Source organism: Platalea leucorodia (genome assembly GCF_965183815.1).
Source record: "Platalea leucorodia genome assembly, chromosome: 6".
Taxonomy (NCBI): Eukaryota; Metazoa; Chordata; class Aves; order Pelecaniformes; family Threskiornithidae; genus Platalea; species Platalea leucorodia.
Genome location: NC_138828.1, coordinates 39,601,270 through 39,881,368, shown reverse-complemented (window position 1 = coordinate 39,881,368; position 280,099 = coordinate 39,601,270). Strand labels below are relative to the sequence as shown.

The window sequence follows — 280,099 nt, the reverse complement described above, 5'->3', positions numbered from 1 at the left end:
TCAAAAATGCCATGTATCAACTGCATTAAATATTATTAAATGTGACCAACCAGTCATCTAGCAAGGCAGAGAACTGCCAGCCCTCTCTGACCTTGCACAGATAAAATAGCAATCATTTCCATGCCAGTTAAAAGAAAGGGTTGCAGATTTAATTTTATGTACAGAATTTAAACACAAATGACTATTTTGCATGAAGTATACTCGCTGCAGAGCCCGCACCGAAAGGACCTTGCAAAGATGACTAAACACAACCCGCAATGCTGTGCTTTATTACATCGTGTACAGTTCAATATTTTAGCTTCTCACAGGCTACAGCACCGAGCCCAAAGGCCAGGAGCCGGGTTTGTGTTCGGCCAGAGGCGGCCCCGCCAGCCCCCGGTCCCAGCCCCACGACACCCCGGGCATTTTCCATGTTTCCCACCCCACAGGTACTTCCCAGGCGGTTTCCTCGCGGATGCCTCAGCACCAGCCGCTTTTTCCATTTGCATGTTACTTATTTATTTTTAATTCTCCTCAAGGAGCAGTGCCTGCCTCCCTCTCCCTCCCCACCACCTCCGGGAGGCACCGGGATGCTTCAGCCCACCCCGGAGACCCGCAGCCCCCCCCACCCCCGGCCGGCGGAGCCGCCCCCGCCGCCCCCTACCCCTCGCCTCCCCGGCCCGGCCCGAGGCCTCCCGCCGGCCCCGGCCCCGGCCCCGGGGAGAGAGCGGCCTCCCCGCTGCCGAGCGCTGCCCGGCCCCGCCGCCACCGGCGCTGGCCGAGGTGCTGAGGGGGCCCGGGAGGCTCCCGCCCGGCGGGGACGGGGCCCTCGGCCCGGACCCTCGCTCCTCCGCGGCCCGCTCCCCGCGCACCCAAGCAGCCCCGCCACCGCCACGGCCCTCACCGCCGCCGCCCAGCGCTCACCGCCAGACGCTCCGCCGCGGCCTCCCCCCGCCCCCTCCCCGGCGATTAGGGCCGGTGGCGACGGGGGAAGCGGCGGCGGGCCATGCCGCGGCCCGCTCGGAGCGACAGCGCGGCTCCTGCGGCGGCGGAGTCAGCCCCTACCTCCGACGGTGCCCTCCGCGGCCAGTGAGCATGTGCGGTAGCCGCGGCGCGGCCCGCCGCCCTCCCAGTGAGCATGTCCCGGCCGCCCGCCCGCACATGGGCACTGGGCGAGCGGCCTTGTCGCCGCCGGCGGGAGGGCCGAGGGGGGGAGCGGGGGGGGCCGGCCGGCCCCCCCCGCTCCCCCCCTCGGCCCTCCCGCCGGCGGCGACGGGAGGTGAGGACGAGCAGGCGGGAGGCGGGGGAGGCGCCCTCCGGTCTCTGGCGGGAGGAGGATGCGTTGGATGGTGTTGCCGAAAGATGGCTAACAGTTGGCGGGAAAGGGGGAATATTAGCCGAGGGGGGCTGGGCAGGGTAGGAGGAAGACGGGGTTCAGCGCTGCGTGTATATGCATATACGTATTTAGTCAGTGGTTATCGTCGCTTCCTTCGAAATGGCGGGCTTTGCCTGTGGAAAAGCAAGCAGGTTCGCTTTGGGGGTAGAGGCGTATCCTTGTTACGAAGGACGTTGGTTTTCCAATCGCTATAGACTATAACAGCATTATGAACAGAGACCTGATGGGATGGAAATTTCGTACATCAAATTCTTTCCGGGGCTCTGTGTACCCCACACTCACAGAAATACAGGTGCCTGCCAAACTTCTTGCTTACATCAGCTGTTTGGCCTAAATTTTGGAAATGGACAGACATCAGTACACAGCCGAGTAGTCTTAGGTTAGCAAATGCCCGCCCTGCCATTATAGTTCAAAGGCATCATCTCCCATATGTCTCACATTCTTTTTAGCAACCAAGTCACTGAAAATCATGACCGTTCCCAAGTCTTCTTTATCTTCCAGCCTTATTTTTTTTCGCTCCTAGTATACACTGCCAGAGCTGCAGTCTGCAGTAGGACAAAAGAGCAGCATCACCTGAAGAATGCTATTTATTCTTCAGAATGGATCCAATGATCAATGGACACTTTCTGCAACGTCCTGTAATCCTCACCATGCTTCTTTGTGAAGCTCTGTTGGGGTTTGGACTATAATATAATGGCAGATAAAACGTGAAGAAATCTACTTCTCTTTAGCAAACGAGAAGTGAGTGGGCACATGACGTGGTGCACATGCCAGGGCAGGTAGCACGCAGCGTGCAGATTCTGCAATACCCAAATGTCGGGTACCCTCAGCTCCACCTTCTGAGCAACGTTCCCATCCTAACTGAATTATAGACACACTCTGAAAATAATTCCATGCCCTTCAGAATTTGCTGCCATATGGTATACATATACTGCCATATACATATATACATACCTGTGTGTGTACGCATGCATGCATGCGGATGCAAAAATCTACTGCCATGGGTCAGTTTAAGGCCACAGGTCTCTCAAGACACAGTTTCCAGCTCAAACACAGGAACTTGCAAAATTCAACAAAGTGAAGTTTTTTCCCGAAACAGAAAGCAAAGTCCAGAGGCTTCCCTTAACACTGTCTACATGTGGAAGAAAAAGGTACGTGTATTTTTTTAAAACCCTTCTGAACTTTACCTCAGGAATAGAAACCAAGATGCTGTAGTTGTTCTAGAAGGACTGGCATAAACGTATTTGAGACCAGGTACCCACTGATTGCCATTTCCATTTTTCTACATTTTTGTTGTGTTACTGGAGATAGGGGCATGAAAAATAAGACAGCAATAGGCTTACGACATGAGAACAGATGTGTCCCCTGTTTGCGTTAGGAAAGCCTTAACACAGTGGAGCAGAACAAGCATCTACAACGTGCCGTAGTAGCGGCAGCAGAGGAACGAATGACTGTCAGCGCCAGCAGCCTGAGCTCCTGCAGCCACGGCAGGCTCCGCTTTCTGCGCGCTGCTTCCTGCGGCCACCGCGCCCGGCGGCCTGTTACCTCCTCTTGTACGCAAAGCACCTAATTGCCTCCTTTGGGCCGTCGGCAAATCCACTGGTATTTGCAAGTGCTTCCTAATGCAGCTACGGTTGTAAACACCTAAGGAGAGATGAATATTTGTGGTCACTCAACAGGACAATGCATAAAATAGAAATAAATACCATCCACCCCTCAGGTTCACATTAAATAAGAGCACGCAGTGAGATATATGTAACAAAGACAAGAAAAGGGAGCTGCTTCGGTAAGGTACCTCTGTAGTATCTTTAGGTGTCTTACACCTCGCAAATAATATCAAATATTACAAGAAATAGTTCAATAATCTGTGATGGTTTTTAATCCACTTAAATGGAACGTGTCAGGTGTCAGCTCTCAAGCAAGCGCCGGCAGTGAAGGGTCTGTGGCAAAAGGCTTCTTCTGCCCCTCTCACCATACAAAAGCTGGCCAAGGTCACAGGCAGCTGCTCTCCTACCTGGCAGCGCCTCCTTGGCAGGCCAGCAGGGACAGGACGATCACCCTGCTCCCACCACTCCCTCTCTCGGCACTTGCCAGAAGAAGCCAGAGCTGTCACGCGTGCAGGACTTTGAAGGACAACCCACATGCCATCCAGATGTCCTACTGCAGTGCTGGCCTACCTAGCAATGCCCAAATGGGAAGGACTGCAGGAAAAAAGCCTCCTATAAAAGCCTGGTACCAGCAAGCTGGCTGATCATGAGTAATGAGCCAGGTCCTGCTGGTTGGTTTTGGTGGTGTTTGTTTTGTTTTTCAGAGATCCTCTTACTACTAAATGACTGTATAAGGGCAGACCTACCTCTGTCTCGGCATTCATTGTATTTCAGAGTGCGGGAGTGGACTTAGCTATCTTCCCGCTGCTTGCAACTGCTGCTGTGTCCACTGTCGGGAATATCTAACCATGTTCACGTCTCTGATTCAGGAATAATTCCCAGGAATTCCTGATCTTAGACGTTATCCTGGTCGTTATCCTAGAAAATAGTTGTGTAAACTGTAGGCAAAATATAACAAGGCCTTTCCTAATGATCAGCCCAGGGACATTAGTCCTTTCTTTAGTTTGCAGTAGTGGAACATGGAGATCTGCAGACCCAGCAGTCCAGCTCTGCTGTTCAATCACACAAAAGATGATAGGTCATAGCTGTATAAGATAGAATTTCTTTGGTTTTATTGCTCCTTTTAGTCTGCTTTCTTAAGGTAATGAGTTTTGTGTAATAACACTCTATGTGTGCATGTTTCAAACAGCTTGTTGCAAACTTTTGATTTTTTTCCAACTGATTGATACCACATTTAAAAAAAAAAAAAAATCAGAGAGAGAGCTCAGAGATATTAAGTCCTGCATGTTTTGTAAAGAGAGCTGGCTGGGAAGACAGGTTGAGCTAATGTTTCTGCAGAAGGAAAAAAGTGAGAAAGAAACTGGACTGGCATGAGTGATCACCAGACATCAGAAAATCCACCTGTGAGAAAGCTATTATAAATTCTTTAGACACAAACATATTTAATTCATAAAGTATCTGCTTTACTAGAGGAGGAATTATGACTGAAAAACAAAACTTCTAATGTCAAATAGCTGACAAAATTTTATTAAAGCCTTTACCGAGCTTTTTTCAGGAAAGTGAATATGTATTTTAAATTTTATAATAAAAGGAGAACCCATGCTGTAGCTTTTGGATTAATTCAGTTAAAAAGCCAGGCAACCACAGACCCACATCGATTGGAAATCAGCTTTCATTAATTTTAATGCTCACCAAACTAGTTTTTCTTATAAATTGAGTTGAATTAATTTGCACAATTAGAAAACATAATTTTAAAAAGGATTGCATGTTCTGCAACCTTTGTAATTACAGATGGTTTTGATTTCAATCACCTGTCACATCTTGATGGCTTTGGTGATAATCCAGAAGATGTAGATTTTAACAGGGCTCCTAAGAAAGACCAGTTTCTAAAGGATGCTGAAAGCAATTTGTTCTTCTTTCCTTTTCTACTACTGTAAAGAGGTGTGTATCCTCAGGTCATTGTATCAGGTAGGAAATAGGAACAAAATAGGTTTTTGGTATAAAAGCTTTCTCCCATCTGGTACCAGTGACCAGAACTGTGGAAGGTACCTGATTTCCTTCCTTCTGAAAAGGCTTGTGATGTTCACTCCATTTTGAAATACAGATAATTAAAGTAGCAAGACCAGCAGCAAACAAAATAACAAACAGATGAAGCATCAGATGAAGAAAATTATAGTCTGTCCTCCTTAACGTTCCAGATCCCTCATCTCTCTCTCGTTTACAGATACTGAGTGTGACAGATGATCCTTACAGGGTCAAATTCAGACTATTCAGACTATTATGCTTTGGTGGAGGCTTTAATATGAAGACTTTTGAGAGAGCTGCATGCACAATGAAGTGTCTCATTTATTAAAATTAAATGAGAAAGATTAGAAATATGTGCACCTTCAAACATGGTATTGCTGGTATGTATAATAAGCCTGGGCTATATTAGGCGTTATGTATTTGATAGATAAATAGCTTGCCAAACCAGCAATGGCATATATTGATCATAATAGACATAAACATATTAATAATGCCTGTACTTCACGGGAAGCAGCCACATGTCTTTTCGCTGTCGTATATATACAGAAAATTGGGATCGTACAAGATGCCCAAAACATATGTTCCTTGCAGGCTTATGCATTTTATTACTTGCATTTCTTATGTAGCTATGCCTTTGCTGACAGAGCCCCACATGCTGTCGAGCTGTGTGCGTGACACCAAGATTTTTTGCTCCCCTGCTCTCTTATTGCTAAAATGAAAGTACTGGAGCAATGACCCCAAGACTGAGAAAAAACCCAACAGAACAGAGTACATGTCCTGTAATCCCTGAGAAGATTGATCAATATGGAAAGCAGAGGTATCCATATGAGAATACAGATATCCATAGGTTATATGGAAAGACCAAAGAGGGCGGTGTATGTGAACACTGGTTCATTCTACTGTTCTCTAATGTCATTGCCAAAGACATTAAAGTTTAATGCCAGGTCACTGAAGCCAATAAGATTTACATTGCTGGTATCAGTGGGTGAAAAACTCTTGTAGGGGTTTCAACTCCAAAACAGTCTTCAAAGTGACTAAATTCGTAGTTCCCGTTGTTATGCAAATAAACCTAGGACCTAGTATTAATAATATTGCTATGTGAAGTTCTGCTTGTTCCTAAAAGACAGCTTAATCAGCTGGAGAAATGTATTAGCTGTCAAAAAAAAGTGTTCTCTCATTGAAATACCTCTCCTTGTGTTGGAGTATTTTTCTAGTGACATTCAAGTAACTTTAAACTCTTGCTGCACCACGTAACACCCACAGTCGGCATAGTACCTTAGAAAAAAGTTTTGCACACGATCATATACAACAATATAACAATAGTATTAAAAGACCCACTAAACCTCTCTTTAAAATTACAAGCTTTCTACCTATAAGATAATCTTTTGCAAAGTTCAGAAAGATTGTCACACCAGTTTTGGGGAAAAAAATAATAATTGAAGCAAAAGATGCCTATTTGTATGCATCCACATTTAACCTGTATGCTCACATTTAACCCCTGTGTTTCAGTAAAACTGTAGGACTGTGTAATTAACTGGCTGAACACATTTAGTGCCAGCATCATTTCTTTTGTGGAATTCTTTAAGAATTGAGATACAAGTCAGTGGTGAAAAGGATTAGCCTGTCATCTTCAAAGTTCTTAGAGGCAGTGTTTGTTCATGCATAAACGGTAGATGTAAATGACTTGTGAAGAGTTAATGCATGATTAGTAATTGTTATCAATGTGCTACAGGCATGAACTGCATGCCTCATGAATAACTAACTGTACTGCAGCTATATCTATACAAATCAATAAAGGCTATAGCTGTACATTGAAAAGAATCAGGAAGACAGTTATTATTGAAATGTCATTCAACAACACGTTCTAAACTTTCTGCAACATAAACACTTTCGAAAGGCACTTATTGCATGCAAAGTGCTACGCAGGATTAAGTACCTGTCTTTATTTCCTCTACTTACATAATGAAAAGAAGAGACAGATGCCTTGTTCTGCAAGTCAAGGCAATTCCAGCTAATAAGAGTTTTAAGTATGTTTTGGGATTCCTCCTGGCTGACTGCATTGGAAAGATACCTAGATGTTCCTGAGGACAGACGTAAGGACAGCCTGCAATGTCACATTCAAATTTCCTTTTTGCCCACCATAGTGCATGCGTTCTGCCTAAATCACACTGCTGATGTGCTTTACTGTAGTAGCTGCTCTTTACTTAAATTCTTCTTGATTTGCGCTCAGTCTGAACAGCTGTCAGCTACCTGCTAGACATATGGTGCCAAAGGCCCGCAGGGCAAATTTCTTACAACCCACAAGATGCTCAGTTGCAGTCTTTGGAACACTTCTAGCACACTGTCATGGTGTTATAAGGAATTGTGCCTATCCCGGGCTCCAACCCCAAAGTGGACATGAGCCCCAAAATTCATTGTGTGCCTGCTACCTAAAGAAAACCATTCCTTTCTGTCTTTCAGACAGCTATTTCAGCAGAGTCTTGGTATAAGGGCTTAGTCTGGATCTTAGTCTAAAAAATTTATATTCTCTACATTGGTGTTATAATAAGTCATAACTTTAGGATTTGTTTCGTCATGCAGATTTAGCAATTCAGAAAAGGTACACCATCACAATAAATACAGTTTCCAGGAGAATGCCTGGGTTTTCACACTTAACACCAGTGTGAAGGATCCAGGCAGGTTAAAGGATCTGCCTTAGCAGATCCCAAAAGGCAGTATTCAATTTACTCTGAAATTAAAGTTCTGCTACTTTTCTTTCAGAAAACCCGAAGAACTGGTGATGCCTGACTGCTGATTCTTTGGGTAAGGAGTGAAATGAAGACTGTAAAATGTAGAAGAACCATTATCTATGCAACAGTGGAAGTCCTGGAGAATGAAAGCACTCGGCAAGGACAGGTGCCTGAGACACAAACGCAGATATGTCACACACTATTTAAGGAGATATTTTTCAAGAATAAGGAATGTTGGAGAAAATTAGGGGTTGGAGCAATCACTGTTATATGAACCCTTTTGACTGAACATACTTCTGAGAGGTTTGAATATATTTAAGCATGCAAGAAAGGCCATGTCCTCCCAGTTTGAAAAACACCCTTCAGAGTAATCATAATTATATACTTGGTGCCTAGTTATTACACTACATGGTTTCTCAGAAATTGTAATAGCAATTAATAATTTCCAAAATAGAAACTTCCAAAAATGTGTTACCCAGAAATCCCTGTAGAAATCCCATTCATCCTACAATGACAGCTTGTTATGGAAACAAGTATTTTACACAGTATGCCCAAAACATACAGTGTAAATTATGTGCCTTACATAAACATTAAAAATAAGTCTAGCACTGAAAGTTCAAGAAGCTGTGGTGAAAGCTCTTGTGCTGCTAATTCTTTTTTTTATGTCTAACTGTAAACAGATATGCCAGAGGTTTTGGCATTTGTGGTCATTTGGTGTTAAAGAACGTACTGACTTTTTACTGCATCCTCAGCATAATTTTCTCTCCTCTAAGACATTACCCTTCCTGTCTTGAACCAGGAGAGACTCATGCATGCTAGTGGATCTGACATCAGTGCTGGTAGAGAGAATTATTTTTATGCTGGAAACAACCTGGTTGTTGAAAAAAATACATTCTCCTTTTCAGGTTATATCTGATTATTGTTATATTTTTGCCTTTACATAGCTTAACTATGATATCAATTTAGGCCAGTCAGCAGAGCCATTGCCTTTAGTAGAACTATTCATGTCCTTAAGTGTGATTTGAAATGCTTTGTTTGATTAAAGATCTGTCTTTTATGTTAGTGCTTATCTTGAACATAGTAGTTAAAATCATAGATCCCACAGTCACTGTGAATGTTCAACGCAACGGAAATATTCCATTTTGAACATCTAAAGGACCAGGGCTGGGGTTTGCCTGCCCAGACAGATACATTGTGTCAAAGTACTATTCTGTTATTCTGTAAGCAATATAATTGCAGTACTGTTTACATGAAGACCATGCAGTCATTAAATGTTTGATGAAGATTGTCAAAGGACTACATAAAAGCAGCCGTGCTACTTCAGAGCGCAGGACCCCATAGCACAACAGTCTGTCTGCAGCAGTGGCCACAGGCAGATGTCTAGGGAAGAGTATGAACAGGATCAGCAGATGTTATACTTTACCCGAATACCTTTCCAAACTCCAGCCATTTTCAACTCAGGGGTTTTCTTAATACTGTTGTGAAAGTACATAGACCTCAGTATATTAGAACAAGGCACATATCCAGGGCACTGCTGCCCTGCCCCTCCAAGACTAGAAAAAGAAGAATATGGGGCAGCCTGAGTGCACAGAGGAACTGTCAGACTGCAGAGAAATAATCTGAGACTGGCTGTCACAGCTGTCAAGTCTAGCATGATGGCTCAGCTCCGAGGACCAAATTCCTGCTGCTGTAGGGCAGAGGAATTGGGTAAATAAGAGCCAGAAACCCCAGGCTCTTTATATTGTTGTTTTCCTTTGCCTAGAAGTATATGTGCATAGGTATTTGCCCCAGTGCACAGGAACACGGTTTTTCCTTGGTTTCCCCATTTTGCTCATTTCATAAATTCAAAATGTCACTCAGGCTTGCAAGTAGAAGCGATTTTCCAATGTTTATCTGAATCCTTCCCTGCTTAATGCCTGGTCTGCCCAATAACAGTCTGTGAAGAAAGGTCTTAGGATAGCATGCCAGTGTCTGGATCCAAACATATAGGCTTCCAGTGAAGAAGATCTGTCTGAAGACAGACCAGCCAGTGACTATTTCTCATTTCCAGTCCGATGTCTAGGAGAACGTGACTGCAAAGATGCCTTGAGCATCTGTGAGAGACCAACCTCCAGAAGTTGTTTTCTGTCCCGTCAGAGTCCCTCGCTGCTGGGAGTGCAGCTGACCAGTGACGGGCCACAGAGGCTGCTGAGACTATGCTCACAAAGGACCCAGCCAATCTCTGTGTGGCTGGCATGTGAACCAGAAGCTGAGACCAAGTCATGGTATCATATACTGACATAAGGAACTGAGTAAAGATGTCAGCACGCTGTACAGTGACACTAGGGACAGCCATCAGATTCTTCGTATAGGTCTGCTGGCAGCAATGATGGCAGAAGTCTATCTATCTCTAATGGGCTTTATAGCATTTATAAGTCACATCAACTTTCCCTAACAACCTGGGATGCCTCTTTTCTGTTGGCTCATCTGATCTAGCTCCTTACAGTCTGTGACAATCTGTAGGCTCTAAATTACTGACATCACCTACTGGCCGCTTAATGGGCTAGATGCTGAGGGTAATTTTTCCTGCTGGAAAAGTCGTAGCATAAATCAAATGCATCGGAGACAACTGGTCTCAATCTCACAAGGAATACATAGCGTCAGTGCTGCAGTTATACTCCTCAATTTACGTATCAGCCATGAAACTCAGGAAGACAGATCATGGGGGACATTTTGCTGCCGTTCAGCCTCCCCTCATATGTTTTGCCATGGTTCTTCTCTGCAGCGGCATGCCACAGTATGGTGTGAGGCAAACACACCAGCTTGCTGTCCAGAGCTGTTTCCAGCCTTAGCAGCTGCTTCTACACCTCCACATCTCAGGCATACCTTGTTCCTCCCCACTGCCAGCCAGACCTTGGCTGTCTGACCCCAGATTGCCTGGACCTCGTCTACTGCACAAACTGTTCTTAATTTAGTCTCGGCTTTAGTCACTATGATCTCGCTATATTCCTCACTCAATTCCTATTATGGAGTTTCCCAATCCAGCCTCTCAGCACCCGCTCTAATCTAATCTTAACGACTACTGTCAGCCAGTCCAATCCCACTCTCCAATTCTCACACGAGGGCCTGGACAATAACACAGAGCATGTGGGAGGCATCAGGGCTCTCTCACCCATTGCCAGCATGGGGGACTCGGTTCCAAACTGCCTGGGTGGGCTCACCAGTGAAGCCTTGGTTGGAATTAAGGACCTCTAGATAAAACAGTTTTAGACAACTGCCATAAAGGAGATGAGTAACACCACTTCGGTTAGATGTTTAGGCTGGCAGTCACAAGCTAGAGACCTTCCCAGTTGAAGTGTACTGGGCATCAGCAATGCTGCCTAAGGGAGAGGGAACAAATCGTGGCATCATCTTGAGCTAAGAACTGATGATAAGGAGGTTAAATTAGCACTAATCAGGTTCAAACTAGACCATATTTTCTTGTTTGCTTATGCTGAGATAGATAACAAAGTCCAGCCTTACTAAAGTCAAATTATTTCACACCTACTTTATTCACTTGTAGAGTAGGCTAGCTGCTCTGTCAAAGAATGGTTGACTTGGTGTGTTTTGACAAGCCCATATTGTATGCTTCTTAGCACCTCATCTTTTAGGTGTATACAATTTGATGAAACAAATATGTTATGCCCTTTCCCTTTCTAGAATTTCACATTCCTCCTTTCCTCTCTTTTCATGGTAGTTTAATAAAATTGAACCGGCATCAGGTTCACAGTTCCAGCATTGTATTTAGGCCTCTTCTCTCCTTTCCTGCCTCTAAATTTGTGGTTAACTTCCACAAATACTGATAACTAGGGGATTCTCTGAATTTTCAGATCAGTAGCTAGACTGGTCACTCCAAAAATGTGACATCCTTTTTTTTACGGTCTTCTTAAATCTACTTCAGGTACTGAGCCTTTTGCATAAAATGGATTTAAGACCACTGTAACAATGCTTAACTCTGCTGCTTATTCTATTAAAGACATTAAAATTAACTGAAGATTTCCCTTTAATAAGTACCTTGGAGCTTTACAGAGATACAGATCACAGCAAAACACAGAAATCTTGAGATGCTCATTGTGATTTACTAAGAATGAAAAAGCCACATATAACTGATATTTCTCTATGTGACATGTTACCATTACCTCTGAAATGCTCCAGTGAACTTTCCTAACAAACCAAACAGAAAAAGAGACCTGTTGACTAGTTCAAAAGCATGGACAGTCCTTGCTCAGTCACAGTTAATGAAAGAATTCCCTTTTAGTTCATGTGAACCAGGATTTTGAGCTCTAGTTACAGAATATCATTGGCACTGTAGATTAAAGGATTTTTTTATTGTTGTTTTTCTTGTCTTTCAAGAAAACTTTGTTGCCAGTCAGCTGTTTACAACTCAAGTTCAGAGCAGCAGTTTTGTTATTAAAGTAGTGGAAAATAAACAAATGCAAACAAAAACGCGTAAAGAAGTGTAGCCAAAACCTTTTATTAGATTAACCAGAAAACAGGCCACATAAAAGATCTTTATTTTTAAAATGTATTTTTTCCGTAAAACTAGCCACTGATATTTACTGATGATTCACTCCAAATATGAGCTGCATTTGACCTTTGATTGACAAAACACCCAAACCTGGCCCACACCTTGGCCTGCTCTGACCACACGGCAATCACGTGGAAGGAAATCCAGCCATCCAAAGCAGCTCCAGCTCTCTCCGCCCAGGCGTCTCCCACCCAGACCTGCTGGGAGACAGTGCTGCTGGTCCCTGCTTCCTTCCTCTGTCCCAGGGGAAAGCCACACAAAGCTAAGCTGTTTGACTTTGCCTTGGGACAGAGTTGCAATGCTCACATATCCCAGCAGTGAATTCAGCTCAGAAGTGAGTTCAGGTTTTGTCATCTCCTGAATGAACTTGAACCCTGGCTGGGATCTAATTTAGACAGTAAAGAAAAAAGAGGGAAAAAAAACCGCAACAAAAAAGAAATTCCAGGGGAAAAAAACATTTAAAAAAAAAAAAAAAGACCAAAAGGAGAAAAAAGGAAAAGAAAGGGAAAAAAAGGAAAGAAAAGGAAAAGAAAAAAACAGTCTTCTCAGAAAGGGTGCTGGAATATAAATGGAGCCCCTATACTTGCTCTTTTTCCCCTTGACTTGACAGCTGTGGCTATCTACGTTAATGAGGAGAGAGGCTCAGGCCCCTGTCAAGCCTCTTTGTGTTTTTTTTTCCTGAGATGAGCTAGCAGTGAAGTTAATATTAGCATTTTCTCTACTAAAATCTCCCCAGCACTTCCATGAGAATCACCTTCACTGCTTCAGTAAGCACAAATTCTTCAAAAGCTATTAAACTCAGTGTGTCATAAGAACATTGTGTTGCTGGAGAAAGAAGTTAAAATCTTACCTTTCCCATAATATATCTGCCCATAGACTCTTGCTCTTTTTAAGGAACTGAGGCATTTCCTTAAATCTGGCCAGGTATGGGCATGGCCTAAGCTGAGATTTGGGCTTCACTGTTAGGCTGATGCCAATTGGAGACATTCTTTAGACATGTTGTTCCTCTCTGGTGGCTGAAGTTCCAATCCTATTTTAAGGGGCACTAGGGTTGCATTGACATTACTAAGTGGTGCAGAGCAAAACAGAAGGAACTAGAATTTGATGTCTTGAAATTCTGTACGGTCCTAGGACTGTATATGCACATGGTGTCTTTACCAAAAATTATATTTGTGCAAATATCTGGCTGTAGGCATGCGTGACACATGCATGAAGAGGTCACATTGCAAGTGAGGTGAGTCAGGGGCACTCCAATGAGTAACCTCAACCGTGGTTCCACCAGGAGGGAAACCGTTTCACAGCAAGGCAGTCACACACCAGGGCACATCCTGCAAGACTCCAACTGTAAGTGCAAGGCAAATTCAACCCCTCTGGTACACTAAATCAGAAATGTGCAGCCATTCTTCCCCCAGAGCAAAACAGTATTTTGAGTTAACTTCACATTAGCCATTTAGTGTCAGTAAAAGAAAATAATAGTTCTTCATCTGTTTCTCCCTAGCCTGTGGGATAGGAGTAATCTATTAGAAGTCTACCACAGCTAATGGTTTTCTCTTTAAAGTTAGTGCAGCCACGGTGACCGATATGTTGGGAATATAATCCCAGTCTTCGCAAACAGTTTTCTTTTCCTTTTGATGGATAACCAAGAGACACATTATAATCCTCCAGCAGTGTTGCTCAGTAAGAAAAACATGACTGTGCACAGGCACTAGCTTCATTTTGAATTAATTTTTAACAAATTAAAGTTGTGAAAATATGTTCTTTTGGTCTACAAATGATTACGTCCTTTCCAGTTTACACAGAAACTGTCACGACCCTGACACCAAACTCATTTTTCTTAATGGGCTCAATCCACTGTCAGGGAAATCAATGAAGTGCATTTTTCATCAGTCTTAATGGGATCTGGACAAGGGCCTGTGTTTCTAAATAAAGCCAAATACTGGGCTGGTTCTGTATTCAGTTATACCCATGTAAATTGGAAATCAGCCAGTTGGCAACTTCTTTTTTCTTTCCTTCTCTTTTGTGTTTTGCAGCAGAAAAAAATCCCACTTTATTAGGGTGGAAAGGGTAGAAGAGCAAGATTACAAGGATGAACTGCAATTCTCTTTTCAAGTGATGTTATACTTGATCAGTATGCCTCAACTCAAAGGGAGCTTTATAAATTATCCTGAGTTCAGCATCTTGAATAATTTGCAGCAGCCTTAGGGTTGATATGACTTAAATTCAGCTGCCCACATACTAAAAGAGACCTTTCTGTTGCTGACTATTGGCTAAGTATAACAACACTCAAACTATACCTCTTACATGGCACCTATGTATGAGGCAGAGCGAATGTGAAGTAAAGCTATCACATCTGTTCCATTCGCCCCTTACCCTTGGGGATTTCCTTTCATTTATTTGCTTTGGCAAAGTAAAGAGATTTTTGCACAGTCTCTGGCATCTCCATGTACCTAAAGATATTATAACGCAATCCCTGAATTTGACATACAGGTGGATTATGACAACGGTTTACACAGCAGACAGCTTTAAAAGCAAGAATGACAATCTGTTTAGTTTTCAAATAAAGGCAGTTTTCTACACAATTCCCTATATATAAAAATGACAGAAAAACCCCTGTGGTTGAGAACATGGTGAGCATTGCCAATGACCTCACTCCAGCTACCTCAAAAAAAGGGAAAAGATAGCCCAGTGCCTGGTAAAATTTCCTTTCTCCTCTATTCTCTGCCAAAATTACCTCTCATCTTTAGCAAATGTTTAGTTCTCATGGTTTGCATCTAGAAAGCTTGACAATAAGTTTCCTCACTTTATAAATTTTATGAGATTGAATCATTAGCAGCAGACTGATAAACTGTACTTTCATTCCCTCTCCTTCCTTCTCCGAGTTCCTCTTTGAAAAATGATGATTGTCATAAAAAACCTGATATCTCACAGGAAAATAATAGCACTTATGTACTCTGTATTGGTAAGTCTCTCCCATATATGAAGATACAGAGATGAGTTTTGACTCTCTTTTGCATATCGTTCAGCTTGTACAATGAGGAATGGTAAATAGTTTAAAGAAATGGCCACTTACAGGAAAGAGGATATGATAGAAATCACATGTAAAATGGAAACTGGTGCGGGAGATGAGCAGCCACAGAAAAGCAGGCCTCTGAGGCAGGCAGGCACTGATTAATCCTGCAATCCTTTCAGTCAGCAGAGAGGCACAAACAAATACTCTCTGCCATCCTTAAGAACGTATCTCTACTGACAGATTTTCCCTGTATTGTTCTGCATTTATCTGTTAAAGTGTTCTGAAAACACAATGTGATAAGGGCCTGTTTTCAAACAGGGATAAATGAAGTAAAATCAAAATAAACCCCTAACTCTCCCCTCACTGCTCTGTTCCCTGCTCCTGAGCTAACAGGCAACTCCTGTTGGTTTCCATGGGAGTTGTAAGCACTGGTAGAGCAACCAGAAAGAGTATACACAGAGGAAATGACCTTTTCTTCACAACCTTTCACAGCCTCACCAGTCCTTTTGTGTGGACAACAAGAATGGATTTTGTTAAGGAAAGCCATGCCTGCTCACAACGCCGTTTAGCTAACTCCACCGACGACGCCTGGCACTGCCCCGTGGCCGGCGCTCAGCCCTGTCCTCTGGACGGGTTCAGTTCAGACCTTCCAGGCTCCAGCAGATCCAGTTATGACATTTCAGAGACAAACATAGCCACAGTTTAATAATTTTGAAAATGGGGCTCTGCAAGGGGCTCTGCTGTAATGCTTACTAGTGACTTATAGGGGTCAGAGCATGTTTGACAAGGTGCCTGGAAATTTTTTTTTAGGTGTATTTCGAAGGATTTTAACAATTAAATAAGTGACAGAACCATCAGTATGAAATACCAGTTGTGGGATTTTTTTTTTTTCCTGCGTATTAATCACTAGTTAGATAAACCCTAAGGAATAAAGAATACAGGCCTTTCCCAGGAAGAGAATGAGAAAAAATGTTGACAGAAGCACAGTTTACAAATACTTTTCAGAACACTTACCTACAGGACTGCAGGCTGAGAAAGACATTTTCAGGCAGTTGTCATGATGGTGATATGTCATTGACCTACAAAATGCAGTTTACCAGTTCAAGTTACCAAATTTTCTGACTTCTGTCTTGAATGGAATTCAAGAGAAACTAGACCCCAATTAGAGATAAGTCCTACTCAGGCAAAAAGCATTATTGCTTGCGCTGTCATCCTGGCTGATGGATTTTCTCACTTGCAGGAGTTGTATTTCATCAGTTAGTTCAATTCTTCCAGTGATAATTCACTTTTTAATGGTGTTATATCCTCTTTCGAGTCACTAGCTGTTTCTCCTTCATTTCTAACATTTCTTTTGCTTAAAATTAAAAACATTTTGCTTGCTGCTAGGACTGAATTTGGCTGCACATATTGAATAGACAGTACATATTAAATAGACAGTCCATATTATACCAGTATATGTCCCACCTCTTTCTTATTTGGGGCATTACACTTATCCTTTCCTCCTATTCAGACCAATCAACCCTCCTTACCTCTTCTTGTTTTCCACAGAAAAAAAGAAAGTGATGAATGATGCAGGGCCCCACCAGTGACAGAACTTTTCCATATGGAAATACTATCTCATTCCAGTGCTTTCTAAGCTACGAGGTAACATTTTCAAAGCCATGCAGAGCATTTAGCCCCACATTTTCCATGTTTTATAAGCTAAAAGAGTTTTTGAAAGATCACAGTGATGGACATATCCCTTATGAAGTCTAATTTTTCATTTAACATGACTTGATTTTCTTTATTCAAAAGCTTACAAATTCTGAAGAACAGCTTCTACTGATATGGGAATTTAAAGTATATTTTTGTCTGTATCTCCCTGATTATCTTTATCACATCCACAAATAATAAAATAATTATTCAGTGCTTAAATTTTATTAGAATTAGTTCTTTTTAAACAAAATAAAAAATCAAGGTCGCTTTTACCACACATGCATTTTAGAGATCCTCATTGGCATAAATCTTTGAATTTAAATTATTTGAAACCGGTAGATAAAAGTATAATCTCAGATTTCTGTTATATTGGAAGCTGGCTGACTTTGTAACCTTGATAAATAGCGGTGTGTACCGAGCGGTCCATCCTAGTATTCATTATTGGTCTTGGACTCGGTGCCAAGCACAATCTTTAATCCCAACTGAAGTGTTGTGAGGGACTGCAGGGAAATTTTGCCTGGAGTTCATTATGAGCAATTCCCAAAGGAACATCATGAAAGGAAAAGGATGTGAGAAAAATGAAAAGTGTTTGCCAGATTCCCATCACTACTGACTAAAATTGCATATATTCCTGATATCCATGCACACAAGTACTCTGCACTTCGCTACTTTTAGTATTGAACACCTGCGTCACCTGTGCTTACACAAGTAATTATTATTTACATGCCGGTCTCAAAAGAAGAAAGGATTTTAAAAATGAAAATAAAGCTCTCAGCCAGGTTTTGCCCCTATACAAGAAACACTGGCCACATGAAGCCTTATGAAAGGTTACCATAAAAGCTAAAAACAAACATGGATTACTTGAAAATGCAATTGCTCAATACACCCAGAACTGGCAGCAGCAGCTTCCTCTTTAGGCTATTGACTTCATAACCTTACCCAACCCTTCAGAAATTTCCTGGTCAACAAGTCTTTTCGGAAGCTTTGTGAAAAAAAAAAAAAAGAAAAATCCATTGCTTTTAATCAGTTTCCTTAAGACTGAATCACTTCACAAGAACTCAGACTAAACAATTGTAAAAGTTACTAAAAATAAACTGGTTTATCCCTGTAGAGCAATAAAGGCAAACAAGCAGACAGGAAAGCTCATTGGAAACAACCTCTTTAGACTACCAACTTGAAGGAAGATTCAGATATCTACTGAATATCTGGTTTTTTGTATTGGAAGAAAAGGTGTTGCAAAGCTTTTTCTTTTTTTCTTTTTTTTTCTTTTTTATTTTAAGTAAAGGTTTCAGAGACACTCACTGGTATAAAGTAGGTGAAAGATTTCAGGCTGAGAGGGTTAATTCTTCATGAAAGTTTGGGTCATGATTATTCCTTTTCTAATTGAATACTATATTTACAGTTGTGAATATTTAAATTTGTGAGAGTGATTCTCAATGTAAAAGTATAAAGTACATTTTTAAAAAGTGTATTCAAATCAGAGAGGGAAGATATTTTGTGAAAATACATTAACTCTGCATTTACTGCTGTTAGCATACTCCTGACCTTGGTGATGACCTTGGAGGGATTACTTCCATGAACAAGTTCAGACACACATGTAAATATTAGCACTACTGTAATAAAGAGAGCTCCATCTCACTCCTAGTTATAGTTAGTGATTAATATTTCAGGGAGAGACAGAAATTAACAAATAAGTATCCAGAGGATTGTTAAGGATTAGATGAAAAAGTTGGGCTCCCATCTAAGTAAGGATGCTGTTATATTTTTGTTTACATAGAAACTGGGACAGCTGGCCTGGCTGCAATCTATTTTAGAGCTTTAAGACACATAATACAAATCATATCCATAATTTCAGACCTAGGTCTTATGAGAGTAGCCTTATGAGGGTACAATGAACCAGTCTATATGGAACAAGACACAGGAGTTACCTTCTATTTAAAATGTTTAAATTACTTTTATAAATTTTCCCATTCTTTAATGAAAACTGGCAGCTCACATTTAAATAACTCACAGGTTCTTCTTTCCAGGTTTCAAAACAGTAAACTCAAACAACTGAAATTTGACTTTAAAAAAAATGTTTATCACATAAAATTTGCCATTAGAAATGCTTGTAACCCAAAATGTCTATGACAGCATTATTTTCTTTCAGCAGAGGCTTACAGACCTTCAGTCATGGAAGAGGCGTCCACCGTGATGCATAGGCACGCGATAAAAGATGCACCATCCTACGGTACTTGAAGTCTAATGAAGACTAAGTTTGTTTTTTGGTCTTTTCCTATTTTAGTAGGCTTTTGGAGGGATCACAGAAGAGCCAATAACTCACTAGTGTGCTTCATGAAGAGCTGAGAGAGCAGATGATGCAGAACTTCCTTCTCCTCCAGAGAAGTTATCCGTGTGGATGCTGACGTAAAACAGCATCAAGCCAGGCCTTGGCTCCGTGCTCAAAGTCAGATACGAGCACATGAAGAAACATTCACTTTCAACCAAGTGCTCCCAATTGCTTTTCCTTTTTTCGTTTCTTTTTCGATTCTGTACTGAAATTTACTACGTCTTATTTTGCTTGAGAGGAAAGTTAGGATCTTTCTAAGGAAAGACAATAGTAATTACAATAAACATAAGACAAGGCCCTACCAGCAACTTTCAAACAGAACTAAAGTTAATTTTGTGCATTTCCATTAAAAGTGCATGTATTATTCTGACTCACAAAGGTTTGAACAAATACAAACTATTAACTATGCTTAGAAGACTTTAAAGTGTGTCACTTAAGAGACTCAAGTCCTGTACTCACTTTTTCTAGGATTTTCATTTTAACAAATATTTGACATTGTGATTTGAGAACACAAAGCAATTTCTTCCTGGTATTTTACAACAGACATAGCTAATCTCTCTTTCTGACTTCTCATTCTTCTCCCGACAGCAGGGCCGGCTGCAGAGCCATCAACCCCGAGAGTGCTGATTGAGCTACAAGAGTTGCTGCTCCTTAAAACGCACTTTTAAAAAGTTTTGTTTTTCTTTAAACCTTAAGGTCCTTTTCTTGCTGCTTCTGCTTTGATAGCCTGTTGCGAACTTCCTGTCTACCTGCCACAGGCATTTGATTATAGCTTTTCCACCCATCCAAAGTATAATTAAATTCCTGCCCTGAAAGCTGGGGGTTGTGAGATGAAGGAAGAAAACAAGCTATTGTTTTCCTGCCTGGAAGCGGCTGCAGCCAAGAACAACACAGATTCCTCTGGTGCCACGTCTGTCACCGGCAGTCACGCTCCTTCCTAGGCCACGCTAACCGCCTCACGCTTTTGTTTAGAAGAGGGGGCTCCTCAGTAAATAAGTGGACAGCTGAAGTCAGAGGGGCAGCACCGGCTGCAGGAGGTCCGGGAGGGCTCTCCTGGCAGACCGGACTGGACACGAACAAACGGGATCAACCAGATGCTAACAACCACAATTTTTCTAAAATTATTTTAGCAACCCAGGGGAACCTTGGCAGTCCTAAGGCATTTAATCAGTTAACTTTTCTATATACAAATAAGTAATTTAATTTTAAGTGTCATTTCATTCAAGGTTCAGTTTCAGGTTGCTATCACACAGGCCTCTTCTTCAGGGAGATTTGTTCAAGGATGATTTCTGAATACACAAGAAGCAAAAGAGGACAAAAAAGTTCACTCGATCCCCAAAAGTACAGTCCTGTATTGAACAGAAAACCAAGAATGGGGGGAGGACCAGGACTTTCTTTTAACAGTGATGGATTGAATGGCAAGTCTTGTTCTATAACTAGGTAAAACACTCCCCACAAAATTCTTAATTAGCCAGGAAATCCATGTTCTGTAGTCTTACAATTCTCCACTGCAGACTCAAGAATCTTTGAGGATTTGAATGACAAAAACTGGCAGAGTACAATAAAACACTGCAACTAGAATAAAATATCTTCAAATACGGAAGGGCAACTCCTGGTATGGAAGCTGAAGAGTCATAATCCTTCTCTCGCTTATATAAAACAAACCTGTTCCTGCTGAGAGAATTTCAGCTTATAGGCCCAGTGTTAGAAATGCAAGACTTCGTACTGATACACATCCTTCTCCTTTTTCTTCCAGTTCAAGGACATCGCAAAGACTGAAAGATGTCTTGGAAAGAAAAATGAGTTCAGTTTCCTCAGCCAGGAATTCCTACAACATACCTTATTATCTGCTGAGTCAAGAGCATCCTCGTTTTTCCTTTATTTGCCTCTTGGAATGGAACCTCCTTTGAGGCAACTAGAAACAGAGCACTGACGCTGAGATCTGACACCAAACCCCTTAGGGTCAGCAGGCAGTTTGTCTCCGTACATGGCACCTGGCTGCAACTGTCCCCAGAAGCATTCATTCTCCATAGGTTAAATTATCCTATAATGCAAAGTGACTTTTTACCAGGCAAAGTTAGAAAGCAAGAAACAGATTACAAATACAACTAGATTAAATCAGCATGAAAGGCATCATGGAGATCGTTTATAAATTTATGCTCAAATTAGGTAAACTATCCGAAGATTGTCATGTCCCAGCAAAGTTTCTCTTTCTCGGTACAACTGGTTTTCAGGAACAATTCAGGCATGTCTCAAACAGGAGCAAATACATTTTCTAGTTATTTGAACATCTTGATCCAAGAAGGGGAAAAAAAATCTGCCTGCCACATCTGTTTCTGTTAGTGATTTGTTTTTAAGTTTTGATACCATTAACATGTAATATATAACCTCATTCTTCCACCAAGGGGTCAGCGCATAATTGCAATTATATTTTACAGCTTCCCTAGATATACAGTGCCAGTCAATATTGCTTCATAATCAGTTCTTCTGGCGAAATTAACAGAGATTCAGACAGGATTTAAGTACGCTGTAATCAGGTCCATAGCTGTGGGTGGAAAGGAAGGAAGTCTGAAGATATTTTTAACATATCATGCTAACTTCAAGTTGTTGTGAGTGAAATACTCTCACTGTAGTTACATTTGACTTGGAGCAGAGCAGATTAAAAGCAATTTCCCTGGATATTGGTCAGTGCAATTAATACCCTCAAATGGATGATCATGTAGTATTAATTTCCAGAACATTTTTTTCTAGGCAGTTCTAAGGAGATTCAAAGTTTACATTTAATTTGAAGAAGTGGTCTTATTTGAAGTTCACTTGATTTAGTCAAAGGTCATGCAAAACGATGTGAGCTAGAAACCTGTGGGAACAGCCTTTCATTACCCGTCCAGCATTTATGCCACGTTTCTCTGCTACAATTACAGTACAAATTATATTCTTAATCTAAGGATGGAATTGAAACCAGGGACAAAGAATATGTTAAAAAAAAAAATAGACTTGTAACCCAAATTATGCCCATCCATGATCTCAAAGGGTATTTACAGTCATAAAAAATTGGCACCATCTAGTATAAAGATGTATCCCCAGGTGTAATCAGAATTAAAACATATATTTACTTTTCTGTTTGCATGTTAATCTGATTAATATAACAGACCAATTTGAGAGAGTAAATTAGATTTTCCTCTGACATCTATTCCATCCACAGAATGAGTTTAACAGTATAATCACGCTTACCAACACTTTAAACTTGGAGATGTTTCTGTTTCATGCTCTAATGATGATGTCTGAGCCAAAAATACCGCTCCACTTCAGTCCTTGTAGGATTTGGTGAAAGGATGAATGGGGAAATTCCCATATTAGCAAACAGTTTGAATGTGAAGCCACTGACATAGCACTTCACTGTCATTTTTTGGAATCCATTCAGGTGTCCAGTTCTACTGAATCCCCAAAATATTAGAGCCATTCCCCTTGAGGGTATTGCCCTGTAGTGGACATACTGGAAACTTCCTGAGCTAGCAATATGAACTCAGTCTGAAACGATACTTTGTTCTCAGGATATGAAGGAATCTATAGACATTCAACAGTGCATTATAACGAATCAGTCATATTTCCTATATGCATCAGTCTAGTTTACAGGAAAAAAAAGGGAGCAGTTTGTTTTGTATGCATAGAAAAGAAAGTTTATGCATGCATTTAAAATTTCCCAGCTGTTTTCAATTCCAAAATGTCAAAGAAAGACGCATCTAAACCAAGATTTTTTATTTTTTTATTTTTTTTGTAATGGAGCTGGTGGCATCTTTTCTGTCCAAAATGAATTAAATGAATTCCTAGTTCTTAGGAAATTCTTAGGAAACCTCTGATGGAAAAAGGAGACAGATTTCTGCTACTTTGAGACAGCAGCAGGTTTGCTAAAAAATAACGTACCAGAATGTCAGACTGAGTATGCTTTTGGAAAGGACATTTCTAGCTTAGAAAGAGGTCATGTTAAAAACAAGTAAAAAAATTTACACATTTTTAAAAACCATTCATACTTATTTTGCTCCCAATCTTGCTCCTCAATCTTTTTTTTGTTTGATTGGTTTTTTTTTAAATTCTGAATAGGCATGTACATAATTGATGCAGATCAAGATGCAATTAATGCTAATACATTTCTTGTTACATCTCTAAAGAATGAGTATCAGACTCCTTTTAAATGCAAGAGGGCCCTTTTCCCTAAGGAAGCAAAAAGCAGGGCCAGTTCATATTAGTTATGATTCCATTCTGGCAAGAAGTTAGACCATTTGACTCTGAACGTCTCTTTCTAGCTCAAGTAATAAAGACAGGTCTGGAAATCCAATTACTGTCTCTTGTCTGAAATCTTTTAAAGAACTTAGAAAAGGTCTCAATGAGACAGAGAGACCCAGAAAACATATTTAAAAGATTTTATTTTTGAAGTTTATGCTTGTATCCTTACTGTTTAGAGTTCAGAGTTTAAGTGATGTGATTACCAACATAAATGCACTATATGTTATGACTGTTAAGTCAATTACTGATTTATTTATTTTTTCTTGCTACAACACCAGAGAAACAATGTATCGGTTTTCTGCATTCTGTTTGCAGCTCTGATACTTACTTGCATCTCAGTCCAAAAGGCAATGAAAACATAGTTATGTTTACCAAGCGGAAAAAAAAAAAAAAAAAAAAGCTGTTAAGAACAGGGAGAGATAAGCATTATTTCACAAAAGTAGTTTTGGCCATACATATATCTCTTTTGCTTTTATTCTCTCTGAAATGAGAGTGAAGGTATGTGGCAAGAACAGGTGTAGAAATGCAAGTTTTTTAAATGGATGGAAGGCCAGTTTCAAATCACAGCAGGGAAAAACATCGATTGAGGTGCTTGTTCAGTCAAAACAGATACGCACATTTTAAACACAGAGTATTTGCAGGAGCCATTTCATACACAACCTAGAGAAAAGGTCACTAGACAAATAAATTCAAAGAAATATGCTATGCACAGAAAATGTAGGAAGAGCAAATGAAGGAAAATTCACCACATAAGTAGACCCCTCTGACTGATGTTTGTTAAGCTTTCGTAAAACATTCAGTGCCAGGGAAAATCATTTATGATGTAGATTAGATAGAATGACTCTACAATTTAGATTTTGTGATGAGGAGATGAAATAAGAAGCAAATGCAGGTATGCAAGTTAGTTCACACAAGCTGCCCACAGCCATGGCTCTAGTGATTAGACAATTTACCTGTGTAGGTAACTAGCTGACCACACACGATCCACTGTTCAGCGCTGCCATTGTCTGTGTTTTGTCGATTAAGGTCTTATCACTCAGGTATTTTCTTATTAGTTTTCTGCTTAGCCACTGAACTTCAAACCAGAGACTTCCTAAATGATGGACATTTGCTTTTTAAAATGAAATGGGAACAGTGTCAGTGCTTCTTCTCCCAAACTGCACAAGTCATCACACCTTCATCTCAAATCAGTGACTGCAGGTAGAGCCAGTTTAAAGTATTCTGTCATCAAGGTCAAACTTTATCAGGAGAGCACCAGTTTTAGCAAGATTTACAAAGAAGGAAATCTCAAAAGAGAACGTGCATTTTTGTCATGGGACGCTCCAAGTCCAGGCCACTCTGCTGGGAAGGAGGGCATACGAGTTCAGGTGTCAGGTCTGTTGAGCTGCAGCAGAGGACCTCTATCCATGTCTCTGAGATCACAAGGAAGTGTCCAGATCCTTAGGTTACAGATTCCTGCAAAATCTGGTGTTTCAAAAAACAGTCTCCAGAACACCCAGGCTTAGGACAGGACACTTGCAGATTTCTGAAACAAGAACAAAGACAAATAAAACCAGACACACCAAGAAGGACAAGTCCAGCGGGTCACCTCCTGCTCATTTGTATACGTAGGGTTACTGACACGGATGCTTGAGTAATAATCATAGACAGACATTAACCAGGCAAAGGAGCCTGTACTGTGTCAGAAAGAGATAATTGTTAGTATTTGCACAAAACAGCTCAGTTCTAGAGAAGTTTGGCTTTTAAGCAAAAGCAACTCTGTCAGAAGACTCCAGAGGACCTATAAACATAACAAGGTTATTTGCAGCAGTCCCTAGTGCCAGCATTCCCACAACCGGCCTTCCTCACTAGAGAGGTTCATTGCAGGATACATTTTATACAAAGTAGATCATCTCACTATTCTGAATCTTGAGGATTCTCAAAGGGTTGAGAAGGTATTAGAAAAATACCAGAAAATGCTTGCAAAGTTGTTTAACATAAAAATTAGAAATAATAATAAAAATAACTCTGATTTCTTTTTAAATCGCATTACACCATAGACAGGATCTTGAGACCTTACTTATCTTTTTGGCCCATATGAAGGGAAATGAACCAAAAGGAAAATCCTCTATAAACGTGTCCAAGAGTTGTCCACTTTTATGGCCCCAAGAAGCTTAGTGCTGAATCCTGCCATAAGGCCACTTAACCCATTCTCCCTGTTTTGAATGGTGTTCAGGCTGGCATACACGTAACATGGTAATATCCTCAAACGGGTTACCTCACAACATTGTCAAACAACCTAGTTTATTTTAATTTCTATTATTTATAAACATTAATTTTAAATTACATATTCTGTCATATTATGAGATGTTTTTTGCATTATCTTAACAACAAAAAAAATACACTTTTGGTTTAGAGAAATAAGAAACATTGAAAACACCAAGAGAGGGGTGTCCAGGAAAGAAGGAACGGAGACTGATCTTATATAAGGGTGACTGAATCTGAAGGTTGTTGTTATTAGACTGAACATCTTAAAAAAGAACAAAGGTGTGAGAAAATGGCAGCAGGACTAATGTTATGTGACTAGAGAACTAGAGAATAAGAGAGCCAGGACTGCTGAGAAGTAGGTGGTCAACCAGTAATCTGGTATCTGGCCATGAGGCAGTGCCATTTCCAGGCAGACCTTGGTCAAAAGGCACCATGTAGATGCTAATGTGAGGCCCTAACTCTCATCATTAATCTGTCAGCTCCAGGTCTCTGTGTAGCATTTTTATTCATTGGCATTCGGCAGGGAGAAGTCATCTTTACTAACAAGTACAGCAAAAGAGGTTTCTTTCTAACTGCAAATTACTTTTGGGATCTGCTTTTGACTCATCATGTGAGTAAGACCGGGAAGTTCCAGTATTTTGTAACTTTAATTTCATTCCAGTGACCTGCAACCAGAAATTCCAGGAAAGTTCCCCATTGGAAACTGTGTTTGTGGTGTTTGAGAACACCGTGCATGGCAAGCCAGCTGGACTTCCTCAATTTTTTCTTCCCTGACTGAGCCCAGGTGTGGGTTTGGGCTTTCAGATTAGTTGCTCACAGGCAGAGGTGACAGAGTCTCTTTCTCCTCATGTGTCCAACTACTCCTCATTTCCACAACAAGCAAAGAGGCTGAAACTTAATGCAGCGCTGCTTCTGACCAGCTGCACATTACAACTGAAGGTGAACCCAAGCTGGCACCGGTTTGCAATGTAACCTGCCTGCATTGGTGAGACACGGCTTTCCGATTCCCTCTTTGAAGCTAAGATATTAACAGCTGTGGTCAGGTTTTATGGCTCTCCAGCACTTGAACGCAGCCTGGCCAGATCTGCTTCAGACCTCTGGGCCACGGAAACCCAACCCCTCCTGTGAAAACATCAGGGATACATATTGCTACTGCCAAGCTGCCTGCCTGGCAGGACCTGTAGGAACTCAATTAACTCTACCTACTTGATTAAAGTTCAGTAAAGTGTATATAGTTTCATCAAGAATAAGTTAGGAAAATTGCCTAGTTTTGGTGAGAAAATATCTATCCATCTTGAATGAAAGTTAAGTACCTAAATCACATTTGCACCTCTCTTCAACATACTGGATAAAAGAAAATTTGGTCTCTCAGAAGCATTCCCTCAGCTTCTTTCATTTCTCCCTGAAACACCTTTTCAGTAGCATAAGCAGGGAGTTGGTATTTAGGCAGATGAGTTCATTATTGGCTTGTTTTTTTAAGAATGACTGTATCATGCGGTAGTTACGACACTACTTTTCCAGACTTTCGTCTAACCCAGTTTTGCTTCTTAAATTGTGAGCACTTTAGGACCAAAAATTTTTCTTCTTCTTTATTTGTAGTTATATGTGTTTTTTAACATAATAATAATCTCGTATATACTGCTGTGTTTGTATTTTTCCCAAACAAGAAGCATCCAAATATACTCTCCTGAACAGCAGTATAGCACTCCTGGAATATTAATTATGTGTAGCTCATTTCAAGATTCCAAGATACGGTTGTAACCATCCTGATTAAATCCATCCCACAAGTAGAATGTAATCTGGTGAGTGGCAAGAGGTTAAAGAGATAATTATTTATCCTACACTGTCTTAAACTAACTTTGGAGATGTGCTTCAACCAGGTTTTTAATTAATATTTCCCTTAAGTGATCTCTGTTTCCTTAATGACTTTGGCTATGTGTTAGGAAAATTTTCTGATGGTGAAGCTGGGGGGGAATTATGAAGAAAGGAGAGAATAGCTTATTATACATGAAGAATGATTGTGAGGCTTAGAAAAATAATAGTGAAACGGAAAATAGTATGAAACTTAAACACAGAGACAAAGATATTAATAAGAATTTCTGCTATGAGCCTATTAGGATTAGGCCTATTAGGATTTGGAACACAGAAGAGATCTGAATACATTAGTGGCATTGAGGACTAGCAGTTTATAAGGTTTCCAACTAGATTTAGTATTTCAAGCAGTGATGGAGAAGTATTAAAGCAAGTGAAAATCTCATCTGGAACACTGTGGGCAATGTTCCAGAAAAATAATCCTAAAATACAGCCTTCAGGTAAGGGAGGTCTCGATGACGCAGGAAGTCTCTTCTAGGTACGCATTTCTATGCCTCTTGGCAAACTTCACTGTATAATTTCACTATTTAATCTTCACTAAAACCCTGTCCAGAAAAGCAGGGAAAAATGCATTTGGCCTTCTGACTTCAGCTAGGGAGCAGGGAACACTGATATTAAAATAACTCCTTATTTTCCTTATGCATTATTTTCCCCATCTGAGAAAAAACAGTTATTTTCCCAGTTTTGTAAACATAATTAAGCTCATTAAATACTCATCAGTCTGAATGATGAATTAAGCATACTTTGCACTGCCTCTGTCTGATATGACTCATGATTCTGTCTGACATTATGGCTGAAGAAAACAAAACCATCGAGCTTTAATCTACCACCTAAACTTACTGTTGTCTCCTTTTATGAGCCCTTGAAGCGCTTCAGATGCCCAGAGCACTGCTTCTGTCCAGAACCACTCTAGACTGGGCAGATTGCCGGGCTCCCAGGAGAACAGTCAGGAGACTAAGTGCTTCCCCAGCAGAACTGGAAGAGGCCCTGTCCATAGGATGGTTTCAGGGAATTCCCAATCTACACCTACAATATGAGTCCTTTCCAATATGAAACTACAGAAACTGTCGTTTCAATGAAATGACAGCACCTCTCATCAGGAGTTAGAGAATCAGGAGAACTTGCAATTGAAGTCTTGTACTCAATTCTTTCCATGTCTTCAGAAGCTGCAAATCACATTTTGCAAAGGGGTATTTGGTGACCTGTTAATTTGGGATTTATGAAAAGAAATATCCAAAGCCTGTTGAATACGTGTCACTGTGCAATGGATACAAGATTACATGAGAGAAAAAAAACAGGAATATGATTCTACTATCTACTTATCAGGGCACTGAAGAGAGAAAACAGAGTTGGGAAATCCTAGTTTGATGTTCGTAGTTTCCACTAAACTCTAGCAAGAAATACGCAAGTAAGCGTTTAGTATTCCCTTGTCCACACTGTACGATGTTAGCTGGACTGAGGGAGCCAATGCTTCCTTCCTCTCACCCGGTGAAACTGGGATTTGCTACTAAGCACTAATATCACTTTAATAGGTTGTGTAGAGAACATCTCATGCTCATAGCCTCTCAGAGGAGGAGATGTGATTAGGCCACCATCAGCTTGAGAAGATAATTAAACCCAGATTTTCTGTTTACTAAGTACTCAAACCACTAAGCTGGCAGTGGAGTGGACTCCCTATGGGGCAGGCAGAGCAGGCACATCCTTTATGCTTGTCCTGTGGGTGATTCACGTGGTAGGAGGACACCTCCTGATGTACCAGGGAGGGATCTAATACCTGGAGACAAAGAGCCTGAAAGTTGAATGATGCAGTGCCTGTTTCCTTCAGCTCTCAGCTATGAAGTATGATGGGATAATCTCCTGAATGAATGGCCAATTCATGAATCATATGACTTTTTTTTCCATTTTCCAGACATCCTCTTGGAAATTTTCCAGTCATTGGAGCGTCTTTTTATCCCCAAATACCACACAAGATTAAGGTGATTGAGAAATCCTCTCTGCAAACTGTGAGCTTATTTTTAGAAAAACCTTCAGATGTCAGCTTTAATAAGACCATGATGCCTGATCTCCATGGTCACATTGTGATGTAACTTAAAATGACCTACTAAGCAGACAAAGTATTATTTTTAGGACAGGATTCATAACGGAATTGAGTATTGCAGCACCTTATTTAAATGTTCCGTCATCTGGTGGTCTTTACGGCCCTGAGTTAAGTGCAAAGGCTCCCCTGCATGATACATAAGAAGAACGGCTACATAAAATTTGGATTCTCGACAGTGCATGTTCTGAGAAATAAATTGCCATAGATAGCTAGGAGGTAAATCCAGAGAGTCACATAAGATTTCCTCTCTGCCTGTATATAGCATGTCAGATAGGTGTGTTTACAGCTGAAAATATTTTCATAAAAAGGAAGTCTTCTTAGGGCCTATAATCTCTTTGTTTAACTGCACATACATTTAAATGATAGATGGAAGAGCAGCTGCTTCTACTTTCTGCTCAGTAACTCAGTGGTTACTGCCACCATACACTGCACAGAGACCCCGGTTCGCCACATTTCTCAGCCTTACTGAGTTTTGATCTATGCCTCCTACTACAGAGCTTTAAATACTAGGCCAGGCTTTTTTGGCAAAGGAGTATTTTCTCTCAGGAAGGTGCTCTTGAGAGGTGGGTTCAAATCCATATTCTGGACTAAAGGCCATTCTAGGCATTATGAGAAAGGGGGGACCAGGACACCATTTTTTTTCATTGTCCACTCACTCTTTGAGTCCAAACCAGCAAAATTCAGAGCAGCACAGTCGGTCATATAGCCAAAGGCAGGTCTGAAGGATTTCACTGAGGGTGTAGGATAACAGAGGTGGTTCACCATAATAAACCCTCTATTTGCCGGTGAGGCAGCTGCCCCTTTGGGCACTCTTTTGATGAGCAGACATTTAGTAGGAAGCCTCACTCTCCTGATTTGCAGAGAATCAATGAATTTTAATATTATCCTAATTTGGAGGGCCACTGTGATTCCAATTAATCAAACTTTGCCAGCTGGTTGGATAAAAGCCCTCCTCACTGCACGTTCATATTATATTCTGTTTGTAAATGTGCATTGGGACACATCCAGTCCTCCTTTCACAGCTGTAAATAAAATGATTCTAGCTTTTCGGTAGTGTTAGTGAAAACAAGATTCCTCACTCTTTCAAGGGTCAGATTTTAAATGGGATCATGTAGTACTGCTCCTCTGAGTTCTGTACACATCTGCTGAATCATGAAGCTGAGCACTTATTCCAAGATACTGTTCCTGCCTTCAGCCCCTAAGGCTCCAAACAGCTCTACCTTCCATTCCTTGTTGATTTTACATGCCAGTCTTTTAATCAGCATGCTGTGTTGTACCACATCATACACCCAAATTTCTGTGAGGCATTTTACATCCACACTATTACTTTTAGCAACAAAGTGTGTAATCTCATTAAAAAAAAAAAAAAGGTCCAATTAGCTTGTCAAACTCTATCTGCCATAAACAGTGCTGAATGATTTCAATTAATGGATAGAAATATAATCACCTTTAGTTCTCTATTAACTTATCAAAGTCAAGCTAACACATCTCTTCTGATTTGTATCATTCTAGTCCCCTTTTTTAAGTAACTGAGGATTTACTGATAAGAACTTCAAATTTAATTTGCCACAGGACATGATGTGGCAATGACTATGTTATATCCTACTCCCATTAAGGTGGGGCTATAATCACTCGCTTTTCCCAGTTTTGCAAAACTCCTCTATTAGTCCAAGCTTTACCAAAAATTAACACAAATATTGAAATTCCCTTGAGACAAGTTTCTTGGGTTGGGTGCAAGGCAGTGAGACCTGCTTCCTTAGATGGCTATTTTTAGTAGCTGCTGCTTACCAGCCTCCTCAGTTACTTTTGGAATAGAAAATATATAATCTCCATAGGAGATGCTGTATTAATACAGACTTTTCCATAACTGCAGAAGCATTTATTTTTCACCTGATGTGAATATCAGGAGAATTTAGTAGGCTGGAATTTCACATTTTGCAGCATAATTTAGATGACAGTAAACTAAACTTACATTGAATGGACAAAACGTATGATTCTAAAATTCTGTTAACAGAGCACCATGTAGGAAAGCCTAAACTAGAGCCAAACAAGTCAGCTACACAGACTAACAGGTACAGCCCTAACACCACAACACTCTTCCCCGGTGAACTATCTCAGCGGATGAACGGTTTCCATCTCAAGAAAAGTGCTGGGTTGACCCAATTCTATTGTTCCCAGAATTTTAGATAATATCTTAGGATAATGCTTCAAAATCCCAGTTGATGAAATCTGTTCCAAACAAGCTGTTACCTCCCCACACAGGGCTACCATGTAGCGTGTGGGACTGCAGACTGCTCCACAATGGCGTTATCGTTGTAATCTTCAAACTGAGGATCCAGAGGAACCTGTTGCGAGGAGACACATGATTAGGCTGGATTTAAGTTGAGCTGGACCAGATGAAAAAACTTAAGCTGTCTGAGAGGACTGATACCTCCTGAAGGCAGAATGCAGCACTGCAAAGATATACAAGCTGACATCCTAAAAGTAGCACGGCCATGCTAGCACAACTTTGCATACAAATTGGCTGGCCCTTGGTTAATCCCCATATTGATTTCTCTGGAGTGAAATTTTCCGTTCTGCTTTCATTTTTGCAGCTGTTTCAGCAGTTCTTAGAGAATATATGTCAGATGTCACTTGGTGCTTCTTATACTTCATTCACTTCACTTTCTGTCCCTGATATACCAGGGATGAGTGATGAGTGACTACAGAAAAGGGAATGTGTTGCTGGAAGTTTTTTTTGTTTTTTTCTTTTTTCCTTCTGGATGTTGCAACCTGCTGTACATTAAAATGAACAAGTTCACATCTGCAAAGTGAGGTGTGAATGTTTATTTTATGCACTGAGTACTTGACAGATTCTCAAGCTTATTAATTTCCAAAATATTATGTAGTTTATTATATCGCTTATTTTCTTTGTATGGTGTCATTACAAGTTAGAACCTGATTTAATAACCTTGAAAACCAAAATGATATTATTTAGCAGCTGTAAACATTGTTCTATGAGCAGATTTACCTAAAATAACTCATAATGCTGCCCTAAGCTGTTAATGCACTTTGTCCTGCAAAAAAAATTCACTCAGTATTAGATAAAAAACTACAAATCAAAGCTAAAAACCTTGGAAAAAGAAATGGAAGTTTTGTAAAAAGCATTTAGAATTTTCCACTGTTTCAATATGAAGCAGCTACTCTTAATACCATAATATTCACATATGAATTAACTGATACAACAAATCTGACTTCAGTCTGATAACTGCATTAGCAGTTTTGAATTAGTCTGTGCAGTGAATAACATTTTTCTCATCTATTCAGTTAGCATTATTCTCTCTAAGTTACTTAAAGCCATACATCAGTTTCAAATAAAATTGCAGATGTTACGTACACTTAAAATAACTGGGTACTTGTAGTACAAGGATGTTTGACTGCCCATGATTTGCAGGAAGAAAGAGCACGAGGACTGAATGATCTTCTTGCAGCAGCTAGAGTAGTCCTAATTTGTTTGAATTGCCCTCACAAACAGCTCCCCCATAAATATGAGGATCTAATAGTGCTGGAAGAATAAATATGATCCATGCTGACAGAACTGGTAGAAGAGTTTGCGAATGACCTTAAAATAATAATTAGTCTCTACTGCAAAGGCAGCACTGATTTCTCTTTTCATCAGCAGAATTCTACTGAACTATAGCATTTACACTGGGATAAAATGGATAGATAGTCTACTGGCTGTCCTCTGCTGTCTTTACCAAAGTAAAATTCCTACTGCTTTCATAAGATATAAGACACTGATGGGAAATCTATTACTATAATCACTTTTTAAAACTTACCACACACAAAACTTCTCTTCTTGAAATATACGAAACATAACAGGTAAGTTTATATGACAAAATATTTTTTGTAGGTAGCAATAAGTACACAAACATGCAGTCAATAAGAAAATGGATGAAAAAGAACAGAAATGTGTGAGTCCTGAACACTCAGGAGGAAGATATAAACTGGACAACAAAAAAGGCAACAACTCAGCTTCTGTAGCTTTCCTCAGCTCTCAGAATGATCATTCTGCTTTAGTGTGACTTAGTTGGTCATGACCAGGTGTGGCACTGAAAATACAGCTTTCATTATTTCCTTCATCAAAAAAGATCAAAATCCATTCATCAGGCTATAAAAAGGACAGTTGAACTGAATGCACAGAACCTACTGTTGAACTTTCTCATTAATTTCCAATTACATGAAGGACTGAGCACTCTCTCTTAGATTTGTTTTTGATTTTTTAATGAATATAATGGAATTAACATTACTCAGTTCAGTGGTTCACAGGATTGAGCAGAAATGTGCTGAGCTATAGAAGATCAAGTCGTATTTGCTTTATATAAGCACGAACAGGCTTACTCATTCTATGTGTGTGATAGGACTCCTCGTGCAGAAGAGTTTTTAGGCTCTCATCCAACAGTGTAGTGGGCAGGATTACGAATCTGATCCTACAAATCCATTTAGATTAGCACCCTTTGTGTAGATTAAGAACTACCATCTCCAGACTGGTTTACACTTTCAAAATATGTTCTTGTAATAACATTCATATTTTGCATTGATTAAGGGCTTCTTCAGGTCCACCCCTATTCACACAATTCATTCTCGGCATTGCTGATGTACTTTCTGAATGGGAGCCTAATCCTGTGAGGTACTGAGTTCCACCCAAAAGGATGCTGACAACTTCAGCACCTTCAGCTCCTGGTTAAATTGCAGCCTATTGACAGTAACCAGCATGCTGAGGCAGCACTAGGGAATGACTATCAGTGTTTATGTCGCCAAATCCAGTCTAAATACTTAACTAGACATAGATTATTTTCTAAGGAGAAAGTAGTATTTTTTATAAATTTGAACTGTAATGGAGCGGTATTCTTTTCAAAATGAATTGTGACAGGGCACAACATATAACGCTATCAGAAACATAATATGAAATAAGTACTTCAAAAACCTGCTGTCAACCTGAACACATTTTATGGGACGATCTGTGATCCAGATGGTAGTGAAGTTGAAGTTCTTATTTTTTCACGGTGCTGTGGGAATGAGATACTGTGATTCGATGCCAGTGTTTGATCAATAAAGAAAAATGTTGGCAATACTTTGGAATATTGTGCATTCTTAACTGGATGACGTGAACTCCAGTGATTAATAGTGGGATAGCTTTGAAGAATTACTGGAAAAAGCTTTAAAATTATTTTCCTTTGTAGTATATTTCCATTCAGTGGATTGGCAAGGAAATAACAATGAGAATTTACTGGTATGAATAATGTATCATTCGTACATTCTTTATACTCTTGTCCAACTGGCAGTCCTTGATTCCCTTAAGTTTTAAGTTTTCTGCAGCACTACCTGGATTTCCAGACATAAAAACTAATGTATGATTTGAAATATTAATACTAAAGTAGGCTTTTGTCTATGTTCTTCTGCAGTGTAGCTAGTGAATATCTAAGTAAAAATTTAACTGCTCTTTAGTATCTCAGATTATTTTAATATATTTGTAATCTGTAGAAATTCTACCTATATTTATGTAGGAAGTGGTAGAACAAATTTGGTAGAATTAAGCTCCTAAGCCTTTGGCAATAGCATTTTTTCTCATGAAAAAAATTCCTGTAGAATCTATACCTGCTTTTAAAACATATTAATGAATGACGGGATTAAATGAAATCTGTATAAGAATTCTAAAAACATTAGAACTGTTGCCATCTACTAAGCTGACCTGATATTTTAAAAGTTTTCCTATTTCTGAGTTTGGAAAAATGCATGGGATGAAAGCCTCCATGTTCCATCTTGAACCTTATTTCTGCCAAAATAATTCAGATAGTTCTGTGAATGAAGCAACTGATGAGAAACGCAGTGTTTATGATTTTCTATGTCCCCCATGTTAAAGCTTTTTTTCAAGTTTCTACTGGGTCTAGGTTTTAGAAAGTGATATTAACTATTTTGTCAAACACGTGCCTGCTGCTTTTTTTTTTTTTAAACATAAATTACTCAAATTTAAGAAACTTGGAAAATTACAGTTTGCACGTGGATCAGTAAAGTCTTAAATTTTACAGACCAGTTCCTTGGAAGCTCTTCATCTCTTCTCTGGGAAAGCTCCAGATGGCCTGAATAAAACTTTGGTGTCCTCCTGTAGATGATGCCAAGCCTAGATTGGGCTGAATCTTTAGCATATGTTCTCTCCAGTTGACTTCATGCAATGTGGAACAAGGAAGCTTCCTCATTCAGAGGAAGAGAGATTTTGTCAATAAGGAGATGTACACACTGTAGATTAAAATAAGAGAGATCTGGGGAAAATGTCATAATTGATGGGGCAGACAAGATAGTGAGTATGTTTACGTTAGGGTTTTAGTTTGGATAAGAAAGACACCTTTTGAAGCACATCTCTTACCATTGATTATCATCTCATATTTGTCTTGCAGAGTATGAACTTTCTTATAGAAGTCTACTGAAAGATCTCCTCCAACACATCTGTAGTTTGGATGCTGGGTCTGTAACATCACGTGATTCACTCCTCTAGCCTATGTCGAACAAATCAGTGCAATGAAAGCCTGAGTAAAGTTGTGGAAAAGTCTAATTCTGTGAGACGATAATGGGAAAAAAGGCTTGCCACGGTAAGCAAATCTGGATTGGAGATTGACAGAAAATAAGACAGGACAAAGTACAAAGAGGAGACAACTCTGAGTGCTAGGGAGTATTGGATGACCAGTAATGAAGGCAAGCAGGTGGATTAGGAAAGCTACTACTTAAATCAAGTGTGGAGAGATAAGATTAGTAGGCCAAGAATTTAATTAAATAATTAGTGCGTTAGAAGTGGTAACTAATTAATTGAGAAGGGTGAAAGGGAAGAGGTGAAAGAGAGGAAGACTAGGGAAGAGACAGGACAAGGACAAATGAGACGAAATGTAATGTGGTGAGTTGGGGTTAGGGAGGACAGATACTCCATACCTAGTAGAAGCACATTTGCTCCAGTGCCTCATCATTCCTGGGTGGATGTGTCTGCTCTTTGGTTCCTGATCACTCCTCTACTCCTGTTAGATTTCTGACATTCCTCTAACTTCGGACTTGCTTGCAATATCCTCTTAGATGGATTTCATTAACCAATGAAACTGTAATCTCAGTTTAGCCTGAAGACATTCCTCTTTGGAGGCTGGCACTGTCAATATGATTCCTGTTCTCTTTTGCTGAATTTGAACTTAAACGTAAGGCTGATAGCTATGTAATTGTCTCAGCATTACTCCTGCTCTGTGTGGACTGGAGTACCGGAAGACTAAAACTGAAGTGCCATGGATATATAAAAAAATCTAGTTCAATTAAACATACACATGAGCCAAAGTTCTTAGCATCAATAATATCCTTTAGTAAATTTAATGATACCTATGACATCAAAGTAAATCAAGAAATATTATTTTTCTACTCCAAACTCAATAAATGTAAATATTCCACTTGAATAGCTAATGTGACTGATCTTCATATCTCTATTTGATAGACAGTATGTATTCAGACTGTTAACTGCTAGGTGCATTGTAAATACTGGTAGCAAAATCATGCTGCTGTCCCATAAATACCTTCAGCTGAGCTTCATTTCTCTGAAGAGCATTTTCAAAGCCACTAGAATATTCATATTAAAAATAGCTTAGAAACATTTCAGTATGAAAATGAAAAAAAAAAAAAAATCTTGTAATGCTATAAGTGGTTTTTACCAGTGTATGAAATAATCTGTTTATATCTATATGCGTTTTGAATAATACAGTTTACCCTTCATTTTACTGAATCTGGATACAACTATCCAACTTGACAACTATGGGATACATACTGGGTTTTGGAATAGCAGTAGTTAGTAATGCTTGGAAATATTAACCAAAATTTGTATTTTGATTGCAAACCTGTATCTTGCACTGCTCAGTGAAAGGGAGACAGGCAGGAAGACCAAATTCAATAGTTATTCAGAATTCAATAGTTATTTAGAGCTGACACAGAGGTGCCTTATGCCATCTTGAGTTGTGATCATGACAGGATTTCATACATGCTGATAGAACCGAAGACATTACTGATCAATAATTGCTGGCATGTGATAAAAAAGGAGCCAGAAAGCTTGTCTGGCTTCTGACATAAGCAAAGTCATCATACACATAGTCATAAATAAGCAAACATTCACGTGTACCTGAGCAAGCCTGTTATCTGGGCACAGTCCTTCATGCACTTACTCAAGTATGTTCTCAAGAGCATATGGCATTGGAATACTGAGGGGCATCTGAACTGGGGTTGAAGTCCTGGAGATCATAGGAGTGTTCTACTCTGAAAGCATACAAGTGAAGAAAGTGAATATCTTGAGAGAGTACCCTTGCACCCGGAACACTCCTACATGCCCCATGGGAAAATGCCAACTTCAAGACTGGTTACTGCTGCCCTTTCAGGCCCCGGCCTAGTCCACACTTAAGTTCAGCAAACGTGTTACAAGGCCTAAGTGACTTAAATACATTCCAAATTTTTGCATGTTGACTTTGGAAGCCCATCAAGACCCAAATGAGCTACCAGGTGCCAGAAGTGGGTAGCATTCTTCTAAATAGTTTGGGAGACCTCTAGTGGGCCTCCTTCCTTGTCTCCAGTTGTAGCTCCCACAGCCTACCTAAAGCAAAGTTGCATTTGCATGTAGCTTGGACTACGAACGTGAATGTAGTTGATAAAATAATTGGAATTATTAAATGTGACTTCTCTAAACCAATGCTTATAACTGGAAATCACACAAAAATACAATAAGGACTTTGGTTCTCAAATGTTTGAGTCAATTTGAAAAATGATCTCTGCAGCTATGCGATGCTGAGCAGAACAACATTGATATGCTTAGAAGTCTGTGTTCAAATGCTTATCTTTAGGTGTATTTATAAGTCCCAAGTCTCATTTTAGGATTTACAAAATAGAAATGGTACTTCATTTAGAGTTGTGATTCATGTGACCAAAGCACTTTCCGAGCTCCTTCTTGTCTGGCTGTGTCTGAGCAGCCCGTGCTGTATAAGCATCAACATAATTGAAGCCTCTTTGGACTTCATTCTTTTTCTTCATTGTATCTTTGAATGTTAACACAGAAATGGGACCAAAAATCTTCAACTTGTTTACAAATTCGGTAGGAATGGACAATAAGGCTGAAACACTACAATTTAGTGCTACCTCAGTTACAGGAGTACTTTCTAATGCAGGAATGATTTTCTGTGCAATTACATATGCAGCCTCTTCACCTACATTAGTAAGATTACAAGAGTCATGTTTGTTTGTACAAATGTCTCTTTTTCTATTGCTCGGTGATCATGAGAGCAGAATATCATATTGTTGTTTTTCTAAAAGACAATTAGTGGTTTTACTGCAATTTCTGTTTTCATATATATCACTCATCCATAAAAGATTTTGTACAAACATAACATTTAATAACCATTTAAGACTTCTTTGCACAATTAAAAATAACTCCATGATGTGAACATAAGCATTTAAACCTGAACCCTGTTACACCAGCAACTAATTCATATGTAACTACAATGAAATCAAGAGCACCTTGCACAAAAGCAGACACTTGCCTATGTGTCTGGATGAGCAGATATTTATTAGTTTTAAATTTCATGCTAAGCTTTGCAAAATACTCTTTTCTTTAGCATGATCGCACAAGGATTTTACAGGTATATTCAGAAAATATGGGAATATACAGGTACATATGTATTAATTCCTTTTTCCCCCCCATTCATAACAGGACGCGAAACAAGCTGTGGGGAAACAAGGCAATCAATCTTCTTTTCCTAACAACGGGTCCCAATCTTGCAAAGTTACATAAATGCCTAGCTCCAACTCTTGTGAGACATGAATTTGATAGAAGTAATTGCTTTTGTGGAGCTACAAGGCTCCAGAAACATTTCCCTTTGGTTGTACATCATGCCTAAAAATGGGTTTATATCTCAGCCTTTTCCTATTTTCCCCCCAAATATTTTGCTCCTCACCCTATTCCTTCTCAGGAGAGAAATGCTTATCTTGTAGCATACCTTGGGGTGGGAGTCTTTCTGAAGACAGCATATAGGAAAAGGAAAGGGTATGCTTCCTTGCAGGACTTGCTTGGGACACCTAGAGCCCCCTGAAGCCAGTCGAGATTCCTTGGTATCAGTTCAAAACATAAAGGGCAGCCTGTGAACACCTGTGCGCCTTGCCAATTCCAGCCCACTTCCACAGGTAACTGTGGGGAATCTTCGTTGTTGTAAAGCGGTGAAGGGACAAGGGCTGGAGCGTGTGTAAACTGTCCACCTCTGTTGGTGCTGTGATGATGTGATTTTGGCAGGGAATTCTTTTTGTTGATGTAAGGGGAGTTTGTGAAGATTGTGCGACGGATCTATATTTTAATGGTAACTCTTTAAGTTAATAATAATCACAGAGAAAGCCTTTTCATTTCAAGGGTATTTATAGTTCAGGAGTACAAAGGCTATACACCATCACAGTAAGTCTCTGCAGTCCTAACGGGCCAAATTTCCATTGTCTTCTCTGGTGGCTAGGTCTCAATAACAATAAATTCCTGTGGGATGATCCAGATAATTCAAATTTTATTCAAGTACAAGAAAAATTGCTTCAAAAAGTTCTAAATGAGGGTGATGAAAAAAACAGAGTCATAAAACAATCTGAAAATGTGTCGAATCAGCATGGCTATTCTACAGAGCAAAGTCTGCGTCTCAAACTGTTTGAAGATGGCAATTAACGGAGAAATGTCTGTTGCAATATTTAAATTAAAAATACTTGATACACAAGTTTTATAGACTATATTACAAAGCCTTTGGGAAAAAAAAAAGTCTTTGATACACCATCAAAAAGACTACATAGTGCAAACTAAGTAGTTGTGAGATGAGGTATGGCATGGTGACCGATACAAAAGACAAAGACTGAAGTACAATTCTCAGCATGGAGAAAAGTTAGGAATACAAAATCTGTGTAGTTTAAAATATTTATTATGGAGGTAGAAAAGAATGTGAACATCGTGGTAGCAAAAGGCAAAAGGCAAAAAAAAAAGGTAGCAAAAAGTCTTAACGATATCCAGAGAAATCTGTACTGGGCACTGGAGTCACCAGAAATCTTAGATGCATCGGCATTGTTGTCCCAAGTGAGAGTCAGTATTGGCAAGGCAAGGTGCGCTGGCAGGAATGATCTGAAGTACACATACATTAGTTTGTTGTAATCATGTAACCATTCAGAATATTTTTTTAACGTCAATACTTCTGTGGATCACTGCATGAGTAGATCCAATAAAAAGATAAAGCCATGCATAAGAAATACTATATACAATAAAATGTTCTGTCTTCACTATATATGTTAAGATTAGGCCTTCACTTGGAATGTCGTGTTCTGGTTGTCCCGCCCCAAATAAAACATAACAAAAATAGATGGGACTCTGAAAAGCTCAGAGGTATAGAGATATTCAGATGAAAAATGTAGTAAAAATGCCTACCTGGGAAAGGATATGATAGGGCTATAACAGAGAAAATGAACAGGGTAGAGAAGTTAAATCATTTATATTTACCTATTTTCATAATTCAAACATATACATATACCTGATGAAACTGGAGAGCAATAACATTAAAAATAAATATAGGTAGCTGGTGATAAATGCTTAGCATGAATTTCAGAGAAGACTGGACATTTATAAGGATAGTGATTACCATACACAATATTTTGGATAGGATTAACAACAAAAGCATTTTTGAAAAGAAGTAGAGCCTTCATGATCGAAAACGTACGCTGATCTTTAATTACAGGGGGTTTGGAATGAAAGCTTCCTCCCCAGGCAGTGTTATTCCGTATTCATCCACTATGCGGGTTCTTGCATTTTCCTTTGAAAAGTCAGAGCCAGGATGCCAGATGAAACACTGGTCTGACGCAGCCTACGTTTTCAAAGCTATGGGAGACGTCGGATGCTTTGCTTTTCATGTACACAGTGTGAGACATTAGGTCCAAGTTTTTCAGTGGGAACTTGTCATCAGTTCCCCAAAATAAGAAGAATCCCACAAAATCCTCAGGCAATGAAGGTTAAGTTACAGTGCAATACTTCATTTATTTCATTAAAAAACCCCCACTGCTTGTAATCATCAAGGTAGAAGACCTGCAAAGCAGTACATGTTATTTTTATTTCCATTTTAAGATAACAATAGTGAAAACCGAAAAAATAATAATGGTAACAATAGTAAAAGTAACCACATAGTCTGCTTTGTGCAGTACATTTCTTTCTTCACACTCTGTAAGGGAAGGGTTGCTATTTACGGTATGCTCCAAGTCTGCCTTTCAGAAGACAGCCCAGCTTGGCTGGACAGCTTTCAGTTGCTACTAGAAATATGTCACTTATTAGGAACAGAGGGGATGTTTATCACTGTCTCAAGGGTTACTTTGGCTGAGGCGAAGAAACAGCTCAGTTATATAATGGAAAGAGCTGGGTCAAAGGATAAGAAATTTATATAGCGTGTGCTCAAGACTCCAGTCATGCAGACTCAGTTTCTCTCTTGTGTGTCTGGCACAGGCAGCGAGTGAGAGCACGGCTATGCAGGTCTTCCCATCCGTCCCCAAAGCCACCTCAGAGCTATGGGGGCTGAAGTCACCACTAAAAAAAAAACCTCTCCCAAAACTTCTCAGTCGAGAGGAAAAGATGTGTCCTTCCTATTGCTTCTGTTGCCCTCCCGGTATCTAGTTAGTGTTCAGTCTTGTTACCCAGACCCACCACGTAGTCACGGTTCAAACCCTCTTCCAAGCAAACCAGAAATGTCAGCTCTAGCGGAGAAGCTTCAACACAGCATCATCTTAGTGGGTGCTGAATATCATCAGTCCTTTTAGCCCTCACCAGCGTTAATGAGGGGATACTCCTAGCCATAAATTCAGTTCTGATTTCTGGAGAAACAGCAAAAAGAAACCCAACCCTGCCTGCTTTACGGATACCACCTCACCAAGTACCGCACAGCATTTCGGCAAGAGAGATAGTCGTAAAAAGTTGAACCTGTGTTTCCATCTGTTTATGTAAATGCTAGAGGTCTAATTTCAAGGTAGCCAAACCAGCAAGTTCTGTCAAAAGAAGAATAATCTGCATCCAGAGTCCTGATAAAACCGCCTCTCCTCGCTTTAGTTCCCAGTATCAAGGACACGCTTCAGATGAAACGTTGAACCAAGCATCAAATTTTCAAGCACCAAACCCAATTTACCATAATAACAACCCAGTAAACAAATACTGGTAAGTCAGCACAACGATTCACCCTAATTACCAAACCCAGAAATTGGCCCCCGGACCACGGTGACCTCGGTCCCTCACCGGGGGGGGGGGAGAGCTCCCTTCGTGAGGCAGCCGGGGGCTGAGGCGGCGGGACGGGGGCTGCCTCTGCCCCCCGCGGGGAGGTTCCCTCCCCGCGGGGGGCAGAGGCAGCCCCCGTCCCAGCACCTGTTGCGCCGCCATTTGGCCGTGAGTGAGGGGACAGCGGCGGAGGCCTCCCCGCTCGCCTCCTTCTTCCCAACCGACAACTTCCCGGGGCGTCAACGGCCGCGCCAGGTGCCGCCCTCGCCGTGAGGGGACGGCGGGCGAGGCGGGAACCGAGCGACGCGGCCCGAGTTGGCAGCGCGGCCGCTGAGTTGAGGGAGAGGAAGGTATTTCTGTGGGAGCGCGGCCGGCCTCCTGCCCGCCCCGCCGGCCCGCCCCCGGTCGCCGGCTGACAGGTGCGCGCTCCTCCGCGGCAGCAGCGGCCCCGCTCGCCCCCGCCTCTCCTTCTCTGCCTGCCCCGCGCCCTCACCAGCCCCGGCTCCTCCGGCCCCCGCCCGGCACGGCCCCGGATTGTTTAGTCCTTGGGAAGCTGGTCTGGGTCCAGATTTTGCTTTGATCCTTTTTTTTTTTTTTTTTTTTAAAGAGAGGTGGGGAAAAAAAAAAGCCAAAGAAAAACAAAACCTGGAGACACAGAAAAGGGCTCTAGGAAAAAGTTTTGGATGGGATTATGTGGAAACTACCCTGCAATTCTCTGCTGCCAGAGCAGGCTCAGTGCTGCCTTCTCCCCAGCGGCGCAGCCCGCGCCGGGCGCTGCTGAGAGACGCCCGGGCCTCGGTGCCGCGCCGCCAGTGCCTGCTGTGCCGGAGCCCCTCGCCCCGCCGGCCCAATGCTCCTCCTCGGGCTGCTCCTGCTGACATCTGCCCTGGCCGGCCGGAGGCAGGGGGCCGCCGCCGAGTCCGACCTCAGCAGCAAGTTCGCCTTCTCCGGCGCCAAGGAGCAGAACGGTAAGGAGCAGAGCTCCGCCGCCGCCGCCGCGCAGCCCGGGGCAGAGGCAGGGGCAGGGCGGGGGCGGGCGGGCGCCCGGCCGGCGCGGAGCGGCGCGGCGCGGAGCTCTCTCGCCTGCGGGGCTGCCCGGCGCCGCGGAGGCAGCGCGGCCCCGACCGGGGTGGCGGCCGCGGGTGGGGGGGGGAGAGCTCCGCGGCCGGGCCGGGATGACTGGGGCTCGGCAGCTGGGTGTCTGCCCGCCGCCTTCGGGGCAGCGCTGCGGGTAAAAGGGCAGCGGTGAGGCGGCCGGGAAGGAGCCCAGCGCCGGCTCGGAGGCTCCCTCCTCCGCGGTCGGAGGTGCAAAATGCCTTCCTCCCCCCGCCCAAAAACCAACGACCCGCGCACCTTTGTACCCTAAACGCTTAGCTCTCGGGGGGTAGGGGGGTGTGTGGGTTTTTGTGTCTGTGTGTGAATGAGTGGTGTTTTGTACAGGCTGGAAACGAGCTAATCCTGCATAGGAAATGAGAATTACTTTCAACTTTCAAGTGTACCTGAAATGTTTAGAAAACTCTCAAATGCAAGTTCCCTTGGGCTGGGGCTGCGCAGAGCTGGAGAAAGGCTCCTTTCATACAGCAAGGGCAGCTTCGGGGTGTGTAATTTGCTTAGCCTCTGAACTCCATATGATTTACATTATTCAGATTTTTAAGCGCCTTTCCTCTTGATCTGCCATTATGAAGTCATTTTAAAGAATATTTTACAAACTGAAACGTTATATACTGCATGAAACCACACTTAGTGTAGAATATCTAAAATTAAGGCTGTTAGCATACATTCATGGAACCCCTGGTGCTTAATGTATGGAGGGGGTGTGAAAAATTTAGTACTTTGCATGTCAGCTAGAATGAGCTTTCTCCCTGGGCACAAACCAACACAAAAGGCCAAGCTGGGAGCTCTCAAAACTCTCTGAACTATAATGAAATAAAGCAGAAATGCAGATTCGAGGCTAATTCAATTCTCTCAACTTTGAACTTGGGACTCCCCAGATAGAAGTATTCTACGTCATATCTTTTAATAGAAAGCAAAGTTTTGGAGACCTCCACAAGTGCTCTGTGAATGGCTAGAATATGCAGTGTACTGGTGAATTTAGCAGGGGGAGATTAATACTGCTGTGGCCTGCTAATGTGATGATATATGGCACCTGCAGACTGCCGGAGCTACTGATCAAAGAGCAGCATGGGGATCAATCTCTAATCAGAGCAACTGTGAAGGGCCAGAGGAAAGTGATCAAAAGACTCAGAGACCTGGCTATTCTGACAGGAAACCAATCAGACTTTGTGCACAGTACAGGAAATTATCTGCTCTGTGTGAGAAAAGAAATCACTCACTTTCTAGCCCTTCCCAGCTTACCTGGTGTTTAGAGGCTTTAGGACACCAGTTTGTGACAAAATGGACTTGGCACTAATATACTAAAGTCTCGTGCTGTTATGCTGCCTTCTGTTAAATTTGCATGGTGTGCATATGAAGCATATCGACACACAAAGAATTACCATTGTTTTGCTTTAACTTTGTCAGGACTGGAAAGAAACCTGCTACGCTGTCAGTCTGCCCTAAGAGCTTTGTTACAGGATAACACAGCTGGGCCCTGAAGGGCCACCGGGGTCCAACAATGCGAGTGCAACGATAAAGTGTAAAAGGTAGATCATACAGCATAGAAGCAAAACTGATGTAAATAGGTATAAGTACACATGACAACACAAACTAGATTCTGTTCACATGTATCAGAAATGCAGCTGCCTTAGGTCAGGCTTCAACTGGTTTGCAATGCAATTCGGCATGCTCTAAGATACAGTCACTATGTCTTAGAACAAATGCAAAGCCAGGATAATTTTTTTTTTTTTTTAAAGTGCCCTGAAACTGTATTCTGTGGTAGTTTGTACTTAAAACAATCGAAGTTCTTCTTGTAGCCTACTTGATGTTTGCTTTCTAGTTGTTCAATTGCAAAACTTACTTTAAAAATTAGCACAAGTTTAGGTACAGCTAAGTGCCAACCCCTGACTTTTCTTAACTGATTTTAATTATTTGGGGGATCGGTAACACTGGTCAAACCAGTTCTTACTTGATTTAATTAGAGTGATTTTTACACACTGCTGCAATCTAAAGATTGTATAGCTTTTAGCTAGAGGCAGGTTAAAACTCCCTGGAGTATGAGAATGAGATATTGCTGTTCTCATGCCAAATAATCTTTGGTCAGGAGAGAGGGAGATTTTTCACTCATGCAGTCTACAAATAAAAATTCTGTCCTCTACTTGTAAAACTGCTAAATGGCCAAGAAGTTCTGCAGTAGAATGGATTACAGTGTTACTCAGCAGCACACGTGGGTGCTGTAGCTATTGCTTCAAGGCAATACTGAAAATGACTATGACCAGTTATTAAATCAGTGGGACTACTTGTGTTACAAAGGGTAAGCATGTGCTTAAGGATTTATTTATTCATAATTGGTTTTTATTTATTTATTTACTAGCTAAATTATTATTAACTTCAAAATTACAATTTGACTCGATTTATTTACTCAATGCAGACATAAGGAGTTCTCTTGTTTCTGCTGCATAGTGAGTGTCATTTTAGGTGGTGATTTCCTAGTGTAAGTATTTCTTTGTCATTGTAAATTAGCTATTCTTAGAACACAGTATTTTGCTGCTACCTCCTAGGAATTCAGTGTGATAGTTGTTGTGGGGCCAGTGTAGCTCCATTTGAAACCACTTAAAACTGCCTCCTTGTTTTTATTGGCTCTCTGTTATAGTCAGGTTTTCTTTAAGAACAGGTTTTATTTGTAAACTCTGCCTGATGGTAAGGGGTTTTATGTGATTTCCTTGAAAAAATTAATATTTATCTTTAATGTTTTTATTTGTAATTCAACTGAGTAAATATTCATCTGGAGGATCAAAGAAGTTTATGCAACAATTTTCTGGAAACTGAAGTAGCAGTAAATGGTGCATGTAGTGATGGCTCCCATTTATCTGGATGGATTTCATTTCCATGATTCTTTGTCCTGTTGAAAAACAGATTATGCTTTGAAGGGTTTTTTGTACTCGGTGGCTTTATCAGTTCTCTTATGGCTGTCTTATGTATTTATTACCATTTTTCCATATTGAAGTAAAGAGTCAAGAAAAATTGATCACTCAGTTTCTTTTGAGGAACAAAACTCAATCTCTTGCATATTGAATTGGATTACTTGGATGGTTTACTTATTTCTTCTTTCTATTATAGTTTTTGCTACTTTTCCATCTACTTTTGAATGCTGTTTTCATGTAGTCTCTTCATCCTGTTTCTGTAGTTTCAACAATGTCTGAGGGGAGCTATTGATGGATTGAATAATGTGAATGACTTAATTCTAATGACTTAACTCTGGTCGTCTGAGTGCACCTGTTTATGTGATATTATTAGTTTAATCTAGATCCGATTACAACGCAAGATGGCAGGAGAATCTAAGTTCTGTTTTCTTGGCTGTCTTAGGACAAGAAGTGATAAATGTTTAAGTTTGCTAAGTTATCAGCTGTTATGATTTCTGTGAGAAATACGAGGATGTCTTTGTAGAAAATAGTGTAGAAACTACTATCGGGTGCCATAAGCAATGAAGTGTATAGCTTATGTGGCACGTACATTTAAAATGTAGTAATGAATGACTTCAGAAGACCAAGAAACTGAGGTCAGTTAGCAACTCTCCAGGACCAACTAGTTAGAAATATTAATTTTCCTGAAGTCAGTTTCAAGTGTGAATTAACAGCAGTAAATGGAGTCACTGAAGTAAATCTTATAGAACCAAAGCACTTATTTGATTTCTGTCAATCCTGTAGCACAGGTAATGTACCGGTGATGCTCTGTCTTTTGATAGGTCTTAATTTCTTTTAAGTGTGGTTTGTTTTTTTGTCTTTTTTTTCCCCTTCCCTTGCATGAATAGAAACTGCTAATAATAAGTTTCACTAATTGATCACTTCATAATGTATTTCTTAAATCTTCTGAAAGGGACGAGATTTATGTTGCTTCAAAACAAAACAAAACAAACCAAACAACAAACAGGAGCTCTTGAGCTGGAGTTTGAGACTTGTGTTATCTCAGGCCATCCTTGGGAAAAGTTGGTGGATGCAGCTGGAACTGAGCAAGTAGCTGAAGTGCCAGAGGGAGCTTCTCTTGTCACCTCAGCATGTGCATGGCCTCACGTGCCTCCTCACAGCCACCTAGAGAATTCCCTGGTTCGTGTATCTCCGAAGGGAGCTTCCAGCTTATTCGGGGATGGGGACAGCATCACAACATACAGTTACTGATTAAGTTCATCTAACTCGGGCTGAACACCTGAAAGAAGGTGTAGGTGTCCAAGTGATGCAGCACATTGAATCCTTGCAGAGGGCAATGTCAGTGCTTTTGCTTGAGTGCAGTCATTTGACTGCAAAATTATCTCTTATAAAGCAACATACTTCAAAGCAGTGGGAACTGGTGCCACCTCTGCTGACTCTTGTTGAATTGATGAGTGCCAGTACAGTGTGTTGACTACTGGTGGGGAGCAGAAATTTTCTTCATTTTGAGAAGATAAGGAAGTATAAAATATGAGCACTTGTCATCTAAAGGGAAACTTGATAGTGATGCAATTTTTCTTAAGTTTAATCTATTTCTGTTTAGTCCGAGACTTGTTTTGAAATGTTTTAAAGCCCTTTTCCTGGAGAGTGAACAATTGCACCACATCCTCTTTTGACTTTAAGCAAAGGATTGTGGCAAATTAGAGAAGTTCTTCAACACCGCAATAAATTGCAGTAGAAGAAAGTTTTAAAAACTGGTTTTTGCCTTTGTAGTTGACTTCTGCCGTATTGTCTGCTATTCAGCAGCGTGCTGCTTGGGACTTCTTAGTCCTGCTGCTTCTCTCTGTTTCTTCTGTTAGGTAAAAGTAAGGGTTTTAAAAGCACAGACCATTTTGCTATTTGTCCCAAATATGTAGGCATTCCAGCCTTCCTGTATCTTTGTTAAACATCTTGAATGGAATTTGAGGGAGAAACACGTAAAATCTTATTTTTGCAGTAACTAGTTCATATTAGGTTTGCAGACCAGACTTTAAAGGTTTATGTCATGTTGTTTGGGCGTTTTTAGTTTGTTTTTCAGTTAAAGTTTTATAACGGAGAAGAAACACAGAGCATACCTTAAGACACTGACAGCTATACTACCAAAGAGCTTATGTTGAACTTTGTCTTCACATAATGTCTTTTATAACTTTATCCAAACCTTTTGAATCTAATTATTACACAGTCAGCGTGTAATAGCAAAGTACTGGTTTGCATCCTACAGCAGTGGTTGTGCATTATAGCAGAGTGGTTTTGGAGGTTTTTGTTGCTGTTGGGTAGTTGCTGCTTTTGGGTTTTGCTGTGTCTGGCAGTTCCTGATTACTAGAAAGAGGACGTGCTGTGCAAGCCCACTTTCCTTAGCTGGAAGTGAGCCTCTTCAGTTGCTTTAGAGATAGCTCTTGGCTTTACCAGGGAGCCATGCCTTTGCTTTTTAGTCACAAAGTGTGTGCCATGGTAAATACACTTCCCGGTATGTAAGCGTCTTAGGAATTGGCCTGTACATAAGTAGTCATTTAGCAGAAACCTGTGGGACTTAGAAAAAGTTACACAACAGAAAATGAATAGTTAACATGTAGACATGCAGTTATTTTAGTAGCACTTAGGTATCTATACGAGTGCTTAGTTGTTTCAGAGTTTCTGAGAAACTAATTGTACGTTAGAACTTACTCAGCCCTGTCGTTCCCTTTTGGGGAAAACTTTTGCAGCTTTTGTTTGAATGTGAAATGCTTTCATTCAAGTAGGTGAGTGAAAATTCATAATGTGCACAGTAAAAAAAAGCTTCACAGTAGTGTTAAAGCTTCACAGTAGTGAAGCTAAAACATAAATTTTCTAGAGGCTTTGTTAAATTGTAGGATGTTATTTTAAGGTGGCGATGCCAGGAGGATTTATTCATAGCTCCATCCGTAGATATCCTAGCCTTAGGGTTCATCTGTCTTCTGATCTTCTCTTCTTGACATCCTTCTGCTGAGATTTTTATAAACGTATCCCCAGTGTTACATTGGGTTATTTGGGCTTAATTGCATGATCCTACAGCATACTAAGCAGTTTTCTGTTATGTGAAGATACCCCATCTTACAAAGCATGTGTACAATAGGACCTCTACACGTTTTCATGACCTAATCAGTTTCCACAGAAGTTGATCGGCTGCACGAGACAAGGCAGGACTCTAGACCCTCATGGAGAAAGTCTTATACACAGAGAGTATAAGAACTATTTAAAAAAAATGTAAATTAAAGGAGAGAGCCCAGCTAATTCCTTGGCTTCCTGCAGGCCCTCTGCATTAGGGTTAGCAAGAGTTCAATTAGTTCTATTCCAGATACTCCATTTTCGTTAAGCATGCCCACAATTTTGGACTTTGACATTCACCTTTCATAGGCTTGACCATACATTTGCACTGGGCTTGTAGGCTGCTTGGCTTCTTGTTGCTGTGGATTCCTATGAAGCCCTGCGAGTGCATGCCACCTCTCAACTTGTGTCAATGTGCTTTTACCTTCACCGACTAGGCCGTCAGGTGAGCTGGCTGCAACTCATCTTAAAAGAACTCATCAGCTGTTTCGTTAAGTCTCTTTGAGCTGCTGGATGATTATTTCCCTGTGTGGCTGTTCTCATTCAAACTGGGCTAATTTGAGACTATGCAGGTTAACTCTGCAATGAAGATGTTCACAGTGCTAGTTGCTGATTTTTTTTTTTTTTTTTCATATGCAGGTGTTTGGGGCTGGGGAAGGAGACTATGGATTAACCTCCCATGTACTGCAGTCCCACACAATACAGGCAGCAACAACATTTGCACATGAAATAAGAAAATGTTCAAAGGTTATTTACCATGCAATGGCATCCTTTTATAGTAGTGAGAATGGGAGAGTTGCAGGGGAGTAACCAGTAACACCTTTTTTCAGTGGCAACATGCCTTTTTGTGAATTAATCCTCATAAATTATTCATTAATCTTGCTCTTTATGGTCAATTCATTCAAGGTATCATTACAAACACAGATGTTTTAAGAAGATTCTTCTCTGTTCATCTACTCCCTGAAAGCCCAAAACACTGAAATTTCTCCTTGAGTTTGTTAAAATGGATTATTAACTGTATTAAAATCTTATGCAGGCATGGCTCAGTTTGATCACTGTTGTACTGATTTCTTTACATGAAGTGCAAGGTATGCACTGGTTCTGAATAAAGCCAGGTGAAGGACCAGGCGGCAACAGGGAGGCAGATGCTTTCCTCTGGTCACACACCTTGCCAGCACTGTGGCTGGAAGTAGAAATCTTTGTTTTGAATTTTTTAGTACTCTGTTTTCTAGATGAACGGTGGCGTTAGTTGGGTAGCTATCCTTTTACGTTCCCTATGATACTACAGTTCTACTAAAGGAAAGCGAGGGAGGTCTTTTGAGCTTTCAGCAAATGTCTGGCATAGCCGGTGATAACTTTGAGTGCTGGATTTAAACTCTGTTATCGCCCTTATGCGGCTTTTCTTGAAATGTTAAGTCTGTCTGTCTCAGGAAAAGCAAAGAATGTCTTGGGAAAAGGAAACAATGCTGCTTGTGTTTCCTGTACATTTAATTTCTTTTTGCGTTGCTTCTGCTGTAATATTCTTCTTATGAATTGGCAAAAAATTATGTAAGAAGGTGGGGGGGCAGGAGGTTAGATGCTGCAGTTAATTAGGGAATTGGTCCTGTAATCTGATAAATGGGCTTCAAACTAGGTTCAGGCAGTAAAAGGTAAAGGACTGGTGCCCTTTTTGTAGTTTTGATGTTCTACATCTTTAAAATATTACTCAGTCTGGCACATATCAGCAAAGTTGTAATTTTCTGTGAAGGAAAAGTCCAGGTGTAAAATACGAAGGAGTGTCATATTTGAAGAGTAGCTTACACTGGAAAAATGGTTTTGGAGATGCCTTTAGCACACCTTCCATGTCAATCCATAGCTGTTAATCTCTCTAGGCCACTTTTAAGCATCGTTTGTTTAAAAGCACGTGAAGTGGGAAAATGACTTTGCTGGAAGAGGTACCAATTTGTGAAATAATGTATAATACTGCTTGTTTTAATTGTTATCTTTAGCTCTAGTCTTTTCCACAAAATTCAGTTGTCCACTCTTTTATTAAACTGTTATTTGGGGAGCTTTGTTGGATGAGCCATTGCATGATAGCAACTAGAACATCTAAGAAGTTTGATTTTCTTTTTTTATTATCCCCCCCCCCCCCAGTGTAGTTCACTGTGTAACTGTCTGCCTGCCTTCACCCTTGTTCAAACCAATCAGAGGCACAAGTCCTAGGAGCTCCAGGTTCCTCCTCTGATTGACAGGAAACCAGCACTCATTTTATACAATAGTTAAACATTAAAAAAGACATATGGCACAGGAAATTCTTTTGCTGTGTGTGAAGGTATGGCATGTCCAAACTGAAAGTGTTGTTCTGACTTTTTCAGCGGTAGTGGTGAGTTATATGAGGCCACTTCCATCTGCAGAGAGTCTGTTTCACTTGCTTGTGGTTCTGGGGCTCATTCAAATGCTCTAAAACAAAATAAAAGGAATGGATGTAATAACTTCTTTATGGAAAAGTCATAAAAAGCTACAGGGCCGTGTAAACAAATTGGGTCATTTACAAGATGTTTAAGTGGTGGATATTCAGTCCAAATTCAAAGGTGTGGATTATGTTTTACAGTCATCTTGACTGAATTTTGCCCTCAACAAGACTTTCTTTTTCTGCCAGGAATGCCTTTGACGCTACAGATGACAAATTCTCAGAAATGGTGTTTCAAACATTTCAGTGCATTCAGAGTAATGCTGAGAAACAGGAGAACAATTCAGTAGTATAATTTGATCTTTCTCTAGGTGAATGAGGGGCCATTCTTGATCCGTGTGGTTACACTGTAAAGCCGTAGTGGAACTTTGTAGTGTTCCCGGGGAAAATAAACTAAAAGAGTTTCCCTTCTGGATTCAAACATGCCTGAACTAATTACAAAGCAACCGTTTTGGCTCTCTGCTTTGTTCATATAAATAGGTTTGCACAGAACAGCAGCAACTGTGATCCAAGTTAAACTGTGCTAGTCACAGAAACTTCTGTCAGACCAAACTGAAGCATTGAACATTATATCTATGGTGCGTTGACTCAAGAGACCCTTGTGACTCGTTTCATCATTTGTCAGAGAGTACTGAAAAAGTGGAATGGAAAAGAGGATAGCTAATACTTTTGCATGTTAAAATACATTCTGAAGGGTTATTTATAGGCTTCAATGTAAATGTAAGCTTACGTATGGACAATTTGCTCAAGTTTGGGGAAGGGGCACTGGTGTTAGCTACTATGGGGTGCTTTCCCTCTCATGAGATGTGGTTGCTCAGCTCTGCTATTACCAATGCAACTTCAACTACCTTTCATAACTTTTCATGCACTAACACCTGCAGATCATTTCAGAATGAAAATAACGTTACCGAGTGCAAGCTTGGAGTTAGTGGTAATTAACTGTACATAGATGAAGCCTCCTATTTGTATATACAGTGCTGTTGACTCATCTTTTAGATGTTTGATACTGTGCCTGTGAAAATAATAGTTGTTACTTGGGAAGTGTATATGTGTGATTGTACGTTATTTGAAGAAGTCCTTCAGAAAGTGATTCAGATGAATGTTGCATCTTACAGTGTTGATTGTAAAAGGTTTGTATTTACATTATTGTCAATTTATATTTTAAAAATACAGTTTTGGGAGGTGGTCTATTTTAATACCTCAAGGCTTCAGTGTCTTACTACTTAGTGCATCTGTCGTTACGCAGGGAGACCCATACCTGCAAACATTTCTGTTGCTTGTGTAACTATAGTGGACCTGAAAGGGAAGTAAAGCCTCATAATTGAGAGCTAATGAGTAATGGCTCCAAAACAAACATGATTTCTAGACAAGGAGATAAAACTGTTGTATATGACCTTAACCTAAATGCTACTTTTTAAAATATGGCTAAGGATTCTTGTTGGGCCAGCTTTCTTTTCTTTGTGTCATTCAAAAATACCCAGCCCCTGGGAACACTGCATATCTATAGTCAGACTACAGTCTAAAACTTGAAATACTCTAAAAATTTCTGCTGAGCTCTCACTGTATTTCTCATAGTGCTTGCTGGTATAGGAATTCACAAAGTACTTACTTACCTCTAGTGCTAATGCAGCCTTGTAGTTATTTCTTCTGAAGTGGAGATTGAATTTGTAATGAACACTATCATTATCGCTAAGGGTCTTTGCTGGTAGAGTCTTTCAGTGATCTTTACCTACTCTCATAAGATCCTTTATAAAGATTGGCAGAAGATGTTGAGATCAGCCATCTTTTTGGTTTCTTCATTGGGGATCTTTATTTTATATCTGTTCTCAGTGCCTGCAAGAAGTAGTATGTGTGTGGGGAAGCGGGTGTCCTAGGCTGAGTCCAAACAGGGCTGGCAGAGAGGTTTTGAGCTCATTAACTTTCATTTCAAGAGAGACTACTGAGATCATCTTCCATCTTACCAAACACCTCAAGAGTGCCACACCTCGGTAAAGTGAGTGTACCAGTAGAGAGCTCTCTTACTTATTTAAGTACCTGATTTGCAAAATTATCTTAGTGCTTGTGGGGGAAAAGATGGTTTTGTGTAGTTGTCAAGTAGAAACATAAACATGTTTCTAAAGCACGTGCTTGCCTTATCAGCCAGAACTTTACAAAGCTCTGATTGGCCTCATTAGTCAAGATGTGTGTGAAGGTACTGTGTAGTGATAATACCTAATGAAATAGTTGTGATATGTTTCCATATTGTAACTCCTTTTAATGTAATTACATGACCAAAATTTGGACCTGGTTAGTTCTTTGCATTAGGGAAAGGAACTGATGATGCACCTGTAGTATATCTAACACTGTCTGTTAGTTTTACAGGATCTGTAGCTTCTCTTTGAGATTAAGTTTGAGAATCTACATCATTATCATTGAGAACACTGTTTCAGGCTTGGATCAATGCCCTTGCATAAAGGTGACTTCTCTTGCTCATTGTTGAAAAAAACCCAAATCTTGTTAATGGTTCTGATTCATCAAAACAGTTTAAAATATTTCACCATAGAAGGGAGGCTTAGTTTTCTTATGGATAATTTTAACAGCACAACATTTATTTCTAGCAGCAGTTGCTTAATAGGTGGTCTTTAATTACTCAAATTTATAGTTACGTGCACTTGTATGTGGTTTATTGTGACACTTTTTTGTATGTGGATGCTTAATGTATGTTTGTTCTAATTCTGTTTATTGAGGTATATTCTTGGGCTAGATTGACTTGTTCAGATTTCTTCACTTTCAGCAAATACTTGGTAATCTTTATGTTCAGTATTTGCATTTCGGATGAGAATATGTTCTCTGCATTTTTTTAAAAAGCAAGAATCTCTTGTTTTGAGTTGGCTTGGGCAAGCAGTGGTGAATATTGGAGCTAAAACTATTTAGACTGTATTAAAAGTGAATTAGGAATATGTTAAACAGGTCCCCAAACATTCAATAAATGAGACAGTGTATAGTTTAAATAGCAATCTTGTATGTATATATGAAGATCAACTAATGCTAGGTAACATGGCAAATAATATTTACATTTCACTTTCATTTTCTCAGGTTTGGGAAGAAAGGCGTTTTCCCTGCTCTTCTGCATGTCAGCTGTTCTTACATTCATTTAATTCCAGGCAATAGGGGCTGTTGAACATGTGGATCATAGCCCAACATGCAGCTTGGATGTGGCTGACATGCTCCGCAGAGGGATAATGTCTCATCTGTGTGGCTGCAGCTGGTTCGTGCCATCTGGTTTTGGAATGTGCATGTGCACCCAGATGTTGCTACTGAATACAGAATAGAGTAGCTATTGATTTCTGAGTCCTGTCACCCCAGCCTGTCTTCAGGATCTTAGAAGACAACTCTGGAATATGTTTTTGTTTTTTGAAGTGAATGGTTTTATAAATAAATTGCAGCACCCTTCTTTTTTTTTTTTTTTTTTATACATGTATTTTTTTTGTTATTGCCTCTACTGCAGTCCCTTGGCTGGCTTAAGACTTCAGGGCCAGCTACAATAGAATGATGTTAGTTTTTAGTCACAAGTAGTTTTTTTTCAGTTATATTTGCTCCTTTCCATCATCATTTTGCAGGATATTCATTGCTTTGAAGCTACAAGTCTACTCTAAAAGACATTTTGTAAAATACTTAACATTTGTGGTAAAAGAATGCATTTAGTGAACTCCTGCCCCTGCTTTAGTCAAATCCTTAATATAAAGGCCGTTCTAAACTTAGAACTTACTTACTATAATGCACATTATTCTATGTACTAGCGATTTATTGTATTTATTGTTCCCTTAAGTATGAATACTTCCTTATAAATTGTGTGTTACTAGCTGACTAGCTCCAATCCCTAAACTTCCCCACTGACAGTACTTTGGATAGGTGTAAAAGATGCAAAGGTATATCGAGGAGTTGCTCACTAAGGTACTCAAAAAGTTTTCTCTGTATATGAGGAATTCCGCTGAAGTTGAGAAGTGATTTGATCTAGTTACTAGGAAAAAATTACATGACACACATTTGCAAAATCAAGCCATTGCCATTAATTCAAAGCTTGGAAAAAGGAAACATCTAGCAAGATGACTTCTTTTTCAGACTTTTGATTATGTCCATAAAATGTAAATTAAGTTCAGCAATTGTATTCATGTTTGCTGTGGTGGTTGTGTCTGTCTAGCTATAAAAATCATTTAATGTATGTGAATTGCTTTCTTATCTGAAAAAAAAGAAATTAATAATGGTTGAAGTGTAATAAAGTTTATTTATAGAAAGTAGTATTTGAAAGATAAAAGCTCATCATACTTTCATATTTCAAGTGTTATTTTCTTTTATAGTTCTCTTTCATTCAGTGCCTTTCCTAAGCTAAGGAATCCAAGCTGTATGTAGAACAGGACTTCTACCCCATTTACAGTAAAATACTGACGGACAGATATGAAAACCTGTGCTGTTGATAAGAATTTAAAAATAATTGGGTAAGAACTGTAGCCAAAAAATGCTTCTGCCTTTATGCTAAGGGAGAAATGGTCTTTTCCACAATTCGCAGAACAGTTGCACAATGTTGGATGTATTATAACATAGAGAAGTGGTATATGTTGAGAGGTAAAGACAGAAATGTGAAAAGGAGATCAGTCTTGAAAGCCACTTGTAGGGGGAAAAAAAAAGATACTAGCAGTGAACCACACTGCATAGAAACTCTCTTTCTGTGTATCTTTTTTCTTTCTATAGTAGAAGGCAGAATAAAAGGGCTCCAGCACAGTAACTCTCCTTTGATGATTACCAAATGTCGTTAAATTTTTTTTCATACTTTGTGCATGAGTATCTTATTTTATATATTTATACTTATTTTATAGTCTGCTAGATCGATATCACCTGATTTTTGCATCATGTAAAGGTGTTGCAAAGGGGGGTTTGGAAGATTTTTTTCACTGTAACAATCAGGACATAAAGCTGTAAACAGCAAAGACTGCAATCTAGTTTTTGTAAACACTGCAACATACTGGCTTGATTTGTCCTTCTACAGCATGGCTAACTGACAGCTCTTTTTGAGGTGCTGTTCCTCAAAGTATAGGATGCGTGTGGTGGTGGTGGTTGTTGTTTGAATGGGTAGGTCTTTATTGTCATTCAGCTAAACTTCTGGTAGGCAAGCTTCTAGTGCTTCATTATCTGTGTCCTGAGGCTGGCCTGGTACAAAGCAATATTGGTAAGTCATTGGCTTTGTATTTATGTTATTAGCATATGGTGATAAATGTAAGTGGAGGTTACTTTTTCAGTAAAAAGACATGAATACTGTGGCATTTTCTCTCTCACTTCATGTTAATCAGAGTTCATATCCAGGCAGTGAAGAGACAAACCAATGCTTTCAGCTGTGATAGTTTTTCATGCTAAAACATTCTTCAATGTCATGTAGGTATTTATATGTCTGATAAAATACAGATGAAAGTAGCAGATTCTTAGGCTTTTTAGCAGTATTGGATTCTCAACATAAGAAATCTATGTTTTTCTCTGCTTTCTCCTTGTGCACCAGAATCAAAATGTTAGACACGGCCTTTCAAATTGCTTGTCTTTTGTGTAGCTAGTAAGTGTGGTTTTAAGAGACAGCTTTATACCAGAACTTATTATTACTTTAAACAAGAGCAAATGATAATACTTTGAAAAATTAAGATAAAAATATTTTAAAAATGAAACTTAATGGCAATGGAAAAATCCTATGTGTGTCTCTGAAAATTCTTAATATACTTTCTTTTCTGGCACACGCTTATGTTGCCACTAGGAACTTGATCCTTAAAGGAAGAGGAGAGAACGTAACAAACTGTGCAATGGCACCTTGGTGCCAAGATAGATTCAGTGCAACCATATTTTGTTTTTGTTATTCCTGGCACTTTTGGAAAGAATGATTTCATAATGCCTGAAATGTTTCTGAGGAGAAACAAGATTTCCACCAAGACCTCTTTCTTTCTTTCCCTTAACATTTAATTATTTGTATGGGTTGAACAGCTCTGTTTAGAGCTTGTGTTATACGTCATACTGGTAAGCAGTAAATTTTTTTTTCCTGTGTGTACTTAAAAAAGCCCCAAATAGGAGGAACATAATGTTATGCCCTCTTTCAAGAGTTGTGTTTACAGTGAAGAGTGCCTATGTTTATAAACCATGGGGAGGCAGTCTTAATGGAGGTAAATAATTGCTATTTGTAGGGCACAGAGAAGCTTGTGAGAAGGTAAACCAAACTAATTACTGAAAATTTTAACAGTAGTTGTTTTGTCAGAGTGAGCATTGAGTGTCTGTTGCATTGGTATCCTGATAGGCACAGTACACTACAGTTTCTGGATACATAGGGAGCCAATTGGTCTAACTCCCTGCATTATATCTTAGAAGTGGCTTTTTTCAAAAGTAACAACAGCATGTAATAGAAAGTTCTCATTCTTTTGTTTTAATTATGATCTCTCAAAAGGAGGGCCAATTTGAGCCTGACTTCGTTTGTGATTGAAAGCTGTCTCCTGGTTGTGATGTACCAAATGATTATAAAAGTCAGTGGGTGGTTTGGTTAAAGAGGGAGTAGTGGAAAACAAGTGCATTCCTGTGGTAAGATGATGGGAGAAGGAAAATGAAGTACAAGAATTGCAAGGGGAACCATTTTGAGGCTGTTGGAAAAACAGTGGCTTTAACTTTAATGAATTCTGCGTTGTTGGGTTTTCTTGCATGTGGGGGTTTTGGGGTTTTTTAAATAAACTGAGCCCTAAGGGGAAAGGGTGTGATCCAGACAGTGGTTAGTGTTGATTTTTGAGTAGAAAGGTCAGCAGCTTGCACCTGCCAAAAAGAGTTTGGTCAGAAACGGTTAGATGTGGATTTACATAGGGATGGAGGAAGAGGAGATTTGGTAATTTCTCTGTCTGTGAACAGCCCCGGAGCCCCTGGAATCATCTTTTGCAGAAATAAAAGTTGTAATGGTGAACACAAGGCTTTCGGTGCTCAGCTAGCATCTGCTTTCTGTCACAGTTAGAGAAGGGCTAGAGGGAAGGATCTTGCATGTAGATGGAGTGGTCTGTGATTCGGCTCCTGAAAACCGAACAAAAAAACCAAACCCCAACCAAAGCGGAATTAGTCCTTCTCTTCAAGGTCACTTGATTACAAAGAACACACCATGAACATAATGGGATCATTTGTTCAAAGGACCAAGCTGTTTATGTTACTGCTACCTTTTGTAGCAAACAGCAGAGAAACTCCATAAGAAAGCTTGTTAAAAAAGAATTACAATGATCAGATCAAAACTAGGACATTGTCTTGGAAAAAAAAAGGGGCATCCAATGAAATGTTTGCCATATTTGGCAAATAATTTTTCTCCGGATCTTTTCTGTAACAGGTATTGATGGTTTTCGCCTAGGTAATGTAAGTAGGTACTTTCCCTGCAGTTTAGGAAGGGTTGCTACTAAGATGCTGTCTTCTGCAGTTCCATAAATACTGTCTTGAAATGGAAGTGACAGAAGCAAGGCAAAAGTAATAATAGTATACAAAATTTAAGAATGTCTTTTTAGCAAACGAGATCTAACTCAAAGAATCTGCTTTCATTCTCTGACAATTATGTTTGTGTTTTGCTTTTAAGATGGGTGCCCTGGTCTTAAAATTCTTGCTGCTGTGGAATTTCCTTCCCTTCCAGAACTGAAGTCTTCTGTATGTAATTCAGCTTTCCTGAATTTTCTTTCTTTTATGAAAAGAGTACCTGGTTCACTGGTTCTGGGTACATTTTTTTTTTTTCCTTACTTCTTCAAATGTCTGTTTACAAACACCGGTTCAAATAAGCAATATTACATTCAAAGAGATTGTGTCCAGAAAATAACTCTGTAAATAGCTTCAGATACCTCATCATCTTTCTTACAGTGAAAAAATATTTCTATGCTGTTAATTTCTCAAGCTTGGTATGATTCTGTTTTCTTTCCATAGCTTTCTCATATACACATGAATTGCTTAAAGACCTCACTTTAAAATCTTAACATCTTAATCTAACTGCAGAGGATTAACTAATGATGATAATGCCACCTCCAACAATTGTTTGTAACTCTTCAAACTGTAGCTATATATTAGGCTTTAGACAGCGTTAACAACTTTTTTGAAGTACCTGCAGAAATCTTCCAGAATCATGAAGCTAGAAGACCTTTTTATTGCTTCCTTAATGCAAAAATATTGCCAGGGACTTCGCTTAATGACAGTCTATCAGTGTAACGCTTCAGTTATATTTCTTAATATCGTGGCATTATTCAGGTAGTAATAAAGCATGGGCAGTTGAAAGCACAAGGTCTAGCTGTTTATCCTGTTCTGTTCTTGTAATTTACTTGCAACTGGGTTTAGCCACTACTTGAGTAGGCTCCCGAAGAAATATAAATTGTTAGATGAAGGGGTTTTGGAGACAGTGTGGTAGTCTTCCATCTGTATTGGTACTGAATGTGACATGATGGTGCTCCTGTAATTGTTTGTGGGTTTTTTGCTGTGTGTTTTGTTCTGTTTTTTCTTCCTCTCCCCCTACTCATACTGGAGGGTTGAGATGGTGACTGAGATCACCTATCACTTGCTGCAGGAATAACACACTGCTTTGACCAAATTCAAATTGGAGAATTGCTCTTGGTCCCTGTAAATTCCTTCCTAAACACTTAGTTTTCTTGCTCTACAATAATGCCTTTGGTTTAGAGCAGCCACTAATTAACTACTTTGAGTTGTTTATCCCCCATTTGGATCTGTAAGAATGTAATTGCCATTCTGTTGCCCAGTCTTACACAACTCTGGATATATTTTAGTATTCTTTGGGATCTTTACATGAAAGATGCGACTAAGTGTCTGTTTATTATGTTTCGTTTTTAACTTTGGGAAACTGTAGGAAGAGAAGCTGTAGCAGTTGTGGCACTGGGGTTTGAAAGCACAGCTGAAATCTTTAAGAAAGAGAAGAGAAACAGAACAGAGCTATGGGCAGAAAACTTGCAAAGCTCACTCAGACATGATTCCTGTTTACCAAGAAAATTTCAGTTAAGAATTACCTTCTAAATCTGGAAATATTTAAAGATGTAAAACTTAGGGTTAATTAGCTTATTAAATATTAGGCTGAGGAGAATTCAAGAAAATTATTCTTGATTATACTCAAAAAGAATTGCTTTGTATTTGAGATGAAACAATTTTATTAAAGGTAGGCAAGGAGAGGTAATTAAAGGTATGGAATAATATGTGCATTTTGAATATCATCAATGGTAATGAGGCCAAAAGGAAGAGATAAGGTTAAGTATAATGCTGTGATCTACAATACAGTAAATTAAAAGAAAGCACTAGTAATGTAGCCTGTGTGCCAGGGCAACTCCCTGAGAAATATCTAGAAGGTAATAGCAGCCATTCCAGGCCAAATGAAAGGTCTAGTTAGCTCAACGTGTTGTATCTGATGGTACCCATTAAGGAAAGTAATGATGATTCCCTGATCTATTCTCCTGCCTTCTAGCATTTTAGTAGTCAGCTGTTTTTTTAAGATCAGGCAGAATTTTGGGGTTTGGTAGTCCAATAGCTTTTTGAAACCTTGTAAACTTCTGCTGTCTACAGTTCCTAGTGGTGAGAAAGTTTAACCACGTAACAAATAAATATCTTCTTTTGGTTGCTTCACGTGCGCTATTGAATCATTTTATTCAATATCATCTAGTTCTTCGTTTTTGCCTATGATTTTTAGATTTGACCTGCTATTGTGGAACCTCACCTGAGAGCTGCTCCAGGCTTTGGATCTGCCACGTTTTTCTCCTGTATAGTGTTTGTGTGTATGTCTATAGAAAATATGCACATACGTGCATGTGTGTGGGTATAGGAGATATGAATAAAAATGCATATAGAGTATGTATCTGCTGGCATTCCAAGTATCAGAAAGTATTGGCAAGCAGTATTCGAGATATCAGTACACCGCGGGTTTATACAGTGATAGTGTTTTCTCTGGTTCTCTGTGCTTTTGCCGCAGGTTCTTAATATGCAGGTTTTCCTCTTAGCAGTGTAATCCTGTCCCAGTAGGACAGACAGCAGCTCTGCAAATGGGAAGGACGCTAAGAAGTTGCTTTGTGTTGTGCTCAGATCTGGGAGTAATGGGAACCGCAGTGAGATGAAGCCATAAATTTCACAGGAGCAAGCTGTTTCCATGTTCCACTTCAAGTATATCATTGTTAATATGGGTAAAAGATGTTGTCATTCAGGTGGTGACTGTAAAAATGTGAAATAACTTTCTTAAGTGTTCTTTCCTGAGCATTTAGTTGTGGTGTCAAGTGGTGAAGTGGTGTTCTGTTTGTTTTGGCTTTGGTTTTCTTCCCATAGATTTATTTATTTTTTTTTTTTTTTTTTTTTTGGTTTGTAAATCTTCAGGACCAGAATCTACTCGTCCATTAGGCCTCTGCCTAAGAGGAGCGGAGACTATTTCTTCTACCTTACCAGCCTGCAAAAGGAACAGGTCTAGTTACTGAGTTTATATGAAGAGCCCTTTTCAGTACTGTCATTGGCAAATCGCAGCTTTCTGAAGGCAGCGTGGAGGCTGTGAAAACTACAATCCATTTCCCATTCATGTGAGGGAAGGACATGTACGTGTAGGAAAGTTAGTTTTGCATTAGATCTAGAGATGTTTGCCTGAGCATCATGCCAGTAAATTGTCCTTGCCAATTATTTCAGCTCCCCAGTTGAAGGGGAACCTTCCCTAGAAGTAACCAGGTTCTTCAGTGTAGCCAATGATATTTCGATCTTGCAAAGGAGTTGCTAGTCTCCCATCCTTTTCCTTGCCTGCTTTCTGACTTGAATTTTATTTGTAAGAAAGTTTACTAGTGAGTTTCATGGGTAATGCTGTATCTTTGTCTACCTTGTGTATGATAGTGATTTGATTTCCCTTCCCCCTCCTTTTTAAACAGAATATTTTCTAGGGCTTCTTGGTTATTTTTAAATGAAGAAAAATATATCCTTCAGAGCACCAGATGCTTCACTTGACTGTATCTTTCTAGTTTCTCTTGAGTCAGCATTTGGATGCCATTTTGCGTTTAGGAATGTGTTTTTTGACTGAAACCAAAATAAAAAAATATTTGTTCTTAAAACAGTATATTAAAGAGAGCACTTGCGTACCTTTGATGGCTTCTGTGCTCTGGAGTCCTGGTTATACACCTGGTTATACAATAAATAACACCTGCTTAGTTGATAATCCTCATTAACCTCATCCGGTAGAGGTGACAAGATAAGCACTAGGTAGTAGCATGTACTTGTTTTCTGGTGGTATTTTTAAATTCTGCAGTTCTAGAGTTAATGTTGATGGCATGGCACTATTATGTTTAAATTGTAAAATTGAAAGCTCAGCTTTAAATTGACCCTGGGAAGTTATTTGGTAAGCATTGTTGTGTTTGAGATGACTTACAAGAAGTAATTTTCAAGATTGCCTTCTATGTTTAAAGATAGCCTAGCAGTTAAACTATTAGTTGTCTTGTTTGGGGTTTTTTTGTTGTTGTTTTTTTTTTTTTTTTTTTTTTCTTCAAGGGATTCCTAGAGGAGGTGTGAACTCTGCAGTCATGAACAGCCTAATGCACGCTCTGCATGCTCTGCTGAAATTTTTTCTTTGCTTCAGTAGTATTGGATGACCCTGTTAAATAAAGCCGGCAGTGATCCAAGCCTGGTTCTTCATGGGCAGCGTTAACAGAATGGACCAATGTCCCTGAGGATGGTGTCAGTGGAACGCTGCTCGCCAGCGGTTCTTGTCTGTGGGAAACCCTTTGTGAGGGAAAAAGCACTTGCTGTGAGATCTGTTTCTTGGTTGCTGCTGGATCCAGTACTGGTCACCTGGGCCTTCTTCCTCAGTCTCCTGTATCTGCCTTAGGAGGGGCTAAAGGTATTGGGGGAGGAAAGAAAAGAAATGGATGTTTGGTGCACAAACTGAAAAATGCTTATAAATACGTTTTTTTCTTTATTTGGAGAATATGATTTGGCTTTATTCACTAAAATAATTACACTTTTATGAAAATATAGGCTGAAGTGATACCATGCTAGGTGAAATGTAATAGAAATCTCAGATCAAGTTGCTAGTACTTCCTTTTCTGGCTGGCTTTCAACTGTGCCTGTAATCGCAAAGGAATGGCATGTATTTATACATTTGTAAATAAGATCCCACACATTTTCCACTTGAGAACATGCACTCAGACCATTTATGGTCAGGAAGGGGTGTTTCCCTCTGTCTGTGAGCTACCCAGAGAACTACACATTTCCAAGTATGCAGTTCAGAAACTTACAGATAATACTTTGTAAACTTGAGTTTAAATAAAGAAGTTTGGGGGATTAAAGGCAAAAAAAGTATTTTTTTCTCTTTTTCCAGTAGAAATATAGGATAAACAAACAGGTTTTTAAGTCCATGTTCTTGCTAAGCTGAATTGCCTTGTTCAGCTTTACTTCTAAAAATAACACTTAGATCAAGCTCTCGTGACTATGTTTTTTCTTTTCAAAATGTCTGTTTATTAAGAGAGATTCAGTTGATAATGACTTATTAGGATATCCAGAATTCTTCTTGGATATTTAGTGTCAGTTGATCATAATGGATCAACATACTCTAGCAATAATATTCTTAGAATAATTAATTTTGTGTTTAAAAAAAAAAAAAACAAAAAACAAACAAACCCAAACAAAACAACAATACCAAACAAACACCCTCCCCTCCCCCAAAAAACCCCAAACAAACAAACCAAAAACCCACCTAGATGACATGTGAAAATATTTCAAAAATAGTAGCTACTATCAGGTCTATTATTTAATTTCTCAAAGAAGTTTCTGATTCAGTTTAACTGCTATCCAACCCCGTAAGACAGATGCAGAACACTTGAAAGTCACTGCTATTAAAAAGTACTGTTGTATTGAGTAATACAGAAGGCACAAATGCGATAGTTTACTTATGAAGCAATTTAGCTGCAGTGAGAGTAATAAATATGTTAGGTTTCTCTTATGTGAAATGGTGAGCTGTTTTAGGGGAAATTGTAGTGTGCAATACAAAATATTTGTGCAGGTGGGGTTTAATTTTCCATCAGCTGTATCACTTCTGATCATCAAAGCTTTGAAGACTGCAAATAAGCTGAAGCTGGAGAATTTGAAACACTTGAAATACACTACAAGAGCTATAGCTTTTTTAGCTATTAAAAAATGGTTTCAGTACTTATGGCATGATGCACACAGTACTCCACTCTGACTTTTATACTAGAAGGTTTTAAATAGCTTTTCTTTTAAACCAGTTGCTTGCTGTCTTCAGATTAAGCAGAAAAAGCTGTAACAGTTGCTGAAAAAGGAGAAATAATGCCTACAGGAAGAAGAATAACCACTTGCTGATTACTAGGAGGGCTAGGTTTCAAAGTTTTCACTTAGTTTCCCAAAGATGCATTACACTGAAAGATGTGAGACTTGCCATTGAAGTATTTTTTAATTTCTGGCCTGTTTAATTGGGTCAAAATATAATGTTCAGCTTGCTGTGATTTTAATAATAATAGGTGTCATTATAAGTGACAAGAATATATTTTGAATTATAGTGCTTTTATGTGTTTTACGTGTTTAGTTACAATTCCAGATAAGCTTAAAGCGTTCAGGAAGCTTGCTTTGTTCTACTCAGAAAGGATGAATTGTATATGATAGCTAGGTCCCTTTCACTTAGGCTGCCTTTGGTCATGTCATTCTGCAGATGCAGAATGGTGCATTCTTCAGTTTAGATCACAGAAGTCTAAATTTGCAGTTAGCAGAGACGTCCATAAAGGATTTGGCTTAAAATTTTGTGTGGGGATGTGTGTAAGTTCTCTGAACCAGTCCATACAAGTAGGAATTCAGGCAAGAATTAAGATTACCTTGCAGATGCTTTCATAATATAGGGAGCTTTCTTTCCAGGGTCATGTTCTTGCATTAACCAGTGTTTATGTAATCTTTGAAAATATGTAGTAAAACAATTCTCGAGAGTTAGGTAGTACTTGCATTTATTAGTTCTTGCACAGGCAAAACTCTTAAGTTTTGTGGTACTGTATGTTTTTTCTTAATAAGGAATAAAGAATTGGCTGTAAAATTAACTTTTTTGGGTAACATCACTATAGGTCTATTGAACAGGAAAAAAAAGGGGCGAGGGGCGGAGAAGTGATGATATGACACACAAGAAGAATGAATTTGCCAAATCTAGGCTGTTGATACTTTACTTACAGGTGAACCTTCACCTGCCACTTGCCATATCTTTTTTGTGAAGGACTTGGTTATTCATATTCTTGCTTTACTTACATGTGTGGAAGTCAGGAAAGTTTTTAGTGAGAAAAGAGTTATGTGATCATCTCTTGCCTTAAGATGAGCCAAGAAAGTAATTCCTCTTCCAAAGGAGTAAAAATTGGTGGCATAATAGACTTTCTGAGGCACTTTCTCAACTTAGCTCTTCATTACTCTGTGTAGGCATAGAAATCCCAGTGCCACTAGTTAATTAGTGGCGTAATCCTGAACTTTGCTCAGCCGGAGGCAAGCAAAGCTATTACTTAAGTGAAAATAAGTGAGTAGAATTAAAACAGAGAAAACTGGGCCTCAAGGGGATCAAGTGTACTCCTGGAACTCAGTTGTTGTCAATGTGTTTAATTATCTGTTGGTTCACAGGGTATTCCATGTATAATTATCTGGAGTTACAAATAACTAATCTGCAAATTTTTGGGTTAAAGCTGCCTTTTTATTGATGTTAGACTAAAATATGTCTTCTGTGAAGACAAACTCTACAAACTAGGACACCATTTTGCTATTTTCCCTCTTTGTTTAGTTTTTGTTTCTCCTGCCTCCTCGTATCAGATTAATTACCTTTTGTACTGTTTTTCCATTTCTAGCCTTTTGCAATTGTTATTGGTAGCCCGCTATAGGAGTTATTTTCTCTCCTGTGTGATTTTGTAGTTGATGTTGGTTAATGATGTCATTGCTGAGGGCAGGAGGTTGGCCTAGGTGACTTGTCAAAGGTCTTATTGATCTCTCTCTCTTGTGATTGCATATTAAACTTGCTCCCCAGTTAGCCATACGCAGCATCGTGGAGCTAATTAATGTTTTAAGTGAGAATCACATCCATGGCTTACTAGGTAGAAGGTGATTCTCTTGTGTTAGATATAGTGAGCACTTTGATCCTGACCAGGAAGCTCTTCAGAGGGACTCTGTGCTAAAAGTTCAGCTGCTGCTCAGGTGCTTTGCTAGATCAGGGTCAAAGCGTCAAGTATCTTACAGGTTCAGATCTAGAAACACATGCATTATACCCACATAGGCAAATACATCACAAATTGAGGCTTCAAAATAGTAATTTGAACGTGACTACCTGTGCAAAGTATCAGATTGCTTATTAAACTGGAGACCCCTATTGTTTTTGCATCTTATCTGTGCTTTGTTATGGTCCGTCTGCACTTAACATCAGTGGTTGCTCTGAACCACACAAAAGTGTGTTAGGTTACTTAAAGGCCACCTCTTGCTTTGAATGACAATGAAGCAGATGACATCCTCTATTACCACTGAAGCTGAAAATGGGGAAGGAACAAAACTGCAGTTGTGGAATTATCTATGAAAAGCTCCAAAGACAAAACCTTTCGGTGATTCAAAGACTTGTTAAAAATTCCAGTGGCTCTTTCCAGCCTAAGCTGATAGGAAGGCTATATTCATAAGCCTGGGATATTTGTGGGAGCTCTGGTTGTGGTGGCACCAAAGGGTTAAAGTTCAGTCTTTATTTTCAGATGTCTTCACCTTTCAAGCAGCAGGTCATTAGTTTTTATGTTCCATGGTTCTTGGTTTTTTACCTGAAATCAGGAGAGGAGTAATTCTTAGCTGTCAGAGCCCTGAAATAGTTTGCACCATCAAAAAAGCTTAATATGATTTTTGTGATGACCACGTGTGCAATTTTATTGTTCTTTCTGACAGCAACGTGCTCTGCTTTTTAGTACAGCTTCAGGATAGTCTTAACAGTCTTTTTATCGTCATTGTGGTTAGTTATCAGAAGTCTTGCACTTGAGTGAGGAGAAGGTAATCCAAAACCTTCTTTAATAACAGGAAATATTTGCCATTTCACCTCCAATACAAAAGAATTCATGTTTGCTGAAAAGCTGGGTCCTTCTGAAGGTCAGAACTGTGGAGCTGTTGCATCTTTTGCTTTCGCAACTCCTTTCAGTTTTGTCTGTTTAGAGTCAACCTCTCTTGCATTCCCAGCAGATGGTGATTGGTTTTGGGTTTTGTGGTGTGGGTGGGCTTTTGTGGTGTATTTGGTTTTTTTAAGAGGATACAGAAAAATGGTATGAAAATAGGATTTTGAAGCTTTTGGACAGGAAAATTGAAGTACTGTCTTTAAACTGATGAAGCAGGGAATGTGACACTGAGTTTGGGTATTAGTAAGTTAGACTCAACTAAAGTAGATTTTATTGCCAATTTTATATTTGTAATAGTATCCTCAGTTACTACTCAAGTTCAGGGCTAAGGTTATTAATTTATTAAAATTGTAATGAAATGAGTATTTTTGAACTGACATAATTCAAAGTTGAAGTAATTGATGGAGGCATTTTCTTTGTCTGTCTTTGTTAAAGTGCATGCAGTGCACAGAATGGGCATGAGGAAAGGTGAGGTTTTGTTGTATTTAAGGCATTTGACCTTGGTTTGGAAGTCTGCTTCAATCTCTAGGTTTCCCTGGGTTATTCTCCTGTGATTCTGGGCTAGGTACTTATGGTTGTATTTGAATATCACCTTCACCATTATAAAATGACTATCTTATGTTTGCCTGCTGGGATATAATCTAACCCTGGAAATAGCTGACATCTCCTGATACTCCTCCTATTAGTAGTTGCTGGCTACCTAAAAAGCTCTGCTTGTGTGTATATCCAGAAATAGTCGGCTCCTGGCAAGCTGAGGTGATGCTTTGTCATCATGTGAGCTGTCTCCAAATGCAGATGATGTTCTTCTGCCGAACTTCCCAGCTGGGCTTTAATTAGGAATAATCATACTGTACTTTATGCTCGTTTACATAAATATGCTCCCCACAAAACACAGTGACAGTACCTCTTGCTTGCAGTAAAGAAATCTGCTGCTCTTTCCTCAGTCTTAGATCATGATGGGAGAGGGAAAGGATTTCTCCTTTTTCTGAGGGATTTCAAACCTTGTGTCTGACGTTCCCGGAGAAAAGCTGTAGCGTGGCACTTAAGGATTCCTCCAGGAGTATGTCATTTGACGAATTTAAACACATCTCTGAGTGGAATTGAACCAAAGCTTAAATAGTCCTGGTGTTTGTTAAGTTATGAGGCTATTGCTTAAGAAGTGGAATAGCAAAATTACCTGTTCCTTTTCCTTCCTGTTTGTTTTTTAGAAGAAATGAGTGCCTTAGGACCTTCAGAAGGAGACTCTGACTTATGGATCTGAGTAGATCAGCTTTGAGTGGGTCACTGAGGCCTTTGAAAGAAGAGGGACTTCTTTAAAAAAACAACAACAAACCCCCAAAAACCACTAAAAAAGCACATCTTCCTCTGCCATAGTGTTTTATTTTCTCAAGTCTGCTTTAAGTCTTTCCATGGTACATTTACTGATTTGAACTGGTGAGGTTGTGGGGTTTTTTTGTTGTTGTTTAAATCCCATTTTTCTTTCCAGTAGCCTAATACAGGTTTCCAGATTCGCTTGGAAACCATGCACCCAATATTTAGGTATGGCAGCACCCATGGGATTTTTCTTTTTTTTTAACTTTACTTTTATATTTTCATACTGTGAAATTCTGATTTTTGTATGGGTCTTCTAAAAATTGATAAATGTCTCATTTTTTTTAAAAAAGCAAAACAAAACACCCAAAACCCAAAACACACACACTTGTCTGGCATTATTTTGGGTAAAATGAAAATCTACACATTTCATTTATGTTGCTCTGTAAGTGAGTGCTAATCTGTTGCAAGAACAATCTGTACTGAGGAAAGAAAAAGTGCAGATATGTGGAACATGGCTTTAAGATCTTGGTTTTCCAGGAGCTTATGAAAATATACAGTAGGGTTTATTGTATTTAAAATTTTAGACTTTGGTAATTTACATTTCAGTATCAATAGATAGTAAGTATTGCTGTTGATGGGCTGCATTTTTGATCACCTTATTCCACTTGATATATACAAACTTAAGAAAATAGTTGTACTCTAGTCGGAGGTGGTTATTCAATTCAGTATTTTGAATTCCTCATTTCACCATTATTTCTCTTCCCCCCAGCCCCCTTTTTTTCCTCTTGTTTGAATAAAGGCTACAGTGAACTGTAACCTGAGGCCCATTGACTGGGAGATTTCCAGAAGTCTATTTTACAGCTGATCCTTTATGCTTTATTAAGAACAAAGCTAAAGTACAAAACTTAGAGAATTTTGCCTGTGCAACAGGTAATAAATATAAACGCTATTTAATGCTTAAAATTTTTTACTGTCTTCAGAGACACAGTATTTGTCTCAAGAATTCATCAAATTTGCAAGAGAATTTGATACAACTTTGGTTTCTAGAAACACGTGAGCAAAATAAATCTATGAAGTACAGGACGTGTATTTATAACAGTTTGGATGGACTGTGAGAGTATGAAAGAATAATTTCATACTTAATATTAGGATGCATATGGTACCTTTTAAAGAGGTATTATAAATTTGAATGTAAAATAATGAAGTCGTCCTTGTTTACGTATCTAGTGGAGATAAAGCAGCAAATGTAGTCTTGTTTTTCTGTTATATGAACATATTGTAATATAATGTGTGAGCCTTATAAACTCACAAATGTAAATGTGGATAAACAGCATTATACTTTATCAGCTTCAGCCTGCATGCCAGCTGAAGGACAGACCTGTAAAAAGGATGTTCTGGAAACTGTGACTTGATGACTTTTCTGGTGATTATTTTCATTCTGAAAAAAAAAAGCATTTTTGGCCTTACCTGAGTGGAAAGAAAGTAAATTGAGACAGTTCTGATTGGGGCTTTTGAGATTTTGATTTTGTAGTCAATGTGAAGTTAGAAACACACCCAGTTCAGTCGAACTCAGGGCTGGGATTGACTGTCATAGTGTTATGCCAATTTAAAGCTGAAATTAGTTGCCGGAAATTTTGAAAGCTCAGTGTATATATAAATGAGAGAGTTGCAACTGCTGGTAAAGGTGATGTGTAACTCCAATTTCCAGCTGTTGCCTTCAAGTTGTCCGGTTTGCCTTGACGTAAATATCACTGATTTCTAAGATACTCCTACATGTTTTTTTTTTTTCCTCCTTTTTTCCACATACAAGTCTATACCAATATTGTTGTCTTGTTTGGTCTGTTTTGTAAGTAGAACAGTGTACTGTTAGTATGACGGTCCTATTAAGAACTGGAGCATGGATAAACATGTAGATCTTCAGTGACCACAAAAGTCTTGTTGCATGACAAGTATATGAAAAATCAGATTTTCATGTAAGCAACTTGTTGAAGGCCATTATAGCCAAGTTCTTGTGGAAGCCATCTATTACATAAACCCATTGTATCATACCATAAAAGGAGAGTTTTCTTGCTTTAAATTGAGGAGATGTTAAACCAGAGAGATAAAAAGAGAGAGATGTAAAATTGAAAAGCCTTTTAGTTTATCATCAAAGATGTGCTGTCAGTGCTAAAATACTGCGTTGACAGGAGAGGAGGGTGAATGTTGTCCCCTGCATGTGAAGCACTGTTCCATTCAACCTTTGTTCTCCTCTATAATAAACCAGGAATGAGACCTGTTGGGCATGCATACTTAGGCAGAATGAGCCTCTGATCTTTTACGTACAGCTTTACACAAAGTAGTGGGATCATTCACAGCCTGTGGAGTCTATCCTAATGAAATGTCTGGCTAAGAGCTTATAGGATCAGTCTTAACATTTAACTGCTAAACTGGTGAATTCTCTTCATGTTCTATATCTGTGTACCTAGAAGATATCTCATGTGTGCGGTGCTCTGTAGGATCGCGTCTACCCTACAAGTTTAGGCAGTAAGTGAAGAAACAGTTCAGAACGCTGCAGATCTTAAAAGGTCTGATGTTACATGAGTTTCTTCTTCTCTGCAGGAAGGTGAATACACTGAACTGTTATGTTTAGTGCTTCTTGTTGACATTATTATTGCCTTTTCTAAGTCAGTAATCTTTAAAGTGTGACCAGAGTCCTGAAACCCTATCCTTTGCTGCTGAGAAACCATTGAATAATTAGGGCTGATTACAAATTGGATGATGTTTTTGCATCTAAAAAATTAATTGTAGGACTCTCATCTTCCCTTCCATATCCATCCCATTTCCCCCCTCCATGCTTCCTATCTTTCTTTCCTTGTATTTTTTTAATGCTAGTTTTTTTATTACTAAAAGTTAAGCTCACACAGGTGGTCCTGTCAGGCTATAAAAGTGGTTGCTTGAGCAATATGAGGAGACTGCCTGAATAATGCTGGTTTTTACATTTAGGGCTGATCTTGCTTAGAAACCCTCAGATAGGATGCATGCAAGAGAGCAATAAATTATATGTAACTTGTAAAACATTCTGGGATATGCATGGGATACAGGATCAGTTAGCGGCACAGATTTTCCCATGAGGGGTATGTTTCTAAGGTATCTGGCAAATTGCTTCATCAATCTTTGCTGTTTACCCTTTAATAATGGTGATAGTTTACTTTACATATTATTTCTTTGGGTAAAGCTTGTTGAACGGTCCCGAGGATCATGTAACCACTGGCTGATGGAGTTCCATTTCCATCCGTAACAGCTTTCCTAGCTTAAAAGTAAAATTTGAAACTTGTGGAGATGTAAATTTCTGTCCCACACATTCACTTTAAATTGTTGCTTTAATTAATAACATGCTTAAATTATAACATGTATATTCAGTGGCCCATGAGCTTGTGTTAAAAACCTGGGTTTGTGTTCCTACATTTTTACTATCAGTGCAGGTTACGTTTTTAAAATAGGCTCATTGTGGAGGAAGCTCCTGGACATGTTCTGAATAAATGCTGAAGATAATGGGAAATTAAGAAGCTGTGCTGATGGAGTGGTCTTGCAAAGTAGAATAGCTTGGATGACTGAAAAATCAAAGATAGTGGTCTGCAGAGATAGAAAGTCCACAAAACTGGTAACATTAGCAGACCTCACTACTTTGCTTTTATGCACGGTGTCTTGTTTGGATTGTAGGTACATCAAGAGGCACTGTTGCAGTTGCCTGACTGGTGGAGCTTGCAAGATACAGATTAGTTTTGTGGCTGACACCCAACAGAAAATAAAGCAAGAGACATTCTGGAGCATAACTATCCTGAAAAAAAATAAAAATCCATTTTTAGTTTGTTTTTTAGGAAGCAGTATTTTGGTTTTGGACAAAAAGTTAATAAAAAAAGGCCTGGATTTTTTCTCCCTGAGAGGGGTGTGTGTGTATGTATACCTATATGTGTGTGTATATAAAAAAAATAAAAGCATATGTATGTATGTATATAAAATATTTTTATGGAAAATACTGTAACAGCAAAACTTGGGTTTTAGCTGATGGTTTTGAAGGAAAACCTTTGAACATGGCTAGAACCAAGCAAAGTTTTCAGAAATAACAAATGTAGTGAAGTGAAAGGTGATGTGTAATGTACTACAAATTTTGGGTCACATAAACTTAAATGTATGCATATGGTTGAATCTTTAGCCCTATAGATATGTAAACACACACAAAACTAGTAATGCTTTTGAAATTAAACATTCTAAACCATTCCATTACAGATTGGTTACAAAATATTAATCTCTGTCCCTGCAAAAGCAGGAATTTACTAAAAGAACATGGACGTATCTTTAGCATTAGAAATCTGAGTAGTGTCCGTGTAATATTGTGCATGCTATTTAAATAATCCATGAATTAGTCACACATTTATCAGCTTAACGTTGCTCTATTCAAAACTGCACACGGAACTGCAAACACTGAATCCCATAAACGCTTTTCCCAAAAGCTAATACGAGAAGCCTTACTGCTTTTTTTTTTTTTTTTTTTTTTTTAAAAAAAGGGGGGGGGAAGGATAACAAAAAAAAAACCCCTGCAAAGTCCTGCAAAATAGTGAAAGGTTTGTTAAGAATATTTTGAACTGGTTTTAAATTTTTATATGTCTGCATTAATCTCAGCTTTCAGTAAAGTGCTGTTGTCACATTATGTACTCCATTACTTGGGATTTAGATCCAATACTGATTTGATGTGGAAAATGCAGAGATAACTCTTTCCCAGGAAATAAAAGGGTAGGGTTTTTTTTCCCCGTCTGCTGCTCTGCTTGTGTAAGATTGCTCTGGCCACAAAGCAGCAGTTACACCATTTACCTAACCAAATCCTGTAGCTGTATGACTGTGTCTGGTCTGACACAAGTAGTTTCATGAGCCATGGCAAGCAAAAAAGAGTTGCAGGTCTGTGCCAGCTATTCATAAAGCCAATTCTCTCTCCAACTGCTGCAAAGATCAGCTCTTCTTTCACTCTGTTTAGTGGCTGCGGTTGCATTCCACGCGCATCCTGTGTGAGGATTTCTTTATAGCATCAAAATCACTCTGATGACTTCAGAACACCTGCTCCATCATCAGATAATCATCACGATGGACTATGTTAAGTTTCAGGCTTAATGAGGTGCCCTGAAAGGTGTGGATCTTGTAATTAATGTCTGTGACATAAAATCTGTAAAGCATGACAGATACAATAATGAGCAGTTATCTTTTTTGAGCTGGGACTATTGTACCCTGCTCTACCTCCTAAGCAGCCTTTCCCTGAAGGGTTTAAATGACAAAGGCCAGAAGCAGTGGCAAGGACACCTGGCTTAACCTCGCTGTCTCAGCAACTCACAGCGAACAAACAGCATCCTTGTCACCTTTGCAGAATAAAACATGGAATGAGTGTCTTGGTTTGATGCTTTGGTTTTTTTGTCATTTTAGAGTTAAACCTGGTGTTTCAACGTAATTTCAGGCTTCTTACAAGGACAAAATTGCAGTGGTTTGGTTTTGGTTTTTTGGTTTTTTTTTTCTTTCAAATGTAATGATTTGTCTTCTGGAAGTAACAGGCATAATAATTTCAGTGTCACCCCCTGTAACAGTGCCTGTGTTGTATCTCTGCTGATGATAAAATGCTCTGAATTATGCATACTTGACTGTTGTATTAATGACAAACTTCTGACTATTGAAACTTATATCTCTTGATTTTAGGCTGTAGTTCACCTAGTAGTTCACATGTGCATGTGAAATTGGAGTCAATACTCCCTTTGGAAGATATGGTAACACAAGATTGTGTTCTTAGTTGGCCTGCAAAGCCGTATTTCACTTCACTGGGCTGTGTGTCTTTTCTTCCCTTCCTTAGCTGTATGTCTTAAAGACCAAGTTTTTTAAAGCTGTAAATAACCTCAGACAAGTAGTTTAAAAAACAAACAAATAAATAAAAAAGATCAAGCCATCAGCTGTGTACAATGATTGTGGACACAGAGAACCCATCTTGGTGCGTGCTGAAGTCACGAGTGATCCTGCTTATACTACTTTGGACCTCTTCTCAGAACATGGCTCTGACCAAGGAGTCCCTGCTAGTGTATCCCTCGGGAAACAGAGACACAGAAAATGTTTCTTGAAAATATTTTCCCCTTAAAGATCCCAAGGGGTCTTTTTTATTAAACAAAGCTGGAAGAAGTTGGCATTTAATCTCTGCATGTGTTGGCTAGCCTTGGATAGATAGTGGTGCTCCCCTCCTCTTGGTAGTGTGTTGGTGTTGACTTCTTTGACCTGACTACTGTAATCAGCTGTTTCCACAGCAGAGACCCACCACGTACATCTTAATAACAGGCCTCCCATGGAGAAGCAGTGGTTGAGTGTTCTTAAGTAATGGATTTAATCTCTGCATAAATTTGAAGTTCTGTAGATAAACATTTTGGCTAAAGAGTATGTTAAGCTCCAACTCTGTGCTCTTCTCATGCAAACAGAGGATTCTCTCACTCTGCTTCATGAGGTGTGTGTTTGTGGTGTTCCTCGTTAGCCTGGTCACAGGTCCAATGTTAAGCTGCTAAATAATTTAATTTGTGTTGTTTCTTCATAACACTCTTCTCATCCATCCTTGTTCTTGCTGCTCGTTACTCATTTCCAACAGCCAATAGCACAGGATTTGAAGGACATCTTTGTCTCTTTGTTACAATAGATGAAGGTTTAAAAAAAAAAAAAAAAAAATCCCAAATAATATATTGGGAAGTTTTGATGTGCAATAGGGTACGTGCTTGAAGAATTTTGTGAGGTTTTGGTTCTGAATCCCAAAGTGCGTAAGAGCAACTAAGCTTAATTCACAGCAGAAAAAAATTCTAGAGAAAATTGTATTAGCAAGTGGCACTGGGGTGGTTGAGTGTGGTTCCTATGCCTTCCTATATAGGATATAGACAAATAGGGAATAAGTGAGAAACTGAGATGGAAAAGAATGTAAGAAGTGATCCGGGAGAATATGGAAATAAGAGAAAAGGGAAGGTTTATCAGTTCCCCTCCTGTGGAGGAATGGAAAAATGAAAGAAATGGCAGATACAGAAGAGCAGATGCAGATGATAAATACGTGTGCTTGGGAAAGGCAAAATACTAGATAAACTGGGATGGCTAGGTTAAGACTGCAACTGATTGAAATAATTTGGTGTCAGTCAGCCTCAGCCTGTGCTTAGTGTACGCCAAAGCATTTAGTCTGGAAAAAGCAGGTATGCTGCTATACTGCAAAGCAGCCCATTGTCAGGGCCCATTTTGAAGATAAAATAGACTGTACTGTGCTGAAAAGGCATTTTACACATTGCTTAATACTTCAACGTCGTCTTATTGCAAATACTATTAAGCCTGCGTTTTCTCTTTTGTTTAAGACCTTTTTGCAGAAACAAAAGAGCAGCCAAGAACTATGAGCAGTTTGACATATACTTCAGTTATTATGTTGTTATTATTGTGTTATTCAGTATTTTTAAAAAATATGTAATTTTCTCTGGATTGTGGTACATATTTAGAAATTTTCTGAATAACACAGATTTTAAAGTTGGAATACAGTTTATAATTTCCTCAGAATGTCAAATGTAAACCAGTTATTCTCAGCAGTAAGAAATTTTTTTTTTTTTGGCATTGGAACATCTGTTAAACTTTCTCTGATGCAGACCACCTGCTATTCCAATGTATCTGTATTTTTGCTAGATACACCTGGTATGTGGAGAAAACGTGCTTGTGTAGTGTTGTGTGACATTGTAAACTTGAGCTTCCTTTCTTTCAAAACTGCTGTTTGAGATGCAGTTGTTTCTTAACAACATTTGAATGATTTTTTTTTTTTGACATCTTCAGGAACATGGGATACTGGGAAACACACCTAAAGTAGCAGTGATATTTCTTGTGAGGTTAGCTGCTTTTGTCCGGTGCTCATATTATTTTAACAACAATTTCTTTTTTCTTTTGGAAACCCAATAAATATGACTACACTGGGGGATTTGTGTGATTTAGTTTTTCTCTACCGTGTTGACAATTATTTTTCTTTCTGTGGGTTAGGTCTACAGTCCAGAGATTGCAAAAGTAACTACTGTAGGACAAGGATAACGAACACTACTGTAAAGTAAGAATGTGTAGACTTGAGCAAATTTCTGAGGTATTCAAGACTGTATGTTCCAGTTGCAAGTCCTAATCTTGGATTATGGCAAAACGTTACCTCAGAGTGGACTCACATGTGTTTTTAGTCTTGAAAGGCTACAAAGTTCAACTAATGTAAATCATTCATCTGTACTAGGGCAAAACTTTTGGGTGAAGCACTTATATGCAAGAGAAGGATTTGGAAGATAGACAGACATATATATATATATAGTTTTATATCTAAAATTTTCCTTAAAATTATGTTTCCATAGGGTGAGTTTTCTTTCAAAGCACTAATTGCTATTGAGGATGTCATGTTGTTGCTATATATTTATAATGTTGGTTTTTTTCCTATGGAGCCCACAGTACATATGAAAAGAAATTTGATAACCTGCAAATACAGGCAATTATGATGCCTTCTGCCAGCTTTTCTGGTGGAACATCGTCAGTCACAACAGAATTTAAATACACACTTCTGAAACTGTGACCATTGACGTATTGCTCAGTCCTAATGCCATACAGTCCCATGTGAAGTCAATTGATAAATTTATATTTGCATAGTTATGGACATATGAATGAGATAATGATGTTTTATGATGCTTTTTTTTCTTTTTAACCCATTTTTACTCAGGTAAGAAAAATGCATGTGTACTGTTTTGTTTTGGTTTTTTTTTTTTTTTAGTTAACTTTTGAAAAAGCAAGTTAAGTTGCTTTAAAAGCAAGCTCAAAACAGTGACTGAATTCACTGAGTGCAGGATTAGGTCTTGGGAAGGTAGCAACAAATGTTCATGTAAAAGGCCTGCTTTGGTCCCATCAGATGCCATTTAGAACAGTAACGCTGATAAGGTTTCATGGTTAGGAATTTTCATGAATTAGTTCTTTTTTCTTTGAGCAGAACACTGATAGGTTATGCATCTGCAAGGCTGGGGTTTTTTAACTGAAATATAGCACTCTATTTATGATCAACTCACACTTTTTTTGGATAATCCTACATTTTTTTAATTTATCATTTAATGTCTGCGGCTGGTAGATAATCCGTACTTTTAAATCAAAATATATTTTTAAAATATTTTGGGATTTTATTCCAACATGACTCAAGGTCATATGACCCAGAGCATTTAATAATTTTTTGTGTAACCTCCTATTTGAGATATTTATACCCATTCCTCATCTAAATAGGAGGGTGGTGTGTGCTTCCCAAGGTCATATTAAAGTGGTGGTCCTGAAATAAAAATCTATACCACTTTGTAAGAACTAATGCAACTTTAAAGTGAAACTCTTACTGCTGAAGATAAGCAAACTCAGGAACTGGAGAGTTAAGTGGAAGTGCATGCACGTGTATGTGTGTGTACAAATAAATATACACCTATCTGGTAGGAGAAGGGGAGAAAGAATAGCTTTCACAGCATGAAATCTGTTGTATCCTCTGGATATTTGCCCCTAGGTCAAATTCGCAACACTTTGTTAGAAACTGTGTATGTAAGCGTGGCCATGTGGAAAGATTCAGAAGATCTCTATGGGTAAGCCAAGAGTCAGAATAAGTATCTCTGGTTGTAGCTGTTTGGGCTTTGTTTCTGTGTTGATTTTTTGGGGTTTTTTTTGAGTACTGTCTGGGGAATTCCTGTTGTTTAGTGTACGATGTCAACTATGTACAACTTGTACACAGAACAGAATTCTGTGCATGTTCACTTTATTTTGCAGTGGGTCTCTAATGGAAGCATAATTCAAACAACCCCACAGATCTGTACCCCATAAAAGTTTTAATTTTAGGTAAGTTGACTGGAATAGAAAATTGTTTCTAGTAAGACAGCTCCTCACTGTTTCTGTGCTTGGACATTTGTATCTCAATATTGAATGCTCTACAGTTGCAAATTTTAGTGGTTAAAAAGTAGCTTATTTATATAGAAGCAAGGAATCTGATGCCCCAGATTGTGCAGTTTAGAAGGTACAATCAGTTTCATAAATAGATCAAGCTCCATCTTTAAAGGCATCAGGGTTTTTTGCCTCTGAAATCCCTATTAGAAGATTAGAGGGAGATGGAAAGGATAGAGGAGGTGAGTAGGGCACAAGGAAGTACAGTAAAAGTTTGCTGCTGAGCTGAGTTTACTTCATGCAATATTTGAATTAGGAGGCAATTCAAATTCGGAAGTCCTGACTTCACTTGAATCTGAGAAGGGCAAGGCTGAAGCACAGTGGTAACATTGTATTATGGTTTCTTGGTATTGTTATCTTTATCAGAAAAAGAGATGGAAATGCTGCAAATTATGAAGGCCACAAAACCAAAACTTACATGAGAATCAAAAGTGAAGAATTTATCTGAATATTTGTTCATAGGCAGATAAAAAATGAGTACCAAAAAGCCAAGAACAAAGAAATATGGGTAGAAGATGACATCATTACTTTGATACCACTGTAACATGGAAACTCAATCCAAGGAAGAGCTAGTGAAAATAGTGGTGGTAGAGAGGACTGTGAGGAGTGAAGTGAAAACCTGTGAAGCCATGTGGTAGCAAAGAAAGACTCTTTCAACTTACTGTATGAAAACCAGAGATGCTGGGCAGTTATAACTTCCCTCCTCTAAAGTAGAGGACTCCAGTGAGCTTGTTTTTGGAGCTAGATACTGTTATTACTTGGACATAGCTCAAAGGAAAGTTGCAGAGTTATTTATAGGGAATTATGAGCTGAATAGATGTATTTTAGCTAAGCAATACCTAAGGCAAATGTAATAAACCTTAAAACAATTGAAATTGCTTAAGTTCTAAGGAAAAAGAAAATTTATTTAGGTGGGTGTGAGAAGAAATGGTAGCAAGACAGACAGGCATTCAAAGAGGGAAAAAAAAAAAGAAAAATCTGATCATGAGGAATAAAGTGCAATTTGAAAAAATACATGAAATTATATGGTAGCTTTCTGACTGAACTGGAAAAACTATTTACTGGAGGAATTTGAAGCTGCACATGCTTTTCATCTTCTACTTTTTCTCCTTGCTTCCATTTTGCCTGAAAAAAAGATACGAGGGCAACCCTGTTGTTCTCCCCTCTGAAATTGCAGAGGGGCAAGTTTAGTTGTCTGTATCTCAAATTGTAATGATGTATTAATACTTGGTGCTTCACTTTCTAAGTCTGCAGAATAATGCATAGCTATTTAAAAAGGCGCAGAGAACTTAAGAGATCTTAAACAAATGTAGTTCACACTATCAGTGTTCAGCAGCTTGAAAAGGGACAGCTTATCCAGTTCATCTGCTGAATCCACTGGAGAAGAACTGAGATTGGTGAGTGGCAGATTGAAGATGCATGTCATGCGTTGGGCTGTCTGGGTTCAGTGGCCTCGCCTGACCTTAAAACCTCATTGATATCCCCTCCCACTCCCATTAATTTCTAAACAGTTTATATTCATTAAAATTTAAGCTAATTTACATGAGTGCCCTTCGAAGTTCTCTCTGTTTAGGGAAAATTCGAACTGGTGGCTACGAGCAATTTTAACTTGAGCAGTAGCTCCGTGAAAGCTTTAAGCTTCCCTACTTGCATGTTTGTTCCCACAACACTGCTTTCTCTGGCTGCCTGTGCTGCTCAGAATTGGTCCCAGGTCAACTAGTGGACCAACAGACCATTCTTGGTGTAGTCTAATGTAGGCTTGTTTTAACCCTTTTGCTTAACATTGCAAGGTTTGTCTGTTGAAAGTTCCTGGGGAGCTGCAGTAGGAGAATGATAATTAAGGGAGTCGCAAACAAGCAGAAAAGCCTACACAAACATATTTTTAAATGGGGAAAATGATCATTTTTATCAGGGTTGCCTCCTACTCTTTGGAGGTTAAGGAAGTCAGAATTTTTTTAAAAATAATTTGAAAGAATATTAAGCAGATGGTGAAAGTTTTGAATGCCTTTTTTTTTTTTTCCCCAAGAGTGATTTAAAATGAAGACTGCAATGTGACCTTACAAAGAGTTTATTCTCCTTGTAAAGTAGTGAAATATACATCAGCTTTCTCTTTTTATCAACTGCTGCTTTCAGTGAAGCTGCTGATAATCACTTAAGGATCTCCCAGTAGGACAGGAGTATGTAATCTGAGAGATTACTGGTTTATGTGCTTCCCTTGAGAGTCTTGTTAACAGTCAGCATTACCTAGCTTTCTACATTGGTTTAAATTTTAGAAATGCAGAGTGTGAGACAGTCTTCATGAAAGCAAACCCATACACAATTATGCTGAGTCCTTTGAATACCGTATTACAGCATCTGTTCTAAGACTGATGTTTTAACCATTATCTTTGTAAAGAAAGCAGAGTGGGGAAAATCTGAAATGTACCACGTTTATTAAACACAGTTCAGAATGGTATTTGCACCTTCAGTGTAGGCAGTACAGGCAGATGAGCATCTGTTAACCCATCCCTTTTAGAGATTTGGTAAAAGATGCTGTAGAATATAACATGGCCAAATATTAGAAAAAGAAAAACAGTAGCAACAAGACACAGTATCTGAAGAATCAACAGCTTTCCTAGCAGTAAAAGTCACATCTGTGACCATAGGGTCCTGGTCCCTAGGGCACTATGAAAGAATTACAACTTTCTGTTTACTTATGTCACTCTTAATGTTAAGATAATTAGAAAGATGCAAAATATTGTGCTGTTGCTCTTGGTATTCATCCTTCTTTCATGATAAGACTCATCCAATTTTCATAAAAATAATATAAGATTGAGCCATTATAGTGGTTGCTGCAATTTCAGTAGTCGTCAGCTGATAGTGCTGGGACTACACATGATCTGAGCAAGCAGGACGTTGTCTTTTTCATAGGAAAACAGCAACCTCTCTCCGCGAGCACTGAACCAAGTGTAAGGTGCATTTGAACCACTTGCTGAATGTAGTTACGCTAAAATTCACATCACGACAAATCCTGCCTTAGAGAAACTGGCTACCAACAATCCCATTTTCTAACCTGTAAGATGATTTGAGGAATATTTGAGATCTCAATTCACATACTTATTTTGTGAAAGCTCAGCAGTAGCTGAACTGATGTGTACAAACGCATTTTTCAAAAGTGATAGGATAAATTGCTGCACATACAAAACTTGGTTAAGAAGAGCTTAGCCCCTTTTCCTACTGCAAAAATATTTTAAAATTATAAATCTATGCATTATTATATATAAAATATTATATACAGCTATTAAAACCTCAATTCTTAAAAAGTGAATTAAGTAATATAGTTACCATAAAAAGCTAAGGTAGGTGTACGTTAGAATTTAGAGTGCATTATCTGTAGTACAATATGATTCTCTTAGTGTCTGCTGAGTAAGCCGAAGCTTTCAATAAAGAAATTTGTGTCAGTATCTTAGTGAAGACTCCCTGTGTAGGAAACTTCATTGCAAAGACTATGCCGATAATAGCATAATACCAACTGTTGATATTTAGATTGTCTTTTTTTTTTTCCCCCTTCTTTTTTCTCTTTTTCAAGAGTAGTTGAGTTCATGGTCATTTGGAATAAATTCTGATGTGATTGTTTTATTATTTCAGTGCCCAAATATGCACAGGGGATGTTCGTATTTTCCTCTTTTGTGCAATGCTGCCTTTAATTGCCTCTCCAAGAACATTAAAATAAGAGTTTCTTGGATGCTATCAGGTAATATTATTAATTAAGTAGTAAAATACATGTGTTTGATTAATTTAGTTGTGTGCTTCGCAGTCTTATGAGCTGTTAACTGGTGGAGAAAAGACATTTAATTTTGCCTTTAAAGCTGTGTGTAATTTACATTATTGCTTATGCTACATCTGCAAGCACATACGTGGATCCAAATCTATCCACAAGTTAATGGTCCTCTATTTTGGAAATGTGAATTTTTCTAAACAAGGTGGTTAATAATTAATGCTAAGATAGTTTGTGACTAGAACTAGGAGGTTTTGGTGACTATTTTGACATTGCAGTCAGCAAAAGTACTCAGAAGGTTTTCAATCAGAAAGCTTTTTTAATACTTTTACCAGATGTTCAGATTCTGGTAATGCTAGTTAATAACTGTAAAGATGTTATTGCAGGGGAATATTTTGTGGAACAGGTATTTAAATCATGACACACACTTTGTGTATAAACCATACTGTTTCATTTCCAAGGCTTAAGTTTTTGTGTGTTTTATACTAACTTTAAGTGGAATTACTCACTACAGTTTTTTACTATTTTTAAGTTGGATCTGGTTACTCTCTTGTTCTGAATCTCTTTGAGACTTAAGAAGCTTCTCAGGCTTATTTGAAGATAGTCTTTTCAACAGCCTTCTGGAAAATACATCCACAATCTAAAAAAGGAAGGGATTAGACATCATTAAGGGTTCAGTGGACCATTCAAATTTAATTTGAACAATTTGAGGTTAACCTATCTTTTAACAGTAAAATGCTTAGATACGGTAAGACTGACTTGTAAGACAAATATAACTGCTTATAGCAAAGCAGGACTTATTGAAGTCAACGTTGAACTGACATCTGCGTTCCTCAAACTTCAAAGAAAACCCTTTGTCCTCCTCTCAAGATTTAATAACTGTAAATCAATCTATCTTTCCAATATTTTTCTCACAACTGCTCACCGTGTTTAATTATCATGCAGCTGAGTAAGAAATTTACCTTTCTTCCTACCTTTTCCATTTAGAAATGTGTGACAGTTGTGTGCAGATTGGGTAAAACCTGGGTTGTCGTGAATGGCTCCTTCCGTTCTAGAATATATAGAATTTGAGAAAATATTTTGAAATATAAACGTAACACTTAAAAATACAAAATTTGTAGTCTGTCTCTCTCTAAATATATTTTTGATTCTAAGGAAAAACTAGTCTTGCAGATATTTTAGTATAAATGTGTTAGAGGGATGAGGTGATACTTGTATGTGAAAACAGAAACATTAGGTCTTCTTGATACTTAATTCTCCTGGTAATTCTGTAATCCTCATCATTTATAAGTCTGCAGAACAACTATATTTTTCTTTATGTGCATGAGACTGGCAGTCATTTTTAAACTGTGCCTCAAGTATTTTGGGGTGTTGTGGGGGGAAGTGTTTTCAGCTTCCTGAAAGACTATCTGGTTTTATAAAATATTTCCTGTAAATTTTCCGGCTTCATGCTTTTAATGTAGGTTTTACAACTAATTCCTGAACATATTTATAGATGCTAAGCTAAGCATAGGAGATAAGATACTGCTTAAGATACTGTACTTTGTAACACTGGAAGTTACATCAGTTTGACCGGTGAGTACAACCGAAAGATCAGTGGCCACAGGGAACTTGAGGCACGTTGCCAGGATAAGGGTGTGTGAAACACAGGTCTCCCTTGAGAAATGGCATCCTTTAAGGAGGAGCATTTCTTTAAATGTAGATTAAATAAAATGAATAAACAACGTCACTGATAACAAAATGAGTCTGGGCTATAAGCAGATCGGTCAAAAACTCCATGTGGAAACAAGCTGTTTGAAAGGCATTGTATTAAGGATTTTATGTGATGGTATATAGTTCAAAACTGATAATGCAACTCTAAACCTTCTAGTGGTACTGTATTTCTGTTCTTTGATTTGTCTGCAACAATGATGTTTCAGCTACTGTGCCTGACCCAAGCAGTCAATCCGAAACTTTTTCCAGTGTTATTTGCTTTCCTTTCAGACTTAAATGTTTTGCAGATATGCTCTTTATTTCTTATTTTGGAAAGTTCTGTGATATAAATTCAGTTTTATAATGCTTTCTTTGTCTGATACGTGGTAAACGATACAGCAGCAGTGAGGCCGCAGCTCTTAAATTAAAAGTTGTATATCACAAATCATGCTGATGGGTTATATTGGGAGAATAAGCACATATTTTAACATACACCCACAAACAGCTGTTCCTGAGAAATTTGAAAACTGCCTTTCAGGTAGGTTATAAACCATCTAAAAGAAGATGCAGTGATTGCTACTAATTGCATTTTTTGTGACAGAACTTCTTTGTTTTTGTTTTTTTGTTTTTTTTTTTTTTTCCTTTCTCAAGTTCCACCAATTTTTCACTGTAACTGAGGATAAAGGTGTGGGGGGGGGAACAGAATACTCAACACTCAGTGTTTTCCGAATTACATATACGTATGTGGTGGCTAGAACAAGGCAAACTTCCTGAGACTTCTTTCTTCAAGGATTCTTTTAGGAATTTACAGATACTTGGGGATGATGAAGAAAATTGCAAATACCTGGTCTAGTGACTTGGCTTTCTGTTGCATGTCTTTCGAAGAGCTAATGAGAACAGTTTTTCTGCAGAGTGGTGCCTTGCAGACAGAGGTAGAGCTTTCTGAAGCTGTGCTACTGACTTAGCTGGAGGATGCGAGAGTTGTGGGCTCTGGCTGGAGGTGGTGGACGTGACTGGAATGCCCTCGAGGCCAGAATTATGATCCCCAACTCTGACCTTCCCTGTTAAATTTAGACAGCAGCTTAGTTGCATCCTCTAATTAGTATCTGAGATGGGCGAGTTTACTGCTTGAAGGGCGTGCAGTCATGTAGTCATTGCTTATGGTGGAAAGAAGGACTTCAGTAGTTTAGGCTAAGAATGGTTGTTTGTGGTCAGGGTGCACATTCGAAAATGGCATGCTGATCCTTACTGGCTGGAAGGAAGATGTTTATATTCAATGGCATTGGATGTGTTTATACCAAATCTGAACTTGGTGCTTCTTACAACTGTTTAAATTAGAAAGTAAAATAATACATTAACATTCAAAATAACATTTGCTTTCTTCAGACTGGTTTCTGTGACTTCTTAGGGGCATGTAGATAATGTTCTTTAAGAGGAAAAATGTCCTTTTAAGGAGACAAGAAAAAATGAGAAAGCACTATTTCCCAGGCATGTTGGCAAAGTTAAGTCTCTTCAGTGTAGTTGGATGGCAGAAGGGTTTTTGGGGTGTTTGGGGTTTTTTGTTTTGCTTTAGAGCAATGTGAATCTATGGAGCACTTCAGTGGGGTTACAAGGGCTTTATTTCCACCCTGGGCAGTGGTATCCGAGTGTCTCGGGACGAGGATTTTCTGCATGGGCTAGTTTGCCCTTCTGAGAAGTTAATACAGGGTTCTGTATGCTCAACTACCAGAGCAGACCTCGTCTGTTCTGTATAAAAGGAGCTCGTGTAGTCTTGAGAATACTTTGAACCCAGGCTCAAATATTAAGTTTGCACAGGAGACCACCACCCCTATTAGTCAAACACTTGTTGAAAGAGAAGAGTTAAGGTTGTTTGTTGTCCCCCCTCCCCCATTCGAAGGAGGTTTGAAATATCCTTATCTTCAAAGCTTGGAACAGATTTGAGGCAAACTCTCTGAAGGGCTGTATTTCCATCTGCCCTCTTCTTCAACACCTGCATTCCTCACATTGCTTGGTGCTGCAGTAGTAAAACTGCAGAGGTTGCAAGCCTGTGGAATTTATTTTTAATAGATTTTGGATTAAATAATTTATTTTAAACAACTGTTGGTTAGAAATACTATAAATATTGATCCAGGGCCATCTGCCTGACATTAATAGGCTATAAATAGAGCGTTTTTTTAAAACAAACGTTTCTTAGCCTACAGTCTCTCTAGTTAGTTTTTAGGACCTTTTCATGTACCGGCAGCTAAATGTCAGTGAAGGAAGCCAAAGTCCTGTGTATCGCATTTTGTTTGTAAGTTGTATCTCAATTTCTTGTCAACGCTGTATGTATTTTTGTGGTTAAGTAATGTGGTTTTTTTATCATAGGCAGCAGGAAATATATAGTTAGTTCTCTGCATCGTACTGAAAAAGAACAGGCACCGTGTCTGTCCTGCCTGGGTAAAAATAGGACCAATCAATTATTTCTTTACTGTTCCTGATCTCCTTTCTCACCAGAGGAAAAAACTTAGTGCCTTGACCTTCCAAGAATGATATCCTGTATAAAACTTAGCCATGGTTGGATGCCCGCTTTGGCATGTGAGGCAGTCTTATATGCAAGTTACCATATTTCTTCCTGAAAGGGAAAAGGCTGGAAGAAGTGGTAGTCCTGTCTCTCACTTTTTTTTGCCATGGTAGCCTACTATTCAGAGCATTCATCCAAGAATGAGGAAGGAACTTCTGAACCCTCCTCAGTTGCTTTTGCCTCCCAGAAGATACCCGACTATGTACAAATGGGAATAGGAGCACTCCTCATCCCTCTTCCTGGGAGTGCGATACAGGCAATAAAGAATGCAACATCACAGCACCTGGAGGGAGAGCAGAGAAGAAGGAGCTCTGCTGTGGGCCAGTATGGAAGGTAGTCCTGAGCAAGGGTAAAGAAAACGCTCTTTGAACGGAGCGTTTAGGGAGTTTGTATTAAAAACTTGGTAGGCTTCTAACTTCTGTGTTTAAACATCCTGTGTTCATGTTAGAAATCTTAGATTGCAAGATATTTCTTTCAAAATATTCTTTTGAAGTCTTGGAGAGTGTCTGGTCATACAGGTTGGGTAAACTAAGCTGTAGCCTGTGTCAGAGTATCAGAATGCAAATTCTTGATTTATTACTGCTAGAAACATAGTATTTTGTTATGTTTTAAATATTTAAATTACTTAACTGCATTTATTGTTTTTTAAAAAAATCATAGTATGCAGATTGGGCAAATCAGAGATTTTTGGTAATTCAAGACTAGATTGGTTTGTGTGCCTTGGAGGAGCTGCAACATGACTAGATAGTTATGTCTCTAACTGATGCAGTTTAGAAGATGTTATTTATTAACTCGATATTTATCCTTTTTTCTGAATTTTTGCATGTTATTGTGCCTAATTATACTGAATAAGGAGAAGGTACTCTTTAATTATAATTTGATCTGTTGTAAAAATCAATATCATTCTTATCCATTATGTTAGTCTGTCATTTAGGATAATGTTTTTGATGATCAAAATGTGGAATATTGGAATAAATTAAAAGAAAAACCTGCAAATACACATGTAACTTCTTTTTCTGTAAAACATGAGCATAGGCATGTTCAGAGGGCTGTATAGGCCAGTGTTCCCTGTCTGAGTAGTGGCCAAAGGTAAACAGATTGGTAAATGTATAAGAGAGTAAGCATATAGTATCCATTAATTCCCCCACAGGCTGCCGTCGTCTGTTACTCAGAGACTTCATGAGTCAGAGGCAGTTTCTGTGCACAGTGGACTTCTATTCTGGTAACATGTCCAGCTTTCCCTTCAATCTGTGTATATTTTCAGCATTCACAGTACTCTGTTGTAAAAATGTTTACAAGTTAGCCATGTATTTCTGTAAAGAATTACTTTCTTTTGTTTCGAGCCCGCTACCTGCTGGTTGCACTTGCGGTTTCCTCAGTGGTTGGACCTCTTTCCACTCACCTTTTGTCTGTGAACCTGCTCTATGACGGAGGCCTGTGAAACTACCCCTTTGTCCTGCCTTTTCCAGGCTGAAGAATTGTAGATTATTTACTTGTTCCTTGAATAGAAGCTATTCCCTGGCTTTGTCATTCTTCGTGCCTTTTCTAAACCTTTTCGTGAAATTGAAGCACACTGTTAAGACAGGAGCCATAGGGGACTCTGGCTCCCAGCTGGGTGTCTAGAGCCTCAGGACAAGCCACCACGTATGCTCCTTATGTGGGCTGAATGTAGCCCTTATACTGGTGTAGTGGGTTGACCCTGGCTGGCTGCCAGGTGCCCACCAAGCCGCTCTAGCACTCCCCCTCCTCAGCTGGACAGGAGGAGAAAAATACAATGAAAGGCTTGTGGGTTAAGATAAGGACAGGGAGATCACTCACCAATTACCGTCACGGGCAAAACAGACTTGACTTGGGGAAATTAATTTAATTTATTGCCAATCAAGATCAGAGTGGGGTAATGAGAAATAAAACCAAATCTTAAAAACACCTTCCCCCCACCCCTCCCTTCTTCCTGACCTCAACTTTAGTCCTGATTTCTCTACGTCCTCCCCCGGAGTGGCACAGGGGGACGGGGAATGGGGGTTGCAGTCAGTTCATCACACCTTGTCTCTGCCACTTCTTCCTCCTCAGGAGGAGGACTCCTCACACTCTTCCCCTGCTCCAGTGTGGGGTCCCTCCCATGGGAGACAGTCCTCCCCAAACTTCTCCAACGTGAGTCCTTCCCACAGGCTACAGTTCTTCATGAACTGCTCCAGTCACAAGTCCTGCTAGCAAACCTGCTCCAGCGTGGGCTCCTCTCTCCATGGGGTCACAGGTCCTGCCAGGAGCTTGCTCCAGCGTGGGCTTCCCATGGGGCCACAGACTCCTTTGGGCATCTACCTGCTCCAGTGTGGGGTCCTCCAGGGGCTGCAGGTGGGTATCTGCTCCACCGTTAACCTCCATGGGCTGCAGGGGGACAGCCTGCCTCACCATGGTCTTCACCAGGGGCTGCAGGGGAATCTGCTCTGGTGCCTGGAACTCCTCCTCCCCATCCTTCTTCACTGACCTTGGTGTCTGCAGAGTTGTTCCTCTCACATATTCTCACTCCTCTCTCCCAGCTGCTGTTGCACAGCAGTTTTTTTTCCCTTTTTAAACATGTTACCACAGAGGTGCTACCACCTCTTCTAGCAGCTTCTAACAGAAGCTCCCCCTGCTAGCAAAACCCTGCCACACAAACCCAATGCAACTGGTAAGGACTGTGGCTGTAGAAGTGGGAGTACTTGAAGGATGGGAACCCTTCCATCCTCTTAGCTGCCGATGTGGTGTTCCTGTGTCAGGCCCTGCTTTGCAGAATTTTGGTCACTTCCAGCTTAACCTTAGAAGTGACTGACCTAGTGTGGCCCTTGGGGGGGGGGGGGGGGGGGAAGGCATTCCTAGCATTTATATCCTTAGCAGATATAAGTGAATGTTTTTTGTGGCTTGTTGGGAAGGAATGTGAGCTTAATGAAAGTATATGTTAATTTAAGAGGTTTGATTTGTGGAACAGCAACTGGAGGTGCTGCGAAGAGTGAATGTAGGACTAAAGGGCCTTGAAAGCTTCCTGCTTACCTTGGGTGAGAGCGGCTGAAGCACTGCAGTGGTAATTTTGCAGAGGGAAATTCTTGTGTTCACAATACACATGTATTAAAAAGTGGAGTGTTTGAACAGTTTGTGTGGACTGTTGTGTGGACGTGTTGGCTGGTCTGTTTCTTCAGTCATTCATAGCAGAAAATTTGGTTGAAATGGTTTTTCTGCAGTGCTGGTCCAAGGAGCAATTGTCACAGCGTGGGTTTTGAGGAAGCATGTTCAAAGTTAGAATCATTAACCTCATTTGGCTGTCCCACTGAAGGACAGCTTGAATAGCACTATACTTTGTAGTGCTGCGAAATTGGAGTTTCCGTCACTTTTCTCAGCCCTTTCACTAATACAGTATGAATGCATTGAATGTCTGTGGGACAACAGATGCCTTCCTGCTATAATCCTTTAAAGTTACCTCACTTTTTCTTTTTTATGACCAATTTGATTTCAAGGAAGCAGAAATTTAACAAAAGCTTACTGAACAGAATTAAACTCTTCATGTGTTTAATGAAGCGTAGTTTACTATAGCTGCCTCCCTAAGCCAGTTTGTTTTGTCTACCTTTTGGAGTGCTACTCTGTAAAGAAACCTAACACTTTGCGGTTTCCTGTTATTTATTTCGTTTAACTTTGGCTATAAATTACCTTTGGCTCTATTACAAAGCTTTCAGAAGATAATCAGAAGAAAACAAGAGTCAGGAAGAAATAATACCGATTTGTTTTTATTCTATAAATCTGCTTTACTGCCAGCTAGCTGGGCACACCGTAGGAAAAGAGAGGAGTCCAAAGAGTGATACTATATCTGGTTGGCAGTGCACAGGAGTTAATTTAGTATGGTCAGTCTAGAGGACTTCCCCAACCACTACCACCAAGTCCTCCAAATTAGCAAAGAGAATCTTTGTTACTTTATACTTTTATTGCCGTTTTCATTTTTCTTCAGCCCTGTTTTCCTTATTTTCCATGCCTTTGAAAAGCTGCATGATTACTGATTTATTGATTATTCCTAACATTGCCTAGAGAATGATAAAGTTTGTGGCACCATACAATTACTTTACAATTTATCATTGTTATCTAAGGACCTGTTCTTGTAGAAATTAACCTGTGAGAATAGTGTTGTAACAATTGCTGGCAGTAAACATTTGTGGTGGTAGGCGTTAAATTAGATATGATGTAAGTGATTGGAGGAAATAAGATAAATGGAATAAGACAGAGAAGATAAGCTCAAGAAACTGAGCCATTGAGTTTTGTAGATGTTTCACTTACTGGATTTGCACAGACACTTTGGTCACTGCTAGAAGCTATATGAAATAAGTTACTATCTGCCTGTAACGTCACTTTTCAATTTCTCAACAAAAATTTGAGTATAAAAAGATGACAGCTTATGCAAACTAAGATTTTTAATTTATTTTCCCCATTTCAGCTCAAGAGGCTGCACACCTAATGAGACAACAGAGAGAAATAGAGCTCTCATCTCCGTTCATATGCTTTCAGATGCAACCAAATTATCTCTTTTTGTACTCAGGCCCAGTTAAATGCAAGAGCCATGTAGAGAGTGAGCAGAAAAATATTATAACTTAAAGGAAAAGCATAATTAGATCACATTACATTAAAAAAAAAAAACACGCTAATATTTTTGTTCTTTTGAGTGGAATTGGAATGGTGGCAGGAAAGGCCAAGTTAAGTACATTCATTTCTTCTGCACTCTTACTGAATACCCATTTTACTTACTGAATACAACCAGCCTGTAGAGAATGTCCTAGTATTGTTATGTAGGTAGGAGTCTTTTGGCTGGTGGACCTGATACAATTGTCCTTTTGTTTCGTGAAAACATTTCTATAGCACATACATTTATGAATTCCATACAATGTGGAACTTGTCCTCTTTGTCCTAGCTGCAAATGTTTGATGAATGTGTCTGCATCAGTTCTAAGCATCATGCTCATAGTCAGTGCAAGGAACACTTCATTTCTTGCATCTTGCAGTAAGTCTATCGTTTCCAGAGAAAGAGTTGTATTCTTAGAGGATTTCTCTTTGGCACACTTTCAGAATAACTTTATAACCCTGAAGAGTGTGTCAGTTGGCAGAACTGGTCACAATTCTGAATCAAAGCATGTTGTTTATTTAAAAATTCTGTGAGGTTTAATATTCTGTTCAATTTTACCTTGAATGTTTGTAGCAAAACCTGTGTTTGAAATTCCAGAAACGTATTCCTGAGTTTATAAAGCAGAAATTCTATGGGTACACATTTTCCTACACTTCTCTTTCTTCACTGTGCATAAAAGCTCTTCTACCTAGTTAAATTTGTGAAGCAGATTTGATCATTTCAAAGCTGTTGCATTTCGTTAATAATTTTTTAGCAGTTTCTTTACTGTTCAGGAAAACTTTACAGAATATCTTGCAGGACATCGATGCATGTTGCTGTATGAGATAGCATCATCTTAAATGGGAATGACTGTCTTGTAATGGCAGTTTAAAAAGTTGGCTTTCTATGACACATCTTTTTCTAATTTTCTCAGTATTTGGTCCTATTGTAAATCCTGTTTGTGCAAAATTAAGCAGAATGCTGTTAATACAGAAAATACCATTCCACTGTCATTCACATATCATAAGCAACACCTGCCTTTCTTATCAGAGGGGCAGGTATATTTACTAATTCCTTCACATGCAGGATTATATAGTATCCCCCTAAAATACGAAAGTCAAGTCTTTCCCTCTCACAAAGTTTGAGGGAGAGATTTAGGGAAAAAATTCAGTCCTAATCTTTTCTGGGAATGATGAAACTTCAATTTATAGTAAGCAACCTTACAGTTAATTTTTTAAAAGATCATCATTACTAAGATTTTTTTAAAAGTACTTATGTATTTGTTTGGGTTTTTTTCCCCTTATGGAGTCTTTACACTTTAAGGGTAAGTTTTATAAATTTTTTAGATATAAGTGCTCAATGTTCTTACTAGAAGGGCTTAAACTGGAGGCTAGTTATAGCATCCATGCTGATGTTAACATTTTGTGTATGGTACATCTGTTCATACTTTATCAAAAGCAACTTTCATATTCTTAGTTTATTTGCAAAAGCTGAATCAAAATGGTTGTGTAGAGTTACAGAGTGGGAGAGAGAGTTTGGTTCCAGCTTGTAAAAGAAGATGGCCCTAAATTTTTTGCTTAAAGCATTCTATTATTATTATTAGTATTTATTATTATTATTATTATTACTACTACTACTACTACTACTTGGAAAGAAACCCTACACCTTTATTTGGGGAAAACTGGACTTGAGGTTTTTTGATAAGTATAGCTCTGCTGAAGACTTTAGATTTCTTTCATAAGCATATAATAGTTCCAGCAGATTGTCCTTAGTATGGGCAAAAGTTGTGAGATTTTATAATTTTTTTTTTTTTTTTTAATGTAAGTAATACTGTTCCATGCATCAGAAAATGCTTTGCTTTCCATTCTGCTTGGTCTGCCTGTGGAGTGAGAAGTGGGAACACTCCTCCCCATTCCTGAAAAGAAACTGCATTTGATTGTTGCTAGTGCATATCATTAATATATAGGCATACATTTTCTATGTATATACAGCAATTGAAACTTTTTATTGCTGATAAGAATAAAGGAATCAATACCCATGGTACATGGCCTTTTTGATACCTTGACTTTTGGGATTCACTACTTGAACTCCTTGTATGTGGGTTTTAGGCTTGCCTGTTAGAAAATGTCTCTTGTTCTTTTTGTAGTGAAGTTATTCTAATGTTTTAGGATAGCACGTAAGTTATCAACAAGTTTTATTTTTTGTTGTATTATTTTGCATGAAGCAATTATATAATTTGAAGTTGAAACCATTTTAAACTTTACAGGATTAATGTCAAAGGTAATCTAGCTCTACATTCATCTTAAACGTATTTTTCTCAGTAGTTCTGCACACACAAAAAAGTAGCCTTTCTGAATGGTTCTTTGTATTCTGGATTACCCTCAGCACTCCTGGTAGTTACCATAAAAGAGTACGCAGGAAAAGCACACAAGAAAGGATCTGGTCTTACATACCATCGCTTACTTAACCACCAAGTGTTGCAGATCTTTGTCCTTGTGCCTGGAGCACCGAGTTTATTAGGAGCCAGCCTGCATCTGCCTGCAGGTAAAGGTAAGATGGGCTGCATAATGCAGATCAAGAACAGACTTCAAGTGCAACCATGCTTGAGGGTCTGTGTTTGGAGTACTTGGAGTCTGAAGAAATCAGCTGTGTTTTATTAATGAGTATGACAAGTCCATTTGTAGTCTTTGGACTTGCAATTCAACTGCTTTCCAGCTTCACTGAACTGTAATGAAGCCGTTGTATGCCAGTTATCCTGCAGTCATACGGTAACTTAATCTGGAGGAGGACTCGAGGTCGTCTCATCCAGCCTCCTCCTCACAGCAAGGCTAAGTTAGGTGAGGCTGCTCAGGGTCTTACCCAGCTGAATTTTGAAAGTCTCCAAGGGATGGAGATTTGCAGCCTGCCTGGGAGCCTGCCCCAGTGCTTGACTGCTCTGTGTGAAGACTTGTCGTCCCGATCTTCAGTCAGACCTTGTCTTGCTGCAGCTTGCAACTGCCAGCTTTTGTTGTATTACTTGTGCCCTGAGTCAGCCTGTCTCCTCTATGACCCCCCCTTTAGGTGGTGGAAGACTTCTATAAGATGCATCTTTAGCTTTCTCTTCTCCAGGCTGAACAAACCCAGGTCTTTCAGTCTTTCCTCCTGCATCATTTGCTGCAAACACTTGGGTGCTTTGGGTGGCCCTCCACTGAACTGCCTCCAGTTTGTCCATGTCTCTCTCGCTGGTCTCGTGGTGCAGCCCCAGGAGTTATCAGTTCCGTCATCTGGGGGCTTGTGCAGCTGGCTGTGTGTTTAGCCCTCGTTGCCGCAAGGGTGCAGTGCTGACTTGTTCATTTTGCTGCCCACCAGGACCCCCAGGACCTTCCCCGCAGAGCTGCCACCTTATCAGCGGCCGCCCCCGCTTGCCCTGGTCCCTGCAGGCCCCTGCAGGCCGCTGCATTTCCCTGGGCTGGCCCTCCACAGGCTCCTGAGGGGCTGCTCCTGTGGCCTGTGGAGGTGCCTCTGTGCAGAAGCCTTGCCCTCCAGCCTGTCCACAGTGTCCCTCTTTTTCTTCTCACTTTCAGACATACTGAGTTTTTGCTGCTTCCTTTTGCCTGGGTTACTGGTACAAATATTAGACAGCATCAGCCCCAATACAAACTCCTTCAAACCATTGACCACTACCTTTTGAGACTAGTGGTCCAGCCAGTTTTTCGCCCACCTTGTAGTCCACCCATCCAGTCTGTATTTGATGTTGGGGAGTGTTGAAAGCCTTGCTAAAGTCAAGGTAAATGAAATGGGCTGTTGTCTGCTCATCCACAGAGCCAGCCATCTCATTATAGACGACGGGTTGCTCAAGAGTAAATAAGTGGTGGCATGTGTATGTTACCTCCTTGCTCGTGTGCCTGGAGATAGTTTCTATTAGGACTTGGTCTGTTTGCTGTCTGGGAATTGAACTGAGACTGACTGACATTCCCTGGATCCTCCTCCTTGCCTATTTTTTTGGTATAACAATCTTAATGTTCTGTTTCTGATCACAGCTGAAGTGTGACCTGAGAGTTTCGAAGGGTCTCCGTAGTGATACCATTGCTTTGTTCCTGAGTGTGCCTTGGTGCTTGTTGCAGATGCAGTTTTATCAGTTGCTATTGTGAACTCTTCTCTCAGCTTCTCATGGTTTTTTTTAGAGATGACCGTTGTAATTAACTTTTTTATTGTTTCATTTTTCTGCTACTTTCGAAAATCACTAATACACAGCAACAGTAGTCCTAGCACTGTTTCTTGAGGGACTACAGTGACTCTCTTAATTTAAAAAACAAACAAACAAAACACCAACAGAAAAACCCGAAACCAAACAAAACACCCCCAAAATACATACCCATCCTTCATTTTCTGTATTTTACCAGTTATTATTCTTTGGGGAAACCACTTCTGACCTAAGGCATTCTTATAAATGTCATCTAAAAATAATAAAAAATAAAGGTTTCTACATATATTGTATTAAAACAAAAATTTCCATTAAAAACACTTTACTCATTTATGTGCATACTTTTTCTGTAGATATAAATTTAGTTATATGATTTCATTGACCTTTGTGGTACTAACTGCAGTCTTTAACATTAAGCACATGAATAAGTGTTTTCAAAATTGATGTTGTAAATAATAAGCTGTTTCACAGGGAGAAATGTGTCTCATTGATGTGGTCTTTTGTTTGTTTGTTTTGAGGGATTTAGCAGATTTACTGTTCACATAAATAACTTATTAAAGTCGCCATTAACATACCAAGGCATTGCAACACTGTTTTCTTGTTTCAGAATGTTCAAAATTAAGAGCGCAGAATAATCTTCAAAGAACAAAAACCTGCACTGCCTTTTGCTCATGCTAACTTTAGAGAAATAAGACCTGCAAATGAGGATCCGCTATTAAATACCAGACTTCCCCCAGCTGCCGCATGCCTCAATATTAATTTTTTTCAGTACCTTTCAAAGACATTGTTGGATGTTTTATATAAATAAGTGAAACATTCCCAGTAATGTTTGATATTTTTGGTCTAAGTGTTCTTTGTCTGTGTTTTGGTCTCCTCTTAATTGTTATCTAGTACTGGAGATGTTACATTACTGATTTGCCTCTAAAGAGTCTGATGTTGGGCTGCCGGTGGAAGCGCAATCTGCCTCATGTACCGCTGGCCGTTTTGCGAAATGGCAGTTGTGTTCACGTGCAGCCTCCTGGAGACCATGTGTTAGAAGATATTTTCATGTTGTTCAGCTAGCTTGCTAATTCTGATCTTGACTGTTAATCTGTGCTGTTTTATAAATGCCCACCAGAAATCTGAGCAAAGCAGAGTTAGGAATGTTGAAATAAGATCAGCAGATTTTGTAGCAATGAGACCGTAATTGCTGGAAGGTCAAACTAAACTTTTCACTCAAGTTGAAGGGGAAAGAGGAGAAGGAATAGGAGGGAAACTCTTTCACAGCCAGAATGTTGTCCTTAACCTTTCTTCTTGTTGCCCTCTCTTTGTATAACAGGCTCATTAAAAAATAATTGCCAATTAATGACTTTTGTAAATCGGGTGCACTTGAATTCTTATTCTGTATATTTATATACAGAGTCTCAAAGATAATATCCAGCATGATATCAGTCCTTAGGATGGGGTAGTAATAGTCAGCACCATTATTAGCTGATAGTTTTAACATGTGGTGTGTGGGTTTTTTTGTTTGGTTTGGTTTTTTTGTTTGTTTGGTTGGTTTTTTGTGGTTTTTTTTTTTGTTTGTTTGTTTTTTTAAAGCTATTGACCAGACCTCTCAAGAAAACAACCTAAAATCGAGTGTTGCAGCTCTTATGCCTGGCATTCATTCTGCCAACTCAGTTCCAGTTACAACAAAGTGGATTCTACTGTTATTTCCTTTTGTATTGAGAAGAGAAAAGAGCAACTATGAAAGTGTCTCCTTTACATAGGTTATTAACATCCTGTGTCCTCGTGTTGAAAACTGAGATCTGTGCTGCTTTTAATGCATATTCCTGCGGTGCTTAAATTCTGGCATTAGACTCTGATATTCAGATCCTTTCTAGACAGTATTTCTGATAGCCTTTGGAGAATCTTTTGTAGAGAATTGGATGTTTTTCCTTAAAATTATACTTACAAGTGAGATAAAAAAGTAGGTAGAATAAAGTGTTCTTATATAAAACTGGAAGCTCTATTGGCATTAACTTGAATGATCCAAGAACTTGAATTTTTTAGAGTTAGAACTGGCAAGACAAGGTTGGGGCGCATATAATCTGCAAGATCTGATTTTCAATTGTGTATTTGTTTAGAATTTTAATATAAATACACTATTGATTTTAACTTATTCTGCCACCTAACTACATATGAATTTAATTTGAAGGCTGGAGACTTATTAGACAAAATCCAATCTGCCTTTTGTCACCTCTAAGCATGTAATCTTTTGTAGTGGAAATATTACTTTGGTCAGAAGTAGGATTTCACATGGAAAATAACAAATTTTTAATGCCATTGAGCCAGCCGGTAGGACCAGGACTACAAGAACTGAATAATGCCATCTGGCGCTCCTGAAGTCGGCCTCAGAAGTATTTGGCAGTTGACTTCATCAAGTCATTATGTCATTCTCAGATCAGTAGAGTGGAAGAAAATTGGGCTTCTTCCAAAATTCTGTCTTTCAGTTTGGAAACAGTATTTCTAGCTGTTGCATTTTTTCCAGAACTAGTAAAGTAGGATAAAACTTTGTCAGATGTGCCTGCCACTCTGTTAGAAGCTTGGCAAATATTTAAAGATGGATTTTTTATTTTTTTTTTCCCCTTGAACATGGTGACATACACCATAAATTATGGTCTTTGCAAGTGGAACACTCTCTGAACATACTGTGAAAAAAAGTTGTAGTGTAAATCTGTTACTGGCTTTGGTAACTTTCACTCAGAAACAAGATTACTAGAAGAGGTGGTGGTAGTTCCCTCCCCTTTGCCTTAACAGACTTGCATGGAATTTAGGAAATCCTAGCCTGAGGAGATTTTCCCAGGATTTTCAAACATCTCCATTTTCCCATGAGGAAGGTAGCCCTTTGATGCTGATAGAAGCGCATAATGCTTAGCTCTCGTTCAAGCAGGAGCCCAGGTTTGGCTGTATAATGGTACGCTCAGTGCCTTCCTTAGCTAGCTTTAGGCAGTGCCCTCCCGCCTGGGGAAGGACCACTCTGCAAAGCAATCCGCTTTTCTCCATGGCCTTGGGCTTAGCATGGGTATACTGGGGGCCTGCGGCATTGCAATGCTTAAACTTACATGAGTCAAATGGGTAGTGCAAGATTGCTCATTGCAGGTTTGTATCATGGTGTTCGCTCTCATTTTACGCCGTTTCTGATGCACGTGGAGTCCCTGCGGGCAGGGAGCTGGTCTGCCCAGCTCACCATAGAGCCGGGGCACATGCGGGAATTGCAGAATGAGTTGGCTGAGGCTGGATCCAGAGTAGAACAATACTGCAGCGTTTAGAGCTAGAGCTTGTTTATCATCCATGCTCCAAGAAAGAAATACTTTTCTTTTTTTTCTCCCCTCCCCCCCCCCGTCACATTTAGGGTAATTTTGAACTTTTGCTTTTTTTTGTGACTTGAAAGCTCAAAACAGATGAATTACTCCAGTATGCTTACTCTTGGAAGCTTCAGCTGCTGTGGAGCGAATGCCAGCCTGCCTGCTGATGGGCACATCTGTTACATTTTATCTGTTTTGTAATCCAAATCTTTCTGAGACCATTTCTGTCCATATACAGTCAATCCAGTTGCGCCATTAGTGTTTGAGTACAGATGGCAAGTGTCCTCATAATAACGTTCCTGACTGTAACTTGGGTTCTGTGAGACAAAAGTTGACTCTAACTGTTTGTGAACGATGCAAACACAGAATTATTTTATTTTGTTAAACTTATGCTGGGCTTCAGGCAGATGTGGTCAGAAAAAATAGTTTTACTCTGAAGGACTTTTTTCTTTGAAGATGCTGCTAATTCAGCCTCCCTGATACTCCTGAGAAATGCATCTCACTAGATTTAATCATTATGAATAATGTGTTATTCTGAGAGTCGTCCCCAGGGAGATGGCAGAAGCTGTCTCTTCGTGCGTCATTTAGATCTTGGTGAGAGTTGTAAGTTGCAAGAGTGATTACAGAAATCGGAGACCTCACAAATAGTAGTGAGGATAAATACTGGGGCAGTATTTAGACTGGAAAAGCTCTCAGATATTTTATATGGACTTTTTTTTAAAAGTATATTTACATAATACAGCTATCAAAAATTATGAATATTTACATTTCGTCTGACAGAAAAAAGGAGGTAACAGCAGGATGTTAGAATCCTACTAGGTTACCCCCGTTAGAGCATAGGAACAGCACCAATGCAGAACAGGACATAAGTATCCTATAATTAATCCTGAAAGTTTGGGAGTTTGGGTTTTTTTTCTGCTGGGAACTATTTTTCAAAAAACAATTACAAGCGATGTCTTTATCCGATAGTAATGCAGCCAAAAGAGAAATGACATTTGCTGTATGAAGTATCTACTGAGAGTAATTTGTCACTAGCAACAGACATTAGTTAACACTGTAAGCGCCACTATGATTCTGACTAAACAGCACTTGTTAAGTTTGGTTTAATTAGTATAGTAGTAATTATGTATATTACAAGCTTGAGCATAGAAGTGACTGATTATGTGTCTTTTATGGAGGAGATGAAAAGTGAAAACAAAATAGTTAATTATGACGTAGGCATTTCATAGCTTGCACAGCTGTACTAAGGGAATGAAGACAGCTGCAAGAATAAGCTTTAAAAATAGTTTGCTTAGCTTGCCTGTTCCCTAACTGCACACACATGGTAGCCTGTGCTTCTGGAAGGAGGCACCTGGTACCAAAATGTTTCATCTTTGTATCTCTCCAAAAAGCACTCACAGCACCTTCTTGGTGGCTGCAGAAGCACCCAGATAGTATTAAATTAAATGAAGAGATACTAAACACCTGTACACAGGCATGTAGTAATTCTCCATTCTGATATTGTAAGACATCTGTGCTAATATTTCTAATTCTTAGAAATAGTTTTGTTTCTCTGTGTTTTTAGACTTGTCAGTAATAGTGGTAGTTACATAGAAGGAGGAAAGAAGGTGAACATGTAGGAAAAATGTCTGAAAACACCTTTCTGAAACAAAGACACAGTGAATGAACTTTGGAGTGTTATTGTTTTTTGAGCCATAATTTGAAGTTGTTTATGATAGGCAAAGGCTTTTTGATCTATATTCTGCTGTTGACTAGATTTTTATCTTTCTAGAGAGATGAAAGTACCTCAAATGAATCTGCTAAAAGAATGGAAAGCAACTTGAGTGGTTTTTATTTTGGAAAATAGGGTTAATCTGCAGAGGGTAGGATAGTAGAAATCTCCCTTTGTTTGCATAAGTTGGTTAAAGAAAAAGGGCCTTTAACCTCTGCTTTTAAATGAGAATATCTGTGATTTTCATGCTTTCTGCAGAAAACTTTTAATTTGTCCATGCAAGTGGAAAACCACAAATGTAATGAGATTTATACCTAAATTTTAAAGCAGTCTTACAAATCAGAAATGTTTCAACTTGTAAAACTAATTAGTTACTTATTAAAAGGTTTGTATGTATTTTCTTATTGATTCATTGTCGAAGGGAGGGAAGAAGGAAAAATGATTGGTGAAAATCTTTTTTTTTTAAATTCCGCCCCCCCCCCCCCCCCCCAAAAAAAAAAAAAAGAAAGCAGAGACTTTTTTCCCTCCTTGTTCACTTCAAAGTTTTTCAAAATTGAAAGGAGGGGGAAATCATAAACATAATAAAATAAGAAGAAAGGGTAAAGCATCATCTCTGATATGTAAGAAATTTTAAATCCTGCTTTTGGAAATGGAAGTGGAAAGTATGAGTAATGGGATATGAAAGAGTATAATGTAGGGAGAAAAAAGGCCTTTTATTTAGGATGCATGTACTGAAAAGTTTCACCACTTCTTAGCACTCCTGTCAGTGACTGACTGCAGTTGATACTGAATTGTTATGTCATGTAAAATGGTGTTTTGTTGTCAAAAATGAAGCATCAAAAGCCTAGAATAATATAGAATGAAAATGTTAAGTTATTTTTGCCAGGTAAGATTGGTGAATTATCATGAATACAGAATTTTATGAACATTGAGTTATGTTTTCACACTTCTGTTTTTTTCTGAAATACAGTCATCAGTAAACCATTACTCTAGAAACTAAACTGGTGCCCGTTTTGATACCCTCACTTATATTTTACTGTAATGTATAAGGTATAATCCAGTCTATCATCAATTATGTTAAGTGGTCAGTTACTACTTGTTAAGCAGTGTCCTGGAAGGGCACTACGCAGTTTTGCTGCTGTGGTGGGAAAATTGAGAACCCTCAATACCCATGGAATAGTTTTCCCAGTAGAGAATCTTTGCAATCAACTGTTGTTGCAAACCCAAACAAACCCAGTAAAATTATGATCTGACAAAGGGAAAAAGAAATAACTTGAGACAAATTACATCTGTGTTCTTTGCATAGTCCTACTGCATGGAGACCCGTGGCAATGAGAAACTATGGGTGGTTATTACCCTGGCTGTTTCAGCACTGCAACTGTCAGCCTCTTTTTGTGCTTTTTGGCATACATTATTCTTCTTAATTCATTGGAAGCATTTATTTTTTCTTATATCCCCACTAATCAGGAGATATATACCTATCAAAGTTTTCTTTAATTCTCTGTCTGATCTTAGTTACTCTTACAGTAGTAGGATAATTCAGTACTCCATTTGTGGAAATGCTTTCAGTATTTTCTTCCTGTAATCTTAGAACAATTCTGAGTATTCAGAACTTCTCTGCAGCCTCATACTGAGCAACTTGTTTACTATTCATGCTCATACCTTTATTATTCAGCTGTGTCAGACTATGCTCAGCTGATTATTTATGCTAAAATTTGCAAGACCACCCCACAGTAAAAAATGGGAACTGGTGATAAGAGAGTTGGGCAGCTAGCTATGGCTGTGTTACAGAGAGTTCTTGCATGATATCTCACTCAGAATTGCTCCTGGGTGCTAAGTGTGCTGCAGGCAGGTAGGTGATCCTTCCTGAGCTACAACTTAGACAGAACTGAGTGCTTTTCCTAGGATACAGTGCATCCCCACAGGCATCCTCACAAACATGATTATTTAGAATTATGTATAGGATGTTTTTATGTGTGCATGTGTATATATATGTATATACGGGGGGGGGTGTATACGGATATATAAAAATATAAAGAATCTTTCTTAATTTGGTCAAAGTAATTTACTGGGTTCTGCATCATAAATGGCAGAAAATGTTTACTGGTCACTTCCCCTCCTTTCCTTGCAAAGACACCAGTCTTGGGAACAAGTGTGGTATGATGACTAATGATTAAAATTTGACAGCCTTGTAGGTAGTTAAAAAGGAGATTCCATAGTGCCTTTCAAGATGAAATTGCTTAGTCAAAAGTGGACATGGTTTCTCTTTCTTCCATCTTCTTTGACGGCAATAGAATTATGACAGTATCATTTTGTGCCTGAGTGTGGAGAAAAAAATTGGAATAGTTTTTTACTGTCTGGATATAGACTGTCTAATATACCAGGTTTAACAGGATCATTTCATAATTTGTCATCAGTTTACCTTCTCATTCAGTGTTGGACAAATATAATTTTTCGTTATATAACATGTGTACAACCAGTGATATTTGATACTTCATATTCAACTTCACAAATCTGGTATTTGCATGAGACTAAAATAAAACCCATCCGTGTCTCTTCCCCCCCACCCCCCCCACTTTCTGTAAACTGCTTATTATGTTGGTATTCTATGCACATATTAGTGCTTGAGTTTCATTTATTTTTGTTTTTTCTACTGTGATCAATCAGTATTTCCACTCAGTTTACCTAACAAGTGTGTTGTGAATAGAAATAATATGATTCTGTGTTAAAGCAATGGAATGGGAGAAAAAATAGGGCTTTCATTTTCATTAATGAACTAGGACTGCAGATTTAGATAAGACTTTGACAAACCTTGGAAGAGAACAGAAAATCAGCTCTTATATAGTGCTGTTATGTATGTGTGGATCAGAATGAAAAAGTAAAATGCAATGAATAATGAACTTTATAGGAAAAAAAGCCACGAAACTGATACACAAAATTAGTACATTTTGTCATTGAATGAATAACTTGACAACCAACTGATATCCAAATTTAAGTCCAACTGATCTCCAGATTTAAGTCAAGAACTGAGTTTAGCTGGGGGTTCTTTTTGACTTCTGTTAACGAGCACAGCAGCTGACTTAAATTTTTTTTTTTTTTTCAGTGAACTGATCTCACAGTCATTGACAGTATAAGCATTTTCTATGTATGAGTAAAAGCACTGGAGGCTTAGATAGAAGCACATATTTGCAGCTGTTTTACATAACACCTGGATTTCATCCACGTAACTGTACATTACAGTACAGCTGTAATGTACATGGAATAAAAGAGGGAAAGAGCAGATGAGAAGGATTCCAGTAGATTGTGTCATCAAAAGACTATGGCTAATTTAAACATTCAGGTATTAATAGTGGTACAGTACTTTGAATTAAAAGGGAGAAAAAAAAGGCAAACAACTACCTGCTCTCACCCCCCAATAATAATAATAAATAACAATAAAAATAATAAAGGAAGATTTAATGAATTTCTGGTGTTCAGATGTTAAGGTAATAGTAAAATCTAGACTTTAATGGTGAACTGTGTAATGCACTTAAAAGAACCTGTTTAATGGGTTTTCTTTAGCTTTAGAGGTCATCAAATGTTTTAGGTTAATTTTTTGCTTTGACTTAAGATAAATTCCATTGTACTAAAGGTGTAAGATTTTGTTATGTTAGCAATCTAAGTCTGGTCTCCTAGCCCAGACTGGTTGGTAATATGAGCCTGGTGAAAAGATAATTACATGCTTGGTTGAAAAAGGGGATGGTTCTCATCATCTTTCAGGATTTATCTCCATGAGTAGATAGACACAGCAAGTATTTATCATAAGTTGCTTTTTTTCATTTGTATTTACACAAAATGCCCTTAAACTTGTTATTTTAACTCCTGCCTTTTCACATCGAGACACAATTATTTTGGCTTGTAACCCAGATTTGAATAAATATTATTAAAATAAAATTTATAACACAAATAAGGAAGTGGCTTTTTCTGTCCTCTTCTTACAGTAACTGTAAAAGTTAAAGCTTTAGAAGATGAATTAAACAAGTCCCTGGGCTATTTAATTGGGAATTGCTGATAAGTACCAATGTTGCTCAATATTTATGTGGCATTGTTTTCCAGTAGCACTAACATAAAAAAAAAATTGTCCTGTTTTAGGGAATTATTAGAATAGGAAACCTGAATGGATATAACTAAATACCTTTGGCGAGTCTGAGAATATTGTCTTAATGAACGACTTTGGGCTGAGCTGTGAGCAGATGTCCGGCTTTGCCGACTTCTCATCCCTAGTGATCCCGTCCTGCACTGGGCATTGGAGCTTGAGGGGTATGTGCCGGGGGAGCGGTGCGTGTGTCTCTGAGTAAGGGAGTGTTTTTGTTATCAGCTTGAATTTTAACAGCAATCGCAAGGAAAGCAAGTGATTTTTGCAAATGGATAAAGCAGGTTTACTGTCATCTGCAGGATGTACCAGAAAATGGACTGAAACCCAATTTTCCGACTGTTGGGGGTTGGAGGGAGTTGTATGTGAAAAATTGCCAAAATAAAGAAAGAAACTGTGCTTCCAGCCCCTTTATTAATCTATACTATTTTTACTTTACAAAGGTTACTTTGTTTCAATTGGGCTTTTGCCTAACATTTCCTAGACCAGTCTCTAGAAGTAGTAAGGATAATAAGCAACGCTGGACAAAGCGCAAATGCAGACCCTTGTGGAAACTTCCAGTCCTTGTGCGAAGTCTCCCAAAGGAAATCCTGTCAGTACAGCAAATGTCTGAAATGCCCTAATATACCTTCATTCTTCTGTCTGTTGTCTCACAGTTAAGTACTGTTCTTTTAATACATTCGATGGTTGCGATGTGGTTGAGGAAAACTGCACCCAGAATAGCTGATTTGCTCTGTGCTTCAGAGAATTAATACCTGTATAAATGGGGTGTTCTCTCTACTTCGACCAGCAAACTTAAAGAAATTACTTGTTACCAGCGTATGAAAAGGAAGATATTGACCAGAACATTAGTGGCTTTCTGATGGTGTGCATATATGGTGTCGCCAAGAGATGGGAACTACTTTAAAGCCAGAAGTCCCCTAGTGCAGCTGGTGCCAGGCTTGACCCTAATAATGATGACCTGAGAAAGCAGGACCAGCAGTGCTGTGCCAGGGCGGACTCACTTCCCTCACCCTGGGGAAGGGCGCCACTGTTGGGATTCTCAGAGCTGCAGTAAACCCTGGTAGAACGACGGAGCAAATGGGAAATCAAACTTGCGGGAGGTGAGAAGGACACTTCTGTGCTCCTGATTCATGGAATCACTTGGGCTCCTGGCGGTGAGATCTTTACCCATTCTTTTTTGTCACTCTTGAAGTCCATTTAATGTCTCTCAAAGTCCCTGTTGAACTGGAGCATGTTTTTTATGTTTCCACACCAAGGCAGTGGAATGATTAGACTGGTTAATGCTGATCTGAGGATATCCTTGGATTGTAATTGGAAAAATGCTGGGGAATGTGCCAGTCTGAATCTGGCCACATTTTTAATTTCTACCCTTAATTGTTTTTTCTGCTAGTAATGATTCTAATGGTATGGACTCATTTTAACAGTGCTGTTAGCATTGTTGATTTCATGTATGCCTCTGATATTTGATATATTTCACATCCATCTCTTCTGAAGTGGGCACAAAGACTTTCATCTTTATTAGTTTTAGGCCTGCAGCTGGTCTTCAAAGATATCAGAAACAGTTTCTGCTCTCCTCTTCCAATTTGGGAAAACAAGAATCTTCCAGAGGCAAATCTGCATTCCCATGAGCTGAGAGTGTGTGATCACTTTAGCCTTCATCAGATTTGGCCAATTTCAAAACGAGATGATGACTTATTTTGTTGTTGTTCTTTTTAATTATTTTCTCACTTTCACTTGTGCTGTGAACTCCCTGGATCTTACAAGTAGATTTGATGTTACTTCCAGAAGAGCAGTTAGCAGTAATTAGACATGCTATAAAAAAATGAAAAGATTAGGATGAGATCCTATTCCAAGAAAACTTTTTTTTGTAAACCACAGAGTGAAATCTAAAAAGACTTTACAGACCACAGAGCTGCTTCTGCTGAGCTGCGAAGTAACAAATATTCTTAATTGATGGAAGAGCTTAAAGATTTTTTTTTTATTATTAGTTCTTCAAAAAATGCCTGTATGTGGATGCATGTGGTTTGTCTTTGCAGCAATGCAACTCATAAAGCCTCCTGTTCTTCATCCAAGAATGTTTAAACAGTTTCGGTGAAAGTTCTGTGCATAGGGATTTTTTTCCAATTTGTAGATTCTAATAAAAATAAAAAATATCAGTTCTTTGTGTATCAGCATGTGTATCCTTCTGCAGCATAGTCCATAAAGAGTTAGTCTAATTACTTTTAATAGAGAGTGAGCTCCAATTCTCTCTAAAATAATGGTTTGGTGGAAACAGGATTTGAAACCAGAGTAAAGTTATTACCATATGAAGGAACATATACCTGTTAGCAAGTCTGTATTTACTAGCTTTAAAAGAGAAGTCCTGTTTTAAAGTGAAATATGTTTTTTTTCATCCCTTGTGGCTCAGCCTTTCTTCTTTTAACAGGGGCACCTCAATGCAAAGGTTGTTCTGGAAACTTTTCTCCCTGCAGAGGAACTATTACACTTGCAATGGAATCAACTGTTTCATAACATTTAGTTCTATGTAAATAGGTAATACCATGAAATACCAATCCTCCTCCTCTTTCTGCTCTTCACCTTCTCATGCCCTAAGGCTCGTTGAAGACCTACACCTAAGTGAGGTGAACTTAAGACATCTCTTGATTTAAAAAATGACTCTGAACCTTGCTTGCATTTTTTTTTTTTTGAGCATCCTCAGGAAAATTGCATGTAATGCCCATGTTTTAAAATAATCTTCTGAGAGAATAATGTTGTCAGAACCTAAATTCATCATTCTGTCACTACACAAACAAATTGTGTTAATTTAAATTACAACCAGCAAGAAGCAAATAAATTATGTCCCTCAAGTCCAGTCAGTGAGGAAGGAGTCCTCAAAGAGTAAAATCGGCAGTCATCAAGACAGATTTACCAAGGATGTTATTTAACTTGTCTGCTTCTGCAGGAGACCAAGACTATTCACTGTACTTAGTTCCGGAAATATTTTTAAAATGTTAATACACTGTATTAAAAAAAACCCCAACAATAAAAATAACAAGACTGTGTCCCCGTGTCCCCCTCCCCCCCAAAAAAACGAAACCAAACCAAACCAAAACAAAAACACAAACCAAAACCCAAACCTAAACAAGTATGTTCTCAGTTGATTTTCACTCAGGAATCTTTACTCTCTTATTCAGCTTCAGAGTGCAGGCAGTCAACATTTGGCATCCAGTGCTTCATATTTCTTTACAGCAGCGAGGCTTTGATGTGCAGATAATATTTTACCTGTGGCATATTATAATCTTAACTTCAAGCCTTCAGTTTCAAACAGCTGCTATAGCACTTTGGACCTTTTTTTTTTTTTAATTGTGCAAGTTTTTCATAAAAGAGACTTCAGCTAAGGTGCCTAGAAATAAGAAGATAAGGTTAACTTGGCCAGAAATTTCAATAAGCACTGAATAGCCAAATTTCAGATTTGTCTTAAACTTCCTGTGTGTATAGAACTGTTTTTCATGCGGTGCTATAGTGGACTAAGTAAACAAAATTATGGATCATCAAAGTTTGTAGACACTGATATTACTGAAATTCTGCAGAGGGGAACTGATTAGATATGAAAAATATATTTACTTTCTTTCCTCTTCAGCCATCGTGTGCTTGAGATATGCACGTGGACCATTTATCACCAAGTGATTCAAATGCCCCACTAATTGTGGTGCTGGATTAGATTATGCATATATTAATTGTTTTGTTCATTCTGGCTTACATGAGAGCCTAAGCTTGAGGGCTTGATGTTCCTATCTTGTTTGTTTTGCAATTGAATTACCGGCCTCACCTACTAGTGTTGAAACCTTGTGTTGGGAACACATTGGAATTCTTAGGCATAAAATTGTAAATGAAATGTGCATCAGGATGTGGTTATTTATAAAAGCTGTTCTCTTCTGTATAGTAACCTGCTGCTGTGCCTTGGAAAAATGCAGTGCCTTAATATAAGGCACAATTTCAATTCATTGAAGTTGCTACAGTTCTATTTTAAAGTATATAATTCTCTTTTACAATTACTGCATGGGGATTAACACTCAAGTCATTCTACAGTGATTCCAAGTGTAACTAGGGCAAAATCCTTTTAATTTTACTTGTTTTAGTAGAGTCCTGGGATTTAATTTCTTCCTTACCTTGAGGCTCATGCAATGTGGTGTGAACTTTAAATTCAACTTGTCCAAACTATAGTTAACAAATGCCGTTCTGTGCCTGTGAAATTAATAGTTCCACTTTCCACCTCAAGGACTTCAAGCGAGGATGCCATAACAGGCATCCAAAACATCTTCCAAAAAGTGCGTGAAGAGACTGGAAGGTGTTTTCATGAAATATCCTGACCTAGCATACAGCTGACCTAGGATAAATTATCAGTGAAGCAGCTCTTATTTATTGGTGGACAGATGGGCTTCCAATATCCAAATTGGGCAAGAGAGCACTACTAAGGTGTGTCACTGTTCTACCATTGAATATTAAACCAAAGCCATGTTGTCTAAACTGAAGCCAGTCCCCTCGGGGCAGTCATCAACCTGCGCTACTAAGGCTATAGGTCTGATCTCATTTTATACTGTTTGCTTGTTCTCCAGGAGTGCAGGGGAATTGTGCAAAATGCATTTTAACCATTCATTTCCCCCAGCCCTCCCATATGCCTATATGTGTTTTCCGAAGAATTTGAAGAATGCTATGGTTTGGCAAGGGTTAAAGTTTAAAAAGTAAAGTGACAGATCTGGCTGAGTACTGATCTGTTACTTAAACATGATCCTGAATAACACTGAGGATAAGACTATTGTGGAAAGCAGCATACCTGGCATGCTGGATTTCTTTTGATGCGATGCTGTGATTGAGCAAACCATGTTAAAGGAATACATCTCTGTACAGCATTGCCAAGACCCTTGGGAACACCACAGACAGTTCCCTTGGGTAGTTTTAAAAAGGTTGACAAATGGAAAACTTATCTGAAACTAGGGCTTTTGGAGTGATTTAAGAGTTCCAAATCTCACTTTTCATTTTACAGCTGTGGAGCTTTTTCGGATGATTCCATGTAAGGCTTCTTCATCTTAAGTTAAACGTAACTCTGTAAGAAGATTTTGATATTAAAAGTAGGCAGAAAAAAATGTCAGAAGATCTAGTGACAACAGCTTGAGCTTTGTGTGTGAAATAAGTAATAAATTGTATGTGAATAAATAAAATGTTAAGTTAACATGTGAAATAAGGTGCATAGCGGCAGTACTGGGGAATGAAGCCTAAATCAGTATACCAATAGGTTTCTGAAGACCACAACGCTGCGTATAATCTTTTCAGTGGCGTAAGTTGTGACTCTGATGGTCCTCAGGGCCCTGCTGTTAGTCTTCCTCAAGGACACCTGCTGTACTAGATTAGCAAAAGGGTCTTTTGGAAGCGGTTTTACTTAAAATAGGCTACTGTATTGCACATGCTATGGGACATAGATCTCTTACGGCTGCTCTAGTATGCCTTTATGGTCTGTCTTTAGAAAAATAGAAAGGTCAGGGTAAAGTAAGGATAAATTGTGTACAAACGTGCGAAGATTGTTCATCTGACTTCCATGAAGTCCCTGGTGTGAATAAAGGCTGACAGAGCAGGTAGGCTCATACCACTTGCAATTAACTGAAAATGGCATGTAATTTACTTGCTAAATTTAGAGAGAATGGCAAGAGTTCTGTCACTGAAGCTAGAAACTTTATCCTATCCTAAGAAAATTATCATCAGATATTCTAAGTACTGATTTCTTATTATTGTGGTCTGTCTATAAAAGATATCCTTGGTGTTCACATACACGTGAGTTCAATAACCAGCAAAATCAGAGATGTGGGCTAACAGAAGGAATTGTAAAACGTATTCTTCCTCTGTATGGTGATCTTATACTGTACAAAACCTTCTCATTTTCTCCTTGCAGAAAGACAGACTGTCTTTTGTATCTGGGCTTGTGCTTCCTTTCTGAATTGCTTCTAGACATGTCAGTCCTCTTTCTGGAAGAGTACTTTTCTAGAGTGTTGCATGATTTAATCTTCCATGCAAAGGTACTAGAAATGAGTGTTTCAAATTTGATTTTGTGCTGAATTCTGTCTGCTTGAAGTTCTTCCAGTTCAATAACGGTTGCATTGCATTCATCTCTGCAGGTCAGTATTGATATTGCATGGTCACTTTCTGCCAAATCATCTTCTAGCAATCAAATTTTAATGAGATGAAGGCACTATATTCTTCCAAAAGCTTCGTTTTAGCAGGCTAACACCAGCTAAAATCTTTTTTGTATTAATGGATATTAAACATGTAATGTTTTTTTGTCTCTGAATTTGGAAGTATAGTGTAGTCCCGTTCAGAAAATACGTAAACATATGCCAAATAATTTCTTTGTAGTACTTTCTTTGTTTCTTTTGCCTTTTTAACATGAGGATATGCTGGAGGTACGTTTTCTGTATACGTAATGTAAGCCTGAGGCAGCTTTAGGCTGGCTTTTGGAGTTTCCAGTAGCAATGTTATTTCTGTACCAAGAGTTTGGCACAAACTTTGTAGTTTGCTTAGGACCCTCTGCATTTTTGACAGTGAACTGAATACCACATTGGGTTCATTGTTACAGTTCCTCTTGCTCTATAGTTAAAATTAGCCCTACGTGTGCTGCAGTCAGGCCTTCAACTGCAGCGTACAAAACCCTTAAATCTTTGGTTTTCTTTTGTGTCTTCTCTTACATAACTTCATCACTGTAATTTGCTGACTAAAAATGTTAACCAGAGTTATATTTTCATATAGCTAAACAGTAACACTTTTCAAAATTGTCTTGAACAACACTTTCTTTTCAGAATTTGACATATGACTGATGAGCTTCATAAATATTTGAATTGCTATCATTATAGCACTCTACTGTGTGAAGAATTAAAAAAATAAAATCCACACAAATAGCAAAACAATGGAAAAAGCAAACCAAAGCATTTCAGGACTGGTATTTCTAAAGATTAGGGTAGTGTTTTTATCTTTATTTTCCCTCTTGAAACACGATCAGGACAGGATTATATTTTTCATTGTGAATAATACCTAAAATGAGATGTAGCTGTTTAACACATACCGTATCCATAGAGTCTATTTATTCAGACTGAATTCCACATGGACCATGGATAATCTTTTTCCCAAATGTTTACTAGTATCTGCTCTTAACAAGTGCTGCACAATATAAACTGAAGGAACCATAAAGAAAAGGGGCATAATAAAATTAAGCCTTGCTTTTCAACAAAGTCTGACTTAAGATCAAGTGAAATTTTCAAATGGGTCAGATTTTAAAGGATTTTTTCTGTAAAGGACATGAATCACAAGCATTTAAAAGCATACAGGGAGCCATAGCTAGTTTTAGAAAATGAGATACAAGTAGGTTTTAAGAGATGGCATTGAAACTAATGCTTTTAACTGAGATGAAAGGAGATCCAGGTTCATTTCATCGTTTTGCTGAAGTTATTTTCTTGCACTTGTACCCACTCTGTGCCATGCACAGTCTGAAAAATCGGGGTAATACTGCTCTGTTTCCCTGTCCCTTCCTACCTTGGCTGGTATGAACAGTCTTTCAAGACAGACTGACTGATACTGTGTGGGCATGTGTGTGGCCTCTAGTACTAACAAAGCTAATTTTGGATGTAGCTTGTAAGTGCTGTTGTAATAAAACTGAAAACAAATTGCAAGTGCTAGGTTTGAGCATTTGTATGTGATGTTTTTCACATTCATTTGAGTTTCTGTTGTTGCCATAGATACTACTTTTAGTTATAATTTCTGTTGATGTTTGTTTACCTTTAAGAATTTAGTTAAGTTTTTTCAAAGCTTTGATAAATCAGTTTCCTTTAGGAAAGGAAAAAAAAAACCCACCCCAAAAAATCCAGTAAACACAAACTATTTTGAGTAGCAGAAGAATTGGAAAGATTACATATTTGAAAATATTCACTAACTTTTCCACCCAAACCTCCCAATAACGTAAGACTTTAAAAATACATTTTTTTTTTCTTTATAAATTAAATAAATAACTTTGTTATCTCTTAGGAGATACAAATATCTCCAGCCGGGCAACCATTTTCCTGGTTTACTCTTTGTTCTTCCTTCCTGGTCTCTCTCAGCATTAAATCTTACAGCATGTCTTTTCTATTGACAACGTTTTTCATGTATAGTCAGTTGTACTTTTCCGAGGAGACTTGCAATTTCTCCTATCCCAGACCGTTTTAATAATGTGTTTGTTAAAACCTGGGTAAGTAGCTTTCAAAAGCTTGCCCCTTCCTGAGCTTCGCTGTCATTGAGGACTACTCATTTTACTTGTTCGTTATTAAGTAAGGCTGAACCTCCTGCTGTTCTGGTCTTCCACAAGATACACCTGGGAAATGGATCCATTGCTGTATACTTTGTTTCAACTTGCATAGAGGGACCTCTGAGCGCAGAATATGTAAAACATTTCCCCCTTCTGCAGGGGAAGGGAAAACAGGCTACAGAAAACATCAAAAATATTATGTCACATATTGATGCTCTGGAATATAGCAAAAAAGAAAAATGTTAAGAGAAGTCTTGCTGTAGGAAGATGAGGAAGTGGAAGAAGAGGTTTTGTTGTAGGAAGATGAGGAAGTTGTGATGACCTCATGTTGTTGATGGGTGAAGGCCAGGTATTTAAGCTGATTACATCTATTGTCTGCCCTTGATACTGTTGATGATGGAGCTATTTACGAGCTGCCAGTCCTTGAAAAGGCAGGGGAAGTGATTCATTCAGAACGGTAGGTTTTTTTTCCTTTTTTTCCTCTTCCTCCTTTTCCTCTCCCCTCTTTCTCTCCTCTCCTTTCCATTCTTTCTCTCTCCATCCCTCCCCCCTTAGGAACTAAAAAATTAGTTCGAGTAGTTACACATCTTGTTATGGCTTCTGCTTGTCATCACAGTTCCAGATACTACTTGGGCATTTAGAGACCGTATTGTAAATGAATTGTGAATCATTTAAAGTGAAGAAAAATAGGGGTATAAACAGCTGTTCTTTTGCTGTGCATACAAAAAATATTTTTAGTTCTATCTCATTCATCCTCACTGGTCAACTTTGAATGATTCTTCTACTGGATATAATACAGTAGTGGCATATAGATGAGAGTTAAATGCCTAGCTGTTATCCAAACCATATATGACTAATAAAAAATAGAGAATAAGAATTATTCTTCTCTTGAAGATTATTTCTTCAGAAAATAACATTAAATATTAAAAGTTTGTGCATTGGTGATAGCCTGATGTGCTTTCTTCTTGCTTACAAAGTACAAATGTGGAATCAGATTAGCTTCTCAGTGTTTTATTCTGCCTGTATTTGGCAAGGAGACTTTTTAATATCCAGCCTGTAATCTTTTAAATATGTATGCTTTTACAGTTATCAATACTTTTGCATTTCTGTATAGCAGTGCACCTACAAATAATTCTGTTCTTAATGGAATTAACTATAATATAGCGCCCATAAAACTCCCACAGCACTTTCTGCTGGAAATGTTATATCCTTGCCTCTTCATTTGTACCTCCAGCACAACTCATGATTCTGGAATAATTCATTAAATATCTAAATAGTTTTGGGTTGGGGAAAGAGGCCAGAATTTTCTTTCGTTAAGTGATGACTTATCTGTCTGAGATGACTCAAGTCTCTCAAGCTAGCAGTTTAATGGAAAAGTACAGAGATAGAGAGCAGTCCTTGACTAGAGTCCGTATGTTATGTGATAGCTACTTACCGTATAATATTGTTATTAGGAAAAAACCGAGGCAAGAACAAATGTGAAAAAATATTATGAAAAGGACCAGTTTGACATTTGTTTTATCCATAAAAGAAAAGAAGGATATTGCTATAATAAGTTTAACTGCTAATTGTCATATTGCAGAGCTTTTTGTTAATTTTTGAATGACTGGAATGTATATTTATTATATGAGTATGCAACATACTAATAATCCTGTTTTTTTCAGGATAATTATTGGCCCATGACTGAAAACAGCAGATTATATTATTATCAGTCCATTATAAAATAATTATTCCAACAGCTTTATGTGTTTAATATAGACGGAATTCCTTTCATATTCAGATCAGCAGGAGCTTTAATATTGATTCCAGTGCAGCCAAGACTTTACCTGTGGACGTTGGAATAAATGCTTATTGAAACACTCTAGAATAATTAGATCTTAAGCATGTGATAACACCAAAAAGTTACCTCATCTAACATTTAGCAAAAGGAATTCTTTATCTTGGCTAAAATGTAGTATTTATCTAGTTTTAAAAGATATTGAGAAGTTCAGGACCAAGACTGCCTTCCAAAAGAGTTTGGTCTGAAAACAGATCTCAATAGAGGTTACTTTTATTGCAAGAAGATTTACCGTGTGCAAAACCCCCTGTTTAATTGCCATCCTCTTCTTTGAGCAGAAGCCAGAGTACTAGGCAAAGGGCTGGCAGAACACTTGAAGGTTATAAAGCATAAACTTGTAAAGTAAAAGTATAAACTCATTTTTGTTTCTTGATGCAATTTGGAATCAAAGAAGGTTTGTTAGTGTATGATTAGTCATGATTATCTTCTGCAAGACGTTAAGTCATGCAGCTGTTCGGAAACTTTATTAAATCTGTTACTACAGTTCCATGCTCTGTTCTCCAGTGATGTCTCTCTCTTTTTTTTTTTTTTTTCTCCCTCCTTTCTTTTTCTTTTTCTTTTTCTTTTTCTTCCTTTTGTCCTTCCCTGTTGGGCCAACTGCCAAAACTTAGGGTTCCTGAAGATTGATAAGAAAGCTTTTGCTTCTCTGCTCACTTCATCTGTGTGCAGTCCTTGACATAATGTTCTTTACACAGCTTCAGCAGAAAGACCTTTAGCCAGCAGTTAAATAGTGTATGATATTCAGTGCCTACGGTAACAGTACAAGTTTAAACTCAAAATAGTAACTGAAGAAAAAAGGAATAGGTTAAATTGTAGGGTTTAAACACCAAATACCATCCTCTATACATTCACTTTGAATTGTGTGAACTGGAGTTTTTTTACATGCCTTTTCAAGTGTGTGAGGTAAGTGTGTGTCAGAGGAAGGAGTAATCTAAACAAGATGTAATATTTCTCCTACATGTTTCTAACTTGTTGCTTTACATCCATATAATACTTTATATGTTTGTATTTGTTACATTTGCTAATTTAGTTAGTAAGTCTGTAAATTAGCAGGTTTCTAGTTAGAAGTTTAATTTATCATATTGTGATAGTTAACATGTCATGTGTGTATATTATATGCGCGGGTGGGTATTACAGGTATGTGCACATCTCTCTATGTTTATTTCTTACTAATACCTGAAGAATCATGTCAAGATTTCAAACAGGTAGCTGTATCAAAGCATAGAAGCTACTCAAAATGGAAAATCCACAGAAGGCTAGATGTGTCTCAGAGATTTAACCCAGAAAAGCCGCAAACCATACCACTTAGGAAAGCTATCTTAGGAGATAGATACAGCAAGCCTGTATGAAATTTTTTTTGCTCACTACTTGAAAAGGTGATGATAAAAACAAACACTGTGTGCTTCAAAAGCATTTCTTGTGGTACTTGAGGCATAACGGTTTGGAAGAACAGACTGCTTGTTAGGTAGGTTGAAAATCGGCTGGACTGCCAGGCTTGAAGGCTCAACATCTAGTTGGTGGCAGGCAGTGAGTGGAGGATGAGGAAGCTGGGCGTGTTTAGTCTGGGGAAGAGAAGGCTATGGGGCAGTCTAATAGCAGGCCCCCAATCGCCTGAGGAGCAGTTGCAGGGGTGATCAAGTTAAACTCTCCCTGGTAGTGGCACAGAGTGTAAAAACAAAACAAGCTCTGAAACCCCCATGGCTAAAAATTGCAGCTTGAGAAGTTCAGTTTGGACATTAGGAAAAACATCTTACCTAGGGAGACAGTACAGCACTGGAACAGGTTATCCCAAGGCCCTGTGGAGTTTCCATCCGTGGGGGTTTTTGAGTGTTGGCTAGAAAATGCCAACCCTCAAATGCGTGAGCTGCTGTGATGTGAGCAGGAATAGTAACCCAAGCAGGAGCTGGGACTGGAGATCTCCAGAGGTCACTTCAAAGCAGCATTTGTATGATTTTGAGTGGCTTTGCCCTGATACCACTTTACATACAAATGATACCAGAGCTATTTGTCCTCAATTTTCTGCCAGTAACAGACCGTTTTCCAGCTTTTCCTTTGTACCCAGCCAAAGAGTTAAATTTCATTTTGACTGTTACATTCAGATAATAGCTGAGAAGTGCCTGGAGGCAACTGAACCAGAGACAGAGGACAGAAAGACGTACCCCTGTATGCCTTGAGTTACTAGTTTTGAAAGTAGGCTTACTGCTTTTTGAAAGTCTGGTGAAAGAGGAAGAAATGGCATGTTACGTTACATTTCAAAGAATTTCTTCTACAAAGTCTCGGTTTCTATACATGTGTGGAGTGTTGTAAAAATTATATGGGACTGTTGTCAGGAAATCCTTTCGATTACTTTAATTAAAAAAACCTGCTTCCTTCCGAAGTTCTGTGGTAACGAACAAGTAGTTACTGTCATCTTTTGTTTCTGAGTTTTAAAGCAGAGGACTCACACGTACTGCAACTTTACTACATATCTGAAAAAGCTCTAATATTAATTGGTAAATATTTAGAGTTGAAACTTTTCTTCTATTTGAATTTGGCTTTTTTTTTTTTAAGCAGCGATAGCCACAAGTGAGCTAATGCTGTTTCTGAAGGCCTAAAAGTTGATTTTCATAATTAAGGGCTATTGAATGAAATGCACCAAATAATATATTAACAGTGCGTGATTAGCAGTACGCTCATCTTGTCCTGTTGTGAAATTAGTGTAGGTTTAGCAAAAAGTTTTAAAAATCAATTTTACCAATACTGTGTGATCTCTTAAGTGAATCAGCCTTTAAGTGAATCTGGGCCAAGGCTGTTACTCCACCCGTGGTGCTCCTCTCTTCTTCTGCAGCTCCTTGTCTGTCTCCTGAACTGTATGTGATTTGTCTGAGTTTTACCCATGACCCTTGCTAAAATGTAGTGATTACGATGTACTAAGAAAGAGGTATTTGCTATATTTAAAAAGTGTCAGCGCTGATCTTTGTGAAATGTGTTGTGCCCATGGGGGAAGAGACCTACTTTGAAGTAGGCAGGAATGAGCTTGTCTAGTCGGTGGGTTTAATTTCAGTTTACAGTGGCATCTGCTGATCTGTTTGGTGATACTGTGGTTTTTCATCTGTGTTACCATGTCGGTGGAAGGGTTAGGCACTGCCGTGCTTTCAGAATGCCTGGAATCTTGTAATTTTCAGGGGCAGACTTTCTACATTGATAGATATATAAATCTGGTGATAGCATCTTGTACCACATCAAAGACGACTGCGGCGACTCATTCTTCAACTTCAGGCTCTGTTAAGTGTGTGCTGTCCTTTCCTAATAAGCGTAACTGTGTCATATCACTGGGTCAGCTTAGGGTTTTTTCCCATCTAGTGTGCTCTGTTTCCAGGACTTTCCACTGCAGGTGGTCTCAGTTGCCCATCTTCTGATGAAGCTTTTTACTGAAGATGCAAATACATTGTTTTGGTCCTTGCCTGTCCCCATTTCCCTTGCGTGGTATTGTTGCCCCTTGGCTGAGGTGGTGCCTTGCCTACCTCACTACTTGCCTAAACTGATTCTTCAGGGTTGTTCAATGCTGTCTGTACAGTAATAATCTTTTTTTTTCCTTCTTTTTTTGGGGAGGCAGAGTGCAGGTGATGGTTATTAATAGAAAGGCAGATGGATCACAGCAGCAATGTATATAGCTTTGGAGTTATACAGCTGACCACTGTAAACCTGACTGAACTTGTTACTCTCTTTTAAGTGTAACTAGGACTGATTTATCCCTAAAATAAAGCCAGGAATTGCAAAGTCACTCCACAAAGAACAGAGACTATAGTCTCATCTTAGCTACATTCAGGTAGCTGTGCTCTTCACACAACTTCCTCAAAAGAAATGTTCAGAACATGCATGAACTCAGTAGGAAAAGGCTAGCTTTTTGTGGTACAGTGGTACGATTTATGTAGAATGAACAAAAAGGAATATTGCGGCTTATCTGAAGACAAATAACAAGCTTCGTTCTCCAGTGACAGCAATTACTTGCCTTTGTAGTCATACAAAATAATTCTTTTGTAAGAGAAGAAATTCCACTGTGCGAGAGCAAATATTTGAAATGGAGCAAGCGTTGTGTGGGGGAATTTGATATGTTCATGGAACACTGTTTTGTGCTAAAGTAAATAGATATTTTTTTCTTTACAAAAGGAGGAGCTGAAGACACCAGGGATGCTGCAACTTCTGTTTACTAAATTGCCATATGCCTTTTCTTTCCTTTGCCCCTTTTTATTGATTTCTCATTTGATATGCCTGGAATACTTACAGTCCTTACTTGCTGTTGTTATCATTGTCTTGATGATACAAAAGAAAACACTTTCTTAATGTGTTGTGAAATATAACATGGTTTGTAATCCTGTGTGTGCTTTTAAAGACAAAACCAACAACTGACTATAGTGTCGTCAGACACCACACGTTGACATGTTTATCTGAAATGGTGGTCCTTTGCATACTTTGGAAATAGCACTCTGGTGTACTAATCTTTGGGAAAGTAATTTTTATTATTGTTGGCTCCCGTGTTTAGCGTGCAGTGCTCGGCTGACATGCTGTACATTATAGAAAAATGCTTGTGACTCAGCTAACAAAAGCCCAATGAAGTGTCTAAATTAGGAATCTGTTTCTTTTGCCTTTTTTTTGTGCTTTTTTACTTATTACTGCATGCTGTCCTGTGTTACTTGTACACAAGACAGGCAGTCCTCTGCAAGGCAAGACCACACTCCATCAGTTTTATATAAGCAGCAATTCCACTTAAAAGAAAATTTACCATTTTCATACCACAAGTAGAAGGCACCAGTCCATCAGAATAGAAGGCAAAAGTCTGTCAGACTTTAAATTACATTTAAGTATAGATTAATTCTTTTAAAATAGCACTGCTGTTTCTATGGCCTTCTTTTCTTGCAGTATATTTATTTGGCTGTCAGCCTTTACATGTAGCTATAATAAGCTGCAATTGCAGTGTATGTTTTCATTGTAGACTGAATCATGTGTCTTATGTTCATAATAATCCTGGTTATAAATCGATCAGAAAAATAAGATAAAAGTATCTAACTGCAAGAGACAATGAATAGCTGAAAACAAAATAATATTAATAACTCTCCGGTACAAAACTACAATCTTATTTTGTTACTAATTAATAGGTAACTCTGAGAATTCCTGCGATTTACTCACCAAAATGTCAAACCTGACTGTATACAGGTTTTTAGAAAAAGCCAAAGATAGTAAAAGCCATGTGCTATAGCATAAGGAGGGTTTTTTCATTTGATGGAATCAAATTTTGTAGTATAGAGATCTCGTCATTGTATGTGACAATATTAAAATGTATCCATACTAGGGCAATGCCTGTTTTTTTGCAGCTAAATACCCCATATGAGCTGATTCCAGCTGCTGAATGTGAATTCCTGTGAATATTGGGCACTCGAGAATGAGTTTTCTTGAGTTACTGTGAAGAGAGTTGTTGGGGCTCTGAAAGGCACAGCTGCTGCTCACCGAGTCCTTTCCTTTTGGTAACTCCTCACAGTTATGAATCCGTAACCTGAAGAGGTCTTTTCAGTAGTTTAAGTGCTACTGTGAGCTTTAAAAATCAAATGCAGTTAGCTTGTTTCTTTTGAATTCATTTGCTGCCACATTGTAAAACATTCATTTAATTTTGCATGTGTTTAGTCTAACAATGCTGTGAAGAATCTTGAGGAATGCCCTCAATTGAGGCTTGTCAGTGAATGCCTAATATCTTACACTTGGTGACTTTCCCAAGTTTCCCAAGCTTGTCCCAGTTTCATTCCTGTATCGGGATAACTTTGTTCTGATACAGCCCTCAGGAAGGAGGCAGCTATCAAAATCCGTATCACTGGACTCAATAAATGTAGGACGGTCTCCTTTAACAAGAAACAAATTTAAACCATGGCTTCAGTGGTAGGTGTGAGCAGACCTCTCCCTGTACCCTCATGTGATCTCTGTGTGCTCTTCGGTAATAAAGAACTGAAAGCACCAGCAGGCTGCGTGATGTAGTCCCTTGGGCTTCTGGGCTTCTGTGAGGAGTCCAGTCTTGCATTCAGGTGTTTGCCGTCACATTTCTCTTATCTCCACTTGAACTTCTGTTCTGCTTTCTGAACAGCAGTTGAGGCTTGGGTTTGAATAACTTTTTGCCAGCAAAGTAATACTTTTCACTTTTGGGTTGTTGTTGCTATATAGATTTTCCAAGCAGAAATTCCTTGCAAGATGAAGCAAAGCAAGCAGAACAAAAGTGTCTTTATCTGTGCATACTATACAAACACTTTAGGAAAAGGAGAAGAAATGAGTATTGATGCATCTGTTTTCTCTCTTTACTATAGGCGTGCAGGATCCTCAGCATGAGAAGATAATTACTGTGACTACTAATGGAAGTATTCACAGCCCCAAGTTTCCACACACATACCCACGCAATACTGTACTAGTGTGGAGATTAGTAGCAGTAGATGAAAATGTATGGATACAGCTTACTTTTGATGAAAGATTTGGGCTTGAGGACCCAGAAGATGACATTTGCAAGTAAGTTACTTTTCCTTTAACTCAGAAAAATCTGAAGGGGGGTTTAAGGGGTGGAACAAAAGTGTTGCTTGAGTTTTGCAGAAATGTGACACCTGCATGTCAATATATTTATAAAATGCATCTTTTAAAGTATTAGTTTATGATTTTCTTTTGCAGTGGTAGAGAAGAATTTCATGTTTGAAAGCTTTGGGGTCCCCCCATTTTCCTTCTGCATTCAGTATCTGGGCCACAGATACATTATGATATAAAAATGTGAAATATTTACTCTCTCAAATAAAAGCTTTGACACCTGGGAGAATATTCTTGACAGAATGTTAGAGGAATTAATGTTTAATTTTTACAGAAAAAATTTGGGTAAGCAAGTTACCTGAAGTGGAATTCAGGTCATGACACAAACTACAACATCCCTGTTAAAGAAAAAAAACAAAAAAACCAAAACAAACAAACAAACAAACAAAAAAAAAACCAAAAAAAACAAACAAACAAAAAAAAACCAAAACCGCCCACCAAACAAAACCCACCCTACGGCACAATATTTTAATGGCCTTTAATGGTCAAGTTCTCAGTTTTCTATGAAAAACAGCACTTACAGTATTGCATTAATTGACATTCCTCAATGGTATTATTTTTTTCCCCAACTTCAATAAGTATTCTGCCTGCTCAATCACTGGCACAGGTTTCTGTAGGACCTGTGGAATCTGTATTTCCTTCCTATGCTTCGCAGCCAAAGGCTTTGTAGTTTGGGAGAGAAACAACCGTGACATAACAGGCATCAGGATGGATGTAGTTCTGAACCAAGCCATCTGATTGATCATGTTTTGGATATTTTGTGAGGCAGTAGGGGCGGACATTATATATGCTTCCTGTGGGTGGGTGAAAGGGGAGAGTTCCTAAATGCCTGTATCCTGTATCTGTCTGCCATCATAGCAACACATCGTAAAAAAACCCAATGTGTGAACAGTGGTACGTTGTCTGAACTCTTTTCAGTAAATTAACAGATAAAATATGTCATTTGAATGGCATATCCTCCTTTGATGTGTTCCTGGAGAGGTCCTTCACACAAGATTTTTCTTTCAAAGTAGTTTTTTGGTTGTTTTTTTTTTTTTTTTTTCTGTTTGGGGTTTTATTTTTGAGTACCTTGTATACACATTTGATTTGAGTCTTGCTTTCAGCTTTTCTAATTAACTGATATTCAGTTGTTCTTATGTCTTGAATCAACTTGTGATAACAAATTTTAATTTCTTAGAGATTTTTTGCACTTATCCTTAATTTGGGAGCTGAGGTTCATAACAGATGGACAGATATCTTTCTTTCATAATTCTGAAGGGAGTAATTGTCAAGGCCATGTCAAATATAATTAAAATACTAAGTACTATAAACATGTGTTTGCTCAGATGAGTGCACTCCCTTTGCACAATAATTCTTTTCTTTAAATGAAAACTTAGCTTGCTTTTTCTTTTCTTTGCATATGGCAGAGTGAAGTGGCAAGTGAAAGAAAATCCAGGTAGGGTGACTCATTCGTCCACTTGCAAAGAAAAAAGTAAGATAAGTTAAAGTATTTTTAATATTATAACTAGAGTAGTATTTTAATGGGAGTACATTTATTTTAAGTAAACAATGTGCTGAATACAAAAGTACTGGTCAAATTAAGAAACAGTAATAAGTCACTCATAATCTTCACTTGGTCGTAATCTTATTGTACTCGCATTTGTGCAGGGATACTAGGAAGGTGTATGAATGCAACTCCTAATATGTGCACTTTTGAGGATACATTGGGTTTTTCTGCTTGGAAGATATGACCTTCTGAAAAAGAATTATATTGTTGTTTTTAACCAAAAGAAAAAACATAGCTAGGGTTCCTATGAAATTTAAATTCAGTAACAAACTCAGTAAAGAAAGAGAAAGTGTACCTTGTTTGATGTGAAGGGAATGTAAATAATTGACAAGTTGAGGAAATAACTAAAACACAGAGAGTTTAACGATGTAAAACAATTCTATACAGGCCAAGTAAGTTACCAGTTATCAAAGTAATATCTCTTTTTAAGTTGTGTCTTGCATTTCTTATCTCTTATAGTTCCTAATAAAATGACTTAATCTTTTTTCCAGTACCTTCTGTAAAAATGCTAAGAGTTTTTATTGACTGCATCCCATACTATTTATTACTCCACGGTGTTTCTGCCATCTTGAAACACACAAATCAGTATTGCTGCTGTAGAGTACTCAACAGTTTCTCCAAAGGCAAGTTTATATGACAAAGGACGGAATAAAATATGACATGAAATTTAATGTATGATAACTCTGTACCTGACAGTGATCCTTTAGTTCTGACCTATGACTGAAACTAGGTAAAAACTGCAGCCAAGTAACGTTAGACTTTCTATGCTACAGTGTACAGTTTGTACCAGGATATCTTTCTCCCCCTTCTATAGTGTATGAGAGGACCTCATGAGTTATCTGCAGTGGTCATGGCCGCAGTTTTCAGTTCCTCTACCTGCTTCTTAAGCTGCACATTCTGTGCAATGCCAGAGCTTTCTCCATTGTCGCTGTAACGCCCTGTAGTGTCAGCTCACTGGGCCGATGAGAGAATATGCTGAGTATATTAGTTTGAGATAATTTAAATCTCATAATAATTCAAATATTGCTCACACATAGGAAAAAACAAACAAACAAACAAACAAAAAACAAACCAACATATCCAGCTATATAAGACTTTTGTGCTTAACGTAGTTCTATAACAGGAAAACAATGGTAGTGGTGAATAAGAAATGTCCGAGATGTATCCTGAAGCTATGGCAAGTTTTTGCCTGTATCTGGCTGACCTGACCTCCACACTCGCATTTCTCCAAAGTCAGTTCTGACATTTCAAGCTATTCTGTGAGGTCTTTTCATCTAGAATGAATATCATATTTTACAAGTGCATTGAAGGTACCAATCTAGTCTCCACTTTAAATACTTTCCTGAATCTGAATTAGAGTGATCCTGCATGGCTTTTTTTCCATTCTGTTTTTACTTGCAGTTCAACTTAGAGTATTTACTAAAGTGAAGCATTTGCATGACAGCAAATTCTATGTTTATGACCAGCCATCCTGACCCAGCCTCACCAGGAACAGCATTAACACTCATAGTCCTAATTGTTGTGCTAATTCTCACCAGTCTTAAACACGATTGCTGTGTTCTGTATGTTTTGGAAACAAAGTTTAAATTATAGGGTTTTTAGAACAAACAACTTTTTGTTTGTATTTCTCCAGGTGATTTTTGTCCTGGTTTTACAATTGTGATGTGCTTGAAATTTCTGCAGTTCATTTCTGCATTGCTTAAAATACAGCTAATGATTTTTTTTACAATAGTTCTACTTCATATGCACTGTATCCTTTCTATGGGCAAAATGTTAAGAATCCCACTGTGTCCTTTCCAAAGTGAACACAAACTCCAGTTTACTTGGAAAATAGATCCATGCATGTATCTCAGAGGAGATTTCGGTTATTTAGTTGATAATACGGATATATAATTCTCTGCAATATTGCAGGAGTTTCAGCCTTGTACACCTTGTTTGATTTCAGTTGCTGACTTGCAAAAGAAAAAGGTTATGGACAAAAAAATCCCCCAGCAAACCAAACAAACAAAAAAGGAGAAGGATGCAATCTTCTGGCTGTTCTGTGCCATACTGTTTGGATGATAGAACTGGCAGTGAATTTTCCTTACATAAGGGAATTTCTAACTAACAGAGGCATAGTGGATTTACATTCGTATGTCCACCCTTTCTGATGAAGAAAAGAAGCAGCTTTTCTTCTGCTGATATGATAGCTGATACGACAGGTCATTATTTTCATGATGCTAGCCCCTTAACGCTGTTTTAATCATGAGGCCATTAAACTTCTGTGCCTGACAGCTCCTATCATCAGGGAGATGCCATAACTCTCCTTGACCAGGAGGGACTGATTTTTTGCTCAGTTGTTGCTTGTTATCCAAAATTGTTGCTTTCTGTCTCTGAGAACAGGCAGTGATAAAAGCTTTGGGATGAACTCCTCTGTGACAGGAAGATGCAGGTTTAGCTTTCTTCCAGGAAGAACATGGATGCTACAGTTGCCTTTAACAGGCAGTCTGATGTTGTTAGTAGATTGGACACTGGAACATTACAACACAAGGCTGCAACAGGAAAAGAAAAAAAAAAAAAAATCAATCTTATGTTAGTAAAGTGTGCCAAACTTGCTCTCTCCTTGTGCACGGAATGGCTCTAGTTGTTCATCTTAGTGGTGGTTGCAGCTGTTCTTTCTAATCATCAGATGATTACAGTCTGTTTGACTTTTATTATATATAATAAAACACAGAAATGTGTCACAAATCCAAAGTGCAATTACTGTAGATAAGATTATATGGATAAAATACATGAGTAAAAGAATGTGGAACCAACCAATAGTTGAATAATAGATGCCATTTGACTATCGTCTTCATTTTAGGATAGCTATACTCATTCCTGACTCGCTTCAGTCCTCTAATAATTTGAAGTATGAGCTATAGTCTGTTTTGTGTGGGGGTTTTTTTGGGGGGGCAGAGGGAGGGCTTTTAGCAGCTGCACATGTGAATCTGTTCATATAGTTATATAAGTGAAGCATTTACCTATAACGTTTTGGAAGAATTCCCAAGCTTGTCTAGTTAATATGTGCAATATGTCGAACTTTTGCCTGAAGAAAATTAGTTAAGCTGAAGGCAGCTGTCAGTTCTAACATGGGGTAAAATCTATGTGAGTAGTACTGTGACTTTTTTTTCCTTTTCACATCACATTAAATACTTAACTCTTAATACCAGGAATGTTCTTCCTCTGAGGGTTCTTAGGATGATGCTTTAAGATACAGAGCCTACCTCCCTTTTCCCTAATGTTTCTGTAAACTATTTGCCTTCACTTCAGATCTGTTGTTACTGAACTGTGCCTAATCTATCCCCTCCCATTCAGGGAACATCAAGTTTCTGTGGTAGAAACCGTAATCCAACCAGCTTCAGCAGTCATTTGTGTTCCTAATGAATATATCATTGGGAAATTGTTGACAAGGGTTAAAAAATTAGAAGATTTGGCTCAGTCTGACAAGACTGAAACAAGTGTATTAAGAAGAAACATACAGACACTGTCTTTAGTCAGTGGCTATGAAGAAGGAAAATACTTGCTTAGCTGTCTTTTTTTGACATAAATTGTGTTAAATGCATGCTATGCAGTGATAAGTTACAGTAAACACAATAAAAAGGCTAAACATCTTGTTATGTAATTTTCTAAAGAGATCTTTCTGTGTGATATAAGACACAACAAGTAACTTACACCACGTGCAGCTTCCTTTCTTGTAATTACTACAAATCTGTACATCTAGCATGTGGAGTAAAATATGGATGCATAACTGTGACTCCTAAGTGCTTCAGTAAAAAAGAGAGATATTTCACTTTTGTTTGGCCCCTTGTCATGGAAGCACCTTATGGCATCAACAGAGTGCATGCATGAAAGAAGAACTTCAGCATCTTCTAGAAAGATTGAATTCTACTCCCTCTCCCTCCAAGCCCCCCAGGGAAAAAAAAATATACATTGTTTGTTTTGCCTTGAGTGCATTGTAGAGGCAATATTGATGTATGTGCAAAGAACATACTAATATAAAGCACAGATTCAGAAAAAAGTATAACTCATCACATAAAGTAAATATTAATTCTGCGGCTTTTGAGGATAGTGAGTTCCTTATCAAGGTCTAGTTCCCAAGAAACTTGTTTTCTGGACAACTGATGGGCTGTTCTTACTGTGAGGCAGCCTGAAATGCTTCTGGTGGACTGTGATTACAGGGGGTGAAGTTATCTCTCGGGTAAGTACAAAGTTCAAGTTGGCTTTGAATGACTGGACAAAGACCTTTAAATGAACTCTGTATTTAAAGAGGAACTGGTGCAGATGATGTTCATGGCAACTCATGTCGCTAAGCAGCTGGGCTGCTGGGATTCGGGCTTCTTTTTTTTTTTTTTTTTTTTTTTTTTTTTTGTTTTCTCCCCCACACCCACTATTCTGAAGAAGCAGGAGTTGCTGCTGCCGCCTCTGTTTGAAAATTCAGAAGACAGTGAGGAGTTCCCCAGAATTTTTAAAGCTTCAAATTTGGAAAAAATCCAGTCAGTACCAAACCCCACAGACTCTGAGAACAGAGATGAACGTTATAGTGAAGACCAGTCCTTAAAGCTCTTTTCTTATGGCTGTTGCCTTAGAATTTCAGTGTGTTTGATTTTAGCCACCCGTTTTTTATGAGATGCTACACATATAGCTGGACTGGGCTCTGTTTAGATGACTCTACATATCAGTGATAATTAAATGTCTTATCATTGGCTATAACTTCTTCAGCAAAAGTGAAGTCATACTAAAGTTAAAATTTATTGTAGCTCTGTTCTGTGAGTCAGATCCATTTGGATTAGGATTGATTCCATTAATATATGGAATTACAAAAAGCATATGAACTCTCATTCCTCAAACACAATTTCTTTTTTACGTTCCCCCTGCCCCCAAGCACAAATTACTTGTTAATCATTTTTATTCAAAGTCTGAAAAGAGGTCATATAATTTAAAAGGCTGGGATGAGTTCTAGCGTTCAAGTGACTTGGATTAATTGAAATACTGATAGGAAGGAATTATTATGAAATAGCTAATTTAAGCTGAAGTCCTTGGTAGCAATACTGATGTTTTACCCATGGCAGGAAGGTGGCATTTTAGGAGCAGCGTGTAGAAAATACCATAAAACTTGCCTTAAGGCAGCTGGTGGAGTAATTTCATCTGGTGTTTGTGAGGTTGTTTTTTTTGTTTTTGATTTTTAGTTGCTCAGTCCATTTACAGTACAACTGAATAGTGATACCAGTTCAAGAGAGGTTTAAATGCTAAATGGATTTAAATGGAAGATGAGAGTGGGGGATGGGGATCAAAGTTTTTAAGAAGTTAGATTAGTTTCGGACCACAGTCCTTTGGTTATCTAAAAATTGTTCTTTTACATATAAAGAAAAAAGATTAATACTACAAAGGTTATGTCTTACATGTGAGTTCAGTTGTAACAATATTATTTCAATTTAATGAATGCAGAAGAGTCCAATAGACTCATGCATCCTGCTTTCCTATGTTTTGAAGAAAAAAGGAGTGTTTTTTCACATCAGAAGAAGTAACTGAATCTGTTTCTTTTCTGTTCTGATTTCATTGAACAAAAGTGTGGTTCCTTGTATTTTTTTTTTTGTTTTATTTTTTCAAGAAAGCTCTTTCTTTTGCATTTTCCATGATTCCAGAAAAAAATTACTCTTTGATTATCAAATGATTCAAACACTAACTCATGTTTCAGCTGCTGGTTTAGCTGCTGTCCATAGTTCACACTGTGGCAGAGGTGTGCACTGTATCCAGAAGTATACACATTCCTTGGGGTTCTGAACTGCTTATGAAAAGTTGCTTAATACTACTTTCATGATAACAGTTTTGTAAAGGTGACAAGGCAGATATTGCGGGCAGTAAAAGAAGATAAAAAAATTGGAAAGCCAAGATGCAGCACAGGTATAACTGAGACTACTCTGTAATACACATTTCTTAAGCTTCAAAAAGAGTAAACTCAGTTCTGCAGAAAGGGTTTATAGCTGCAAAATTGTACTCTCTAAGCAAATCAGAGTGCAACATGAGGAAGGGGATGCTTCTGTGAGCAGAGCGGGAGGACAGCATATCTTACAAGATGTGATCAGAAGGACAGGCTGCACATACTTAGGGGCTATCACTGCATTCTTGCCCACCCACTTTTCCCTCCTTTACAGTAAATCCAGCATTCACTTTTAGTATCTGTTTCTAGAGGACGCTATAATGGATATTACTTTGCAAGTAATTTAAAATCTATTTTCACAGCCCAGAGGAGTGTTAGGAGAGTGATTGCTGATGAGTGGGAAGTTGACATAATTCCTTACTCCTTTTTCACACCGGAGACTACACTCATTGACTTAAAAAACATTTTAGGCTCCTTAAAATTCCTTCCTGGTCCTCTCAATCTCAAGCAAGCTGTTTGAATAAAGTAAACTATGTCCGCAGTATCAAAATATTTTGGTAAACGGTCCTAATCCTAATTTATTGCTTCTAAAATTGTTTCATGTTACCGTAGTTGGCTGTGTTTCTAAGGGTGTAGACTGAAGTTATTTTCTTTGCAAATGAGTGTGGCACTGCTGGATCTTGCTTCTGTCTAGGGTACTCTGGGAGCTCCCGGCCCACCACTTATTAAAAAATAGAAGTAAATGTGTGTTATAAGTGGGCACAAAAACGCACTGTGAGCCATCACCACCTGAGCTCAGGGATGTAGACAGACCCTGTAGCCACCTGCGGTTTCTGGCGGGGCTCTCTTAAGTCCTGATGTCAAGAAAAATGCGAGCTGCAAAGGCAGGCCCAGCAGCATAATCTAAAGTTACCCTTTGTAGTGTCTATGTATTCCGGTTTATACATAGCATGCACTCCCTCCCTGAGGTTTTCTGGTTACTGAAAGTCTAAGTACAGTTAAGCCCATAGGCTCACCGTCAGGCTTATAAGCAGCTTTCTCTCGTTCAATCAGCAGGAATAGCAAACATACCAACTGTCCTATTCCTAGACGGACAGTTGTGTTTCTTCACCTGTTACGCAGCCTTTCTTTTTTCTCCTCCTCTCCTTGTCCTCTTCCTTTCCTCTCTCCCTCTCCCTAGATGCTGTGGTCGCTTCTTTACGTGTATCATCAACATTTTAACAAAGGACATTGCTCACGTGAAATGGTAGTTAGATAGCATTGCCAGCAAATATTGTCAGTCAGATAAATCAGTAACAGTCCTGTCTCGCACTTGATGTGGCTCCATTAGGTTAAAGTAGAAGTGAAATGTAATGCAATTTACATTAATCTGTTCTCATCTGATCACTGGGATAGCTGAGAAGATGCATGTGCATGAGAAATTGCAAAAGGGAAGGTTACTTATTATAAAAAAGGTTAGATGGTCTTGTGGGAGTGTCCTAGGGGTTTTATAAGGTAAAATAAATAGATCTCTTCCTTTCCTGACAGTAACATGAGAACAGAGAGACCAGTAAACTAGCAGCAATTATTAAGTATGGTTTCAGACTAGCCTTTGATTCATATGCTGTGGCTGGATTAAAAATAGGTCTGCATGATTTTATGACCATTAACTTATAACTAGGTAAACTGAAGTGAGAGGAAACTCCTTACACTCTTCAGGTGAAAACTGATCTCCTGCTAGGGTTGGGAACACATTTCTTCTGCCTCATGCAGTGTTACGCGACTGCTCAGTTACATTATAGGGATTTTTCACTCTCTGTTCAAGTAGCAATTACTAGCCTGTCCTGAAGCAGGATATTGGACTTCGTGACAAATGGTCTGTCCTGGATTGGTAAATCCTGTGTGCTAGTGTAGCAGGCGAGAGACTATATGTTATTGTATCGCCGATCTAAAGAAATAAAAGTGTTTTCATTTAAATAAACATAGATAGAGCCCCAGTCTCCATTGAGGTAGGCAGGAAGGAGGGAAGAGGAAGAGGGGAAACCTGACCAGGCGTGTAATGCTGCTGTATCATCAGAAGGTGCTTGAGGGAAAGGGGTACTGCCTGCACTGCCCTTGGTAAATCTTCACATGCTCAAAATGCCCTTTAGGAACTTTTTTGTTGTTGTTTTCTAAAATATGCTTTTGAATATTGTTAGGAAATTGCTTAGCCAGTATTTTTCACATCATTGACTGGAGCCATAGCTACATTCCAGGATATAAGGATTGTGCATGAAGAACAAAATTACCATTTGGGATACTAGAATAAATATTTAAAATGCTGCTTGAAAAACAATGGTAGAAACATGATTATTGATTCACAGAAGCTGAAACAGATACACTGACTACTGTGAACAGTGTGAGTGGAAGTAGAAATTTTATAGTAGATTAGAAAGAATGCTTTACAGCCTTGGCTGTTGATGTGAACACTGAGCTCCCCTAATGTGTTTGGTTTTGTCCAAAATATTGATCTGTACAGTAGGAACGTGTGGTTTATCATGATCACTGTAATTCCCAAGATAAAATATACCAGAGTTTACAGAGAAATACTGGGAAAAAGTTGGTAAAGCATTTCATTCTCCAAAATCTGGAGAGTGTAGTACTATATGATGTAGGATACATACTGAGCTGGTACGCTGTCCGGGGCAATGGGCTGCCTCTTTATGAAAGAAAATGTGCTTTGGAGAGTATAGTGTCCAGTGCAGTAGGACCCTGAATTCTGATGGCTATTTCCATGTGGTGGTGTACCATAAGTACATAATAATAATAAATTGTACAGGGATTCCTTTTGGGGGCAGGGGGCGAAGAATAGTACTAGTGTGCAGCACAATAAGGATACTCTATCTTATTACTATTTTTGTTAAATGAAGTATTATTTCAATTCATAACTTGTGCAGGGTACTAAAGAAATCTGTGGTCCACACATGAAGTTCGTGGCAGAAAACAGACAGATTGGAGGTGAAACAGTACAAGGAAATGTTTCATGTAGATGTGAACCATTTTCTAGTCCTTGAAAAATAACCTTTCCAAGTGACTTCTTAGTTTTATGGAAAATCTTTTTTACTCACTGTATTTCATATGGCTACAGGAGAATCTGTAGTCAAATAGGAAAAAGGTAAGCATAGCATAGAAACCCTGAGCGATGGAGACTTGCTCCCCATGGAACTTCTTCCTTTGGATTTTAAGATAAAGGCCAAGGTAAGTAAATGGACTAGGGCATCATTTGCAAGCTGAGTCACAAGTGTTAGTATGTCTTTTCCAAGCTCTCCAATTTTCTCAAATTCATCTTTGCCTTTTATATGTAGTAGTAGTACTGTTGATATGAAATTTCATTAACTTTTCTGGTTTGTATCTCTCTTCTACTCATAACATGCCACTTTTAGATTAAACTTAATCCTTATTTAAAGAGGGCTAAACATGTTTCTTATCCTGACTGGCACTGGGAATACCTGACATTCTTTGATACAAAGAAGATACGTGTAGGTAGCTTCTAAGAAATTCGGTAATCGGCCTTTTAAAAGGAGGAGTTGGGGAAACCATCTTCTTTCCTTCTTACCTCCGCTTTCGATCTGCAGGATTATAGTGTCTCTTTCTATAAGATTCTTATTCAAGTGCTTGAAATACTGTATCAATAGAAGTTAGTTATACCAGTATATATTAGTTCGTAGCACAGACTGTCTAGGGCTGAATTCTGTGGTTGCGCTATTCCTGAAAATACTTACTTACATGCTTTATCTGTATCAGCAGTTTAACATATGCTTAAATAATTACAGCGTTGCTGTCTGAATATAGAATTGTTTTGTTTTAGAGCCTGAAGTACATTTACCAATGTATCTTGTTTACAATTCTCATTCTTGTGGAAAAGTTACTGCCCTTTTCTCCCCACAAGGCAGAAGTTGCCTTCAGAGACTATGGGATATTCATGTGCTTAAGATGGAGATCCTTAAGTACTTACCAGTGTGCCTAGATACCAGTCATGATGATTTATTTGCTAGAGGTGTTTGTGTGCCAATTTAATAGTCATCAGGGAAAAGATATGTTTTCAGCAATACTCAGTTTATCAGTTGGCACTGAAATAAGCTTTTGATACAAAGGAGGATTTTGGGGAGGAGAGGGAAGAGATGCATTTCTTCAGAGTTGTTTTTGCATTAAGTACTTTGACTCTAGTTCACTAGGTGACAAAAGCTACTACACAAAATGTAAATGTCTCAGCTTCACGTGATGCCTGAAATTTTCAGCAGATCCACAGAAAATGGAAATATGTTTTCTGGTAGACTGGAGAGTGGTAATGCAATAGTTAATGTCTCTAAATCAAACAACCAAACCATCCTTTTCTTTTCATGAAAAGTGTTCAAATGTTTGAAGAGTAAAATCTGGGGGTTTGAACTCTGTCTTGTTTTTCCCTTTCACTTGCAGTGTTGTAAATGTGTATCTATGATCAAAGTGGCTGACAGTGAATGAAGGGGAAGAAAATTGAACTCCAAGGATTAAACTTTTTTTTAATTTATCCTAAATATCAAGGTAGAAATACAGAGAGAGTTGTGCGGTTGTGTTAGAAGCCTCAGGCTGTTACTAATCAGTATGAGGAAAGATTAAATGAGAGTGCCATGGCAACCATCTAACATTTGTGAATGAATCTGTGTTTCCATAAGGCAGTTCTTAATGTACAGTACTGCATATTCTAAAATAGATGTATTCAAAGTATGTTGGCGCAGAAACTACAATCCATATTTGGTGAATGGCAGTTAGAAATGTTCTCTGTTTATACCTTGAGTATCTTTATTTCATGGAAAATGTAGACATGGCAGGATACTTGGTGTTTTTATGCTCATTTGCAGTATTGGCTGGAAGTGATGTCTATTGCTGGAAGTGATATTTGTGTATAATTAAACATCATTTTTTTGAGTACAAAAAACTGACCTCATCAGTTATTTATTTGGATTATATCTGGATATGCAGTTTCTTTCCAATGACTGTTAAAACACAGCTATGTGTAGAATCAGCAGATACAGGTACTACTATGGAAATTTATTTCATGTCAAGTCATTGCTGTTCCATCATCTTTTCTTTTTATGTTAAAACATCAAACATGACAGACATTGTAGAACATAACTCTTCCCCCTCCCCCCCCCCCCCCAATTGTTGGATAATCTCTAATGATATCCAAAGGAGTTTCCTCTTACAGTGGAAGGCACTGCCAAGCCCTCCTAAAGAGGATGAATGCTGGGGGTGAATTACCCATGCTGTGAGCCTCAGGAACTGAAGTCAAATGATTTTGGGTAACTTTTTTCAGAACTTCCTTTTGGAAAGACAAAATCCAGAGGGAATATTTCAAATATTTAAAATTTTGTATCAGGTAGTCTTCTAGAAACAGTTTTCTTCCAGCTTTTTTTCTTTACTGTCACTCAAAGTAGCCCCAGTCAAATGTTTCTGATAATGTTGAGCAGAATCATTTTTATTGAACTTTTTACCCTGCACGGAGTATTTGCTGGTGCTGCCGCAGGGTCACCATTTCAGCCAAGTTGCCTTCTCCCTTCCCTTCCTCCAGGAAATTTGTTTCTGTATCATTTGAGTTTTTTCTCTGTTGCCTGGCTGGCAAGTGGAGTTATTAATAGCTAATTTTTACTGATGCGCACTGCTAGTGGTTTGTGATTTCAGGAACTTTTTGTCTACCAGACTGAACGGAGGACTGGTCTGAATGGACCAATATTTTACAGTCTGAGGTTCATGTAGATTTTGTTGTCTGGCAACAAATACAAAACAGTATGAAGTAAGTTAATGCATTTGAAAAGCAAATAAATTAATTAAACAGCTCTTCTGAAGCTTACAAACTTGGGTGGCGAGTGGTTGTACTACCTGGCCTGGCTGTATTGGATGGAAAGAAAAATAACAAAAGTAATATTTCCTCTTACATAAACTAAAAAATAGTGCACAGGTACCTGCAGTTTCATTATTACCAATTGTTTAATTTTTGTGTCATTTTGATTGTCATCTCCCATGATGTGTCTTGTATCTCTGTGCCTTGGTCTTTGAGGAAAACTTACTTTAGTCTCTGTGAGGGGGGCAGTACTGGTAATAGAAAAGAAGAAAGTTCTCCACCTGTTGAATGAATGGTGCAAGACACTCTTCTTTTTACAACTGTTGCTACATCTGTAGGTTTTGTAGTTTGCCTGAAATCTGCTTTTATTCCTCTAATCCAGCATGCCACTCTCTCCTCTTCTGCCTTCTTCCTTCCTGGGCTCTTCCCATTTTCTTCCTGCCCTTTGCCCATAAGCTTTGCATTCCCCTTGTCCTGTCATGCATATTTGCTGGAGACTGTATGGCACATTGACCTGTGGGGAATAACAAGGCTGGTTAAACAGATTGGGTCTGCCATTAGATACCGTGGATTTGAGTGCCTCTGTCATGCTCTAGTGTTCCCTTTTCCACCCAGATAAATGTGAATCTTCCCATCAGAGCATTACCATGGAGAGCTGCGTTGACTGGAGGAGGCCTCCAGAATTTATTGCAAGTGAGGCAGACAAGCATTGTATAAAATGTCTTCAAGTTGAACATTTGGTCTTACTTTCCTCTGTATGTAAATATAGTGTTTATTTCACAAAGAGCAATATGATTACTTACAGCTGTGATGTAAAAGTGGTCTAAGAGGTGAAGACTATGTAAGGTGTCACCAATACCCTTACAGTTTTCTCTATACAAATACACAGTTAAGTCAAATGATGGAAACCCAAAATTTTGTTCCATAGGAAATTTAAATATTTCGGTAGCAAAATGAAAATTATTTCAATGGAGTTAGAAGAGGAAATTTTCCTTTAGAATGATGGTGTTAAAATTTTGTTTAGAAAAACATCAAAATGACATTTTCATGATGAGAGTTTTTAGTAATCTCCAGTGTTTCCAGAATTGAAGCTGTCCAAATATAAACCATCTAAGTTCTACTCAGCAACAGTTTGTCTGGTGAACTGCGAGGGGACCTTGAATGCTTTTGGTCTGCAGCTGAGGTAGGTATTTTGGTGTGCTGTGCTGGCACCAGGAAAACCTTGGAATCCCACATGCTTTAAAACAAGTTGGAACAGAAATATTACAGCGTCCCGCAGGACACTGTCAAAAAAAAGACAGGGATTGTTATCAACTTCCTATTTCTTCATTTAAAATAAATAAATAAATAAATTGAAACGGATTCTTATCAAAGGGGGAAGGGAAAATATACTTCGCCTTTCACAAACTGTTTTAATGGGTGTGCTAGATTCTTGTCTAGCACACATCTATATAGAGATGGAAAGGTCTAACATCACTGATATGACAAAGCGTTTTACCTCATGGGTTTCTGCTTCTTACATTCATTGATGTATTTGTGGAATTCTGAAGGCAGAGGGAAGCCACAAAAAGGTCACAAAACTGCAAGCCAAGGTAAACAGCCTGTCAGAATTTGTTTAGCAAATGACAGTGTAAACCACAGAAAATGTACAGAAAGGAGAGGAAAACCTATTCCCTTGGAAAATAAATACACTTCCTGGTTGGAAAGGCATTGAAGTTTAGAGTCGCTTACATCGCTTCCTTGCTCTTTTCCAATAAATTGTCTTTGTTCAGGTTGTTAATCCACGGTCCCAGGCACCTAGGCCATAGGGAAGAGGAATACATGTTCTGCAGCGGGTATAAGGGAAGGCATTTTGAGCATCATGACTAAAGGCAAAAGCATCTTTCATCCCAGGAAAGGAGACTGGACTAGCTCTTTGTCATCAGTTTTACTTAGTAATATTTAAATAATGCATTGAACATAACTACAGCACCAGAGCATTTCTTTAGCCATTGTCAGGGGGTTGTGTTTTCTGCTTTGTACAATGCACAAGAAAAGAAGGATTCTTTGTTTGGTTCAGCATGCATTTTAGCATTTTTTACTCCATTGCAGATGGAAAATAGCTTCTCAGTTCTTGGTTATTTATCCTAGTTTTCTTACATTTCAAGTACGAGCTTCTCGTGGTGGAGAAATAATTTTGGATGGCTACGCTGTTGTCCCCGCTGCTCTTTAGCCCCGTGACGTGAAGCTGCAGAATTATGTAGCACAATCTTGTAAATGCTAAAGCATCTGAACCACTTTGTTTTGTTACTTTTCACAGCAAGTTCAGACTTCAGTCCAGATGTGCAATGCAAGGAATTTTAGTTGCACAGAAGATTCTTTTGGCAGGCTCTTGCAGCACATTCAGCCTAGATAACTGACAGGAATAAAGTTACTGGCTGAAAATGTCATTATGTCCAGGAAACACGTGAGGGACTTTTTTCTGTTGATGTAGACAGAATTTCTATTAATTCCCTTGCTGATAGTGGAATATCTATATTGTGTAGGGAGCTACACCTACATCTGTGTTGAGCTGTAAAAAACCAATACTCATATCTCATATTTGCTTTTGAAAACAGAAATTTTTGTCTACAGCACCGGGCTTGTTTGTTGAACACAAAAGAAGAGAAATCCTCTACAGGTCCTGAGGAAGACATTGCAGAAAGGGTGTAATCATTATAAACTGTGCTGTATGTACTGTACCATGTTGCCATGAGAAAGTTGCATTCGATTGGCTTATAAAATAGGTTTTAGTAAATCCCTTAAATAGTGATATTGGTAATTGTGCACACTTCAGTGCGGTCCTAGTGAGTGCTGTGTAACAATTAGAGTGTTTCCAGATTGATCGCTTGGAAACAAGTGGATTTCTGGAGATCAGAATGGTATTAGGGTGGGGTGACTGAGAAACCTCTCAATCAAGGTAACACTGATAACACACAGAAAAATCAGAAATATTTTTTTATTAGAAATGACAGCTTGTTTAGAAATACCACATACAAAGATCAAGGAGAAAGGAATTGAATATAGAAGAAACACCCCGACAAACAGAATTATCTGGATCTGTCATGTATATCAGAAAGCTGAATTTTATTTGGGTTTTTCTGAATACTTTTTTTCCCTCTATTTTACCTCTCAAGTAATGGAATTAATTAGCATTTATTTTAAGGGTCTAGGATTTAAACTGTGAAATTTGAGTTTCTCTTTTACTTCAGAGGTACCAGGAGACCAAAAGGTGCAATAGAGAGTACTCTGTAAGTTATATAGAAGCACTAACACCTATACTATGCCTGACCCCCCAGACATCTTAAGCTTAAGTCAATAAATATAATGATTAACTTCTTCACTCTTTACAGATCAGACAAGTAGATAATTATTTCATATTCTTAACTAAAAAAATAAAAAAGATTATCTTTAGAAATGTCATAAGCTGATCTTAAAAAAAAAAAAAAAATCAGTGCTCAAAAGCAATTTGATAAATGTGTTGAGCCCTAAAGTCTTAGTACAATTAATGTACATGTTGTCTTTGTAATAAGTTGTATACCTGATCATAAAGTGAAAACACTGTTAGATCAGTTAAAGGAATTAGTTACTGTTTGGGGGAAGAAAAGATGGTGATAAAGTAATTAGTATCATAAGTTTAACAAAGATTTAAAACTGTGGTACATGGCAGTAATGGATTTTGAACACAGTTAATGAGCATATTCATTGCATTCATTTTTAATTAAGTGGAGAAAATACTGGTCCTTTAAACGGAGATAATAAATGTGCAAGTCAGTCTTGCACAAACATGCAACACAAGAATTTATTGCCTGCTGTCTAACTAGGGAGCTGGGAATCATTATAAAGATTAGCTTTACTGGAAAAAAAAAAAATCCAGAAAAAGCTTTAGTAGAAAATGTTTATGAGGTAATAATTTTCACATTAAATATTGCTTGGCATATTTGGTAGAGTGTGTGTGCATGTTTTTTAAAATATGGGTATTTGCTATCACCAGAGGTAGGACTGTTTGTACCCTTGAAAAGGATTCAATGCTATTTACCAGTTTAGATTTCCATGAGATGTATTTAGTAGATGACTACACATGTAAGAGAACAAAAATATCAGAAATCTTGAAACTTTCTCAGAGGTGTGTCATGCTTGTGCTTAGAATGCTAGTGGTGGTTTAAAAGTAAAACAATGACTCGGAAAGCTGCCGCTGTGAACTTCCAAACGCTTGCCGTGCTTTAACCCGTGCACTCTCGCCTTCCCGAGGCAGCGGGCTCTGCTGCTGCTGGGGCTTGGAGGGTTTCAAGCTGCAGCAGGGGAAACCCAGCTGAAATGCTTGGTGTTTATTCTGTCAGTGGGCAGCTGGGGAACTGACATGAAACAGGTTAAAGCCCTGCAACCAGACGTACCTTCTAGCGCAGTGGCTTTCAATGTTTTTATGACTTGGGAACCCCCTAAACATTTCCAGTGGAAGCGAGGACCTTTGTGTAGCATATTGAAGCTTATTGATGCCAGCTGGCTGGTGTTTCTTAGTTACCTTTCGTGGATCTATTTGAAGTTGTTCACAGATCCCCGGGATACCCAGACCACACGTTAAAAACCAATGAAGCTAAATCAAACTTAATATGTGTCATTCTCTTGAAGTTCCCAACCCATATCTCTCTTGTCAGTATTACCAGAATATCGGGTTCTTTCTGACACACAGTATGTCTAGGTCTTCGCTCAACAAACGTCTCATTGGGATATGCATAAACTCATAAATGTGCTTCCAAGTTTCCCTAAGCCACCTTAACCTTCAGGGGCTTATTCACCACTGGTATTGCAAGAGGGCAAGTTTTCCATACCAAAAAGCCCTTGAACTTTCACTGGTGACATGCAGTATACTGCTAGTGATCTTGCAGTATGAGTTACTGTACCACACTTAGGCAATTTCAGTCTTTTTTTTCTCTGACTTTATTCTGCCCTATCCCACATGTTGTAATTGCTTTCCATAAAAGGAGCAAACAAAACCATACTCATGGGTCTTTTCAAAATGCTAACTCTGCTTTTATTTTTTTAACCTCACTGCATGATTTTATTATGTATTTAAGCCAGTAGCAACTTGGAAGCTAAGTTTAAAATAGCTGGCTTTGGTAGCATAGTTTTAGCATTAAAAACAACAACAAAAAAAGAAGTTGCAAACTGCAGAGTCAGATCATTGATTAAAGCAGGAAGTTTGTAGAAATTTTATCAGTAAATAAACATTTGATTTTCTTTTCTGTTCAGGTATGACTTTGTAGAAGTTGAAGAGCCTAGTGATGGCACTGTTTTAGGGCGCTGGTGTGGTTCCAGTAGTGTGCCAAGCAGACAAATCTCCAAAGGAAACCAGATCAGAATAAGATTTGTGTCTGATGAATATTTTCCTTCTGAACCTGGATTCTGCATCCATTATACACTTCTTATGCCAGTAAGTAACATGTTTCAGATTGGAACATTTCAGGAAAACAAAATCTTTGAAGTGGTAGCTCAAAAGAATCTTTTAATAGCTTAGAATTAATTACTGTTTATTTCTTAATGATAATAATGAGCAATCTGTCTTCCAGAATTGTACATTTTGTTTCTGCTTTTTAACTAACTGAGTGTTCTTGTGGTTCTTCTTGGATGGCTTTGGACTGGGAAGTTGTGGGCTTGGTTGTTTGTGTGGAAACTTCAAGAAAATGTTTGCATTCCTAATACAGTACTGTGAAAAAAAATCTTTTTCTAGCTTTGAGAAGAAGAAAAATCAGCGTAAGTATCAGCTGTGTGACATTGAAAGAGCATTGGAAAGTTACAAAGAAGATTGAAGAAATTAATGTTTTTATTAGTCAGCTGCTATTAGACGTACACAGCCAAATCATTATACTTAGTTCCAAAACAGAAAAGTTCTTATGCTTCTGGATTGTTTTATTATAGTGACAAAGCAGACAATGCATAATACTCATTTCCCACTGCATTTTCGCTGGAAACTGTACTTTAGACTTCTCTTGAATGTTGCTTAATGCTTGTAAATTGCAGGTATTAAACAATAGTCGTCATCTAAAATGTGACTATTTTCACTGTCAACAGATTTTTGTTATCTTTTTTCACCAAATGAAAGCTCTGTGATAGCAAAACTATGTTTATAGATTTTTAAGGATGAGATAATGTTCTGAAACATTAGAGTGGAGCAGAACAGGGGTTGACTTGTTTTAGAATAGGTATTCCATATTTAAAGAGAGTAAGGAGTATTTTTGTTAAATTCCTCATAATTCACTTTGTGAATCTCCTAAGTAGTCCTGTGGTCTGTGGTATTTGCTTGGTGGAAAATATCTGCAAGCTCAATAAAAAAATTGATCGAAAGAATCCATGTTGTAACCCCACTGACATGCGCTTCACTCAAAATGCATTTGGCTTGCTTATTGCTTTTGCCATTTTTGCCTCTTCTCCCCATTTGCAAAACTTCAGTGACTGAGAAGAAGCAAAGAACAATCTCACTTCTCTTTTCAACAATACGTAATCTTCTACATATTTAGCATACTGATGATTATGTCAGTGTAGTATCGCGTGTGTGTGCGCACATAGATATGCATGTTATTTTCTGTTGTTTTTCTCTTAAGTATTTTTAAATATTTAGGCCTAATTAAGAACTATTTCTAAAGTGATTAAAGGTTTGATCTACATATTTGACTCCTTTGTGCATTAGACCCTTTTGTGAGTAGAATAGTATGACCTGCTACCGATGAATTTTGAAATTAAATAAAATGTCAATCAGTCTCCAAACCAACTTGAAATGTGGCCAGGTTGAAACTTTCGTACACCTGAGGGCACAATGTAGTAAGTACGTTTGCTTTTAGCAAATGGTAAAAGAAAATCCCTAAATATATTTGTGGGCTGATGCCAAATTTTGTTGTTGCAGCTCTAGTATTACGTTCTACCTGCTACATATCTGACTTACGTATAATCCATTTTCTGTGGAATGGATTAAACAAAGGCACCTAAAAATACCGGAGTATATATATCATTATCTTGATGTCATGCTATTCAAATGGACTGAGTTTATTCCATGACATTTGATGGGGAAAACTGGTGTTAAAGCATTTAAATTATCAACACTTGCAAAACTATTCTTTAGTCTTCAAAATATTTACATCACTTACTCAATAGAAAAATGCATCCTACGATGTCAGCTCTGTTTTTTTAGTTTCCCATTTTCCTCCATTAACAAAGCTCATATAGCATAAGAAGTATACATATAAGCTGTTTTAGAAACCAGGCATGTTATCTCTCACATATGTTAACAGGCAAGAACAGCCCCCTTCATCTCATAGGAATTCAGAACTAGCCCCAAAAGGTGCAGTATAACAACTGCTTATTGGTTGGTGAGGATTAATTTCCAAATCTCTCTTTAAAAGGGCTGTAATCTTTTTCATCAAAATTCTATCTTAATAAGCCATGCAAAATACAATTTCACATTTCAGACTGCAGATTGTAAATGAAATCTATATTGCTGAGTTTCAGGATTAGACCTGCTTCTTGTACCTAAAGCAATTGAAAACTTACGCCAAAAATGTGTTTTTCTTTAAAACTATAATGCTGTCTCATCCAACATTTCAGGAGAAACTAAAACTTACAGCCCCCCCTCCGCTCCCACCTTCCCACAAAAAAGATGTTAGCTATAGGAATGAGTGTAAATTTTAAATAATTATTGCAAAAACATAACTGATTCGCTTAGTGATTCACTTCAATAAATTGGTCCTAAACAGTTAAATTTTTTTTTCCCCTCATTTTTTGACAAGAGGGCGGGGGGGAGATGCCTGGTAGACTAGCAATGAGAGATTGTTTGGGGAGAAATGAAGCAAAACTGAAATAAAACAGTGCAAGCTTGTTTCTGTATTTGGAGGCCACACACAGAGAGGGGCACCGGACACATTTTCAGGTCTTTTAAAGAGCAAGAGAAATGGCTTTGTTTAGATCTGCTGTAATTTATCGTATATATATATTTTTACTTTGTATATTATATTTCAAACCAACTTTTCACATGATGAATATGTCGGGGGAGAATGGCTATTGATCTGATTACTTTACTTCTAAGATTTAGTCACTCAAAAGGAGTCGCAGCAGTTCCACTGTCAATAGATGCCACATCATTTTTTAGAAAGGTTTATCGTGGGATTGTAAGGCACCGCATAAAAGCAGTACACGTACTGTATACAAGCAGCATGCTCCCCAAGAAAAACATGAAGCTTTTCTTCGGGTTCTAGCTAATTACCATTTAATTATTTCAATTTCTTACATTTTAATTTGTGTACCCTGGGTACATCTAGAACTTTCTATAATTCTGGTCTAACTCCCCTTTTCTTTCCTCTGTTCTATAGTTGCAAGTTAATTTTGTCTGGAATACCGTAAAGTGGAAGGAAGTGTTGAAAAAGCTTGTTCTTACTAAGAAAATGTAGTTTGTGTTATTTCAAAATTATTATGCTACTTTCAGCACAGCTGTTACTCTTAGTCGCTCTTTCATGCTCTGCCCCGTCACTTAGTCTGTGCTTACTGGTGAGCTGCTTTATTCACTGAGGGCTGCTTAGCGGTTGTTCTGCATTTTGACTGTTCAGCTATGCATTTATTAAAAGTCATGTTTTTTGGCAGCAGTATACCACCTAAACCCTCCTAGAACTTTATTGCAAAAACAATCCATATTTCATTTCTTTTCCCCTTCTACTCACTTGCCCTCAGTTACAGCTCTAATCCGTATAGTAGCCACATGCAATTGAGGGAAACCTTATAAACTCTTATAATATATGTTTGGGCTTCAGTCTTCCTAGTGACTTGTTTAGTTTAAATTATGTCAGTTACAAGTTTGGCAGAGAAAACTTGATGTAATAAAGTCCATTGTTACTTGGGGAGCGGGTGAATGGGATACTTGATGCCTGAGGTGCCATTAAGGAATGCATGACTGATTGCCAAAGTAGTTATTAATTATTCAGGGCACTCAGAACAAAGCAGCTCCAGTTAAAGTTGAAGCTGGGGGTGACTGTATTCCCCTTCTTTTTTGGCATATGGTAGCATGTCATTTGTCATCAAAGATCATGCCAAAGATCTTTGCAAAGAACAGACTTAACCCTCTTCTATGCAAGTGAAGATGAAGAGGAAAATCCAAGCAGCTGCTTAACGACTGACCTGGTTTAAAAGTGGCTTGGCAGGTGTTTTGTGATTTTGGTGCAATACCTCTATGGCTACCTGGATTTCAATCCGAGAGAGGCTTTTTTTTTCCTTTGATGCAGAGATGCTGTTAGTAGTGCTCTTGCTATTAACAGTAATGAAGACTAAATGTAATACTGTGCAGATAATCTGTTTAGGGCTATCTAATAATTGTTCCTTTATTTCATCCAAATTGGCTAAGCTGTTCTCTTTTAGGGTTGAGCATGTTAATTTTGTTTGTGGAGCCTTCTTAATTGAGCTTGTTTGATGAAAAAGGCAAAGAAAATTTAAATACTAATAGAAAAAGTGCATACTAATAGAGAAAGGAAAGCTCTTACCTAGCATTCCCTTTCTTTCAAAAGTCCACAGATTTCACAGATATCAGGTGTATATCTCGCATGTCAGTACCAAAGCCCAGGAGAGGCTTAACTTTGGCTGCAATAACTGAAAATCCATCCAGAAACATCATAAAGGACATTCTTGATCTCCTAAACAAAGGTTTTTCTACACTCTCTTAAGAAGTAATCAAAAGATTTTGGAAATAACACGATTTCAGGGTTGTTTAAGCCAAGGTGGTATGAAGCAGCAGGAGAGTGTATGAGTGTTATTTAGCGCTTTGCAATGCCACATGAAGTGAAAAAGGACTGAAAATCCTTCATATAATGGGAAGGACTCGAACAAAACTTCTGTGTTCAGAGTTTCCACTGATTAGGTATAGTGAAACCTAAGCCTGAATAAATCAACAAACTCCTAAAGATGCTCCAGCATGCAAATTCAGTCATTCAGTTCTTTTTTTTGTGTATGGCAAAAAATCATTGTAAATCAGAGAGGTTTTTGGACTAATTCTTTCCTGGAGATGAGATTTTGCATTAAATTTGTGCTCGAGGTCTAAAGACAAATTCCTTTTAAATTTCTTAAATGAGACATTAAAGATCACCCCATGTTGTGGTTTAACCCCAGGCGGCAACTAAGCCCCACACAGCTGCTTGCTCACTCCCCCCACAGTGGGATGGGAGAGAGAATCAGAAGAGTAAAAGTGAGAAAACTCATGGATTGAGATAAAGACAGTTTAATAGGTAAAGCAGAAGCCATGCGCACAAGCAAAGCAAAACGAGGAATTCATTCACTGCTTCCCATCGGCAGGCAGGCGTTCAGCCATCTCCAGGAAAGCAGGGCTCCATCACGTGTAACGGTTACTTGGGAAGACAAACGCCATAACTCAGCTCCTCCTTCCTTCTTCTTCCCCCAGCTTTATGTGCTGAGCATGATGTCACATAGTGCGGAATAGCCCTTTGGTCAGCTGGGGTCAGCTGTCCTGGCTGTGTCCCCTCCCAACTTCTTGTGCACCCCAGCCTCCTCGCTGGTGGGGTGGGGTGAGAGGCAGAAAAGGCCTTGACTCTGTGCAAGCGCTGCTCAGCAATAATGAAAACATCCCTGTGTTATCAACACTGTTTTCAGCATAAATCCTAAACAGAGCCCCATACTAGCTACTGTGAAGAAAATTAACTCTCTCCCAGCCAAAACCAGCACACCCCAAAATACATAGATAGGAGTGACATGCGTCAGGTTAATTAAACAACTACAAAAAATACAAATCTGAGGATGGCTGTTATACCTGGGACTACAATGAGGGGGGGAAAAAAACCCTTTGAAGCAGAAAGAACCTCTGAAGGATATTTTCTAATCAAATCACAAGATCTTGTTTTCCTGTGACCATATCTCATTCTGTCACATGGACATCATAAAAAATTTAAAAATCTGTGTATGTGAAGCAGACTTGCAGAGAGACAAGGTTAGAAATGAATCTAGCAAAATTGTGGGCCTGCGCAAAAGTCCATGGAAGTGTGTCCTTGACCTTCACAACCTGAGATGTCAGTGTGGATTTTCTGAGACTTTAAAAGGAAGAGAGACGTTTTGAACTAAATAGATTGTCATTTAGTTCTTAAAAGGAATGAATATGCTTATATGATAGCAAGTTATGTACTCTGAAGGACTATGTTCCTTTCCCTCCGGCCAAAATTTGAGTGTAGTTTCTCATGTAGTAAATGTAGTGTATACCATTTCTTTTGTATTTCTCTGTGATGTTCTTTTTTACCGTGGCTCAGGCTAAAAAGAATCAGAAATTGTTTCATTGACTATTTGTAGGACAAAGTAATTCTGTTTTCTTGGACAGACTTTTTTTTTTTTTTACAAATTCATTGTATGTTTGACTAAGATTAAAATTCATTCATTTTGGGAGTTTATTGTATATCCCACCCAGTTTCACTGTGGCAAAAGATAGAAAAAATCAGCTGATTTTCTTGTTTCTAAATAAGTAACAGTAATTTCAAGAGTAAATGCAATTATGTTACCACACCTCAAATGTCATTCTTTGGTTTTTTTCTATTCAGTAACTTCAGTAGAACTTATTCCTGAAATTTTCAGGAGTGTTCAACAAGTAAAGTAACTGATTCTGGTTATGAAGCATAAGGCTTAAAATTGTATTTTTGAAAGACACTATTGAGGGGAAATCAAAACATGTGAGGTGGAGAAGAGCTTAGGAAAACTGCTCTCCTTTTAGTTGTCAACAGCATTATGTACAAGTTAGGTCACTCTGGCAACGTGTTTCAAGCAGGAATTATTGCCATAAACAAGAGATGGGGTACTGCAACTGTCGGGGAAAAAGCAGGCAGCCCTTTTTGCTCCTTTCCCCAGATTATGTCTTTGATCGCATATTAACCCTCTTCTCCCACATGAAAGCAGATCGTAGGATGGTTCAGTGCAAACAGTGCTTAACCTCTTTGAATGCCCTAAAAAGTGAGAAAGTTTAGAAAACACATCGGAAAAGTGTTTCAAATATATGAGACAATTTCTTTTCTTTAATTTCTGTAAGTTAGTAAAGGCTTTTATTAGGCTTCCATTTAGAAATAAATATTTATATTGTCAGGGATTCTTTTATTATTTGGAAACTTTATTTAGTATGTCTCAGCATTTTCATTGGAAATTTATGTATGCATATTTATTTAATTTGAAAATAAGTATTACTTTTATATGGTCTATCATTTACGTTATTGTAGTGTTTTGCAACAAATGTTCCATATATAAGTTTTAATGTTGTGTGCTTAAAAAGTGTGTTTTCAAAAAGTCTACAAGAGAAGTTAAAGATAGAAGAGTGTTTTTGTCTTGTCTTGAACAATTTCAAAAGCCTCTTGGAATGTCATGACTCTGGGAGTGGTCTGGCTGGTGTATGTGGGATCTCGAGTAACATTATTTCTGTTTGGGAACAATCTGAAAGGACTATATTTTGCCAACTGATGAGAAAATAGAAAAAAAAATTGTGTACAAATCCAGAAAAGATAGTCATGTGGAAAATCCAATCTGCATTAATGATGCAAGGAAGAGAATACATGGTACATGGGGAAGGTGGACTGGGGTGAATTACCAGCCTTGTGGATTACCACAGCAGTTACCTTTGCTGTTACTTTTGTCATTCAACTTGACTTCATAGACATTGAAGTTTACACCTGCTAGTGAGCAGGGAACACATCACTAATAGAAATAACTTTCAGCTATTACATTTTAATATTGTAGCCCTGAGAATATTCTGGGAGTCCTCATTATGAGAGTGTATCCTTATAGTAAAACACAGTTAAATATCGAAACTCAAGATTAAAAATAAGTAAATGTCTTTTATTGCATTTTGACATCAGAGTTTGAAGAACATTTCAGATTGTGAGTGTTTTGCTCATGTTAGTTAAATGGCTACCATTATACTAACTGATAAACTTTTTTTTTCAAGTAGTATTTGAGTCTTTTGGTTGGGTTTTTTCATTAAGTTCGCTCGAGAAGGACTGAATTAGGTCTAATCAGAGCAATCAAACAGAAGAAAGTAACAAAAGAATAATACTGCCACTCTGTAACAACTATAAATATTAGCCTAAAATATGTTATTGTCTACTTGTACTAACTTTACTTTAACTGATCTTCAAAGAGGTTCTCTCTTCCTTCTCAAAATCTCATTTCTAAAACAATTCTTTACAAATGAATGAAGATCAAATCAAGGTGGTTAGTCTTTATCAGTCAGTAGTAACACATTAAAACATTTAATATGTGTTATGTATATCGGCATGTGAATTTGAAAATTTATTATTCAACAGACTTAGCAGTAATGTCAAGTTTCTAAGCCTTTCCAATTGCCTTCTCAGTTTCCCAAATGTCAGGCCACGTTGAATCAAACTAAAGGTTGTCTAGCTCAGGAGCCCGCAACCAGTGGTGGTCATAAATGGATGGCAGGGAGCACTAGGAGGAGGTCAAGCAGATGTTCTTCATCCCTCCTGTACTGCTCCACTTACCAACTATTTTCTGGAGAAGAGGGGGATTCTCTGAGCCTATGTGCTTTGTCTATTTAGTAATCTGTAACAGACATTCCTTGCAAATAATTGTCCATGTACCCCTTGAACCCAGTTAAACTTCATGCCTTCACTACTTCCTTTGCTAAAATCAGATTCTATAGGCACCTCAGAGAAAAGAAACTTCAAACAATGCCTTTTCTTGAGAGGGATATAGATGTATATAAAAATGTGTCACACTCAAACTGTAAACTCACTGACCACATGTAATTGGAGCTGTTAGCTGCTACCTCAACACAAATATTCCACAATGTCTAAATGTTCCTTTCGTCTTTTAAAATTATTCTGTAGTCATGGTTCAAATAACTTGGTTCAAATAACATGGTTCAATCTTACTGATCATATCTGTTCTAAAGAGTGCAGTGTGTCAGTTGTGTGAGGGGTTTTTTATTTAATCCTTTCCTAAATGTTATATAAGCTACTTTTCACTTAATATATGTGGTTAAAAAAACACCAAAAACCAAACAAAAAAACCCAAACAAAAAACCCCACCACCACCTTCCTGTTCTCCCAGGTCCCTTTCAGCTCTGCTGTTTGTTTTTTTGTTTTGTTTTTGTTTTTGTTTTTTTCTTTTTTTGGCTACCTTTAGTTTTTATGTTTTAAGTATTACATAATTGTCTAGTTGACTGTCCCTTTTCCAATTTCCAGGATCAACATGTTATTCACAGCTTTTTGAGAAAGCATGCTGATGGCTTCTCTACAAATTCCAAAGCAAAGTGACTCTGTCCCATTCTCAAAGTAATCCCCTGTGTAACTGGCACAGTCCTAGATTTTTTGTGCTTTCAAATACTGAGACGTTGTGTCTGACATGCTTGCTAGTGGAAAAAAAGGTAAGCAAATGTACATTTGATATTAGGTTTCAGGCAGCACCGTAATTTTCAGTTTTGTTATTTTAGCTGCATTCATGTCATGTCCCTATCTATTATGAATATCTTAGTCATGCCACAGTCCTATCCATTGCCTCAGCCCAACAAAACAGGCAGTAACTAATTATCGAGTGGTGTGTACTGTCCTAATTTTTCTTACCGTAAGTCTGGTAGGAAAAGATGAAAACAGGAATGAAAGGAAAGAACTTGGGACAGAACAGAGCTACTCAGTGCAACTTCTCTATTTTTTTTACACGTGGTCCAGATCTGAAGGGCTCTTAGGAACAGCAGAATTGCGTGGAGAAAATGGAATGCTGGGTGCAGCTCTAGACATTTGAGATCAAATCAGCTGTGGAGCAGCTTCTGTAGATGACTGACTGCACAGTCTAACTCCGCAGACTGGTGGAAGCACCTCTTTAAATTCAGGAGAAAAATTCTTGACAGAGTAATAACACTGCATAGTAGCTTCAGGGTAAGAGTTTTTCTTTGTGGAAAGATTAATGTGGGGTATTGGTGTTAAGAGAAATCCTTTTGTTTCTGAAAAGGGATAGATAATAAGCACTATGGGAATACCAAAATTTGCACCTGTCTTGTCTTTGCAGTACCTGGCCTCTGGTGTTACAGATGGGGATTATGAGCTGTCATTTGTTAGCTTCTCATAAGTACTCAAAACTTTTTTTTTAATGATGATGATGAAAGGTTTGGCTGAAGAAGCCAGAATTTTTGTTGAAAAGGTTTCAGTTTTGCTTTCATGGGAAAGTCTAGATAATCACAAAGCTGTTGCATCTGTTCTTTCAATTATCTCTGGCTAGCATGGTGGAGAAGGAATTCAGGAGGGTTGCTTCCATGTTTGCTCCTGAGAGCTGGTGTATGTTGTTGAAGAACTGTAATTGTTTAAAAACCAAAATGAAATAAACAAAACCTTACATGTGAAAATGGAGGGCAATTTGTTTGGCAAAAGGCATCTCCAGAGGCAGAATGCTCAGGCTGCTTGAGTATTCATTTTGCTCTGCTTTTGAGCTAGGCAATAAATCATAGGAAGAAAAATAATAAGAATCATTTATGAGGAGAAGTAAAATGCTGGGCTTCAAATTGGTGGGAGTGATTTAGTGCACAAAAGACCAGGTTCAAAGCCACTTGAAACGTGGAGGTGTGAAAGCAGATGGCACAGCCTTTGGAAGAAATTTTGCATGTAGTCCTACAGATATTGTGAAGTTGGTGGTTCCTAATAGTCCTTCCCTTTCAGTTGCAAAAGGATTCCTTGGGGCAACTCTACCCCGACACCACATACAACAGTTCTCAGCTCTCATCTGAGTAAGTCTGTCACGTGGATAGGGGAATTTCAGTGTAGTGGTGTAGATAATTAAATCAATATGATGCTTTATTGTCCAGTATGTAGCCCTGGTGTCTTTTGGTAGCACTTAGTTAACTTAAGAGCTTCTCGGTAGACATCTTTTGTTCTAAATGTTCTTCTAACAGTGTGACAAATACCCTTTAAACAGCATGGCTCTCTTTAACAAGACAGATGCTGTGCTAAGGTAATTTTGTTAAAAATCAGTGTCTTCAATGGTTTTGTGAATAGTTGGCATAGTAAATGCAATTTCTTAAATTTGAATTTTCAAATGTTTTATTTTCAGTATTTTTCTTTTACTTGTTTTCCTTCATGTGAATGTAAAAAGGTCACTATTTTTGAAACTTCAAAACATCTAAAATCTAAAATTGTTTTGTAGACAAATTTTGCTAACTCTGTGCAACTGACCCTGAACTTCCCTGCTGGCTGACGTGACCAAAATGACTAGGTAGCCAGAGGAGAGTAAGATGACTGAGCTGAGCCAAATGATCAAAGTCACTTGGTCATCATTTGTATTACTTGGGGGAAAGGGCCAAATGGCAAATCATTTTTGACTTGATAACTGTCAGTACATTTAGCCACATATATGTAGGCTTTTAATATGTAAGCTGTTAATAAGGTTGCCCTTGCTTATCTTCTGAAAATCACTCTGATCTTCTGAACTCTTCTGACTTGTGTGTGCATATTTGTCTTTGGGCTTTTCAGTTGGAGGTGTTCTGGGTAATCAAAAGTTAATAATAAAATTCTTCCTGTTCTTGAGTCATCTGTGTAATGCCTTTTTGGCTTGGAATTCTTGTATTTTAGTCAAAGTAAATTCTGTCATTGATCTCTTCTTGTTTGCGTTCTGTCAATGTCTATAACTTTAAATACTGTATTTACTTCTTTTAGTTGCCTTTCTGCGTAAGAAAGTCGTAAGCACCTTTCACACAGGAAAAAACCTCGCGATTAGGTGCCTAAAATAGCAGTACATCTTTCGATGCAACATAGATGTAGAATTAAGGTTCATCAGAGTGTTTTGAAACTGCTGGTATAAAACACTTGAGAGTACAGCCCAGCTTTTCATCAAAAAATCAAAGATTTTTGGTCAAGTCAACAGTACAAAGGCAAACGAAAAAATTGTCGGAGGGTTTTTCAATTATGTTCCCAATCATCATTAAAAACAAAATTGAGTTGCTTTTACAGCTAGGTGTTTACATGGATGAAAGACAATATAAAATTTGGAAGTAATTTACTACTTTGCTAACAAAACATGTCTAAAAATATTAGAACTTAAGGAACAAACCTGCACATCGTTGATGTGATAGAGGTGATCGGATTGAATGCCCGATATTTTGCAAATGTGAGAGACAGGTGAACCTGAACTTTGTGCAAGGCCCACTGTACGGAGGTGAAGCACAAGTGCAGGTCTTTGAGAAACTGTCAGCCCCACAGCAGCCTTCTGCTCTGCCGTAGTAAACCAAACGGTTCTGGGTATGTACTGCAGAGCAGCGCTATATTCCTGCTTCATTTAAAGCCTAAGAACACCTTTGAGGTGATGTCGTGACAGAAGAAGAGCAAAGCAAAATCGGCTCTTACTTTTGCGAGCTACTAGCACATACCTCTATGTAGGTAAGGATTTATTTATATGTTTTCTTAGAATTAAGACTAAACAGAAGAGAAATTATCACCTAATGTTTGTATGCAATAGTGCTACTAAATAGTGAGGAGGTTTTGCAGGTTTTCATGTAGATAATAGGTACACTTACAGAGACTTTTGTGATTATTTTGTGAGACTGTTGTTGCTCTCCATTGTTTTAAGCACGCACTCTTTATATTTTGTCATTTATTGCCTCCTTTTCTATGAACTATGTATCTTTTACTTGTGTATCTAATATTTTTAAAAACTGCATTGGGAAGGTGCTTCTTTGAATTGGAAAAGAGACTTGTCATGCTGTTAAAGAAGAAAAAAAATCATCATATTTCCATGATAAGGTTTGATATTTCATTACCTGAAACTCTTACAAATTGTAGGGGAATTTGGAAAATCAATAAATGAAAAGCTGCCCAAGTGTGAACAGAACCAACTTTTCTCTGCAGGCTGTTTAAAAAAAGTTAATGATAATTTTAAAAACAATTATGCAAGCCTAAGGAGCATCATTCAGCAAACCATACAAAGTTATAATTTACAAAGCTAGTGCCATACAAAAATGCCAGTGGATAATTTATAGGTAGGGGTTGGCCTAAATTTCGTGGTTAATACTTGGAAGAGTGGCAAAATACTAAGGTGATGTCATCATAAAAATCTGAAACCAGAGGAAAATCATTTTAATAACACAGTTTTAAGAAAAAAAAATTATTTTCCATTCTTAATTTTTCTTTAAATCTAATTCCCTAACAAAGTATGGGAGTATACTTACTTATGAAAGACTCCACACCATCCTCACTTTAATTAAATACTTACAAAAAGTAATGTCCTAATCAAGCAATTCGAGAATCCCCAAAGAGCACCAGGAAGGAACACATCTTGCACAGGGCACAGCGTGTGAACTTTTCAGTGTGGATGTTTTATACCCCGCTCTGACTCTGTCACGTACAGTGTTCTGTCTCCACTAACAGTCTGTCATAGGCCGTGGCTTCCTTGCAGTAAGGCACTTGTATCTTCCACTGATATTTTCTGCTGCAGGAAAAGGATGGCAGCTCTTTTCTGTTTTCTGCCATGTATTGAGGTTTAGAGGAGAAAGAGAAAATAATAGTCAGTTTACCTGAGGAGGGGTAACTGGCAATAGTTATAGTCCCAAATTGTCATGGTTGGATCATTCTGTTTACAAATAGTATTCCTGCAGGTCTTGTCAGGGGAATAATTGTATTTTAAGGTTATTCTAACAACGCATCAACTTGGATTTGTTATTGCATGCAATTTTAATATTCATTATTTCTATTCACATAGTGATAAGCACACTATTGAAATTGCAATAATAGATAATGTTATACTTCCCAATGTATAGGCTTTTGAAATCTTTGGATGTTTTGATTCTAATTCTTTTTTGTCATACAGACAGTGTGACTGATGACAGACAGATTTTTTAAACAAGCAGTTCCCATTGCCTTCAACAGGAAATATTAGGTATTGGAGTCTGAAGAACAATGACCACATCATCAAAATAATGGTCACGTTATCCAAGTTTAAATAGATCATTGTTTTTTAAAGTATATTGATAAATTAATTGGCAAATAATTGTTTCTCTATATGCATTTATTACACTGAAAAGAATGTGCTGCCCAGTGAAATCGTATTTCACATTTGCTACCTATTCCTCTATTCTCCTAATTAAGTGAACTATACACCATGGACCAGTTTCAGCAATGAAGTAAAGATTGCCTGGAAGAACTTAACTTTGATGGTAATTGGGTTAAAAACAGTATTGATGTTACCATTCTGAGATCACAATCAATGTTTATCTCAAAAAATTGGTTTAATATTCTGTGGGAGAAGTGGAATAGTGGGAGAAAAAAGGAAAAGAGGTGTCAGTGTTTTAGTTGCTTACTAAAACATCCTCGTTTCTCAGAATTCTGTTTTACAACACATAATAGTTGCTAAGGTAACCCATTTCTAATAATAATATATTGTTTGAGGAGAGAATATAACCTTAATTGTTAAATAGCAAAATGTCCTCTTCTGACTTTTTAACTGGAATATGAACTTACAAAGGGAATTTTTACTCATCTAAATTCAGTCAAATTATATTACGTTTATGGTGATGTACTTGAAATGACAATTTGTCTCCCTTCCCATTCCGCAAGTGGTTTGTGCTCACACATCCTAATTTGTTCATTCAAATCCTCATGTTTGTCCAGTGGGACTGTACAGATGATCTGAAAGATGCAAAACAGCCTCAAATTAAATAGTAAACAGTGGAAGAAGACTAAGAACATGATAATACTATCTTCTTGGCAATTAGGTATCTTAAATGTATAATTGTTTACAAAAACAGAAAAGATTTTCTCCAAGTACTAGATTGACTCTTTCTTCAGCGAAGCATGACAGTCATCACGGTCAATCTACCCAACTTGTTTGACATTGCTTCATAAGTGTAATTTATGCAGTGCATCTCAATTACGTTTCAGTTTTGATATTGAGGACCTTCAGAATGGCTTTCTATTCTTATTTAAACAAACAGATCATCTCATGGGGCTTCACTGTGCAGGGCAGGTGGAAGAAACCCCATCAGAAGTAGCCACGCAGGTCTCTTCAGTGAGTGTTGTTGAGTAGTGTTTCCTTGCAAAGCTGCTTTTTCTCCCCCCTTCTTTTTTCCCCTTTTCTGCAGCAGATCATAATGTCTGTCCCTCATGCCCAGGAAAAAACATACTAAGATATATGCTCAGTGATCAATTCTTGTAAATAATGCCCTTTTAATATCATGTTAATTTATCTTCTTATTTGGCTTATTTGTGAAACAGTGCTTTGTCAAGCATTCGAATGAGCATTTTCAATCATATGGTTTTGAAGCACACTTTCTGTCTTGATCAAAGGATAAACTTGTGGTTAGCCAGTATCTTTCAGTCTACTAGGTTAATGCAGCAAGTAAGTTTGTGTAATGTTGGCTTCAACAGAATGAAAACAATGTCTGCAGTTCACAGAAAATCATATTTTTTATGGGCTGGAAAATTCAGATGGAACCAATGCCTCACACTTTGGCTCTTTATTTAAACTGATAATAAACCCCACATCTAACCAGTTCCTAGATTGCAATGAATAGCAGCCTGTGAAACCACAATTAATTAAAGCTTAGAAAACCACAGGTTTTGATGTCTGTGTTCTGTAATTAGTTCCGTATATTCTACGTGAAATCATCAGAAACACCCAGTGTTCCTGAAGCAGTGAACAGAAAAATAAGAGACTAAGGGAGAAAATATTTTAAGTATAAATACAAGAAAAAAAAAGCATGTTTTGGTGTGTAAATATTAATTTCAACTGGGTGTTAAAAACCCTTTTATAAAAAGGGTACATGTGAGAAATAGAATGAGCAATGCCTCTGCAGGCTTTACAACTCTTTTAAAGTTATGCCTTTGAAATAAAAAAAAATACTTGCCTTCTTTAAATGTGATAGGTAGAACAGTATTCTGTAAATGAGCTTAGTGCAGCGTTAGCGTGTGGCACTTCCTTTTTTTGTGCAGATAAACGTTTTGACTTTGTAGCTTTACAGCATGGTGAACGTGCAAGAACAGAGAAGTAACGTGAAGGGAGATGCAGCTGCGTGCCCGCAGAGGGAGATCCCTTTAAGTCAGGGTGATAGTGCTAGCAGTTCTGATTGCAGGATCGGGGCCATTGCCAATGCCTGAATAGACTTGTTTAAAACATTACAAGGAAGATTAATGGCCTAGTTGAGAACATAAGTCACCATGGTTTTCCATCATTTCTGTTACAGAGGGTGCCATCCTTACTCTTATTATGTTAGCAAGCCCTAATGAATGTAATTTTTTAAAAAGATATAAATGAAAAGACTTGATCTAGTTGACCAGAGCAGTTAGAGATAATTTCGGCCACATCTGTGGACAGTGACAGTGTTATAACCAAAGCTCTTCCAGGCTTAATGGAAGTCACTTGATTTACTATCAGTCTTCAAGAGAATGAGATTTGCTCTACAACATACTGGATTTGGTACTACTATGGGTTTATTGCTTGGCAGATTTCATCTTTCTTCTTTTCTTCTTTTTTTTTTTTTTTTTTTTTACATGTGTCAAGGAAAGGGCTGAGAAGAAATTGCATGTATAAAGGAAAACATTATATATTTATGCATTATAATAAAAACAATTAGACTGTTTCAATGATTATTTTTTTTTTAATAACACCAAGAATCAGGCTGAGGCAGTTACTTGTAGTGGTGCCTTAAAATTCAAGCTATTCTATTTTTATAGATTTGTTCATGCTGTAAGCAGCACAAGATTTCATGGAAGCCTACTAGAAATAGAATGAAGTAGCCTGCTTTCAAACCGTCTTTGAAGGATCCATTTTAAATAGGGGCCGTAGAGATTGAAAAAGTAGAGTGTGGCAGAAATGCATCTACTTTTATTTTACAGTTGATGCTAAAACCATCTTCTTAAATGGGTTATATTACATACTATTTTGAGGCTTCAAAGAAATTGTAAATGATACTGCCAAAGCAACTACTGCTGCTGCTAAGGAACCAAATTATGTTAAAAACCAGTGACTCCCTACTTTTCTTCATGAGAAAGTAGTTAAATTAAAGTAAGAAATTGGAGTTGTTTCACTGATTTTCACATTCTCATGTGAGTTAAGGGCTTGTGGGTTGACATGCAACAACAAAAAATCACATATTTTTCTACCAAATATTCTATATTTAGGTGTACAGGTATGCAGTTATTGCTTTTTATTACAGCATTAATAGAATAAATCTAAAGGTTTAAAACATACAAATGGTGGCACGTGCAAACGTACAAATCACTGAGGAAAAAGGTGTATTAGAGTTTGGTTATGTATACAGAAGAGTTTAGGGCATAGCTAGTCGATAGCGCAGATTTTAGAATGATTTAGAATTAATTTTTTTCTAGAATTCAGCATTTCTTTCAGCATAATTTTACATGTTTTCTAGAAACAGTGAGGTTACCAGATAAATGATGTGTAATGCAATCACAGAAATGCAAGATTGGAAGGGAACTCAGTGGGATCTTTTCTGAGCCATTGTCCTGCTCTAAGCCGGGAGTAGGTAAACCAGTCTTATTCCTGCTAGATATTTGTACTGTTCCTGAAGTTCAGGGATGAACATTTCAGAGATTTCCCCCATCATCTGTTGCACTGCTTTACATAGTATGAAATTTTTTTCTAATACGTAACATAAATCTTTCCTGTCATTGATGGACTAGGGAACAGCTGATCATCTGACGCCCTCTTACATGTTTGTTATCACATCTCCTGTCAGTCTAGTCTTGTCTAGATTAAAGAAACTTGTATCACTTGATCTTTTATCATAGTTCATGTTTTCCTTTCCGTCTTGCCTTTTCCTCTGCATATTCTCTTTCTCTCTGCCTATATCTTACAAGTGCTGGAGATAAATCTGAACACAGTATTTCAGCTGAGACCTCTCTGGCAGCTCAGTAGTCTAGCTTTATGGTGCTGTTCTGAACATATCTGAATGAGATTTGCCTTTTTCGTAACAGGATCACAATGTCTCCTCTTTAGGTTTTGGTCCCCTGTAATGCTGTTTATTCTACTTCAGGACTTCTGTACTTATGATTTTGCATTTATGCTTTTAATGTTTTACTCCTAAATGCAAGGGGGTTTTGAATGTTTTTCTTAAATTTCTTGTATTAAGCATACTTTCCCAATTAGTTTTGCCTTTTAGTTATTGTGTAATCACATATACAATGCTTGTGTGTATAATATATAGGAAAGTATAATGAGGTAACATGAGATGGGAATTAAGAGGTATAGATAGTGGAACATACGTAAGTAGAAGTGATACAGCTGAACGTTAAGAGTATGTCAGGACAACACTGTGGTTATCAGTACAGAGCTATAAAAGCTAGCTCACAAATTTTAAGTCTAGCTTGTTCAAACGGTGTGGGAATCTTTACATGGACAATGTAGCCGTAGTCTCTACCATGCTTTTTGGGTTGTGATGTGTATGTTACTTAGAAAGCAAATTTAAATATGACAAACAATACAAAAATATTTTTCTTCACAAATCTTAAAATATGGTCTATCTCTAACGTGTTTGATGACACTAAGAAGTGATACATGAGGACAGAGCTGAGGTTCCTTCCCTGCAAAGTAATGTTTTGTTCAAGGACTTTCTACCTTCAAGGCAGGACAAGCTGTGATTTGCAGTGTCTGCTGTACAGGAATGTTGGGTGTGTTCCTTTTATTGTGATATGAAATGAACAGAAACCTGTTGTGGAATGCAATTTAACATGTATACTGAAGGATCAAATGAAAACTGCATGTACTGTAGAAGTAATTTTCATCGTCCTTGCCAAATACACTTTCCAGTTGTAATAAACAGTCATTCCTAGTGTTTAATGTTTGATGAACCTCCTGTGAACCTACTGGGATAAGTAAACATTTTCTTAACAACAGCTACCCATTTCTAACACCTAGAGGGATTTTAAAGAGCAGTTCATGCCCTGACTCCAAACACTTGCTGTTGTTCCATTTGGTTAAGCTTTTTATAAGTATTCATGTATTTTGAGTAAAATGAGTAATTTAAAAAAAGGTCTGCAAACATGATGTCCTTTAATTTTGGCTGGCCACATCCTCTGTCATAGAAGAATGTACAAAAACTTTTTTCTACTCAGAACAGCTGCACTTATGTTGACTATTTATTCCTTATAAACTACTGTCTGTCAAGTAAGAACTAGAGCTTTGTGTACGAAAATCCTTCTGCAAATCATAAATGTAACCGATGCAAGTGTGTTTCCTGTATAAATTTTGGGTGTGTATATAAATGAAGTGATTAATAATCACGGTAACATTTGCAATAAGATTTGAGCGAACATTCATTGTACTATATCCATGTGCTCACTGCAGTCTGATTGTGGGAATCTTTTTGCATTGACTCGTTTGTGCACTGAGGCTCTTACATTACTGCTCGTCCTATTACAATGATATTCCTCCTTTTAGATAATAATTTCACATTTTAAACATAATTCAGATTGTTTTGTTGCAAATCCTTCTCATAACTGAAGTAAAAGCTATTCTACATTTCAGCTTACAACAGGTGTGTATACAGAACTTGCATAGTATCAGAGTTGCAGTGAAAGAAGTTAATCTGCGGTAGGATTCTTTTGGTTCTCCCTTTCTGCGAAAGCTGAGCTAAGTCTTGGAGCCGGGGGTTTCTGTACACTAAATATGACTTTTGATCTGAACCGTAAAAAATTTTTTTAGGATCTCATTATAAATACTGAGAAGAGAGATTCTCTTTCTTGCTCTCTCTCAGTATTTGGTACGTAATTCTCTATAAGGTTTCCCTTCTAGAACGGAATTGCAGGTGTAACACAATATTTATTCGTCAGAATAGGAAGTTCTAGAAAATATCATTTAATGGGCAAAAATATATCAATTGCAATGCTACTGTACTATATATAAAGAAGAAATAATCAGATTCATCCAACAGAATTAAGTGTTCATAGGTTATATAATGATATTTATGCATGTCTGTTACTGACCCTACACATTTTTGCATTAAAGTTTATATTCACAAAATGAAGGTAAAGGGTTTATTTATGCCAGCATTTGAAAAACACTTCTTATTCAGCTGTCTACTCATACATGCATTCAAGTATCTTTGGATGTCCGTGAAAGAATATTTTAGTGCAAAGTGTTATATTACTGTTATAAACAATCACAAGCACAATTCAAGCACAAAACAAAAAACAAGTTACCTCGGGAGCTTAGAGTTGAAATACAAAGAGATGATAGTGGATATATACAGAAAGCCATGAAGCAATGACAGAGTGAAGAAGTAGTTTTAGAAGAGTCTCTGTAGAGTCCTATTTTAGCTCCTCGGTGAGAGCAGTATGAGGAGAAAAGAGCAAGTAATCAATACAGGGTTCTGCCCTGTAAATAGGTATGAGACTGCAGGTGGCCTTTAACAATGAGAGATGATAGATAAGCAGAGGATAAACTTTAAATGTCCTTAAATACTATGATGAGTAATTTGCTTAGTAAGGAAGAGTTGATAGGAAGATGCTAAGATAGGGAGGACAGAGTTACTATTTAGGAAAATATTTAGTGTTTTCAAAATTGAGCATCCAGGAATCAGAAGCAGTACCGTGTGTGTGTTAACCTACCATCCTGAGCAGAGGTTCGTCAAGGCAGAAGACTGCTGACGATGTCCGCTACAAGTGATTCAACCAAACTTTTAGCAAATGCTTGTAAAGGACATGCATTCCCTCACATGGTCAACACATTGAAATGATTCATTGCAGCTGTTAATTTGTTTAGGACAGTTCTGTGAATATAAAAAAAATGGTATCAGACTTGGGGATGATGATTTCTTAGACGTCGGGTTTTTTGCTTGTTTTAGCACCATACTGCAAGCAAAAGACACATTGCACGACTTTCTCCAAAGACTTTATGAGATTGGGGTGAGAGAAACTGTACTTCAGTAAATTATTTTGGGACTTCATTTTGCCTGTACGCAGTCTATTTTCAGTTGTTTTCAGCAGGTACTTTGTCTATATAAACACACACCCACCCTTTGACTCTTTAAAATGTGTATATAGATATTAGTATTGCCCATGGTCTGAATGAGACTAAATATTTTTATTAAGTGTTCAAATAATACAAGAAAGAAAATTATCTACTGGGTTTTAACTTTTTTTAAGTTGCAGTTATAGTCCTTCTATGTCCACATGCATAAGGTAAATAAACATCTAGTTAGTTTTAAATGTATTGCGTATGTTTGGTTTGAGAATGTTATAATGCAAGTTTCTCTGAAGTTCAGAAATCAAAATATTTTGCGGTTGTTACTAGGATACAAAAGGTAGACTCAGTTTTTCTTCAGGCATATATATATATACACACTAGTATGAAGGGTGGAGAGCTTTCTCTAAATTTTGGTTAAAGCCTCATTTAGAAGAGAGAGATGTATAAACAAGAAGATAGTGCTCACTAAAAACTAAGGTTTTGGAAGTAGTTATGGTTTAGATATTACTCTGTTACAGGTATACTTTATAGGAACCAAAACCCAGGGATTATATACCTAAAATCAGTTTGCATATCTACAGTAATCTGAAAACAACAAAGACGACAAGTTATTTGAGGAAGGGACTCTAGATGAAAACTGACATACTGATTAAATTTTGAAATTTTACGCCATGGAGATAGTCTATGCCATGGCTTGTTCTATAATATTAGATGTGATTCATTACAGACTAAGTGTTTGTTTTTAAATGCTCCCTGTTCAACTCTGTACATCAGGACATGCTTTCAGAATAAGGCTGAGTGTTTGGCCACTGAGTCGTAATATGTCCAAGTCATGAGAGGTCTTGCATTTCTTTGAGTTTGATATTTACAATCTGATCATTCAGTATGACGGCCATAAATTCCTAATGTATGCAAATATAGTAAAAACCTGTGGCAAAGGTAGAAAAACATGAAAACTTGAGTCCTCTCATAGCTATCAGGCTGAATCTCCAAGCTTTATGGATTCTAGGGTTTGCAGGGGTTGCACGCTTCATGGTTCGAGACCTCTGCTGTTGACAGAGGTGCTGCCGACACAGCTTTCAAGCAGAATTGTTTATATTTCTTCTCTCTTTAATTAACCAAAAGAATAAATCAGTGAATGAAAGGTCTTGCCCAAAAGAATACAAGAATCACTGGATCATTTTGTAGAATAACAAATACTTTCAGTAGAGGACAGGAGAGAGAAATTTAGTAATTTTGTAGTGCTTATGAAATCCTGAAGAAGTTGTGTGCGCTGCTTCGGTGAGACTTACCAGATGCACTGAAAAGATCATTCTCTATGTGAATGTATTTCTTAGGAATAGAAAACGCTACAACTACCATGATGAAGCGTATTGACAATAAGGTCTTCCATGCAATACAGTACTGTTTTCTTCTTTTTGCCTGTAAAGTGAAGTAGCGTGGATTATTGCTCATACATGTGATCACAGGAAAAAGCAAAATGTGTTCTCATACATATATACACACACATATATGTGATTATAGATCACTAATTTTTTGAGAGAATTAACCAAATCACTGAAGTTTTTTTTTAAAATGGCTTCCAGAGGTTATTGCTATTGATGCCATCCACTGAGAGTTTATGAATTTGCTCTAGATATGTTGTCATCTTTGTCCTCACAAGAGTGGCTCTCACACCTATGCTGTGTATTTCAAAGGGTGTCAGGGTGCACAGGCTTCAGGCAAAAAGCTGCAATTTGCCAGGAGAAGGCTGATGATTAGTGACATCTTGTGCTATTTTCATGCTGCTAATTTCCTTGAGAGCATCCCCCTGTTGTTTCCAGCACAATTAGGATTCCAGGCCTTCTCTGTGAACTGCACAGAAACTCTGTCTGGGGGAATATTTAAAACTTCAAAAAAAATAGAATTTATCTCAAAACTTTAACCTGAGGAAATGGTAGGCTGTTCCCAACACCGCTTTTACACATCTTTATTCCTTTATTCACACCTGTGACAGGCAAAGACAGAAAGGCACAAACGCATTCACTTTCCCTTGTGACCTTTCTCCTGTTGGTGGTTGTGGAAAGGAGGGTAGAAATGATGCACAATTTGGGAGGCGGTGCTCAAAGTGCCATAACAGAAATGCTGATGTAGGATTTGGAAAGACATCTCTGTCTGGCTTTAAGATGCAAATTGGTGCGCACACATGGATACTCAGCAAATGAGGTCCTCAGTGAGATAAAAGGAAAAACTTGCATGCATATGAAGAGAGGCTGGACAAGCTTTTGATAAGCACTTGTAGCACAATATAAGAACAGAAAATGTAGGGAGCCTGTGAAAGGCAGAGAGCTGGAGGCTCAGTGAGGGAAGAAGGGCCTGTCATCCTGCCTTCTGGATCTCGCGTGCAGTAGCTGATTAAATTGAGGAGGGTTGGTACCCCTACCTGTATGTCATTTGGCCAGCAGAAGTTACGTCCCTGAAGTGAGGATAGCTGAACGAGATGCATGTTTACTTCAGTGCCACTGGAGCTTAATTTAACAGATTACCTACTTAGCAGCCCTGGAGCTGCTGTCGTCTCTCATGCAACCATCCTTGCTGCTGTGACAGTAACTTCAGCTAAAGAAATAAGAAGTGCTGCAACGGGTGGGAGCTGCAGTGGCCTTCCTGGCTTCCATCTCCAGAAGTAAACATCCCCTTCATCCTTGCCTTATTCCCCAGCTTTGACAGTCTAAATTGAGCATCTGCCTTTGCTCCTTCTTTTTTTCATTCCTTTGCTGGAGGCACAAGAGGAGGATCCTGGAACTGATTTCTCTGCGTAGGTGGCGGTGCACAGGCCCAGCTACTGATCATCTCCACTTTCTTCTACATTGCTACTTGAACAGGACTAACATTTTGCATAGCAGTGGTGCAGGTTAATGTTGCATAGAGAAGATGTCTTTACAAGTGACAGACTTTCACAAATGGATTAGCTTTTTTGTACTGCATACATGCGAGCAAGTAAAAATTTTTGCTTTTTTCAGGTAGGTCAGGATTTCTAGAGGCTTTTTACAGTTATTACTGCATGGACTTATGGGAGAAAAGAAAGAGCTATTGTCATGTCAAGAAGCTTTTATGTCCTTAGGGCAAACTCAGAAAGAGCTGGATATCTGCTTTCCCTCATAGCTTCTAATGGTGCTCATAGGAGGGCTACCTGTGATTATAAGGGAAGAAAATAGGCTTTCTTTATTTTGAGTGTTACAAAAATGTGCATGTACTATTAGTTTCAAGAGCATATCTATTTCTAAATCTAAGTAGGACTTGGAGTGTTCCTGTATAATAATAAAAAAAAAGCTGTAAGTCTATTACTTTAGAAGAAATATGTTATTTCTTTCAAAGTACTGATCCTAGTTGGTTTTTGGAGAAGGGGAGGTTCCTCTGAGGTTTTCTTTGTTAAAGAGTCTCTTCTAGTTTGATCAAACCATACCAATGTTTAATAGTTTCTCGAAACTGTGCCAACTGATGAATGGGTTTTCACTCAGAAACTGCTTGACAATGTTTTCTTCAAGACAAGAAATGAAAAAAATGGGGATTTCTTTTGTGAGGAGGGAATTATTTTAGACATATTATTCACTACTTTTAAGTGTCCTGTCATGCCAAGGATTTGACTCACTTGTTTTTGTTGTTCCAGTCTTAACTCAGTGATTGCGTTATTAAACATAAAAGTCCTCACTCCTGGCTACAGCAAACTAACAACATGACTTCTTGCCCCTCCTTTAACTGGAAGAGGGTAGTGTCAGTACCTTGGCAGTCCTATCCTATGAGACAGGAGCAAACGGAAGGGTTTGCTTAGATCATGATGGTGCTTAAGAGGGGATCTTGTGTAGATTGTAGGTGAGTGCTGTTTTGTTCTGAATTGTTTATCCTTGGAGCAGGTTCAGTGCAAGGGAAGAACAGATGGATAGTGGCAGAATGGGAAAGGTTATAGCATACAGCCTCATATCCAAAGTTTTACCCTTTTTTTGTCTAAAATACTTCTGGATTCTTCAGATAAACCAATAATGAGCATCTAATAAATGTTTGTTGTATTCATTCTCTCACAGAACTTGTCAGATCAAGGAATGGCCTTTATGCTCATTTTACAGATTTGATAAGGCTGTGTTACAAACCTCCATGCTATGACATTCCTGGTGCGAGAGTGGATCTAAAAATGTTTGTGTTAGTGGCCGCTGTGCTTTCTGTTGAGATGGCTTAGCTGTTGGAGGTCTGTGCTGTGAATAATATTGCGGTTAAAGAAAAAAGGAAATGAGAAATATTCTTTTTCAGAAAGATTACTTCTTGTTTATGATGCAGCCAGATACACAGTCATGCTTGCGTAGCAAGGAGGTGCTACTGCCAGATGCTTTACACCATGAAGCTATGGCCTAAATACTATGCTCAGGATCACACAGGAAATATGTGTCAGAAGAAGAAATTAATCACAAGTCGTCAAGTTAGGCTATGAACTATTTCAGCCTTTAGGTTTGAGCTTCAACTAGGTAATTTCAAATTCATTTATTGCAGTTTTTGTTTTAACTTACCACTTCACTGATGGTCGCCGCCTTATTCTACACATCAGTGTGTCCTATCCTTTCCCCTTTGAGAAAGAGGCTAGATGGAGTAGCTTTGATTCCTTTAATAGGGCACAGCTAATATTGTGAGCACCCTAAAATGCATTTTACTCCCTAAGTTTCTTCTGGGGTACTGTTGTGGGATATAATCTGCAGGGCTGTATAGTTTTGTGAAGTTAGTCTTTATATTATTTCCTTCCTTTTTTCCAAGCCCATATTTTAAACTGTTGCCTAAATTTGGTCTATTTGCCTGTCTTTTACACTTGTAAACACCTTAGGGGAATTCTGTAAGGTATTTGTTTTGATAGAGTAAAGTATACATACAGAAATACAATATAAACAGACCTAACAAAAATTCTGTTGGATCCAACACTAATTGTCATTCTTGGCTGTTGTACAGGGCAGCAGAAGCCCTATGTTTTCTGCTCTGGTTTTCATCCTGGATCATTTTAACTAACCGTAAAGATGCAACTGTTTGGCTCTATCTTGGTTTTAAACATGTTTATTCTTATTAAAGTAAATTGAAATTGTTTCCTGGGCACAAAAACAAAAACCATAGAGTGTTTTGTTCACTAGAGGAATCACATTAAAACACAGAACTTGTTGATGTATTTTTCAAATCTGTCTTGGCAGAAGTTGTTCATGCTCAGGCAAAAAAATAAAAAAGGTGGTGTCCAGCCTAAAACATGGTATTAATTGAGGATGTGCTGCTATGACAGAAAAAGTGTTTACTGTCTATTAGTATTTATTGTAGAAAAGCTTGGAGAACATCACTTCCCAGTAAGTGGTCTCCATCAGGAAAGATATTTTGGATAACTGCTATACCTAAGCAAGTGTCTGCTGTCTTGGGTTATGTCTCCCCTGTCAGTAAAGAGATGTCTGTTATATCAAAGGCTGATTATGTGCTAGCTGATCTGTTAGGGGAGACGCGATAGAGTTCTGTGGGGTAAGTTAGGTGATGCCAGCTATAGAATAGATGTACAGTTGACAGATAGCTACTTCATTGTAAGATCATCTTCATTGTCTCCATCCACACTGTGCAGCAAAACAGCTCGAGCTTTTTGGTGATCCTCCTGTGAGGCTTTCACATCGCTGTTCTGCAGTGAAATGGCATCTCTCAGACCTGCTGAGTACTGATGTCGGTAGCGCTGCACGAAGAGTGGCTTCACATCAGTTTGTGTCAGGCATGCAGGGGGAAGCAAGGATCAGAGTAGAAATGTCAAGAGAGATGTAGATTAAATTCTAGGCAAATGGATTTTTATCTGAGATCATTTAATTGGAAGGAACTATAATAGAAGTGATGGACTTGCTATAAAATCAGGCAAAGCTCTATTTAAGGAGCATTTCGGCATTTTGAAGTTGCAACTATGATGCTATATTTCAGAGTTATGCTGAAGTTTTGTATTTTGCTTGCTCTAAAGGGTATGTCCCATCAATGAAGTTGAGTTTTAATTGCTTGCATTAAGTCATTTATCCTGTTATCTTCTCTGAGAGTAAAACCTTACTGCAGGTGTAAACATTGCCTAGAGAACACAAAAAAAAAACTTTGAGAAAACCGAGTGAAATTATAAATTGTATAAAATTCCAAGATATAATTTTAGTCAAAAGGAAGGAGTACCAATTATGCTGCCCTGAACATTCTGTCCAAAAGGTTTAAATTATAAAATAAGTAGTACCTATTAGCAAGTAAAAGCAACGTAGAGTATAATTTGAATTGCCATTTATAGAAAACAATTTATTGAATTGAGATTTCATAAAGGTTATTATGTTATAAATATAATTTACAGCATTTATAGCATTATGATAGCAATTATCTTTGATTTATCTATTAATTATCTTTGGTACATTTTAACTGTCATTTAAATTGACTAAATTAAGAAGTTGTTGGGAAACACATTCTTAATCTTGAGTTTTTAACTATTCTAAAGTGTTCATCTTCGAAGATGTGCAATTTTGCTGTTTCAATTGCTTTTTCTTTATGTTTTGGTTTGCTGTAAGAATGATTAGAAAGTGATGACAACTTTAATTGTGTTACCATTAACAGCAATGATTCAACATTTCCTCATAACATTTTAACTCAGGCAAATGCGTACTGAATCCAGAATAACATAAATCGATCGGTTGGTTCCTATATATGTATTGCTAAGCGTGCATGTTCTAAGTTGTAAATGTGGAAATAGATTCTAGACCAATGGATTTTCATCTGGAATCCATCTATTTCATTGGCAACAAAAAGTCCCAGTAGAAGTGAGACACTGAAGTAAATTCTTTAGCTGGAAACAAGGTAGAAGATTATTTTTTTTTTCCTTCAGCTACTAGTTCTACCATTTGATCCTTATTTTGTTTTTCACCTTAGCAAAACCGTACCCCTTCAAACCGGGAAATGTGACTGTTACAAATACGTCACCATGGAGAAAAACAGGAAGAAAAATTTTGGAATATTTATTTTTTTGACCATCTGAATTATAGTGTCGCAGCACTATTTTCAAACTTGCTGAGTAGCATGTTTTTCTAAGAGCAAATATTTAAATTATAGACCAGAATCTGTTGCTTTATTATCATAACCTAATATATGGATCAACATGTTATTATTTTTAATGTGGCCAGTGGAGAGAAGAGGAAAAGAAATATTTTAACTTTTGAAATCCACATTCATCCAGAATGGGAAGAAACTACTTTACTCACTCTATTGGAAATGCTGCTAGATTAGCAAGATGAAAATATGATAAAGTTAATAGTAGAAGCACACTAGATGTATGTTTTGTATTAGCTTTGCAAGACTCCCAGTTAAAAAGCAGCAGAAATCATTCTAGTGACTGCATTTCTTGAAGATGGAGAGAGAAAAACCCTTGAAGCAAAAAATAGGAAGGGCATGGTGGTTACTTCCATTTGCTGCCCTTTCAACCACACATTTAGCTGAAACCAAGAACGCATATTTAATAGAATTGAGAGCACAGAAGGGAAAATATAATTATTGGTATGAAATACAGCTATCACAAGCATATGTATTTTAGAAAACTGCTGTTTAGTATGTAGTGTTGCAAGGATTATTCTATTAAATATTTTTTTCCTGCATAACTGTTATATTTCTCATCAATGTGTCTGATTATTTTGAAAAGGTAAATGAATACAATTGATCTGGCATTATAGATGGAAAAAATTACAGTATGTATACACTTCACATTAGAATACTGAGAGTGCCATTTTGACACTAAGTGGAATGAGGATTTTTAAATATATAAATATATATATAAATAGATATTAATAAATATAAATAAGTGTATAAATATATGTATGTAAATATTGCGCAGTACTAACAGGCACTGCACAGGGAAGGGACAAGAAACATGTTAGTTCACTTATTGGAGGAACATTCAGTCCTTCATTCTTAACATTTGTTGTAGGATTGCTGTAGGAAAATTCAGCAAGGGACCTCAGGAGGTCTCTAGTTTAACCTCCTGCTCAGAGTAGGGTCAGTTCTGAGGTCAGACCATTGATCAAGGCTTTATCCAGTCAGGTATTGAAAGCCTCCAATGATGGATGCTGTGCAGCTTCTCTGGGCAACTTTTCCAAAACCTGACTGTACTTATACTGAATAAGTTTTCCTGAAATCTTATATGGACCACACTTGAGAGCAGTGATGCATGTAGCGTTGCACATTTAAGTTCGAGATTTCTTGTCCTTCCCATGCCCTAAATCAGCAATGTGTTCAAATCTTTCTTCATCCCTCTTACATGCTCTAATGTAGTACTGTGGACATAATGTCTGTAGTGATGTCTGCCTGTATAAAAGCCTAAAGAAACTTATGGTGGAGCAGCAGCAGCTTCCTGCTTAGGCTTCCCTTCCCGCCTTTTTTTATTCTTTCGAAAATATGAATCAATGCATAATTTTTAAACAGATTGTAGAGTGAGCAAAACCAGAAGTCTCACTTTGCTTGAATTGCCTGTCACTGAGTACCCCTGATCCAGTGAGTTTGTCAGTGAGATCTGTGCTGTGGGAAAGTACATAGAAGTTTGCAGTACTCAACTTCAGCATTTTGATATCCTTGGGAACTTTTTTTTTTCTTTCTTAATGGAGAAATAATTATAGTAATGCCAGATATTGCTATTACTCTGTTAATTATTGTTTAACCAGAAACATAATTCTTAGTACTGTATGAAACACAACTGGTGCTTTTTTTATCTATAGATGAGAGCGGGAGTATTCGCTGTCTTTGTACTAGGGTATGTTCATATTTTACACTGAAAGACAAGAAGATAAAGACTGTGGCTAAGTTTCATAGGAAAGGCAGTATGTGAAATGTGTGTTTCCTCAGATTCCTAGAGGATTACAGTAATTGCCTGTAATGGGACCATATTTTCAAATCACTCCTTGTTCTATTTCTAAAATCTTGTCCGTCACTCAGTGAACTTCAAAGAACAGGTATAGTGGCATGCTATCTTAAAGGCTAGAAAAGTAAGAAGTGGGAAAACTGTCTAGTGGAAGTTTGTGTACACTTATCGCTGAAGAATAATTAGGTACTTTTTGACTTTTGTCATTTTTCTTATTAGGTAAACTGCACATTGGAAACAAGCAAGCCACTTATAAACTTTCCCAGCTATGTAACTTCGTAAAGTACAGCACTTCATCAAAGCAGATCCAGTAACCCTCTGACTGATATTCTTCTCTTGGCTTTGATTGCAGCACCACACAGAAGCACCTAGCCCGTCATTGCTACCCCCATCAGCTTTACCATTAGATGTATTAAACAATGCCGTTGCTGGATTTAGTACTGTGGAAGAACTTATCCGGTACCTTGAACCAGATCGGTGGCAACTGGATTTGGAAGATTTGTACAGGCCAACGTGGCAACTTCTTGGAAAAGCATATATTCATGGGAGGAAATCAAGAGGTAAATTGCTCTTCTGTTTGGCCTTGCAGCTTTCTGTGGGTGTGTTTTCTGAACAAAGAAACAGTAACTAAGAGCATTCTTCACCTTCAATTTTAGTTCCAAGAAAGGAATATGTTAGAAATACAGCAGAGGTCATTGTTGTTAGCTATTCTCACCATTATATTATCTGAAAAAGAACAATAACTGAACTCAAAGGAATTTAGCAGGATAAAGTAACAAAGGGGTAAAAAAAAATAGAAGCAGACGGGGTAGTTTTCTGTAGGGAACCTGGGAGATCTTTATTTCCACAAAGTAGCAGGGCACCTTGGCTGTGTGACATAATCTAACTTTGTGGGTTTCTTTTTTAATGGAGGGCAAAAACTTTGTTTTTTGTTTGGGGTAGGTAATTTCTTACACTTACTGTACCGTGTGAACAATTGGTTTATTTCCTTAGAATTGTTCCAGTCTCTACACCATATGAATTGAGAGCAATTAGCTAATTGTTTCTCTGCCATGATACCCCATGAAATCCCTGTGTCCACGTCCAGTTTGATCATGCAGTTGTCAACTTAATGAGATGTAAAGTAGATTATGTATTTCAAGACTTGTGGAGCTGTTTCTTGTTCAGCAAGCCAGTTTCTTCCATCTACATTTGACATTCATGAATTTTCTAACACATATCATCCAGATGCTGCCCACTATTTCATGTTTTATGGATTCCATGTGCATGGATAGCATGCAGGCAATACCTCCTTCCTTGCCCACCATACAGCATGAAAATGAAACATATGAGCATAACCGAATAGACTCTTGTGTTGACAATCGTAAACTAGATTATCATCTGTTCAGCAAGGAAAGGGATGAAGTAAAACCTTTCATAACTCAAATTTAAGTTTTTGACAGCTAATTCTTGGATTGGAGCCTAAAAATCAACCCTTCTACCCTACCTGCATTGCTACAGCTATGCACACAGCAACTAAATCAAGAGTCAAAGAGGAGGAAATCTCTTTAAAAGCTTTCAGCAACGGACCATGCCTTTCAGATAGTCATTTAACACTATCCTAATTAAAGAGATTCAGTATTTGCCAAATCTATGCAATAAGCATACAGTAAGTGGGAGAAAAACAAAATGTAATTTATGAAGCCTTACATAAACTAAAATGCAGGTGTTGGATAACATCTATATAGACAAAAGCAACTCCCTACAAGACATATCTTAGAAAGAAACTATCAGAGTAAATCTTTTAAAGACTACTAATTAGATGTTGAAATAGATTTTTCCACTGAATAAACATATCACGGTATTGCCACATTTATCTTTAAGGGACCACCCTCAGACTGCATTACCGAGTGTGTAATGTAATAGCCTGAGGCGGAAAATATGTCCAGTTGAGATGACATAGTATTAACTGTTAGGTCTATTCAATAGATAGGGAAAGCAAACCTTTTTTTTTTTTCCTTTTTTTTCTTCTTCTTTTTTTTTTTTAATGTTATTCCTTCTAGTAGTAAGTTTGCTGTATTTAAAAACCTTTTTAAGAAATGTTTGGGAGAAGTGCATGCCCTAAAATGTTTGATTTTTTCAAACTCTCTGATTCTATAATTAGATCAGTTTTATTTTTGCAATATTTCAGTGTAAAAGCTAAATTACTGTCCTGCTTTCATAGACAAACATCAGTTTACATCTAGATTAAATGAAAATGTAATTAAAAGTGTATGTTACTTTATGTAGAGAGAGTCCTCTACTCCTACTTAATAATTCATATGAAAAAGACTATATTTAGACAACCTAAATTCCACAGAACTTCTGTGTCTGATGTTTTCTCTGGATAAAGTGCTTCCAAAAACTTCTAGCCAGGAAAGAAGAAACACCAAGTTCAGAGGCTTTGATGTCTAAATATAGTCCTAAACTCTTTTATAATATTACACATACTTAAAAATAAAATGTTTTGTTGTGCAAAAAAATGATCCCATCACTTCCCACAGAAATCTATGTATAATCATTAGACCATATTCTGAAGCCTGCTTAAGAAGAAGAGTCACAATCCAACCATAGTCATTAGTAGATACTTTTCTTGTGTAGTTATGTGACTTTTTTTTTTTTTTTTTAACTCCTCGTTTGGGGTTTTGTAAGAGCCCTATCCTATTGTAGGAGCCAGTATGAAAGTTACGCTCCCAGGAACATCTCCATGGTGCTTAGGAATGAAAACCATCCTGCTGTTATCTGTGCCGACACACAAGTGCCTCAACCAGAATTTAATTTGTTTTGTTGACTTTGAGAGCAGCATCCAGCTGGAAAAATGTTCGGGAAAGAGAGTTCCCCAGTGCACTTGATACACGTCCCAGAAGATGCCAGACAGTTGCATTGCCAGCTGCAGAACAGTTACTTTCGGGCTGGTGTGAACATGGGTTGCTTCAGTTGTATGTGCCAGTGAAGGCACGCTTTTGAAACAGACTTTACTGTAGACCTACCTGCATCTACATTTCCCCCCCCTTTTTTTTTCCTTCTTCCCTTATTTTTATTTTAGTGTTTCCCATTCGTGTGCTACTGCAGAGACTTCCATTCCTCCTGAGCTAGTGCTAGACAAAAGAACTTTGACTGTTGTGTCAAACATGATACATGAGTGGAAGCCAAGTTGAAGGAGTGTTTAAATGTTCACATTGTAACAGGTACTGTAACTCAGTGCACTTGGGAAATCCACATAACCTTTTATTGTGGTTAAGTAAACACTTTTAAGGGAATATATACATTCTCTCATCTAACTTTGTGCCCACAGTGTGTTAAAATAAATTTTGGACAGACAGATACTCTTTGAAAAAATAACAGCTTCATTCACACACTTCAAAGAAGTGATTATATAAGCACTAGATAAATTTGCCACAGACCTTTTAATGAAATTGAATTACATAAGGTAGGGCAAGGGTTCATTGTGAGGTATAATAGCAATATACCTTAGTACATTGTAAATCATGGAAACCAAACGTGACATTTTTCATCTCTCCTGAAGCCTGTTATAACACTAAGGCACACTAAAATCTGTCTGCCATGAGGTGATTGTGTGTTCTTCCACAGAACCTTTTTAAAATTTGGGTCTGCAGGTCTGAGGGGTTCAGTTCAAATTCATTCCAATTTTGTGACAAAATGTGCAATACACTTGCTGCTCCTTTTAGTGCATTGCCCTTCCCTCTATGTTATAACTACAGCTAGTATCAGGAAAGCGATGCGTTCCTCAGCTGCTCTCAGTAGGCAGGAGGTAACAGAGAAGCACAAAGCCACACACAGGCATCTCTCTCCCACTGGTGGGTGGGCTTGCTGGAAGAGGTATCAGCACCCAGCTCCCATTTTCAGTTTCTCATGGTGAAGGGCTGAGCAGCAATTGTGTTAGGATGCATAAGCTTAGCTTCTTGAAATTCACTGCACCAAGCATGTCAGTCTCTGTAGAAATCTACCAGTAGAAAGTATTAGCAGAGCTAGTGTTTCTCTCATTAAGTATTTTATCCTCCTTCAGACAGTTGACTTACTATATGTTTGAAAAAGTAACAGGAGACAGAAGTACTCCATTCCTATCCACAGTCCTTGATTAATGGAAGTAGACATGTCCACCCTCTAAATGACTCAGCCTAGAGCTATTAGCTGATCAGACGAGCTTAAATAATTTCTAATTTCTCACAGTGAATCTCTCCCCCGGAAGTTTTGTCTCTCTTTTCCTCTGCTCCCTTCTCAGCTTTCTCCAAGGAATGCTCTTGCAGCATGGGAGGCAGGCTGGCATCCTATCAGTAACTTTATTGGAGTTACTACACACTTCTTGCTTTTAAAAATCAGATTGTTTATTTAGGATCCTGTGTTAACCTGATAGTGATGGAATGAAGTGCCCTAGCTTGGCATTCACTCTAAGTGCAAGCAGAGAAAAGTCTTCAGTGTGTTTAGCTGACCTTTCACAACAATAAACCCTTACTTAGGGATACCAGTATATGGATATGGTCTGCAAAAGAAATGTTTGAAGAAACATGGAATGAGATTGCTGCCCAAAGATCTGCTCCTGGGACAGTACTAATGAGCATTTCTACTAAAGAAATGCAGCTTCTAAATTCTCTTTATTTTTTATGTGTTTAAATAGAATTGAAAGGTATTATCGTGCCTTGATAGGCTGAAGTTCTCCTTGGTGACCTAGAGGCTCTTTACATAGTCAGTAGAGGGGAAAACAGATATTTCTGTAGAGGGTGATTCAGATCAGGAACATATTTTAGCTTTATTTTATAGCTTTTTATTTACAAACTCCTAGCAATAATTATAAAGTATTTGTCAAGTAATATCAATGCACTGGGATTTTTTTTTTCCATAGTTTCTTCTTGATTTAGCTCAAAAACAGTTGGTTTAAAGCTCTTTGCTGCTTTGCTTGAGACCTCTATTTCAGTCATCTCAGTAGCCATACTATCATAGGGTTTCCCTTTCCCTTTCCCTTTCCCTTTCCCTTTTCCTTTTTCCTTTTTCCTTTTTCCTTTTTCCTTTTTCCTTTTCCTTTTCCTTTTCCTTTTCCTTTTCCTTTTCCTTTTCCTTTTCCTTTTCCTTTTCCTTTTCCTTTTCCTTTTCCTTTTCCTTTTCCTTTTCCTTTTCCTTTTCCTTTTCCTTTTCCTTTTTTTCCTTTTTTTCCTTTTTTTCCTTTTTTACCAGATAGAGTACCCCTGTGAATTAGACATTACTTCTGTTCCTTAATGGTGGTAGGTTTGGAGAGAAACCGTTCGGACAAAAGATCCCAGATTGTGATCACTATACTCTGGCTTTTCTGAAATAAATGAAATTACATTGCTTTTTGCCAAAGTAAAAAATGTATTAATTTTTTCACTAAACCAATCCCATTTTTTCCAGTCTTAACTGCTTCTTTCAAGGCCTGTTATTTCTTGGCTATGCAGCTAAGGTAAACCTGAAGGAGCTTGCCCTGTTTCAGATCTTTTCATGAGCTTGCTGTTCAACCATTGGCATAGTGAAACTTTAGTGTGATACAGTGGAAGCATTTTACAGGGAAACTGGTGCCAAATATTAATATCTTTAACTTGCACTTCAAGTTAGATGCTTACAAGGAGAAGCTGTATATTATTTAAGACACATCAAGTGAAAATGAAACCTAGAGAAGCAACAGAAATTCATATATGTGCCGCTATGAAGGAGGAGGGGAAAAATGGAGTCTACTAATAGTTATATAGATGCACATACTCATGCACTTATTTGTTGTCTGTACAGTATTCACTGATAATGATATAACTTCTTGAAGTTCTTAGTCCATAGAAGTGAGTTCCTCTTAGAAATAAATGGTTTGATTCTTTTTTTTATACTTACATCGCCCTTGCAAAGCAATAATTGAAATTTTAACAGGGAAGAAGTTTGAATGCTTTATGCAAATGAATTAGAAATGTGTTTGGAGGTTTGCAGGATTCTTAATTGCTGTGTGTGTTTCTCCAATCCAAAATTAATACAGAATAGCAACACTAGAGCTTAGAGCATGAGCGTGAATGAAGGGAACTCCATTAGGGTTGATTTGATAAAACATTTATTGGAACATAGTAGCCAAAGCTTGCTTTGTTTAATTTAAACCAACTCTGCCAGAATTATAAAATAATTAGTGAATACTCCTATACAACGATCATTCCATTTAGGTTTCATGGTATTCATATAACTGCAGTATTATACTTGTGTGCTGAACCTGTACCACCTGCACAAAAATGAACTTTCCTCAAGGGGTCTGCACTGCTGAAGTTGGTTTACCACCAATGAAGTTGGATTACGAATGAGAAAAGCACCAGTTTGTTTGTCTTTTTGCAGTGGTTGATCTCAACCTCCTAAAGGAGGAGGTGCGGCTATATAGTTGTACTCCTCGCAACTTCTCAGTGTCACTGAGGGAGGAGCTGAAGCGAACTGACACCATCTTCTGGCCATTGTGTCTTCTGGTTAAACGTTGTGGTGGAAACTGTGCTTGTTGTCATCAGAGTTGCAATGAGTGCCAATGTGTACCAACAAAGGTCACCAAAAAATACCATGAGGTATGCGCTTTTTTACATTTGCATGTTTGGAAATACTGAAAGCCAATTAAGGAATTTATTTTTACTATAGGAATGCACCAATATTAATATTTTAAAATTTTATGTATTGCACTTATAGTAAGTATTTTTTTACCATTTTAATGAAGTGTTATGTAAAAAAGTAATATCTTTCTTTTTAAAATATTTTTCTGCAGAACTATTAAGTCCTTCCTCAGGTATTTGTTTACTGGTGCAGTTCAGACACATCACAACCATACCTCCTTGTTCAGCTTTCTCTAGTGGTAGATGTGAACTTTATGAAGGAACAGATATCTGTCCATTTCCATTGTTATAAATCTATAGCTAAAATTATTTATTATATAATTATCTAACAATTCCTTTGGGTTAACTATAGTATTAGCCCTTAAATAAAATTAAGTAGAAATATGAAACTGTAAGACTCTCTTCTTTGATTAAAGCAAGTATCTGTTCAACATGTTTTAATCAATTTTGTAAAGGGTTGAGCTAAAAGCAAGAATAATAATTAGTGAGTGGGATAAATGAGGACATCCAACTGAGGAAAGCCTATTTCTTTTAATAGGCTTCCTGTCATCCGGTGTGCTTCCAGTGCAAGCTAGCTCATAGTCTAGGTGTGTGATGAAGCACTTGCCGTTTTCTTGATGCTTGGCTTCTTCTCCTTCAGGTTCTTCAGCTGAAGCCAAGGACTGGCGTCCGGGGATTGCATAAGTCATTGACAGATGTACCCTTGGAACACCATGAGGAGTGTGACTGTGTGTGCAAAGGGAATACTGAAGGATAAACGTGATTTAATTGTGCTGTTTTCTTTCAAAGCACATTCAATCAATGGCTGATTCTATTATGGGGCTTGTGCATTATCTCCTTCTGTAATCTCAGTTGTTTGCTTTGGGGATCTTCCATCTTCAAGATTTACAGTGAGCTCTAAAAAGAGGAGAAGCCAAACTGGGATTATATGTTGTGTGACAGCTCTGTTTGGAGGCCCAGTGAAAGGATGGGAGAAAGGCATCAATGAGGGATTTAAAATATATGTATTGTTTTTGTCCCCCACAATTTTCTTGACAATACATGGATTTATAATTTAGGAGTAAAAATAAAGTTAGAAGGCTCACATCATGGAGACTTGATCCTGCTGGCTGTCTCATTTCTACAGCTCCAGTACATCTGGCCTCTGGTTGAAAACACCTGAAATCAATCTTTCTGTGTTCAACTACTCCTATGTACTCTAAATCGAAGCATTCTCTGTTGTATAAACTTGGGTTAAAACAGACTGTCTTGTTCCGAATTAAACTTAATTTGTCTAATGCTGGTAGGAAGGACTGGATTTTCCCACACGCTCTAGTAAAGCTCCTGCCTTTTAGAAAGAAGACTGGACAATAACGTGAGCTAAGGAAGCAAACATTGAAAAGAACAGCGCCTTTATTCTTACTACTATGGCTGATGATTTTTTTGTTTGTTTGTTATTTTTTATCGTGTACATTTTTATACTCTCCTTTTTGACAATATAACTATTTGCTTTTCTAAACTTGTTAAATATATCTATTTTTACCAAAGGTATTTAATATTCTTTTTTTATTACAACCTAGATCAACTATTTTTTAGTTTTGTGAGACTTTAAAGCCAGATTTATACAGTTGGAGGAACAGAGATGTGGTTACAATGGGAAAGGAGCATGATTTCTTTGCAGTTTGTTGCTACGCAGTGAAAAAATACAATTTTTTACCTGGATGCACAATAATAATAAACTGAGATTTGTGGATGAAGCTCTAAGCTTGCTAGCTCCATGACACTGAAAATATGAGAGACAGACGTTACTGTAAGTGGTTTCAGAAGCTGACTTTAAAAATTCCCTCTCACCATTCTGGCCTTTGTTCCGGTAGAAAAGAAATGAGCATAGATAGATGCATTCTGGCTTGTTTAACTCTTTGATTTCTTTGAAGTAGGATGATCTGCAACGTAAGAAAAGCAGCCCAGTGGCTTGCAGCCTTCATGTTGCATCATGGTCCTGGGAAGGCAGCCTTGTTAATGTTGAAGTGTATGGTTTTCCATTGACGGTTATAGCTGTTTAATTACTGTTCACTCACTGGATCGTAACACTCTTCAGTACAGTTTGATGAACTACGGTTTTGTTCTTCTGTACATTATATTCTTTAACCAATACACTTATCCCACCCTATGCAAATTGAAAAGGAAACAGTAAAGTATTTTGCTTGTAAAATGCTTTAACATTATGCCTAGTTTATTTTTTTGACTATTGGATTTGCAGATTGTAATGAATCACCAAATAAAGTAATAATGCTAATTTTGGGAGAATACATGTTTCTGTGTGTTTGCATATTTGCATTTGTTCGATAGACAATAACAGGAAAAGTTAAAGAGGATGATTTTCTACTTACCATTTTGAAAGTCAGTTATGAAAACAAAAGTCTTCTGTTACCAAGACTTCCACTTGCTTTATTAATTCTGTTTCACTGTAAATCTACAAGAAGAAAAAGAGAAGAGAAGGAATGTGGTGCTATTTGTATAAACATTCAAAATGTTCAAAATTTTGTGGATGTGAAGCCATCAAATTGAAATAACATTTTCTGTTATTGTTTCCATCATGAAAATGAGTTCTGATGAAAATGTGGAGGTTTTGCAAGTTGGTATGACTTTCTGATATCAGTTCTGGAAAATTCTCAGGTGGCTTCTGATTCTGTCTTAGCTGGTCTGTTTTGCCCCACCCTCAACCTCCTACTAAATAAGAAAAATATCTGGAGTAAATGTGGCATATAATTATCCAGACTGAACATTAACCCTGTATCAGAATGCAGAATTATGGTCACACAAGAAACCTGGTTTACTTGAATTTTGAGTCTTTGGCCAGAATAAAGAGTGTTTTGCAGGGATGTTTGGGATTTTTTTGCATTAATATTGTCCCTTTTTTGTGATATAAAGAGCTTTTGAAAAGCAAGTTGAGATAAAAGCAGAAATCGTAGCCTCTGGCACCATAATTCAGCAGAAGAATTGAAAAGTGTCATTCCGTTACAGAAATTTCTGCTGTAGGAAATGCAGGAGGCCTCATCCTCTGTACACCTGCTAGTGGAAGAAGGCATGACATGCATTTTGGGGTAGGTATTTGATGGCAGCAGAAGAATGGGCAATTTCTAAAACTGTACAGGGTATGGAGGGTAATGTTTTGCAAAAGTCACAAGTATTTCTTCTGTTGCCCCCCTCTGGCTTTGGCTCACTTTCTTCCTTGCCCATTTCTTGCACTGGTTTCCTTCCCAATTGCTTGCTGTAGACCTGCATTTGAACTCCTTATCCCTTTGCTCTTTACATCCCCCTTCACAGTGGTGACTTTCTCATCTGATCCAAAAATCACCATCCCTCTTGTTTGCCATCCTCTTGCCAAGCATTGTTAAGCTCTTTCCCGCCTCCTTGGCTCTGTGCTGAAGCTGTGTCTTCTCACTACCCCTGGCCAGGCTTTGTTTTTCCACCTCCCCTCAGATGTTCAGGGGATTTAGCACTCCACCTCTTCCCTGGTAAGGAGCATGGACGGGATCAGTCGTTTTAAAGGAGGGGATTTGGGAAAGATACCAACCAAGCGAAGCAATGAAGGGTGCAGTTTTCCCGCTCTGTGCTATGTCCTCTGTCCTGCTGGGTAGAGCAGCTGCCCCCCGGCAGCGGATAACTTCTGCTGGTGATCTGATGGCATGCACCCATGCGGCGTCCTGACTGCATGCCGTAGGCTTGGTCTAGAGATCCTGCCGAGTTCGACGTGGTCTTTGCATCCTGAAGAGTCTTAAAATGTTTTGAAGATATCCTTCTGACAGCGCAGGGGAGCTGCTGTCACAACAACAAATCACGTTGGTGACCTCCTGTTGGCGGGAAAGGCTGAGCTGAGGTAAAATATGCGGGACCAGGCAAAGACAGGTGAGGGAGCGTGGGTGGGCCAGGCCAGGCCAGGGCCGCTGGGGCGAAATACAGCAGAAAAGGGCAAGAAAGAAACGGTGCTGATGGCTGCAGTCTCCTAATTTGCTGAAGCTCCTAATTTGCTGACAGCTCCCCTGCGGTGAGGCCTGTAGCTCCCTGACACCTTCCTCCCTTGGGAGGTTTCGTCAGCCCCAGGTGCGAGGCTGCTCGGCAGGCGGTGTGGGGACGGTGCCAGCCGGCGGAAGGGATGGAACAGGGACACACACGGCTCTGGGTTTAATTGGGATGCCTTGAACATTGCTGGTATTTGGTCTTAAACTTTCAAAAATATACTTGATATAAAACTTCAGAATTGCACATAAGAAATGTACTTATTATGGGAGGTAGAGTTTTAGCATAAAGGGATTATTTCACACTATACTTGAAGAAACAATTGCCTAACTCTACCTCTCCTAATTTGCTTAAAATTCCCCCATTGAGAGGTTTTAATTTCTCCCTCTGAAGATTTTCTTACCCAAAGATGAAATTTTTCAGTCAGGTGTTTGGAGGAGCATTAACTTCTTGCGGCCTCAAGGCGAGCCAAGGCTTGTTACACCCACAGCTACACACAGCGTTTGGGAAACGCTCCTCTGAGGGTTTTGCTTCATTATTATTGTTTATGTTCTGTTGTTTCTAAGAAAAAAAGTGTGGTAAAAACTAACTGAAGATATTAATCATGAATTACTAACAAGCAAACAACGGTGCCTTTCACAGTTACAGGTTATCGCAGCTGAATGCCAAGGATGCCATACGTGTAGAAAAAGATTGACAAAAATGGTTGGAAAGCCCATGATTTTCAATGTGGAATAGAAGTTGCAAGCTTTGATCTTACATCTTTGTGGAGATTTTTTTAAATTGTTCGTGTCTATTTTAAGCCGTGAGTTGCTGAACTACATTAATGTAAGCATCAATGTTCGGGAATGAAGAGGGAAATGACTGTTTCCAATGGGCCTAAGCAGGGGAAACAGCTGAGTGGAATAAAGTAGCTCCTGTAAACAGACAAAATCCAAATAACGTAGGCTGCATTTTGTAGGTTTTATCGTATTCCCAATAAATGGCTTCAGCTAAAAGTAATCATTCCCCCCAGAGGAATAGGTGGGGAGCTGCCGACCGATGGTGAGCCTTGTTTTTATGGATTCTGTAGATATTCACATTCCTGGAACCCTCCTGTCAGCCGTGGCCAGCATGGGAGTGATGTGGAGCAGCACCAAAACTTTAGTCACCAAGGGCGTTAACCGTAGATCTGTTGGCTCTTAAACTCTTTTAAGTTTCTTTACTCTTTGTTGGCCCAGTTGCACAGGCTCACAGCTCCTTTTCAGCAGAAGAGGAGAAAAAAAAATGTGGATGATTGATACAACAGAGTGTGTGGAGGGGAAAGACAGACAGAAGCACAAAGCTACCTTATATAGTAGCTACTGCATCAGCTAATGTAAGCTGTTACCCCATTTCCTTTCTAACGGAGGACCATATTGAAACTTTTATAAATGTGCAATTCAGATACTAGCTGCTTAAATAGTTTCATTTTGATTGCACCAAACTCTGGAAATAAAAATTGGAAACATTTAGTTTCTGCTTGACTTCTGAAGATACAGTAGTAGTGCTACTGTTAAAAGCTCTCTTATAAAACCTCATGCAGAGATGCTAGAAGAATCATGATTGCAAGATTCTCATTCAAACCAAGCTCTGAAGCTAAGTAGACTAACTTACTTTTCTGATGCTGCTTGTGATATGATATTTAAATTAGTTTGAGTAAATTTGCTCTTCATATCGTTTTTTGCATGGGATGCTTTATCAGACAATTTGCCTTTCAAACTCCTTTTGTGCACCTTTTAAACTCAGGGACAGTGTTTTTGTTTGTTTGTCTGCCAAAATCACAGACTAAAAATACAGCTACTTCTTTCAGCAGAAATTGGACAAAGCTTTTCAGAGAAGACAGTTTGCCTATTGCCTCACTGGAACACCCCTAGATTGTTGAAAGAAAAATAAGTTTACAGCTCAGTCATGAGAGAAAGATGACAGCTTTTTTAAAAGTGTGATTCAGATCGTGTAAGCTAGATTCCTGCTCTGAATCATGCTCTGTGTCCGTCTTCATTGAGCTCATCTGTCTTCATTGAGTATAGTCAAAGCCTGGCCCTCACAGTTGAGGCAGCTCTCTTAGATGCATGAGGTTAATCAATGGGAATACCCTATTAACAGGCCTATTTTCTGAAAAAAAACATATCTTTCTCAAATAAGAGTCTCAAGAAGTTCTGCAGCCTGGAGTGGTTTTCTGTATAGCCGATTTGGCAAGCTTTTATTTTGCCTAGTGAAGTAAAGACAGAAGTGCCAGTTCAACTCAAGCCCATTCTTCCTTCCTCAGATTCTGCAGGGCTGAAGGCAGATCCACACCAGCTTGGTTCTGGTGTCTCTCCTGTTCAGACTGGGTGATAAACCACGTATCTCTTAGTAAACTTGCTTTTCTTTCACTGTGCAGAATCCTGGTAAGTTAACAAGCTTGGTAAGGTTGTTTATCTGTCTCACCTTGTCCTGTTGCAGTCATATCCGCAGGGTGTGCTTTGGGATCTCAGGCAGCACCTACATGAAACTCATTTAAGAGAGAAGGCCAGTGAAGGCCATGATATTTAGGGTTCTTTTTTGAAGAACAGCGTCACACAGTGATCAGTACAATTAGCAACTCTGTGACTTGAAAGATAGTAAAATTAGCTGCATCACTTTGTTTAAAATGCTTCGTTGCGAGACTGACAAAAAGAAAATAATCTTTAAGCTTTGATTTCATTCAAGTTTTTCACAATTTCAGAAGAGGGGCTGCTTTTCATCCTCACAAATTGATTTTTATTGTGTATCCTTTTGTCACAAGTTGAGTAATTTCCCTCAAAAACAGTAAAATAAACACATAACTCTCTATGTCCTCAAGTGTTAAAAGGCTGGACCCCCCAGTTATTTCTGCCTTTGGGGTGACATCATATTGTGACTAATATACTATCCAGTGAGGAAAAGTAGGTGACCTGTCTACCATATAGCATTTTATGCTTGCATGGCTCCTTAAAGATGCTAAACAGACTTTTGATACAGCTACAGTGCTGAGGTGCTAGACAGAAATGGGTTTTTTTGAGGGCTTCATGTTATCGTGAAGTCATAGCAGGCTTTATATTGCTGAAGAGCGTATGGAATTCAAATGTACCAAATTCCACCACTGTACTCCAGAAAGGATACACCCCGTGTTCAAAGCCTCAAAGATAGATCTGTTTACCTGTGACCCCCTTAGTTACTTTTCATGTCTCATGTTGAAGATAATGTTGAAAGACAATGTATATTTGAGCTATAAAAAAGCTTTTTCATCCAGAGGCTTAAGAAACCAGAGCTCTGATTCATTCAGTAAACCATAACAACAGTCTCATTTCATGTTATTTTTTGTAGTTAAATCTCAGAGCTTAAGCACAGATTTCTGATATAGGCAGAAACAATCACCTCTTGGTTGTGGGGGTAGGCTGAGAGGGCATCCTTTCTTAACTGTTTTATGGCATCTGGCTCTTTGGGGAGCAGTCTGAGAGACATGATCTGCATGTGGTCCTTGGCCACAGGCTGGCTTCCACTTAGAAAACTGGTTGTCGATTATGGAGAATTAATAGTTCGTGAATAAGAAAACAAGCGAAAGATCTATGTTGCTTCAGAGCAGATACTCATCTAGTTCAGCGTTCTTGTCTCTATTCCTGGTGTTGGTCGATGTTCATGAAAGGGTACAAGGGCGTTACACTTTCCAAATTCCAGAAATCAGTAGTTTGGGACTTCTTTAGCCAGAGTTTGAATTACAGGCCTTAATATCCTCAGCAGCAGCTGTAAATCACAGCATGCTTAAATAAGTGAATGTGTCTTCTGTATGATGTGATCAGAGAGAGTCGAAATTCAGTACAGGCCCTGCCTAACAGAGGGATGGTTATCATGTCGTAAGTTTGGTTTCCTTTGCCACACCTGAGCTTAATGTGTTGCAAAGGGGCAGATATGCTATTTCACTACCAAAAAGGCAGGGGGATAATGAAGATGATTTACACAGGAAAAGCAACACACTTCTTGTATGCACTATGAAATGTTCACTAAAAGCAGTAGTGTCATACAGACTATTTATTTGCTGGAAGGATAAAATATAAGTTACTAATTGTTCTTTTACAAAGCGTTGTTAATGTGCTACATATGCTTTGCAGAACCAGGCTCTCTTCAGTGGTGTCCGGTGACAGGCCCAGGGCATAAACTGAAAAGCAGAATGTTCCCTCTGAACATAAGGAAACACTTTCTTACTGTGAGGGTGACTGAGCACTGGAATAGGTTGTCCAGAGAGACTGTGGAGTCACCTTCCTTGTAGATATTCAAAAGCTGTCTGGACATGGCCCTGGGCAACTGGCTCTAGGTGACCCATCTTGAGCAGGGGGGTTGGACCAGATGATTTCCAGAGGTCCCTTCCAACCTCAGCCATCCTGTGATTAGCACACATACAATTTCTACCAACATTAAATCTACATCTTTACACTGAGATATTCAAATTGTCATAGAACTAAGAATTAATAAGCACAGAGTCAAGTATTTCCTTACACCATAAAGGATATACTTAAGCATTGAATTGCCTCGTAATGTTTACGATCTGATAGATGACAAATTCTTCAGTTTCTCCCAGACTAGGCTTCTAAGGGTTCATATCTGCTTTGTTAATCATTCCTTTAAAGTTAAAAACTGAAGATAAGGATGTGAAATAATCATATGTTATGTGATAGGAAAAGGCCTATATTTAGGCCAATATCCTGTGTGAAATCACACCTTTATTTTTCAAGTAAGATCAAGTTTCTTGTATAAGTGATAGCCTTTGAACTCTTACCAAATAGCTTAACCAATAGTCCTTCTGCATTTCAATTTTGCTTTACACAGCGCATAAGAACATAGCCTTTTTCCTCTCAAACTTGTTAATGGTACTTTGCCCTGACAAAAAAGTATATCGTAAGTGCAAATAAGAGATCTGGAGTTGCTAGTCATTTAGGAAATGACATCAGAGCAATTTTATGGCATGTTGTCCAGAGGCAGCAATGCCAGAATGGTGCCACACAGGACGACGATAGCCACCAGCTCACGGATAGGCCAGTATGTAAATACCCACAGGATGCAGGGTTGGGGACCAGTACCCCTGGGAGTCAACTGTGGAAAGGATCCACTTCTTCAAAGACTGAGTTGTCCTTGTTATTCTGTTCGAGAGAATATGTAAAGGCAAATGACATCATCCTAGTCTCTTCCTGGAAAAAAAAGGAATTAAGAGCTAGTTAAACTATCCTGATTGATAGTTATAAATTCTTTTTGCCCCATGGGAATGTGAAACAGCAAACAGAGCATTTATTTAAGCAATGCTGTAGTTCCCCTTACCCATGCTTCAGGGTGGCATTTAAATCAGTAAGGGCAGCATTCTTTCCAGTGTAAAAACAGTGAACAAGATCCTCTATGTAAATAACTCACTCTATAAAGTACCCGCATTAACATATCACTGCTAAACTAACACTTGATCATGTCAAACCACTTTGTGTGGTGGGGTAAAATTGTTGCCTTAAATATGGTAGCTTAGTGTTCAACTATTTTAAGTAGTCTTAACGGATTTTAGAATTTTGGCTGCCCTCGTAGTCTCCTTGAAGGTCGCTTTGAGTGATGGCCGCAGTGAAAAATTTCTTCTCAGTGACCTGTGGGACAGTTTTAAGCAGTGAGGTCATGAAAGCACTCTTATTTAAATGCAAGAGAAGAGGCCAGGTACAGATTTATTTTTAAGTTTCAGGAAAACGGCTAGAGAAATCATTCCCAATTGGCAGAAAGGGGACTCCCATTCCTCAGCTAGGATTATTTTGTCTCTTAAAACTTAAATTTCCTTCCGTCTCATAGGAAAATGTAAGAAGATTAAAATAAGGATCCTATAATCTAATATTTAGCTTTATTCACTTTCATATATTCTTTTCTGCAATACAAGCAGTGAATCTGGACCGCCTGAGCCTATGCATTTTCTCCCTGCCTTCAAGCTGTGATAATGGGCCCCAGAAAGTCGAAACACTCAGTCTTTTTGGATGTTTCAGATCAGTGTCAGTGTAGTTAAGCAATAGAATTAGTAAGCGGAGAAGAGCAGTTAGTCCGTGCAAATAAAAAAGCTCGGGATCTCTACAGATGAAAAATGAAAGAGTCGGAGAAACTCTTTTTACAGACACAAATTTAAGGGAAGCACCTAGGACCTCTTGGGAGCCAGTGGGCTGTAGGGTCTGACTTTACTGCCTTTGAGAATCTCCCCTTTGAGCAAAAGGAAAATGAGGGCAGGAACATATCTTTGAAAAGGGACCCAGGTGTGGGAAGACTGAAGAAACTAAGCGCAAGGCAAAAGGTGATGTTTACAGAGGAAGATAGCCATGTTTGGGGACTGATGGCGTTCACGGGGGCGCTCTGGAGGGCTAGGGTGTGTGTCTCAACTGCAGTCAGATGAGCCGAGTTTTACACTGCTCTGAGTCTGCCCGGCAGCGTAAGACGCTAAAAACAAGCGTGGCAGAGACCCGCTTGTTAATGGGCACCTTGACTCTGTCAGGCTGAAGGGGGCTCACCTGCGCCTATGTAAAAGTCTTCGCAAAGGCCACTGAGGCAGGAGCACTCCTGACTGACCTGTCTGGCTTTGCCCCGGAATGCCCCCAGGGACAGGGAGGATCCTGGCAAAGAATATACTGTGCTGCGGGAGATCTGCCATGCATTCCCACCAGGGTACCAAATGTGCTGTCTTGTGCATTGGTTTTTTGGATGTGTTGTGAGGTATGGCTTCTCTCAGGCTGTAGAAGGAAACTCAGCTCCCACAGTTCTCTCTGGTCATCATTATTTTGTCAAGTCATAAAAGAAGTAGAAGGTTTTGTCAGAATTTTTTCCTGTCCTTTTCTTTTTCTTGTATGTTTTACTGTCTTTGCCATCCTGCCATCAGAAAGAGTACAGCATTGGTCTCAGCTGCAGTTACTAGTGGTAGGCCTCAGCCGTAATGGTGGGTCAAGGTAGTGCGTTTCATTTTGCATCGGTGCTAGCTACGACTGCATCCAGGGTCCATTATAACTCAGTTGATGGATATTAATTTGTTCATTGGTAATTTGTTCAGTTGCCAAAACCTGGTTGTTTTTAAAGGCAGCATAGAGTGCATGAGGAAGACTGGGCAATGCAGAGAGTGCCTGTCAACCACTATCTGCTGTTGGCAATTGCAAGCTTGAATATGGAGGGACTGAACTCTTGTGACAGTGAAGGGAAGGGGGCTTTGGTGGGACTAAGCTGCAGTGAACTTCTTGGGGGGGGAAAATGTTCAGAGACCTCTCAGGAAGACAACCGCTTTTGGAGTTGAATGGCAAAGTTTGTAGCTCAGAGACATCAGTCAGTGAGACTGTGGAGAAAGAGCGTGGAGCGGAAGGCTGCACCCTGGAAGTGCCACCCCATCCGTGAAGCAGTGGATGGTTATTCCATCTTAAAGAAATGTAGTAGTGGGAGTTAACTGCCACCTGGGTACTTGAAAATACTCAATTTTGTCATATTACGCAAGCTTCTGACTCTGGGATTATATAGTGGGATTATAGACAAAATTTATTGTTTGATTTTTGATTGCTGCACCTGACTTTTGACAGTGTAAACTGAAAAGTGAACTTTTCTATAGTTATAGCAACATTGTGTGATCTATGGGTTTTATCACTGATGTTGTTATGGAGGAGGAGGTAGAGAGCGTTCATGATGTCTTTAGGCATAAAGCTTTCACAGCCGCTGAGCAGAAACATTTTGTCCTGCCTGAGCAGATTTACTTTGGAGCAGATAAGATGTAATTCTTGGAGGCCCGGCCCAAGTATTGTTTCCTTGGCTGGGAAAGCTGTATACTGGGTACCTGAACTGCAGCAAGGAGAAAATGAACAGCTTTTGTAGCAGATTCAAACTGACTGTGGAGCGTGCATTTAATAGATTAAAAGGAGACATGCATTATGTTTAAATTCAATAAACCAAATACCCCAACTGTTCCCGTTTCATGTTGTGTTTTGCCTATTATTTGCAAAGCATAGAGGAAAACATTGCAAGGTGGAGCAGGGATTTGGAGAGGCTGTCTGCTGTTTTCTGAAAAGCCATTCAAGAGTGTAATGACAAGAGCTGGTTGTAGTTGCACATGGCTGAGGAAGACTTCAAGAGACAGCATTTGCTTAAAAGATACAATATGCATAAAAACTTAGGATCAGGCCTGTGATATGTTTACTGTGACTTGAGAAACTGGCTAATATTTAGCTTTAAATAAAAAAAAAAGTTTTAATATATTGGCTATTTCCTAATTCTTGTAGCATGTCTTCTTCAGCTCCAGTCTCTTACTATTTAAGTCAGCAAATCCTAAACCTCTGCAGCTGGAGTGAGCTGCTGCAATTGCCATTTATGTGACATAAATACTTTGAGACTCAAGTCTAGCAAGCAGAAATTAATTTTTAAAAAAACTAGCTTGGGTACATCTCTTAGCAATCTTCTCCCACTGTGCAATCAGGAATATCATTACTTTGAAAGTTTAGTCTTCTGTTTGTTGTGTTAAGTTCCTTGGTGTTCCCTTTGCCTGTTGTGCTTGATTTCATTTTTACTGTGGGTGTAGTACTTTCGGTAATCGGAGGCATTATATTTAATTTTCTGCTGTTTTAAACTTTTTCTTTTTATTGGAGCTCCAGCAAAGTTGTTTCCCAGAGGTACATACTGTGAAGTACATTTTCCTGAGCTTTCCATGGGTGAAATAAATTGCTTCATGTGGGAAGAACAGGAAAATAATGTGATGCATTCATTCTGCAAGAGATGTTTAAAATTATTTTTTTATTAGTTGTGGAATATTCAGCTTTTTACCTAAAGCTGGAAAACTTTTTGATGTTTGTTTGGTTGGTTTTTTTTGCCTATACCTTTGTCCTTTTAGAAGACAGTAAAAGAGAACTTAAGACTATTTCCAAGTACTTTGGCAGTCAGGTTAGTTGTATCAGCCATATGAATATGGGATTCATTCACCCAATAGCAAACACAAACAGATCCTCTTTATTGCTGGGTAGGCACAAAGGCACACTGGGGAACCACCGAGAGAAGCGCTGTGTGTTGTGTGGTGCTGCCTGACTCATGCACCTCTTCACCTCTAGTGCATGACGCTACTGAAGCAAAGAGAAATTTTAGTGCTGTTACCGTACGCTCCTTCAGTCTGGGAGAGCTGGGCTGGAGACCTTTCATCTCCATTTTTAATGACTTTGCTGCCCCTTTAGATTGAGATTTCCCCTAATGTGCAGATATCCAGATCATCTTATTTTCTTCTGTTTTTAAGAAGCGGGTGGGGTCCCATCAAACAGTCTGTCAGCTGCTCAGTTTCTCACATGGTCTGCTATGGATGTGTCTGCACAGTGCTTAGAGCAGGAGTGCACTTCTGAAACAGGAATGCATATAAATACCTAAACATACAAATTGTGTACAGCAGATCACACTGTTTTCATCGTGCTACACCTGTATAGCTCCTTCACAAATGTACGTGCACAAAAGATAGAAGACTGCCAGTATGAATATTTGTTACAAAGAGCTCCTTTTAATGGTAACCTTTTCTTACTAGTATGAAAAAGGAAGAATGGTCCAAGTTAATACTGATCTTTGCATAATGTACTCTCTGCCAAGGTTGCAGTTAGATTATTATGAGCTCCAAGTGATTTTAAAAGTGAATTTTCTTTGATGACAGAGGCATATTCTAAACTAAAATGTGTGGATATTTTATATCTTGTGATATTCCAGAATCACCTTTAATGAACTGACAGATAAATAGATTACATAGTAATGAATTTCTCTGTCAGTTTACATGGGAAAGCTTCTCCTCCTTGTTTCAGACCAGAACACTAAGGATTTCACGCATTACAAGAAAACAGAGAAATTGAGGCTGCTATTTTGAACTACAGATTTTGTGCTATTACAAGCAAAGACTATGCTTCCAGGTTTAACATAATAATATCATCTCCTCCTCCCCTTCCTTCAAGTTGGTAACCTATTGGACTGGGAATCAGTGTTATAATCCTGGCGCTGCCACTGATGCCCAATGTAATGCTGAGCAAGTCACTCTCCCTTTCTTAATTTACCCTGTTGGATGTAGGTGATGGTACCTTCTTTTTACATGGCACTTTGAATTCTGAATGTGGAACACAAAACACAATTTTAAATACAACTTTATTTGTGGAATAATACCATGTAGATGAACCCAGGGGTATACAGAATGAAAAAGAAATGGTATTGTAGAAGTTTTTGGCATGTAATTGCATTGCCACAGAAGGGGAGGGCTGTGGTTCACTCAGGTAATTATTCCATAAAGTGCTGGGATGATGCATGCAGCATTCGTAACGTTGAAGTTTCTGCTTTCTCATAGTTAACCCAGGCATGCGCTAAAACAGAAATGTAATACTTTACTGTTTTGGTTGGATTTTTTAAACACATCTTCATTAGTGCAACTTCCTTCCCAAATCAGCAGGACTAGTGCTGTGCCATTTAAAGATACAACGGATTCCACAATTTGTGTTTTTGTCTGTGTCTCCACTGCCTCAGAGACAATATAGCCCAGGAAAGACTGGGTTTTACAGCATGTATTACCTGAAAAGCCAGAACTTCAGGAATAATTGTTCTTTCAGTGGTTGCGTCTTCCTTGTGGTTTTTTCTTGCCACCTATAGCTGGAAGGATAATAAGGCAATCATTTTACTGTCTATGGATTATTTGGACATGTGAGGGTTAATGGGATTGAAATGAGTTGTTTTTCTCATCTGATCGTTGCTCATAATCCTAAAAGAAGCCAGGTCAGATGTCTGTCCTCCACTTTACCACATCTTTCATGTATTAGAAATCGATGTTCGATATTTCACTACCAGCCATTTTAATTTTTGGCTGAAGTTGCTAATGGTATTTATTTCTGTTTTTAAGGACTGTTTCTGAAGTAACTAGGAGAATTTTATACTTCTTAGTCTACTTTATAGATATGACAAATGCTTCTTTCTAACCTAAAACATCTTATTGTATCCAAATGTTTTTCTGAATGTCTTTTTCTTCTTCCTCACTCATATTTCAAGAAATCCCAACTTATACTTCTTTTGGCAGCTACAAATGTAAAAATTTATCAGTAAGAATATAAAATTTGAGGCTGAGTATCTAAATTGGTGTAATTCAAAAAAGGCCTAAAACTACACTGAGTTTAAATATAACATGAAGTTAGTAATGTAACTCCAGATTGTCACTGGCTTATTGAAAATCTCTGGGGTCTAGTATTGATGTTTCAAAATGAAAACTGGTACTTCTTTATATGTATATGTGCGTTTCCTTATTTGTGCATTCATCGGCTAAACTTTGTTCATTTAATATAAAAACATACCTGGCTGCAAGTATGTCTGTTTCAGCTCTTTTACCTTTTACATGAAATTAGCTCTGTCTTCCTACCGTATATTCTTGTGTGTAATGTACATTGGGCATGCAATATTTTTATTAATTTGCTATGCTGTCATTGCTATCATGTTGGTAGCTTCATGAAAACAAAAAGCATATAAATATTAACAAAAGAAAGATTGGTAAAGAAAGAGTGCAAATTACGCGGAAAATAATGTCTCAAACATAGAAGCCTTCAGTGCTGTATGTTTTACACTTACACTCAGTGACAACAGGAAAGGTGCTCCCTACCCCCAATCTAATTACCATGGGCTTTATAGCTCATACAGCATCTGGTTTCTTCTCTCCTTTCAAAGTCAAGATTTCTGAAGTAAATCCATAAATCCAGCAAGTATTAACTCAAAAGCCTTGAACATTGTTTTCTTCCTGTGCAACATCAGATTTGCTGTTGTTGCAGTGAATAGAAGGCACGTACGGTAGAACAGAGAAAGGATAGTACATCCACTCTCACACTATTTATGCCATTTAATCTGCTTCTGCAGATGTATGAGGACTGTTTTCTCCTTCATCCCCCAAGCTAATTGTACAGTCTAATTTTTTTAAATTGGGGCCAAAACATAATTTTGTAACAGACATGGTTTTCGGCAAAGAACAAAAAAAAAGAAAACAAACCCAACAGAAAACCAACCTAGTCTTCTTCCACAGAAGGAATGTGAGTGGTGGTCCGTTAAATTATAAAAGGAAACAAAACAAACAAAAAAACCCTCAAACCAATGTTATATGTTTTAAAATTCAAATGCACTGTTGCAAAAATAAACAGTTTAGTGATAAAGCAGTAAGGTTATTTTCCCTCTTTCATCTTTGTTAATCAGGACCTTTGTTCATTTAAAATCAGTAATATCACTGCAACAATGTTACGATGTGAGACAATAGTATTTTGACTTATTCAGAAATAAAGTGGGGCATGCAGTATTTATAGAGACAAGTTACAAACTCTTAAAAACAAGATTTTATAATGGAAGTGTTGACACAAGCTTAATACTGCTGGCATAATAAATTCCATTATAGTATTAACTATAGGAATTTCCAGTCCTTTTATAGACTATGGAGTTTCTGGAAAGCAAATGAAACAAAGAATAACTAGACTATCACACAAACTCTTCACAATAATTACTTCTTAAAAGTGGCATATGTTTTGAGAGTGTTACTTTTGTTTCCAGGAATCTTCTCTTTTTCTCAGGAGACAGTCTTCCCCAGCCCCCTTCCTTTTTTTGCCTTGAACTCATTGTCAAACAGACATATATAAAGAAATTTTCTAGGTGATTTCACTAAGTTGCAAGAAAAATAGAAATTTCAAGAGCATTCAAGTGAGTCGGCTAAGTTAATATGGTACCAGGCATATATTTTTTATCTGTTGTTTGACTGATGAGGCTCACATTTGTACTAGGAAGCTGATGAAAGGTAAATTCCAAAGACTGCAGTGAACCAGACCACTTTCAGAAGTTGTATAAGGCCACATCCACAAAAGGATTCAGCATCAGATCCCCAGTGTCAGTTACTTGACGTTACTCATCCATTTTGTGATGGGGCATGGTGGAAAAAGTCCAGTTAGGTTTAATTCAGCGCCTAACTGGCCATATGTCAGTGCAGTCACTGGTTTGGGTCTCGAAGCAGTGTAACTACATTAATGTGACATCTGAGGTTATATGGCCAGAGGCAGGTCTTATTAGCTAGGAACAGGGCCATGCTGATATATGGCTATACTATTTTTGACTAAAGGCAGGTCATTCAACCAAATCATAAGAGCCTAGATCCCACATCTTCCTAAATGTGAATGATTTCAGCTTCCTTATCTACCTGCTTCTCTGATGCTGCCCTAAATCCCTAGGCTAATGGCAAAAGCAGGGTGAAGTTGCATTCTGCTTTTTCAGCTGAATCTATATTCCCATTCAGTTAAAGAAAAAACTCATGGCCTACAGGGTAAAACTAAACACAAGAGCAATGGTGGGGACGTTTAGTTAGGAAGGTGGGAGTCCTGGATTTGGACCTTTGCTTTTAGCCTTTTGTGAAATCACTCTCTTGCCTCAAAGCAGGCTGTGTACCTCACAGCCCTGCTAGGCTGAGCCATCTGAAAAGCAGAGGAGCCAGAGACCCTGTTTGTGAGTCTAGTGTGGCCTGTGTGAGAGGGACACCCGAGGTTCTGCCACTGTGCGTGTCCCACTGACTGCTGTGTAGGCTGAGCCTACGGTCTTTGTTCCCAGTGGGGGTGCTTGAAAATTCAGGTTCTCCAGGCTCTTCCCTGCCCAAGTAGAAGGCAAGGTTTTTTTGTGTGGATTGCTCTCTTGTAATTAGGTATGGAAATTCTGCCCAGCCCATGCATTTAGCAAGCCAAACACTTTTGTACATCCGAGTCTTCAGTATGTCAAAATCCTAAGGACATGCCTGAGTCAGCAGGGGTGGAGGTTTTGAGATCATCCCATCAAGCCACTTTAAACTGGGAAATGAAAGTGCTGGGGAAAGCTGTGAGAAGACACGGTAGCTGATGGGAGGTGTAGTTTGAGTACATCTGCATAGTGCTTCATGAGAAGTAATGAGTGCCATCTCTCAACTGGTTAGCTCAGAAACAAGACAGTGTGGCCTTGGTTGTATTGCATTCAAGCCTCAGCTAGTAAATCTGTATGGTGCTGCACAGATTTGTTGTTTAAGTCTCTGGAAGCTTTGAAATCTTAGGCATGTCCTAAAGTCTCTTGACTTTAGATAAAATCATGGTTGGGACTTCAGTATAACTTGATTTGTTTGAAGTTGTCTTTGTTTTGGAAAAGAAAATCAATTTGATATAATCTTATTGTTAGTTTTTTGGAAAAAAGATACAAAAGCCTTCTCTGAATGGCACCTTTTGATCTATCTCACAAATGTGTGAGACCTGAGCCATGTTTCTAATTTTTTATTATTTTCTGATTCCAGTAGGTGCGATCTGTGAGCCCTCTTTCTTGTGTAAAACATGGTGTACCACTTTCTTGAAGGAGTTATATGCATTTTCACTCACAGAGAATTTCACTATGTGTAAAAGCGACTCCCACATATTAGCCTTGTCTACAGCTTTAACCCTTTGTGTTTTGAATCATCACTTGCTAGAAGTAACTGTCTCTTATCTCGTCTGAAAGCAGTTGCGGAAAATCATACAAGACATTCATTAACATGTCTTTTACTTGACATTATAGGAAAGAGGCTGAACGGAATAATTGATTCTTCTGTATTTTTCTGTAGGTTCTTTTCAGTTGCCAAACCTGAGCAGACTAGAGGAGAAGCTTTATTGTACGGAATAGAAAGCCTGAATCCTCACAGAAAATGTGAAAAAAACCTCAGGTGTCTCACAAATACTAGCAGGAAGATCAAGATGGACAGGTTTTATTGTTCTTGTATGGTTATATAGTTATATATGAAATTTCTGTTAAGAAACTGTGCATTTAAGATGTTTACTTCACAAAAACTCTAACTAATCTTCTGTAAGTACTGGGTGTCCTTGAAGTAACTCAAGCATCCACCTGGAATCTGGTGGATCAGGCAGACAAGGCAAGATATTAGGATGGAGGAACTGTTTGGATGCACTTTAATGGATGTAAAAGTATGTTGTGTTTGTGGTGACAACCCTATCAGAAGAGAAAGAGAGAGTACTGATGCTAAATGCAACACTGGGTGACAGCACAAGTTGTTGTCCTATGGAAGTCCGTGGCAAGCTTCTCTCTTCAGTGGGAATTCTGTTTTTTATGGCTGTTAAACAAGTGGGAGGGTTAAGTTTGTACAAAGAGGGGAGATGGGTGAAGTGTCCTTTTCTGCTGCTTTTAATTCCCAGAGTTCCCTTTTTAGCAGTTATTCCAAGAAATGACTCAGGGAGTACTAGGCTATAAATAACGTTCTTTTACACATAGGATACAAGAAGAGGGAAAAGTGACTAGATGTTTAGATGATTGATCTGATACTGGAGCTGTTCAAGCCTTCGTTTCCAAGCTGTGAGAGTTGGCTGAATATAATTAGGGACAGACAGCTGACAATTTGTGAGTTGTACATGCAGGCCATCTTTAGCTCACTGAATAGCACTCGTATTTGTTCAACTTGGCAAATACAGTACTCCTTCCACCATTCCATAATACAGATCCTTTGCCCATTTACGTGTGCAGACACATTAACTGAACAATGAAAGTACACCATAAGTAATATGCATGACACGACTTCACTGTGAAGAATAATAACCAGCAGAACATCCAGCAAGTGTATTTCCATGGGCATTTCTGCATGTTTCTTTTTTATCAACTGCTAATATTATAGTCCTTAGATTTCAGGGAATGGTACTTAAATATGTAGGTTCTTGGTTTAACATGTGCTAAAGCTTGAAAGTAATACAGTATTTTCAATCAATGTATTCAGTTTATTAATAAATACAGTGATATTATAACAGTACCCTTAAAGATACTTAAGACGAGGCCTCTTTGGAGACTGAGTCATTGATGTGCCATTTTTGCACCTGAATGTTATACTGTCAGATTTCTTAAGACTGATTGCTCATCTGCCTATATTTCAGGAAATTTATAGGTCATTAGACTAAAAAGATAAAATCTAGGAATGCAAACTATTTCAGGTGAAGAAAGGTCTCAGTGGGAAGTTTGGGAAAGAAATAGTAGCTCTTAAGAAATGTTTTTTCTCTGACTAGGTGCTATAACCTTGATACACACTGTGGTGCATATTTCAGTGAGCCGCTTACAGGAAGAAATAACACAGGAAGCTGACTGAATAATGCATATGTCAGATTCTCTTTCTGTTTACTTGTTTGCCCTTTTTGAAGAGAAAATAATGAGTTTAGGGGGACAGGGAAGATTGATACTGTAAGGCAACTGAGAGAAAACTTAAATGACAGTAAAATACATAGGACAAATTTTACACATGTTTATTATATTTTAATAATTTATATGATCAGTGAACACTTAGGAATTTTTAAGAGATATTCAGTAAGTTTATAGCTGAATAGATTATTTAGGTAAGCATGCATGTGAATGTGGTTTGCAGAAGTTTTTATCACTCATAATTTTATGTCCAAAGAAGTGACATTCCTTTTGTAAGGAATCTGAATAGGCCCGTACTGAAAAACATGCACATAATTTATGTTGTAATTGTGATCACGAAATAAAGGTTTTAGTATTTATATTTGATTTATTTACATTTAATGTTTATTTACCTATTAATATATCCAATATGTTTTTCTCTGCTTAAAATGGAAAAGTTACTCAGAAATAAGCTATGGGAAAAGTCTTAAGAGAAATGGAGGAATTTTTTTTTTTTCTAAAATGAATCAATACTCATTCAATTATGTTGTGAAGAGATTGGAATTATTATAGACTTTGACCTGAAAACTCTACTTGCAAACAAGAATTTGATAAGAATTTATGGTAGTTTTTTTCCTTTCTTCTCACACTTCTTTTTATCACTCCTTAGGAGAAATTACATTTAGAGATGAGAAAAACCAAATTGTAAGAGCTTCTAGCTTCAGGAGTGAAAAATGCTTTAACTGTTCTGAGTTATGATTAGATTCTGCTGTGCCCACATGATACATCAGTGCCATGCCAATGCCTTTTTCCTGTCAAAGTGATTATACCAGAGACAACTGATTTCTTCTGAGTGCAGTATTTCAATATGCAACCCAGACATTGAAAATCCCACCTACACCAAAGACTTAATAGAATATCTGACTCATTCATAACCATGAAAAGCAGGCATCAGATGCAAATACTTCCTCCACAATTCTATTTACATATTTACATGGGTTTGAGGAAATTGGATGGCAAGCACAGAATCTGTACTTGAGTTTCTTGAATTTCTGTACTAGAGAACATCAATATGTGATATAAGTAATTAGTGCCACACAACAATTATCATGTTTGTGCTTGTGTGCCATTTCATGCTCAACAGTAGCATCAAATTAAGACTGAATGTTTGCTTGTTGAAGAAACAGTTATTCACGTCCCTTTAAGATGTGGTGTGTCATCAGATGAGTCAAAATCCTTGGTTTTTTACATCTATTTTCTACATTGAAAATTATTGGAATTATTTGTGTCAGGGTGGTGGTGGTATTGTTATTTTGTAAGTCACTAAAATGAAGTTTATCTGCGACTGTTTGTTGGGGTTTTTATTGTAGCTCATCCCTGTAACACCGGAGCATCTTGCACACAAAATTAATAGGAAAATTTTACGTGGACTTTAAAATAATTCAAATATTCTTGACAGTTCCAGAACTCTACTTGTCATTTTTCACTTTGTTTTCATAGGGCAGGGGGACAGGGTTGTCACATCGTGGTAATAAAGGTAGTACTTGAATTGTGAGTGTCACTGATGTTGTCAAGGCTTTTCAAAGAAGGCTGTGCAATGTTTTTTAAAGATGGTCAGGTCTAGATCTGCCTGCTGTCCTCCGACAGAGGCTTTGCTTTGTCCCCTGCACACAAGAGTATTGACAATGGTGCTAACAACAATGAATCCACCTTGGTTTCTTGTATAGTCTCCCTAAGGATCACAGTTCTAGTGCTTTACTAATATATTCATTGGTTTTCTTAAAAGATTCTGTAGCTGCTTATCCTGAGGTGGACGAGATTCAAGGTAGCCACTGACACCAAACTTCCCAGGTTGGTTTTAAGTTCCTTGTAAGGATTATGTATGGGTTTTAGTGAATCTCTTTCTTTATATTGCAGAATTCTTGCAGCTCTGTCAGCTCTATAAAGCCATTAATAGAAGAATATATTTTCAAGGTTGTCTACTCTGTGTCCTTCTCTTCTGATATTTCAGTCTGCATGCCAAGTGATTGACACTACAGCAGTAACTGCCAAATACCTGTCTTTTGTATCAAGTGTTGGCTTTTTCTGTGTTTGTAAGTTACCAGCAAATTGTGAAGGAATGAAAAATACCTCTCATATGAAGTCATTGCTGTTTATGCAAAAGTTCATAGTAGTACGGGTAGTACGACATTTGGTCACCAGTCCTTTCCTCAGTGAGTCTCTCCTAATGCTCAGTTCTGATCTGAGTTTCTTAAAGAACTTCACTGTCAGCAAGCTCATTGTCACCGGCACATTTCACATATGTGCCAAGAGCTTTCTTCTGCAAAGGCTTACAGCTGGGCTCAGCTTAACATACACGAGTAGTCCTACTATAGTCAATGACACCTCTTATGTACATGAAGTGCCTGTATAAGTTTTTGAAGAAGGTTACTTACAAATTATCTGAATATATATATGTTTTTATACACAACATTTGTCTTTGTAAGTTCTGCTGCTGTGGGGGAGCTTATCTGGCTCACGTTGCTTACTGTAAGATACCCAGCATTGTCTGTCGGCTCTTTCACACAGATCTTTGTCTTGTCCACCCATGCAGATAAGTGAGATGTGTCCTCTTGCTGTTCAGATATTTCAGTGAGCTCTGCAAGGTGGATGGGCATTGTTAAGAGATATGTTCAGATCACACATACTATGGACATCCATGCCCACAGGTTTGGGGGGTTTCTAGGCAATTGCACCTATCCACCCTGTGTTAAAAAGCTAGCATTCTGCTAATACACACGATCAGTAGCTCTGTCCTACCTCATGCCTGGTGTCCCTAGACAGTTTGCAAAAGGAGAAATAGGAGTATCTTCTGTCCCATTATTTCTTGGGAACGAATGGGGTTTTGTTCAGATTTAAATCTTTTCCAATTCTTTCCCCTACAAAAGTTTTGTAACTCTCAACGTATTCAAAGATAGTTTGGCCCTTTTTCCAGTCAAATCCTCAATTGTTCCTTTTGCTTTGGAAAAAAATGTTGATGTCACCTAGGCGCGGCCAGATACAATTATTGTCTGCTCAAATAGTAAGCAGAATTGATTGGATAAACTTGTCCAATTTACCATTTCTGGAGCAGAATATTCTTTCCAGACCAGACATAACAGCAAACAAATCACTTTGTGATGAAAATGTGGCCAAGCATTGGTGACCCCTAGTTCTGTCTTTGGGTCAGTAAGGTTTTCAAGGAAGCCCCTGTGGTTTGCTTAGTCCTAATATTGCAGATTGTGCTGTTAATGCATCTATAAAAATACCTATTAATAGTAATGATGAAGAGCGAGAGTATAACTGTCCTCCAGTGCTTTCAAATATTTATCATACCCTTACGCATCGCTGAAACACATTCCCAGAAGCCTTTAATTTTAATACATTATTGGCAGAAATCCATTTGTTGCCTCCTTTTGCTGCCTCTAACATTATTCCTTTAGTGCTTTTATGCATTTGGTCTTTATGTATAGCTAATAAGTGCCCACAAATATTTTCAGGCCTAACCTAAGACAGCTCACTGCTAAAAAAAATAAAAGCTACAGGTAACAAATTAGGGTAAGTAAGGAAGAAAGAGAGAGGGGAACCACCACTAAGCCAATGTTACAGGCAGAGAAACTGAAGTTGCTGTCCCATGCAGTGTAACTAAGTCTCACTTAGGGCTGTTGCTGTTGATGTTTGTCTCTGCTGGCAAACCAGAAATCCTCTCTTTAACTCTGTTTGTCCAGCCTTGCTTTGGCCTGTTTCAGTGCCTTAAAGCTATAGAAAACTAGCCTGAAAAGCAAAGAGAGGAGAACAAAACCCTTTCATATGGCTTTTCATACTGAAATGGCTCAGCCAGGGTCAGAGCTGAGACAGGGAGGATGGCAGGACTGAGGCAGCCAGCAGGCAAATCAGCTTTAGGAACTACTGCCTCAGGCAGAAAAGAGATTAGATAGCTTGTCCCTTATCAAGTCTGTGACAGAGCCAAGAATGAATCAAAATCTGCGTCCAAGCTGAGTGACTAGCACGTAGAAATAACTCATCTCTTGATTTTTCCATTTAGTGTTCTTTTTCACTAACCAGTTTGACATTAGAATATATAACTGTGCCCAAGAAAAGTATTTTATTTCTTTCTCTCATTTGTTTAAATTTGTAAACAGCTTTGCTTGGTTTTGGTTTTATTTGTGAGTGTATGTCTTGCAAACTTAGATTACAAAATAAGACAGGAATATAGGTGTCCAAATGAAAAATGCAGTGTGTCAGTTTTCAGCCACACAAAAGAGAGCTTGGCTTTGAAGGTATTTTTATAATGTGAGAAAAATAAGATAAAAATATGTAATTAAAATGGTATAAGGACTGGATGTGTTTCAGTTTAAAAAGGCTGTTTTTTCAATAGAGAAAGCTTGTGTTCAAATACACATATGTTTTTTTGTGGCCAAAAGTGTAGATGCAGCACAGAACTGGTTATATATCAAAAGAAACATACTATATAATATACCTGTGCAAAAGAAAATACTTCCACTAGAAAGCTGATAATAAATGACTGTCTGCAGTGTTTAAAAAATGACGAAGTCTAGACTTCAAAAGTATGTTAACTGAAACAGATCTTTTTTTAAAAATACAGACAAACATGTAAGAAATAGAGTTGGCATTTGCTTGCAAAACAATGCTAAAAAGTGTTCCAAGTTAAGTGATTTAGAAGAAATGGCTCTGGATTATGTGGCTATCAGAGTAATAAAAGGAGAATACTAATTAGCATGCCAAATCTTTAATACCGTACCAATCCAATTCTCTCCTTTGGTAATTCTTTATTGTAGCCATGGTAACAAAAGAAGGAAACTTAAGACACCCAGGCATTTGCAGTTCCTTTTATTTTTCTTAAATAACTCTTAATTTCTCTATCTAAGAAGCTCTGTTTTCTACTTGTAGCACTTGTAATTATACTTTCCTATGTTTAAATGTGACAGAATATCCTTAGGCATTAATTCCTTCCTACATAGCTCATCTAGATTTCATTTTAAAAGGTTTGCTTCTGCTTTCATTATTTTATTAAGAGGCCTTCAAAATAAGCTGCAGTATTCAGAATTTAAATATATATATGTATATGTGATGACAGTACTTACCTAGAATAGAATAGTTATTTCAAGGGATGTACTTTTAGAAATAGTTTAAAAGATTTTCATGCTCCAACAAAAGAAAGTCAAAGAAGGTAGTGATTAGAAAGCTCCAGGAAAGGTCTTCAAATGCATAATGAATCATAGATTAATTCAGGTTGGAAATGGCCCCAGGAGGTCTCTAGTCCAACCTGCTGCTCAAAGCAGAGTCAGTCCTGAGGTCAGCCGAGGCTGCTCAGGGCTTGATCCAGTTGTGTCTTGAAAGCCTTCAAGGCTGCTGACTGCACAGCCTCTTTGGGCAGCCTGTTCCACTGCTTGACTGCCATCATAGTAAAAGAGTATTTTCCTATTTCCAGTGGGACCTCCTCTGTTTCAGTTTATGCCTGTTGTATCTCACCCTCCTGCCACTGACTGTTGTGGCTGTATCTTCTTGCTAAACTTACCATAGGCACTGGGGAGCTGCTGTTGGGTCCCCCTGAAGGCACCCCTTCTCCCAGCTGAACAAACCTCAGCCTCTCTTCACAGGACACCTGCACACCTGCTCCATCCTCCAGCCATCTTGGCAGCCCTCCACTGAACTTGGTCCAGTTTATCAATGTCTTCCCTTCCTGTTCAGAGGCCCAAAACTGGACACAGTATTAATGGGAATAGACAATTCCCTTGCCATCGTGTATGTTCCTGATGATACAGCCCAAACCCTGCTACACTTCATTACTGCCAGAGCGCATTCATCTTTAGCTTATGGTCCACTAGTGTCTTCTCTACAGAGCTGCTCCACAGCCAGTCGGTCCCTAGCCTGTACCAGTGCAAGGGTTTCATCCATTCAAGGTGCACAACTTTGCATTTGTCTTTGCTTTGTTTCTTATGGTTCCTATCAGCCCATCCCTCTAGCCTGCCTAGGTCCTTCTGGATGGCAGCCATGCCTTCAAGTGGATTGACTGGATGCACCAATTAGGTGTCATCTGAACGTTCAATGAAGGTGAACTCTGACCTCTTTTCCAGGTCACTGAAAAAGATATTGGACAAGGAAGGTCCTAGGGTAAAGCCCTGAAAAAATCATAACTGGCCTCCAGGTAGAGCATGCACCATTACCCACCCACCTTTTGGGTCTCAGGGCCCAGACAGGTTTTCACCCATCTAGTAGACCACCCATCCAGACCCACCACCCATAATGTTCCAACTCAGATACCAGGATGCTGTGGGAAAGGAAAGAGTACTTCTGTGGTTTTTTGACCAGAATCCATATTTCTGAACTACTGAAAAAACTCTTTACTAAACAATATTCCAATATTTTTAAGTCACAGATCTATAAATATTGACTTTAACAAAAGTAATTTCAGATATTTGCACATTGTATATAATGCAGTTGGTTGATTTCTATATAGTAAATAGCACAGTGTTTCTTCTCTTTCTATCTAGTATAGCAACAAGAGTGAGGAAATACTCAGCAAAACTGTACTGATCTCCTTCTATGACAAGGTTGACCCACTTAGTGGATGAGGGAAAAGCTGTGGATGTTGTCTACCTGGACTTTAGTAAAGCCTTTGACACCATTTCCCACAGCATTCTTCTGGAGAAACTGGCTGCTCGTGGCTTGGACAGGCGTACGCTTCGCTGGGTAAAAAACTGGCTGGATGGCCAGGCCCAAAGAGTTGTGGTGAATGGAGTTAAATCCAGTTGGTGGCCGGTCACAAGTGGTGTTCCCCAGGGTCAGTGTTGGGGCCAGTTCTGTTTAATATCTTTATCAATGATCTGGATGAGGGAATTGAGCGCACCCTCAGTAAGTTTGCAGACGACACAAAGTTGGGCAGGAGTGTTGATCTGCTGGAGAGTAGGAAGGGTCTACAGAGGGATCTGAAGAGGCTGGATCGATGGGAAGAGGCCAAATGTATGAGGTTCAACAAGGTGAAGTGTTGGGTCCTGCACTTAGGTCGCAACAACCCCATGCAATGCTACAGGTTTGGGGAAGAGTGGCTGGAGAGCTGCCGGGCGGAAAAGGACCTGGGGGTGTTGGCTGACAGCCGGCTGAACATGAGCCAGCAGTGTGCCCAGGTGGCCAAGAAAGCTAATGACATCCTGGCTTGTACCAGGAATAGTGTGGCCAGAAGGACTAGGGAAGTAATCGTCCCCCTGTATTTAGCACTGGTGAGGCTGCACCTCGAGTACTGTGTTCAGTTTTGGGCCCCTCACTACAAGAAGGACATTGAGGTGCTGGAGTGTGTCCAAAGAAGGGCCAGGAAGCTGGTGAAGGGTCTAGAGCACAAGTCTTATCAGAAGTGGCCGAGGGAGCTGGGGTTGTTTAGCCTGGAGAAGAGGAGGCTGAGAGGAGACCTTATCACTCTCTACAACTACCTGAAAGGAGGTTGTAGCAAGGTGGGGGTTGGTCTCTTCTCCCAAGTAGCAAGTGATAGGACAAGAAGAAATGGGCTCAGGTTGCGCCAGGGGAGGTTTCAGTTGGATATTAGGAAAAACTTCTTCACCAAAAGGGTTGTCCAGCATTGGACCAGGCTGCCCAGGGAAGTGGTTGAGTCCCCATCCCTGGAGGTATTTAAAAGATGTGTAGTTGTGGTGCTTAGGGACATGGTTTAGTGGTGGACTTGGCAGTGGTTTGGTTAATGGTTGGACTTTAAGATCATCAAGGTCTTTTCCAACCCAAATGATTCTATGATTCTGTGATTCTATGAAATACTTTCACTGAGTCTTCTGTAGTGTTTCAGGCCTTCTCCTGTAAGTTGTTACATGGAGTCTGTTTAGACTTTAGACTGTCACTTCATTGCAGAAGTCTGTATTTCTCCTTCTTTTCCATTCTTTGCTCACTTCTGACAGGTTGCTCTCTTATGCACCACCATCTTTTGCAGTAGAATTATTTAATTCTTCCCTCTGAGTTATTTAAAGTCATATGAAATTTTCCTCCCTAAAATTTTGAATTATTTTTACCAGGATTTTCCAACATATAAATAAGCTGAAGAAAGTCAACAGAGAACAAATCTGAAAGAACAAAGGTACCCAATACTTGCTTTAGGCTCTGTGTCCCAAACTGCAGCCTTTATAACTCCCCTAAGCAGCAATGTAACTTTGGAGCCTCCTGAATCCTTTACATGTCATGGATTTTTCTGAGCCCTCAGCATGTTGCCATGCTGGCATGGCTGTCCAGCTTCTCAAATGGAGCAGGCGTAGGTGGAGTTGGGTTGGAGGGAGTGCGGACTGAAACCACAGCTGTCTTTAGCCACCCATCTGTGTAAAAATCCCAGTATTTCCTGAAGGCTTTAAATTCTTTTTTCCTGGGCATCCCAGAACTATCTTAGTGTGGAGTGGCCCAGCCGTAATTTACATTTAAGCTTAATTTGGGTTCATAAGCAAGGCATTACTCAGTCTGTTTCACCTGAGGGGTTCTATCCAGCTGGCATGCTCTTAGCATGACTAATAGTGCAGCCTGTGCATGAAGTACGGCGGCAGAAGGAGGTGATGGAAGTCCTCATTCATTCCTCCAACAGCAGTATGAGTAGGCAATGTGGGCAGCCTGGGTTCAATCTCTGCCTGGCAGAAGGGGTTTGTGCCCACTTTTTGCCCCAATCTTACATGTAAAAGCTATTCTAATATGCCTTTTCTCTGTGAAACAGCTCTGCATTTTAAAGGAATATGTACTTATTTCCATAAGTAAATGGAAGAAGGTGGGGAGGAGTGGGCACAGAATTTGTGCCAGAATAGTCATGTTATTTTGGTGTCCTGGGGCAGTTAGAGCTCTTGCCTGCAAAAAAGAGAGGGCTGACTTCTAGTCTTTGCTAGTAGTTATTTAAAAGCTTTAGCGGATGACTGATTAACAAAAAATTCATGAACGTTAGCCTCCTGGCTGTTGTAAATCTCAGCTGGATGCCTAATGCTACTCACAGGTTGAAGAGGAAAGGGACGTACCTGCCTTGGTAGGAAGTGTACTTGCCTGCTTGCCTCTCTTCCTCCCTCCCTCTAACAGGTCTTTTATGTCTTTTTCTGGATTTAGACCCTGAATTTAGGCTTCAGTCCTTGCATTCCCAAACTATACTGATACCAATGAACATAAAATGAGATTTGCCCTAAGGCACAGAACCCAGCATATGCATTTAAAAAGCTTTGTGTGCACACAACTGGCTATTACAGTGGTATCTGAAAATGAGCAAAAATGGATGTCGTTATGCACATTTGACAGCAGTGTGTCCAGAGCACGCAAAGAAGAACAGGTCTTGTGGCTTGTGTATCTCATTCAGAATGCAAAGCAGTGAATGGGAAATGCTAAATCAAGATAATTTGGACACTTCAGAGTGTTTGCATAGCATTTGGTAGAATCACTTTTCTTAAGACTTTTTAACCGAAGTGTTCTTGAAAGGCAAAAGGCATTTAAATTACTGATATGTCTATAAATGTAACTTTTTGCTTAACAGAATGTGTGTGCTGTTTGCTTTTTTTAATGTTGTTTAATAAATATTCGTACTAAAGATATACATTCAGTACATGGAAGATAAAAGAAGTGCCTAATCTTTGTAACTTTCCCAGTATAAAACTAGAACAAGTAAGATATTGCAAAGCAACTACATCAGAATAGAATTGTAGGGGTTAGAGTAGCATTAGTCTAGCTCTCTGAATAAGGGCTAGCTCAAGTTACTCTTTACACTGCTCAGAGCATTATCTAATCTTTATACCATTGACCTCAGATATAGCTGGGATGGGTGTTTGGCGGTTGAGAGGCTATATAACACAGTGGCAAGCTAAGGGCAGATTTTTGTGCTGTTTGTGCATGGCAAAGTCAGTATATGATCTAGAATTTTAGCGTTGTGATGAGGCAACCGTCAGGGACAGAGATAACATTTTTAAAAGACACTTTTTTCATTAAAGTGGGACTACACATGTGAAAAACTCAAACATACAGGATATCTGTAGGTTGTAACAGAGTAATTTAGCCAACAGGTTGTTTCTAATCAGGTTAAAGCACAAAAGCTGTGAATTGTGAGGCAACTGAGGGGAGGATCAAGATGTTGAGAGATTAAGATTTATCACCAAAGTATATTTTCCCAGATTTGAAAGAAACAGAGAGGTCCTTTTTTCACTTGTAACACCACTGTAAAAGTATCTAAGACAGTCCATTTACTAGATTATCTTGAAACTTCAGAAACTTGAAAGCGTGTTATATGGGAAGTGTAGTACTGCATAAGCCCTCAGAATTCAGCCAGCAAAATAAAAGGGAAATTTAATACCCCAATAGTATTAACATTGTATTTACAGCTGCTGCTGCTGCCCACATGAAAAAATGTTTCCCAGGGGCTGAGATCAAAGGTACTGCCACAGTGTGACATACTATGGGACTACACTATAATAATTTTACAGATTTAACAGATTGTTTCCAATGAAAATGTGTGTGATATAAACTGCAGGTGTTCATAAACACATAATGAAGGATCAAAACTTCTTTTTTTTTTTTTTTTAATACAGGTTAAATTTTAAATTAGCTACTTGTTTCAGCTGTGCAACAGGCTCATGCTTGATCCTGGAAAAGTACCTCCTTTATCTATAATTTTCAAGGAACACACATAATCCAAATATGCTAGAATTTTCATGGGACCATGAATCCCATGTAACTACTAGCCTACTCTTTTATGTTAAACCAATAGGCTGCTAGCAGTTTGTTGTCTGTGTTTGCTATGTTTTTTTTAAATTAGTTTTTGTAATGCTGTTAGATACCTTATACATAAGGAAGTTTATAGGCAAGTGGAAGGTTCTTTATTAAAATTGAGGCAAAATCCCCACAGTTATTGTACTTTGCAGGATGTCTTAAATGGAAGAAACTAGGCTGTCCCTCTTTGTTTTACTTTGCCACCCTGATATAGATGAGGGAAGCATCCTATCAAAAGGGACTTAGAAATGGCAGCAGCCTACTTGCCAGATGCTGTGGGTACATCATCAGCATGGCGTGCAGGCATTTAGCCTCCTGACTCTATTAATATTAATGGGAGTCAGGCAGTTCAACCTCCATATACCATGCTCCAAACATATCCATTGAAGTCTGGCAAATAAGCCCTGAGGCTTCCTTGTAAAAGTCTTTGAAACTGCTGCTCTTCTCCTGTAAGATTTGCGACGAAAAACAAGCCAGAAAACAGTCCACTATACAAAGATTTCCATGCAAAAGCTGTGCCTGAATATAGATAGGTCTGATGTTTTGGCATACTACTAAAACCAAAGCACTGTGAGGGGAAAAAGGGTGATATGAAAGGTACCTGCTTGCCATGGGCAACAAACTGGCTGGCTTTGTAGATGCATCTTCAGGTAGGTATTTTCTTTACATATTATATCGAAAGCTGCTGAAAAACACTTGAACCAGGTACCACAGTTCACATCCCCAGCCCTGACAAAGCACTTCTGATTTATTGTGTTGTTCTGGTCTGGTGCAAAGTGGCTGTACAGCCAGTTTATCTCTCTTCTGGGAGTGTGGAAGGATATTCATGTATTACAGAAGGCTGACCATAAAAATCTCCCTTTCAGCTCCTCTCTCAGTAAGAATGACTGCATCCCTGCTGCCCCCAGTTATGTGAGGAGCAGGAATTTGGGGAACTGCCCTTACAGCATCTGATCAGCTGGTTACTCATGAGAGGAGAAGACTCGGACACATCTGGGAGCTTGTTCTTCATGCCTTCTGACATGTGTGGTCTTATCTACGGTGAAGTATGAAGGTAAAATTTATTCCCAAGTAGATATTGCAACAGGATCACAGATGGTGCAAAAATGGTTTCTGGAATGCAAATAAAAAGGGGCAGGAAGCCAGCCTCTACTGCTTTCTTACTTGCATCACTGTAAGTTTGAAATAATATTACCCCCATCATCGGACTTACTCACTATGAAGCTCCTGGGAGAAAAGAGTCAAGTTCTTCCTTACTTCCAAAGACATCTCAAATTCCTTGACTCTTCAAATGGATAAGTGAAGATAGATGGTTCCAGGTTAAACCAGTTTGCTGTTACTTTCATGCATGCTCAGAATCACCAAGTTTTTAACAGTGGCCTATTTTTTCACTTGGATTCCTGCAGCTGTGTGGTCCCCTGCAGACTGGGCTGCCTTCCACAAGCCATAAAACAACTTGAGGACTGCCCTAATTTAGGCTTTGTTTAAAATTCGCTTGACTGCAGTCATCGGCCAGAAGTGTAGCAGTGCAGGGTGGCAAAAAGCAGCCATATCTCCACTAAGAATCTGCTCCCAAATTGCCTGATTTTAATCAGGCGCAGTGCAAGATATGTCAGCTAACAGATTTCCTGTTAGGAGAACTTGTTCAATTTTTTTTTTTTTTTTTTTTTTTTTTTTTGTGGTAGCACAAAAGGATATTTGACTGTTTACTTCTTTGTCCTCATTAATACGAAGTAGCTTGCAGAGAAAATATGTAGCTGGATAACCGAACTTCATGCTTCAGGGTACAATGTGATCCCTTCAGAGAAATAGGTTTCTCCTCACATGCTGCCTGGGCCATTGCACAAGCAACAGTGCGCAGTGTTGTGTGTGTGCTGAGGCAGGAGCCAGCAAGAGTGAGTTAACTAGACCTTTCATGTTACTCACTGACTGCAACAGGGACCTGGAGGATAGATGAGAGTGAACGTGGAAAGGACCGTGTGGCACACTGTGTCCCTTGCCACCATGGCAGGCCATGTTTCTACTTCTGCAACCCTAACCTGCAGGGTCTATTTCCCTGTCTGTTGCTCAAAATGGGCTTTATTTGCTTCACCAGCAATTTTACTCTCTGGAAAAGTACTGTGTCTCCACAAGGAAGACATTGCCACTCTTTCACATGTAAATAGTAGTTCTATTTTTAACTTTTTCATTTTTAACACATAAATTGTAGTTTATATTTTTCTGCTGCTTCAAGCTTTTTATTTTGGCTCCTACAAGACATGTGGTGAACTAATATTTCAATGAATAATATTTTCAATTCTTGAGGAAACCAATTAAGCATTTTCAGAGGCCTCTAAGCTTTACATGTGGCTTTCAAAGATGGTGCATAGCTTCCTATGCACGTTTTAGAAGTGTAAGCTTTCTCTTCCAGGATAAATAAAATGCAATTAAAAAAAACCCAAACAAACACTTTATCAGCAACAGCAACTGCAGTGAAACTTTTTAGCTGACTTCCTGACATTTGGATGATTGAAATTAAATGGAACCTCATACAAACTTAAAAATGAAAAATTATAAAGCTAAGAATAGACTTGATTTGTTTATGCTGTTTTTCAGCAAACTGTGATTATTCATCTGAGAGATAATAGTATGATTTTAAGATTGCTTTCAAAACACATTTGCTCTCTTTTTGCTAAGGATACTGGTTGGCAAGGTGTACAGACTCCAAATAATACTAATATCTGGTTCCTGCAGCAGAGGATGTGATGAAAAGCCACCTGTGGGCATACATTGCGTGTTGATCCACTTCCTATTCAGAGGTGGCACATGTTACAGTCTGAGCCCAACTAGCAAGATTAGTTTTTAATTCAATGTCTCACAGAGAGGTATGATGACAACAGAGATTTTAAAATCATGTTTTCCTCAAGATATAGCACTCCCTAAGCTGTGGATCACATGTTGATCTCAACATTTTTTTGTGATAAAGCTTCACACTCTGATCGCCTTGCCTTACAAGCTACTTATATCTGATTTTGTATTGTTTTCGGAAGGCTTTCTGTTGTCTTTTTTTTTATTTGGTTACTGGCATATTGAAAAGGAATTTCCACTAGCTGAGTGAACCCAGTTTTTTTTCCCCATTGTCTTTGAAAATAGGTATTCCGCTGGGTGGGTTTATTCCACTTGATTATAGGGGAAGGGTTTCAGAAATGCATAACTATGTTCTGCGCATGGTTTTCTGGATGTCCAGTTTGGCTTATTGACTAAGAGTTGAGAAAAGGTCAAAATCCTGTGATCAAAATGAAATCCTACTGCTTATTTTTGCTAAGCAGAAATTCATTCCTATAATAAGATTAAAAAAACATTGAAAATCTGAAGTAAAAGTTAAAAGATTCCCATGTTCCTAAAATCATAGCAATGATCATAAGAAAAAACCCCAAAACTATCTGCTTGTTCTTTCTGGCAACATACAGTAACAATGCGAAATGCAGTATTCAGTAAGAGTTCTGGGTTTTAATTTTGTTTCTTGCATCAGTTCTATTTTAAGTTACTACAACTGATGTTTATACAAATGGATTTTGTTTTTGAAAATCAGCTTGATTATTTTGCTTTACTGTTTTATCCTGATGAAGCAGAAATTTTCTTGTATCAGATGTTTCACTTTACAAAACTGTATGACCTTACAGCTTTCGTAAGAATAACAAAGCAGGTTAACCAGAGTTGGAAAATGCAGAATACTGTCATTTTAACTATATTTCAGCAACTTTATCTTTCAAACAGAAAATTGAACCATCAATCAATGCCAAAAAATTGTCATTAAAATATGCATCTTCTGCGCTTCTTAACACCTATGAAAATAATAGTTATTAATTCCACCACTTCCAAGCTGAAAACCCACCTGTTTGCATTACAATTACTGGTTAATATATGGTATAAGAGTTAATGGATCTGAACCTCATCTCAATTTTAAGTACAGGAATATTACGACATAGATACACTAATTTAGTGAAAAGTTGGCAGTTTGGCATTAGGATTTTCTAATACATAAATGGCATTTCGCTCACGCTTGCATTAAACTCTTAAAACAGGCATACCTAGTAGGCATACCATACACGAAGACATAAGGAACATGTAAGTGAACTGCAAATGGAGAAGGGATATAGTAATGCTGTTTGCCAAAACAGTTTACAAAATGTAGGGTAACAGCATAATGCAAAATATTTGTCTTTCTGTCAACTATTTGTTTGTGAAACAGAAATCTCCCTTCCCCAATTCTTATTTTAAGACTTGCTTGTTACATATTTTCAGGGTTTACAAGATATAAAAAAGTGTAACTATTATGTAAATAATTTCATTGTGTAGTAAAAAAATGTCGTGGATAAATCTTATTACATTTCTGATAGGTAAGAATGTTTGTATACCTATTTTATGCAGTTTGTATTTCCCCTTACCCATACTAATTGGAAAACAAATTAAGTAACACCAAGTTTTCTACCCCTGGCCCACTCCAGGGGAGACCTTGGAAGGATTTAAGATGTTACAAGTATTTATCAAAAAGTAAAAAATCCTCTTTCTGTGGCATCTAAATTAGAATTTGCAACACCTGCCTGGCCCCACCAGGTGTTCCTTAGGGCCCTGCACGTCTGTTTCCATGCTGGGCTGAGCTGCCTTGGTCTGGGGGGTGGAGGCAGCTGGCCTCTTCAGCTTCTCTGCAATCCTGGCACTGGCCACGCAGGTCCTGGCAGTCCTGCTGACCTGTTGTGTGTACACGGGCAGTGCCTGCAGGCACTGACAAAGTCTCAAATCTTACAAAATGATTCATATCACTGCAGGGGGGATGTGTGTGTCATTTTTTGTTGGTTTGGGATTTTTTTAAAACAAAGGTAGTGCCAGAACTGATGCCCACCTGATATAATAGTAATTAATATACTAATCTAGAAAGAACAGGCATTGAAACTCGGTGTCTATGCTATCCTCTCCCACTTTGCAGTAGCACATTTTTTGGAGGCCTGCTCTTTTAAAGGCAGCCAGGTAGAGGCAGGTGGGAGTTCTGGAGTAGTTCTTCAGCTGTTGGGTGCAATTACATTTTGCTGTTGCTCCTCAGCTGATAACAATTGCAAACACTTGTGCTTCCTGCTCATGCAATTTCTGCAAGCTGAGGCCTTGGCATGCATTTTAGTATGCTTGCACGAGCACAGAGGTCTGAACTTCACATTTCTCTTTTCCTTTGTGTTCCTGTAGCAGTAACGTGTTCGTTTTAAGAAGCAGGCTGCTGAACTGTGTGATCTTCATTGTCACAAAGGGTAAGATTATACTTTAAAGTAAGAAAATTTGCAGTGTGTAGAAGGCTAGGAAAAAACATACTAGACTATGAATATTTTAAAGTATTTATGTGGCCTCTGAGAAAATTAAGAGATGATTTCACGGTTTTGTAGTTTTTATGTCTAATGGGTGCTGGGAGAGAAAGAATACTGGTGCTAGACCTACAGACAATCTGCTTGTGACCTGTATCTAAAAGTCAGCAACTGCTTCTGCACAGCTATGTATTTCTCTGGCTTTTTGTTTTGTTTCTGTGTGTCCTATATCTGAGTGATCTGTGTCTATGGCAATTTTGAAAAGAATGTTCTGTGGCCAAGATCCAGAAAGTTTTGAAATGGCAATTTGGAAACTGTAGCAGCCTCCGGTTGCCCTTAAGGAAGAAATGCTGTAAGACACAGAAAGGTACTGTTTCCTGGCACTCCTTTTCCAACCTCCTTTATTTGGTTTCATCAAATTTAATAAATCCAATGTCAGTGAATGTGATAATCTGGCAAGTACAGCTAATCAGATACTTAATGGGATACTGAGCTGTGTTTAAATTCAGTTTTGTTCCTAAGACACAAACCCCAGATGCTTACTTTAAAAGAACAAACTAATTGTTCCTGCAAAATGTGGCTGTAGTATATCCATCCCATCAGTAGCTTGTTCCCCTCATAAGTTTCTCGGAAAGAAAACGTTGGAACAATAAACTCTTAAAAGGAAAATAAAAATCTAGTTAGTGGTTAGAATATTTGCTCGGGTTTTGGAAAACTAAGGCTGAAGTAGTTTCTCTAATGGAAAGGTTTGAACTCTACCTATCTCCAGTGGGAATGCTTTAAGCCATGGAGTGGAAAAATATTCTCTGATGTAGTGCTCTCAATTTTGCCTGTGGAATTGTTCAATTAGCCACTTAAATGATGGCATGTTTAATGTAAAATACGAAGTGTGGTTGGACAGTTGTCCCTGTCCTGAATAAATGCTCTTACTCTTAGGTTATGCAGTTACATTTGTACCCTCTGAACCCAATTTTCTAACATTGTCTATAAGATGGCTTATGATCTCTTTCTTTCTCACTGACCTGGGAAGTAATTTTTCCATACAAGCAGAGTTATTTCTGTGGAGAAGGATGCTAGAGAGCCCTGTAAACCTGTAGAGTTTACTTTTTATGTCCTATCACCTTCAGCAGAGATGGAAATTTCAAGCCATGTTTTGTTCCTTGGCCAGGTGCTCTAGTAATGGTGCTGCTGGGGTAGAGGAGACCCCTCCCTTCTCTCCCAGATAGGTAGGATTCAGAGTGGGCATTTTTTTTTTTTTTTTTTTTTTTTTTTTAAGAACTCAAATAAGGATGATAAGGAAAAAAGAACACTTCATATGCTGAGAAAGCCTGGCAAGGAAGGGGGTCACCTTCTTCGCAGATCCTGGCAGGGCTTGGGTCTATGCTCCTTCTTTAGCTCTGCCAAGGTTTGGGCACTTATAGGCAAGCCCACAAGTAAATCTTTCCCTTTGTGCAGAAAGAGTCTCGGCCACCTACTTAACCACTTCAAGAAATATAGGTGCCTCAGAGGGTAGGTGGGAGCCAAACAAGAGTTTTGAGAATGAAACTTTCAGACTGATGTGTTCAAGTTGCCTGAATACCTTTATGCTAACTCTAAACTGTCATCACTAACTGTGGTTTTCTAAAATGAGGCAAATACATAAGAGCAGATGAGTAAAACACTGTTTCTGTGAACATTCACTCCTTTACTATTGCCAGGAGCCTTTTACAGCTCAGTAGGGATTTTTCATGTTAGTTACTGGTTAAGCATAGGAACAAGTGTAGTGGTTTGGAGCCTATAAATGCATGTCTATTTCTAAGCTGCTTCTGTTCTACAAGTAAAGTACTTCTATCTCCATGGATTTGATGTGCCATGTGTACAGCACTGAGTACTTGGAATGATTTGTCTGACAGTATTTCAGAAGAAAGTAATCAGTCACCAGTTGAAACTGCAAATGGGTGCTTCTTCAAGTTTAGTCATTTCAATCCCTGTCTTCAGATTTATCTACAGATTCATATGTTATATTAGGCATAATAAAACCCCATCTTTTAAATGTGCAAAATGTCATTACATTTTGGACACCACAGCAATATTACAAGAATGCCAAGAGAAACTATTTACAAGTATTACTTTAATACTATTTAAATGAGACAAAATAACTTGGCAAAAATTGTTTTTCTAGAGGAGAAAATGTTTTGATTCTCTAATATCAAAACTTGGAAAAATATTTCGTTTTAAGTATGTAAAGGCAGCACTTCAAATCTAAGAATCAAATTACTAAAAGTAAATTCATACGCCATGATTTTTTTTTAATGGTGGGTAATTAAGATAATACCTATTTCCAAGTAAATGGAAAGAAAAGAGAGTTTTGCTGAATTAGTACTTCTCACAATGGTTTCAACCCACCTGTAATGATTGTAATTGCCTGGGATGTTATTCCCTTTTAATATGGTCAAATTAGGTGCAAAACTACAGATTTGTTTTGTTTTTAACATCAGCTGCAAAGTAGATGCATACATCTGTATTTTACTTAAAAAGAATATAAGGACTGTGCTTGTTCAATCTGCTTCCTAAGGAAGCATCTCTCCTCTGTTATATAGATGCTTTTATATTTGCCTTCTATTGCTTTTCCAACCAAAAGGGTTTGAGAAAAAAAAAAAAAAAATCTGTTTAACTCCTTGAAACAGCAGAGTGATGAAATGGGGTGTGATTTGCCCTCCACCTCCATGTTCTAGTAAACCATAATGATATGGCTATATGCTGTTTAGAGCCAACATCAACATTGCAATAATATGTATGAAAAGTTGTCTGCGATCTTATGTGACACTATTACAATTTTTATTAGGATGGAAAAGAGAAATTTATTGCCGCCTTTTACAAAATCTTGCGTGTGTACAGCATATCAATTCAGTGATGTATCTTATTTATAACTTAATTCAGATGCTTTTGCAACAGTAGAATAACATACAGTTTGAAAACAACCAGAAGTAGTTTCAATTCCTTTTTACTTATTTTTACTTTGCTTCAATTAGAAAGTGTCAAAATGCATGAAAAGAGAGAAAGCACTATTAATCTTCTAACTTTTAAAATAGTGTTAGGGTCGACTGATTTGTCTAATGCTGTACTCTCCTGAATGCAAGCATTTGGCAATGCCAAAGGTCTGGGCAAATCAAAAGAACAGATAAATAGTGGATGAACTTGGCTGAAAATACAACTAAATTTTTTTTTGTTTTGTTTTGTTTTGTTTTTTTGTGACCGAGTCACAATAAGACCTAGGGTCATCCATAAGGCTCTAGGCCAACTAGGACGTTAGGTGGGAAAAGAACCCATGCCCTGGAAGGGCAGAGGCTAAAAGTCCCCAAACAGTCAACAGCCAAGAGAAGGTGCTTGTAGGACTGGGGCCACCTTGACGTTTCTGTCACCTTGGTCTTGGGTTTCTCTTGTGTCAGCAACTGATGAACCTCTTGCTGTTTAACCCTTAAGTTATGCTGGCAGTAGCAACTGTAACATACCTTCTCCTGACTGTTTAGAAACAATTGAGAGTTTTGCCTCCCTCCTTCCTCTTCCTCCTCCTCCTTTTCTCACACCACCCCTACTGCCATGTATGTTACATCCACATTTTGTAAGAACTAAGATGCACCTTTTCTGGATGAAACTCCCTGAAGGATCTGTCTGTGCATGGTAACAATATAGAATCATAGAATCGTTAAGGTTGGGAAGGACCTCTGAGGTCATTGAGTCCAACCTGTTAACCTAGCTGCCTGGTCCACCACTGAACCCTGTCCCTAAGCACCACATCCACACATTTTTTGAATCCTTCCAGGGACAGTGATTGTACCACTTCCCTGGGCAGTCTGTTCCAATGCTGAACTACTCTCTCTGTGAAGAAATTTTTCATAATATCTAATCTAAATCTGCCCTGGCACAACTTAAGGCCATTTCCTCTCATCCTATCACTTGTTACTTGGGAGAAGAGACTGACCCCCACCTTGCTACAACCTCCTTTCAGGTAGTTGTAAGTCTCTCCTCAGCCTCCTCTTCTCCAGGCTGAACAACCCCAGCTCCCTCAGCCACTCCTCATAAGACTTGTTCTCCAGACCCTTCACCACCTTCCTGACTCTTCTTTGGACGCACTCCAGCACCTCGATGTTGTTCTTGTAGTGAGGGGCCCAAAACTGAACACAGTATTCGAGGTGCGGCCTCACCAGTGCCGAGTACAAGGGCACTATCATCTCCCTAAAAAGGTGCAAAAGTCATGTTGAAATACATTTGCAGCAAAGGTAATTAGATTTTAGTGAGTTGACTTATTTGTTGCTGGCTTATTTCACTTTCTTATTGTTTAGTATTTCTTCCCTGCCTACAATATTTCCTGTGTTAATTGGATGCTTGCTTTTTAATAATAAATTGCATGATACTGTCCTTGATAGTTGACTGGTTATCATGACTATGTTTTCCTTGGACTTTTAAATACAGCATTCCTGTTCTTTACCTATGTGAATGAGGGGTGGAAAAAATTCCCTGTGTTTCAGCACAAAACCACCAGTGTGGGAAAGTAGGCAGAGAGTGCAGTGCTGGCGCATTGGGCTGCTGCTTCTGTGGTCCCCTGTTCAAGGGTTGTGTGCTGTGTATAGTATCATCTCCAGTACGTGGCTTCAAGCAACCAAAGCTCCATGCAAATACACTGATCAAAAACAGGTGTGAGTGGAAATGGAGGACCACTCTGGCTTTTGCAGCAAGTATAATTTTGTGGTCTATTGTAAACTTCTGTGCTGGCTATATTTGATAACTGTGGTATTTATAATGAAGGGCTAGGATGGTGGTTTCCATGCTCTGGACTGTGAGGCTGTGGTACATGGCCTTCACAACTACGTTAAACAAAATAACGGTTACGGATTCACAAGGACTGGGCTTAGTGTGACCATGTGGTTTCCCTGACTTGCTCATGTGCCTGCTGGTCTATAGGAGATGCTGAATGATTAGGCTAAACAAGGAAAATGTGGTTAGTCTGTTGGCAGCTTCAAGAACATGACACACAAGAATAACAATCCTGATGAATTTCAGTCCCCTCATAAGTAAAAGGGGAACTTGCTGCACCTTGTTGTTTTTATAGAGCCTAAATATCACTTATTTTCTTTCCTTGCCTTCTCTTTCTTCCTGCTGCGATATGTAGGCCCTATATTAGCAGTCAGGATGGGGAATATGGGTGATGATTTCCACAAAAACACAATGAGATGTCTTTAGTTTGGCACAAAATATGCTTCTCTTTTTCCCCAGGCTGCTGCAAAGCTGAACACGTATGAAGACTTATCTTCACTTGTGTAAATATTCATTTGGGGAATTTCATTAACATAAGCATATGTTTTAACCTCTCTCATTCCAGAGAAGATTTTGTATGTTGAAACAGAATCTCTGTTTTGCAACACACACAGTCCTCTAAAGCACCAGATAACTTTTGTGATAGAATAATTGAAGGTTACTACTGATCTGTTAACAGGGGAGGAAAAAAGAGGATGGAGCCATATTTTTCTGGGAAGTTTTTATTCTGTTGCAATGTGCTCTGAACACACTTTTCATGCGCTACTTGTGAAGCTTTTTATCCCCCCCCTCCCCCCCTTCTGGGGAGAAAAACAGGATATGAAGTATTTGTAGCAGCACTAAAATGGCTTGTCTGTGTATTTAAAAAAAAAAAAAAAATCCTGAGATGATAATGGTATGATTCTTGCACCTAAGTGCCAACCCCAGAGGCTTTGCCAGGAACTGGGCTTCGGACTTGCCTGATATAGGTGCCTGCCCGTTAGCTGCTTGTCAAGTTCCTTTTAAAATCTTTGGAAAGAAAGATACAACTTCAGGGTGTGATTCTTCTGACCTGTTTCAGATGCCTTCTTCATGGTGAAATGAATTACTCCCTAGAAATATTTCTTCCTATTGTCTATAAAGGGAGACTAATTCAAATCCAGTTCAATTGGCCCAGGGTCCTTCAATGCTGCTTTAACACTTCATTTAAAAACAAAAAAAGTTAATAAACCCCTATTGCCAACTAACTCTGTGTTAATGCATTACAGTGGTAGTCAAAGCAAAGGTATCATTTTGGTCTCTTAGCTGCAAATGGAGATCTAAGATGCAGAAAGATTAAGACCAAAACCTTTGCTGATTTTAAGGTGTTTCAGTGTCTGAATTAATGAAGATGTCATCGAATATAGCTACAAATATTGGGGGACTTGTGAAAGAAATGGGGTTTCTGTTTTCAAGTAATTTCTAAACATGTTACTCATGCATATCATTGGTAATGGGCATCACTGATAATGTGAATCTAGTAAATAACTTCCTTGCATAACCAATCAGGTTTAAAAAAAAGTTTGTCTTGATATGTTAGCTGCTACCACTGGAAGCAGGGTGCTTACATAAATAGTTTAATTAGGAGTTTCAGTCTTGTAGCCAGCTGGAGTGTTTTTCTTGTTTCCTCACCCCGCTCTCCATAAAAATATTAGAAATGGTTAGAATGATCTGAGCAACTTAGTTTGTTAAATCATTCTAGGTATTGGGTTTTGTTTGTTTTTTCCCCCTCATTCTTTATCTTATACATATGTACAGGCTTTACAGACTGGAGTTCAATTTCTTTCCTTTTTTTTTTTTTTAAAAAAAAAAAAGGGAACTACAAGAGTTTTAACCCAAGGTTTTCCTCATCTATAAAGTTCTGAGAAAATCATTAATCAACAAAAGAATTCAACACATCCTTGAAACATTTACAAATTAATGGGCTTTCACTTAAATGTGTTTTGGTTTTTTTTATCTTTTCTTTTTGGAAGTTTATTCAAGAAATTTCTTGAGATCCTAACTTTTTTGCAGAGGGCATCTTTGTTGTAACATCTTCATGAACATTATGACTTGAAATTAATCTATGCTTTAGCTACTTTTCCTGAAATGTCCTGTGTCTTAGCTAAGTTGTACACCTCCAGCCAGCTTCCAAAACCTGGTGCCAGTATTTTGGGTTCATACCTACCCCGTGTCAAACTTCAATGTGCTGTTACAGCCATTCTGGACCAAAATAGATGTCAGTCAGTGTCTTCCTAGAAGAGCTCCTCTCATTGCTAATTCATGAACCTGGTGGGTGATAGAGATTAAAGCCTCACTGTAGTTTATAATTTCCTGATCGCCTCACTGTAGTTTATAATTTCCTGATCACCTCAGGGAAGTTTCAGTAGGAGCTGTTCCAGAGGCTTTTAAGTTTTGTGCCATATATCTGGATTCCTCTGTAAAGAGGTAGCATAAACTTCAGGCTTTGCAGCAACACGTGATTAATTCCAATAGTACAAGTTGGATGTGGGCAAACACTGTCACTGCTTGTATGGATCTGCAGCATTTGGCAATAAATTATGCTTTGTAAAATAAATGCCCATTGCAAACGTTTCCACTTAACCAGTATTTGAAGACCAGCATTTCTAACTAATTTCTACTTGGTGCATAATGCAGGTGCACCAGGAAGCATATAGCATTTGTATGTAAAGACCCAGTTAACTGGAGTCATAAGTTTCTTCATTGCATGGCTCACATTTTTCTCCAACTGATGGAGTCTTTGAAGTCAGGTGTTACCTGTAAGATTGGCATCAGCCCGATGGGCTGCATTAGTTATTTGCGCTGTATTGTCGGTATGCTGGAGGTTAGAAGACTTTTCAGACATCACAGTGGATTGTCCACTATAGGGATGAGAATTGTGCAGTCATTACCAGTGAGACTTTTAATTTATATGTGTGATGCCTACGTTATTAAGGTAGTGGCAAGGGGAGTAAAGCAAATAGAGTCAAGGCCTGAGCATTCCCTGTGTGCTTCTGTTACTAGATCTGTCTGGGTCCTGCGGTTGAATAAATTCCATTTTATTCTAAGCCTGCTCAAGAAGCAGCAGTCTTGTTGCAAAAATACTGTGGGTTTTGTTGCTTCAAAAGCTCTAATAATGTTGCAAGTATAATTGTTTTTATGCTGCTGTTGAATTTGCATAGGTCGTGCAACGTGACAGTTGCCCGTGTCAGAGGAGCACTGATCATGAGTTAAGGAAATCAAGGAAAACTGGTATGTGATTTTTTTTTTTTTTCTTGCAGCTGGTATTGTAAACCAGATTTAAGAAAGGGGATGTGCTGTAAATATATACTGTGTCATTCTTGTCCTGGTTTCAGCTGGGATATAGTTGATTTTCTTCTTAGTAGCTGGTAGAGTGCTGTGTTTTAGATTTAGGATGAGAATAATGTTGATAACACACTGATGTTTTGGTTGTTGCTGAGTAGTGCTTACACCAGTCAAGGACTTTTCAGCTTCCCATGCTCTGCCAGGAGCACAAGAAGCTGGGAGGGGGCACAGCCAGGACAGGTGACCCAGACAGGCCAAAGGGCTATGCCATACCGTATGGCGTCATGCTCAGCATATAAAGCTGGGGGAAGAAGAAGGAATGGGGGGGGGGAGATGTTCGGCGTGAAGGTGTTTGTCTTCTCAAGTAACCGTTAAGCGTGATGGAGCCCTGCTTTCCTGGGGATGGCTGAATGCCTGCCTGACGATGGGAAGGAGTGAATGAATTCCTTGCATTGCCTTCCTTGTGTGCGCGACTTTTGCTTTGCCTATTAGTTTCTCGCTTTTACTCTTTTGATTCTCTCGCCCATCCCATCGGGGGCAGGGGGAGTGAATGAGCAGCTGTGTGGTGCTTAGTTGCTGACTGGGGTTAAACCACGACAATTCTCCTATAATTTAATGATGGAAACTTGTATGCAAGCTTTTATAGAAATTTACTGCTCCTCTCTTTTCTATAACACAGGAATACTTGTCATTTCATCTGATGCTTCTGACAGTAGTGGTGTTAATGCCCTGTTGTAATGTCAGCCTAAGTGTCTATGCTGATGACTAATATAAACCTCTGACTGATATATTTCCAAAAGCCTGAACTGGTCTAGAAGAGCAGGGCACTTTCGCAGCTTGTCACCTCAGTGGAGTTGTGCTGGGCCTGTGGTGAGACAGCTCTCTTCTCCCTGGATGCCTAGCTCCTCTGTATTCATAAACACTGCTGGGAGTGGAATCAGGAATTTTATGAGCTCTGAGATAGTGGTTTTGATGCAAGTAAGCGCACAGGGTTTAAAAGAAAAAAAAATATTTTGGTAGTTGCAATGTGCCTTGCACTCAAAGCTTCAGCTTCTCCCCCCATTAAAAAGAAAAGCAGAATCATTCTCATATAGAACTGAAAATAATTACAAACAAATGGTAACTTTATTGACAAATGACATGTATTACAAAAACCAGAATTTCATGCGACTTGGTAGGAAACCTGATTTTCCATTCTAATACTTACTCATTGGATTATAATGTTTTTCTGATTTGTTTGGCCATTGGATAACTTCATGTGACTTCACGTTAAGTACCAAAATGTGAAAAAATGTTAAACCATGTCCTCCACCCTGAAAGAGTAATGGAAGACGGCTGCTGTATTTCTGAGTTCTTTACCTCTGGATTAAATCAATTATTTCAGCACTATAAAGAAAAAGCTTGTGTCTCGGACAATAATTACCAAGTAGACACTCTTTAACATCCAGAACAAACATCTGGATCATGTTGACTTTTTTTTCACCATGGCAAAAAGGGTGAATGAAATATAATTCCTGCTTTCTGATGTCATGAGGATTCTTTCATTCTCACAGCAGCTGGAGCTCCCAGTCCCTAAGCATTTATATATATTTTTAAGTGTTGCAGATGTTATGTGTTTTTAAAAAGAATTGACACAGCTTACTATGAAGTGACTTCTGTGTCAAATGGAGTAGATAAATCAATTAGTCTTTATGTGAAGTCATCTTTGTTAGTCATTATTTTGAGCAAAATATAAAACATTTATGTCCTTGTAGGATAAATTAGCAGTATCAGAATAAAGTAATAATTGCTTATAAATAGATTAAGCTGTTCCATTTTTGTCTTCTGCATGTGTTTGTGGTTTTTTTGGTTTTTTTATTCATAACATTTTCTTGGATCTGTATGTATGTTTGATTTTTCCTAAGTATTTCTAATGTTCTATTATTTCTAGAATAATATTCTTAATACAATATAATCTTCCATGATAAACTGTAGCAGGCTGGCTCTGGGACAGCAAAAAGCTATGCTAAATTTTGGTCTGAATTTTAGGCCCCTTGTTAGGTTTTAACAGAAAGAACCTGCATTAAAAATAGTTTGACTCTTTTATGTGATGGATTAGCCTGGGTTTAGCTGCTTTGAAATCTGGTAATCAGATAAAGTTCTGCACAAAGCAACTGCAGCTCTTTGCACTAGTGCTTACGGTATGGACCAGCTTGAGGTCAGTGATCAAGATGAAGGTACATTTCAAAGAATTTCCCTGGGGAATGCGCGCCAAGCACTGCTGATGGATCAAAAGCACTGGTCTGTGGCAATGAAAAGGAGCAGAGAAGCACTTACTGTCATGGAAGTACAAACTATGTTTGCAATACCACTTGGCATCTTTCATAAAGTACATGGCTATCAGGACAATGGAAAGCATGACAGCCACTCTTGCTTTTCCCTTCAAAAGCCTGCGTTACGTACTTAATCTTCTGAGCAGAATTATTTAACCAGCTGTGGCACTTCTCTTTCATGTCTGGACAAGGAGGCCTAAGCACTGGTGTAGGTTTTCTGAGAGCGAAACCGGTCCATTTTCCCTGACAGTGGAACTGATTCAGTTTTGCTCAAGTGAATGTCTTCATCAACAGGGCTGTCCCTGGTCACTGGGCTGTTGGGTGCAGGTAGGGTTGTGACAGACATGGGCAGACGGAGAGAGGAGAGCCCTCTAAAACCATGAAAATAGGGCTTCTGCTACTGTTCTGGAGCAAGAGGGGAGATTTTCCTACTCGCTTCCTATGTTTTCCCAAAATGCAGGCATTCCTGTTGGCTGGACTCTGTATCCAGGTAGAGGTGAATATGAATAATAGCATCACACTTTCTTTGTGATAAAATCATATGCATTCCAGCTTAGGATTCATTGAAACTTGCAGGCAGGCACACACAAGCAAAAGGCAATAAAGCTATTTAATTTGAGTTTTTTCTTCTTTACATCAATTTAAGGGAAAGGAGCATTGGCTTAGCATTTCTTGTAGTTCAAAACAAGTGTATGAGCCTGCTGGCATAGAGAGACAGAGAATGCAGCAAGTCTTGTTCAGTGGGATTCATGCAGACCTGTAAAATGAAAGTCTCAGGTAGCTTTTGTTATTGCAGCTCCTGGTTGTAGAAGGAGAGAGTCTGAATGCCCTCTCTCTGCTGCCTCTATGAAAGTTTGAGCAAGCATGACATGCCAGCAGAGTTCTTACCCAGAACTCCTGGAACTGTTACGAAGTATGTGAAGAAGTAACTGCTGATTTTTGACAATTGCATAGGAGAGTTAGGAACTGTACAATATAGGATTGTATTCTGTCTTCCCACTTATTCCAAGAACAGTTCCTGGGTGCTGTATAGAAGTGTTGTTGCTTTTTTCCCCTCTAAAGACTAAAATGATCATGCTTTCATGTTGGTGATGAACTTCTAACATTCCTGGAAATTCTTTTTTCTTGAGCACTCTGAATTTCTTACCTTCACAGCATGTTCAGTTGTGGTGTTATACCTTAAACTTGTTCTGCCATGACAACTGTGTGTAGTGACTGGAGACTTCAGTGATCCAGAAATAGTCTGGTAATCAGTCTGTGGTTATAATGTTATAAGAAGATAGGTACTAATACAGGATGAGCAGTAGCTGTTCTTAATGATAAGTGTAACAAAATAGAGAATGCATTAAATTTAAATTCACTGGAGTGATTTTATGAGAAAATTGCTTTAATATGTCTTATGCTGGCTGTAGGCCCAGGATGACAGTCAAAAACTAAGAACTGCCTGGAAAGCCTTATATCAGTGAGGAGGAAGGTGATTACAACTACCAATTTAAATCTTGGGACTGTTAAAACTTGTGGTGATCTGGAGTTTCTGTGACTGTCCTGGAAGGGAGAAGAATTCCTGCTGTATGGGATATTTGTGTTCCCTTTGCTCCTGTATTTGTTTGATGGTTCTTCTTTCCTTATGACTAATGCTGTGTACTAGGATTTACCTCAGTGGACTTACAGACTGACTTCTCAGAAACCACTTGGAAAATTACACCAAGATTGGAGTGAATTCATCTGTAAAATTGCAGAAATCCCTTCTTGTGTCTGAAGAACTGATGAGGGCAATGCAAATTAACAATGAGAACATTAGTGCAGTTATGATGTCTCAGTTAGATCAGTTACAGCTGAAATGTTTTCAGCTAACGTACACAGCTGCAGCTGCTGCTGTTGTTGTCATGTTGATCTCCAGAACCAAATGGAGAAAGAGGAGACAGGAACAGCATGAAGGGCAAGAAGATGTTATGGGAGTTAATTTTTTTTAAGTTAGGCTGAAATTGGCACTCTCCTTAGGTGGGAAAAAGTGATGGTAAAAAAGGAGGCAGGAGAGATGGGATGCCAAAAAAGACAAATGTGCTCTGGTGGCTGCTGCTCCCCAGGCAGATGCACTGCTAGCGCAACAAAATACTCAAGTTGTTTGCAAGCATTTCTTATGGTTTCTCTCTAGTCTTTTCATTAGAGACTGGAAACTCATTAACCTGGAAAGTAGCCAGTAGCTTTGCTTTAGCTCATACTCAGGTATGAAAGTGCTGGAGGTATTTGGCAAAGGGGCACAGAACAGAAATGATCTAGGTTTTAAGTGCCGAAATGTTAATAGGGCCCAGGGAAAGTCTTCTCTTGTGAACATGCTATTCTGTAAGTATCCAGTTTGTACCTTTCTCAGAAACGTCCAATTTTAGTCATCAGTAGATAAAATAGACTGCCTACTAGCCTGATCCATGAAGGTCATATTTATTAAACTTTGTCTGAAGTTATACTGCTAGATACTTTCAGAATATGGTTAAGCAGGTACTGAGATTGAAATAGTACTCAGTACCAGTTTAAAGTGCAGGAAATAAGTTCTTATCCAATTTCCTTTAAAACATTAGCCTTAATACAAAACATTAAAGAAAAGATTAACTGAAATGTTCGCCTTCTTTTTTCGCTTGTCTTTGTCCTCTGTGGCATTGGGAGAAGTGAGTGAGCAAGTGCCAGCAACCTCTTCCCACCCCTTCACTGCCAGAGATAAGAGTATTCCTAAACAGGCAACGCTTATACGCCTGCCTTTGTTTGCTGAGATATTTTGATGCATACCACAGAATATGCCTCCTCCTAGTTTTGCTTTATGGCTTCTTGAACATAAAATGTAAGAACTAGGTAACAGAACAGCAGTGGCTGTGGTTCCTTGGGTATTTGAGCCAGGTCATACTCTTTAAATAACAGTGATCTTGCACCTTGTAACTCCTTTCCTTATTTTCTCATGGTCTTGTCTTATAATAGCCCTGGTGCTGATGGGGCCTGTTGGACTGCCTTTGCATTAGCATTTCAGCTTGAGTCAGGGATGTGCTTTTGAAGCAAACCTCTGGATCATCCCCATTTGCTTTGTGCTGTATTATGGAGGGGTCTGCAAGCACACAAAATCGGTTCCCATCAGATTAAATTAAAGTGAGAAAGGCCACCTAGAAGGGCACATTAATTTGTGTCCAAACATTAATGAGGAGTCAGTTCCTGAGACCAGACTTGCACTACAGTAGATGTGAGGTAAAATGTTGACACATATATTGTATGGCTGTCGGGGTTTCAGTACTAGCTCTTTTGCTCATATCCTGTTAGTTTGCACTATTTGCTTACATAGCCTCATAAATTGAATTGGCTCATAAAATGCAACAGATTATAATCTGGTTTATATTTACTGGAAAGGGTATTTTTTTCTGCAAGGTTAGTGAGTTAAACCAACTTCTGGAGTTGACTTCAGTGGGTACTACAGCCAGCACAGGGATGCTGTAGAAGCACCTATCTGTTAGTGGGAAAAGAAAGGGGAATGGTTATGGCAACTTCCCCTGTATCTTACCTTACTTTGGGGAAAGCTGAAAGTGACTTCTGTTGTCTAATGTACTATAGGGTGTCCTGGCTTTTCCTTCCCTGCATTATGTGGAGATCTGTTAAATGCTTGTTGACCAGTGGAAGCATTTTTATTTTCTTTAAACCTTTGTATTTACCTCTTTTCACTGGCCACAGGTGGAGATTAACATACCAAACAAAAGAGAGTTTGTTCTCTCATTTTACATGATCTTAATGTAAAATTTGCAATCCTTTTGTAACCCAGAGGACCATACAGATGTTCAGGGTCTGGAACAGAGATGGAGTCCCAGCAAACGATTGTGTTGTGAGACAGCTACTTATATAGAATTATATTCCTGATCAATTTTTAAGTGGAAAGGGATATATCTTCTGTGGCATAGGTGTTTTTATGCTTCAGTAGACACCATTAGTCTGTGATAAAGCTTCAGGGAATCTCCTGTGAGTTAAGGTTTCCTGGAATGCAATTTGCCAAGATGTGTGTTATCCTAAATTTTATAACTCTCTTAGTAATTTGGATGGTGCAATGGTTAACTGAGATGCAGACAGAAAAGAAGAAAAAATGCTGGGATTCTTCTGTTTCATTGGGGAAGGGAAAGGGTGGTGGTTGCCCATCATCCAAATGTCAGTAACATGAGCCATCTTTTTTTGACAGTTAAGAGCAAATAGTAATAAAAACTGAGGAAAAAGGAAACATTAGTAACAAATGGTTGTTAAGATGATGCAAATAATTAATGTTCCTTAAAAGCTTTGCTTCATTCAGTAGCTTTCAGCTTATTGGTTTTCAGATTCACAGATGTCCTCCAGGAACTACCCGAAGCAGAGGGAGAGGTTTTTTGTATTTGATAAATTTTCTTGCATAGATTTGTCTGAGTGTAAAAAACAAAACAAAAAATCCCAAACAAAAACAAAAAAAACCAAAAAACACCCCAAAAAATGCAAAGAAAAAAACCAACCAACCAAAAAAAACCCCACCCCCCAAAAAATGCAAACAAAACAGACAAAAAAAAACAAACCAACAAACACACAGGTATGTGAGTAGTTACAGTGTTTGGTGGCATCAAGCTTAACTATACTGTGTTGTATGAAGAGCCCTATTTCAGGCACCATACCTTTTTAAAAGAACAATAATAATAAATGCAATGAAGCAAGTGGCAAACTAAGTTCACTGTTAGAATTGTAATGATTGGTTTTCTCAAAATAACTAATGGATTGAATAAAGAAATGTCCTGAGGTACTTCAAAGGTTTCTCATTATAAACTCCTTTTGGTGTGTGAAATAGAACCAAAAGGGCCAAGATTGCAAGAATTTTAGGTTTCAGAGGATAATTACTCAGAGAGTTTAATGTAGGAGTTTTTCCCCTTAGAGCTGGAGAACTTTTTGCCAAGCTGAAGAAGCATGTTTGAACAGCCAAATCTGCTGCAACTTTAACATTCAGTAGCTCTTGAATTTTAGAGGTACGTAGTGACTGCAGAAAGCTGTGATGAAATCATAGGAGTATATAAATGTATATCTGTTTATTCCTCACAGTTTCTATTAATAGTCAGTTGTCAACAATTCGTTATAGGGAACAGGCTAAAGCTATCCAGGATAGAAAGAACTTTAGGACACAATGATTATCCTTTTTCTTTTTTATTTTATTTATTCATATATTTAGAGACAGAATAACTTCTTTTGGCAGAGTGATTCTGCATGCCCAGTCATGTTATATGGTGTCTGTCGTCTTCCTGCTGAAGGATCCGTACAAATAACAAATTATGTAAATGTCTTCAGTACAAAGTTTGCTCTCCTGAAAGGAAAAAGAGAAAGTAGATTTCTTGTGTGGAAGGGGCCTAACTTAAGGCACTTTGAACTGCCTTTGTAAAAGGGATATAAACTGTTGAATGGCCTTAGAGATTTTTTTTTTTTTTTTTTCTGCGGATGGCCTTATAGACTGAGAATAACTAATATAGTAAGAACTAGCACATTGCACATTGTACTCTGCATGGACATGGACATGTCTTGCAGTTTCTGTAAGTAAATGCTTGGAATTCAACACTTATGAACAATCTGACTGATACTAAGAACAGAGCCCTAAGAGGCTGACAAGAAGGAGCAAATGCTGAAAGGGAGAAATATGTTGGCTAGAGAATAGGATCAGATGAGCATTTTATGCCTGAGCTTTTCTTAAAGAGACACTGATTGTCTGGGATGGCACTGATGGCTGGCAGTTTCTGAGAAAATTAAGTGTTTTTTACATTTAGAGTATTTATACTGACTATTCCAAATGGGAATAGATAGTTCTGAGATTTGTAGGTGATGTATTATTATGTGTTAAAGAGCTTGCTAATTCCTGGTAATTTATTATGAATAATTAGTACTGGCCTAAAAGTTGATGTAGATTTGTTTAATCTTTCTCTGCTTCAGTGTAAATAGTGTTTGCTCACCAAAAGCTGTCACTGCTGTTAACTAACCCTACATAAAGCCTTTTAGCAATGTCAATTTATTGTATCCTCTGTGTATTTATAATGTCAGTAGCTTTCTGTTAGAAATTTTGGTCATTGAATCAATTTGGTAGAGGAACATAAAACAATCTCTTATGAGGAGTTTAATAATCTAATTGAAGTTCATTGTTTAAATAAATTTCATTCTGCAATTCTTTCTATTATAGGGCTGGTTGTGGGGAGTTAGTACATGCCTTTAATCTCAATAATTTTTTGCAAAGTTTTGTGAAGAAATTGAAGATGAGAGGAGTAGTAGATGATAAAAATGAGAGGAAAATATTTGTATTTCAGGTGGCCACCTGGACAGGCTTGCCCCTTAACTCTGTTTTAAGAACAAAATTTGACATTATGCTGAGTCTAAATGTTGAAGAGGCAAGTCAGTAAGCATTACAATTCTGTATTAATTTGACACCTGAAGCAAGTCTTTCTATTAAGTTTGCTTTGAGGTTGGTGGAAAACATTTTAACACTCAGCACACTTGATTTCTTCTTTTTTAAACTGAGGATAGCCTGGGAATCATTAAGTGCCAAATGCTTTTATCAAACCCATAAACAAAAGGGGATTCTATAGTAAACCCATTTACTCTCAGGAGGTTTCAACAAAACACGTTTTCACTTATTCAAAGTGGAGGAATAAATCTGTAGCTCTTTTTAAAGATACTTACTTCACAGCCCTAGGAGGCAGACACAGTACTGGATTTAAAACAAAAGCTGTAACAAAAGCATCCTCACCAGGCACAGTAAAGTGTGGTAATGTTTTATAGGTCTGTAATACAACTGCATGTGAGAGCTATTCAGTTACTGCCCAACCTAGCAACATAGATAGCCTATGAGGGGAAAAGTATGTGCTGTAGGGATGCTGATTTTTGATTAAATAAATGCCAAGTGAATCAGCTTCTCAACTACAAGGAAAAGCTATCCTCCGATACCTGTGCTTGTGAATTAGAAAATGACTTCTACAGCAACGGAAAGCTTAAACAGCCAACCTGGTGTTTTACCTGTATTTAATCACACTGTACTTTTCCCAAGTTGTCTTTCTTGTTGCAGATTATACATAAACACACTGGTAATTAACCTTGCCTGACTTATTTAACAATGACACAGTTGCTGCCAGAGTAGAGGCTTCTAGCTCAAACACGGGCCTGACGTTACTGAATAAATGCAGTGAAGGGAAGCTGGCTAGCTCTGGAGGTTGGCTCCTGCACCACATAATAACCCTGGATGACAGCCAGCAGGGAATATATCTATACGCATCCATCTGTTGTCTTATGTCTTGGATACATGGACTCTTCTGTGGCTTTTGGTGGCAGAGACTACTTCTTCACCTATTTCTACCAAGCATTGGAGTGTCAGAAACTAATTAACTGCTAGTTTATTTAGCATGGAATATGAAAATATCTGCTCGTGTGTATTTTCTGAAGAGACCAGGCTACAGCATCTTTCAGAACTCAGTTTTAGGTCTTTTAGTCAGTCAGGTAACTTATGGACTCGCATGGCACTCATTAGGCTGTTCACAAGCATCCCTCTCACCATGGTGAGAGGGAGCAATCAAAATACTCCACAGAAACATACTTAATTAAATCCATACCGCTACAGCCATTTAACCAGTGATGTGTGGATCTGTGGTGCAGAATGCTACAGCAGTACAAGCAAGTCTTTCATGGGGTGATCAGTGTTCCTCCTCATCAGTGATAGCGTTCACTGGTGGAAATTAAAATGTTCTTGTCTTTCTGATCTTACAGTCTAAAAAATTTAACATACTCAGAAGCGTTACCAAAAAAAGAATATGTGAACTGTCTGGGTTTCTTTCCTCTCTATTGTTTATAAGTTAGATGAAAATAAAGACCTTCCAGTGTTTTAAATTTCAGCTATTTTTATGAAAAGTTTTGTAAAGAATCACTAGAAACTAAAATTATTATCATTTAAAGTCTGTATGACTTGCAGAAAACACACTTTTTCTAAGGGAAAATTGGGGGGGGGTCAGATTGTTTAAAAGAGAGAGTTTGAATCAGTATTATGCATAGTATATAAAAAATAAGAATGAACTGCAGGGTTAGCAGTGTAATCTTTATATATAAAATTACTTTTAAACATATAGTATGTATGACCAAATAAAATTAGCAGTGAGAATGTCTGGTTGTTTGGGGGATTTTTTTTTTTGTTGTGTGTGGTTTTTTTTTTTTTAAGTTTTTGTTGTTGTTGTTGTTCCCCCACCCACCCACCCACCCCCTGCCCCCCACAAGCTATGGTCTCCAGATGTGTGGGATCAACAATAGTCTTGCCAGGTTTGATGATGTGTTGTGGCTGAAGGCTTGAGGCTTTAAAGATGTATGTTGTGTGCAGCAAACAGAACAGCAAGGAACTTGCTAAGAATGGCTGAAAACATTAATGCTTAGAGCTCAAAAGCAAACTTACAAAGGTTTCTGAGAATGGCATAGGAATCGTTATATTTATTGTAAGGAATATTTGAAGCTGGCAACATTATAAGAGACGATAATATATAAAACTTCCATTGCTTCAAAATGTGTTACACTCTGAGATCATTTACAGTATATAGGATGAACTAAGAGGACAGGGACAGGATCCTTTTTAATGGATATTTCTTCATTGAAATTCATGGTTTCTATTATTTGCCGATATTCTGCACTTTATATGTAAATGACTTTACAGTTTCACTTGCAAATAAAAATCATATGGTTGCAAGAAAAAAAAATATTTGGAAGATTTAGCAAGTTGTGTAGACATGTCATACTATGATTGTAATTCAGCTAGCTCCACAGAAAGTGGTGTAGACGTTTTTGGTGTAATTGTATTATTCATTTAAAGGTGTGTTTAGACTTTGTTATACTGCTGATAATATACCAACATATATATGCTGATAATACAGCCCAATGCAGGGACTTTAATAATGAGAACAGGCACTGTATTTAGGGTCCGTTCTTGCCCAGAAACAATTAATGTGGCTTTCTTATAGAAGTCACAGGCACAGCACAAGGAACAGTCTTTCAATAAGAAATTACTCTGAGTCAACAGCCAGGACCTAGGGTGGTTTGATGAGAATGGAAATAAGAAAGAAGAGAAACGGATTAATTGCTTGTGTCAGCACCAGACTGGGGGGGCGAGGGGAAAAAAGCTTCCATACTAGGCTTCAAATTAAAACTCATTTTCTTCAAAATAGTAGTAATGAATTATTAAGTGAGTAAATGGTTTAATTCTTTCTTAAGCAACAAAAACATTTCGGTGTTGACAGTGTCTTTGAGGCTTGAAAGGAAAAAGCATGACTTAATTCCAGCAGTGATAAATAACAAGTCAGAACATAAGTTTCCTAATCACATCTACAGAGTATTTTCACATACATATTTGGTTGAGAACTGTTTCTAAGGGAGGTAGTTTTCCTTTCCCCATTCTGTGTAATGGTGCTATTTCTTGTCATACAGAAACAGTAGATAAGCAGTGCTCAGAACATCCTCAGTATTACTTTGATTATTGTGGGTAAGCTTCTAAACGTGCTTAGGTTTTTTTTTTGCTCGTCCACCTGCACAAAACAGAACTAATGCTTTTCTCCTTGAAAGAATAGGTATAGGGCTAATATAGCAGGTGATTTCCAATCCCTAAGACTTTGTCTACTGCTTTCTAAGGAAGTTCTGTGTTCATCCCCACTGAAAATCAGTCCAAGTTGTCTATGTAACTTCATCACGCTGTCTTGAAAAACTCAAACTGTGGTGAATTGAATCTTCTGCCTCTTCCTCACAGTAACTGAATGATAATTGCACTTACTTCTGGCTTTTGGGCTATTCAGTGAACATCGCTGAAGTCTTGAAGTCATGAACCTTGGTTGGGTTGTGTACATAGAACAGCTGGGGCTTGAGCTGTGAAGCTTTAGATATATTACATGCCAAGGCAAGTAAGCTGTCATTACTATGTGGGGAAGGGGTAGCTGGAGTCTCTTCAATTTCACAAGCCAAATTCATGGTCAAATCATGTGAAATACAGCCAATTTGCACAATGAAATCTTCCTAAACATTTATCCCCTATTTCTCCCCCCTCCCCCTGGAATGAGGGAGGTTCTGATGGAGTGATTTGTAAATCTTGTTGGGGAGAAGAGGACTTGGAAGACCAGATAGCTCAGAGCATTGAGTGTAGACCAAATGGTGTCCTATTTAGCTTCAAATCTGCTGTTACATTTTTAAGTCTATATGCCAGCCATGTAAAAGGGAGGACATATGTAACAAACAGTCATCTTTTTTTGCCTATACATTTGTTCCTATATTAAATTTTGGATACCTTGCTGACTTGGCCTAGTTGAGATACTTATACTTAAAATTTGATATGTGCTACTGCTTTCTCTAATACTTTTCCTGCCATAGAAAACGTCTTAGGCTTTCTGTGTTGTTGTCTATACCAGTTGATTTTATTTAGCCTAATTAAAAGTTTATGACCATTGCTTTGAAGAAAATAAAATTACAGGTGAATTGGTTGTAAACTATCTGAGGTGAGAGGGTATGGCAATAACTTCAGAAATTTAGGTTTCTTCAAATTCAGTGAGACTATGCAGAATATAAAAAAGGAAGTATCTTGTATAGAATTGGGGCTCTACTGGAGTAGATGCTCAAGACTAGTGGGAAAACTGCTCAAAATGAGACTACTGGGAAGCTAATTTGGCTCCACCAGAAAATACTCTACCCTGAATGATGCTGGTAAAAATAAGCCTGAACTGAGTTTACCACCAGAATTAGAAAACTTTCCAGCAGATCAGAAGAGATCATCATTGTCCTGCAGCATAATGTGCAGAGAGGTAATGAAGATCCAAACTCTGCTGATGTAAATAAAATTCCAGGCACTGTGGTGAAATGCTTTCAGTTCAGAGTTTTAAGTACTGCTGCAATGTGTTCATACAGGATTAACTAAGATACAGCTTTAGTAAAATGTGATGTGACTAAGGCACTTGAATTTACAGTCCTCCCTTGTCTAGCTTGAAATGTTGATATAATAGCAAATAAATATTTTTCCCTTTTAAGATTTGCCTGACTCCACTTGCCAAGGAAGTCCCATTTGCTATAGAATTGTGAACACAGTTTTTATTTTGTTCCTCCAGAAGGCAATTATTGGTATGGCTTTACCAACATTCACATGTAGATCTTTGGTTTTTATAGGGAGTACCTCTGAACTTGGTGATAAACAATGGAGAATATATATCAGATACCAACCATAGATTAGTCTTTGCCATGTGCTAGCAACTTCCATTGTCTCAAACCAGTTCATTTTTTTTTCCCTGCAACATTTTAAAATATAACTTGATTTTAAACGCACTTTTTTTCTCTTGGACAGATATTGTTTCATTTTTAATACAGTAGGTGATCAATAAAAAGTCTTTGTGAGCTTCTTGCCATAGAAAAATAAAGAAGAAATCTATAACAAAATGTAAGATCAGTGTTGTGACTGACAGTTTTATTAATAAGATGATATGAGAGCAATCTTGGAAGTCAGAGCAATAGACTGCTAGGGCTCCTGCTCCCTGTGGACAAGAAAGATGTATAAATCTTAAAAATTAAATTCTTTACATTCTTGGGACTAAGTTGAAAACAGCAGCTTGTATTCAGGCCCATTTTGGCTTTACTGATTAAACAAGTGTTACACACAGTATTATGTGAATACATAACCAGTAAGCTTTTCTTAGTCTTATATATGCTGCTGCCACCAGTCTCCCATAACGACTTTATTAATATGACTCACTAATAACCAGATCAGCTATGTGCAGCAATAAATACATAGTTCATAACCACCCACAGAAATAGATACTGTAAGCTCTTTGAATATGATGAATGTGGGTATTCTGCATCTTTGTATGGTTGTGTCCTCTAATAATGTAAAATATACCTAAAAATGCTAGTGGTAATACAAATAACCATAATCAGTTCTAAAATTCAGGCTGTTTCAGGATGATTTCAGATGTGCTCTATGCCCAGTTGTGAGTTCAGCTGATGTAAAACGTCACACTTCTGTCACTTTCTGTCATTTTGCAGTTGCAACAGCAGATTTGAATTGGGTTCTTAGCTAGTTTGAATATTTCAACCATATTTTATATGGAGAAATATCCGTATAATAACACTGCAACTCCTGGAAAACTCTGCAATGTATAGTTTCCAAGGAGAAACTATTGACCTTTGATTAGGTGTTATACGATTAAATGTCTAATAAGTCCAAGAACTAAATTGTGATGTTCTTAATCACAAAACAATTTAAAACACTCCTACGTTCAAAGGGCATTTTTTGAACAGATATTTCAGCAAAGATTTGGCTAATAATTATCAAGGTTGTGTAGCAGTGGTTTTCAAAGACTGCAGTCAATAGAGGCAAAAAAAAACCCCAAAATCATAGGCAAGATATTTAATTTCTATGGATTTCACATCCAGTTTGGTATTACACCTGCCACATTAAACCTATACAATAAGATATGTAGATAGTCACATGTATGTTAAAGCAGTTTTATACAAAACCTAGCATTATAGTTATTTCTTAGTTAAGCTAAGAAATCAGATTTTTTTAATAGGGTTTATTTTTGGGAAGACTTCTCCCTCCTCCCCTTGCCTCCCCCGCCCCCTGCTGTGCTCACTTCAGAGGAGATAGGATCAACTTCTGCTGTGTATTACTATGAGATCTGTTAAATACAGCTTTGCAAAACTTTGAGAATAAAGCTGAAAATTATGGGTCTTGGCGACTGCTATTGTGATCAGTGCTTGCACAGCCAGGAAGAAGAGATTTTTTTCTCTTAATCTGCACACATTCATTATAAATGATCTGAACGGATAATCAGGAGAAGTCTATGCTTTCGTTCAAAAATAGGGAAGTTTAAAAATACTGTGAGGAATATAATGAATTCTTTCTCCTGCATCTTTGATAGCTTCCTTTCAGCTATTGAGGGGGCTATGAGCTATCCTTTCACAAAGTAAGTGGGCAATTAAACTCCATCTGAATAATTCAGATGCACAGCATGGATTCCAGTATAGACTTTTCTGAACAATTTCAAATCAGAATGAAAACCACTAATTTCTTTTTTGCACTGTAATTTTTCAACAGCAGAGTGTGAAAATCACAGTAGAAATCAGCTGTGCCTTGCATACCCTACGCAATTTCTTGGGGTGAACAGGGTTGTGATACTTACCATCTTACTTCGCTCAATGTTTCTTCAGTGTTGAACTGCATTATTGTAAACTGAACTGTTTCATCAGTAATTTTGTATTATTTTATAAAAGGAGTGCAATCAGAAACAAATGGTATTATTTAAAAGTTGATTTTATTGTTTCACAGATAAAGGAGAGTGCCCAGCACTTAAAAACAGAACTGAGAGCTACATATCATGGTTACCACAGCATCACTAGAAGATGGCTAGTACTGGTTTTGAATGTCTCAACAGTAGCATTACTACTGGATTTCTTTGGTGTAGGAGAGAAGGTCTTGTTAATCAGACACAGAGCAGAGTCCCGCTGCAGTGTTACGACCACTCTGCCTGGTGGTAGAGTGGCTAGTGCCTTCACAGCCCATTGGTAGGCAGAATAAACACTGTGAGTAATCAGCAGAAATAGCCCATGGAAGAAGAAAAATATGATAACTTTCTTTCCCAACCAGGAGGGCAGAAGTTTATGATGTAGTAAGGTATGATTTATACCTTACTAAACATGAACTTTGATATTTGAATCCCTTTTCCCACTTTGCTACCTCCTGTCTTCACGTTTACCCTTCAGGTTCCTCATCTTTTGAGTTTGTTTCCTTCGGATGGAAACCACCTTGGGATAATAGCATTATTCTTTATTTAAAAAAACAACCAAACAAGCAAACCCATATCTGTTGCCTCAAGGTAGGTAATTTTCGTATTCAAAGTGTTAGAGTATGCAGCTGCTGCTATCACTGTTACTATTTCTTCCCTTGCTGTCATTGTTTAAAGTGAGACACTGTCCTCCATCCACTTAATTATTGAGGTAATTATTGCTTAGATGAATAGTCCATTACTTAAATAAATTTGAATTTGTACCCTGTAGACTTCTGGCCTTGTACATTGCCTCATTGCCCAACTAATGTACATGTATCGATCTTCTGAAAACTAAAGATGGCTATGTGGTATGTTTCTTTGTGGGCTGTTTGAGCAGAGTTCATTGGCTCCAAGTTCATATTTGTTAAAACTTTTGAACATGTTTACAACATTAGGTGCCTATAGTTCCATATAAGCCTGCAGGCTTTGAATGCTTAGTTGGAATTGGGCCATACTCAAGCCTTGCTTAAAAAGCTTGTTTGATTAGTTTTTGCAAATAATCTTAAGTGTATATTTGTTCTTAAAGCCTGCTCTTTAGACAAAGAGTCCTTATAGCTTAGTCATTCATGATGGAAAGAAAACATCAAAAGACAACAGAGGAGAAAGTCCTTGACTTTGTGGTCAAAGTGTTGGACTGAGTCTCACACAAGTCTTGGCTGGGCCACAGACTTCCTGTATGGAGCTTGTATCTTGGTTGCCTCTTTTGTAAAACAGAGGTAAGAATATTGCCCTGCTACAAGATCTGGGGGGATATATATTTGATGATAAGGAAATAGTGGTTTTAATGGTAAGGAAAAAGGGCTTTATGGTAAAAAACTGAATATGGAAGTGAACGCAACTAAAGTTTGAAATTAGTGGTTTAATAAAGCATTTGTCCAACTCCGTCACGTATTTTTACTTGGCCTGTTGCTGTGGCATGTAAAAATAAAGGCAATGAACCTAATTTGAGTTTTGTATTAACTGTATGGCTTAAAAAAGAGGATAAAAGACAACTGTTTTGCATCCCTAGTTAATACTATCAATGAGTTTGCAACAGAATTGCAACTCTTTGTACTTTAATCATAGCTAGGGTACTTGCTCATGAAAACTTGCTACCTGGCAACTCTGTTCTTTTCTTTCTGTTCCTGGCTGATATGTCTGGATCAGAGCTAAAAATATATCTACTTTTGGGTTTTTTTTTTGTTTTTTTTGTTTTTTTCTCTTTTCATTTTTTCCTTCTGTTCTAACAGGCATCCTTTTACTTTCAAAGCTCAGTATCTTGGACTAGCCCTCATTGCACTTCATCTTCATACGCGTGGAAATATGAATTGTCTTAAGCAATGTGAAATCACTGCTACAGTATCTAGAACATGACACAATTTGGAGAGGAGAATTTCAGAATATTGGGGAAATAAAGACACAAATACCTCACAAACAAGGAACGGGTCTACTCTGGTTCAGATCTGTTTTGGGGGCACTTTGTTCAAGTGGGAGAATATGATAATGTAATAATGGTAGTATGATGAGTATAACTGTTGTTGTTGGTAGCTCATTTTCTTCTTAGAGGCCAAATAAAGTCAGAGCTGAATGGTATTTTTACGTGAGGATCTAGAATTATTTTAAAATTAGAGGAAAAGCAGTGGACTGCTATACCAGTGTAAATTCAGAGATTCCAGATGTGAACTGGCATAACAAGGTACCTTTGAGAGACAGCCACGAAAAGCACAGTGAAGCTGAAGTCTAGAGAGGAAGAATGAGCTTTCTGGGATGGCTGAGGCCCTTGTTGAGAGTCCAAGGGTGCAGACACACTGCAATCAGGAAACTAACATTAGCTCAGACAGGATGCATGAGTCAAGGATATTGAAAGGAGATGAAAAACGTGGTATTTGGGCATCTGCCACTCACCAGTTGCTGGGCACTACTTGTGGTTCATGCCGCTGATTGGAACATACTGGAAAAGAGACAAAAATAGTTTAAATTGGGTTAACAGCTAACATCTGTCATGTGACTTACTGAAAGAGAGAACTGTTTACCTGTGAGGATGTGACCGGAGGGGACAGTAAGGGAAAAGCTCATGGTAGCGTGTTTCCGTTTTCTCCCACCACCCCCAGGCCCCCTGAATTTGTTCATTTCCACTGACAAGGTTTACTAGCCTGAAATACTGAGTATAACCTGATAAGCAAAGAATGCGTGGTCCAAAAGTTGCAGCTATTTTCTTGAGTTGTCTTCTGAATTAACACCCTGAATCTGTAGGTATTCAAAAGAGACATCATAACATGGCCCACTTATATGGTTTCATTTAGGCTGGATTCAAAACAAAAGATCCCAGTGACTTTGCTCAGATCTAATAACAGTAATTCTTCTTTCAGACCATGCTTTGCTTTAGTTAACACCGCTTACAGGTATTTGTGTGGATGGATGTAGTCAAACAGTTCAACAGTACAGAGCAGAAATTTTTTCATTTAACATATGCTGACGGCTGTGCATTTGGTGCAAGCTTTAGACTGAAGTTCTATTAGTAGCTGGAGACAACTACTTAGACATGAATCCATCTGAGCAGTCAATTCAAATAAACACACAATATGTCTTGCTCTCACTACTTTCCTGACCCCCAGGTCTTTGTCTGAAATCTAGTACCAACTCTGACACATATTTTAGTTGATTTCTTAAAATAATTTGGTGGCCTGTATTCAAATACCTTTGTTTCCCTGTATTTCTGGGATCTCTCAGACAAGAAATCTGACTCTTCCTTTGTTATATTGTTTCTGTATCAAGAATAAATTCATTGAATTTTTGCTTCTCACCTGGGTAAGCTGTTTTGGCATCTCTGGCACTTTCCAGGAGCAAGAAGTTCTCAAACTTTGAGTAACTCTTTATTTTTAACCCACTTAAATTCTCTTGGCTATGTTTGATAATTTTAGACAATGATAAGCTGATCCTCTGAATACACTGCGGCTTGTCTCTTGTTATTGAAAAGACCTATGCAGTGGTGGAATAAGTTTTTTTTCTTGCGATTGAAATTTATTCTCTACAGAGAAGACTGATTTCAAAAGTTTCCAAAATATCTTGGAAAAACAGTGAGGTAAAACTACAAAGTAAAACTGTCAGTTATTTTAAGACCTGCGTGCATCTGTCTAAAACCCGTCCTTGTGATTGCTATCCAGAAACGCTCAGTTCCCTGGTTTATATTTTCTAAAACCTAAAGCTATTTATAGTTTGGACTCTAAATTGTAGCATTTGCTTCTGCTTTACCTTTTTCTCCCTTACAATAGAGTAAATAAAAGCACTGTTTGCATTTATTTGGCCAACAAAGCTTGAATCTGGAGGGTAGGAGTGATTGACTGGATGTACATGGAGACAGTTTGAGTCCGTTTATATATATTGTCTCAAATGTATAGGCTCTCAATTTCTTAGAGCACGTTTGGCCTATTGTTTATATAAAGAAGACTTATCTGACCTTTATGTTTACATAGTATAATGGATTTGCCTTTCAAACACTCGTCAGCGATGGAGGCTATCTTTGATCTCCTTAACTGTATCGTTATTTTTATCTTGTGAATGAATTCACTAGTTTTATTGATAAATTCCCTGACTGGGAAGATCACATTAACACAGTTCAGTGATTGTTTTAACAGTCCATGTCATTAAGCCAAGCAAAACCTCACAAATATTATTTAAAGAAAGAAAACCCAACTGTGGAACTTTTAGCAGAATCATATTTATTATGTTTATTTTATCTCAAAAGCAAAACCTAATAGTATATGTTTGTTGCTTATTGCACATCTTAAATTGAAGTATTTTCTTTGCCTTATAAGGTAGATTTTACTCAATAACTGTCTGACACTTACTTTATTTAACGAGGTTGGTGCAGCCAAAGGGTATTGCCAAATTACAATTAGGACATCTACTGTCCAGAATATTTATTGTAGTGCAGCTCAGTTACGTGAAAAACAACTTCTAAATGATGTGACTGTGACTGTTTTATAGTGCTGTTTTACGTTTAGTAGTAGCAGTGTTTCTTTGAAGACTTCTAAGGTTTCCTTTTCATTTCTTCTAAACCATTTTTAAAGCACCCAAAGCATCCAACCCTTCAAATGAATAAACACAGAAAATGTGTAAAACATTATCTCCTACAGTTCTTTCAATAGTTTAGAAATTTGAGAGACATTTCAAGCTTCTGCAAGGCTTTCCATTTGATTTCTAGTCATAGACATTTGTTGCTATATGCTGAATTAATTTGCTAAATCTAAATATGTTTCAGAATGTCCCAGTCTTTGGATATGTCAGGGTGGTGTCTGGTGCATGTGAGGCATGAAGGTAAAAGCGTTATATTCAGCTTAGCTGCTCATCCTACCAGTCAGTGAGAGGAGTTTGTCATGCTGTCTCCAACAGTGCAATGGGCTGTGTACACCAGCTGACAATCAGTAGGCAGCAGCATTGGCACTGTGCTTTTTTTCATTCTGAACATTTTTCCACCCCCTATTTTAAGGAATCCTATCTAGCGACTGAATGGAAATCCTGTATTGTCTTAAATCCACATCTGACAGTTGGGTCATACTGACTTTTGTTTCAGAAGGTGAAAGCACCCATAAGTAGGAGAGGAGAAGATCTGAAAGGAGGGAGAAATTCAGGACTCCCTGCTCTTGTGGAAGGGTAAACTGATGTAATGCAATTCAGTAAGTGGTTATAGATGTTAGCCACCCTTGTCTGCAGTTAGTTCATGGATAAAAATAGGAACTATGGCTGCTTCGCGGTATTTCTGTGTAGACAATGGCCTCCTTGGCTGACAAGCCTATGTATCTACAGGGTCTGACCCTTGTTTGATAGCAGTGGACTCCTATGGTTTTCTGAATGACTACGGCAAAGATCTCTTCCTGGAAATAGCCCAATATGCATCTGATACGACAGCGATGAGCACAGATTAAAGCTCGGAGGCAAATGTCAATGGTATCCTCAAGAAAAAGCCACCTGCAGATGATAATAGACCATCCTTGTCTGGGCCTGAGACCATCCTTTCTCAAATCTACGGCTTGACTAGTGGTCCACAGGGCATGCTAGAATTTGGGCCTAAGGCTTTTAGTTACTCGTCAAATGTGTTTTCTTTTGTATTATTAGTTTCTTTTTGCTCATTGTTTGCATAAGGTACTTGTAAAAATTGTTTTGTGTTGTATCTGTGAGCAGCTGCACTTCAAAATTTACTTTTGAACTGATATTGCTCTAGAAGTCCTTGGGATAAGGAGTGGGTTTGGATATTTTTTTTGTTTCTTTCTTTTGTTTGTTTGGTTTGGTTTCCTCCAGAGCTAAGAAAAGTACATTGCTGCTGCCAGTGTTTTTATTGCCACTATTTACTATACTATTCAACTCAAAATGTTTAAGGTTTCTATATTTAATAAGCATCATCTAAAAAGAAAAATAAATTTGAGACGTTACAGTGGATCTGTTCAGGTGTTTGGAGAGACCACTTTGTATCAGCTATTTCAGCTGATCGTTAATATTTGCTTTATTTATTGTTAGGGAGTCTTTCTGAGTTCTCCCCCAGGCTCTGATTTAGAAATGCAATATCTGTGTTTGTCTATTTTTGCTGTGAAAAGTCTGAAGCTAATGGTTCTGGCGGACAGACTAGGCAAAAGATGAGAGTGAGCACTTAAAAAGGAAAAAAATGAGAGCTGGATATTTGGATTCCAAAGTGCTACTGCAGTGATTAAAAAATAAAATACAAAACTCGAGCCCTTCATTTGATCTGAAACATGAATACAAGTTCATTTTGAGTTTACAAAGCTGAGAACACTGGCATCCTTCAAACCTCTTTGGAAAAGCAGCCAATTCAAACTTCCTGAGAGTGAAGTTTGTGGGAAGTGGCTTAACATATTAGAAAAGTGTTTTGAACTCCAAACAGAATAAGGTATTATGCTCACAGATGATCCTTATGCTTAGCGAAGGAAACTACAAATTGCGAAACATTTGGTGTATGGTTTGACTTATGCCACTGTTACAGCAACGTATGCAACTCTTCAAAATAATCTCATTGTGGGGAATGTCTCATTAAAAGAATCTTCCCCCCACCCCCCCCCCCCCCCCACCCCCCGCGCAAATAAGGAAATGGGTAAGAGCTTTTAAACATTGTAATCAAACACTCATCCTTACAGACTCTTTGGAACAAAGTAAACTTTAAAGATTAACCTGACCAAACTAAATTTAAAAAGAAAAGAAAAAAACATACAACCATGTTCTTGGAACCTTACACAAAACTACATAAAGGCCCACTGTATAAAATATGCTCTACAGACACATGTAAGTTATGCAAAGCCAAAGAGTAGGGCAGGCCTGAAAAGTGATTTTTACCTCAGACAAGCATGAAGTCAGCAGTCAGGGTGCCATCAATCAGGTGAAATTCCGTCTCAGAAGTGGAGCTTTGGATTCTGTCTGTGTTTCTGGTACACTGTAGCCCCAAATGGTGGTCAGGCTCAGAAAACTCAAATGGTGTTATGTAGTCTTTGCCATCTCACAAACATTACTGTGTCACTTGTGAACATTGCAATCAAGTCACCCCAAACAGCAAGAAAAGCTGGATTAAACTCCCTTCCCTTTTTTTAATCTTGCACTTCTCATTTTATTTTTTTATGTGTTTTTTAAAGGCTTGTCTTAGATTTCCAGTGGTATAAATTAGATGAGCGGTAGGCTGTAAACAGATATTCCGATCATGGAGGTGCTGCTGTTGAGCTGTAGGTGATATGCTCAGCTGTAGGTGTGATATGTTAGTATATATTTCTGTATAAAGACAGACTACCTTCACATGACAAATCATTAAATATTTCCCCAGATTATGCTGAGTGAATGTATAGTCAAATTTCAGAAAAGTTTCAGTTTTCTTCTGAAAAAAATTAAGTGGCTACTATTTTATAACGTTTTACAAAATAAATTATGGGAACAGACTTCTTAGTGTTTATTCCAAAAGTAAAAATTGCTAAAAGCACTAGACTTCATTTTGTCGTGCACCTGTGCATGTGCACAAGTATGTGAAGTATAGATAATGCCTATAATGTTAGAAAGATATTTATATCTGGACATAAATGAACGCTTTCAATCTGCTTTGAGTGTAGGGATGGTATACCAGCAAGCCCCCAAGTCTGGTAGTCTGGCTGTCCAGAAAAGAAAGCAGTGAAAGATATAGAGAAAATAATGATTTCTGTTTATGACTTCGTGAAGATCCTTCTGCTATCAGTTCTGTGTTATATCTGTTTCATCCGCTTTCTGGTTTAGAAGGTGAATGTATCTCCCTAGTAGCGTGGTTGATATTTAAAGCTGCAAAAGATGTTTTCTGAATTGCTTTTCATATCATGCATCTACCTATAATAGCCTCTAACAGGGATGGTTAAAAACAAGCATCTAATAAATGACAGGAATATTAATATTCAGAACCTATTATATGTACCACTGAAGTAGCTTTATGCATTGGCTGTATCAAAAGATATACCAGTAAAAATATGTAAGGAAATTCAAATGCTTCTAGGTTTGTGAAGTTTTTTGGTTGGTTGATTATTGTTTTTCAAATGTTATTTTCAGCAGTTAGGCGAGTTGTCTCTATTTTTACAAGCTTTCTAGACCCCATAAGATGTAGCAGTTTTTTCAGCAAATATGAAAGACTGGAAAACAAAATTGTCGTACGCTTCCTGTTATCCACAGGTAACAACAGACTTTCAAGTAGTAGCAGAGATACCAATTTCTCAGATGACTAAATGAAAAAAGGACTCTAGTACAGTGAACGAGGACTAAATTTTCTGCTAGAGTGGGGAACAAGATGTGAGCAGCATGTTAAATGCGACCGTTTCTTGCCTTCCATATTCTATTTTGTTCAGAATAAAATCTCTGCAACAGTTTTGATTTCTATTTCACTAAACCGAGGAGGTGAAACCTCAATTCTTCCTTGTTTCTGCATTCAGAGCTGTTCAAGAAAGTGATTTTTAATTTTTTTTTTTTTTTTTTTTTTACCCCCTACCACTTTGTTGCTTTCACCATCTTTGCTGGAAATGCAATGCCATTGCATGGACAGAAATCAGATAATAGTCTTTTGTACTCTGATATTTAATGGATGTGAAGGGAAGATTTACCATTGTTTTTATAACTCCCTCTGCAAAAAAGTTCTTGAAACAAGCAAGCCCTTTCCAGCACCTCCTCTACTGAAAGCAATGTGAGTATGTTCTGTTGCTTTTCAAGTAACAGAATTTATGAGGCTTTGAATGTGGTGAGGCTTTATTGGAACGATATCAAAGGGTTCTGTGACTTTGTTTTCCATTCATGGTGTTAAGGCCCTTCATGGCTATGGAGCAAGGGATTGTAGCACTCCCATGCTCTATCAGTATATCAGTAATGCACTTCATTGGGTTCTCAGAATTACTTAATTGTGACCTGAAATTACAGTTTAACAGGGTTCAAAAATCTATTGTGAGAGTCTCATCAACATGCGATAGATTGGCTTAGTTGTCTTTTGTTTCACTGATTTCTTAATAGGGAAGAAATTATACCAAAATCAAGACTTTTGCAAAAATAGATGTTCATTTTGGCTGGAGCCACGAGTGAGTGCAGAAGCTCAGGTGAGAGCTGACGAAGACTTTCAGAAGCACCAGAATAAAATCCAAATGGATTTTCTAACTTGCCATTCTAGGTTTTAGAAAGTGCCTATGGCAACAGGTCTTCTGTATATTGAACAGGATGCTTGCTCTTCCTCCTCTGCTTATACCAAGGGCCACAATGTTTAAGACCTTCTGTGAGATGTGGTAGATGCAGCTTCACATACTCTTCTCCCCAAGATCTTTCACATCAGGGAAACAGCTTAATGTTTGTGCTGTTAGAGACTAAACCTTTTTCAGTATCTTTTTTTTTTTTTTTCAGGTTTTTTTTCAGTGATGAGGGAAATGGATCTTGGGATTTGTATGTGCATGTGGTAACTATTAACCCAGTGCATTCTTAGTGCCTCGGGAGCCGTGAACTGGTCTGTTCTAGCCTATGCCTATACCTCCTGGAAAAGTATGACTTCTCATGGAACTAATTCAGCCTTTCAGAAAATTAACTGTAAATTCAAGGACTGTGTAAGAATCCAGTAATTCAAAATTGTAAGGATCTGAGCAAAAGCTGGTTGTGTGGGTGAGGTATGAGGCTTTGTTTGATGTGTTTCCATCTTCCCTGCCTGGATGTGTCTGGCACTGAATATGCTTTCTGTGCCACACTTCAATCTCTCCAGCCTGAAAGTCACTGTTACTTGCCTGCTCACGCCTGCCTGGCCAGTGGTTGCTGTATAAGAGGAAGCCCCTAAGGTTGCTGGTAGCAAATCTCGCCGCCTTTTCTGCCAGCAAGGAGGACTGGGAAGGAAGACACTAAACTGACATCCTTCCTTGGGCGTTGTAGCTTCAGCCAGCTCTACAACAAAGACTTAACAGCTGCATACTGGTCATCAAATGTGGTTTGTCATTTCAGTTTGGGTGTTCAAGCTGCTGTCACCAAACTCTGTCCTATGATACGCTGTGAAGTAAAAGTTCGGGGTTTGCATTTGTAGGGAAAAAAAAAAAATAGGAAATGGCAAAGGAAGGAACAACAGGGAAAAGAGGACATTGTTTTTCTTAAAAGCTAATGAATGCAATCTTTCACTATAAGAATAATACTGAAACATTTATTATTCTATCTATCTATCTGACACATTCACATAGGGAGAAGGTATTTTTCTGTCTAAGAAGGTGAAAGGACAGACAGAAATGAGTAACACCTGTAAAAAGTACACCAGTAACTAGGTGCATTTTTTTTTTAATCTGTCTGCTAGCATGTGAAACAATTCTGTGTATTCTAATGAGAGAAGAATTATCCCATATGTATCTCAATATTAGAAAACAAATGCCTATGGTGAAATTGTGTTCTCTTATACATCACATCTTAACATTATTTTGTGGCAGGTTGCTAAAAGGTAAATTAAAACCAATTGTAAATTTAGCATATGACTAATTTATTATGGTATTGATTTCTGAAAGATTATAGACATTTTTACTATATTTGCATACTCCCTTAGGGAGGTGATGATGATTTTTTTCCCATAGTCTGTTTTCCTATGTGCGTGATCTCTTGGTCTCCACTTGTCATGGGGCATGCTTGTGCAGCGTAGGAGGTTCTTAGCCTGACAAGGAGCAGCCCTTTCTCATTGCGTGGCTTTCTGACTGGACTTAGAAGGAACAGTGACTCTTTTCAGCCATTTGTAATAAAGTTTGGGGTGGAAAGAAGCTACAGATGATGAGAGCACCTTGCAAGTTAGCTATCCAGAGATGCACATTTTACATGATACGCTGTGGTATGGCAGATGTTCAATAATACTACTGCTTCATTTTTTTCTTCCATATAAATGCTGTTTTTAACAACCAAGTACTTAAAAAATGAAATCATCACCATTTACTCTGTAGCACTACAATGAAAGAAGCCACAGGCCACCAGAGCAATAGTTACTTGAATGGCTAAAGGCTTTAGAGCAAGGACCGAGCTCTTCAGCTGAGGGAACTATTCCCCATCAGTTTCCAGAAGAAAACCTTGTGTTTCACATGTAGATTAAAGCTTTGGTACAAACTTTGATTTTGGTCTCTTTCTGCCATTTTTACTGTGTCAGTTGAAATATCAATGATGACACTTCGTTTTTTATACCGTACAGCAGAAGACAGCTAAGCAGGTGGGGTACTACACAGTAACAGATGGTCTTCTCATGAATGTGTTCTCCATGCTTGCAAAGAACATCACGAAAATAATTCTGTTGAGAATGATGGAGTAGTGATGTCACTGGCAATGTTTTGATGGAGAAACCTACCCATATTAATTTATTTATTCTTGCTTTTTTTTATTCTGGATGCAAAGGAAAAAAGATTTTATTTGAAAAAAGATCTAGTGCTGAAAGCAAAGTAGAATACATTTCCTCTTGAAGGAAACATTTAGTGGTTTCCATGGGGTTGAGTTTTTGTTTAGTCTCAGATTCTCCTGCCTGTGTAATGTGTATAGTCAAAATGATGTTTTCTAACTCTTGTTTATACTTGTTCTTTGACTGTAGAGCATGTAGTGTTGAGAAAGGTGCACCAGAACAGATGTCTACATTTTTTTTCATAGTCCCATAACAGAGAGGTGTTCTGCTTAACCTGCTCAAAGCCACAAAACCTCTCAAAGGGAAAAAAGTGTCCCACTTACCACAGACAGTGTGTACACAAGTACTGGCTGTGACTTCCCCTACCCTGCTTTCTTTTCTAACTATATTAGTTTTCTTGGCTTGGCCTTCCCTTATGTTACAAGCTTCTTCATTACAGAGGGAGATATTTTAAGAAATAAACCCTCCCAAATAACATCACTTCCCAACAACCCTAGTGAGGTTGGGTGGGAAAGGACAACAAAGTGCCAACGCAAATATCGTTTGAAAGGATGGGACTCACAAAGGACTGAAATACCAGTCTGTAGCAAGACTTATAAACCAAATTTTTATGCAATCATTTACTTCATTTTAAGTACCATCCTTAAAGGGTCAGCTTCCTGTACCTTTAGTCTCATTCGAATAAGCTGGGCTTTGTATTTCAACATCAGTGTGGATATTTAAAAGAAAAACAAACAACAAAACAACTATTGTTAGTTACAATAATTACCCACTTACTTACAACTGCTCCTGTTTTATTGTTTCAATGAACAAAGTAAGGCTGGAGCTTTTTCAGTTCTCCCACTTCCAAGAGTGGATGAGCAAAACTCAAAGCAAAGGCAAGCCAAGAAAGGATTATAGACCCGGGGGTGATATTATAGCCCATAGGGCCAGAGCATTCAACAGTAAACACACACAAATGTATAGCCCCAGGAAAGATATAAGTGGGAGCTAACATATTATGGATACTAGTCTGGGCTCCTCCTGTTAAAATGATATTGGATAAAATATTGTCCCAACTAGTGACTATGTGTATATGTAGTGTATATGTAACCAATAACCATAATCAAATGATGAAGGAAATGCTGCATGCAGTGTTAGTTGATGCATGGTAGTTATTATGCAAAGTCTACAGTACATATTTCTGCAGGTTCTTTTCTTAGAGGCTCATAGCACTTGGTCAGTTAGATTTTTCTCTTTTCAAGTAATTTCTACTTAATTTTCCAGTTCCAAGGCTTTTTTTATACTAAGAATGTTTTAAGCTTCTCAGCTGCATACAGGAGCTTTCCATTAACAAAACATGTCATAATAACCAATGTAAATGCCTTTGTCTCTTTTTCTACTGCTAGTGATTCTAAGCCATAATACTCAGATGCTTAATAAAATGAACTAGGGCATGTGAATGAATGCAGTTTCCTGAAATATTTCTTGAGTAAGAAATGCATTTAACAGTTTTCTCTGACCAGGAAAAAGATGAGAGGATTTGTAATGTTTAAACTTGAAAATGAGACTTGATTTTCATATTGTACTCGTAGAATGTTGATGCTTCAATCATAGTGAAGGAAACAAATCTGAGAAATCATTTGAGTGGATGTTGACGTGAACTTATTGTGTCTGCAGGCTGCAGAACAAAGTTATACGCACAAAGGGATTTAGCTGTATCGGTACATACATTCAGGGCCTGAAATTATGCTTGGCTACTTTCTAGTGTCAGAGGGCCCAGGTTCCTGCCTGTGTCCATCACCAACCTGCTCAGCTGCCCTCCACCACCCACCAGCAAAGAGGTGTGTATTTCTCAGGCCAAGTCCACGTGGCCTCAGTGGCTTGAGACTAGTGGGTGGGTCCTGTTTTGTTTCTAGTGGATACCTTAGCTCTGTGTGACTTACTCTTCAGTAATTGCTTGTGTGCAGGTGTTTTATGTAACATGTTTTATGACTGCCAACAAAGCTGACAGGAGGGAGGTAGCTCAGGCATCTTTGGAGGCAGAAGGAGAGGAGACCCTATTCCCAAGTTAGGGGACCTGATAGCTGTATTCAATTCAAATGATTTTGGGGACAGGATTTCCAGAAGGATTAAGGATTATACTTCCCAGTGACTGTGAAATATCCAGGCTCTCCAGGCATTGTAGTTATCCAGCTTTTCAATCCAAAAATCCTGCCCCTTCTGGTCTCCTGAAAGCTTAGATAGTGGCAGACAGATGATAAAACTGGTGCTAAACTGAGTTCCTGTTGTGGATAAGGCTTTAACGCAGCATCTCTAGTCTGTCTTTGTCTACTGTTGTTCAAATCCTACGTAAAATAGCACCAGCTGTTGAAGTGTACTTCTGCAGAAGGAAGACTTGCGGGACACTTACCTTCATCTTGCCTTTTACTACACAAAGTTACCACATTGTTCAGTACGATATTGAGAATGGAGTTAATATAATATGTATATTCACAGTATATTTATGTATCTACTATTAATACTAAGAATTGATTAGCTATATTTACAAAAAGGACTTCAGCATAACATGTTAGAATTCTATTCCTTTGTACTGTCTTGGGGACAGCAAATAAGAATAGGAAGAGTACCTACAGAGGTAAGCCTTACCATGCCACAGGGGACTGCAGTGAAGCCTGAGCTGCAACAGTCGCTACTACTAAATTCAGTGCCCAGGCTTCTTTAAGTGCGTGTTGCCTTGTCACTTCTGAATCATTTGCCAGACCTAAATTTGTAAGCCAACTAGCATTTGGAATATTAATGTTTAATTACCACTTATTATACTAAGAATTTAATACACAGTAATACATATAAAGGCTGTAGCTATGGTGAAGAATAATCATTCTGTGCTCACCTACCTTTTTCATAGCAAAACTGCGTTTCTGAGCCATATACTTTTTCTTAAGAAAAATATAAATTGATTATAAAACTTGTAGCAGCACTTTCACTATAGCTGCATATCCCCAAAAGCACAGAAGATGTTGACTTAAGTCAGTCACTTCTGAATACTAATCAGGTACATTTGTCTGGAAGAGTGCATAGTATCATATGAGGTGTTCTGGCCAACTGCCTTTACAGCCTTATTCAAGCCACTGCCATTCTCTTTGTAGGTTAGTGAGGAAACAGGCAGAAGAAATCTGCACCTGACCTACATTATACTGATTCCCAAAGATGGAGAAGGACTAATTTACATCATCTTTGAAAACACCAGTTCCTGCCAATGGCTCAAAGCAATGGTGACCTGACCCACTACAAAAGTCTTCACCCCTGTCAGCTAAGTAATTTTTTTCATGTTAACTTGGTCCTATTTTTTTTTTTTTTTTTCCTAGCTTTGCAGACTACACTAAGTGGAAATGGAACTTCAGCTCTGGGATAAACTTACTTACGTATATTTTAAGTAAGATATTCTTATCATATATGGTTACTTATCTAAGAATGACAGAAGCCCTATTGAGCATAAAATAGACTTTCCAGATATTTTTGCATTATGTGATGAGTCTTCTAGGAAACTAGGTCAGTAGTAATTGTATTAGTGTGGTTAAATTTGAATTTGCTGTTTGTCTCTTTTTTTAATTACATACTATTGAAAGCGAAAAGAGGAAGATGAATAATTTTTGTTTGGTAAAAAAAACCAACCAAACAAACAACTACAGGCTCTCTCTAATGTGTCATAATTATTTTAATTTAAAACATTTATAACAAAGTGTCAGTCATTTCCAATGTGATTCAAAAGAGAAGCCATTGTTTAGAAATGAGTTGGTAGAGGAAGGATCAGAAATGGCATAAGGTTATTTACTATACCTATAGACATAAAAACACATTACAAAAAAGTTTCCCTGGGAAGAACACTTAGGTTCTTCTCTGGGCAAGTTCTACTCCATTCCCAATTGCTATCTGTAAATCTGTGCCACATCTCCTATGTGCCCATTTATCATTCAAAATAGTCATGTCACTGATGCTAATATGGTGGTCTTGAGGAGCAGTGAGCAACTGTGTAATGTCACTCTGTGGATAAGCCCTAGATAACAATCCCACCAACAGTGACTTGCCAAAGGTATTTAACCCTAAGAATTAGCTAGATGATGCAGTACTTGACTCTAAGGACAGCTAACAACTGAACAGAGGATCTCACTTCACTCTTCCTTTTCAGATGGTACAAATCTTCCCTCTTCCCTTTCAAAAATGAGAGGGTTTACTCAGATATACTCTTCTATATATTCTTATCTCTACAGCTAGTATAGTAAAAAATGCTGGCACATCACTGAATATTTAGTGCCACAAGTAAATTCATATTGTCACACTTCCCAGCTAGTCCATGGCTGAAAGAAACTATGTAAGTGAAGAGCAGCAACAAAGATAAGACAGAAGTGCGGATAAAAAATCTGCAGGGGGAAAAACCCAACACTGAAGAACAAGTGTTGGCAATAGTCTGTATACCAATTCATAATAAAGCTGTTAAATTTTAGAAGGCTGATGTTTAAGTAAGTACTGTATCTAGACAGTACCCTGCCCCCCTCAAACCCCAGTAAAAGTTAGAAATGTCTGCTATTTATTACTGTTTGTATGGTCAACAGGTTTCTGTAGGCTATATGCCACTGTTCACATTCAGATAATTTCTGCAGATAATGGGTTATCCTATGTTCTCGAAAAAAAAAAAAAATCTGAAATAGTGTAAAGCTGAAGTAGTATATAGCTGACTTCACCTACTACTGCTCAAGCACAAGTAAGTCTGAGCAATGATTGCCTCAAAATAATGCTTCATTGTTCTTAAATGGGCTAGTCTAGCTTCTACTGCACAACAGGTACAGAGATTTCCTTTCTTGTGTGGCTCATTACTGAGGCTAGCAATAAGTTTCCCAAGTATAGGAGAGGATTTATGCAGGGTTTTCTCTATCAGTATCTTATACAGTGGAACACCCTGAACCATAAGCTACAGTACACTTGAGTCCTGACGTTATAATGCATAGAATAGGACACCTCTCTCTAAATCAGATTCTCTAGGAATGGGGAAAAAATGGAGAAATCCAGTAATGTTTCTTTACGGAAAGCACTCGATGTTTCTTTACGGAAAGCACTCGCATATGAGAAGGCTAGCCAAACAGGGAAAAGATTCCTTTCCAGCTCCTGTTGTTGATTCCAACTGGCTATCATTACTTTGCCTTGCCTGGGAAAGGGGTCATTTATTTTTGCCTTTTTAATAAAACTATTTTCTTCATTCTGCTTTTCTAAATACAAAAAGGAACAAACAGACCCTTTATCCTACTACCCTGTGACACAGCATTTGAACCTAGCAGTCTGGAGTTTAGAAGAGCAATTTGTAGAGAACGTGAGGAAGGAGAAGGGAGCAGCCTGTGCTGCCAGTCCCAGGAAGGGATTGCAGGGCTGCACAATCCAGGCTAACTGAAACCATGGTCAGGCAACAAGGTATCTCAGGAGAAAGCCGCTAGTGCTTTTGTACAAAGCACTAAACTTCGCAAGTTTTAAAGTAAATAACCTATTAATATTCCAGTACTACTATAATGCATTTGCAGTTACTTTTTTCTAATCAGTCTAACAGTATTCTGTTCCTCCCCATATAAAGATGCATTGCTGTTCCTAATGGAACTCCATGCTTGTTTTCATCCATCTTTCATGAATCGGGTTTCACTAGATTGACTAGTTCAACAGCTTACAGTTAGATTTAAACTGCCTCTTTTTTTTTTTTTTTTTTTGTGAATTGTTTGCAGCTTGTCAATTTAACAAGCTGAGAGGAAACATTTTGATTCAGATCCACACTATCTATATTTAGAGTCCTTTGGGATTCCCAGTTAAAAAAACCAAACAACAACAAACAAACAACACAACCCCCCCAAAAAACTATCCTCTGTGAGGAGCTGCTGCAAAGAACGCACTTCTCGTTATTGTGCATAGAAACAAACTTGTTTACTGTAAACCCATTGCCTGCAAATAATTTATTTCACTTGAAAAAACAAACAAACAAAAAAAATAGAATTAACAGCCTTCCATGCTATTGATTTAACAGTTATTTGCCATTGTGAAATCAAGACTGATTGTTAGTGCTCTATTTCACCTAGCCAGACTTGTTCATGTTTTAGAAGACTAGTTTTCCTACTGCTTGGTCACATTCATACTCCTGTGCAGCATTTCTAGGTGGTTCAGACACAGCGTGTCCACTTTTTTTTTTTTTTAGCATTCCTTATCTAAATGCAGATAGGAGCTTCAGCTCCTATTTATAGGTTGATCACATACTGCCCCATTTTTTATTAAACTTTTTCAATGTAAAAAAAAATGAAATAGTTCTATGCCTTTTAAACCCACCTCTTTTAATCTTTCCTTACATATGGTGCTTTCCATTTTTTCCTCTCCTAAGTACCCAAAGTGGGATACAAGCAGGTAGTTCAAGCACCGACACACTATTTTGAAGAGTCTTCCATTTCCAACTCTTTGCATCATATTTTAATAGTGCCAGTATACAGCAGAACTGCTTACTTTGATATCTGCAATATTTGTTTCTCTTGTTCCAATACCACTTGTTCTAATTCACCAGGAGCTTGCAGTGCCCTGCCTAACTGTTCCTGTTCAGCAGAGGATGCAGGATTGTACTCACGGCTTTCTGGGAGCTCCTCTTTGATCACTCAGTCTCCTCTCTTCTGGTGAGTTTTGGCCAACGACTTCCATTGCTGTCTTGTGATTTCTCACACCTCTGCTTCTTGCCACAGCTTCTTTTTCAGAAAGCTCTAAATCAGTTAATGCTTTTCCAGCCACATTACCCCATTTCATAAGGGAATAAGTGCTGTAGCAGCCAAGCTACAGGCTCAGTTCTGGATTTAGGTACCTACATTTTCTTATGGGAGAGAAATGTAGCACAGCAGTTAGGCTACATGAACATCATTTTAGTGCAAATCAGTACGAACAGTATGCATATTTTTATTAGAAAGCTACAGCTTTCTGAAAGTATAAATGAACCAGCAGTTCAGAGTTCGATTTTTTTGTTTGCTTGTTTGTTTTGTGTTTATTTGATAGACTACTAATTCTGTCCCACATTTCACAGTGGTCATTGTGATTTTTTTCATGAGCACTAACAAAAGGAATGGTTGTTGTCTTTACAAGGAGCACTTCCATAGATGATATTTGTAAAACTGAAAAACAAACCTAATCTTGATGAATAAATGACACATGCTGTTTCTAAACAGAGAAGGTAAAGGCCCAGAGCCCCCTTTTCATAACTTTTTCTGCCCCAGCTCTCCCATCTTCATTCTTGTTCCTTATGTTACTTCACAGTGCATCTACAGAAGGACAACACATCCAGTTGCATGGGCATTTCAGCTGTATCTCAACTGGGCAAGATAACTATCCCTAAACAATTCCCAAGTACACACAAAATCATGAGCATTACAATGTGTGGACTCAATAGGTCCAGTATTAACATACCGATAAGAAAAACTGTTTTCCTGTCATGTTTTAAAATTTAATACCAATTTAAAATTAAAAACAAACAAACAAACAAAACAACACTTCTTGCTCCATGTAAGAAAACCAACTTTTTCTTTTTTTTCAATAAAACCTAGAAACCTATATGTAATATATTACATATTTCCAAAGCTCCATATTCCTAGTTCCCTGTAATCCTCAATTTTTAGGGACTAAACACTTGAGGTTAAGCAGAGAAAGGGGTTTAGACAGCCATGCTTTACACTACAGCACATGAATTTTCTATGTTCTATGCCTAATAAATTCTTCACCCCTGACTGAGATCATGCTCATCCAAGCCAGCAAGCTGGTTAAAATAGGAACTCCAAAAATCATCAGGTTAAGGAGGCAAAACATCCGACGTAGCCAAGAGTTAAATTCTTGCTCTCAGAAGTAATACACTTAACTCTTCTTAATGGGGAAAGAGGGTTGGTTTTTTTCTGTTTTGTTTCCTCTCCAGCCCCAATAAAGAAAAGAATCAAGGTCAGCTCAGTTTTTTATAAGGAAAACCTGAGGGAGGAAAACTGGCACTACTATAACTAACCCCACCACTGAAGCCACCAGTCGGATGTCCTGGACGCTGAAAGTAAGGAGGAAGATCTATTTTCTCCTGCTGCAAGATAACCTTCACTGTGGGACCTTAAAAGTCTACAAAGGTAGACAGCACCTCAGACAGAGCTTTGAAGATGTAATTTCTTTGTGCACCAGAAATGATAGATATTAAGATTTTTTTTTTTTTTTTTTTGATCTAGCCTTGGTTATGGCATTCTGATGCTTTGTCTAAAAAGAGATTTTTCATTTCTTAAAGGTTTCTTTATACTATTATTAAATGTGTTAAATTTTACAGAGAATTGCAATAGTAATAACTTGGGTATATATAAAAATACTTGTTAAAAAAAACCTTTATGTTTGTTTAAAAGAAAAGGAAAAAATCAGAACTTACATAGGTGCCTAACGTGAGCATGAAGTGGAATTTAGGTGTTTGAATACAAAACTGAAATTTTTCAAAACCCCGTATTACTCTGCTTTATCTTGGAACCTGAAATGACTTAGTCCTTAGCCCTTCCCTTCAAAGTTTTTGTCTGAATCTTGGCTTTTGAATGTTTCTAGATGCATCTCATTTTCCTAAGGGCTGAGTTTCCTAAGGATAGGGGAAAAGAAGAAGAAAAAGAGCGAATTATATGATAGCACATAGACACTGAAGTCCAAGGCAGTAAAAACAGTAGAGATGTAAAAACAGTAGTAGTAACTAATATATTTAAGCAACTAGGAGTCAACACACACCTTTATTTTTTTACTAGCAAAGCTAAAACGATGACTAAAAATATCCCATAATTGAGCGTAGCCAAAAGCACTGATATACTGACTGAGCTGTGAACCCTCTTGATTATTCCACATACGAGGTGGCTTGGGATTCACAAACAAGTTTTCCCTGAAGGTTTGATTTGGTGTCTGTGGTTGGACCAAGGATAGTGTTGTGCAAAAATGAGGATAGGGGAAGGATATTCTGTTTCTGCTGTTGAGAAGGAGCATCTTTGCAACAGTGAACGTTAGATGCATACAGCCTGAGGAACACTAAGCAATGGAAACAGAGTGATGAACTGTTATCCAGGAATGGTAGCAGTGCGAGCACTAGTTTTCAGTTCCTGCTCCCAGCACTAAATATATCACTTTAACTACTATTTAATATGAAATGCTGACATAGTTGGGGTATTCTCCATCCCAGACAGACGACGATGAATAAGATAATAAATTGTCACATACCTTCTGACAGTCGCCCTTGGGTTTACTGAACAATGCATTTTTTGCATTTTTTTTCCACCCTGCAGGCTGGTGTAGCTTCCAAAAAAGAAAGGGGGTGGGGGTGGGGCAGAGTGCTCACTTTCCAAGATAGCCTGCATCCTTCTGCTTCAGTAACTCTTCAGGCTTAGGAGGAAATTCCCCGACCTGCTGGACAGGCAGCCTAGTCAAGAAGGTTTTTATATACAAACCAGATTTCCATTCTTTCCACAATCTACAAAGAGAGGGTTCTAGGCTGTGGATTCTGAGTGAAAAGAGAGATGCCTAAATCTAAGAAAAGGGAAGGGTTAGCTGCAAAAAAAAAATAATAAAAAAATGATGACAGCTTGTTAACTGGCCACATTTAGGTGCCTGTTTTGATGCCTAAATGTTTGGATTCCATTTTAGTCACCAAAACCTCTCAAGTACTCCCCACAGTGTACATGGGTGTGAAGGTAGGCTTTGAAGCCTAGGGTTAGTTGTCAAAATTTCTATCTAAATCAATAGAGAAGTTCTCATTTTCTTGGAAGGCACATAACGTGCAGTCCTACATATTCTTGAAGAATCCTAATCCTTTTTCTGTTTACAAATATTTTAGTTCCCTTGTTCATGTGCTATAAAATAAAGTTTAAGAATGAAATCTTAGGTACAAGGATGGCTGAAGGTGGTCTCTCCAAAAAAATCCAGAATTCAGAACCTTGAAATTTCTAGAGCAAAACATAAAATTAGTCCAAACAAATTACTATGGTAAAGAGAGGGTGAAACGCAGAAATCTTTAATATAATATGAAATCAGCATATCTTTTTCTCCACATTATAGCAGCTTTTTGCAGTCTGAACTTTTGGTTTGCACACACAACTATGTTATTATTCTAGAAAAGAGAAGCTGTTTTAACTGATAACAGCATTTTTAAAATAGCCAATTTAAAGAAAAAGAAATGAGCTTACTAGTTATAACAGAAGGGTACATTTTAATGCCATTGTTACTGAAAATCCTGGCACAGAGAGTGCATAAACAAGTGCAACTTGGCAAAAGTACGAATAAAAAAATTTGGTAGCACACAGATTTTTTTGTTTGTTTACTGTCGGTATAGGTCTAGTGAGCACAAATGAGATGCCAGAACTGCATCTGCTTGTCTGCCAATAGAGAGCGGAAGTCCTTGTACATTGCAAGTTCTTCCACGGGCACATATTACTATTGTCTTGCTCTCTAAACACAGAAGGAAAAAAAAAAAAAAAGGGACAAAGGCGCACACAGTTAAAAGCAGAGACCATGTTTGAAATAAGAAAAAGAACTACTCAAATACCATCTCTCTTTCTGGCTCAAATAGTCAATGGTCAAGTTCTCCACCTTTAGAAGTAGTTTAGTTAATAAGCAAGTTTAGCTGTAATTATAATTAGAGAGAATATATCCCTTTTCATTTCCCATTTTCTCAGGAACAGATGCAACAGCAGTCAGTTTCTTTAATCACCAATCAAAGTCTCTTTACAGCTAATACTCTGGACTTAAAAACTCCCTCTCTCGGCTTCTTCCTAATGGGGAACTAAACACGTTTCCGATTCTTTCCTGCCTTTTCTGTGTGCTCGGCTGCAGGATCCCAGCCCCTCTTTCTCCACTGTCAGTGTGCAATTGCTGCTTCATTTTGGAAGAAAAACAACCAGCAAGTACAAATATCAGCTTGATAATATATTATCATTAACCTATATAACTTAACAGACATAAGAAAACTGTTGAAAACATTAGACATTTACCTAGTGACAGGTAAATGGTTATAAGCACCTAGTTTATAAACCATAATTATAATATGCTCTATTATAAATTATCTGCTAATACTATAACTGGGTATGTTTTTTCAACCACATTACCATTCTGTTGTTATGTTCAGACAGGGCACATACTGTACAGGTTTCACTTGGTAATCAACAACCACCTGCAACTGCATCCCATCAGATGAGATCAAGACTTACTTGCAGGAATGGAGCTTCATAATTTCCACTGGTAATTTATAGTCCAAGCTGGTTGACTGGTAACATTGGTGTCAGCTGAACGGCAGCAAGTGGCAGCAACCAAAGCCTGTCAGTTGTGGCTGTTGACAGTTAAGCACATTGCACTGCACTGAAGCTTGGAAAACAAAAGACAGACAACTTGCCTAAGATGTTAGTGCCTATTGAGCGGCGATAGTTGGCAGTCCTGCTATCTTCTAATGGAAATTGGTATTATCTCCTCCATTATGTTGCACTTCTCCAGGAGTTCCCAGCATATATGAAGACCCAGGCTCTAGTGTAGTGCAGTATTGCACTGGAGAGCTACTATTGTGCATAGTAGGAGTTGTAGGCCACAGAACTGTTTTCACGTAAGGAACAAAAGAAAAACTTAGACATAATCTCTAACATCTTTAACTCTTCCTCTGTATAATTTACTTTAGAATGGAGAGCAGAGATTAAGGTGCAAGGCTGGAAGTAGAAGCAAGTGCTTTTGAGACCCAAAGCTTAGACTAAGGTTGGATGAAAGAGTCATCCACTGGCAAGCCACCCTACATACCTTAGCAGGATGGGGATCAGAATTAATTTTCTGGAGTTTCTTGAAAGGCACAGACTCTTCAGTGGGGCCACAAAACACTGACCTGTAAGTGGAAGAAGGACTGAGCTCAGCAAGTTGGAAAGCATACCATTTTCAGCTGTTTGTTTTTTTTTTTTTTTTCCTCTCCCATAGATATATCTGCAAGACAGAATGAATTCTAAACTAGAATAGCCTTTTTTTCCCCTCCTTAAAGCACCATGTCAGTTGTCTAAGTTCCAAAATCCTTATTTCAGGGAAAATAGAAGCTGTTTCCATTTGCCTAAGTATATTTATCACTAAAAGTTTTGTTGTACTATCTCATGGGTTTAAATAATAGGACTCGGCATCCTTGCCAAAACAGAAAAGGACAGGGTGTGGTTAAGTGGCACAAGCAGGCACACGCAAGCATCCCCTCACAGTCCTACAGTGTGCATCTGATTCTGCCATATGCGTCTCTGCTGTTCTAACATAGACATTATCTTCAGTGACCAAAATGTACAACTGTTTGCGCAGCAACAATATACAGAGATTATTTTTAGTTCAAACATGTGGCACTACTCATTGTGCAGCTGCTTTCATGCATTAATGCATTGTGATACAAAACCCTAACTGCAAGAACCCAAATTAATTGCAAGCAACGAGACATTTTGGACTGAAAACCCCTTTTGGCTACATAGGAATCAAGTTGTTGACTTTTCAAGCTAAAAGAGATATGAATCATGGAAAATATTTCATTCTTAACCCCTCAAAGTACCCAATATTCCTGAACTAATGCAAAATGCAGTTATGTGTTGGCTTAGAAATTACAACTTCTCTGCCAAAGGTTAATTTAGACTATTCATCCAAGATTAGTTGCAAGTTTTTAAAACTGTAAATAAATTCTTGTTCCTAAACAGCACAGGTTTTCAAAGCAGGGAGTATAACCCACAGCCTATAAAAGGCAAAGATTTAAAGCAGAAATGGGACATTTGACTTCTGCATATTTGGAACATTTAATCACCCTCTTGGTTATATGGAATAAGTTAGACTGGCAGCTTTTTCTTCAGCTCCTTAGTGAAAGTACGTTTCTTTAATAGAGCCTTAATGCTCCGTAGGATGATTTAGAATCTAGTCCTGCATCTTTTACAGACAACTGTAGAACTCCTCTTTGTTTCAGGAGGGAAGAGGCCCAAAGATTGTAAGTGCCTGAAGGTACGAACCACAACTTTTTCTCCTGTTTGAACAATGGTGTGCATCTTTTAACATTCATATGACAAGATATCAATGTATGCGTAAAACCATTAATATTAGAATTAGTAGGAAGATTTGAATCACAATCTATTAGAGAGAGAGCGAGCTATGCAAAACTTAAGCTTTTTTTTTAGCTGTAAGCACAAGGAAAAAAAATCTATGGTATAAAAGGACTTCTCAGGACTTATACTGCTATAAAGAAATGCAGCTAGGGAGGCAAATTAATTTTTATGAGACCTAGGCCTCAGACAGAACAGCTTTGGCACATTTGGCTGTGACACTTCAAAACACTGGTGCTACTGAATCACCTCATACTGCCCTTTTGCTGCAGACAATTGCCCACATAAAATGAACGTCCTGGGTCTGCTTTACATAGTATAATCTTAGCACATATTTACATTCACTCTCAGTTTAACTCAATTATTCATGCTGCCAATTACCATACTAAAATAAGCATGTGCATTGTTCTCTTGTCCTGACCTGAGGAAAAAATGAATAATTCAGGTCACTAAACTATCAAAATGGCCACACCCACATCCACCAGAGAATCTTGTGTAATTTCATCTCATTTGCACATTTCTTTTCCACCTCTGAAATTTCTGTGCGTGCATGTGGGAGCACAATATTTTAATCCTGTTTAGATTGTAAGCAAATGTGGTTTTGATAGGTTCACCTCTGACTCAAGTAGTCAGAAGCTTATTATTTACAATGAGATCTAAGTTTAAAATTAGAGACAATATAATATTTGACATCATTCTTGACATCACTAGAGCAAATTCCTCAAAGTTGAGGATGGCAGCATTATGAGGCATAGGTGAATCAAGGGTAGGTGAGCATCCAGGCCCACAGGTAGCAAGTAATCTACACTGCCATTCAGCATGTGCCCCAATGCACTGTTGCTGCCAGGTGCATCCTTTGACTTGAATGCTTTTCCAGTCAAAGAGTTCGGATAGACCTGTGTCTTCCCTCAAAATGGTGGCCTACTTGCAGTGTTACATGTGGCTGAGATCTTGAAGAGTCAGGCACTACGTTGCACGCAGTCAGGAGCATGTCACAGCCTCAGAAGCCCCTTAGGCAGTAACCGTGCTTCCTGTAACACCAGCTGACCTCACCGCACAGGAACTGAGCGCTCCTACTTAGTTCAAATGGACAATGCCTCTGGTCTGTCACAGCTGGACTTTAGTCAGGAATGCCCTGGTGAAGATACAGTCAGAACATTGCCACTGATCAGCTAATAGAATCATAGAATCGTTTAGCTTGGAAAAGACCCTTAAGATCATCAAGTCCAACTGTTGACCTAGCACTGCCAAGTCCACCACTAAACCATGTCCCCAAGCACCACATCTACCCGTCTTTTAAATATCTCCAGGGATGGGGACTCAACCACTTCCCTGGGCAGCCTGGTCCAATGCCTGGCTACCCTTTTGGTGAAGAAGTTTTTCCTAATATCCAACCTAAACTTCCCGTGGTGCAAATTGAAGCCATTTCCTCTCATCCTATCACTTGCTACTTGGGAGAAGAGACCGACCCCCACCTCGCTACAACCTCCTTTTAGGTAGTTGTAGAGCGCGATAAGGTCTCCCCTCAGCCTCCTCTTCTCCAGGCTAAACAACCCCAGCTCCCTCAGCCGCTCCTCATAAGACTTGTGCTCCACACCCTTCACCAACTTTGTTGCCCTTCTTCAGACACGCTCCAGCACCTCAATATCTTCCTTGTATTGAGGGGCTCAAAACAGTATTCAAGGTGCAGCCTCACCAGTGCCGAACACACAGTTTCATCACGCAGTGTTCTCCAGAGCAGGGAAAGCCGGTGTCTCCATAGCAGAACTCCTCCAGTCCACACACCTATCTTCTGACCAGCTCCCAAAGACTTACCCTGCGTGACAAAAGAAGCACAAAACCTTAACACACCTGGTGGAGAGCCTGATGCCAGAATACTATTTTCTTGAAAGCGCCTGCCAGTGATGGCCTTTTTTTCTGAATCCATTTCTCAGTAGGCATTCACTATCACTCAGAAACATCCCCAAAATAAGAAACTCTTAAACAAGGAGTTCAGAGGGGCAACAGACACTCTTTTTTTTGTTCTCTCAAGCAGCCCTAATTTTTCGTCTGACAGCCAAATCAAAAGCTGTCTATAGAAGAATAAATTTCTGTCCCAGCAGCTATAAATCGGAAATTGGAGTGGGTAACCCATATGTAGCTATAATCAAGAACTGTTATCATCTGGTCCATTTAGCCTTTTTAGACCCACTAAACTATCTGGAGAGGCTAAGTGACACCCTGAATTTCAAAAATCCAAATGCTTATTTTAAGGTTGCAGTGATCATATACATCAGGTTACTGAACAGCATGAACAAGACTAGTTATAAGATGTACTCTTTGAGTTGTCCTATGGAAAGTATCATTCTGCTGAACTTCATTTTGTACTCATATGAAGCAGTTCTAAAGTCTACTCTAATTTTCTTAAACAGATAAGGACTTTCTGCAAGGCTGCAAAGACCACAGCAACTTACCACATCCAATGCTTTTGTCAGATCAATAAAAGCTTGCAAAATATCAGCTTCTGCATATTTACCTTGATAAAGGTCTTGACCAGATTGTTCCCTAGGAATTTTTCAATAGTTTGCATGCAACCTGCACTAAGATTCTGGAATTCTGCTTCCTGCATCATGCAGAAACAACAGTCTGTTGGTGGGAAAGCTAGTTGGCCTGGGCTACTTACTGAGGATCTTTTGGTCTTCTTGCTGTCTGGGCCAGGTGCCCTTCCATTCTTCCTGATTGTCACTGCATGTGACAATGTCATCTACAGCGTTGTGTAGCCACAGCCTTTTCCTTATCCAGTTCAGAATAGAATCGGATAGACTGTTTCAGTTGGAAGGGACCTACAACAATCATCTAGTCCGACTGCCTGACCAATTCAGGGCTGACCAAGTTAAACCATGTTGTTAAGGGCATTGTCCAAATGCCACTTAAACACTGACAGGCCTGGGGCATCGACCACCTTTCTACGACGACTGTTCCAGTGTTTGACCACCCTCTCGGCAAAGAAGTGCTTCCTAATCTCCAGTCTAAGCCTCCCCTGGCACAGCTTTGAAGCATTCCCATGTGTCCTATCACTGGATACCAGGGAGAAGAGCTCAGCACCTCCCTCTCTGCTTCCCCTCCTCAGGATGTAGAGAGCCATGAGGTCACCCCTCAGCTTTACTACAACACTTTTGTACCTCTAGCACATCCTATGATAGAAATACTGTAATTAGACGGCACACAGAAGAATTCGGTAATTTCATGCTGTGAAAAGACCACCTGTGGGCAGGTGGGCAGTAGTGGTAATGGAAGAGAAGATCTAATGCTGAACTCACTTTGGTTGCATCAATATCAGCTATTGGCCTCTCAGTTGCTCTATCTCATGTATCAGTACAACCTCGCACTAATACACCAACTAGTGCTGGCCCTACGTGGGATCCTCTACTACTTCCACTGCAAGTCATTTATAGTCAGGCTTTACAGAAAGGGTTAGTTTGGTTTTGTTTTTTTCTTTTACACATTTTAGCCATTTTCACTGGCTGCAATGGTTTAGCTTGTAAGCTGAGACAGTACATGGCTACTAGGCAGAACAATCACAGGAATATGAGCTTGATAGAGACCCTAAGGTCAACTACCGCTTTAGCTGACTGCAAAACTCATAAGATAAACCTTTTGCTGGGCTAGCAAAGAGTTCCTGTAACTTCATGTTACTATCCTAATTGTTTTGACAAAACCCTCCAGCAGCCAAACGTGGGGGCAAGGGGAGTAGAGGAAAGTGCTGCGTTTCCAGCACTGACTCCTTACAAACCTCCTTATCCTAGGAAAATGCCCCTTTTTCTAGTGTTGTTTCTGTTACTATATTCTTTAAGCTCTTATTAATACTAGTGAAAATGAGTTTTGAGCTGCTCTCAAGCATACTTATTCACATTTAATAGCACATACTGAAATTATGTTCTGATTAGCTGTGTTTTGTGCCAAACGCTCATACAGTCTGTATAAGAGACATGGTAGTCTAATCTGTAATACTGCTTTAAAATGGGAAACGATAAAAATCCCATTTTCTCTCTTTCTTTTACACATATGGTGGGACTATTTTACTTGGATAGTATCTTCCTTTCTCCTCTTCCCTAAAAAAAATAGAAAAGGACAAAAAAAAAAAGCTATTGAACATTTTCAAACATTTCTTTACCTTAAAATCTTCAATGCATTTAACAACAATTAAGCACCTGTCCTCACAGTTACCTTGAGATGTCTCCATTAACCCATGCCCATCTTCTGCTGTTTATATAGAAATAATTAGCAGTACTGGTTGTGCACTTTAGATCCTGCTTTATCCCATGCTTATTTTCCTTACCTCTAGGCTATATAATTTAAGACAACAATATTTCTCCAATCTTATTCCCCTCTAAACAAATGTGAGAGCTTAATTTAGAAGTACTGTGATAATGTAAGCCATAATGGAGAAGTTGGGATCACAAGGAGAACTTAACAGTTGAATAATCTGATTTGTCAGCATTACTTTGGTATATCCAGGATGTCCTAGAGCACAGAGGATATTAAAATACAGACACAACTACATCAAGTGACATAAAACTCATTAGCAAAAGGAATTTTCAGGACCAGTTATCGTGTAAGTGTTGCCGAATGTGCACTAAATAATCAATTCCATGGTTAAATTTGTGTTTTATGAGAGTCAGCTAAAACAGCTCAGGACAGGCCTCATACACAGCATGCTTAATCACATCTTTTGTAGTAATTATTTTTGCCAACTTTTAACTTACTTGCATGATGTTACATAGCAATAGGTTTTTCTGTTGTTTGTTTTCTCTTCATTTTTAAATAGATAGAAGTAGTACAACCTCTAACGTTTCTGATGAAAAAGGCTTTTATCTGATGATCATCCATATATTAAGAACAGAAAAAAACACTTTTCTGGACCCGTGTCATCTATGTGTTTCTTGTTGCTAAACCAATGTTCCTCTACAGACCTGCAGTGTGCTTTGTGACTGAGAAATACTAAGTATTAGATCACCATGACTGAACCATATTAAGCAGACTTCAGGTGTGACTGAATTGCCAAGTGTAAGTGCAGAAGTCTAGTGTAGTTTTTGTGCTCTACACAAATTTATTCTCATTTCTGTGAGTAGCTAAAGGTATAAAGCTTCTCAAATGAATTCTGCTCATAAGGCTTTTCCCTCAGTGCTACTGTTTATGTTACATCATTTGTTATTTCCTACACATTAACAAGCTTCAACAATCGCTTACCTTCCTGGATTCTTCATTATCCATTTATTCTCTTCAATTAACAGATTTCAGGCACTATTACTAGCAAATTCCTTTTCTTCTGGCTACACATCCAGCAGCCAAGAACTACAGCTTTTCTGATCCGCTCCAGATGTAAAGTGCACTCTACAGAATGGAAAGAACCAGGGTTCGAGAAAAACACACTCCCTGCTATGTCCAGTCTCAGTGGAAGTGGTTAAAGTTGCAGCTCCAACAGAAAAACCCGTCCTGAGCAAGACTGGACAGGTAGCTAGGCTCCAGGGAGGGAAGGGGGGCATGAGCAAACTGACTTCAGAGATTGCAGATCTGGGATTTAACAAGTTGAGCAAGAACTGGCTACTGCTAATAAAGATCTTTGGTATCTGTATCTTATGCAATTGTAAATTTAAACACAGATTTAGACATTTTCTTCTACCACCTTCTTTCCAGAAAAATGTAATTGTGCAGGTTGTAGGAAATGGCCTGGCATATACAATAAGATGCAGAAAAAAGCCTACCTCATAGGCCTCTACCTTGCAGATCCTCATCCTCAACTACGTGTATTGATGCCGGTACATTATATTACTAAGCTGACAAAAACAGACACTGGGATAGTATATGATGTAACCATGCTTTACTCAGAATATGAATGAGGCAGACTTTCCAAATGAAGACGTTGAGTCAGACTTGGAAAAACTGACTTTGCCAGCTCCTGTTCTGATACAAGGCCTAAAGGCATAAGATTAAAAACTCTTGGTTTGTGTATTGGCTTGAGGAAGTTGTAACTTATGCTGAGAGCTAACTATGCAGTAGTACTGCAACCCACCAGTTTTAATCTTACATTAAATCTTTTAACATTAGGGATACCAAAGAAACGCTCTGTGTTTGGGTTTTTGAAGGATCTATGAGAACTTATGCTATAGCATCCTGCTGCAACATGTATCATCACCATCATTTTCTTCTGTTTTCAAAATGTTTGGTAAATCAATTTTCTTTGTTCATGCTCAGAATCTTGAACACTACTAGGGTTATCTTTGCTGATAAAAGATCAGAATCTTACAGTATGTTATGAAGATATGTAAAAAATTAGTTCTTCTATAGTGACCATATTCCCTTTAGAACTTGTCATGCAGCAAATCCAAAGATATGACATAGCACACTCAAAACCATCCAAAACATCTTCTCCAGAGGGTAACCTAATGCAGAAATGGCTACACAGCCATCCCTCAGACCACTGTCCTACATGACTGCAACAATTAGCAGCTGCTGCACACATGGAGCCTGCATTTCTCACCCTTACGTAACCTTAATTACTCTTTCTTTCATTTCTAGTACTGCACCTGCTACTTAATAACATGGGTCTTGGCAAGATGGGTTGATGATTTAGCTAGCCCTATGCAAGTATATTCAGGAACAGATGATATGGTCTGTGATCCAAAGCAAGGATTTTGCCAGCTCTCATTATCACTAACGTTTTGTGCTTTACTTTATAGTGTTACATGGGACCTGAAATATTGCTTAAGTCCTTTCCACTCCCTCATCCTACAGGGAAGCTTCCCTGCACCAGGCGTGTAAGGGGTTTTTTGCAAAGCAAGCATAAGGCTATTATAATGAGAGAGGGTATTTTTAAAAATAATCTTCTTCATTCACTCAAAATTGCCTTAGGAGCATATAAAAAAAAAAAAGGCAATCCCTCCCTTTGCCACCCCTTTCAGTTGCTGCTTCAGCAGGTCGATACACAGCATTTTGGAATACACTTCCCAGGGCTAGAAGAAGAGGAGAGACAATGAGCTGATATTGCCAACCATTCTTCAGGGATTAGAGACATTTTTAGCCTTTAGTGAGACGTCAGATGAGGGGCAACACATTTTTACCATAATCCTGGAAGTTTTTACACAATAGACTCCAAGCTTGTTGGCTTTTTCAAAGTGCAGTGATGATGTCCATAGTTCCCCCTTCATTGCTGAGACTTCTTTTCCAAGAGGCCGATTTCCCTGCCCTGTTCTTCCATCTCTCCTAATCCCCTTCAAAACCAGGCTTCCTATTACAGTGGCTCCATCCACTTGAGAGGTGGAGAAGAGGAATCTTCCACCTTTCAAACTTGCCCTTTTTCTTTCTCAGCTCCAGGGTCTATCTAGCTCTTTACAGTTTTAAGAAGTGCTTGTAGCAGAGACCATTTAAAAGGGTCTCTTCTTTCCTACGCTCCATTTTGAAACAAAATCTAAATGGTTTTCCATTTTGAAAACCATTTTAACAACTTCAGAACTGTTGTGAAATCTCCAATACAATTTCATTTTCTGGGAAATTAAATGAAAAATCCCCCAAATTTTCAACTTTATCAAGTTGAACGGGGCAGATTCATTATGTGAAGAGCACAAGTAAGCTCAGAATTACATGGCAAACTGACAACAAATTCCCCTTATTACTTGCAGTCCATGTTTTTTTGGTTTTTTTAAAAATACTTTTTGTACTAACTCTTTTTGATTCAGGGGACTTCCACCCTCTCCTACCAGCTTCTTTCACTATTCTGTTTCCAGTCACCCTTCCCATTATATTATCTTTGGGGATTTCCTCCAACTTCACTACTAAGTTTGCTGAATGTAAAAGATGTCTTCAGCTTTCTTCTACTGTGCAGAGCTTACAACTTCTTGATATTTCTGTCTAAAAACTGATTTTAGTGCATATTCTCCAGCGACTGATTCCATTCCCACATAGTCAGGGTGAGGATTCTATTTATTAAAAAACACACCAGAAAAGAAGTAATGAGGAGTATACAGAAACAAAAAGGGAAGGACTGAACTCTTTGAGACTACAGAGTTTGAAGTCCTAACTTCAAATAGTACTGACAGAATTAGCATATCCTGTAGTTCCTGCAGTACTGACAAATTTAGCACATTATCAGCAGATCAACACCAGTTTTAAAAGAAAAACGTACGCCAGCAGAGCACTAGGGGCTGAGAGGACAGCTCTACAATGACGAAGTATAAGAAAAGCTCGATGGCACAGACAGAACCAGCAAGCGGCACTGTTGTTCTGACCACCATCAAAAAACAACTCGGTTTCAAAACTGGTCGGAAATGCAAAGCCTGCTCCTGGCAGCATCTTTCCCCTGAGGAAGTCCCTCAAAGCACTTGTGCCAGGAACCCGCACCAAGATATATGGATTTCTCTGTACTGTCTTTTGGGTGAAAAACAGACTACCTAATCAGAGCAGTTCAAAACCCAGCATACCAGATCCCACGTCATAAATACTAATTGAACTCTAGTATCCTGACATATAGGTCCTGACATATAGATCCTGATATCCTGATCTTAACTAAAGATCCTTGAAAACCTTTGAGGTTAGATGGCATCTTAGAAGGGTACTGGTCTTCCCAAAGGTCTACGATGCCTGCGTGGTAGAATCAGATCCCATAAGACAGAAGTAAGTGCCGAGCATCTGCTGAGGACCTGAGCCTTGACATGTATTTAAGAATAACGTTTGTAGCAGAGAAAACTGTGTGTGCAGTCTCATACAGATTAAGTGGTAAAATTTATTGAAGGCTCCTGACAGACACGTTAGGGTGTATTCAACGTGTGCTTCCATTCTATTGGAAGATGTTAATGTATCTTGTCAAGACATGCATCTATTTGGTTCCCTTCCTCTTTTGAAGTTTTGAATTATTCATGTTGCTGCAATCTGGATTTCCACTGATGTTGCCCAGTAAGCAAATAATTCCCAAAAGGTAAATTACCTGGGTGGATGAATACTGAAAGACTGAACCTATATAAATGTGAACTCTTCAGGAAGCGACTGACACAGGAGAATTCAAACCTAGTTCTTGACCCAAATCGAGACCGCCTTCTGTTGAAGCCGATGGGGACTGCTCCCATGTTCGCCATTGCTAAATCTGAGAAGAATCACCAGCATGAGTGAAAATAAGGGTTTCAAGGATCTTTTGCAATAGCTTCACTGCAAAGCATAATTATGAAAACAACGCTTACAATAAAAGAGTATTCTTACCCTGAAATGTTAACTGATGCCTACACTAAGACTCAAAGCATGCCTCGAAGAAGAAAATTGCAAGACAGGAAGGAATACAAGTCAAAATCTAGTATAAATGCTAATGTGCTTAAGTACTAAAAATCTAGCGTAAGCTGAGATAAAAGATGTGGCTTAGTTTCTAGACCACAAAACCGGATAGTTGTGTGTTTGTTTTACACATGAAATCTTCTTAGAAAAGAAAAAAGATTTGACTCCCTGTGCCCCATTTCTCTTGGTTTGTACAATTAACTCACAGATTAGACTGGGGTGATACATGCAGGATTTACAAAGCTTAATATTTGCCAAAATATTAGGTGTGTATAATTTAACTGTCCAAAACCAGAATCAGGATGTGTAATGTGCATACTCTTGGCAGCTTAGCCATCTAAAAGTTAAAAAAAGAAAAAAAGTTGGTAAGTAACTGAGGGAGAAAGGAACCAGTTATGACTGTTTTTTCAAGGCAAGAATTTCTAAATCAGCTCCACTTTATAAAATAGTCCTATGAATATGCAATATCCAATCTGGAACTAGGCAAAAATTTCTCAAAAAGGAACGCAAGTAGACAACTGTTTAGGAACAGTCAGGAAATCTATTTTAGCTGATCCAAAGCAAGCTTTATAGTCTGCTTTCTCCATTAAACCCCATCAGACCACCATTTTCTTTTTTGTTATTTAAATTATCTTTATTTTACTTTCCTTCAGTTAAAATAAAAGATTGCCAAAGAAAATTTATGATTTTATGTAGGTTTTATAGCCTGTGGAGAAATTCTAGGGTATTCTCCTGAGAAGGAATCTTTTCAAAGCTAAACAGTAGACAGCATTCAATACTTTTTAGAGCCATATTTTGCTAATCCTTGATAAAACCAGATAAAATTAAAAATGGAGATAAGAAAGAATGGTAGAACTATCTATTTTTAAATACATTATATATAAAATCGTCTCTTACACAACTTGGCACGGTGAGAACTCCTTCGATGCAGTTGAATTTATAAAGTTCACCAGCTCTGCATTCATATCTATCACGGCAAAGTGGGCTGGCAGCTGCAGCAACCACTAGCCTGGATAATTTCTTGACTGTAAAAACTAAACCCACTACAAATCTGTAAAAATGAAAATCAAGAATAGATGCTGTACTGTAGAGGCCTACAAAAGATTCACTAGGGAGTACTACCTTTATTATGCAAGTGTTTTTCAATGTATGCATGCTGCTCTGGGGTTCAGCATTTATCTTAAAAGCAGAAAACGTGCAGTAAGTCATGACAAATCTACGATTTGGCTACACAGAGGCCCAAATACTGACTTTTCCTACTTGGACGCACCTGAAAGAAAGAACCAACAGTGGCTGCTACCTTAGAGCGTGTGTGCTCAAGGTAATCATAATGCAGCTGCTTGAACTTCCTGACTACATAGGAAAAACAAATTGTGCTGCTGGCAGAAATTCCTGTGTCAGGTGCATGTCTTCTGCATCCAGAGCCAGGGCTCAGCTTTTTATTGGCTTGCCTCTTGCAGCTAGCGCTGGGAGGAGTACATAACTTACTTCTTTTTAACTATTATAGCAGCTCCTGCTGCTCTGTCCTCTCACAGAAATATACCTTCTTCTGTCTTATATTGATATAAATCTTGCAGTCCCCAACTCCTAGTGGATGCACAGACTCATATCCTCCCCTTTTTACTGTAGCAGTGGTGTAATAACGGATCTAAAGTGAGAAATCAATGCATTGCTTGTAGCGACAACAGAGATGACTGGCAATCAAAGGAAAATTGGAATGTAATGCACACATGGAGAAGGCAGAGGGTGGCTGGCACATTCTCAGCTTGCAATTGCAGAATTATTTCCAGGTATTTTCCTGAGAAAATGTACAGTGTGCACATATCATGTGATGCTGAGAGGGGGAGTATTTATAATGATAGTTACATGGGAACAGCAGAGAGGTGAGCTATAGGTGTGTGAAATTCCAATATGTAGGTCCACTTTGTTCTTTTATAATACTTATTTTGAACATTTAGTCTGACAGTTTACCAGTGATTCAGACTTCTCTAATTACGACTCATTCATTAGCTTTGCCAGAGCACTTGTTTGCATTTCTAGTGTCACCACTGATGATGACAATTAAATAATCTTCATAACAGGATTTATTTAATATAATAGGACTTGACTGCAAACATGGCTGTTCAAAGTTGTTTTTTTTTTCTACTTCCTCTCTCAGCTGGAACAGAACCAGCTACTGATAAGCAGGACAATCAAAAGTGCTGTAACATTAAAACTAAGATATTTATCATCTCACTTTGAAAGATGAAGCATCCAATTGTAATGGTGCGCTATAAAGAGAGAGTTGACATTCAGGTTGTTAAAGTGGTCTAGAGGAGGTACATGTTGTAGAAGTAGCTTGCAGTTGAGTGCCTTACTCCCTTTGGACCTTAATAAACACAGCCTAGAAATGGTATAAACCTTAAGAGAAGTGCTCAGCTGCAGTCTCTAGGAGGCTTGCATGACAGTCCAAAGCCTGTGCCAAGAAGAAATAAATCATAATTGTCCCTTCTGGAACTCACATTTATGGATTAGCTGTAAGGGAAGAGTCTAGAAAAATAATAGTCTGGCTAAAGCAGTATTTCTCATCTGTGATATCAAACTGAAATTGAAAACAAACAAACAAACAAAACCCCCAACAAAATCTGTCCTAGTTTTTGCAAATTAGATGTGAAAAACATTTTGTTGTTCTCCCCATTGGCTCGTTTTATGCCAAGTGTATTTCTGGTCACCACAAATGTCTCATACATGAATGTATTTATGAACACCCATACCTGTACATTCAGCTTCACGAAGGAGTGTCTGCTGGATAACAACAAGAATTTTCTCAGATCTCTATAAAAGTTATCGAGCTATCTTGTTTTTTTTATTGTCTCATCCAGTAGAATAGAATTGTGCGTGCTACACTTACTCTGAAGAGACCTTACATAAAAGGCTTGGGAAAAGTATGAACTATTCATTAGCAACCCCAAACATACACAATGGATTACAAAGGCAGGTAAACCAAGGGTATTAAAAAAAAAAAAAACAAAAAAAAAAAACCATCATGCTAAGGTCTTTGGATCATATCCCAGGGACTTCTCTCACATTGCGGTACTGATCTGTAAAGCTGCTATGATGTTTTTCAATCACATAACTCAGTCCCCTGTATTGTAAAATCTTTGTCTTCAAGCTTTCTATCAGCATGCAGAATCCCAGTGTGGGCACAAATTCTTCCCCCTCCCAACCTCCCCACTTCTTTTGTTTTCTCCTCCTTTTCAAAAGCCCAAGTTCCCCCACAGGACTCCATTAGGAAAGAAGGATACCTACCTAAAAACAGTACCAGTTATTTATTCATGAAACAGTTTGAATTCTTCTTTGGAATATAAACCGCTTCCACCTCCTTAGAAATGCTAACATCCCATGGCTGCATGAGCTGTGGTCATCTGCTGTCCTCAAACAGATGTTTCACTAAGCTCTAAATAAATCATTAGCCCACAGTGAGATAAAATGCTCTTTCCTGCATTTGAACACAGCAGTGTTCAAATTTCAGGGTGAAGGCTTTCCACACAATTAATCATGTATTTCATGGGAGCATACATACTAAATCGTATTTTATACAAGCTTATGAACAGGATTAATGCACACAGCTTACTACGGGATCTTGACTGACTTCTGTTTGATTTCAGTCACTGAGGGGCAGATTGGTCTTTCAAGGAAAATTTACTAGCGACATTTTGGAATAATGGCCCAAGTATGAATTCCCACATTAAGGGCATTTTTGAACTGTTTCACTTTCCTGGCCAACGAAACAACCAGCTAATAGCTGAGCAAGAGGAGGTTTATACATATTTCTAAGTGAGAGTGAAACTTTGAAATTAGCAGGAAATATTGGGAGTTTATTGTACAGTAGGAACTTGGTAGCCAGAGTACTTCCCTTCGTATTACACTGCGATAGTTATGCTCATAGCATTTTGTCTTTTTCATTGAGAAAGCAGTGAAGTATGAAATAGGTGCAGTTCTTACTAAATATTCATAACCTGGGGGCACTGCACAGTGCAGGCAGAATCCTGTGCTGCTCATCCTTTCAGGTCCAGGGATATGAGTACTTCAGGATACAGAGAGAGCATGGAGAGTTTATTTTAATTCCTCTGTAGTATTAAATTTTGCTTTTGCGACAATATAAAGAATTACAAGAGTCACAAATTACCATTTGTATTATGTCAAAAACTGTAAAAACTGCTTCCAAGTGGCTGAGGTTACAGGTTTTGGCCCTGTTTGGCAGTGCTGAATAAGACAACTGCTTGCCCTCTTCTGGAACAATGTCACGATAGGTCTGCGATAACCATACAATGTCTCGGACATCATCAATAATTGTTCAGGCTCATTCACTGTTTTTTGTCCTTCTGCTCTGCCAGACAACAAATAACTTATGCCATTTTCTGACCTGATCAGAAGCAAGGAGAACGTAAGAAATCTGCTTTTTAATTTTCGTATTCTCTCATCTCTCACAGGGTTAAATATTCACATTCAAATCACAAAAGAAAAAAGACGCCGATAATTTGTTCCATCTTGGTGAACATTCAAGCATTTCAGTTTCTGTTTTTAGCTGTACGCTACCATAGAACTCTTTCCCACCATCAGAAAAGATATAATAGCTTCTGGTTTAAATGAACTGAAAAAATGCTATTAAAGAAAAGAAGCCATGAATAAGATTATACTGAGATATGATTTTAAGGCAAGTTAGCAAAAAGGATGAGCGTTTCAACATGTTTCTGCAAACATTTTGGCCCATGTAAGTAATAAATATATCCTAATTGGAAAGTAAATTGGTTAATGTGCTTCTTCCTGACAGCATTTTTGTGTCAAACTCCATCAGGATTTTCCTTTGAAGGACCTTTCATAAACGGAAACATATCAGGTTGAGCTAATCCTTACATAGCATGTTCTGTTTACTGCACTCTTGAAAAAAAAATTAAAATATCTAACCTCACATTGATATGGGATCACCTCCTGGTAATCCTGTGCTTGTAAAAGGACTAATTCCATCGATTTATGCAAATAAAGAATATAAAAGAAAAAGGCAGGTCAATTGGTATTCCACTATATTGCATCAGTTTAACCCGTATATCCCTCTCATTTCAAAGAGCTTTTAAGTGCTGGTTAGGAAGGCAACTGGAAGTCTAACATCCTTCACAGCTGTATGTTTATTGCATTCTCTAAACCCAGTCCTGCGCCCCATTCTGATTTCCCAAACATTCGAAATAAAATTAGTTCTATTTTTGTTCCTAATGGGACCAGGTGGTAAAAGAGAATAGGAAGCAAAGCCATTAAAAAAAAAAAAATAGTTTTGGCAGGTATATCAGACAAATAATTAAGTGCACTCTTTGCTCAACAGTGCAAAGAGAAGTTAATTCCTGAAAGTTTTTGCTAGGAGGCATTGTGTACCATCTCCAAAATATGCGGGGTAAGGGTGGGGGCTGAGAGGGATCCAAAGAGAGTTAGGGATTAGATTCCGGAGAGATTGCAAGAGTCATCTAGGGTTAATAAAACGAACAAAGTAAGGAGAAAACATTGCCTGTAATGAAGACTATTGATTATGAAACTGCCTCCAAAGGGAGCAGTGTTTGTCTTTTAAGGATACAACCAATGAAAACACTAAAGACTGGCTTGTAAAAGGACACAGCTGTACTAACAGAGAGGGGGACTTGACCTGGGGAGTGTTTTAGCGTTTGGTTTTTTTTATGCATAGTGTGGTATTTGTGTATGAGTTTTTACCTGTCTCTACACAAGTGTCAATGTCATTCTCTGCAGGTGCCAGCTGGTATCGTGGTTTGCATGAACAAGCTACCCATCCCATCAATCAAATGTTTGCAATAGCTATAGCGAAACTCAGTGTTCCACGTGCATTTTACTACATTGAAATGAGACTGCTGTAGAAAGCTGCATTTTACTCTGAGAGCTGTAAGTCACTGAACTCCAGATTCCCTGTATCTGAAATTGTTTGTCATAGGTCTAGGGGGTATTCATGTTTCTACGTCCATCGAAACCAAACTAGTTTTTATTCCAATATACTCACAGAAGTTTCATCCACAGAATTATCTATTTAGTTCATTCCAAGGAAACAAAAATAAGTTCTTGGCCTCATTGGGAAGTCCCAAAGATTAATTCTGTATTGTAAAAGACAACTGTGTGGGTTTCTTTTCTGTTTTACTAGAACCCATACATAGGAAGTTAAAGCATGCATCATGCTGTTTGAAAAATTAATAGCTTTCTAGAGAGAAAGGATAATAATTCTGTTCTCTCCCTGCATCTACCCTCTCCCCCAACAAAATATTTTAAGTCTACCCCCTCCTTGACCCTTATTCTCCCAAAACATTGATTGGGGGTTTCCTCAGCAAAGACTTAGAATTTTAGCAGCCATATGATCTACTCCTCAACCAGGAAAATTGTGTTGTACACAGACGCGAATTAGATGGAAACAAGCAATACCTAGCTTGTTGTTTTAATAAAACAATCAATGATGTTAAAGAACACATTTTGTCTCAGTCACAACTGATCACGGGGCAGGGGGAGGGGGAACTATATCAGAAATGCATGTGGTTGCATCTCAAATCTCAGAGAGCTTCCCAAAATAGCAGTGCATGCAAAAACCTACAGGCCCAATTTTTTTTCTAACATACCAGTAGTGACTTCAACAAAGAAACAGGTTCAATGAAAAAATCTTGATCAATCCTATTTAATTGTGTATTCGGTTCACTATTTCAATGTCATCAATTCCAGCTACCTTTCTACATAAGGTTTTGAGGGAGTTCTTCTCCACCCTCACTCTCATATATATATTACATCACTGGTTTACATCTGAAGTTTAAAAAATGGTCATCTGCTAAAACAATGTGGAAAAAACATCTGGTTCTGGAATCAGATTTACGTTCTCCACACCTCAGCCACTCAGATTGTGATGATTTACAACCAGAGCCTCAGAAATCAAGTCTTGTCTAATTGAAACATTTGGTATGAGGACATGACGTTTCTTTGTAAGCTGCTAGAATGCAATTTTAAGAAACGTTCCTGGCCTTGTTTCCAAAGAATTATAGCTGACCTTGTGGGTGTGCCATGATTGGTGCGTAAACTGTCAAAGCTGAGATAACTAGTAGGGTTTTTACAGATTGTTGAGAAAAGTCAGTCAGTGAAAGAGTTCATCTGAAACTCTACGCTTATAAGGATAATGAAATAGAGTAGCTATTTCAATAAAGTGACAGAAAAAGGTGGTGTTACAAAATAATTAAGAATCTGTAATCTTCTCAAAAAATAAAACAAATACCACTCATAATTTCTATGTTGCTAGACAATTAACCCTTAACTCAAAGGAGATTTGTACCTACCCTTATCAAAGCTTCACTTTGCATCTCCAGAGAACTAAATCAATTCCAAAATGAGAGTTACGTGTAACTGAACTTGTTGCCTTCCAGTCACTCAGTAACTCTCTACAAATATTGCACAGCACTTAGCAGGATTAGGGCAAAATAAATCATAAAAGGCATGAATTGTGCAACTGTGAAGCATGCTGATCTCTTATTATTGCTATAATCATATCAGGTCACCATTAACTTTCTGTGTTGGAAGGGCAGATCTGATGATATTACAGTGCATATTGATTCTGGCTGTTTGCTGGAGATAGAAGTGAAAGCCTTCGAGAGAGCTAGAGTGAACTAAGACCATACAAAGTAATATTTAAACTAAAGTAGAGAGGCTTTCATATCTTGGTTAATTGTTGGGGATATTTACACAGTATTAATTATTACTAAATACAGCTATTTTATATACTATCTGAATAGAACTTTGTTGCATAGGTTCGTTAGCTAACTTTTAGTTAATTTATACCTGAAGGGAGACAAAGACTTTCACCAAATAATATTTTTTCTAAAAAGTACAAAGCTCCATGCTTTAGTGCCCAGTTACATAACCTGAGTATTGTCGTCTGAGCTAAAGGAAGGAGGAATAATTCAGTTTCAACTTCTCTCAAGTTCCAGCTCTTACTTTAAGAATTACCAGAGTTTCTTATTTGTGGCTGACACCCCAAAAAAGGGGAGAAGGACAGAGCAAATCTCCTTCTGCTATTTATTATTCTCATTTTCCAAATAAGCAGAGGTGGTCACTGCTGGATTCAAGCATTTTCGTGCTTCAAGTCACACACACTCTTTTTCAAACATCTTTGAGCAGAGTTAAAGATGGCTAATACTCAAAACGCTGCACCACACTGGATTACCAAGAACATCCTATCCCATGCAGCAGTAAACAGCAGCAAACTGAGTTTTCTCTGATTGAGGAAACCACACAAACTTCTGTCTTTTAAGAAGAGATCAGGCCACGCATGCACAGCTGAAGGGTCTCAACTTAGAATCATATTACCAGAATGAAAACAAGAAAGTTTTTTGGAGCTAGAAGGTGAGACTCACTTTCCAGTGCTCCTTAGAAAAAACGGTGTCTAAACCTGGCAATTTGGCCATAATGGGGCCTGCCTACACTCCCTGCCTTCTCCTGTGGTCTTTGTGGTACCTAAGTATCCAAAAGGAGGATGATACCACTGTGGAAGCAGCAGATGTTTCTCTGTGCCTCTATAAAGGCAGACATTTGTGGAGAGTATTCTCTTCTGGCAAAACTATGATTTTTCTTTTTTCCCCTCTTCTAAACATGTTCCGCATTGAAAGGGTAGGATAGAGGGATGGTGAAACTCCGCTTGGTAGTGCCCAGCTCCAGACAATACAGTAGACTTCAACCCCTGTAGTTCTTAGATATTCAA

At 38.4% G+C, this 280,099-nt stretch overlaps 1 protein-coding gene across 1 annotated transcript; it reads left to right on the top strand.

Moving 5' to 3' along the window:
• Positions 1–43,730: 43,730 nt before the first annotated feature.
• On the top strand, positions 43,731–179,769 carry PDGFC (platelet derived growth factor C). The gene is made up of 6 exons (XM_082314783.1): positions 43,731–44,085; positions 122,571–122,766; positions 141,385–141,565; positions 171,309–171,516; positions 177,311–177,528; positions 178,211–179,769. Exons 1-6 carry the CDS (start codon positions 43,968–43,970, stop codon positions 178,325–178,327), a joined length of 1,038 nt encoding a protein of 345 aa, XP_082170909.1. The 5' UTR covers positions 43,731–43,967; the 3' UTR covers positions 178,328–179,769.
• The last annotated feature ends 100,330 nt before the right edge of the window (positions 179,770–280,099 follow it).

Coding starts and splice junctions, on each gene's coding strand:
- PDGFC (XM_082314783.1), top strand. CDS start 43,968: ATGCTCCTCCTCGGGCTGCTCCTGCTGACATCTGCCCTGGCCGGCCGG. Junction 44,086..122,570: donor CGGCGCCAAGGAGCAGAACG/GTAAGGAGCAGA, acceptor TCTTTACTATAG/GCGTGCAGGATCCTCAGCAT. Junction 122,767..141,384: donor CCAGAAGATGACATTTGCAA/GTAAGTTACTTT, acceptor TTTTCTGTTCAG/GTATGACTTTGTAGAAGTTG.